This window comes from Hyla sarda, chromosome 3 (genome assembly GCF_029499605.1).
Source record: "Hyla sarda isolate aHylSar1 chromosome 3, aHylSar1.hap1, whole genome shotgun sequence".
Taxonomy (NCBI): Eukaryota; Metazoa; Chordata; class Amphibia; order Anura; family Hylidae; genus Hyla; species Hyla sarda.
In genome coordinates this window covers 383,208,779-383,458,646 of record NC_079191.1, presented here as the reverse complement: position 1 = coordinate 383,458,646, position 249,868 = coordinate 383,208,779, and the positions used below count along the sequence as shown (strand labels likewise).

General features: G+C 42.0%; 1 protein-coding gene across 1 annotated transcript; it reads right to left on the bottom strand.

The window, feature by feature from the left end:
* Nucleotides 1-23,876: 23,876 nt before the first annotated feature.
* On the bottom strand, nt 23,877-244,922 carry PCSK2 (proprotein convertase subtilisin/kexin type 2). Its single transcript, XM_056567901.1, has 12 exons — nt 244,523-244,922; nt 179,777-179,881; nt 89,983-90,096; nt 88,124-88,232; nt 82,463-82,500; nt 56,373-56,449; nt 49,815-49,903; nt 46,660-46,835; nt 44,086-44,301; nt 40,124-40,224; nt 37,828-38,055; nt 23,877-27,615 (listed from the first exon to the last, which is right to left on the bottom strand). The coding sequence occupies exons 1-12, from the start codon at nt 244,703-244,705 to the stop codon at nt 27,123-27,125; spliced, it is 1,929 nt and encodes a 642-aa protein (XP_056423876.1). The 5' UTR covers nt 244,706-244,922; the 3' UTR covers nt 23,877-27,122.
* Between the last annotated feature and the right edge of the window lie 4,946 nt (nt 244,923-249,868).

The following is a 249,868-nucleotide window of genomic DNA, read 5'->3' as shown; positions in this document are numbered from 1 at the left end:
GCTGGACCGGCAGGGGAACAGATCTTGCTGCATTCTCCCATCCGGCAATCACAAACAATGGACACCGGATGATGCACAACTGATGCCAACTGATGCCCTTCTGGCATCAGTTGGTGCATCAGTTGTGGCATTTTTCACCGAGTTTCGCTGGAAGCCGGATATATGTAAATCTAGCCTAATACATAGGTTTTACTTAGTTATTGGCATTCTATATGTATTGTCAAATGGAAATATGTCTACATTTCCCTTTTATTTTACAAGAACTGATAAGCTGGAACATTAAAACCACTTTTTACAATGGCATCAGCAGGCGAACTGTGTGTTCTTGATGCCGATGTGTTGTCAGCAGGAAAAATGGGTAAGTGTTTGAATTTGAACTACTGTGACACGTGATGGCTAGATGACTGGGTCACAGCATCTTCAAAATTGCAGCTCTTGTGGTGTGTTCCCAGTATGCAAAGACCACTGCTAAACCAGCAACAGACTCATTAATGCATTAGGAGAGAAGCATAGCTTGTCTTGTCTGATCCCACAGAAGAGCTACTGTAGCACAAATTGCTAAAAAAAAAAAGTTATACCTGTTTATGAAAGTGTCAGAACACACAGGGCATCACATTGTGCAGTGTATGGACCTGGAAACCATGCTGAACCCTCTCCACCACCAAAAGCACCTACACTACAGTGGGCACATGAGCATCAAGACAGGACCATGAAGTAATTGCAGAAGGTGACCTGGTCTAATGAATTACATTGTCTTATACATTACATGGAAAGCCAGGTTATGTGTGTATTGCTCAACAGGGACAGATATGGCACCAGAATGCATTATGGGAGGTAGGCAAGCTGTGGATAGTAGTGTGATGATATCGGCAAACATTTTCGGGGAAACCTAGGGTCCTGGCATTAATGTGGATTTTACCTCGACATGTACCACCTACCTAAACATTGTTGAAGACCAAGTCTACATCTTTACAACAACAGTATTCCCAAATGGCAGTGGCCTCTGTCTGAAGGGTTATGCTAAATTTATTCAGGAATGGTTTGGGGAGTATGAGAAGGGGTTCACTTCTATGGTAATATGCTGGAAAAGGTCTGATCCTTGACTTATAAGACTTAAAGGGGTATTCTGGCCAAAGACATCTTATCCAAAAGATAGCGGATAAGATGTCTGATCACGGGTGGCCCACCACTGGGCCCCCACGATCTCCATGCAGCACCCACATTCTGTGCCGTTCTGCTTCTCCAGTCTCAGAAATCCCTGTGTTTCCGGGACCGGACATGTGATGACACGCCATGCCCCCTCGCGACGCCACGCCATGTCCCCTCCATTCATGTCTATAGGAGACATGATTGGAGGGGGCGTGGCGTGATGTCACACCTCCAGTCCTGACAACACAGATGTTTCTGAGCATAGGGGATAAGATGTCTTTGGCCAGAATACCCCTTTAAGGGATGCTGTTACCATCTTGGTGCCAGATGACACAGGATACAGAGTTCATGCCTTGACAATTCAGAGCTGTTGTGGTGGCACAAAAATGACCTTTACAATATTAGGCAGGTGGTTATAATCTTTTGGCTAGAGATGAGCGAATCGAAGCTGACGAACCTGAATTTGTTACGAATTTCAGGTAATATTCGATTTGCAATGAATGGGAATATCGCCGCGATTCTTTTGCGTAAATCGCTTAATTAAACTCCATTTTACAGTGTTCCAGGCTCCAGGGCATATAAAATGGCGGATCCACATGTCATTACAGGGGGCAAGGGATGCTGGGAAGGCAAGGCCGGAAGGGAAGTAGGCGGGATGATCCTGAATCACATGCAGAATGCAGCCTATTAGCAGCCAGCCACTTCATTCATTACACTGCAGAGAGATAGGATGGACAGCCTGTGCGTGTGTGTGTAACAGCAAAGAAAAGCGCATTCCAGTAGCGTTTAACATCCTCCTAGTCATATCAGCGTTCTCGTGGATGGAGAGCATTGTTTTTTTTCACTGAAAAGGATTTTTACTGCAGCTGCAGGCATTAACCTTCCAGTCATTTTCTTTCTAGTATTACAGAGAGGGGCAGATAGCTGTGTGTTGCCTTATACATTTCAACAAGCTGCATCAACTTCATAAACCTTAGCAGAGGAGGCAGGAATAATTTTTCAGCACAACTCAGTGTCTTTGTTCCACAAAACATCATGTACTGGTTATACTAGTCTGTAGACGGTATAATACACAGCAGTCCATTCGGCAGTCCATTCCTAATATTCTGTGTTTAGAGCATTTTTCTGCCCTCATCAGTGCATACTACAGTACATACCTATACCTAAGTAGTGTACTATTTTGTACCTGTTAATCTGTCAAGGGCCTACATACTGTGAAAGCACAGCCAAAAGTAATCAACAGCTGTTTTTTTTTTTTTACAAAAATACAGTATTTAGGCGCATTGTAGCTAATTTTTCTGCGCTCATAAGTGCATACCGCATATGTACTGTACTATTTTTTACCTGTTAATCTGTCAAGGGCCTACATAATGTGAAAGTCCAGGCAAAAGTACTCATCGGCTGGTGTTGTACTCAGATACTTTTTAAGTGCACTGTAGAGCATTTTTCTGCCCTCATCAGTGCATACCACATACCTACATCTAAGTAGTGTACTCTTTTGTTCCTGTTAATCTGTCAAGGGCCTAGATACTGTGAAAGGACAGCCAAAAGTGCGAGGACGTGCGCAGAGGAGTGGCAGAGGCCTAAATCCTTCAGGCAGAGGTCACAGCTGACTAGGGGCGAGTGGCAGCTGTAGTTGCAGTGGGAGGCCTGAGCTCCCGTTCTCAGCTAGTGGTCGTGTCTCGACCAGCAACCCATCTGCCGTCAGAGCTTGGTTAACACGGTCATCCACTTCATCACAAGTAACATCTGACACTCCCCAGTAAGCAGTCAATGGGTTCCTCAGACAAAACCGTCAGTTGGCATGGCCCGGGAGCAGTCCCTGTTCTCCCATTGCCTCTTTCCTATGCTGTTTCCTCCCCTACAGAAGTATCTTATGTTGTGGGTTCAGCTCCACTATTCACTGAGGACGATCTAATAAAGCACAGTCAGCAGCTACTGCATAGACAAGAACTGGAGGAGACATCCGCCGCTTCCTCCGCTAGGCGGGCAAGTAGTGATGAGGAGAGTGACGTGGGAGGCGGTGTTGCCAGGGTTCAGGGTCCCGAAGCAAACACTGTTGAGGAACCTGAGGAGGACATCAGTGACGTGCAGACACTTGTTGATGATGATGAAGCTGATCGCAATTGGGAGCCGGGTGCAGAATGGGATTCATTATCATCAGGAGAAGAGAGTTGCAGGTTGCCCGTGAGGCAGCAGCTGAGCCAGTAAGAAAGTAGCATGGTTGCAGTCAGCATGGTGGCAGAAGTGGAAATTCTGAAGCCAAATGTGCACGGGGGAGACCACCTTCTTCGCAGCAGCCTACCTTCCTGGGAGGAAGTGGGACAGGGGTTCCTGGAGACGTCGGCAGTAGCAGCCAATTAGTGCAGACTGTTGGTAGGAAAATCAGCTACTTGGCAGTGTGGCAGTTTTTCACATAGCCAAATGCAAGATATGTCGGCAGAAATTGAAGCGTGGCCAGGATCCCAATGTTGGCACCACGGCCCTGTGTCAACATATGCTTCGCCACCATAAAGCGGCCTGGGTGATCCGTGGCTCCGATGTAGTGGTCCAGCCTGCTGCATCACCCAGTGGCACGCTGCTCCCTCCTTCAGCCAGCCAAGGCTCCACCACCTCAGCCGAAGGGAGCTGTGTGTCATACCCTCCTTCTGTAGCTCCAGATGCTCCTTCTTCTCCCACTTTTAGTCAGCCATTCCGCCAACAATCCATCCATACTGGTATTGCCACCCACCGCACCACTCTGTCACCAGGTCACATTCAGGACTCCTGATGCTGCTGCTGCCTTCTCCAGGCTGTTTCTTTCAGCCACTATTTTGTCTCCTTATGCTTCTACCAACTCCAGACTGTGCCCTTTAGCCACTATATGGTATCCTCATGCTTCGGCCACCTCTAGGCTGTACCATTCAGACACTATATGGGCTCCTTAGGCTTTCCCCTCCTCCAGGCTGTGCCATTCAGCCAATATATTGTTTTCTGATGCAATTGGGACTGTCTTGGATGTTAACTACACTTTTTTATGGTAGCACTAGCAAACATACATGCTCAATAGAGATTTCAACATTGATCTTTTAATGTTAGGGGATGTGAAGCCTTATGTACGCATCCTGCCGCCTGATGCAGGAACTACTTGGCTTACTGATGCTGCTGGGTCTGTGGCAATTTTTTTTTGATGTTAGCACTAGCTAACATGCATCTTCTATACAGATTTCAATATTCACCTTTTCCTGTCAGGGGTTATTAGGCCCCTTGTGTACTTTTGCTGCTGCATGATCCGGGCTGTGTGTTTCAGCAACTATATGGTTTAGTGATGCTGCTGGGTCTGAGCCTAAATTTTTTTTTATGTTAGCACTAGCTAACATACATCTATACAGATTTCAACATTTACAACTTAATGTTAGGGGTTGTGAAGCCCCTCTTGTAAACTGATGCTGATGCCTGCTCCAGGATGTATGTTTCATGAACTACTGTGCTTAGTGATGCTGCTGGGCTTGGGCGTTAAATTATTTGATTATAGCACGAGGTAATATACCTCTTCAATGGAGATTTCAACATTGATATTTCAATCTTAGGGGTTATGAAACCCTCTTGTGTACTGCTGATGCCTTCTCCTGACTGTGTGTTTCAGGAACTTCTTGGCTTACTAATGCTGCTGGGCTTGGGCCTTAAATTTTTGGATGTTAGCACTAGTTTACATACATGCTTCTTTGAGATTTCAACATTTATTTTTCAATCTTAGGGGGTTATGAAACCCTCTTGTGTACTCCTGCTGCTGACTGCTCCTGTCTGTGTCATTCAGCAACTACATGGTTTAGTGATGCTGCTGGGCTTGGCCCTTACATTTTTGGATGGTAGCACTAGCTAACATGCATCTTCAATAGAGATTTCAACATTCACCTTTTAATGTTACATACATGCTTCATTGAGATTTCATAATTTATTTTTCAATCTTAGAAGGTTATGAAACCCTCTTGTGTACTCATGCTGCTGCCTGCTTCTGTATGTGTCATATATCAACTACATGGTTTAGTGATGCTGTCGGGCCTAGGACATTACCTATATATGTTTATGGTAGCACTAGGTACAAAACATCTTCAATTGAAATAAAAAAATTATTCTTTTATTATTAGAGATTGTGAGATTGTCTACTATTGTCTCCTCATCTGCCGCCAACTCCAGGCTGTGTCATTCTGTCACTATATGGTCTCCTCATGCTTCAGACAACTCCAGGCTTTGCCATTCAGCAAATATATGGTTTACTGATGCTGCTGGGCCTGGGAATAAAGAATGTTGTTATGGTAGCTCTAGCTACCGAAAAGCTTTAGTTTGAATTTCAAACTTCGTCTTTTTTTCTTAGGGATTGTGAAGCCCTGTGGTCTCCTCTGCTTCAGCCAACTCCAGGCTGTGCCATTCAGACACTACATGGTCTCCTCCTACTGGTGCCACCTCCAGGCTCTGTCATTGAGCTGCCATGTGACATGTGACTCTTTGTTAGATTAGGTGCTTTGTACCCACACGCCGGGGCCCGGGACACTAACACTTGGGAGTTAAAAGTCTAAGATTTCTATTTAAAATTCTTATATTTCAATGGTCTCCTCATGCTTTTGCCAACTCCAGGCTTTGTCATTCAGGCAATATATGTTTTACTGATGCTGCTGGGCCTGGGTCTGGGAATAACATTTTTGTTATGGTAGCACTAGCTACCCAAAATCTTCAGTCTAAATTTCAAACTTTGTCTTTTTTTTCTTAGGGATTGTGAAGCCCTGGCGTCTACTCAATCTGCTGCCAACTCCAGGCTGTGCCATTCAGGCAATATATGGTTTACTGATGCTGTTGGGACTGGGTCTGGGAATAAAAATGTTGTTATGATAGCACTAGCTACCCAAAATCTTTGGTTTAAAGTTCAGAATTCATTTTATAATCTTAGGGGTTATGAAGGCCTAGTGTCTACTCATGCTGCTGCCAACTCCTGGCTGTGCCATTCAGATACGATATGGTCTCCTCATGCTGCCAACACCTTCACACTGTGTCATTCAGCCACTATATGGTCTCCTCATGCTGCCAACACCTGCACGCTATGTCATTCAGCCAATATATTGTCTCCTCATGCTGCCAACACCTCCACGCTGTGTCATTCAGCCAATGCATGGTCTCCTCATGCTGCCAACACCTCCACGCTGTGTCATTCAGCCACTATATGGTCTCCTCATGCTGCCAACACCTCCAAGCTGTGTCATTCAGCCACTATATGGTCTCCTCATGCTTCAGCCTCATCCAAGCTGTGTCATCCAGCTACTATATGGTCTCCTCATGCTACCACCACCTCCACACTGTGTCATTCAGCCACTATATGGTCTCCTCATGCTACCACCACCTCCACACTGTGTCATTCAGCCACTATATGGTCTCCTCATGCTGCCAACACCTCCACACTGTGTTATTCAGCCACTATATGGTCTCCTCATGCTGCCAACACCTCCACGCTATGTCATTCAGCCACTATATTGTCTCCTCATGCTGCCAACACCTCCACGCCGTGTCATTCAGCCAATACATGGTCTCCTCATGCTGCCAACACCTCCACACTGTGTCATTCAGCCACTATATGGTCTCATCATGCTGCCAACACCTCTGCACTGAGTCATTCAGCCACTATATGGTCTCCTCATGCTGCCAACACCTCCATGCTGTGTCATTCAGCCACTATATGGTCTCCTCATGCTTCAGCCTCATCCAAGCTGTGCCATTCAGCCACTATATGGTCTCCTTATGCTGCCAAAACCACCACGCTGTGTCATTCAGCCACTATATGGTCTCCTCATGCTGCCAACACCTCCACGCTGTGTCATTCAACCACTATATGGTCCCCTCATACTGATGCCACCTCCATGCTCTGTCATTGTGCCGCTCTGCAGCAGTGCTTCTAAAAGCGATGCCGGTAATCTGCATGCTATTCTGAATAACAGTATTATTTCACTACCCCAGCACACTCCATATGCGTGTTAGAACACAGCAAAGTGTTCTATACCCCTATTGAGGCTGTCTGTAGGCCAGAAATAGCTGTTTTTAAAATAGAGTCACCACAAATAAATTTTGATCGAAACAATTTTTAAAAAAAAATTTGGAGAATTGGCCGAATCGAAGTTCGCTCATCTCTACACTTGATGGTACAGTTTGCTTGCATACTATATATTTCATAGACACATCTACTATTCAATGCTCTTTGAAGACCCGGTTCTTTCAACTACCTTATTATTTACCCATATCTTCAATCATTCTTCACCTCACTATGGCAGTATTTTTTTATACAGCCTTGTTTCCAAAAATCCCCTCTGCTACTCAGAATATTTTTTATCACAGTATTCTTTCATTTTCTATGTCAAAGCTAAGATCAAAAGATAAAAAGTTATAGAAAGAAATTATTTAAAAAATGGTCAATTTTTAATCAGATGATCACCAAAAAGTCACTTACTGATTTATCTACATCTGTCCTCTTAAAGGGGTACTCCATTGAATTTTTTTTTTTTATTAACTGGTGCCAGAAAGTTAAACAGATTTGTAAATTAAAAAGAAAAAAGGGGTGTATGTGCAGCTCACAATAATAGTACACACTGAGGTCAAGCTAGGGCATGCAACTATACCCTAATTGCACAAAAAGAAAAGCCAATAGTAAAAAGTTGCCCGGACCTTCTAAGTGAGAAAATAATGGTATGGATATTAAATGAGAAAATATTAAATGAATGATTGTCTGGATCGTGCTTCAATGATAATAGTATAAACAATTTATTAAAATAGGATAAATAGACTGTAGTTAGTTACTTCTCACAGGGCCCATGTGAGAAGAACATATACAATAAAAACAACCTTTAGGTAATAATGTACATGAAAATATGAAATGACAATAATACCAAAAATTAAAATAATGTTAATGGCATAATAATATCACTGGCATATAGTGAGTGCAGCTGGTATTTAACCGCTAATATCTAGGCACCCACTGCGCAATATGTAAAATGTAGCTGAGGGTGCCTGTATAATCGTTTCCCTCTTTAGAATATATTGTATCCTTATAATAATTCAACAATTTATGACAGTTTCAAATGAGTGTTACCGATCCTTTTGGTAGCAGCCTGGGTAAGAGGCGCTGTTTTCACAGTGTGTAGATGGTGCCGGTACACTGCGTCCTCTGTGCAACGTTCCAGATGGTATTGGTAGAGTCCAGTACGGTCCTGGTGAGAGCGGAGGCGATTGGCGCTGGCAGGCGCCGGTGATTGCAGATCGCCGGGAGGACGTTGGCGCTGGCAGGCGCTAGAGATGGTAAGTCCTCACCGCTGGCTAGATGGAATCAGGGCCATACACTAGATACGAGGAGCTCACCTCGTGTTGGCGGCGTGTGACGTCAGCTGCTGCTGGAGCCGGGTTCGTTGCACTGGAGGTAGTTGGCAATATTGGACCGGACTGATGTCGGACTAGATGTCCTGATGGTCTTAGTAGTTTGAAGGCGATAAACCAGCCTTGGTGGATATGCACAATTTATAAAATTGATATGCCAGTGATCATGCCCAAGTGGACTAGACGCGTTTCAGGGTTATTTAATGTAACCCTTTCCTCAGTAGTCATATGGTTGTCATAAACTATTTCCTTTTTTATAGGAGCACAAATCCCGCCCGTTGACTCATACCTGAGTGTTAATGAAAACAGTGAATGGAGTCTATGGATAGGTTCCCTAGAGAGCAATACTATGTAGAAATGGGTATAAGAAAGCTGTGTGAATACTGTTAGAGATATAAAGTTGCGTTTTTATAAACTATTATTTTATAATAAATGTGGAATCAAATATAACAAGAAATTAGTGTTCAATAAAAATAAATATTTTTAACAAATTGATTTTGAACATAGGGGTAAAAAAACACTTGAGAAAGAGATGTGAATTAAAATTAGAAGACGAATATAAATGTAAATTCTGTGAAATAAAAAATATAATAAAAAATGAGAAATAAAAATAAGAATATGAATAAACAATGAGAAAAATGAAAAAATGAATGAAAAAAGGAATTGAAAAATAAAAATCAAAGTAAGAATACAACTAATATATAGATAAATAAAAAAAATAATAAAAATAAAAATAAATATAAATAATGATAAAAATAAAAATAAAAGTAAAAGTAAAAATAAAAATAAAAATAAATGATAATAATAATAAAAATAAATAAAAATAGAAATAAAAATATAAATAAAAATAAATACAAATAAAAAAAAAAATAATAAAAGTAAAAATAAAAATAAATAAAAATAAATATAAAAATAAAAATAAGTAAAAATAAAAAATAAAAATACAAATACAAATATAAATAAAAATATATAAAGGAGAAAAAGTAGGAAGTGTTGCATTTGTAGGAGATGGTGTCAAACCATGGGGCACCCCCCCCTAGATTAAACAGGGGTGTCCGCATGGGTCAAGTGCATCTCCTACAAAAATCCAAAGAGTTCAAAGTTGGAGTTAAGCCCGCCTGGTTCTAATGTTGCAAATTCAAAGATTTTTTTGCTTTCAGCCTTAGACATTTTGAGTAAAAAACTTCCTCCTCGCCAGTCTTTTTTGACTAGCTGGAGACCAGTGAAGGAGAGAGAAGACAGATCACTATTGTGAACTGTAGCAAAATGGGCCGAGAGTGGATGTTTCAAATTTTTATTTTTAATGTTGTTTAAATGTTCTGCTATCCTCATTTTAAGGGCCCTCTTTGTTCGACCAATATATTGTTTTCTGCATCCACATTCTATGATGTATAGAGCCCCCTTTGAATTACAAGTAATCAACTCTTGGATTTTCCATTTGAAAGAGTTGGTTTGAGAACAGATCTGTGTGATTTTTTTAGGGCCTTTAATTTTTATGCAGTTAGCACATATCCCACACCTAATGAATCCTTTTGTGCTTAGCCACGAATTAGTCTGTTTAGATACAGGTGGTTTGATTGATGGCGCTATGGTGAGACCTAGATTTGGAGCCCGAGTGTAGACTATTGGGGGGCGTGATGGTAGTAATGGACCCACCTCTCTATCTTGCTGTAGCAAATGCCAATGTTTTTTTATAATGCCTTCTACTTTTCTATATGATTTGTTGAAAGGGATCACCAGCTTGCCTCCAAAATTTTCAGTGCTATCATCTCGCTCTTTTGGTGTAAAAAATGTAGTCCTATCTAGTGACTTAATATATTCCAGAGATTGTTCAAGTAGCTGATCAGGATAGTCCTTATCTTTGAATTGAGTAGTAAGTGACTGTGCTTCTTGTAAAAATTGTTCATCTAAAGTGCAATTTCTTTTTAACCTTCGATATTTTCCTTTTGGGACGTTAGTTAGCCACCTGGGTAAATGACGGCTAGAGTAGCCTATAAAGCCATTCTTAGCTGTTGGTTTATAGTATGTCTTACATATAAGACTATCCTGATCAGCACTGACAACAATATCCAGAAAATTAATACTATCTTTGCTGATAGTGGATGTGAATTGAAGATTGTGATCATTAGTGTTTAAATCAAATATAAAGTGCTCCAAATCAACTGTGTCCCCTTCCCAAATTAAAATAATATCATCTATATACCGCTTCCAGAGCACCAGGCCCGAACCTGGTGCCCATCGCGGTACCGATTAACTGTAAATAAAAATCCCCTTCAAAATAAAAATAATTGTGAGTTAAGATAAAACGAATGGCTGAAGTGATAAAATTAATTTGTGATGGTTCAATGTGTCCCTGTTGAAGATAATGAGTGACAGCCGCTATCCCTAAATCGTGCTTGATAATAGTGTACAATGATGAAACATCTAAAGTGGCTAAGATGTGTTTATCAGACCACTTAAATTTTTCAATGCTTTCAATGATCTGGGTGGTATCCTTTAGGTACGTATGTGTTTTCTGTACAAATGGTTGGAGAAACCTATCAACGTACTGGGACAGGCTCGAAGTGATCTACCTGGAGGATCATCCAGAGATTTGTGTGTCTTCGGAAGACAATAAAATACTGGTATCCGATCAGGAGTCCCAATGATAAATTGGTGTTCTTTTTCATTCAAAATTTCCTCCTCTACTGCCTCTTTGCATAATTGCTGTAACTGTTGACTATATTCTTGGGTGGGATCTACCTTCAGTTTACAATAGGTAGCTGTATCTCCCAGCTGCCTATTACATTCTTGTATATAATTGATAGTATTTAGAATGACAATTCCGCCCCCCTTATCAGCGGGGCGGATCGTGATTCCCTCCAATGCTTGGAGTTCTTTTATGGCCAATCTTTCTTTATGTGAAATATTATCTTTTGGATGCCTAGTACCTTGGATACCCCTCAGATCTTTTTCAACCAATTTTTTAAAAGTAGTAATATCAGGACCCATTAAATGTTTCGGATAAAACCATGATTTTGGTCTACATTCAGTATGTATGTTTATGTATAGTTTATGACAACCATATGACTACTGAGGAAAGGGTTACATTAAATAACCCTGAAACGCGTCTAGTCCACTTGGGCATGATCACTGGCATATCAATTTTATAAATTGTGCATATCCACCAAGGCTGGTTTATCGCCTTCAAACTACTAAGACCATCAGGACATCTAGTCCGACATCAGTCCGGTCCACTATTGCCAACTACCTCCAGTGCAACGAACCCGGCTCCAACAGCAGCTGACGTCACACGCCGCCAATACGAGGTGAGCTCCTCGTATCCAGTGTATGGCCCTGATTCCATCTAGCCAGCGGTGAGGATTTACCATCTCTAGCGCCTGCCAGCGCCAACGTCCTCCCGGCGATCTGCAATCACCGGCGCCTGCCAGCGCCAATCGCCTCCGCTCTCACCAGGACCGTACTGGACTCTACCAATACCATCTGGAACGTTGCACAGAGGACGCAGTGTACCGGCACCATCTACACACTGTGAAAACAGCGCCTCTTACCCAGGCTGCTACCAAAAGGATCGGTAACACTCATTTGAAACTGTCATAAATTGTTGAATTATTATAAGGATACAATATATTCTAAAGAGGGAAACGATTATACAGGCACCCTCAGCTACATTTTACATATTGCGCAGTGGGTGCCTAGATATTAGCGGTTAAATACCAGCTGCACTCACTATATTCCAGTGATATTATTATGCCATTAACATTATTTAAATTTTTGGTATTATTGTCATTTCATATTTTCATGTACATTACCTAAAGGTTGTTTTTATTGTATATGTTCTTCTCACATGGGCCCTGTGAGAAGTAACTAACTACAGTCTATTTATCCTATTTTAATAAATTGTTTATACTATTATCATTGAAGCACGATCCAGACAATCATTCATTTAATATTTTCTCATTTAATATCCATACCATTATTTACTCACTTAGAAGGTCCGGGCAACTTTTTACTATTAGATTTGTAAATTACTATTTAAAAATCTTAACCCTTCCAGTACTTATCAGCTGCTTTATAATACAGAGGAAGTTCTTTTATTTTTAAATTTCTTTTCTCTCTGACCACAGTGCTCTCTGCTGACACATCTATCTGTCTCAGGAACTGTCAAGAGCAGGAGCAAATACCCATAGCAAACCTATCCTGCTCTTGACAGTTCCTGAGACAGACAGAGGTGTCAGCAGAGAGCACTGTGGTCAGAAAGAAATTAAATTTAAAAAGAAAATAACTTCCTGTGGAGCATACAGCAGCTGATAAGTACTGGAAGGATTAAGATTTTTAAATAGAAGTAATTTACAAATCTGTTTAATGTTCTGGCACCAGTTGATTTAAAAAAAGTATTCATATAGTTTTTCACCAGAGAACCCCTTTAAATACAAATGTGAGAATATCATTTCTAATAGAAAAGCCTTCACATGCTCTGTAACTGAATTGATCTGTTCACCTGAGGCCTTATGGTATGGAAGCCGAGGCTTTACAGAGGCCATGGCCTTTCAGCTATATTTCTGAGGGAGAAGACTACCATGATACCACAGTCATATATGAACAAAAGGTGAGAGACTATCCAATGGGCGCCTTCCTGAATAACTAAAAATTGCCGAGAGTTTAAACAAGGCAATTTTATTGAAAATAGTGCAACTTAAAAGTTTCGAATCCGGACCGGATTCTTCGTCAGGCAGAATGATTTACAGAGAAAATGCGCCAAGTTTTAAATGTACAAGTCCCACAACTGCCGCCGGGTCACAGGGCAAAATGGGAGGAGAAACGTTACATCACTTTTATACAATCTATATACAAAAGTCCATATACATCTAAAACATTAATAATAATTAGATTAAATACATGTCAAAAACATTGAACTGTATTATTAGACTAGCGGAACAAAAAACAAAAACTGTTTTAGTGGACGAATTTCGCCACTACAATATCACTCTGAAGTAGCAGCACTAGCCGCTGATTACGGGATGTGCTACATGTTATTCAACTGTTAGTCCCTAGTACGGACTAATTCAGACGGCGCACAAACTATATACTCCACCGCTTATTGCAGCGCTGGAGCCGCTGGAAAAATAGCCCACTCCGACTCGGAACACATGAAGACACACTTCAAATCCAGTGCTGCTATAAAAGGAGGCAGCGCAAACCAGCCCTTAAAGAGGTACGATGACTAACACATAAGTGTTCCAAAAGAAAAGTCCCATTGCAGACTGAATACAAAAATATATAGTGACTATCGGTGATGAAAAATAGGGGGGTACATTTATAACTGCCTCTACAAAGTGATTAAATATATCAAATCAAAAATGCCATTATATAAATGACATATACAGAATGCATAGCGAACCCTCATTACATTTGTATAGGAATAGCCCATTAAAAAGCATGGTCACATCTCAACTCGAGATTCAATGTGTTTAAACAAAGAACTCCAGAGGATAATTGTCACGATGCCGGCTGGCAGGTAGTGGATCCTCTGTGCCAGAGAGGGATTGGCGTGGACCGTGCTAGAGGATCGGTTCTAAGTCACTACTGGTTTTCACCAGAGCCCGCCGCAAAGCGGGATGGTCTTGCTGCGGCGGTAGTGACCAGGTCGTATCCCCTAGCAACGGCTCAACCTCTCTGGCTGCTGAAGATAGGCGCGGTACAAGGGAGTAGACAGAAGCAAGGTCGGACGTAGCAGAAGGTCGGGGCAGGCAGCAAGGATCGTAGTCAGGGGCAACGGCAGAAGGTCTGGAATCACAGGCAAGGAACACACAAGGAACGCTTTCACTGGCACTAGGGCAACAAGATCCGGCGAGGGAGTGAAGGGGAAGTGAGGTGATATAGGGAAGTGCACAGGTGTAAACACTAATTGGAACCACTGCACCAATCAGCGGTGCAGTGGCCCTTTAAATCGCAAAGACCCGGCGCGCGCGCGCCCTAGGGAGCGGGGCCGCGCGCGCCGGGACAGAACTGACGGGGAGCGAGTAAGGTACGGGAGCCGGGGTGCGCATCGCGAGCGGGCGCTACCCGCATCGCGAATCGCATCCCGGCCGGAGGTAGTAACGCAGCGCCCCGGGTCCGTGGAACCGACCGGGGCGCTGCAGTGAGGGAAGTGTAGCGAGCGCTCCGGGGAGGAGCGGGGACCCGGAGCGCTCGGCGTAACAGTACCCCCCCCCTTGGGTCTCCCCCTCTTCTTGGGGCCTGAGAACCTGAGGATCAGACTTTTGTCCAGGATATTGTCCTCAGGTTCCCAGGACCTCTCTTCTGGACCACAACCCTCCCAATCCACTAAAAAAAAAGTTCTTCCCCTGACCTTTTTAGAGGCCAAAATCTCTTTGACAGAGAAGATGTCCGAGGAGCCGGAAACAGGAGTGGGAGGAACAGATTTAGGAGAAAAACGGTTGAGGATGAGAGGTTTAAGAAGAGAGACGTGAAAGGCATTAGGGATACGAAGAGAAGGAGGAAGAAGAAGTTTGTAAGAGACAGGATTAATTTGACACAAAACTTTAAAAGGACCAAGATAGCGTGGTCCCAACTTATAGCTCGGGACACGGAAACGGACATATTTAGCGGAGAGCCATACCTTGTCTCCAGGGGAAAAAATGGGAGGAGCTCTTCTTTTCTTATCTGCGAATCTCTTCATGCGAGAAGAAGCCTGTAAGAGAGAATTTTGGGTCTCTTTCCATATGGTGGAAAGATCACGAGAAATTTCATCCACAGCGGGCAGACCAGAGGGCAAGGGGGTAGGGAGGGGGGGAAGAGGGTGACGGCCGTACACCACGAAAAACGGAGATTTGGAGGAAGATTCAGAGATTCTGAAATTATACGAGAATTCGGCCCAAGGTAGAAGATCTGCCCAGTCATCCTGGCGGGAGGAAACAAAATGTCGTAAATAGTCACCCAAGATCTGGTTAATTCTCTCTACTTGTCCATTGGATTGAGGATGGTATGCAGAAGAAAAATTTAATTTAATCTTGAGTTGTTTACAGAGAGCCCTCCAGAATTTAGACACAAATTGGACGCCTCTATCCGAGACGATCTGTGTAGGCAACCCGTGAAGACGAAAAATGTGTACAAAAAATTGTTTAGCCAACTGAGGCGCTGAAGGAAGACCAGGAAGAGGGATGAAATGTGCCATTTTGGAGAATCGATCAACGACCACCCAAATAACAGTGTTGCCATGGGATGGGGGTAAGTCAGTAATAAAATCCATACCAATCAGAGACCAAGGTTGTTCGGGGACAGGTAGAGGATGAAGAAAACCAGCGGGCTTCTGGCGAGGAGTCTTATCCCGGGCACAGATAGTGCAGGCTCGCACAAAGTCCACCACATCAGTCTCTAGAGTCGGCCACCAATAGAAGCGAGAGATGAGTTGCACAGATTTCTTGATGCCCGCATGACCTGCGAGATGGGAGGAGTGACCCCATTTGAGGATCCCAAGGCGTTGGCGTGGAGAAACAAAGGTCTTTCCTGGAGGAGTTTGCCTGATGGAGGCTGGAGAAGTGGAAATCAGGCAGTCAGGAGGAATGATGTGTTGAGGAGAGAGTTCAATTTCAGAGGCATCTGAGGAACGAGAGAGAGCATCGGCCCTAATGTTTTTATCAGCAGGCCGAAAGTGAATTTCAAAATTAAATCGGGCAAAGAACAGAGACCACCTGGCCTGACGAGGATTCAGCCGTTGGGCAGACTGGAGGTAGGAGAGGTTCTTGTGATCGGTGTAAATAATAACTGGAAATCTTGATCCCTCCAGCAGATGCCTCCATTCCTCAAGTGCTAATTTAATGGCTAGAAGCTCTCGATCCCCGATGGAGTAGTTCCTCTCCGCCGGAGAGAAGGTCCTGGAAAAAAAACCACAAGTAACAGCATGCCCGGAAGAGTTTTTTTGTAGAAGGACAGCTCCAGCTCCCACTGAGGAGGCATCAACCTCCAATAGGAAGGGTTTAGATGGGTCAGGTCTGGAGAGCACGGGAGCCGAAGAAAAGGCAGACTTGAGTCGTTTAAAGGCGTCTTCCGCTTGAGGAGGCCAAGACTTGGGATCGGCATTTTTTTTTGTTAAAGCCACAATAGGAGCCACAATGGTAGAAAAATGTGGAATAAATTGCCTGTAATAATTGGCGAACCCCAAAAAACGTTGGATGGCACGGAGTCCGGAGGGGCGTGGCCAATCTAAGACGGCAGAGAGTTTATCTGGGTCCATTTGTAGTCCCTGGCCAGAGACCAAGTATCCTAGAAAAGGAAGAGATTGGCATTCAAACAGACATTTCTCTATTTTGGCATAGAGTTGATTATCACGAAGTCTCTGAAGAACCATACGGACATGCTGGCGGTGTTCTTCAAGATTGGCAGAAAAAATCAGGATATCGTCCAGATATACAACAACACAGGAGTATAGTAGATCACGAAAAATTTCATTAACAAAGTCTTGGAAGACGGCAGGGGCGTTGCATAGACCAAAGGGCATGACCAGATACTCAAAGTGTCCATCTCTGGTGTTAAATGCCGTTTTCCATTCATCCCCCTCTCTGATGCGGATGAGATTATAAGCACCTCTTAAGTCCAGTTTGGTAAAAATATGGGCACCTTGGAGACGATCAAAGAGTTCAGAGATGAGGGGTAGGGGGTAGCGGTTCTTAACCGTGATTTTATTAAGACCGCGGTAGTCAATGCAAGGACGTAGAGAGCCATCTTTTTTGGACACAAAGAAAAATCCGGCTCCGGCAGGAGAGGAGGATTTACGGATAAAGCCCTTTTTTAAATTTTCTTGGACGTATTCAGACATGGCAAGAGTCTCTGGGACGGACAGAGGATAGATTCTGCCCCGGGGTGGAGTAGTGCCCGGGAGGAGGTCAATGGGACAATCATAAGGCCTGTGAGGAGGTAGAGTCTCAGCTTGTTTTTTGCAAAAAACGTCCGCAAAGTCCATATAGGCCTTAGGGAGACCGGTTACATGAGGAAGCACAGGGACACGGCAAGGTTTACTGGGAACCGGTTTTAAGCAGTCCTTGGAACAAGAGGGCCCCCAACTCTTGATCTCCCCAGTGGACCAATCCAGGATTGGGGAATGGAGTTGAAGCCAGGGAAGTCCAAGAAGGATTTCAGAAGTGCAATTGGGGAGGACCAACAGTTCAATCCTCTCGTGATGAGATCCGATGCACATTAGAAGGGGCTCCGTGCGGAAACGTATAGTACAGTCCAATCTTTCATTGTTTACACAATTGATGTAGAGGGGTCTGGCGAGACTGGTCACCGGGATGTTGAACCTGTTGACGAGAGAGGCTAAGATGAAATTTCCTGCAGATCCAGAGTCCAGGAAGGCCACAGCAGAGAAGGAGAAGGCAGAGGCAGACATCCGCACAGGCACAGTAAGACGTGGAGAAGCAGAGTAGACATCAAGGACTGTCTCACCTTTGTGCGGAGTCAGCGGACGTCTTTCCAGGCGGGGAGGACGGATAGGACAATCCTTCAGGAAGTGTTCGGTACTAGCACAGTACAGGCAGAGATTCTCCATGCGGCGTCGTGTCCTCTCTTGGGGTGTCAGGCGAGACCGGTCGACCTGCATAGCCTCCACGGCGGGAGGCACAGGAACAGATTGCAGGGGACCAGAGGAGAGAGGAGCCGGGGAGAAGAAACGCCTCGTGCGAACAGAGTCCATATCCTGGCGGAGCTCCTGACGCCGTTCGGAAAAACGCATGTCAATGCGAGTGGCAAGATGGATGAGTTCATGTAGGTTAGCAGGGATTTCTCGTGCGGCCAGAACATCTTTAATGTTGCTGGATAGGCCTTTTTTAAAGGTCGCGCAGAGTGCCTCATTATTCCAGGATAATTCTGAAGCAAGGGTACGGAACTGTACGGCATACTCGCCAACGGAAGAATTACCCTGGACCAGGTTCAACAGGGCAGTCTCAGCAGAAGAGGCTCGGGCAGGTTCCTCAAAGACACTTCGAATTTCCGAGAAGAAGGAGTGTACAGAGGCAGTGACGGGGTCATTGCGGTCCCAGAGCGGTGTGGCCCAAGCCAGGGCTTTTCCAGACAGCAGGCTGACTACGAAAGCCACCTTAGACCTTTCAGTGGGGAACTGGTCCGACATCATCTCCAAGTGTAATGAACATTGGGAAAGAAAGCCACGGCAAAACTTAGAGTCCCCATCAAATTTATCCGGCAAGGATAGTCGTATTCCAGAAGCGGCCACTCGCTGCGGAGGAGGTACAGGAGCTGGCGGAGGAGATGATTGCTGGAGCTGTGGTAGTAACTGTTGTAGCATAACAGTCAGTTGAGACAGCTGTTGGCCTTGTTGCGCAATCTGTTGTGACTGCTGGGCGACCACCGTGGTGAGGTCAGCGACAACTGGCAGAGGAACTTCAGCGGGATCCATGGCCGGATCTACTGTCACGATGCCGGCTGGCAGGTAGTGGATCCTCTGTGCCAGAGAGGGATTGGCGTGGACCGTGCTAGAGGATCGGTTCTAAGTCACTACTGGTTTTCACCAGAGCCCGCCGCAAAGCGGGATGGTCTTGCTGCGGCGGTAGTGACCAGGTCGTATCCCCTAGCAACGGCTCAACCTCTCTGGCTGCTGAAGATAGGCGCGGTACAAGGGAGTAGACAGAAGCAAGGTCGGACGTAGCAGAAGGTCGGGGCAGGCAGCAAGGATCGTAGTCAGGGGCAACGGCAGAAGGTCTGGAATCACAGGCAAGGAACACACAAGGAACGCTTTCACTGGCACTAGGGCAACAAGATCCGGCGAGGGAGTGAAGGGGAAGTGAGGTGATATAGGGAAGTGCACAGGTGTAAACACTAATTGGAACCACTGCACCAATCAGCGGTGCAGTGGCCCTTTAAATCGCAAAGACCCGGCGCGCGCGCGCCCTAGGGAGCGGGGCCGCGCGCGCCGGGACAGAACTGACGGGGAGCGAGTAAGGTACGGGAGCCGGGGTGCGCATCGCGAGCGGGCGCTACCCGCATCGCGAATCGCATCCCGGCCGGAGGTAGTAACGCAGCGCCCCGGGTCCGTGGAACCGACCGGGGCGCTGCAGTGAGGGAAGTGTAGCGAGCGCTCCGGGGAGGAGCGGGGACCCGGAGCGCTCGGCGTAACAATAATGTTAATCGATGATTAATATAAATATTAAAACATAGGGGTAGAATAAATTCTGGATAAAAAAACCATTTTCATACAAAAAATGTATTCTATACAAAAATTCTATATTGAATTAATTAATTAATTTTATATAAAAACCCATGATACCATGGGTCTAAAAAAGCATAATCATCGATTAACATTATCCTCTGGAGTTCTTTGTGCAAACACATTGAATCTCGAGTTGAGATGTGACCATGCTTTTTTATTCTTTTTAATGGGCTATTCCTATACAAATGTAATGAGGGTTCGCTATGCATTCTGTATATGTCATTTATATAATGGCATTTTTGATTTGATATATTTAATCACTTTGTAGAGGCAGTTATAAATGTACCCCCCTATTTTTCATCACCGGTAGTCACTATATATTTTTCTATTCAGTCTGCAATGGGACTTTTCTTTTGGAACACTTATGTGTTAGTCATCGTACCTCTTTAAGGGCTGGTTTGCGCTGCCTCCTTTTATAGCAGCACCGGATTTGAAGTGTGTCTTCATGTGTTCCGAGTCGGAGTGGGATATTTTTCCAGCGGCTCCAGCGCTGCAATAAGCGGTGGAGTATATAGTCTGTGCGCCGTCTGAATTAGTCCGTACTAGGGACTAACAGTTGAATAAAATGTAGCACATCCCGTAATCAGCGGCTAGTGCTGCTACTTCAGAGTGATATTGTAGTGGCGAATTTTGTCCACTAAAACTGTTTTTGTTTTTTGTTCCGCTAGTCTAATAATACAGTTCAATGTTTCTGACATGTATTTAATCTAATTATTATTAATGTTTTAGATGTATATGGAATTTTGTATATAGATTGTATGAAAGTGATGTAACGTTTCTCCTCCCATTTTGCCCTGTGACCCGGCGGCAGTTGTGGGACTTGTACATTTAAAACTTGGCGCATTTTCTCTGTAAATCATTCTGCCTGACGAAGAATCCGGTCCGGATTCGAAACTTTTAAGTTGCACTATTTTCAATAAAATTGCCTTGTTTAAACTCTCTGCAATTTTTAGTTATTCAGGAAGGCGCCCATTGGATAGTCTCTCACCTTTTGTTCATATATTACTACAAATACCAGACTGAGAAGTTACGGGAATCGGACACCGAGGCTGCCACCTGTCATCGACCTGAGCGAGTCTACATGCCATCTTAGGTGTTGTACTCTTAGTACAACACCACACGGTAAGGTGCAATTTATCCATACACCTTTCTTGTTCATCCCGCAGTATTACACCAGGAGCGCACCTCTTTTCTTTTTTATAATTGCTCTATGATACCACAGTCGGCTCACATTAAATCCAACAGAAAATGGACACTTCAATACACATAGATGAAGTAGGATCCTATAGATAATCATGGGCTACTGTACGAGTACTATTTGGAAATTGTACCGAGCCATAATACTATAGTGTACATGACCGTTAGAGCCTTGTGTAAACAGCAGTGCCCTGTACATATGGATGAATAGTAAAAGAGTAAGTGGGCACCGGGGTAAATTGGATCTGGTATGACGAGGCTGTGGTGGATGGTGATTGATAGCGTGCAGTGAATACAGAGCAAGTCATATAGGATGCGAAAAAAAAATGAACGCTGCACTCACTGCTACACTGACCGCAATGAACAGCGTGAACAAGCAGTTGATCTGCGAAATGGCCTGTCGTTCAAATCAGTGAAACTTGTACCATAATTTTACCAAAAAAATAGATACTTCAAGGAAACAAACAAACAAAAAAAAAATCTCTCTGTAAGTAAAATAAAAATAATTACGAAAAACTCAATATACTTCAAAATGTCTGATTAAATAACAAATGGCCTTTTTATGTCTTGGGTAGAAAGACTTTGCATTTTTTTTTTTACTTATATTGTATAGCGCCCAACTACAATATCCAAATCCCTTTCTGTCCCTCAAAATATAGCTCTGTAAAGGGGAATTTGAGGCCTATCTGGCATACACTGTTAAAGGGGTACTCTATCTATTTATTATTATTATATATATATTTTTTCAAATCAACTGGTGCTAGAAAGTTAAACAGATTTGTAAATTACTTCTATCCTCTAGAGCATACAGCAGCTGATAAGTACTGGAAGGATTCAAACTTTTTTATAGAAGTAATTTACAAATCAGTTTAACTTTCTGGAAACAGTTAATTTAAAAAAAATAATAACAATAATTATACCGGAATACCCCTTTAAAGGAAAACTGTCCGCTTTCTCCCCCCCCCCCCCCGCACTAACTAGCGGTACTGACTGGTAGTGCGGGGGACGCTGATCAGTTTGATCCTTACCGTGCCCAGATCGGCCATAATCTTCTATTATCGGTATATTCAAATGAGGTGCTAACTGGCACTCTGAGCACCGCCCAGCTCATCAATATTCCTCCCCTCCCTCCGCCTCTCCTTCTTCTCCCCGCTTTGTAATGAGGAGAGAGGGGAGGAATATTGATGAGATGGGTGGCGCTACGGCCCGGCACTGATGTCAGAGTGCCAGTTAGCACCTCATATGAATATACCGATAATAGAAGATTACGGCCGAACGGCGCCGCGGATCCGGGCACGGTAAGGACCAAACTGATCAGCGTCCCCCGCACTAGCGGCCAGTACCACCGGTTAGTGCGGTGGAAGAAATCTGACAGTTTTCCTTTTAGGAAACATTAGACTGAAAAACAAGTAATGCAAAAAAAATGGTGTGGTCAGCCTGGCACATTGCACAGTGTATATGTAGGAAGTGGCTTACAAATTTCCCTTTATGACATGGGGATTGTCACTCATAGATTCTTCGCACTAGGCACATCTCTGTATTTGAAGAATGTTGGCAACATCATGCTGTGTTTGTGTTGCTCTCAGACACCTGCAGTGGGGCTAGTACAAGTATACTACTCTTGGAAGGAAAGACCACAGCAGAGTGTCTAGTCTAAGTTTAGACCATCAATTAGGTGGCTTACATTATGCCAAAGGTGCACACCAAAATCTTGTTGCATTTTTGATGCACAGTGTTGCATTTGAAGGAGCTTTATGATTGATGGTCTATTAACAGGATACTCAGCACCCCCTGATCATTAGCTGTCAGCTGAATAGTGCTTGAAGCCCCCTCATTTAATAGTGGTGGTGCCAAGTTACTGTGGCTCAGCTCTTACTTCCTTGAATGTGACCGGAGCAGCATTTACCCGGTGTCACCACTATAAAATGAATGCTATCACTCGCAAAAACATGATGCAAGTCATTTAAGCCAGTTTTTTTTTTTTTGGCACACACGGTTTTATTTATCTCACACAGGTTTCATAAATTTGGCCCAGCCATTACTTCCTCAAAAGGTAGGCGTTTGCTTTTGTGTACCCATGTTGAGTTTTGTATGGTACCATGGAATAAACACAGACAAACATCAATTCAATCAAAATGTAATTTTCCACTGAAAGGAACATATTAGGAAATTGCTCTTCAAAAAGAAAAAAAATAACATTTAATAATAACTCTGCATTATGGTGGGGAGTAGAATAAAACATGAAAAAGAAGGATAACACAGAAGAAAAGTAAGTTCTTAAAGCATAAATAACATCATATTAAAAACAGAATTCTATTTTGTCAAAATAAATCTAAAATGAAAAAATCTAAAATGTATTATACTTTAGGCTGTATTGTTTGTTGTTTGACCAAAAAAATAAAACAAAACAATAATTTAAACAAAATTTTCCATAATGTATGCGTGTTTTGATGTAGTGACCATGTGACATGTTCAAGTTACTGTACATGTACAAGGGTGCAATGGGACATGCTGTGATCTATTCTAATATTAGTAATACAAAAATGTAATTTAAAAAAATCAATATTGTATCTTGCTATTTAATTGATTTTACATTTATAAATATGCGCTAGAATGCTTGTAACAAAATCCATACCACACCATATATAACTTATTGCAAAGTCGTGCCACTTAATGGCTTGGTCTTATGCTATGATAGTTAAAGGTTCATTTATCTAATAAAAGAAAAAAGAAAATTACAGAAAGATGCATTGGACTTAGTCATGCTAACTAGCCCTGAAGTGCAAAAAAGCCACTAAATATTGTTATTTTACAAAAAAATATGTTATTCATTTTAGCTAAAAATATTTTTTGTTATTCGTATCCTTTTTCAATATCTATGTATCACAAATGAATTATTTTATGATTCAAGCTGATTTAAAAAAAAAAAAACTTTAACTAAGAAATATAAACAAACATATTTAAAAATTGCTGCTATATATCATTTAATGTTTTTTTTTTTTCCAACATAGAACTGCATGATTACAAGAATGCAAATGAATGTACATGATACTTAAAATTTTTCACAGAGGTGGAATGAAGGCCAAATATTTTTATACAGAGAGTGATGGTTGTATAAAATTCGGATGGTTTCATAATCAGTACATTTACATGCACAAATGAATTGCGCGCTGCACAGATTATGTGAGTTTCTGTGTGTCACCTTCATATACAAACACTCATATACATCTTTTCCTTTGGTTTATTATTGTCTCTCCAAGTTTAATACATATATATTTTTTTACTTTTTAAAACTGGAACCTGAATATGGCATTATATATTGTGTTTTACAATAAAAATATATATAATATTAAATAATTTCCTGTAGGAAATATAACAATACCCTGAATTACAGAGGTTGCCAAGAAATTTTTCCAAAGGGGTCAGACAGGGTGAAAAAAAATCATTACTCACCTACCTTATTCTCCCAACTGCTGCCATTTTAACACTCACTGTGTTCCTTTACATCACCATTAACCAGGAAGTGGGGTTAAACAGGAAACCAGTGAATATAAGAGCGGCAGAGGGATCAGGCTGTTTAACCCAGTCTAAACTATTTATAATAGCCCCCTAGGACAACCCCTTTAAAAGAAAAAAAACTGCATGAAAAACTGACTGTGTTATGCCTAGTGCAGGCCCTGAGGGCCTAAAGAACACAACATTAAAAGCAATTTTCCTTGAGGTCTTAAGCTAGGTATAACATGTTATCATGGTATAATATGTTGTGTTAATTGTATGAAAATGGGAAAAGCTATTATAATAATGATAATTTAAATACAAAAAATTAAAACAATATATATTGTGCTTTAACATCTCAATTTTGTCTTGCTATACCAAATGTTACAAAACCAATGTTACTTACATTATCCAATATTTTATTGCACATTGGCCAGATGTTGTGGACATAACAGTAAAGTACAATCCTATTGGAAAATTTTAAAATAGTAAAGAATATTTAAATTAATATAAATATTTAAATAAAAATAAATATTTAGAAGATCATGTGTTAGGTTGCTCTGAATGGTATAGTTGAACATATTTCACAAGCTTCTGCCATGGCTATATTTATTTTGATATTTATATTTGCTAAATGTGATAGGGAGAAATAAATATAAAGGACAATATAGTGTGCAACAGAAGTTAATTCTTTAAGGGGTAGTCCGCCCCTAAACATCTTATCCCCTATCCAAAGGATCGTAAGGGTCCCGTCGCTGGGATCTCTCCTGCAGGATCCCCTGCCATCTGGTGCATGGAGCGAACTTCGCTCCATGCCTGATGACTGGCGATGCAAGCCGGAGGCTTGTGATGTTACTGCCCTGCCCCCTTGTGATGTCACGCCCTGCCCCCTCAATGCAAGTCTATGGGAGGGAGCATGGTGGCCTTGGCAGGACCCCTGCGATCAGACATCTTATCCACTATCCTTTGGTTAGGGGATAAGATGTCTATGGGCAGTGTACCCCTTTAAAGGTTTCTGGTACTACCCACTCTTACCCTCCAAATAAGTGGACAACCACTGTCATCTTCCGCATTTAGTTATTTAGTTATAGGCAATGCCTACTTTAATTTTTTTTTAAAACTATATCTAAAAAGGTGGTTCGGAAAATAATTAATTAATTAATTAATCAATTAAATTATGCTCAGGGTGGGATTAAATTAATCTTGAAAAGTATATTGACCTACCACCGATCACCCACTGCTGCTGTCCCCACATGCTCAACAATTCCTACAATCATCTCAACATGCAGAAAATCATCGCTCAGCCACTCATTGGCTAGGGCAGGTCACCGTTGCGGCAGCATGTGTCAAGAGAAGAGCAGGATGTGCTCAAAAGGGGGGATAGGCATCACCAAATAAGCCCAATCAAAAGATCAGTGGCAGATGAGTACATTAATTATTTTTTCTTTCCCATCCCAATTAAAAGTAAAACAAATTTTCCAGTCAAACCTATAATTTTTTTAATTACTTACATTTCGCATCTTTTTCATTCAAATTACTAATTCATGGCTGTACTTTCATTTAAAAGACCCTTATAAGATTAAAAAAAAAATGTCCTACAATGGTCATTATATGGCCAACATATATGGCTAAATATATGGCCAGTCAGAAAACTGATTTATTGGGGATTTATTGGGGAGTCACATCAGTGGCCTTTACCAAAACTGTAAGAGTAAGATCACAATTACTTAGTCAGCTAGTGGATTTTATGATAATGATTTTGTGCTATTTAATTATACTGAATAAATTTACAGCATCAAATCCTCAGCAAATTAAAGGGGTATTCTGGTTATATAAAGTGTATCCCTTTTCCACAGAATAGGGCATAAGTATCTTATGGTGGGGGGTCTGACCTCTGGGATTCCCCTCCATGATCTTCAGAACGGGGCCCATCTCATACCTCGGAGGACTGTGGAACCCACCTTCCAAGCCAAACTGGTCTTGGCTAGCTCAGCTAACCACTGACCGCAGCGATACCCTGTCTCAGCTGGTGATTGGTGGAGCGGGCTATCACTCCTGAGACCAGTTTTGGCTCAGAAGGTGGGGACTAGACTGCTCCAGGTTAAGAAATATGCCCTTTCAGAAGATTGCAGGGGGTCCAGGTGGTCGAACGCCCATGATTAGACATTTTTCCCCCATTCTGTGGCAAGGGTACAAGACTTTCAAGACCCAACCAAGGTAATGTTTGATATTGTCTAAATGACATAACAGAGGTCCATAAAAGTGGAGAAACCCTTTAAACCATTGAACATTTTTGACACTATTGACAAAATACTTAAGGTAATTTTTTAACACGATGCATAATTCTCTCATAGTTGGGGGTTCATTTTATTATACTTACAGTATATTTTTGAACACAATTTTTCATTTTGCTTTTGTTCAACAAACAATGATTGATACACAAAACGTCCTCAGATTGTGCGTGTTAATTTTACCTTACAATACTAGGGGTAACGCTGTAAAAATATATATATATATTTATTTATTTATTTGATTCCAAATAAAGGAATAGATGGCTATAAATATTTCAAACATGTGATACTGAGAAGCCAGTGTATCCTATACAGAGATTAAAGTGTCAGAAAGAGAAAAAATCAGGAAAGGAAAATATAACACAGACATGCAGGACAGCTTAGTTTTTGCTTTTGTTTAATAGACTTTTCAGGCTTCTCTCTACCGCCTCATCCAGTTCCTCTTCCAGCTCTTCCTTCTTTGACATTGCTAATTTTGACTGATAATCTCTAACTATTTGGTCTATGTAAGGGGCACTTTGAGTTCCATGCAGCATCAGGGTCCATTCTTTTAGAACACCTTTCTCTGGCATGCTCCCAACAAACCCAATTTCGAGAACCCAAGTACCTCTTGGGTCCTCTCCCCATGTGTGTGTGGTCATGAAGGGCCATTTATCAAATCCCACTTTAGAATCATCATCCCTTGGACGACGACTCAGCAAGATGGACTTGGTTCCCATTGGTGATGTCATATTGATATTTAGGTCACCACGCCTTGTAGAATTCACGGTTATTACAGCTTGGACGTGTTCAAGGTATCGTACAAAGTTTTCCTTCCCTTCACATGCATCGGTTGTAAGAGTGAGAACCAATTTTCCGTCTGGAGGTATTTTCCTGTTTAAAAAGCAGAACAAAACAATGTTATGCAACAGATATTATTAAAGTTATCCTAAATATTTTTTAAATGTATCTTTATTTATACTGTTGCTCTGTTTACTGATACAGAGCTCCAAATACCCAGCATACAAGGAGCTATAATTCTAGCGGTCTACAGTTGCCACTATCGGAGCTTAGTAGCTCACTACTAGCTTAGCTAGTGATTTCAGTCACGCAGAACAATACTAATGAGATAGGTCATTTGGGAATTTTTTTTTTAGCGCTGAGGGGGGTGTGAGGGTGGTGTAAAATAAAAAAAAAGTCATACTCATCTTACCCCAATGACCACTATCGGGGGGCACTGGGGTAAGATGAGTATGACTTTTTTTTTATTTACACCACCCTCACACCACCCTCAGCTCTAACCCCCCCCACCCCCCCCAGTGCTGCTCTGAAACTCACAGTCTCTGCCCCCATTTTGTCTATGTAGGAACTGCCTGCTTGGTCAATCATTGACTGAGGCGGGATACAGTTGCGGCCATTGATTAGCTGAGCGGGCAGAAAGTGAGAAAATATGTCACAGGAACAATAAAGAAACAGGGATGAGAAGGGGGAATGAGGGAAGGTGAGTATGCTTTTTTATGTTAGTCCTCAATGATCTCTTTCACTCTTTGGCTAAAGACAGAGTTATTAAAGTTCTGTAAAATAAGTGGACAAAGTACCATTGCCTAATATAATATTATTCTTGAAATTGTCCCTTTTAGTCACTGAAACATTGTTCAGAATCCAAATTCTGGACTGCTTGGTGTCTGTCAAATCTGTCAAAAGGCTGCAGGATGAGGTCTTTGCTAGTCTACTGACAGATTCTTAGAGTAACAGCTAGAAAATACCCATCTATTATCTAAGTGATCATACACTTCAAAGTAAAATCACCAGCTGCAAACTGCAGTTACTGACCATAAGGAAGAGATCATCAGGATTTCAAAGAATGGCAGTGTAAAATGCTAAGGAAGAAGAGATAGGAAATCAACTAGAACGTAATTTACACTCCTTACGAATCTTATAGACTACAGTGTACTAGGCAGTCTGTGCATTTTGAATGCCTGATGCTTCATGATCCTGAAGAGTTGACCACCCCAAGTGTTGAAAAAAAAAAAATCCTCTATCATTTATGTATACATATGTACTTAAATACACTAGATGACAGAATGTTAGGCTGAGAGAAATCCACCTGAATTTAAAAAAAAATGTTGCTCAGTTCACATTAACTGGGCCAGATGCAGGATGCCCAGTAAATGTGTCAGACTGTTCAGGGTTAAGCAGCAATGCTGTATGTTCACTGAGTAGCTCATTAAGAACATGAACAGGGACACCTTTTTGACAGGAGTCCCTGCTCCTGAAAATAGTTTCCATGACTCCCCAGACCAGCAGCATAGGGTGCCACATAATTTGTGCACAAAATTATGGACTCCTTTGAAAAACCTAGAGAAATAGTATAGGGTTCCATAGAATCTGAAAGCATAGGGTGCCATGGAATCTGCATACAGGAGCAAAGATTCCTGTCAAGTACAGAAGTCCCTGCATTTATACACTGCTCAAAAAAATAAAAGGAACACTTAACACAATGTAACTCCAAGTTAATCACACTTCTGTGAAATCACACTGTCCACTCAGGAAGCAACACTGATTGACAATCAATTTCACATGCTATTGTGCAAATGGAACAGACAACAGGTGGAAATTATAGGCAATTAGCAAGACACTCCAATAAAGGAGTGGTTCTGCAGGCGGTGACCACAGACCACTTCTCAGTTCCTATTCTTGGCTGATGTTTTGGTCACTTTTGAATGCTGGCAGTGCTTTCACTCTAGTGAAAGCATGAAACAGAATCTACAACCCACACAAGTGGCTCAGGTAGTGCAGCTCATCCAGGATGGCACATCAATGTGAGCTGTGGCAAGAAGGTTTTCTGTGTCTGCCAGTGTAGTGTCCAGAGCATGGAGGCGCTACCAGGAGACAGGCCAGTACATCAGGAGATGTGGAGGAGGCCGTAGGAGGGCAACAACATAGCAGCAGGACTGCTACCTCCGCCTTTGTGCAAGGAGGAGCAGGAGGAGCACTGCCAGAGCCCTGCAAAATGAACTCCAGCAGGCCACAAATGTGCATGTGTCCACTCAGACGGTCAGAAACAGACTCTATGAGGGTGGTATGAGGGACAGATGTCTACAGGTGGAGGTTGTGCTTACAGCGCAACACTGTGCAGGACGTTTGCCATTTGCCAGAGAACACCAAGATTGGCAAATTCGCCACTGATGCCCTCTGTTCCTCACATATGAAAGCAAGTTCACACTAAGCACATGTGACAGACGTGACAGAGTCTTGAGATGCCGTGGAGAATGTTCAGCTGCCTGCAACAGTCAGTAATGGTGTGGGGTGGCAATTCTTTTGGGGGCCGCACAGCCCTCCATGTGCTTGCCAGAGGTACCCTGACTGCCAGTAGGTATCGAGATGAGATCCTCAGACCCCTTGTGAGACCATATGCTGGTGCAGTTGGCCCTGGGTTCCTCCTAATGCAAGACAATGCTAGACCTCATGTGACTGGAGTGTTTCAGTAGTTCCTGCAAGAGGAAGGCATTGATGCTATGGACTGGCCCTCCCGTTCCCCAAAACTGAATCTGATTGAGCACATCTGGGACATCATGTCTCGCTCATCTACCAATGCCACGTTGCACCACAGACTGTCCAGTAGTTGGTGGATGCTTTAGTCCAGGTCTGGGAGGACATCCCTCAGGAGACCATCCGCCACCTCATCAGGAACATTCCCAGACATTGTAGGGAGGTCATACAGGCACGTGGAGGCCACACTCACTACTGAGCCTCATTTTGACTTGTTTTAAAGGGGAACTCCGGTAGAAAAAAAAGTTTTCAAATCAACTGGTGCCAAAAAGTTAAACAGATTTGTAAATCACTTCTATTTAAAAATCTTAACCCATCTAGTACTTATCATCTGCTGGATGCTACAGATATACTACAGAGAAATTGGGAAATTCTTTCCAGCCTGACAACAGTGTTCTCTGCTGACACCACTGCCCAGAGCAGGAAAGGATTTTTATGGGGATTTGCTTCTAATCTGGACAGTTCCTGACACAGAGGTGTCAGCAGAGAGCACTGTAGTCAGACAGAAAGGAAATTCACAAATTTCTCTGTAGTATATAGCAGCGGATAAGTACTGGAAGGATTAAGATTTTTTTTTATAGAAGTAGTTTACAAATCTGTTTAACTTTCCGGCACCAGTTGATTTGAAAACATTTGTTTTTTACTTGGTTACACTGGAGTTCCCCTTTAAGGACATTACATCAAAGTTGGATCAGCCTGTAGTGTGGTTTACCACTTTGATTTTGAGTGTGACTCCATATCCAGACCTCCATGGCTTGTTAAATTTGATTTCCATTGATAATTTGTGTTATTTTGTTGTCAGCACATTCAACTAAACAAAGACGTAAGTATTTCACACGATTAGTTCATTCATTCAGATCTAGGATGTGTTATCTTAGTGTTACCTTTATTTTTTTGAGCAGTGTAGAATAAGCCATATACATATGGGTGTAAAAACACATCATATCAGTTTCCAAAAGTAAGTAATGGAATAATCTCATTGCAGTATTGGAAAGTGCTATGATACTGCAACACAACCTGATGCTTTAAGCGTATGGCTTGCTGCTCAGTGAACCTTCATCGAGCAGCTCATCTTTGAGTGTTTCAATATGATTCCCTGCTCAGTATATACAGGAATACAGGGATATGCAAGGAGAAGGTAAGAGACAAATGCTGATTTACCAACTTCCCACCCAAAGAGACTTACATTGATAGTGTGTCTTGATCATGTGACACAGAGCTGGGAGAAAACGTGCTTAGCGTGGACATCTCCCATCTCGTTCTCCTGATTGGAGAAGGTCTGAACACTAAGACCCCCGACAATCAAGACTTTCCACTAGAACATTTCAAAACTTTTTCCAAGTGACAGCACCCATTTAGGCTGATACAGAGTAGTACATGTTATATTTTCATGGTGTCTCAGTACGGAATACCGTAGTCTGCTATGCTATTTTTCCATACAGTAAAATAAAATAGCAATTGTGATGCATGCTACCAAACGGAGACCAAAGCAGACTGTTTTGGCTTCTGTCCAGTGAATGGAGCTTACAAATCAGTTTGACGCATACTTTGGTGGGTTTCCAGCCCAAACTGCAAACAGCTCAGTAGAACACAATGTTAAAAGAGCCGAAGACATTAAGAAATTACTTAAGTTCACTGTATGAAAATAGTCCTTGAGAAATTTTACATGATTAGAAAATATCTTGGGCCCATCAGGCTGTGTCCTCACTCTCTCATCAGACATCATGTTATCATGCAGCTCGTACATTGCATAGATACTTTTCTCCTGTTTCTTCTATTATTTTTCAGAGAGAGATTATTACAGAAGACTGAGCATTTGACACATAATTACACGTTACATATTGTATGAGTTTGAGTATAATATTCTGTCCCACAATAGATTTTCCTGTTTATAATCCTGGCAAGGACACAATGAAATAAAGCATTATAAATATTAATGGAGGAGGCTGACAACATTGGCTGCAGACAGTGAAGGCTACTCGGCATCTTTGCACTAATTGACAGGGTTGCCAAGGTGCACAACAGAGGATGTTGAGAAGACTATATATAGAATGTGTTCTGCAAGTCTATGAGGAGGGAAAAAACAATTATCCATAGTATGACTGAATCAAATGTTAATGGAAGCTGCACTGCAATTCCCTGGAGCCAGGATTTTACTGCCTAAGAGTAAATAATACAGGTTTGTAAGATACAATTTCACTCAAACCTATTACGCAAATTATTTGGTATGACCGTGTAATGTGTTATTACAGTTGTGATCTTTATATAGGGGCAGCAATAATGGCTATTCTAGCAGATGGTAAGAGCATCCCTAAAACTCTTCAACCTGAAATTCATAATGTGGCATATTAAGGTAGTGAAGTGGAAAGCGGAGTAAGGAAAGCCTCTTTGCCAATCAACATTACCAGGAGGACCTGTGAAGGGGCTCTCAGGGACCATAGCTACCTACATAGACAACACTGTCCATGGTTACGACTATCAAGGAAAGAGATGCTCTCTTGTTTCTTTGAAAGCTTCACATCTTTATGGAAGTGGCTATCATAGCATTCATTCTTAATCCTGGACTGGAGGACTGGATGCCAACAACAGAGGGTCCCTGAACAAGAATGTGATATGTGCCACTTATTTTTAATCCCTAAATTTCCAGGCTAATTTTCACAGTTTTTTTCACCTTGCCTTGAAGGCGCTATACATTTTGACCAATTGAACTTCATAATGACACTTTTCACTAAAATATACTAAAAACAGGAAAAATATTATAGTAAATATTTGGTGAAGTTGGCAGATTGTTTTCTTTATGAATGGGAAAGGGGTGGGGGGATTAGCAATTTTATATTTTCAAACACATTTTATGACTTTGCTTGTTTCCCTAGGTGTCTTGCATATGCAATCATTTGATTGCTTATATGAATGAATGCAACACATAATCTACTAGTACAGCCTGCGTATGGCCAAGCTGTAACAGTATGTCTGTCTTGGCCATGTCAACCATTCAGGTCTCTGCGATTGTATCACATGAGAGCCAATCAGACTCCTGAACCACCACTGACCTGCAATGTAACTGTCAGTATTTACAGCAGCATCTTCTAAAAACAACAGTGGCAAAAATAACTTTACAAATTAGATTTACAGTGGAGAAACTGTATCTGGCTGATACTTTTAACCCCTTAAGGACGCAGGGTTTTTCAGTTTTTGCACTTTCGTTTTTTCCTCCTTATCTTTTAAAAATCATAGCCCTTTCAATTTTCCACCTAAAAATCCATATTATTATAAAATTCACGGCGAAACGGAAAAAAAATCATTGTGCTACAAAATCAAAGAAAAAACGCAATTTTGTAATTTTTGGGGGCTTTCGTTTCTACGCAGTGCATATTTCGGTAAAATTACACCTTATCATTATTCTGTAGGTCCATACGGTTAAAAGGATACCCTACTTATATTGGTTTCATTTTGTCGTACTTCTGGAAAAAATCATAACTACATGCACGAAAATTTATACGTTTACAAATGTCCTCTTCTGACCCCTATAACTTTTTATTTTTCCACGTACAGGCCGGTATGAGGACTCATTTTTTGTGCCGTGATCTGAAGTTTTTATTGGTATCATTTTTGTTTTGATTGTTTTTTATCACTTTTTATTCATTTTTTAATGGTATAAAAAAAGTGACCAAAATATGCTTTTTTGGACTTTGGAATTTTTTTTACATGTACGCCATTGACCGTACGGTTTAATTAATGATATATTTTTATAGTTTGGACATTTACGCATGCAGCGATACCACATGTGTTTATTTTTATTTACACTGTTTTATTTTTTTTATGGGAAAAGGGGGGTGATTCAAACTTTTATTAGGGAAGGGGTTAAATGAACTTTATTAACACTTTTTCCCATAGGGGCCTATAACACTGCACACACTGATCTTTTACACAGATCAGTGGCGTGTATTAAAACGCCTGTGATCAGTGTTATCGGTGCTTGACTGCCTGGATCTCAGACACGGAGCAGTCATTCGTCGATCGGACACCGAGGAGGCAGGTAAGGGCCCTCTTGGTGTCCTGTAAGCTGTTCGGGACGCTGCGATTTCACCGCGGCGGTCCCTAACAGCCCGACTGAGCAGCTGGGTCACTTTCACTTCAGACGCGGCGGTCCGCTTTGATAGCCGCGTCTGAAGGGTTAATACAGGGCATCACCGCGATAGGTGATGTCCTGTATTAGCCGCGGGTCCCGGCCGTTGATAGCCGCCGGGACCGACCCGATATGCCGCGGGGACACCGTGTGACCCTGCGGCATTTCGCGGGAGCTGGCGGAGGACGTAAATATACGTCCTTCGTCGTTAAGGGGTTAAGACCAACAAGGGGGCTTTCCATACACCACCTCATTCATGCTCTCAATTAAATCTGGTGTGTAAAACTACCAGTAATTAAGTGACATGGAAATGACTGTGATCTAATAGACAGTATGGAACACTATATTAGATAATAGTTTCCTCACATCCCTGCAAGTCTCTGTATAGCTGCACAGGTTGCTAATATGGTATGTCTACCATTAAAGGGGCACTCCGGTGGAAAACCTTTTTTTTTTAAACCAACTGGTGCCAGAAAGTTAAACAGATTTGTAAATTACTTTTATAAAAAAAAAAAAATCTTAATCTTTCCAGTACTTTTAAGCTGCTGTATGCTCCAGAGGAAGTTGAGTCGCTTTCTGAGTCTGACCACAGTGCTCTCTGCTTACACTTCTGTCCATGTCAGGAACTGTCCAGAGCAGAATAGGTTTGCTATGGGGATTTGCTCCTACAGAGGTGTCAGCAAAGAGCACTGTGGTCAGACTGAAAAGAACAACTCAACTTCCTCTGGATACAGAAGCTGATAAGTACTTGAATGATTAATATTTTTATAGAAGTAATTTACAAATCTGTTTAACTTTCTAGAACCAGTTAATTTGAAGAAAAAAAATATATCGTTTTTCACCAGAGTACCCCTTTAACACAATAATCCCTGATAAGAGTGTATGCAATATACATATATATATATATATATATATATATATATATATATATATGTGTGTGTGTGTGTAACCACTGTAAAGCCAACTGTCTGGATTTTATAGTGTTAACAGACTATATGTACAATAATACAAGAGTACAATTTCCATTTGAATTAACCTTTCAGAGAAATGTGTCATTAAATGTGTCTTAACAATAGCTATACATGTGCCCACCTACTGACCATAGGATCTAGGTACTTATACTAATGGATTATTTATTTGTATAGTCAGAATGCTATTTGAGTCTTTTTCTTCACTCTACAATTAGCACACCTTCCTACAGTGCTGCTATATGGTTGCAGTAGTTTCAATAGCCTCCAGGTATAAGAGCCTAGTTGTGCTCGCAAGCTTTGCAATCTCTATGGCAACACCACATGGTACTGTATATTGGGGTTCAAACATGGTTAATGTGACATGTAAAAAATATGTGTCTGGTGGACACTTCACTGACAGACAAAGATTTTCTGGGATTTCTTTGGTGTGATGGCTGCTTCTCCATGGGTGATCTCATGCTTTGTTGTCCGGAACTAAATCAACCTGACTTAAACTGGGTTTTCCAGGGCCATTTATTAATGGTCTAACAAGCAAATAGGCCATCAATATCTGATCAGTGGGGATCCAATGCTAGTCACCCCCACCAACTAGCTGTTTGCCAAAGCCACGGAGAGAACAGAACAAAAGTAGACAGCTCCATACATTGTGTAGTGGCCATGCTGGGTTATGGCAGCTCTAATTCATGTGAATGTAAACAGCTGCTATAACCTAGTCCGGTCACTGCACAATGTACATCTGTTACTGTCTCTTTGTATGCATAGTTGCTAACCTTTATATACCTCATGGTACCACTTCTCTTTGCAAATTTGTTGAGTCACACGACATTTAGACTACCATAAACCATCTTTTTTCACAGACCTTCCCTCTTACACAGCAGCATTTTGGGCAGTTTTTATTTTTTTTTTACAACATTATTTATGGAAAGATCTGTATCTCTTCTGCAGGGATCAACACCCAACATTTTTACTCAAGTGCTGGTCCTGCAGGGCTCTAGCTTATGGGAACAGTGCTCCTGCTTTGAAAAAAAGTGCAGGAATTTAGTTCCCATACGTTCCTGCAGGACTTGAGCCTCTATCTGGTTTTGCCTTCAAAATACAAAATGCTAACCCAAAGACTGACATGTGGAAGTGGCCTTAGTCTGGATGTACTGTACACTGAGGGGTGGATTACCAAGACCGGCATTTCACATGCGGTCTAAAGTAAATCCCCGCCAGTGCAGGAATTATCTGGATTTATCAAGAGGTTCACACATCTTAATAAAATCAGGCTCATGGGAAGCAGAAATCTTTGCCAGTTCTGAGCTGGTAGAGATTTTTATTACAATTTTTACCAGCTAGCAAGCATGCTCCCTTCCTGCAAAACCATGCCACCTCCATCACAAGCTCCGCCAACTCTGAGAGCGCAGGGCAAACTTTAAAAATAAAAAAAAGTCACCTAATTTTTTTTACAAATCATGTGCTTGCACAATTTATTTTGCTGTTTGCCCTAGGCACAAACATGATAACTGCCTCCCATTGTATTTTAGTTTGTATTTGCGCAAAACGTTGGTCAGTATGTTAAGCCAAAACTGGGAGTGGAATCAACACAGACAAAAATCAAGGTTGTGTAACACAGCAGTATTTGGGTTAGTATTTTGCATCAGTATTTTTAAGCCAAAACCAAAAGTGGAACCTGCAGAGAAAAAAATAATGCAATGGAAAGATTTTTTTCTTTTCGTGTTTTGGACCCAATCCTGGTTTTGCTTACAAATTCTGATGCAAAATACTGAACTAAATACTGCTGTATGAAACCAGCCTACTGAACAGACTTGAACCTTTTATGTGTTTTGGATGCAGTCTTGGTTTTGGTTAAAAACACTGACCAAATACTATATATAAACTCAACCCTATGCTTCTCACACCAGATGGAACAGTTGATGGAATATTTTAATCACTGCCTTCCACTTTTAGGTAAATATTGCTATCTGGTCTACATGCATCAGGTTCTTAGCAAAGAAGAAGTCAGATAAGTCAGAAGAAACATGTTTGCCAGCTCAACGCACTCGCATGTCCCTTTCTCTGCTCAGGTGCATGGCAGCATGGAACATTAAAAATTCCTTAAAGGGGTTATCCAGGAATCGAAAAACAGACCTACCACTCCCTGTCTGTCCCAACTTTGGGTGTTGTATTACAACTTGGATCCATTCACTTCAATGAAACTAAGCTGCAGAACCACACCCAACCTGGAGACAGACAGGGAGAGGTCTTTGAAAGAAATGATCTCTGTTTTTCGATTCCTGGATAACTACTTTAATTCACAAAGAATCCAACACTCTGCATGTACCAATAAAACCTGCAGCTATTTTATATAGCTAACATATTATGAACCAAAATAACTGATTGACCTTGTCATAAAAATATAATTTTGAGCAACACCTTGGAGACAACTGATAAACTGCAAATGGTTAAGAAACTTACCTTGGCTCTTGTACTGATCCTCCAATACAATGAAATCTCTCAGGCACAGTTTTCCATTCTCTAGCCATTTTAACCATGGAACCAGCATCAAGGACGCCATAGCCGAACAAGTGGTTAAACTCCAAGCCAACGCCATTCCTCCGCCACTTATGAACTTCATCATGAAGCTGGTTTCTTTTGGATGTCAGTACAGTGAGGTGTTGCAAGTCTCTCCAGGTGAGACCTGGGCTGTTATTAAAAAAAGACCATACCAACATTGAAAAAAAATAAGCTGAGCATCTGGATTGATGAATGCATGGTATCATCGCCTATATTCAAGGTAAATGCCTGAAAAACTCAGGTGTGACTACAGTTAATAGTGCAGGTTGGACAACCCCTTTAAATATCTATTTCTACAATCCATCGATACAACATGGAGCCAAGACTACATCATACAGCAGAAAAAACTATTCATGTCAGGGAGCCAGGTGATGGTGTCTTACTTCACAATGGGGCACCAATATGCATACCGGTTATTATACAGTGATGGGCCATTCTGAAAAGTGCATGCCATATTTACTGAGCCATGCCCCAGTTACCCCATTATTTAAGAAAATCAAGTCTCACCTACCAATGCTCACTGTCACTTCACGATGAAAGTGATGAAGAATGCTAAGTAAATTTATTACATTTTATACAATTATAATAATAAATGTGGGCATACACTTTCAATAGCCATTGTCCAAATGTTCATTCAGCTAACATCTATCTCTTTCAATCTCCCCATACACAGCTGAACGATAATGGGCCTTCTATGGAGAGAGAGAAGGGGTAAGCTGCTATCAGACATCTCTAGTGGCAGGTTATCTCTCCAAAAACAATAGGGCCAGGCAGGTAAAATCCAACATGCCTGAAACTTCTCCTCCCCAACATCATCTGTTAGAGAGAAATGGTAGGCTGCCATATACTTTTGAAAGTTGCCCAGTCCTGCCAAAGTCAATGGGCTTAGCTGACTTTTGTCTAGAGTGTATGAGGACCTTAATTTATTTTTTTCCAGTGCACAAAATAATTCACATGCTAGTGTAAACTTTTTGTATAAATATGTTGTTATGAAAAGAATCATTATTCAGAAGAAAAAAATTATGGGGAAAACAGAAAGCTATTTTATTTGACAGCCATGTTTATAAAAATGACAGCAAAAGACTGAGCTGTGTTTGTTTTGGTAAGTAAATTAATTTAAAATTAAATGAATAAGTAAGTCCTTAGCGAAATCTTTTAAAACCCTAAGCCTTTATTGGGGAAATTCATAAAATAAAGGTGGATATTATAAAAAAAAAAAAAAAAAAGGTCAGGAAGATTTTTTTTTTTTTCCGTTTCTAGTGATAACCTCCCTTAGTCATTTTGGCAAATATCACTAGAAACGTGTTGGTCTATTTTACTGATTTTTTTTTAGACTGCCTGTATTTATTAAATATCCTCAATAAAGACTTTAGATTTCAAGGGATTACACTGATGATTTCCTTATGGCTCATTTAATGTAACAAGCATTCTAACCAACACCATGAAAGCTATTTTTACACCAGTGAATGCTTTCTGCAACACATAGAGATGAGGGTGAGAATTTATCTTTAATTCTTGACTTGCATAGAGGTACTTCATGCCAATGGTATTGTGGTAGAGTGTCAACTGGATTAAAACAGTGCATGGTTGTGATGTAAGCACCGATACTATGCATGGTTGTCATTTACTACTTTCATCGGGCTGGGTGTTCTGACACCCTTTCCAGCATATGTTTAGTTATGTTATGATGTAAACAATGGTGCTATACATTTATCAGGCCGAGGGCTTTTAATCTGTGAGTGCATCTGGCCTGAGCTGCAATGCATACAGTACTTTATGCATCGCTGCTCAGTACATACAGGAGCAGGGAATTGAGTGACAAAGAGGAGTCCCTGCTCCTTTACATACATTCCATGGCTGACTGTAGATAGCATTGTGTGTCACAGAAACAATGTTAGCAGCCACTACATCTGTATATCCTGCAGTTACTTTCTGGAGTACTAAAGTCATTTTAAAGAGGACCATGTAGGCAAGCAAGCAGAATGGTAAGACTCAATTATTTCATATATTTTCAAAAGCAATAAGAGAGGTATGGCACAATATAGACATCTAAGAAAAGATACTTTAGATTTTCTATAAAGAGAACACAAGTCATTAATAAACCAGAAATGAGCACTGACAGATCCACTATAAGGGTTGTCTGCAGCACTTGCATGCGTTTCAGCATATTTACTGTCATATCTTCAGAATAACATACTTTGCCTCCAGGGCTAAAGCGAACACCCCAGCTGCTTCTGGTGCTGCTGCAGATGTTCCAGAATGACGTAATGTACAGTTGCCATATAAATCTGTTGTCGCCTGAAAACACAAATTAAAAATTTATAGGTCACAGAATATAATGAAAGTCATATGACGCATAACTCATTTGGATGCTATGAAATATTTATCAAGCAAAACTCTTTGTACAATGGATTTTAGATTTTGATTAAATAAATCAAATCTTTCCTTATCCCATCCATAGTCTGAATCCAATCTACCCGCAGAGCTGTGTCACTGATCACATTTTATTACCGGATTTATTCATAGAATCCAATTATGAAGAAAAACCTCCAGAGTAAAGTTATTATACATATGTAATGCTGACTGGAAGATCATTCATACCAAACTTCTTCATGCAAAATAAATAAATAAAATAAATTATCTGTACCAATGAGAAAGGATTTACACAGAATCCTTACTGTGCCCTAGCCTTATTGTGCCCCAGTCCTCAGCCATGCTTTAAAGGGGTATTCCGGCCATAGACATCTTATTCCCTATCCAAAAGACTGCTGGGACCCCCCATGATCTCCGTGAAGCACCCAACATTTTCTGCCAGGCTGCTGCTCCAGTCTCTGAAAACTCTGTGCTTCCGGGACCGGAGACGTGACGTCACGCCACGCCCCTTCGTGATGCCAACTCCCATCATGTACTGACATCCACAGGTTGGGGAACACTGTGTTAGAGCCTACTTTGTAATTATAAAAACCTTTCTGGTAATGTACAGATACAGAGGTAGCCACTGGCAAGCAAATCACAGGGGCAGTGCATTGTGGTCCTCAAAATAATCTAGCGCCTCTTGGATGGGTGCAATACAAGCAAGTGTATGTGCGCAGCAATGCGTACTGAACATTTGACATGTCGGGCGCTCTCCCACCCCACCTGGAAATTGAACTGTGAGCGGTGATGCTTACAGTGCTGTGTGCATCCTGCTCACTGCATTTTGTGGGTACTCTCGCACCCAGCTCAGCGATTGTACACAGTACTGTACCTACAACAGTTAGGAGTCATTCAATAGACAGGAGTCCCTGCTCTAGTATGCATTTTCCATGACCACATATAGAGATCAGTGCGCCTATGTGTTTATGTTGACAGCTACAATTCTGTACTTTATACACAAGGAGGAAGTTTGCAGGTTGGCCCAATGGTTACCTGTAGGTGATCAGGCCTCTTGATCTAGGCCATGCTAGCCAAGCAGTCTGAAGTAACAAAACCTACTGGAAATGGGATACCACTGATCCAACATAGTGATGAGAAATATGGGCCATATTCGTATGTGCGATATTTTGCGAATATATAGCCAAATATTCGTCCTATGTTCACGAAATTCGCATATTCGCTATGTTCGTTCTCTTTTTTTTTTCAATGCGAAAATTCGTAATGAAATTTGCATAGTGCGCATGCGCAATTATATCTTTTACTTAAAAGAAGGGAGGGATCAGTGTCCAGTCTGGAAGTGCTGATATTCGCATAATTATTTGCATTAAAAATAAGCATGAATATTCGTCATTTTCAATATATATCACTATATTCTAAATATTCGCAAAATCACGAAGTGCCGATATTTGTGGTAAAAATTTGCATTTCAACACTAATCCAACATTGAATGTTAACCTAACCTGCCAGTGTAATACACCTGTTGGGATTTGAGGTTTCATCTCATGTCCATATATACGATTCTTAGAGTGTGTAATCAATGTATGACTAAGGCCAGCACCTGGCCGAAACGCGTCACATCCTGTCTTGTACCTGTGATCTGAGTAACTACGTGTGAATAAAGAAGGCTATTAGATCTAAGAACGAGCTGGAATCCTTCTCTCTTTCTGCATTGCTAATTGGGGATGGTCCATTCCCTTCCGTGCTCAGTTCTGTGACTTTGGGGTGAGCTGATCTATACATTGATTTCAACATTGAATGTACTTCTCTGTGACATTTTCGGTACACTCAGCTCTATTTTCCCTGGCTATCCGGCTAGGCAATATTAATAATTTTTAGCATGCTGGCCAGATGCATAGGCTGTACTAATAGTGCACATCTTGTCATTGTGTCTTCACTTGCCACATCTGCATGTCAGGGAAATATGAGACCTATTACGCACTGACCGTTGTGTGGTGAATTTATTTGTGTGGGAGATTTGTTTTCCATTTGTAAAAACCTTGAAGTATATAGTATGTATCCATCTTTGTGGTACTAGGGTAACATACCCTCTGACCTGCTATATTTTTGTTATGTTCGATCCTCAAAAGATAGAGGATTTATCAAACTGTGTGAGAGAAAAAGTGGAGAGATTTTCTAACAACAACCAATCACAGTGCAGCTTTCACTTTACCAGAGCTTGTTAGCTGAGCTGTGATTGGTTGCTATAGGAAAATCTTTCTACTTTTTCTCTCACACAGTTTGATAAATCTGGACCATAGTGATTTTTTAACTCTGAACTCTCCCCAGCAACTCTCCTTTGCCATATGGGAAACCTCAACTGACTCCTAAGTGGACACTGGGGTGGCAGCCTGGGTGAAGCTAGAAGGACTCTCATGGACTCTAGCTATGAAAAGTGATTATTCTTCATTGACTCTTGCAGGAGCCTTCTGGCCCAAAGGGGGGGGGGGGGGGCTGGTTTGTGGGTGTCCATATTATTTTAGGGTGCATGCACACTACATTTTTGCTATACAGTTCCCGTATACGGTTTCAAGTTAAAAACCATATGGAACTGTATAGAAAACTGTATGCATTGACTTAAAATTGTAAAATGTATGTCAAATGCATCATACGGTTTAGACCGTTTTGCATCCTATATGATTTTGTCCCTTTTTTTACCCGTACCAAAAACCGTAGTCTACCACTTTTTTGTTCCGGGTGAAAAACTGTATTAAACCGTATATTTTTTTTTCAATGGGAGTCAATGGGAACCGTACAGAACTTTATGTGCGTACAGTTCCATCCGGTTTTCACCATACGGTTTTTGACTTTGCACAGTTTTTTTTTCTCGGAATTTCAATAAAACAAGTTAAACTTTATTCAAAATGGAGTGAAAAGTTAAAAACGTATCTGTTTTTTTCTTTAAAAAACAGATGCAACCGGACATCATTTTTCAACCGTATATGAGTTACAATTTGTACACACGTTTTGATACAGTTTAGTTAGGTTTTGAGGAATCCGTTTTTCATCAAAAACCTGATACGGGAACTGTATTGCAAAAACGTGGTGTGCATGCACCCTAAGAGAGGGCTTGTGATAGGCTGCACTTTTTAATGCACTTGTATGGTAGTATGGATTTGACAAGGGGAAAAAATGTCTACTAAATTGGAGCAGCCTCTGGTTTGGTTAATATGAGATTATTGTAGGAAAGAGATGATTTGAATATATAATTATGTAAATGTACAAAAGTAAATTATTTAACAAAATCATATAATAGATGTCTATATTAAACCTTGCTGTATGTACAGAATATCATTAGCTATACTGTATTGTTAGGCCTATTGTCAATATTTGAGTTTTCTCTGGATAATAAAGGGATCATTCACATGTGAAATAGTCTTTTCCTCTTTCCCCCATAACGTTGATTTTATCATGTATTTACTTTACACGACACACATAGAATTTCCCATAATATACCTGTCTATAGCAAGCTAAAAACTTCAATGTAAGCCTCATGATGTGCTAATTGTTTAGTGTTAATGTAGCTTTTGTATTTCCAAGATAAGTAACAGAACCAAGACTAATGTAACTAATGTTTGAAGTGTTTAAATATTAATATTTTTTCTCATCAGCCGACAGGGAAAGCATCATTGGGCTTTCTATCATTTCTAATGAGTCCTAACAAAAGAACATCTGCTGTTTCTATTGTGAGCCTGGCACTTGATGACGCCTCTGGGCTGGCTCCATCATTACAGTATTTGTACTTACCACGCCAGCTTCAGGATTCCTTTTCCTTCCATTGCTGAATGTTGAGGCTAATGTGGAGGAGCAGCTTTCATCATACAATGCTGTCCGGCCGTCATTTATGGCAGAATTGATGGAGATCGTCCACATGCTTGAGGCATAACCATCACAGTTACAGTCATCATAACTTCCACCATCTCCAGATGCCCATACGTAAATGCTGCCCTTACCTCCACGGCCCTGAGGAAACAATAATGTATGATGAAATATTATGTGTTTCTGTTTCCCTTTTTTTGTTTTGCAACCAACGTATATGTTGTGGGGTTCCGCAATTACCGCATCCCCCAAAAAGTTGATCGGGCCAAGAAGGCTTGTTTCTTATACCCCTCGTAATGAAGATCCCTGTGATTTTCCAATCAAATCAGACTGAGTCTGCCTCATGCCCCCTATACCTATTGATCAGTAACTTACTGATCAGCTTGCTTTTCGGGGGTGCTTTTATTTTTTGCGCCTTTTTGTTTGCTCATTTTTACGGCAGAGGTCTGAACCTACCCCAATAGTTGCTGATTTATCACTGATCAGCTTATTTTTTTTAACATTTATCTTTAATTAAGGGAAAAAGTAAAAAAAAAAAGTTAAAAAAAAAAACAACACACTGAAGTTACTATAGTCATATTTTTTTTTTTTATTCAACTGCGTACCAATGTATCAGCAAAAACACAGAGGGAGCCAGCACTGGATGACCACTGGGGATGTGCCCGTAATCCACCCGAACGCCAAGGACGGGTACACTTCACACTCTCTCCAAAGGAAACAGCAACAATCGCCAGGTCCAGTATAATAGCAAACTGGTGTTTATTGCATCAATAACAGCAACGTTACGGCTAAAAGTGAGCCTTTCTCAAGCAATGTATCAGCAACAACAACAAAAGTGCCTCAAAGGACACTATAAACCCTATTTATGCCTATTAGCCCAGACCTCTGAAGAAGCTCGGTTAGAGCGAAATATGTCAGGGGGGGGCTGTATCTATTAAAGTTTTAGAGTTCTTTGTTGTCACGGTGCCATTAACATGTAAGCCCTAGGTCTGCTGCCTGTGGCCAATCATATAACACCTTTCTATTTTCTCATAAGCAGTGTGGCATATCTGTGGCAGAGAAGACTATAAGTCATCTTGTTATTATAACCACTGATAAGAAAGGAACATATTGGTTACATTGAGGTCATGTGGCAGTATTAGTAATTTTAAAGTATGTACATCACCTTTTAAGTATAGATTAAAAGTTAAAGGAGTACCGCTGTCTTAGGGGAGATGTCAGCCTCGTCGTCATGCTATGGTAGATACGCCTCTTGCACAGAAGAGCCCGGGCCCCATGTACATGAGATTGCGGGGGGGGGGGGGGGGGTGTTCCAGCATTTGGACCCCTCACGATCAGACATAAGTGTCTATGGCTTTTTTTTTTTTTTTTTTTAAATCAACTGATGGCAGAATGTTAAACAGATTTGTAAATTACTTCTATGAAAAAAATCTGTCTGACCACAGTGCTCTCTGCTGACACCTCTGTCCATTTTAGGGACTGTCCAGAGCAGGATAGGTTTTCTATGGGGATTTGCTCCTACTCTGGACACTTTCTAAAATGGACAGATGTGTCAGCAGAGAGCACTGTGGTCAGACAGAAAAGAAATTCCAAAAGTAAAGAACTTCCTGTGGATCATAACAGCAGCTAATAAGTACTGGAAGGATTAAGATTTTTTATTAGAAGTCATTTTCAAATCTGTTTAACTTTCTGGCACCAGTTGAGTTAGAATTTTTTTTTCCAGTGGAGTACCCCTTTAAGGTTATCTGTAGGGTTTGAGCACTTTTCTTGTGGTTGTATACAGTATCCTTCACCCTAATAGGTGTATTTTGGAATTAAATGTATCCGCAAAGCATTAATACTGCATCGCAAGGGACTACGCAAAGAACAATTACATTTTACACAGTTGTGTGACGTCACTTTGGGATAATACGGGGAGACAACTGCATAATCCAATTTACTGTTTGAATTGCATTGCTATTAGATCCCAAAAAGGTAAAGTACAGTGGATTAAGATAGTAGGCTACAAATGGCATAGAGGAAGCTTCTTTATATGTCCCAAAACTGCAACACAATATTTGCATTTGGAAGTAAAGTGATCGTAAGAAGACACTGACCCAGATCTGTCATGACTTAGACTTCTCAAAAGGCAGCGAGACTCCTCTTAGGCATCATAGGTGAATTCCCACAGCGCAGAAATCACAAAGTTTTCCGTTCTATCTCTACCGTACGAAAATAAGACACAACGTATCCTCAGTACGGCTGTGTCAAGATGGATGTGAAGATAAAACAATATCCTGGTAGTGACTCAAAAGCTAGAAAAAATGTAAAGATCTGTCTGGGTAACACAGTGTTTTTCAACCCGTGTGCCTCCAGCTGTTGCAAAACTACAACTCCCAGCATGCCCGGACAGCCAACGGCTGTCCGGGCATGCTGGGAGTTGTAGTTTTGCAACAGCTGGAGGCACACGGGTTGAAAAACACTGGTCTAATATTAATCTGGCAAACATCCAGTCGCATTTACCTTGTTCACCCCATCCGCCATGGCCTGTAAAGTCAATTCTCTTGGTCCGTCCACTGTCTTGCCATCGTCGGTGGGCCCCCAGCTGGCACTGTAAATGTCTATGACCTGTGGCATGTGACTGATGGAGGAAGCTTCGATGATATCAGTCATAAAGGGTTGATCCAACATACGAATTCCTGTTGGTTGAAAATGTAGTTATTTTATTATATGGTATTTACATGCATTAGTTGAAAATGTTGCAGTTTTATTATATTATATCTGCAGGCATTGTTCAAATGGAGCTACAGAATTGGCTAGGTTATGTTTTATACTTCAACGTTTTTCTATAGTCTTAAAGGGGTTCTCCCATGGAAAACTTTTTGTTTTAAATCAACTGGTGCCAGAAAGTTAAACAGATTTGTAAATCACTTCTATTAAAAAATCTTAATCCTTCCAGTACTTTTTAGGGGCTGTATACTAAAGATAAATCCAAAAAAGAAATGCATTTCCTCTGATGTCATGACCACAGTGCTCTCTGCTGGCCTCTGCTGTCCATTTTAGGAACTGTCCAGAGCGGCATATGTTTGCTATGGGGATTTTCTCCAGGTCTGGACAGTTCCTAAAATGGACAGCAGAGGTCAGCAGAGAGCACTGTGGTCATGACATCAGAGGAAATGCATTTCTTTTTTGGATTTCTCTTTAGTATACAGCCCCTAAAAAGTACTGGAAGGATTAAAAATTTTTAATAGAAGTGATTTTCAAATCTTTTTAACTTTCTGGCACCAGTTGATAAAAAAAAAAAAAAAAAAAAAAGGTTTCCACGGGAGTACCCGTTTAACAGGGTACTCCCAGGAATCAAATCAACTGGAGCCAGAAAGTTAAACAGATTTGTAAATTACTTCTATTTACAAATCTTAATCCTTCCAGTACTTTTTAGGGGCTGTATACAAAAGAGAAATCCAAAAAAGAAATGCATTTCCTCTGACTTCATGACCACAGTGCTCTCTGCTGACCTCTGCTGTCCATTTTAGGAACTGTCCAGACCTGGAGAAAATCCCCATAGCAAACATATGCTGCTCTGGACAGCACTTATCAGCTTCTGTCCGGGCATGCTGGGAGTTGAAGTTTTGCAATATCTGGAGGGCCACGAGTTTGAGACCCTTGCTCCAGAGGAAGTTGTGTAGTTCTTTTCTTTCTGACCACAGTGCTCTCTGCTGACACCTCTGTCCGTGTCAGGAATTGTCATAAGCAGGAGCAAATCCCCATAGCAAACCTCTACAGCTCTGGACAGTTCCTGACATGGACAGAGGAGCGTGCAGCAGCCAGTGTGTCCTTGTTCCTGGTCCTCTGTATATGAGGAGATTCAGTTAACAAAGCTAAGTAAATAATTCTGATTCCAGAGAAGACGTCACTGGTGAGTAACTGGATGTAACTGTATTCTGCCTCTGACTGTATCAGATCTGTATTTTATTAGTTTTTTTTTTTTTGTATTTCAGAATGGGGGTGTTGTTTAGACACAATGGAGATTTATCAAAACCTATGTACAGTAAGAGTGGTGCAGTTGCCCATACCGACAAATCAAATAGCTTCTTTCATTTTTAAAGAGACCTGTTAAAAATCTAAAGCTATCTTATTGGTTGCTATGGGCAACTGCACCACTCTTCCTCTACACAGGTTTTGATAAATCTCCTCCAGTGACAATATAGTGGTTGAATGTTGACACAGTGTGGTGGAGTTATTCAGTCATGGTATGATTGTGTTATCCAGTGATAGCATGGGAATGTTGTTAAAGGGTTCTTTTGGGACTCCACAGGATATGCCATTGATCGCTGATCGGTGGGTGCCAACCCCTCCTAATTAGATGTTCAGGACCCTGCATTATACAGTGAGGGTGGCCGGGAACCCTGCACTGTTCATTGTATAGTGGTTGCACCAGCTAACTGTAGCTCAGCTCCTATTGAGGTGAAAGGGAGCAGGCTGCAGTTACTTGGTGCCACCAGTATACAATAAATAGCCCTATTCTCTGTATCTTGTGGAATAGGCCATCAACCATAAAATCCTGGATAACTTTAATACTGACCAATTATTATTGCCATCATGATAATTGGTGAGCACCAACTAAGGGTCTTATTCAGGCTTAGCACCTATGGCAGTGAGATCTGTAAACTTGGCCCTGTATAGGTCCCAGCAAGAAGAGACACTGTCATTATGAAAACATTTTTAGAATTTGTAGTACTACTAATAAGATGACTTTTTAAATCTACATTTATTAAAAAATTTTAAAATTTTACTAAAAAAATCTAAAGTGAAAATAGCTGCTACTAGGAGTCATCTGTCTTCATGCAGACAGACTACTCTGTATTTTGCAGCATACTGGATACTGGATGTAAAGTGTGTTGGTATCCAATATTGGAGATCACCAGTGCAACAGTGCATTACAGCCTTCAGCTGTTCCTAAACTACAACTCCCATGATGAGAGTTGTAGTTTTGCAACAGCTGGGGGTATAATCTTTGTAAAACTCTGTTTTAGAGCTGTGTATTCTTCAGCTGTGTGCCTCTTGCATGGATGTGTGGGCATGCTGGGAGTTGCAGATTTGCAACAGCTAAAGGCAACACTGCTCTAACACAGTGCTTTACAAATACTGCAGCTCCAACTCTTGCAAAACTACAACTCCCAGCATGCTTGAACAGCAAAAGCTTTCTCTGACTCCTAAATGCGAAGCTGATCAGACATTCAGGAGTCTGTGAAAGCTGAATGACACACATAGTGACAGCTACATTGATTAGCATCCAGCTTTACTAGGAACAAATAGAAAAGGTATGCATAAAAACTACTGTGCAGGGATTTGCAGACTGCCAGGCTGCTCCCAGACTCAAAGCAGAAGAGTCATCACAGTGAGGGAGAGAGACGGACACGCCCCCTCCACAAGGCAAGAACACAAAGCAAACATACATCAGATAGCATAGAAAAATTTGAAACTCTCCACCACCCCAACACATTGTGCAAACATTCAAACAATTTCCTTAACTCTCTGCAATTCTGTGCAAAAAATAAAAAGTGGAAAAAATCAACTACACACAGGACCAATGATCATTCCCCCATTCCCCCCTCAAGTTACCGTATCCTGCTAATATAAATAATTTACATAAAATGTTTTAATATTTTGTACTGTACCGGCAACTTTTGAATTATATGCAACTCCCACCCCACAAATGTTGTTGTTTGCAGCAGCAGATACTTCTCCCGCACACCGAGTTCCATGGCTATAAGAGAAAAAATATATATAAATACGAGAAGTGTACTGCTAAGTTAGTTTAATGCAGAATGATTTGTAGCTCTCATAAATTAAGCTCTTAGCAAAATTGCATATAAAAACATAACACAAAGGCTACAAAATTATGAAAACAGGCTATTTTTTAAAGGGTCACTCCAGGACAATCAGTTTTTATCACTCCTGGGTATTACCATTGTGCAGTTATGCCCTGCCACCTTTTGAAATTCTGCTGCTTTAGTTCCATCATGCAGGCTCACTTTGAGCATTGCATAGAGACTTCTGGTCCACACTGCCATTGCTGTGTGTATTAGATAGGGAGAAGTGGAGAACAGCAGGGACCAGAAGTGGCATGGCATCATAGAGAGATAATGCAAGGGAGCATTATTATAATACAATATGGATACATATTTACAATATTTCAGTCTTTCTACCAATCAAGCAAATTTTCTGTACCAAAAATAAAGTTCTTATCAGAATGCAGAGTTACTTACAGTGCAATTTGTCAAATATCAAGTAAAGATTATGTGAACTAATAAATATATTCTGCAAAAATATTAGAGATAGTACAGCTTTCTACCACATTGTATAACTTGTATATTGCCTGTTTACAGTTTCACCCGGTGAATATGCTTTATCTCGAATTTTCAGTTTTCCCCAAGCTAGTGGGTGGAGATCATCTGCTATGATGTCTCATATACACTGCAGAGAAGGGATCTTTCATCTCTATAGTACACCCTTATTAGCAGAAGCAGCATGGAAGACATTATAAAGCAATACCGATTAGTTCAAACTGTAAGTCCAGCACTTAACCTCAGCCTCTGTTTTACTCTGCTGCTCAGTCCTCCCACCCTCCATAGACATTTGTGGGCAGCATGTAACTTGATCTATCAGTGAACTTATCTAATCAATAAATGAGGAGTTTTTAAGAGAGATAGAATAGAAAAGTAACCAAACAAATAGAAAAATAAGTATTTTTCCTCTAACAATATATATTATAACATTTAAAAACAACAGAGAGTCCAGTTCAGCCCACCCCAAAATTGCCTGGTGGACACGGACTGGCGTGGTAAGACACCAAACTTGGAAAGACTGGAATAGAAAGACACTTAATCATACTAACAACTAACAAACACAGATTCTATATATGCAATGAGTCAGCTGATCAACCCTTAGCACACCTAAGCAGAAAATGTAACCGCCGAGCATACACATATACATGGAAATTCTAAGTAAACAGCTAATCACCAATATGTGTTGTGGTACCCAGGTGTTGTAGTGCAGGTTGTAGTAGGGGCAGGTGGTAATAGCCCAGGGACAGATGGAAGTATAATCCCCTGTAGTGTTCGTGACACCAGGGTGTGATTGTTTGGTGTAGGGCACCGCCGACAACCAACCCAGAAACTGCATATATTAAATGAGAGTCCAAAGCAGATTTTGATGCAACTGGAACTTTACTGAAGAAGGCAGTATAACATTTCTTACAGATAACCAACTACCACAGGGGTGACCGGAACACAGGGAATCTCTCAGGCTTGTTTGGACTTGTAATGATAATAATGATGATGCGGCCACTGTACTACTGTTATGACTTTGTTAGGGACAGAAGAGACTTGACTTGTAAATATAGATGAGACTTACAGATTAGATGTGGCTGCAGATTTGCAGGCTTTGGCCTAGCTGTACTGGACTGAACTTGTACAGGACTGGTGCTTGCTTTAATGTCCAGGAATCAAAAGCAGGAACCAAGAGAGCAAGTGTGGAGACTACAGCCCTTTATATATCAGGGGCTGGACAAAAGCCCATTGGTAGCTGGTTGCCTGTGGTTACCTGTGCCTCTAGAACTCTGGGTATAAGGTGATCACATATCACATGATGATATCACATGACCTATACAGTTTAAACATCCTAATAGCCTTTGTACATAGCTTATATTCACTCTACAATACCTAAAATAAACATACAGAATGAATGTGCAAAAGAAATCATAATAATGACCTAGGGGGATCCCGCAGGAGAGCCCTGTGGACTTGAGGGACACTACCTGAGGGGACTTTAGGAAACTGTACAGAACCATGTTCTGTACCAGGACACGACAGTGTAAAGAGACATAAATATCAAAACACATACAGGATGACAAAAAAGCATACATTTTAAAATGGTTACAGAAATAAAACCATACAAATGTCCGACACAAGATAAACACATACATAAAATCCCAGTACTAAAAGTGACATCCTAAGATATTTTAAACACGGATTTGTATATGTAAACAACAAAAAAGTTTGTAGAGTGCAAAAGGATCACTGCAATGGAGAATATACCTAAAATAAAAAATACAAGGCAAACAAATGCACGGGAGTCATGGTAAGCAACCCCAAATCTTCTTTTCCTATGTATGTTATTGTGTCTGTGTAGGGGTGTGGACATAATTCAAAACCCATGACGAGCAGTATAAAGGTACCAAGTGGTGTGAACAAAAGCAGATACAACAGAAAAGAAAAAATCTGAGACTGGGCAACTCTGTAGTGGCCTCTACATGCTCAGGAACATTAGCACCCGGAACAATTGCTCATAGTAGATTTTATTGTCTTCTAGGTATTCCGAGGATGTGTGCAGTCTCCTTTCTTTTTCCCTCAGGGTATATGGATCCTGCATCATTAGATGGATTCTTACTATATAAACAACCATGGCAAACTTAATAGTGTCTATAACTGTACTTTGAACACTGTTATCAGTGCACAGTAAACTCAGAGAAAGACCACCCTTGTGTCATAATTGTTAACATCGAAGACGTCCCCCTGCCTAACTGGCTTAGTACAATACTGGTCCTTGTTGGTTTAAAGATGGAAATGAGGATGTGATATAATATATTCTCCCTTGATGAAATCACATACAGTGGTAGAAATACATGGGGAACTTTTTGATCTACTAGCACATAGGACCATGTATTGCTAGTAAGGGTAGGTTCACACGTGCTTTATTTTGCTGCCTGTTTTCTGAAGTTTATTTTGCTACCCATTGACTTCAGTGGGTATGAAAATGCATAACAGCAAACATGCAACAAAATATGGCACATGTGACCCTACTAATAATGTTGACCCTACAGTGGCCTACATTTTTGCGAGTTGAATAAAGTCAGACAATAGCAGCTGACATAAGCACAGTACATGTATTTTATTGTTTATGGGTTAACATTTTTAGTATTTTTGGAGAGCTTTTAAAATAAGAATAATAACAGTTAAGTATTAGACAACTTCCTTATACCCTGATATAATTTGTGGTGTCCACTGCAAGACCGCCTATTGGATTGTGCAGTATACATGTAAAAATATCCAGGTTAGTTTATTACCTGAACTGGAATACTACAACTGCACACCATAGTAACCTTTAGTTTATTGCTTATACAATGTCCATGCAGGGCAGAAGTAATTGCCTATTGAATAAGTCACCTTTACATAGAAACTGCAATATAATACGGCTCATTGAGTTGGCTAAATTATGATAATGAGAATAATCCTTTACATACCCTGCAATAAACATGCCTTGTAAACAGAACATTTTACAGACAATTTAACATCCTAAATCTCAATGCCATTGATTCCCTGGGCTTCAAAAGTTCACATCCATTAATTACACAGTCAAGATCTGTCAGAATTCATGAGATAGGATGCATAGCCCAGAAGTGTCTGTGTGTATTGTAAAATGCTGAGAATAGACTGTGCTTAAAGAGGTATTCCGCCCATAGACATCTTATCCCCTATCCAAAGGATAGGGAATAAGATGTCTGATCGCGGGGGGCCTGCTGCTGGTCCCCCCGCGATCTCCCCATTCTGTGCCGGGCTGCTGCTCCAGTCTTGGAAACTTATGAATTTCCAGGACTGGAGAGGTGCCGTCACACCCCTTCCCATGGACATGAATGAAGGGGGCGGGGTGTGACGTAAGGTCTCCAGTCCCTTATACACAGAGGTTTCCGAGAGTGGAGCAGCAGCCTGGCACAGAATGCGGTTGCTGTATGGAGCTTGGAGCTTGCGGGTGGTCCCAGCGGCAGGCCCTCCCCCCCCACCCGTGATCAGGTATCTTATCCCCTATCCTTTGGATAGAGAATAAGATGTCTATGGCCGGAATACCCCCTTAAAGGGAATCTGTCAGCAGTTGTGTGCTGCCAACATTTCTGACAGCCCTACATAGGCACTGGGAATGGAAGAACGAACATACCTCTGCTCTTGTTCATGCACTATGCATGTCAGAGGAAATGGCTTTTTAAAGTCCCATTTCTAAAGTTCTAATAGAGGCGAAGTCTTCCCCTGAGCTCCTGGTAATTTACTCCCTGGCTCGGCCTCTCACCAATGATTGACAGCCCTAGCATTTAGTAAGAAAACCTCTAGAAAGCCATTTAAAAAAAAGAGTGCTAGAAAGCAAAGTGCAGTTTTGCTGACAGATTCCCTTTAAATTACCAATGTACTGTGTCTTTTGATTCATTCAATTTGCAAAACATAACAATATAATTTCAAAGTATTCAATAAAGGTCACAAGGTGGATACATCCTAAGACCTCGCCTTGTTATAGGCAGACTTTGTACAATGCTTTATACTTGGTTTTCCAGAACATATCTTTTAGCTCTGCTTTGCCTTTGTGCTTTGCTAGTTCAATTGGAAACAGTTGATAAGACACATTCTATTAATTATTTTGCCATGGAAACAGTAATACTAGAACAAAAGATCATGTTGTAAAGTTGTAGGGTAGATATTCGGCTGTAATACAAAGCAATACAACATTTCTTTTCAGGACACTGTATGAAGACAAAGGAGACATAAATCAAGCAAAGATCTCTGATTGGCAGCACTACCTTTACATTTTAGTTATTTGAGATATCTCGGCCCAAGTGGTGAAACGGTATGGGGCCACTTTGAGTGACTACTGAGGATGTCTTTTGAAGAAAGTTCACATGATCATGATAAAGATCATAGAGAAACAGGGAAACTTTCCAAAAGACCACCTCTTTCAAAAGAAACCCCCTTACTCGGACCGGATTTTCTGTGACAGATTTTCAGAAATTTTCACAAATATAAATCCAAAGCATTTTTGCATGTAATTCTGCAACAAATTGTAATCAAATACAAAACAGAGGTCTGCTATGTTTAAAAAAAAAAAAAAAATACAGGTTAAATAAATAAAAACATACTAAAAAATGCCCAGCAGTAAAATTCACCAACAACACCTGTCCTCCAATTTACAGAACCTGATATCTCAATGCTCTCTGGGATCTCCTGGAGTCAAAGGAATAAAGTTTGTCTCTTCCTTTAAGGGTGCGTTTACATTGCGGAATCTCCGCTTGCTGAATTCAGCGAGCGGAGATTCCGTCTGGCGGCCGCCGCCGAAAACACTTCTGCGCTAGGGCCGCAGGGCACTGAGCTATCACCATTGACGGCTGTGCAGTGCTCGCGGAATCCGCGTAAAGAATTAACATATTCTTTCTTTGTGTGGAACAATTTCAGCGGCAGAATTGTCCAGCACTGAAATTTCCCAGTGTGAACGGGTCTCGTGGAGAACCATTTACACTAATGTTAAGTTCACACAGCGGAATTCCGCTCACGGAAAATTCCGTCTGTTGAATTCTGCGGGAATTTCGTAGTGTGAACATACCCTTATACTCCCCCAGACCACAAATAGTAATCAGTAGTATTCTACTTTAGCCAGTGATTGGTTGAGCAACAATGTCATGTATTGGGCTCCATCATCCAGGAAGAGGAGTACAGCTAAAACTGGGGCTGGCCAGAATATGTCAATTGCCACTACAGTACACCGCAGTGATTGGCTGAGTGGTATTTGACACCTTGGGTCCCAGCACCCGAGGAGAGCACCAGAGACCGGGAGCAGCATTACCAGAAGCAAGCTTGGAAAAAAAATGTATGCTAGGGTATCTTTTTAAAGGGGTACTCTGCTGCTAGACATCTTATCCCCTGTCCTCAGGATAAGACGTCTGATCTCCCGGCGTTCTAAACAAATGTTTCCTGCGGCAGTGGCTGTGATATCACGGCCACACCCCTCCATTCATGTCTATGGAAGGGGGTGTGTCGACAGACACGCCCTCTCCCATAGACATGAGTGGAGGGGACGTGGTGTGACATCATAATTATGGCCTCCGGTTCTGAGTGTTCTGAACTAAATGTTGAGAATGCTGGAGCACCGGAGTACCCCTTTAAGGGAGTAGCCAAATGTGTCAATTTTGTTCTATCTCCCTATCAAAGATTAGAATCCTGATGCCTCCCTTGCCTGAGGAGGGTCATGCACCCTTTATATCTCACAGTAATGAACACCATTCCTTATTGTGTATAATATTATGGTCTGTAATTAATAAAGTTGTGGGCATGAGGCCTAGGCTAAATAATGCTTTTGTAAACCCATTTTTTTGTAAATTATATTTAAAAGAATTCTTATAAAAAATGCTGTTAGATTACCTGTTAAACCAGTCATCTGTATATCGCGGATAAGGATAAGGATCATTGCTGCTGAAGTCGTAGCTTGCCTCTGCGTTCTGAAACATAAATGGAAAGAAAGTCCACAATCATGCTCCAACCACAAAGCTATAAAGCACAGTCAGAGGCTGGGGTCATTTGTAGTTGGTCAGTTTTTTTAGCCAAAACCAGAAATGGTCCCAAAGCACTGAAAAGGGTACAGATCTATCAATTATAGTTTTTCTCCATGTTAGTTTCACTTCTGGTTTTGGTTAAAAATACTGTGTGTGAACACAGCCCAATATGCTAAACAACTGCAGCACATGGTGTGGCTTGCAAGCTGAACCAATACATTCACCCAGACATGCTGAGCTTGCGGAGTAAGGTGGGGTGAGCTGTGATAGATTGTGGTAAAAGGACCTGTGATGTTTTGGGCAAAGATTGTGTTTTTGTGGATTCTGAGAGGAGTGTGGCTTACAAGATGGGCCGACAATAATCAGGAGTAGAGTTGGGCGCGAATATTCGCATTTCGAATTTTTATCGCGAATATTGCAAATTCTCAAATATGTATTTGAAATTATGAATATTCGCCTTTTTTCCGCATATGCGCATATTCCTTCTATTTACTTATGGGCCAATTAGAATGATGCACATACACTTGTCAGAGGTTATCAACAACATCCCTAGCAACCAATAGTAAAGTTGCCCATCCCCTCACTGTTTTCTTCCTCGGATATGCGACTATAACGAATACGCGAAATTCTCGAATGTAGGACGAATATTCGTCTATATATTCGCGAAATGTCGCAAATTCGAATATGGCCAATGCTGCTCACCACTAATCAGGAGATGCAGAGCAGAGCTTGCTGAGTCAACCACTAAAAATCACCTTTTAAACATTGACCTTTCAGCAGCTTAACAGGGCTAAAATGGCTCATGGCTGGAAAAAGATTGTTTTACGTTTCCATATTCTTTTCCAAAACTGAGATATAAAACTTTATGTTAATATGTAAATGAGCCTCATAAGTCTAGTGGGCATTCCCCAACATGGCAAGAGCTGGATATATCGCCTCTGCTTGCATATACATACCGCCCTTTAATTTACAATCACTAAGAATACTTACAGAATGAATATACACGTATAGATATTAAATATAGAGAAGATTAAAAATAAATTCTTATGGTATTCTTTTAACAGACAGCAGAGGACCCCATACAAAAACAGTTTACGTAAGAACACACTCCCATATATCGCTCTAACAATCGACCACGATCTATGAATTACGGTATATGTAACTCTGAAATATATGTTTCAGGCAATCTCACATACAGCCACGGTAGATATGCCAAACCTTCAACAAGCTTTGCATACTTTACACAATTCAAAAGCTGAGTGCTCCGCTTTTTCTTTCTTCATTGTTTGGACTTGATATACCTGCTGACTGCATGCGTATGAGCACCGATATCCGCATCCACTGCCATTGCAAGGGGAATAATACTACCTCCGGGCATTCCTTTCCAGTTAGCGTGAAGACAGTGGTGCCGAGTACATCTTCTTTCATGTAAGAATAGTAAATTACTTCTATTAAAAAATCTTAATCCTTCCATTACTTATTAGCTGCTAAATACTACAGAGGAAATTATTTTCTTTTTGGAACACAGAGCTCTCTGCTGACATCATGACCACACTGTTCTCTGCTGACATCTCTGTCCATTTTAAGAACTGTCCAGAGCAGCATATGTTTGCTATGGGGATTTTCTTCTACTCTGGACAATAAAATGGACAGAGATGTCAGCAGAGAGCACTGTGGTCATGATGTCAGCAGAGAGCACTGTGTTCCAAAAAGAAAATAATTTCCTCTGTAGTATTCAGCAGCTAATAAGTAGTAGAAGGATTAAGATTTTTTAATAGAAGTAATTAACAAATCTGTTCAACTTGCTGGCACCAGTTGATTTAAAAAAAAAAAAAATTCCACCGGAGTACTCCTTAACCCCTTAAGGACCAGGCAATTTTACACCTTAAGGACCGGAGCGTTTTTTGCAATTCTGACCACTATCACTTTAAACATTAATAACTCTGGAATGCTTTTAGTTATCATTCTGATTCCGAGATTGTTTTTTCGTGACATATTCTACTTTAACTTAGTGGTAAAATTTTATGGTAACTTGCATCCTTGCTTGGTGAAAAATCCCAAAATTTGATGAAAAAAATGAAAATTTAGCATTTTTCTAACTTTGAAGCTCTCTGCTTGTAAGGAAAATGGATATTCAAAATACATTTTTTTTGGGTTCACATATACAATATGTCTACTTTATGTTTGCATCATAAAATTTATGAGTTTTTACTTTTGGAAGACACCAGAGGGCTTCAAAGTTCAGCAGCAATTTTCCGATTTTTCAAAATTTTCAAACTCGCTATTTTTCAGGGAACAGTTCAGGTTTGAAGTGGATTTGAAGGGTCTTCATATTAGAAATACCCCATAAAAGACCCCATTATAAAAACTACACCCCCCAAAGTATTCAAAATGACATTCAATAAGTGTTTTAACCCTTTAGGTGTTTCACAGGAATAGCAGCAAAGTGAAGGAGAAAATTCAAAATCTTAATTTTTTACACTTGCATGTTCTTGTAGACCCAATTTTTGAATTTTTGCAAGGGGTAAAAAGGAGAAAATTTTTACTTGTATTTGAAACCCAATTTCTCTTGAGTAAGGACATACCTCATATGTCTATGTTAATTGTTCGGCGGGCGCAGTAGAGGGCTCAGAAGGGAAGGAGTGTCAAATGGTTTTTGGGGGGCATGCCGCATTTAGGAAGCCCCTATGGTGCCAGGACAGCAAAAAAAAAACACATGGCATACCATTTTGGAAACTAGACCCCTCGGGGAACGTAACAAGGGGTAGTTTGAACCTTAATACCCTACAGGTGTTTCACAACTTTTGCATAAGTGAAAAAAAATATATATATTTTTTACCTAAAATGCTTGGTTTCCCAAAAATTTTACATTTTTAAAAAGGGTAATAGCAGAAAATACCCCCCAAAATTTGTTAGGCAATTTCTCCCGAGTACGGCGATACCCCATATGTGACCCTAAACTGTTGCCTTGAAATACGACAGGGCTCCAAAGTGAGAGCGCCATGCGCATTTGAGGCCTAAATTAGGGACTTGCATAGGGGTGGACATAGGGGTATTCTACGCCAGTGATTCCCAAACAGGGTGCCTCCAGCTGTTGTAAAACTCCCAGCATGCCTAGACAGTCAATGGCTATCTGGCAATACTGGGAGTAGTTGTTTTGCAACAGCTGGAGGCTCCGTTTTGGAAACAGTGGCGTACCAGACGTTTTTCATTTTTATTTGGGAGGGGAGGGGGGCTGTGTAGGGGTATGTGTATATGTAGTGTTTTTGACTTTTTATTGTGTGTTAGTGTAGTGTTTTTAGGGTACAGTCGCACGGGCGGGGGGTTCACAGTAGTTTCTCGCTGGCAGTTTGAGCTGCGGCAGAAATTTTGCCGCACCTCAAACTTGCAGCCCGATACTTACTGTAATCCTCCGCCCATGTACATTCACATTGGGGGGGGGGGGGGGGGGGAACATCCAGCTGTTGCAAAACTACAACTCCCAGCATGTATGGTCTATCAGTGCATGCTGGGAGTTGTAGTTTTGCAACAGCTGGAGGCACACTGGTTGTGAAACATCGAGTTTGGTAACAAACTCAGTGTTTTGCAACCAGTGTGCCTTCAGCTGTTGCAAAAGCTACAACCCCCAGCATGTACGGACAGCGGAAGGGCATGCTGGGTCTTGTAGTTATGCAACAGCTGGAGGCATACTATTTTGGCTGGGGATGCTGGGGATTGTAGTTATGCAACAGCTGGAGACACACTGGTTTGCTACTTAACTCAGTGTGCCTTCAGCTGTTGCAAAACTACAACTCTCAGCAGTCACCGACAGCCAACGGGCATGCTGGGAGTTGTAGTTATGCAACCACCAGATGCACCACTACAACTCCCAGCATGCACTTTAGCTGATTGTGCAAGCTGGGAGTTGTAGTTACACAACAGCTGAAGGTACACTTTTCCATAGAAAGAATGTGCCTCCAGCTGTTGCAAAACTACAAGTCCCAGCATGCCCATAAGGGAATGCTGGGAGTTGTGGTGGTCTGCCTCCTGCTGTTGCATAACTACAGCTCCCAGCATGCCCTTTTTGCATGCTGGGAGCTGTTGCTAAGCAACAGTAGGAGGCTGTCACTCACCTCCAACGATCCTCGCCGCACAGGTCAGTCCCTCGTCGTCTCCGCCGCCGCTGCTCCTGGGGCCCCGATCCCAACAGGGGCGCCGGGGATCGGGGTCCCCAGCACCCGGGGTGCACGTCCCGCACCCGCTCACGTCCTCCGGAAGAGGGGCGGAGCGGGTTGCGGGAGTGACACCCGCAGCAGGCGCCCTGATTGGTCGGCCGGTAATACGGCCGACGAATCAGGGCGATCGTGAGGTGGCACCAGTGCCACCTCACCCCTGCTGGCTCTGGCTGTTCGGGGCCGTCTCTGACGGCCCCGATCAGCCAATAATTCCGGGTCACTGGAGACCCGATTGACCCGGAATCCGCCGCAGATCGCTGGACTGAATTGTCCAGCGATCTGCGGCCATCGCCGACATGGGGGGTCATAATGACCCCCCTGGGCGATATGCCCCGATGCCTGCTGAACGATTTCAGCAGGCATCGGGGACCGGCTCCGCTCCAGATGGTTGCGGGGGGCCGGTAAAACACATGATGTTCTCATACGTCATGTGTCCTTAAGGACTCGGAAATGGAGACGTATGAGAACGTCATGTGTCCTTAAGGGGTTAAGGACATAGCGTTTTTCTGTTTTTGCACTTTTGTTTTTTCAAACTTACCTTTTAAAAATCAAAACCCTTTCAATTTTGCACCTAAAAATCCATATGATGGCTTATTTTTTGCACCACCAATTCTACTTTGCAATGACATCAGTCATTTTACCAAAAAATCTACGGTGAAACCCAAAAAATATATAATTGTGCAACAAAATTGAAGAAGAAATGCCATTTTGTAACTTTTGGGGGCTTCCGTTTCTACACAGTACATTTTTCGGTAAAAATATGATTAAAATGTTATGGCCTGAAAGGCGATGTCCGACATTAGCCACTAGTCCTGACTGCTGATAGCAGCTGGGACTGTGTGGGTATGATGCGAGCTCAGCTCCTGAGCTCACTTCATAAACCTACAGTGCGGCACCGCCGTTTATAAACAGCATTTTGCGGCAATGAGTTAATTTAATCTCAGGATATATTAGCTCACTGAATTATCAGGTTACAGCTACCAAAGAAATGTAAAAGTCTGGAGAAAGATTGAAGCAGAGAAACAAAGATATGACAGCTGCTTGTAGTGAGGTTTAAATCTCACTCCAGTGCTTCATTCACAGCTTACACTGCTTGGTACTGCTCTATAATGTTCTCCATGCTGCTGCTGCTTCTGAAGGTGTATTCTAAACACAGACAAGTTAGATTCCCTTGCAGTGTATGCGATACATTGAAACTGCTAGTCCCCACCTGCCAGTTTAAGAATAACTTAAAATTAGAGATGGAGTCTGCAGAATGGTAGACTGGTAAACTTATTCATATTCAAGGCATATAATGGCCAGAAATAGAGCTACTTCTAATCTACACACATAAAAGCTTCAAGGGAATCTATCAGGAATTTTTGCTTAACAGAAAACTGCAGACACCATTGGATAGCCATTAGGTTAAAGTAAACTGTACCTTTCTTAAAGCTGATGATTTCTCCTTTTTATTAATCGGTTAATTGTCAGAGAGTTGGAGCCAAGTTATTTAAAGGGGTACTCCGCACTATCCAAAGGATAGGGAATAAGATGTCAGATCGCCGGGGTCAAGCTGCTGGGGAACCCCGGGATCTCGGCTGCTGCACCCACCTGTGCAGCTTCCACCTCACACCGGCACTGCTGGAGACTTCGGACGGATCACGACCACAATGGCGGACGAGCGTGACGTCACGACTCTGCCCCCTGTGACGTCACGCCCGTCCGCCATTGTGGTCGGGATCCGAAGCCTCCAGCGTTGCCGGTATGAGGTGGTAGCCGTACAGGTGGGTGCAGCAGCCGAGATCCCGGGGGTCCCCAGCAGCGGGACCCCGTCGATCTGACATCTTATCCCCTATCCTTTGGATAGGGGATAAGATGTCTAGGGGTGCAGTTTCACTGCCTATAACACCTCCTCACCTCCCTTGCACTGTCAATCAAAGTGGGGCTGGAGGTGAGAGAAAATGAGGAGACGTGCCAGGTTGTGGCATTTGGTAAGCTCAGCTCCACCTCCTTGACACTTAGCTGAGGAAATAATTTTTTTAATTTTGACAACCAGCAACAGCTATTCAAGCAGCTCTGTGCATCAAATGAACCTGAAACGTTTTAGATATGCTTTTGGGAAGAGGGAGCAGTGGACCTCATTGTCTACTATGTGCCAATAGGTCATACATGTTATGTTCAGTCTGGAGTAAATGTGTGAATGTGTGTGTAAAAAAAACAATAAAATAAGTACATATTTACCATTTCTAATGAAAAAGAAAGAGAGAAGATTGCACTTTAATGAGAGCGATTGGTAGAGGGAAATTATAATATATTGTCATTATATAATTATATGCTAATTTTTACCAGTCATTTGCATACAGTCCTAGATTACTACGCAGGCTGCATAGAACGTGTTGAGGTTTTTCCAATAAAATGTGATTATTCTGTTTTTTTTTTTTTGTCACAGACTACCTGAAAGCTTTATTGTATTATGCATTGTCATTTAAACTATGGATTATTCAGATCTTACCGGCCTTGTTATAAAAAATGAAAGACGGTTTTGTATTTGATTCATGATCTTCTCATGAGTTACAATTGCTGTAAATTAATGCATCCCCAAGGATCTCAGTATGTATCCATGGTTACCCTGCCTGGATATGAATCTGTATAGTTAAAGTAAAGTAATATCAGACATAAATAATTCATGGTATCTCTATACAACTATGTGACCCAGATTTTAAATATCATAAGTGGAGGGACGTGCACACATAGGGTCAAAACGGGGCTCCAGCCCCGGCATATCTAATTCCTCTGCTCTCTGGTGCCCTAACAACTTGTCAGGCACTTGCCTGAGCTCAGCAATCCTGCAATCCTGCTCCTCTGCTGGGCTGGCCCCTCCCCCTCTGCTGGGCTGGCCCCTCCCCCTCTGCTGGGCTGGCCCCTCCACTTTGCTGGGCTGGCCCCTCCCCCTCTGCTGGGCTGGCCCCTCCCCCTCTGCTGGGCTGGCCCCTCCACTTTGCTGGGCTGGCCCCTCCCCCTCTGCTGGGCTGGCCCCTCCCCCTCTGCTGGACTGACTCCTCCTCCTGATACATGGAGCTAGAGGTCACCAAAGCACTACACAGTGGGGGATGGGTGGGATCTCATTGCTGAGGCTTCAGGTGATAAGTACATACCTTGGTAAAGCCTCCATGTTCTACCATCCCCAATAGCCTCTGTCCTCCCTCCTCAGCCTCCATATCCTCCATCCCAGTGATTCCTAACCAGTGTGCCTCCGCCTGTTCCAAACTATAACTCCCAGCATGCCTTTGCCTGACTAAGCATGCTTAGAGTTGTAGTTTTGCAACAGCTGGAGGCACAATAGTTGGAAAACACTGTTCCATACCCCTCACCCCTCTTAGCCTCCATTTGCTTCTTCTCCTGAGCCTCCATTCCCTCACCCCATTAGTCTCTACTGTATGTCATCTTTCCTCCTTAGCCTCCATATTGTCCCTTGTCCTCAGCCTCCATGCCCTCACACCCTTTAGCCTCTATGTCTGTGTTTCCCAACCAGCTGTGGCAAAACTACAACTCCCAGCATGCCCAGACAAAGGCTGTCCGGGAATGCTGGGAGTTGTAGTTTGCAACAGCTGGAGGCACCCTGGTTGGGAAACACTGCTCTATGAGGGAGATTTATCAAAAGTTGTGAACAGGCAAAGTTGCCCATAGCAACCAATCAGATCGCTACTTTCATTCTCAACAAGGCCTGTGAAAAATGAAAGAAGCCATCTGATTGGTTGCTATAGGCAACTGGTCAACTTTGCCTCTCTACAGGTTTTGATAAATTTCCCCTATGCCAAAAAAAACTACAGATCACAGCCAAAAAAATCATCCCTCATACATCACTATATGCGGAAAAATAAAAGCGTTATAGGGTCAGTAGAGGACAAAAAGTTATAATTTCTTTAAAGTAGAATAAAACAAAACCTATATAAATCGGGTATCACTGTAATAGTATGAACCAACAGAATAAAGATAAAATGGCATTTTCACCAGACAGCGCACTGCATAGAAATAGAAGCCCCGAAAATTAGCAAAATTACATTTGTTTTATTTTTTTATTTTTTTTTATTTGCCTCACAAATAATTTTTGTTTGGTGTTACCATAGATTTTGTGGAAAAATTAGGGATGTCATTACAAAATACATATGGTAGAGCAAAAAAAAAAAAAAAAAGCCTAATAGGTGTTTAAAGGTGGAAAGGGTTTTGAGTTATGGTTATTAGAGGCGAGAAGGAAAAAAAAAAAAAGAGTGCAAAATAAAAAAAACTCTTAAGGGGTTAAAATGATGTTTTCTCAGTCATGCAAAGCAAACAACCAACCTTTCTTGGCTATTTAGGGCTGTAAGCAGTTTTACTACCACAAAACTGTTGACAGATTTAATTTAACATTTTTTTTTTTTTTACAAACATTTAAAAATAATTCTGGTAGTGCCCTTTTTTTTTTTTTTTTTACTTGAGCGCCTGCCCCAACCCCCCCCCCCCAAAAAAAAATATCTGTGCACGTCCCTGCATGAGTGTATATTGGTTTGAGGCAAACATTAAACCAGGGAAAGCACAGGCATCTGCATTGCTAGGACTTACTACAAATGGGAGCTTGGATAATTGTTTATCTCTCACACTATTTTTTTATGTTTATGCAATAAATGATAAATGATGATGTTTTTTTGCGGCTGTTTTTATGACAATTATAAATAACAATCAGCCCATAAAATAAGATACATCGATGACTTTTGCACTGTGTCAACTCGGTCTTGCTGTGAATGGACACTAGATTTATTTGCTTGACATTTGCAGCAAATCTGCAGCAAAATCCACCTGAACAATCCACATTGAGGATGCGTTCACAGGCTATTACTAGCAGGGTGTTGCCCGCTGCCGGAATCTCGCTGCGCGTTATGCTACCATTGATTTAAATGGGTCCACAGACAGTCCGCAATAATGTCAGATTTGCCAGTGTCAGACCCATTCAAATGAATGGTAGCGTAAACCCGGGGAAACCCGCTGCTAGTAATAGTGTGTGAACGCACCCTTAGGCTAGGGTCACACGTGCCGTATTCTGGTGCTTTTTTATCTGTGGAATTTAGAAATTGGTGCAAAAAATAATAATGTGTATTTGTGCATGTCTGTGTTTGTGTGTGTGTTTAGGGCAGACTTAGAATCTGTAACTTACACGTGCTAAAAAAATGGGACAGCTTTAGACTCTGCAGCTTATGTATGCTAAAAAAATCGCTTGGCAGAACTGTTTAGAATTTGTTAAAAAATTAACTCTCCAGGCAGATTGAAGATTTATGTATTTTAGAGTTTAGTAGACAAACCACAAAAACTTTTATAGAAAAAAATGTACTCCACTATAAAAAAAAATGTATAAGAAGGTTAAAAAAAGTTATAACTAGACTTGAGTTTAGCGACATTGGTTTGTACTGAACCTCACGGCTCGGCCATTGATTACTTTAGTCTGAATACATTATTTCATCTTTGCAAGTTCTCTGGTTGCCTTGAAAAATCCAGGATGACAGTCTTAGGTCTGTTGGGACTGTATCCACTTTTTCCTGGCCACTGGAAGCCTTGGACTAAAGTCATCAACAGCCGAGCCGCAAGGTTCTTTACGAACCAATTTACTGTAAGTTCGCTCAGCTCTTGAAAACAAGAAAAACAACAACAATAACAAGAAAATGCCGTAAAAAATATAAAATAATTTTGTATCGCCCAGGAAGAATGGGCTTCAGATCATAAGATGATCGTACACATTAAAAATGTATTGCTCTGGGTGTGTTGTTTTGAAACATTTTCTTCTGTCCTGGCAGAATGGTCGAAGTGGCCCGTATACGGCAGCCACAACATCTGAGAGTTAATATAGCAGGGAGATGAATACACATGATAGTCTATCTACTGCAAAATTCCATTACTGAGAACATGATAGCTCCTTTTCTTCATCAGCCTAAGGCTATACACAAGTCTTATCTGCCTACAAACATATAAATGCTCGGTGAAGAGATCATTATGGTTCTTTTTTCCTCTCACAATCAATATTTGATTGTAGGTAAAGTATAGGTTATCGTGTATGGCTTGTGCTCTAAGCTCTATTACATTGGAGAGGAAGAGGCCATCAGTGTTTAAGATTTTAGATTAGAAACGTCCACATTTTTTTCAAAACTAACTTCAAAAGATTCATACAAGCACTGAATAGGATAGTAGTGTTTCATAAGCTCCATTCTTCAGAGCATATAAATAACATTTTATTGTGTAAAGCTACATAAATGTTGAAATATGTTTTCTTTCCTATTTTTTTGTAATATATGATATATGAAAATGTGCTACATGTTAGCATTACTGCATTAAAGGGGTAATTCACCCCTAGACATGTTATCCCCTAGCTAAAGGATAGGGGATAAGATGTCTGATTGCAGCGGTCCCGCCACTGGGACCCCCTGCGATCTCCCTGCAGCACTGGAGGCTCATAATGTCATGGTCATGCCCTCCTAGTGACGTCACGCCCTCCCTTGTGATGTCACGCCCCCCCCTCAATGCAAGTCTATGGGAGGGGGCGTGGTGTCGGCCACGCCCCCTTCAATAGACTTGCATTGAGGGGGCGTGGCTGTGATGTCACAAGCCGCCGGTGCTGCAGCCGACGTTCTAAGCGAACACCTGGTACTGCAGGGAGATTGCGGGGGTCCTAGGGGCGGGACCCCAGCAATCAGACATCTTATCCCCTATACTTTGGATAGGGATAAGATGTCTAGAGGTGGAGTACCCCTTTAATGCCTGCCATGTCAGCCAGGAATTTATAGAAATTTCCCATATATGTAGAGCAACTTCCAGTTTCAAGGCGCAAAAAAAACCTTTTTCATATTTGGTTATAGGAACATAATAATGTCTGTGTATAAGCCAGAGTGAGGATACCCCAAAAAAACTGTGGCTCTACCTCCGGTCTGAAGATTCTGTCCATATGTTACATGGTCGGCCATTCATTTGAAAGGGAGATGCAACATGATGTTTCTTTCTCAGCTTCAAGGGAATTGTACAGCATGCTGCAGTCTTCTTCAGGTTGCTTGGGGTTGTAGCAATTGCAGCTGTGCTGGAACAGCTTTAAAAATGGAGATGTCGTCTTGAAAACCCTCTTTAACACATGGCAAATATTTATATTGGTTAGGTTCTTAACCAATCAGGAGCACACTTATCCTCGCTCTCTGTGATCTTTGTCTCGCTGCTTCATTATAAGTATATGGGATAAGGAAACAAAGATCTTAGAGAGTCAGGGAGTAAAGCATGGATATTCCTTCTTGTTCTCCTGCACTGAGACCAGGACCAATAAAAACTTGTGTCATTTCCCTATGGCATGTCAAAACTTTTTTAGAATGACATGGACACTTTCAGAAATGAATAATACTTGATCGTGATTTTCCTTAGTGTAATTTGAACAGTCTTAGGCCAAACAACTTATAGTAATTCCACACCATGGCACAAACACTGAATAAGTATTTTGCAGTTAATTCAGCAAGTGCGTTTCTAAAAGAAACCTGTAACGTTAAACGTGCAGCCTGATCTTCCAGCATTGTTTTATAAAGCAGGATTTGATAAATACTAGAATAATATACTTTTTTCCTGACATTTATTCATTTAAATGCCTGTTCACTTTGGATTTAAAGGTCCCGGGGTGGTCCTTATTACTGACTAATAACATCTGTGTACATACACTCTCTAGAGGGAAGGCTGTCAGTCATTGACACCGTCCATTAGACTCCTAAATTTACAATAAGCAGGCATTTAAATGAATAAATAAACAGTGCTGCTGAATCTTTTGCACAAAAATATTTTTCAATCTACAAGAAATGAACAGGGGACCTCTCTTTAAAACATATAAACACTTATGGGGGCATTTTTTATGCCTACACCTGGCACGTGGATCATCTTCTCTTTCTTCATTATATGGTCCCCCCCAGGTCTAGCGTTTCCTTTCTGGTCCTGATGACGTCCGTATCACAATCCTTTGTGGCTTGAGGAGGCAGTTAGTATATGGGGGCTTGGCTATTTCTTATATTTTCTCACAAGTGGTCCATCTGTATATCCTGACGTGCCAGCGTTCCCGGAATTTCCTGCGCATATTGCAGAGATCACGGGATGCCGGCACGTCAGGACATACAGATGGACCGCAAACGTCATCAGGGGGATTGCTTGTGAGGAAATACAAGAAATAGCCAAGCCCCCGTATACAAACTGCCGCCTCGAGCCACAAAGGATTGTGAGACAAATGTCATCAGGACCTGAAAGGAAGCGCTAGGCCTGGGGGGACCATATAATGGAGAAAAAGAAGACGATCCACGGCAGAGCGGTATAGCAAGTAAATGTAAAACTAGCATAATTATTCATAAAGGGCCGGATAGTTAAAAGTTAGTTAACCTCAGAATACCCCTTTAATAAGTCTCCCCCACTCGCCCCGTAAGTAGTCCCCTGGGAGGGAGCCATATTTGCCTAGTTCCATCTTCTCCGGCTTTAATCACACCCCCTCAATGATTGACAGCCCTCGTCATTGCTCTTCTTCCTAAGAAGGCAGATCAGAGTGATATCGCAGGCCATGCCCGGGTTGTCTATCACACCGAGGGGGCGTGATTACAGCTGGAGAAGACAGGACTAGGTGAGTATAACTCTCTCCCACTACTTAAGGGGCCGGTGGAGGAGACTTACTAACTTCATATCCTCACCATTCCTGCGGGAACCCTCCCCCCCCCCCCCCCCCCCGGATTGGGGGGAAGAAGATTTTATCATATAAAATGCAATGCCACGTCATATATGGTAAAATCTCATGATTGGTCCCTTTAAAGCTTCCATGTCAATGTCTGAATCCCCAGATCTATGCATAGTGTTGTAAACTATTAGATAACTGCGTATCATAGAAAATAAACTAGGATGTTGGAGTTTCAATAACCAAGCTGATCAAAGCAAACTGTAGAACCCTCTATGTAATCCTCTATTATGAACAAAAGAGTGAATCATCCATACACCGCAGAGTACTGTAGTGTTGTCGAGGACACTTTCTGCACTGATTTTGTTGTACATCCACCCACTAGAAAAGATGTGGGCAAGGTAAAAGCTATTGAAGATGATTCTCTCAGGTCACAATGCAATATCTACAGTTCATCTTCATCCTTATCTAACTACAGCCTCCTCAGCACTTCCTAATAAGAGAAAAAGGCTCTTGCTAAATCTTGAAATCAGAAATATATGAAAATAAGAGAATGGCACTTTTTTCAAGAACTGAATTGAAAATTAATAATGACTTGGCAGATCAAAATCATTTATTTATAGTATATGGATACTATTAGTTCAACAGTCATACACTTTTCCAATAGACTTTCTGATCAAGTTACAGCAATTCGCCCAGGGCATGACTATTTAAAGCCCAAAGCACATTTTTGTTCTTACTTTATACTTTATATTGCCAAAACACTAACTTCATTGTGTTTCTACTACAAATGTAATTTACTTACTGTTCTACAGTCTCTGCAGTGTCATGTTTACTGTGAAGCTATTCTCTGACAGGTCAGGTCCTTATCAGCCATTCTCTCCTTTCCTGAATGAACTTCTAAGCTCATTTATGACCACATCAAAGTTTGATCTGGTCATAAATCAATGTAGACATTGAGAGAGATTCTCAAAGAATTTTGCGCCCCAAAAAATCAATTTTGCGCCAAAATTTTGGCACAAAAAGTGTTGACTACATTTTCAATGAGCTTTGTGCTGCAGTTTACACTGTTCACGTCAGTGTCCACGTATATTGTCTGCTTTCGATGATATTTTTAAAGGGGTGAGAGTCCAGTTGACATCAAAAATTTCACACCTGATTTTTGATTTTTATTTCATTTTTTTTCTTGGTCACTGCACTCATATTTAAGCTCAGAAATGTTTTATTTATAGAGTTATTGCTTGTCTGGGCACTAGTAACCAAGGAATATTTCATGACATGTTTCCGCCAGAATTTTCTGGGATGTAAAATTTGGCACAAAAATTGGCCATTTTGGTGCCAAAATTGTCGATTTTGGCACCAAACTTGGCAATTTTGGCACAAAAAAATCCAATATGACTGCTACAAAAAAACAAAAACGTTGGCACAAAAAAAAAAGAGTGGCGTGAAAATGAATTTTCACATATTTTCAAAGCAGCACAAAAGACCATTGAAAATGCGAGGAGAAAAAAAAAAGGTGTGAATAATATCTCTGGAACAGAAATTACAGTAGTTTTTGAGAATCTTCCCCATTGGCTCAACAGCAGTAAGATAAGGGCCAATTCAAACTAACTTTTCTCTCTTGCAAGTTTACTCACAGAAAGCTTGCAAGTTCTTCACCCTCTCTGGGCAATAGTAAACTTCAGTGGTATAGAAGATGCCCCAAGCATTAAAGGGAACCTTTCACCATGAAAATGCTATTTAATCTATCGGCCTCATTTTATAGAGCAGAAATGACTAAGCAAATAAATTGATACTATATATATGTTTGTGAGAAAAGATTAAAAATAACGTCATTTATTGAGTGAAATCTCTGATGTTTAGGAATGAGTGACACTGTCCACCGGACTCCTTAGAATACAAATAGCAGGGATTTCTAAATATATGACAAAGGAGAAAAAGCAGAAATCTTCAGCTCACCTCCCACTGGTCTTGCACGGATCCTCAGCCTGGCCTGGCTTAATACACATAGCAAAGAAAGAGGAAAGTTGATCCAGCAATTCCGCTAAAACATCGATTTATTGGTTATTCAGCAGCATAAAATATCCCACATGGATAGCATTCACCACACACCACCTGGCCAGTGATTCACAGCAAAATGGACGCATTTCGAGTGCATTCCGCACGTTTTAGCGGAATTGCTGGATCGATTTTCCTCTTTATTTGCTATTTCTAAATATATACAGAATTTTTTTTCTCACATAGATATATAATGCATTTAGAAAGTTTTAATACCCTTTTGTATATATTTTCAAATTTTGTTATGAAAATTAAGTATTTGCCCCATTGTTCTGGACTCAATAGCCCATAAAGAAAATAGAACTTTTTGCAAATGTATTAAAGTCAACCTAACACCTAGTTCACCCACGCTAACTTTAATACACAGGGTTATAGTGCAGAAAAATTGGATTAAAAAATGATGTATTATCCACCTGAATCTGTGGTCCGGCTCTGAAGATATTAGCTGTAGGGTCCATTGCTTTTATGTTCGCACAATGTAGATGGAAGCCAGTGTTTTGAGCTTCCCTACCTTGACCCTACTCTGCTCCAATATGCCTGCATACCTTGCCCTCTAAAGACTATGTAAAGATTATGAATATTTATGAGGTGAGCCGGCATATCGGAGCAGAGTGGACTGAGGCAGGAAAGCTCAGGACACCGGCTCTTTTTGGCCTTAATTCTAAGTGTCATATCTGGAGGAAACCAGCCACTGCCCATCACTTGCTCAATACCATTCCTACAATGAAGCATGGGCGGTGCAAACATAAGGCTGTGAGGGTGTTTTAGCCGGCAAAGGTATGTGTATGTGTTTATAAATATTTAAATATATGCATACCATGTTGAATGGTCCAAATCGATGCAAAACTATATAACAGGAAAAGCCTCAGTATATGCCCCTCTATTCGTATCTAAATAGACATTCTCTTGACACTGTTCAAGTCTATAGAGAATTGTATTTATATTAAGACAAAGAATCAGATCCATAGTAAGCCTTATGTAGTACTCTTATTCCATTAGTATGTTTTGTAAAAGTATAGAAACTGGTTATATAGAAAAAAACAAGACGGTATTGTCCGGTACTTGCATGTCACATTTGTAATTAAAAATCATTGGCGTCACAAATATCGCACATGGAGCTAAATGCAAAAATTAATTGTCAATAAATATGACTGCATTACTTAGTACAGAACTATGTCCAGAGATGTTTACATATTTTTTTTAATTAATATAGAAACACGGGTTACTAGAATCCATTGTGTTGACATACACTAAATAACATAAGCATAGGAATCAATCAATCAATCTTAGTGACCAACAACAATCTTTGGTTCCAAGTGAATTGAACATTAGAATGATAAATGTGACACTCCACTTTGTCATTCACAGGAATCATGGCCTAGAAGCAGATTATACGCATCAAAATAAAACCCACAGCTTTATCAGTGCTGGGAAATATCTTGAATTGAGCTGATGGAAAGACAAGTACTGTTTTCCCATGAATGCTATTTTCTTGTTAAATTGAAAAACGTGAAAAATACACCTCTCTGAATTCACCTTCCGGCTTTTGTAGATCCTCTCATGAAAGCAATTTACATGTAAGAAAGCCGTGCCAGTAAACTCTGCTCAACCTCTAATAGAAAAATAACAGCAACATAAACATAAGTTCAAATGTTTGATTTATGAAAGTGTTCTGGATTGTGATCTATCTGCCACATATAGGAAGTCTGACAATATAGGAAAAGCTATTTTATTATCTACTCTACATAGACAAAAGTAATTGAATCATTGTGTTATAATATTTTGGAAATTTGGCACACAGAAATGTAATCTAAAATGGATACTCCAGTGGAAAACAAATGTTTACAATTCAACTGGTGCCAGAAAGTTATACAGATTTATAAATTACTTCCAGTACTTATCAGCTGCTGTATGCTCCACATGAAGTTGTGTAGTTCTTTCCAGTCTGACCACAGTGCCCTCTGCTGCCACCTCTGTCCATGTCAGGAACTGTCCAGAGCAGGAGAGGTTTGCTTTGGGGATTTGCTCATACTCTGGAGCTAACAGCAGCTTATAAGTACTCGAAGGATTAAGATTTTTAAATGTAAGTAATTTACAAATCTGTATAACTTTCTAGCACCAGTTGATTTGAAAACGTTTGTTTTCCACCGGAGTATGCCTTCAACCCCATTATGATGGAACGGAAGTATTGCTGTAAGAAGAGGGAAGATCCAGTAGACCCGCAAGCCCTAAAAGTTATACTATAGTGGTATGTGTATAGAAAAATACATAAATGGACTATTAATCCCTTAAGGACCCAGCCCATTTTCACCTTAAGGACCCGGCCATTTTTTGAACATCTGACCACTGTCACTTTAAGCATTAGTAACTCTGGGATGCTTTTACTTTTCATTCTGATTCCGATATTGTTTTTTCGTGACATATTCTACTTTATGTAAGTGGTACATTTTTGTCGATACTTGCATCATTTCTTGGTAAAAAATAAAAAAATGTGATGAAAAATTTGAAAATGTTGAATTTTTTTTTTACTTTGAAACTCTCTGCTTATAAGGAAAATAGACATAACAAATAAATGATATATTGATTCACATATACAATATGTCTACTTTATATTTTCATCATAAAGTTGACATTGACTTTTAGAAGACATTAGAGGGCTTTAAAGTTCAGCAGCAATTTTAAAATTTTTCACACAATTTTCAAAATCGGAATTTTTCAGGGACCAGTTTTGTTTTGAAGTGGATTTGAAGGGCCTTCATGTTAGAAATACCCCATAAATGACCCCATTATAAAAACTGCACGCCTCAAAGTGTACAAAATGACATTCAGAAAGTGTGTTAACCGTTTATGTGTTTCACAGGAATAGCAGCAAAGTGAAGGAGAAAATTCAAAATCTTAATTTTTTACACTCGCATGTTCTTGTAGACCCAGTTTTTGAAATTTAACAAGGGGTAAAAGGAGAAATAGCCCCCCAAAATGTGTAACCCAATTTCTCTCGAATAAGGAAATACCTCATATGTGGATGTAAAGTGTTAAGCAGGCACAGTAGAGGGCTCAGAAGGGAAGGAGCTACAATGGGATTTTGGAAAGTGAGTTTTTCTGAAATGGTTTTTGGGGGGCATGTCACATTTAGGAAGCCCCTATGGTGCCAGAACAACAGAACAACAAAAAAAAAAAAAACAACTTGGCATACTATTTTGGAAACTACACCCCTCAAGGAACGTAACAAGGGGTACAGTGAGCCTTAACACCCCACATGTGTTTAACGACTTTTCATTAAAGTCGGATGTGTAAATAAATTTTTACATTTTTTTAATTTTTTTCACTAACATGCAGTTTTTTCCCCAAATGTTACCTTTTTACAAGGGGTAATTGGAGAAAATGCCCCAAAATTTGTAACCCATCTCTTCTGAGTATGGAAATACCCCATGTGTGGACGTCAAGTGCACTGTGGGCGCACTACAATGCTCAGAAGAGAAGAAGTCACATTTGGCGTTTGGAAAGCAAATTTTGCTGAAATGGTTTTTGGGGGGCATGTCGCATTTAGGAAGCCCCTATGGTGCCAGAACAGCATTAAAGAAAAATGGCATACTATTTTGGAACCTACACCCCTCAAGGAATGTAACAAGGGGTACAGTGAGCCTCAACACCCCACAGATGTTTGACAAATTTCCTCTAAAGTTGGACGTGAAAATGAAAAATTTTATTTTTTTCACAAAAATGCTGGTGTTACCCCAGATTGTTCATTTTACCCCAAATGTGGAAGTAAAGTGCTCTGCGGGCAAACCACTATACTCAGAAGAGAAGGAGCGTCATTGAGGTTTTGGAGAGAGAATTTGGTTGGAATAGAAGTCGGGGGCCATGTGCATTTACAGATTGGGCTACAAATTTTGGGAACTTTTTTCCTATTCTCCTTTGTGAAAATGAAAAATGTAGTGTAACACCAGCATTTTAGTGAAAACATATATTTTTTTTTCATTTTCACATCCAATTTTAACAAAAATGTATCAAACACCTGTGGGGTGTTAAGGCTCACTATACTCCTTGTTACATTCCGTGATGGGTGTAGTTTCCAAATTGGGTCACATGTGGGTATTTCATTGTTTTGCGTTTATGTCAGAACCACTGTAATATCAGCCACCCCTGTGCAAATCACCAGTTTAGGCCTCAAATGTACATGGTGCGCTCTCATTCCTGAGCCTTGTTGTGTGCCTGCAGATCACTTTACACCCACATATGGGGTAGTTCCGTACTCAGGAGAAATTGCGTTACAATTTTTTAAGGTCTTTTTTTCCTTTTACAGCTGGTGAAAATTAAAAGTATCGGGCAACACGAGCATGTTAGTGTAAAAAATTAAACATTTTTACACTAACATGCTGGTGTAGACCCCAAATTTACCTTTTCATAAGGGGTAAGAGGAGAAAAAGCCCCCCAAAATTTGTAACGCAATTTCTCCCGAGTAGGGAAATATCACATATGTGGCAGTAAAGTGTTGCCTTGAAATACGACAGGGCTCCAAAGAGAGAGAGAGCGCCATGCGCATTTGAGGTCTGTTTTGGGGATTTGCATCCGCCTCCAAAATACCCTAAGGCAGTGTTCCCCAAACAGGATGTCTCCAGCTGTTGCAAAACTCCCAGCATGCCTTGACAGTCAGTGGCTGTCCAGCAATACGGGGAGTTGTTGTTTTTCAACACCTGGAGGCTCCATTTTGGAAACAATGCTGTACAAGATGTTTTTTTTTTGTTGGGGTGACTGTGTAAGGGGGTGTATATGTAGTGTTTTACTTTTTATTTTGTGTAGTTTAGGGTAGTGTTTTTAGGGTAAATTCACACGGGTGGGGGTTTACAGTGAGTTTTTCGCTGGGAGTTTGCGCTGGGGTGGAAAATTTGCGGCATCTCAAATTTGCAGCAGAAAACTCGCTATAAACCCCCACCCGTGTGAATGTACCCTGTATCTCCAGCTGTTGCAAAACTACAAATCCCAGCATTCACTGGCAGACCATACATTCTGGGAGTTGTAGTTATGCAACAGCTGGAGGCACATTGGTTGTGCAACACTGACAGTTTGTTACTTAACTCAGTGTTTCACAACCAGTGTGCCTCTAGCTGTTGCAAAACTCGAACTCCCAGCATGTACAGTCTATCAGTGCATGCTGGGAGTTGAATTTTTACAACAGCTGGAGACACACTAGTTGTGAAACCCTGAGTTAAGCATGCATTGACAGTCAAAGGGCATGCTGAGAGTTGTAGTTTTGCAACAGCTGGAGGCACACTGCTACAACTCCCAGCATGCCCTTTGTTAGCCTGTGCATGCTGGGAGTTGTAGTTATGCAACAGCTGGATGCACACTTTTTCATAGAAAAAATGTGCCTCCAGCTCTTGCATAACTACAACCCCCAGCATGCACAGACTACCAAAGGGCATGCTGGGAGTTGTAGTTGGAACTCAAGCTATTGTAAAACTACAACTCCCAGTATGCCCTTTGGCTCTGCATGGTGAGAGTTGTTGCTAAGCAACAGCAGGAGGTGAAGCCTGTTCAGGGGATCGTCGAGGGACCGCCGACACCGCTCCTTAAGGGAGAGGTAGCAGACCCCTGCTGGCCCCTATCGCCACCCCGATCACCGCCCCAATCACCGCCCAGCAGGGCAATGATTGGTCGGTCGTTCCGACCAATCAGTCACGTGATCATGAGGTGGCACCTGTGCCACCTCACTCCTTCTTCACTCCTTCACTCCTTCTTGGACAGCACCATAAACCCTTTTTTTTTTACGGGTCACAGAGACCCGATTGACCCGAAATTGCTGCAAACCCCCAGGGGTTTGCACAGGGTGCCTGCTAAATGATTTCACCAGGCATCCCGGTCTGGTTACCGCCCGGCGCGCAGCGGGGACCAAAATTCCCAAGAGCGTACAGGTATGCCCTGGGTCATTAAGTACCAAGAAGCCAGGGCGTACCCATACACCCTGGATCCTTAAATGGTTAAAGGGGTACTCTGGAGGAGAAAAAAAATGAACTCAACTTGTGCAAGAAAATTATACAGGTTTGTATATTACATCTATTTAAAGATATTTAGCCTTTTGGTACTTATCAGCTGCTGTATGCTCCCGAGGAAGTTTTGTACTTTTTTTTTCAATCTGACCACAGTGTTCTCTATTGCCACCTCTGTCCATGTCAGAAACTGGCCAGAGCAGGAGCAACTTTTCTATAACAAACCTTCTCGGCACCAGGCAGTTCCTGACATGGACAGGTATGTCACCAAAGAGCACTGTGGTAAGATTGGAAAGAGCTACAAAACTTCCTCTGGGGCATACAACAGTTTATAAGTACTGGAAAACTTCAGATTTTTAAGTTGACGTAATTTACTTTTGGAATGGATGTTATGTGACCACTGCAGCAAATCAGCGGCCTCGACAATTAGGTCCCTTATTTCTGGCAGCATACCTCAATAATAGGAGCCATGATGGCAAAAGTATAGAGCATGACCACTAAGTTTGAATATGTTATTTTAATGCATTTGGGGACTTTTTTTTCTCAAATATGTATAACCCCTGATGGATGTAATTATAGAGTCAGGGGGTTTAAATATTTTACATTGAGGGGTGTGTATGCCTAATACACACCCCCTGATTATATAATTACAGCCATCACATATACATTCTCCTTATAAAATTTAAATTCAATTTCATTGTCAGACAAATAATAAACTCCTATATCTCAGGAATGGGAGGGCTTATCAAGAAACAATAAACGGGTGTGTGATTAGGGTACTGTAAGTTAGATTTTTTCGGAGGTTGGCCACAGGTTATCTTGTCCGTCCCTTAACATCTTATCCACTATCCAAAGTATAGGGAATAAGATGTCTGACCCTGGAGGTCCTGCCGCTGGGACCCCCGCGATCTCCCTGCAGCATCTGGCATTCATTTAGAATGGCAGCTGCGGCACCTGAGGCTCATGACATCATGCCTGCAGCCCCCAATGATGTCATGCCTCCCCTCCTTAATGCAAGTCTATGGGATTTGTGTCGTGGCCCAGCATGGGAGGTGTTACTCTGTACCACTGCTGCCCTGTTAGGCAGCCTCCCTTCAGTGTCCCCTGGACCCCGTGTACTTGTTTCCCCCCTGTATATATGTTTTGCTATGTATTATAATATATATAATGTGTTGTTGCTTTAAGAAATGTACCATGTGATTGGAACCCAGGAGGTAAAAAGTGACCAGGTGATCCCAGGGGTGACCTATGGGCTCTCTGCTATTCTCCCCCATATAAGCCCTGGGAGGAGCTAGCTCCCTCTCTTTGAGCTCTGCTCTTTCTGATAAGCTGAGGTCCAGTCAAGTCGAGTCCTAGTGTGTGTCTACAGCCATAGCTTTGTCAGTCGTCAGTCAAGTCAGTCCCTGTCAGCATCTGTCAAGTCAACATGGCCTGCATTAAATTGTCCAGTCCCAGCAAGCCCTTAAGGTCTCTTAGCCACTGGTCAGCTCTGAGGGCCCTGGCTGAACTGTATAGAATTTGCCATCTGTCTATCCTCAGTAAAGCTACCGTTATCTGTAACTTGGAGTTGCAGTCATTATTGCTCCATGCCTAGCCCAGGATCTAGCGGTATACGTTTGGGTGATATCGAGGATAAACCACACCCTGGCATCACGAATACAAGGGGTTAATTCCATCTGCCCAAAGGGTAACAACATCTGCCCTGCATCACACCCTGTTATTAAACTTGCATTGAGAGGGGGTGTGACATCACTAGGGGGCATGGCCATGACGTCACGAGTGTCCGATGCTCGAAGTTTGCTCTGTGCACCGGATGACAGGAGTGCCGAAGCGGAGATCGCAGGGGACCCCCACGATTAGACATCTTATCCCCTATCCTTTGCATAGAGGATAAGATGTCTACGGGCGGAGTACCCCTTTAAGGGAACAGCTCAAGCAGAACTGATGCACTGTGTTATGTCTGAGAGGGTGGAGAATGAAATGTGGGTTTCTCTCTGGATTTTCCTTGAACCTTTGGCATGCACCAAGAGCACAGGCTCTATGCTAAACATAAGAAGTCTATTATTTTGATAAAAATTGTGAACTTGTATTTATAATTTGTCTTGGTACTGAGATGCAGGAGATGCAAAAGTATTTATTCGGTAGTTTAAACATTTTACTACCATTTTCATAGACCATCAAATCATTATTCATGTCATGAATGCCCATTGAATGTTCGGCAATAAATGTGAATTAGAAGATGGAAGTTTTTCTCAGAAACCAATAACCTACGGAATTTACATAACCCCGGCATTTTAGCTGTGAAAACTAAACGAAATATACAGTGCATGACACAAACACAAGATCTTGGTGAAAGCTTGGAAAGGTCTCTAGTTATTAGAATTTTATTCCTATCATTATGAAGACAGTTATGGTTTGGCAGGCTCTGAAAATGGCCCGCCTGTTCTGCTAAGCATAATAATGGCTTTCTTATACAGTCACCACTTGGTTTTAATAAATAATAGAGCTCGAGCACATCAAATCTTCGCACTTCACATTTCATTTAGTTCAGTTGAGCTTTGGTGCAAGTCGCTTGAATAGCGTAATCATAAGTGACAATAGTTTAACAATACGATGCCCACGGCCCATCTGCTGTGGAAGTATCTCATGGAAATTGTAACTTTTCTAAAATTAGAGCCATTGTTGTCTTATTCACATGCGCTTGGCCACTACAGATTATTATGTACACAAGGAAAGGATTGGAATGTACAACCCTGAAGAGTCATAAAACCTTTGCCCCGTCTTATCTCAAATTATCTTCTGCACAATTCACAATCTTTTATTTGTAATTTACAGAATGTTCTGTTATAATATCACAGAAGAGACACAATTTGTATATTTCTCTGGATCAACACAGTAGAGACACATTAGCGGTATAGGTTGAACTTGATGGACATTTGTTTTTTTTTCAACTTTATAAACTATGTAACTATGAATTTTCTGCCTTTTTCTTAATAGATTTCTATTTGCGGAAGAATCATAAACTGTTTTTTAAAGGGGCACTTAGCTTCTAGACATATTATCCCCTATCCAAAGGATAGGGGATAGGATGTCTGATCGTGGGGGTCCTGCCGTTGGGGACCCCCGCGATCTCGGCTGCGGCACCCCAGACATCCGCTGCACCGAGTGAACTTCGCTCCGTGCTGGATGACTGGCGATGCAGGGCGGAAGCTCGTGATGTCACGCTCCGCTCGTGACATCACAGCCATGCCCCCTTAATGCAAGTCTATGGGAGGGGGAATGATGGCAGTCACACCCTCTCCCATAGACTTGCATGGAGGGGGTTTGGCTGTGACATCCCGAGCGGGGCGTGACCGTGACATCGCGATCCTCTGGCGCTGCACCTGATGCTCTAAATGAATGTTGGGTGCAGCAGGAAGATCACTGGGGACCCCCCGCGATCAGACATTTTATCCCATATCTTTGCATAGGGGATAAGGTGTCTATGGGCGGAGTACCACTTTACCACTTTAAGTTTGAAAGTAGATGAAGAAAAATGGAACAATTTAAGTACGTGTTCCAAGAATGTATTGTTATATACTTTTGCTTTCTAACATTTAAAATTCTCAAAGTTTTGTTCAAAACTTAGTTCCACAAAAAAGTTCAACATTTGCATGTCTTGGAGGTGGAGGTTGACACTTTTTCAGAAGTGGGCAAGGCTTATCAGGGGTGTGGCCTCCAGCAGCTTGAAACATTTATCATATTTATGTCAGAAAGTGTTGTAAATTATAGCAGAAATCTAAGCCAATAATTTTGATATATTTTTTCCATAAAGGTTCTTAACTTTGGAGAAAAGACGTCTTAGGGGTCATTTGATCACAATGTACAATATATGAACAGACAGTACAGAATCTTTCTAGTGATCTTTTATACCTAGGCCAGCACAGATGAAGATTCTTTACTGTTAGAGCAGTGAGACTGTTGGACTCTCTGCCCCATGATGTTTTGATGTCTGACTCAATAAACAAGTTTAAGGGACCTGCATCTTTTTCTAGTAAAATATAACATTACAAGTTATGGGAAATAGATTTCTGGAGACAGGGCGTTTATTCAGGCATTTCTTCTGAAGACGTATTGGAGTCAATAAGTAATTTTTTTTTTTGTTATGGGTAATTGGCATCAGTGTTATGGGATTTTTCCTTCCTCTGGATCAAGACTGTAAGGTTATAGATAGAACTCGATGGACTCTTATGTTTTTTTTAACCATATGACCATCTGAACTATGTAACTATGTTCTTAAAGATACTATCACAGGATAAATAAGGCACAAGAGGCATAAGAATATATTTGTTTTAAATGTTAATCCTACTCCTGTATATAAAAATATTGCATAAAAAGTACTGCTGATGAACATTGTGAAACGATTTCACACAGAATTTCGATAAAAATCAAATTTATCCGAATCTACATTTTTTGGGTTTCCTTTCTGCCAAATCTCTGACATTAGCAAGGATTCCAATTTCTTCTAAAAACAGTACCACACCTATTCTAAAGTTGTGTGTGATCTTGCAGCTTAATTCCATTATAGTGGATTAAACCAAGTTATAATACCACACACAACCTGTTATGCGCATTTGTAATAAGATGTACCTACGTATGAATCCGACAAAAAAAAATCCTGGTATATTTATGAAATGCCATATTTAGAAACACTTATAGAAAGGAACATAATCTAAAATATGGAGGCAGCGTGCATAAATTGTCCATCAATGTTATCTTAACATGTATCAATAAATAATTTTTATTCTTATTGCAAACATTTTCTATGGCAATGTCCATTATAAATGGAGCTTGTTGCTAGGTACATGTCCCCCATCTCATTTATATTCTACCATCTCCATTACAATTACAACAATTTATAAAGGCTGTTAACAATAGGTCAGTGGTTCAACTCTTAACATGGTGGCTGCCGCCTCTTTGATAACGAATGAACGTGTCATCTACAGAAGCCTTTAAATGTTATAATGAACTTTATTATACTCACATAATTCGAGGCAAGATCTGGGTGAAGGTAATCTATTCCTGAAATCAAAAGACATTTATTAAACAAGTCTGAAAAACACATGCATCCTACAGATAAATGAGGACAAATGTAAGAGACTTCTGAGGATTAACTAGAATGTTTTCCATCTGACACTTTATGCGCTCAATTTATGCATAACACAGACATTTATCAGGACAGAAATGACAAGAGGATGACATGAGTCAGGCCCTCTAAAAGGAAAGAAATTGGATTGTTTTAGTGGAAGTTGTAAATGGAAGTTAAATTGATAACTACTGCAAGAGCTTCACAATTTCAATTCACTCTTTTTTGTTTTGAAACTGATTTAAATATTTTAAAAAAATCCCTTAGTAATATTGAAGTTATTCGAACAATACATTCATCGTTCTACCTGCTTATTTCACAGTACAAAGAGGATGCACCTACCCAAATTTTATTTACATTTATTTTACAATGCATTTGGAAAGGCTTCAGACTCTATCACTTTAACCCCTTAAAGGACATCTGCAGCGGTACAAACACTTATCCCCTATCCTCAAGATAGGGGATAAGTGTTTGATTGCGGGGGGTCCGAATGCTGGGGCCCCCGGTGATCTCCTGTACGGGGCCGTGGCTCTCCTGTGTAGGGGGCGTGCCGGCCGCAGCATGACGTTGCGGCCGGCACGCCTACTCCATACATCTCTATGGGAGAGGCGGAGAGGCAGCATTTGTGCCTCCCCGCATCCCCCATAGAACTGTATGGGGACGGGGAGGAGACGGGGCATCACCGTCAACCTCTAGGTCGATGCTACGTCACCATGGGTGCTAATGTAGGTGCCCCGTTAGGGAGATCGATAGGGGATAAGTGTAATTCCGCTGCAATTGTCCTTTAAGGACATAGTGTTTTTCCGCTTTTGCGCTTTAGTTTTTTCCTCCTTACATTTTAAAAATCATAACCCTTTCAATTTGGATAATGCTTCTAAAAATTCTTATGATGGCTTATTTTTTGTTACCCAAAAATCTATGGCGAAATGGAAAAAAATTGTGCAACAAAATGGAAGAAAGACACCATTTTGTAAATTTTGGGGGCTTCCGTTTCTATGCAGTAAATTTTTCGGTAAAAATGTCACCTTATCTTTATTCTGTAGGTCCATATGATTATAATGATACCCTACTTATATAGGTTTGATTTTGTTGTACTTCTGAAAAAAATCATAACTACACGTTGGAAAATGTATACGTTTAAAATTGTCCTCTTCTGATCTGACCCCTATAACTTTTTTATTTTTCCACATACGGGGTGGTATGGGTGCTAATTTTTTGCGCCATGATCTAAAGTTTTTATCGGTATTATTTTTGTTTTGATCTGACTTTTTGATCGATTTTTATATATATATATATATATATATATATATATATATATATATATATATATATTTTTTTTTTTTTTTTTTTTTTTATGGTATAAAAAGTGACCAAAAAGACGCAATTTTGGACTTTGTAATTTTTTTGCGTGTATGCCATTGACCGTGCGGTTTAACTAACAATATATTTTTATAGTTCGGACATTTACACATGCGGTGATACCATATATGTTTATTTTTATTTACATAGTTTTTTTTTATGGGAAAGGGGGGAGTGATTCAAACTTTTATTAGGGAAGGGGTTAAATCATCTTTATTAACTTTTTTTTCACTTTTTTTTTGCAATGTTGTAGCCCCTACAGGGGAGTATAACATGCAGTACATTGATTCAATACACTGAACAATGCCTTTGCATTGCATTGATCAGTATTATTGGCGGTTGATTGCTCAAGCCTGGACATCAGGCTTGGAGCAATCAATCGCCGATTGGACACGCAGAAGGAAGGTAAGACACCCTCCTGCTGCGTCCTAGCTGATCAGGACATTGCGATTTTACCACGATGGTCCCAATTAGCCGGGAAGCTTTTACTTTCACTTTAGACCCAGTGATCAACTTTGATTGCCATGTCTAAAGAGTTAATGCCGGAACGGCGATGTCCGGCATTAGCCACGGATCCTGGCTGCTGATAGCAGCCGGGACCATGCGGGTATGATGCGAGCTCAGCTCCTGACCTTACTTCATAACCCTCCCGTGCCGCAGTGCCGTATAAACTTGGTGTTTTGCGGCAAGGGGTTAAAAAGATACTCCAGAATGTGAAATTCCGGAGATACACAAGATTGTGAGGGTTCTCCTAATCCTGGGCCCCTGCCATCAGATGCTTATTCCCTTTCCTTCCTAGAGCTGGCCACCCCACTAATTGCAGCATAAGAATATGTGAAAAAGGCAATAGGGTCTGAAGACTTTCCAAATGCATTGTGCGATAAAGCACAGTATCAGTAAATAAAAATAAAAATTAAAAAGGATTAAAAGGACATTTTTAATGGTGCTCTCTATAAGAGATGGACTAAGAGGAGACGGGAACAATGTTTTCTAATGGAAAAAAAAGAAAAAAGTCTGCTATACCTCTGTGCAAACCAGCAAATGTGTAGTCTATTGTTGTTGTCTATTTGAAAAAAACTTGTTATGCGTTATGGGGTGTTACAATTTCCCCTTACTCAGGCATGGAGGAGTTAATTTAATGAATAGCAGGGAATGGACAAATGACATGATCTGAAAAATTAATATTCTAATATATAGGTAGCTGCTCTTTTCCCCAATGTTACGGCTGTGGTGAGGTAGATCCACTAACCTGTGAGGATGGGTTCGTGGGCCTTGCCAGAAAGAGGAGTCTAATGTGCTGCTAGTTTTCACCAGCGCCCACCGCAAAACGGGATGGACTTGCTGCGGCAGGTGGCCCCCAGGTCACTACCCCTGATACGACTTGTACCCACAGGCAGCAGAAGTATAATTTGGCACAGGAAGGATGAGGCACAGACAAAGTCAGGACAGGCAGGAGAACAGGGCTGACGGCAATGAAGCAAGGTCAGGTCATGTAGCAAGAGGTGAGAAGGCAGGCAGCACAGGAGCAAGGTCAGGATACATAGCAAGAGGTCAGATACACGGCAAGGCAAGACACAAGTAAACGCTTGCTCTCAGGCAATAAAGGCACAAAGATCCGGCAAGGATTAAAGGAGGTGCAGGGTTACAGAGGGTCAAATGAGACCAGCACCAATCAATGGTGCGCTGGGCCTTTAAATTTTAAAGAGCTGGCCCGCATGCCCTAGGAGGCAGGGACCTACATGGCGGCAGGCACAGAAAGTGGAGGATACAGAACAACGAGGAGGTAAGGGGAGATCTGGTGGTTGCATGCATTTGAATCGCAGGATGTAAATTGCAGTGGCGCCGGCAGCAAAGACAGGGATGCGCTTGCGGACAGCAAGTCTGACCGCAGTGCTGACTGTAACACTCAAGAAGGAAATCTATTGTTATCAAAGAAATGGGCAGTGGAGTAGAAGGGATCTTCAGGTAAAAATCTGTATCTGCACCCTGGCATCTAGTTGTATGGATCATATCCATTTATTGCTGCAGTACCTGGGTCAGAAATATATATATATACAATCTGCTAATTTCCTGCAAAAATCTTTGCTGTTTCTTTTAGAATAGCAAAGAGACCAACATTATCCGTCTATTACATTTAGGAGCATCTTTCTTTTAAAGGAATACTCCGGCGCACACTTTTTTCCTTTTATCCCGTCCGGGCTGCAAAATAAAAGAAAACACACTTTCTCTTACCTGCCAACGAGCCCCCGGAGCTCCGGTACACTCCGGTACAGGTGTTTCGGTCCCTGGGCTGTATTCTTCTTACTTCCTGTTAGCCCGGCATGTCACACGGAGCTTCAGCCTATCACCGGCCGAGGCGGGACATCGCTGCGGCCGGTGATAGGCTGAAGCTCCGTGTGACGTGTCGGGCTAACAGGAAGTAAGAGGAATACAGCCCAGGGACCGAACACCTGTACCGGAGTGTACCGGAGCTCCGGGGGCTCGTTGGCAGGTAAGAGAAAGTGTGTTTTCTTTTATTTTGCAGCCCAGACGGGATAAACGAGAAAAAGTGCGCGCCGGAGTACTCCTTTAATAATGTTAGCTATAATGTCTGGGGTCATAAGCAGGATTTTTTGGCTATTAGGCCTTATTCATAAAGATCCGTATTTTGTATTCATAAAGTCCGTATTTTGCATTGTTAATCACGGTGTGGATTTTTGTGATGCAGACTCTAAATCCATGTTGGGGAAAATAAGAATTGACACATTACTTTTTTGATGTGGAATCTGCGAGGATTCCACATCATGCAGCCAAGACATGGATTAGCCTTACTGAATGAGGCTGACCCACATACAAATCCTTATGGTAACTGAATATGCAGCACTCATGCTGAAATTCGGTGGTAGGAATCAAATGATATGCTTGAAATTTTTAGTGAAGATTGCATTATTTGAACACAGATAATTTTCTCTCACAGATATCCAGGCCACTGATGCCTAGAGCTAACAAGATTCAACTCACTGTTTGGCATAAATGAAAGATAATAGATTACACACATACCGTATTTTTTGCCGTATAAGACGCACTTTGTCTTCCCCAAAACTGGGGTGGAAAAGTTGGTGCTTCTTATAAAGCGAATACACACCTATCGGGTCGGTCCCGGCGGCCATCAACGGCCGGGACCCGCGGTTAATACAGGACATCACCGATAGCGTTGATGCCCTGTATTAACCCTTCAGACCCGGCGATTAAAGCTGACCGCCGCGTCGGAAGCGAAAGTGACACTAACCTGACTGTTCAGTCGGGCTGTTCGGGACCGTCGCAGGGAAATCGCGGCATCCCAAACAGCTTACAGGACATCGGGAGGGACCTTACCTGCCTCCTCGGTGTCTGCTCCATGCCAGGATCCCCTGCATGGCTGGTGCTCTCCTTTGTCGTCATCAAGTCGTCGCTCACGCTGTCCCGTCATCCAATTTGAGCTGCATGCATAGCGACGTGATTGCGGCGACGGAGAGCGAGGATACCGGGCAGCAGAGACGTTCCGGAGTGACGGGGACACCTCGAGGAAGCGGCAACAGCGATGGAGGGCGACATCTAGGGCAGCGGTGACGGGTCCAGAGCGACGGGGACACGTGAGTACTACCTCCTATACCAGTGGTCTTCAACCTGCGGACCTCCAGATGTTGCAAAACTACAACTCCAAGCATGCCCGGACAGCCAACGGCTGTCCGGGCATGCTGGGAGTTGTAGTTTTGCAACATCTGAAGGTCCGCAGGTTGAAGATCACTGTCCTATACTTTACATTGTATTTGGTTCAGAGTCTTTATTTTCTAGATTTTTATCCTATAAAATTAGGTGCGTCTTATATGCCGGAGCGTCTTATATGGCGAAAAATATGGTATGTCCTTTATGAACTTGTCTGTTAACTCAATATGTTCTGAGCTGTATGGCGTGAGATCACCAGCTTTTCACAACATGATTTTGTGACACTTTCATTAGATATATACACTGTTTGTCTATTTGTAAACAGCCAGTGATTGTTATGTAAATGAAGCCTTTTGAGTGTTATGAGAGAGTAATGTGAAATTGTATTGAATGGTTTTCATGAGAAACTAAAATTCTTAACTAAACATATTGCTCTATATTATACATGAACTATAGTCAGTAGTTATAACAATTTGGCATTTTCTTAATAATTTAGAACTTTAATGTGGTGCTTACCATCATCCATAATTGCTATAGTAACGCCTTTCCCTGTGTATCCCAGCTCCCAAGCTTCTGCTACATTTAAGTCAAGTCCTGGAGTCCCATCTGCTTGACCTGTGTTGATCTTAAAAAATGACAACATTTCACTTGAAAATATTTTTTACTGACATAAAAAAAAAACTGCTGAACAAACCAAGAAACCACATTCAAACATAGCTTTTAAAAGGTATTGTTTTTAAATAATGCAGCAATCTTTGGTTATAGTGTTTTCATGGCATTTACTGTTGTTATGGCATCTACAATAAAGTTTTTTTTGTGAATTTTTTTTTTACAAATTTCTGGTGATTTTCTCACCAGAATAACTATTCTAGGTTAGGGTTGGTTTCAGCTCCCCTCTTTTACCTCCCCACACACTAATCTCAGCACACAGGTCATGCCTAAAAAAAAAAACTTCCGGTCTTTTGTTTCTTGTGACCATGGAGATGCTGTAAAGCACTTCTCTAAATGCTGATAAAGAGAAACTGTAGCCTCAGGTACCCTGACTTCAATGCTGCTTTTATTCTATTGCTATACCCCTGCATTCGTGAGATATATGGGTTTTACTATTTACTTTTTTTTCCTTATCCCCTTAAGGACCAGTTTTTTTGTTTTTGTTTTTGTACTTTCATTTTTTTTCCTCCTTACATTTAAAAAATCATAACTCTTTCAATTTTGCACCCCCAGCGTCCGGCCCCGGTGTTTAAAACGGGGTCACGCCGTGACCCCGCATCACACGGGGTCGGTTCCGGCTGCTATTCATAGCCGGGACCCTGGGCTAATAGCACAGATCGTTGTGCCGCGTGCTATTAACCCTTCAGGCGCGGCGATCAAAGTTGATCGCCGCGTTGAAAATTAAAGTAAAAGCTATGGCTTTGCAGGGATCAGAGTAAAATATCAGTGTGTGCAGTGTTATAGCCCCCTATGGGAGCTAAAACACTGCAAAAAAAAAAGTGAAAAAAAGTTAATAAAAGTCATTTAACTCCTTCCCTAATAAAAGTTTGAATCACCCCCCTTTTCCTTCACCTTTGATCACATTAATGTAATTGTTTAAAGTTAATCATGTATTGCACATCCACATACACATTTATCTGGTGTCAGGATAACACTGTGGTACTTGTGACCGTCTGCATGCATCCTCCATTGTATGCATTTTTTGCTGGGGATCGCCCATAGCAACGGATCATAAGTACAGGACCTCCACCCCAGCGAAGGTGCACAACTGCACTTGGGGTTGAGAGTTTCCTGCTATAACCACCTGCATGTAAATATAAGCTGATTTTCTTTGTTTAAGGCTTATACTAATGCACCCTTTTATTTTACTGGATAGCATTAGGATTTCACCTTTGAGGCCTGCTATAAATGAACCAACCAGAGTGGGGCTTGTAGCCTGTCTCCCCCCTCCCATTGTACGTGTGCTTAGCCCACACTGGAGGTGACTGGGGAGCAGTCTGCAAGTCGGACCAAAGGCTGCTGTAATTTGGTTCCTGGCTTTGTTTATCCGGCCAGGTAGGTTAGTGATTAGGTCCCGTACCACTTGAGAAACCTTGGCGTGGTGTGCGGGCTCAGGTATGTCTTTCATACAAAGATATACTGGCTAATGTCTCAATTATACATCAGTTTTGAGGGTTAGCTAATGTCATTGTTTACATTTACCACAGGAGGGAAACCATATGGTGGTCCACAAGTGCAGGTCCTCCACTCCAGTATAGGTGCACAACTGCACTTGGGGTTGAGCACCTCCTATCACCTTTGACCACATTAATGCAATTGAACAAAATGATAAAGTTTACCCTAAATGCAATGTATAAATGTTTTCATAATCATTTCATACTTACCAGGTACCACTGTTTTGTAAATAAGGGGTCATTCATGTTAATATCGATGTCATTTATGTCTCTATATCCTCGTTTCTTTCTGTCAAAGCCTTCTTGCTGAGCAACTTTTCTTACCTAAAAAAATAAATACATTTGTAATAAAAAAAAATTCTTTGATATTATTCCACTCCAAATATGCATTCTTGTAATCCATTAAACTCTATTGGATAGGATATCCCTGAGAGTCCCATTGCAGCCCCCACCAGATTCTGGTTTTACAAAGTAACATAGTTTGTAAGGTTTAAAAAAGACAAGAGTCCATCGAGTTCAACCTAGAACCCTACTGTGTTGATCCAGAGGAAGGCAAAAACCTCTATGAGGCTGATGCCAATTCCCCCATAAAGCAGGAAAAATTCCATACTCCAATATGGTGATCAGAATAAATCCCTGGATCAACATTCTATCCCCATAAATCTAGTATCATAACTTGCATCAAGAATCTCTGTCTGTGATGATGGTGAAACCCACTTTCCTCTAGACGAAGAGGATGCCCCCTTGTCATGGTTACTGGCCTAGGTATAAAAAAGATCTCTGTACTGTCCATTCATGTATTTGTACATTGTGATCCGATCGTCCCTAAGACGTCTTTTCTGCAAACTAAATAACCCCAAGCTTGATATCCTGTCTTGGTCCTGTAATCCTCCCATACATTTAAATGACCTCCTCTGCACCCTCTCCAGTTTAGCCATGTCCTTCTTATATACAGTGAGCACAAAATTGGACACAATAATCCATGTGCGGCCTGACTAATCATTTATACAGAGGCAAAGCTATGTACCTGTCATGAGTCTCTTTTGATACATCCCATGACTTTTACTTTTCTCTGTATTTGGAAAATTGAAATTAGTATTTCCCCAGTGAAATGAATCACTAAGTCTTCGTTAGATGGTTCTATACCCCATGTATGGAGATGCAACTGGCTTGGTAAACATACTTTTAAATTTAGGATGGTTTTTCTTCACTTACACGACAAGACAAGACAACTAAGCTCTTCTTTTTCTCTAGGACCTATGGTTTGTGTTGTATTGGGTCCATGACTTCCATTAACAAAAGGCCCCCTAAAAGTACCAATGATACTCTAAAGAGACAGACAACGACATTTAAGAGCAATGTATGCACTTTATGCCCAAATTGGAGCATCACTTAAATTTGACTCTTTGAAAAGCCATAAGGACAGTTATAATGGGGACATAAGGTCCCCTGTCTATATGATTTAATAGCAGCTAGGGAAATTAAAATTATAGGAGGAACATGACAGACCAGACTCATCTACTTAGCCATTAGCTTAAAGGGGTATTCCGGGCAAAAACAAGAGCGGGGGGGGGGGGGGGTGTTGGCATGACGTCACGTCCCCAGTCCCGGAAACCCGGAGTTTTCTGAAACTAGAGACGTAGTGCCCGCTTAAAATGCGGGCGCTGCAGGGAGATCGCGGGGGGTCCCAGCAGCGGTCCCCCCCCGATCAGACATCTTATACCCTAAATACCCCTTTAAATCTTCTACTGACTGTTTCCCATGGGTCTTATAAGTTTTAACCAAAGCTGAAACAGACCCACTTCAAAGATTATGTTGTTGATATAAGAGTTTGTTACACAGTTATTATGACACTTCTATCGCAAATAAGTATAAGCATTAGACAAGTGCTACCTGTTGACACATGTCAAGCAACTGCAAATTGCATCCAGTTCGTGTGATCGAAAAATTATGTTCAATGGGGGAGATTTATCAAAACCTATCCAGAGGAAAAGTTGCTGAGTTGCCCTTAGCAACCAATCAGATCACTTCTTTCATATTATTTTCAAAAATTAAAGAAGCGATCTGATTAGTTGCTATGGGCAACTCAGCAACTTTTCCTTTGGACAGGTTTTGATAAATCTTCCCCAATGTGTCTTTGAGGTCAAATGTGGCCAAATAGCCATCAAAGATGAGTTTCTGGCAAGTGTCCCATCCCAGCCATGCGTGTTGTTTGTGAAAATACACCATTCATTAACACAATGTGTGACGTTGCAGCACGACTCTGCGATCTATGAGTCTCATGACCAAAGTTGCAACTTTAGTTTTAAAAATAGCCTACGTTTCACGCCAACTTGATATATTACCATCCATAATTGTCAATTCCCCAGTATATTGTTATAGCTATTGAAGGCAATGTGTTCTGCTATGTGTCTTCTTTATGGTTTATTGTGCAAAATGTCAATATAAAATTGTGTCTTTCATGTTGCAGACTCCATCAGGAGGTGATATTTATTGTAAAGTTATTTTTAGACTATATTACTAAGTTGTCATCTGATGATGGACGTGTATCCTCTGCACCGAAAAAGAAATATGAAGAAGTATTATGAACCATTCATTGCTCCGGGAGTGACATCACCTCCTGGGATCACAGCTACCGTATGTCAGGCAGCTACTAAAATTCTAATAACGCAATGACATTTTAGTCCAAGAAAAGACTCTTCTGAAATCTTAACACATCCTTTCTATCCAGACATATACATGGTTATTTATACATTTTTATGTAATGATTTTACTGTAAAATGTTCAGGTGTGAAGCATTTTTCTACACCTTTTTTTTGTGTGTAGGAGAACCAAATGTACCATATTTTTCGCCCTATAGGACGCACCCAATTTTAAAGGTGCAAAGTCTAGAAAAAAAAGATTCTGAACCCAACAGTGATCTTTAACCTGCGGACCTCCAGATGTTGCAAAACTACAACTCCCAGCATGCCCGGACAGCCATTGGCTGTCCGGGCATGCTGGGACTTGTAGTTTGGCAACATCTGGAGGTCCGCAGGTTGAAGACCAATGGTATAGGAGGTAATATTCAAGTGTCCCCGCCGCTCCGGACCTGTCACTGCTGCCCTGGATGTCGCTCCATCGCTGTCGCCGCGTCCCCGTAGTGTCCCCGACGCTCCGGACGTCTTCTTCCCCGGGATCCACGCTCTCCGTCACCGTCATCACGTCGCTACGCACGCCGCTCCTATTGGATGACGGGACGGCGTGCGCGATGACGTGATGAAGGAGAGCGCCGGCCATGCAGGGGATCCCGGCACGGAGCAGACACCGAGGAGGCAGGTAAGGTCCCTCCCGGTGTCCTTATAAACTGTTAGGGACACCGCGATTTCACCGCGGCGGTCCCGAACAGTCCGACTGAGCAGCCGGGTTAGTGATTCAGACGCGGCGGTCAGCTTTGATCACCGCGTCTGAAGGGTTAATACAGGGCATCCCCGCAATCAGTGATGTTCTGTATTAGCAGCGGGTCCCGGCCATTGATGGCCGCAGGGACCGACCCGATAGGTGTATATTCGCCGTATAAGACGCACCAACTTTTCCCCCCCCAGTTTTGGGGAAGAAAAAGTGCGTCTCATACGGCAAAAAATACGGTATTAAATGGTCGCAGGGCATATGATAAATTTTGTGCAAGTCACATTTTCTTACATTTCTCTCTTCACATACACAAAAAGCTTTTCACATAAAGTCTCAGTTGATAAATGTATTACCACTGCATAAGACTAACCTGATCTTTACAAAAAATGTAAACCAAAAGGGTGTAAAAAATAGCCTGAGGTGTAGCACAGCATCAAGTGTAAGACAGATCACCCAAAAACAGCTCTAACGATAATGATAAATGCCCCCAAAAGTTCTACATGTCAGATGTCATTGGAAGCTTTAGGTTCTCATGTTGCTGCAACTCCATGTGGCTAAAACAACGTCAATGTAATATTGGGGCGGTTTTCAAGAGTGTTAATTAATCACACAATTTTGTTGGTAACACTACAGCTAAACCTGTTAAAGGCCGTATAGCTTTGTAGGTAACTGCAGAATTTTTTTTTGTGAGAATAGTTTCATCTACCACAGATGCTTCCATCTGTTCATTTTAAAGGGGTATTCCAGGGAAAAAAAATGTTTTTATATCAACTGGCTCCAGAAAGTTAAACAGATTTGTAAATTACTACTATTAAAAAAATCTTAATCCTTTCAATAATTATCAGCTTCTGAAGTTGAGTTGTTGTTTTCGGTCTGGCAACAGTGCTCTCTGCTGACATCTCTGCTTATCTTGGGAACTGCACAGAGTAGAAGAGGTTTGCTATGGGGATTTGCTTCTAAACTGGGCGGTTCCCCAGACACATGTCATCAGAGAGCACTTAGACAGAAAAGAACAACTCAACTTCAGCAGCTCATAACTACAGAAAGGATTAATATTTTTTAACATAAGTTATTTACAAATCTGTTTAACTTTCTGGAGCCAGTTGATATATATAAAAAAAAGTTTTTTCCTGGATAACCCCTTTAACAATTTAATGTTGTGATCACCTTGCGAGAAGATGTAGTAAATCCTTTTGTCCACTCAGTGATTTAAAAAAAAAAATTCCTCTGTTTGCCATATATAATTTATTACGCTTCTCCACAGTTCACAGTTACAGGGGCCATATACCCCAAAGACACTAGGTTCAGCATGCCTCTGCACTTCTTTATCTATATCAATGGTTACAAGTAGTGTTGCTCGCGAATATTCGCAATGCGAATTTTATTCGCGAATATCGCATATTCGCAAATTCGCGAATATTCGCGAATATAGCACTATATATTCGTAATTATCAATAGTCTTTTTTTTTTTTCACAGTACACATCACAATGATCATCCCTTTCTGCTTCCAGCTTGTGTGGTGTAAAGAAAGCTCTAATACTACTGTGTGAGACCGGTGTGCGAATATTCGCATATGCGAATATAATGCATATGCCAATTTTCGCATACGCGAATTTTCACATATACGAAAATAAATCGAGAATATTACGAATATGCGAATATTCGCGAATATTCGCGAATTCGAATATGGCCTATGCCGCTCAACACTAGTTACAAGCACAAATAATCTATATTTGTATACCACCAAAAAATTGTCATTCAGACCATGAGAATGGTCCATTAAAGTCTGAAACCCATAGATTTCCTTACATTTCTCCTGTGCTTAAATATACTTTTACCAGCTGTTATTTTTGTACGGACTTTTTATGCAAGCAGGAAATAAAGCTGTGAAGATTATAGATATGTTCTCTGAGTGCTGGCCATGCATTGCTGGCAGCACAGATAATACTTAAAGGGGTACTCCCCTGGAAAACATTTTTTTTTATCAACTGGGGCCAGAAAGTTAAACAGATTTGTAAATTAAAAAATCAATAAAGGTGCAGCTCACAACAAATGGACCGAGGTAATTAAAGCTATAGGCAGACCCCACCGGCATCCAAATAAAAATCAAAAATATAAGCTTATACCTCAAGGACCTCACCAACCATGGTGCATAATGATAGGAGTGGAAATAAATATTAATATAACAGTGTCAATATGCAATTTTTTTAAAATTAAATATAAAATATAATCAATAATTTTACACATTAACTGGCACTTTACAAGATATTCCCACTGGTCCCTAGTGAGATATCAAATAAACAATAAAAATGCTGAATTGTAAAAATCGGAATATAGTCCAATACTCCGGTACAGAAATCCATTGGTCCGGAAACACTATGGAAGTCCTGTTAATTGGTAAAGATATATGTGCACTTAGAAAAAATAGAGAGTCAATCTCCAGAAGAATGGTATATACAAATGATGTTTCTCACCACTGCTAGATGTCAGTCACTGGCGGCTATATTATCCTCCACCGTATGTCACGGTCTCACGCTGCTCTCGTCGCCCCGATGGCAGGGGGGCACGACGGTCTCCCACTGCACTCGCAACCCGGTGGCAGGGGGGCGCGACACGATGTTCCGTACCGCTGGCTACGGCAGCTCTCCGGCTGCTTTGTGATGATAAAATGCCCAAACTCTGGCAAGAGTGGCAGTGAGCACGGGAGCGGTGGTAAGTCCGGGAGCAGCGTCCCTCTTGGAGACCTAGACTGCGGGAGGTAGTTGGAAGTAGATTGCCACCTGGCAGGGCGAGATAGAGCTGGATTAACTCCTCTGTTTCCAGGACTTCCAAGGTAGAGTGCGGACACTAATTGTGCCAGTGTGAACGGTGCCAGAAACCTAAACGCGTTTCGGGGTGCTAGCAATTGTGGTCCTCTGACCCCTTCCTCAGTAGAAATGTGTATATGCTAAAACTTAGGAAAGACGCTGTTTATATAATAAAATCACACCTGTTGGAAATTGATAAATCAAAAGAAGAAAAAAAGAAAGAAAAAACACGATATCTGGATTGTACCATTGCAAGTTTTCCCTAGCTATATCAAATATGTGGAGCGGAGCAATTCTCCCAAACTATTCAGGGAAATCCAATGGAACCTTGTTCACATCTGGTCTCTCCGAATAACCATATCGGTCACGTCGACCGCAGTATAACTATATAGTAACTTTATATTCATATATCTACCGTAGGCATTGTACCTTTCTAGTAATATATAATTCTACACAATATATACATAAATACATGGAACAAAATGATTTGTATATAAAAAATAAATCACTAATCGTGTATAAATGTATGTGTAATAAAAAAAGAAATATATTGTGAATATGATGTAAAAAATGAAATGAAGAATATAAATATGAAATAAAAAGTAAATAATAAAAAAATTAAAAAATGAAATAAAAATAAAAATAGGAATATTAGTAATAATAATAATGATACTGATAATAATAATGGTGGAAATGAAAATAATAGTGAAAATAAAAATAAAATTGATAGAAATAAAAATAAATATAAATAAATATGAAAAATAATAAAAAATTAATATAAAAATATAAATAAAAAATAAATAAAAATAAAAATACAATTAAATAAAAATAAATAGAAATAAATAAAATATTAAAATGGAATAAAATAAACAATACGATAATGAAATGAAAAAAAAATGGCCAATAATTAAATAAAATTAAATGCCACGGAATATCTGGCACGGAAAGATGTTGTAACATATGAGATTACCGTCAAATCACAGACCGCCGACAAGAGTATGAACATGACGGCGGGCGGTGGTCGGAGGGGAACCCCATTATAGAAATCCAAACAGCTCAAAACCTTTTGGTTCCATCGTTCCAAACTCATAAATCATTTTGCTTTCGGCCCTAGACATTTTGATCATATAGCTACCTCCCCTCCAATCTGGTTTAATGACTTGCAATCCCACAAATTTTAGGTTTGATGGATCTCTATTATGGAATATTGAAAAATGTGTTGATAATGGTTGTTTTAAATATCCTTTTTTAATATTGTTAATGTGTTCTGCTATTCTTAATTTTAGTGCTCTTTTCGTCCTACCCACATACTGTTTTTTACAATCACATTCTAAAATATATATAACTCCTTTTGTATTGCATGTAATGCATTCATCTATTTTCCATATGAAATTGTTAGTCCAAGATTTTACTTCTACTGTTTTTTTGGGATCTCAAGTAGTGCTACAATTATTGCATGCCCCACAACGGAAGAATCCTTTCGTTTAAAGTTTAAAGAATCCTTTCCTTTATTAGTGGTGGGTGGTTTTATGGAGGGGGCAAGAGTTATCCCCAAATTAGGTGCCCTTGTATATATGATAGGGGGGTGATGTGGTAATGATTCTCCTATGACCTTATCTTGTCTCACTATTTCCCAATATTTCGAGATCACTTTCTCTATCTTTTTATGTGAACTATTAAATGGCAAAATAATTCTAAATTCTGGTTTTTCTTTCTGTACGTTTTTGTTGTCTGAAGTGAAAAAAGTTGTTCTATCTAATAATTTTACTTTGTCTAAGGATTGTTTTAGGGTCTCTTCTGGATAACCCTTATCTGTGAATTGTTTAGTGAGAACGTCGGCTTCCTCCAGAAAAGTGTCATTATTGGTACAATTGCGCTTTAAGCAATGATACTGTCCTGTTGGAACATTAAGTAACCAACGTGGTAAGTGACAACTATTATATGTAATATAACAATTTTTGGCTGTAGGTTTGATAAATGTATTACAAATTAATCTATCTTTGAATGGCTTGATCTGTAAAACCAAAAAATCAATGTGTATGGTGCTGATGGTGCAAGTGAAATTAAGATGGTGCTCATTGTTATTTAACTGGTGAATAAAGTGCTCTAAATCAGATAAAGACCGGCCCCAAATCGAAAACAATGTCATCAATGTACCGCCGCCAGAGCACGGTACATTGATGACATTTTTTCTCTCTGGAACTGTCTGGAGCAGGAAAGGTTTGCTATGAGGATTTGCTTCAACCCCGGACAGTTCCTAAAATGGACAGAGGTGTTAGCAGTGAGCACTGTGGTCAGACAGAAAGGAAATTCAAAAAGAAAAGAACTTCCTCGTAGTATACAGCAGATGATAAGAATTAATTTACAAATCTGTTTAACTTTCTGGCACCAGTTGACTTAAAAAAATGTTTTCCAGTGGAGTACCCCTTTAATCCTCAATTAGAAACTTTCTGATAGAGAAAATAGTGACCAAAACTGTTTCTGTCAGGCTCAGATAAGGTTGAAATAATGCTTTCTACATTGATATACTTTAAATTATCCCCAGCACAGTTTCACCCTGTTCAGTCCAGTGCAATTTCATCAGCACTGTGTGGTGGTATACCAAGGAGTAAGTGCTGTGCTGTCCTGAGACATAAGAGAGGAAGTAACTGTGTTTATACTGCTGGCAAACAATCCAGCCCAGGTCTCGCTACCTGAAATGGAGAAAATAAGATATACCTTTGAATTGGACTCCCAGGTGCTCAATAAAGGCAAAGGGGGCACTAAAATCACCTTATTACCATTCTGAAATGTCAAACTAACCAAACCATGCAGGTTTTTAGAGATCTCTTGACATTACAGGTACACTTTGACTGAGCAGCAAACGCTTTATCAAGGATACATAAGGGCATTTATCATTGTCTTTAGAGCTGTTTTTGTGTGTAGATTTGTCTCTATTTCGGCACATCGCTGCGCATCAGGCAATTTTTTGCACCTTTTCAATTTACATATTTTTTTAAAAAGAACATACAAGCCAGGTGTTAAGGGTTTGTCTTGTGCAGTGGTAATAAATTTATCAACTGCAACTTTTGCAAAAAAGTCGCAACCCCTCCCCCCAAAAAGGCGCAATTCTACACCAGCCCAGACCTCGTGTAGCTTTTTGACGTATGTGAAGAGTGAAATTTCGGAAAATGTCAATCCTCCACAAAATTTATCACATGCCCTGCGACCATGTAATAAATTTGGTCACGCAAAAAATACACGGAAAAAAAAAAGAACAAAAAAATTGACTAAATGCCCCCCAATGTCTTTGAGAAGAGTTCCTGCTCCTGCACTGTTTTGCCCAAGTCACAAAAAATCTGATTGGGGAAAATCTATTTTTTTTTCTAAATTCAGAACAAATTTTTAAAAATATTAAGTTATAAATTGTTTAATTCACTCTTCCTAAGGCTATGTTTACACGGGGGAATGTCTGTGCAAAATTCCACTTGGAAATTCTGCTCAAACTCTGCAAAACTGAAAAAATTCTGCAACAAGCTTTGTTGAATGGAATTTGAGCAGAATAACAGAATTTCTGCCATTTGAACATAGCCTTAAAGGAAATCTGTCACCAGTGTCACCTGAACTAACCTGTCTGTACCAACAGATAGTGCAGGTGACACTGATGACAACGGTACTTACCTTGTTCCATTCCCTGAAGGGGATTTCCGGTAATTTCCTCCATTAACTTCAGCTCTGACCCAGCTTGGGGCACGGGCGGATATTAGTGACATCACTGCTGATGTTCTCTATAGCAGCAGAACCCAGCAGAGGTGATGTCACTAAGCTCCGCCCATGCCCAAGCCACCGCTGCACTCTGCTGGCTCTCGCTGCTAAAGAACAGCAGCGGTAAAGTCACTAAGCTCCCCCCTTGCCCCAAGCCAGGCCAGAGCTGAAGTTAACGGAGGAGATTACCGAAGATCCCCTGCACGGAACGGGACAAGGTAAGTATCGTTGTCATCAGTGTCACCTGCACTACCTGTTGGTGCCGACAGGTTAGTGCAGGTGACACTGGTGAAAGATTTCCTTTAAAGGGGTATTCCGCCCCTAGACATCTTATCCACTATCCAAAGGATAGGGGATAAGATGTCTGATTGCTGGGGTCCCGCCGCTGCGGCAATCCAGACATCTGGTGCACGGAGCGAACTTTGCTCCGTGCCGGATGACTGGCAATGTGGGGCAGAGGCTCGTGTCCTCACAGTGACGGCCCACTCGTGACGCCATGGTCAAGCCCCCTCAATGCAAGTCTGTGGGAGGGGGCTTGATGGCTGTCAATGCCCTCTCCCATAGACTTGCATTGAATGGGCGTAGCCGTGTCGTCTCAAGCGGGGCTTGAGATGTCACGAGCCTCCGGGATTGCACCCGATGCCCTAAACGAATGCCGGGTGCTGCAGGGAGATTGCGGGGGGTCCCAGTGGCGGGACCCCCACGATCAGAACTCTTATCACCTGTCCTGTGGATAGGCAATAAGATATCTAGGGGCAGAGTACCCCTTTAAACTCCTTTTTTAGTACACTAAAGGACATATGACTGGGGGACAGACATTGTCATGCTAAGTTTTTTTGGGCACATCAGATTAAATTATTCTAAAGGCTTAACTTTGCCTACATAGAAAATGAACACATCCTCCAAAAGACTCTAGTGAAGAGAAGTTCACTCTAAATGGCTTGTCATTTTGTGTCAGAGCCTGGGTCTACCAATGATTCTGTGGGACACTTACTGGCCCATCTGCCCCTGCATGCACAGTGCAGTTTACTATCATTGTACAGCATGTTAGGAATTGTTTCACCCATTGTCTAGCCTGTCTACAATCAAGCTCTGAAATCTAAAAGAAAAACTGAGTCCCTATTTATCTCTAGTTATAAAAATTACATTACAGAGTAGCTGATGGTCATTTTCTATAATATAGTTATAATGATTGCAAAAGCACGGCATGATAAATGACATTCTTCCATTTACTCCTCTTCATATCACGGATATGACATTTGCTTTGTATTTTATTTTTGCTGGCTTACTTTAGAGCTGCACTGTGCATACTGGATCACTACCAGAGAGGAAGTAGGATTAGGCAGGATTAAGGATGGTATTAAATAAAAAAAAGCTGAGGATCCAAATTAGATATATCAAAACAACCTCACATAAAGCTACACGTGCCATACATCAGTCATTGTTATACTTGTATACTGATAAGAGAATATCCTCAGTGCTGAGTGTTATATCCATTGATATATTGATACTTTATTATTCATGTAATCGTCATTTAGCTCCTCTATGGTTTCCCTTACTATGTGGAACCTTTGTTCTGTTAGCTCTGAAGACCTGCAAGCAAAAATATACACCGCTTGATGTTTTAAGACCCAAGACTAAACCCATGCCTTTCTTTAGCAGTAAATCAATTTTTTTTCCTTCTGATTCATGTTTCAGGTCACAATTTACAAGCCATTAGGATGCATCAGGTGAATAAATTTTTCCAGTTTTACAATCTACATGTCATGATGATGAGTTCCACTCCCTCAATACTACTCTAGCACCATCATCCTTGCTGTTTCTTCACTGAGTTTCTTGTCTGGAGGAAAAAAAGTTTTTTTTCCCAATGAAATCAAGAGTTGGAGGTGTGGGCATACATTGGACAACACAACATGCGGGGTCACGTGAGGATATGTAGAGAGCTGTGTTTGGTAAAACCCAACTGGAAAACATTGCATACATTCTGAAGATGCTGCCTAGCCAGCAAACCATTCTGTGTAGACAGAAGAGGGACAAGGCTAAAGGAAGAAGGACTCCTAGACATTCTGACCTAAAGCTCTGTCCAAGGGAGCTCCATCACAGGCTTCTTTTGGCTCCAGAAAACAATGCGGATCAGGTCCCATGCACAATGGACACCAACGGGTACTGATGGATCCCATTGACTTGAACAGGGTCTGTCTGCTTTTCATCTAATGTCTGCTGTTTTAGAGGAACTGAGCGGAGATTGTTGGAAAAGGATTGTTGGGCTCAGAATCCCAATCCCAATTCCCAATTCCCGACTACAGTATGTTTATATAGGTAAAAAACCTTTAAAGAGGTATCCAGCTGTTAAGAAAATAAACCTGGCTAGTGAATATAATAAAATAACCTTTTAAATCTGTTGCTTCAGTACCAATGCCTATTGATCACTGTTTTAGAAATGCTATGCAACTCAAATAATGGGTCAAACCAGTTCTTTAATACTCCTGTCAATAAATCTATCTATAGCAAAATTTTCCATGCAGTTTTATGTAGTATTCTCTTTTTACAATGTTACCCTCATCCACAGGATAGGGAATGATTACAGCTGTCACGCCCCCTCCCATAGGTTTGCATTGAGGGGGTGGAGCGTGACGGCACACAAGGGCAGAGCCGTGACGTCACAATGCTCCATCCCCGTGATCGCCAGTAATCAGACCCGGAGCGAACACGCTCCGGGGACTGATTCTAACGGGGTGCTGCGTGGGACCCCCGCGATCAGGCATCTTATACCCTATGCTTTGGATAGGGGATAAGATGTCTTAGCGCTGGAGTACCCTTTAAGCCTTAAGGGGCATAGGTCTTGCTGAAAACATATTTTTATGATGTCAAATTCAAATTCGCATTTTATTTAAAAATTATTCTTTTTTTATATTTTATTTGTATTGTCTTCAACTCACTGAGATTATAGTATTCGTCATTTGTGTTTTTTAAAATTCAGGGGAGAATGTAATTGAATTGTACGGCGTCTAATCCAATCATGTTTCTCTTTTGCATTACTGCAATAAATTACCCCAAAGTATTGCCATGCTATAGCATGTCGAAAATAAATTAAAAATCAGTCATATATATTTCTTTTTAATTTTCTTCTCATTTGCTTTTATTCGGCTTATTGTGGCATGCATGGGCAGTAGCAAAGTGACAAAATCACATTAAAAACAACATCTGTTTTGGATCTTTTCCCAGAAGTCTTGGGAAAGAGATTTAGAATTTTATGCTTAACTAACCTCCTCGCTATCAATGTACAAGATAATAAATGATACGTGTACTTTGAATACATGACCAACTGTTTTCTGTTTTAAATTCCACATAGGTAAAAAGAACACATGGATACAAATATTTCTTAAACTATATGTTCTATGTCTGATAAAAATATATGACAGTTAAACCAAAAGCGAACCAAGGAATGCATAACAAGTAAAGCTATATATTTCCATTTTTTTCCCATCATAGGAACGAAAATCTACAAATATTGGTGTTGCTGCATTCCTAACATGCCAACACCAATGGCAGCCATCAGATTTCAGCTTTCATTTATTGTGCTCACTTGTGACTTTTTGGGGGGTTCATGATGCTCTTTCCACTTTGAACAATAAGGGCAAGGTTTAGTATAGAAAGGGGTGGCACTGTAGATTGACTCTATCTATGCCAGTTGCACTAAAGAAAGCGATGGGCACCGCTGAAATAATAAACGTGGGTGCAAAGAGGTTGCCCAAAAACACAATTGAAAAGAGAAGAAAAAGACTGGCAACCACAAAAGATGCACACCACCATATGTACAAATGAATATAAATATTACTTTATTAGAAAAACCACAAAGGGAGAGACCATCTTAAAAACACTTAAAAACACAAGATATCAATGTACAGAGAGAAGGGATGTAACCCTACCTCAACCCCCTAGCCGACGCTGACATAAACCATAGCAGAAATCTACAAGCTAATGTAGATTTCTACATGCAGTGCACAGGGAGCAGGGCTCTCAATTTATTTGCCAAATCCAACAGCAGCTGGATTCTCCTAAAGCTGGGTGGGTAAAACACTTGTCTTAGTAAATTCCCCCCAAAATGTTTTAACATGACCAAAGCATAAACTAAAGAACAACAGGAACATGCACATACTCTAGCCCATTTTTCTTTCTTAATTTCAAATCCAAAACTCACTCACATATCCAGTATAAAAACCACAAACCAAACAGGGAGGGAGTTTTAGCTGTCAATCCGTATCCCAGACCAGTTTCAGCACCCTCACTGAGAAAACGGGAAAAAGAGAGGAATGTCCAGTGTGAAAAGATGCACTTAAAATACAAATTTTTATTTTTCAAATGTGCAGAATACTACAGGATACAAAGCATTGGTGACGCGTTTTAAGCGCTCATGGTGTTCTTAATCTTACTTCACAATCACAAAACACATCCAACCAAAAGGCTATATAAACCTAAAGCCTGACTTTTTTTTATTCTTTGTATTTTATATAAAAAATTAAGCCACGTTTATTTAGAAATGTCCTACAATTTTGCTGCTGTAGTGTCAGTGTAACTGCTACACATAGCTTACTGTCCTGCTGCTTCTGACATACATGGCTGTGCTGGTTCTCTTTCTATTATAATTCTCCTCCAGGATTAACGATAGCACCAAGGAGGTAAAAAAAAATTTACAAGACAAATCCAAGAAGAAAGTAGTCATTAGTCATCCAAGTCTTTAAGGAGGGCAAATCAAACAGACTGTATAGTATCACAGTATAGGTAGAAATAAATTCACAACTGGGGCAGACTCTACAAGAAAAGGGGGAATCACACATTTCTCAGCATCAGTGTCTGTCAGCACAAGAGAGAAGATATCCTTCATGGGCTGTAGAAGACAAATTCTGCTAGGTCATGTGAACCAGCAGCATCCTGGACTTACATCCAGCATGTTTAACTGAGGGGAAATGGGGCAATGCTATTCAGTAATATTTTTTGATTCAACTATCTTTGACAGGAAAAACATAAAAACCATACCAACTGGTATTTCTGCTTGCTAATGTTATTTTCATTCGTTGCAATTGCTCCCATAAAAACCCAACCTCCTTCCCATGTTTTCTAATGTAAAGTTGTTTAGTACCTTATATTTCTTATAGAACTTAGATGCCAATGTCCATTCGTAGTGTATGTATAAATGTAAATATGAAAATAATTATGATAACAAAGTGCCAAAATATTGACTTGTAATACGGTTCCACTTAAATGCAGGTTTTAAAGCATCTCTGAAGCAGGACATTGAAGCAGAAGAAATTAATCAGAATAATCAATTGACTTTGCAAAACGTACTCAGGCAGAATCCCCACATTCGCCTCTCTGCTAGGCTTGAAAATCTGTATTACGGGAAATCTGGAGAATATTAACTCTCCATTTAAGAAGTAAGTATGGGGCTAATGGCGTCTACAGCCCCTGTGGCTTTAGCAATAAAACTCTGGAGAGGGACATTCATTGTGCTAAATTTTTACAGTTAGGCTGATTTTCTAGGAAATTAATTAGGAATCATAAAATGTTGCAAACAGCAAAATCCTTTATGCTACAATAATATGACAACTTAGAGCAGGCCAGCCGTTTCTTCACCATTAGGCACAATATGGATGTAAACAATATCAGCACAATGGTTTCCTGCCGATTTCATTTACCAATAAAAGCACTCTACTGCTGCATTTCTAACTTAAAGGTCTATTGAACAAAGAGATTCTATTTACACCGTATAGCTTCATACTGGTGATTAACTATTCTGCTCTTGAAGGATATATATATATATAAATATATATATATATATAAATATATATATATATATATAGTAAATTTGAGTAGCCGTATTAGTGCAGTGATGCAGATGCATTAACTGAGGTGTCAGCAGAAAGCATTGTGGTCAGCCAGAAAAGAGCAACTCAACTTCCTCTGGAGCATACAGCAGCTGATAAGTACTGGAACTATTAAGATTTTTAAATAGAAGTACTTTACAAATTTGTTTAACTTTCTGGCACTAGTTGATTTAAAAAAAAAAAAAAAAAATTCCACCAAAGTACCCCTTTACAAAATATTTTACTTGGGAGTGTTCAGATCACCACCAATCACTGAAATGAGCCAGGGGAAGACCACACTGAGCGCTTTCTCTCCAAGCTCTGTGTCATGTAATCATAATGTGACTCTATGGGGTGATCAAGCGGGGAAAAGCAGCACTCAGTGGTCTCTGCTTGTTGTGATCCGAAGTGGTCTAAATACTTAGACCAGTGTTTCCCAACCAGGGTGCCCCCAGGTGTTGCAAAACTACAACTCTCAGCATGCCCGGACAGCTAAAGGCTACCAAAGGCTGTCCAGGCATGCTGGGAGTTGTAGTTTTGCAACATCTGGAGGCACCCTGGCTTAGACCCTGGGTGATCAAAACTTATGAAACCTCAGGTACCTTTAAAACCAGCATTTTAAATGTTGACCATAGCAAATTCCCCCAAGAGAGTTTGTAAAGAGCTATGTCTATGTGTTTAGCAAAATCTTCAATATTCCAATATATATACTTTCATCAATAAAAAAGTATTCTATGAAAATAAAAATAAAAAAACCTTTGAAATGAAGGAGCAAATATGTACATGGTCAGACCAAGTCCATCAAAAACCACTTATGAACAACTCTTTTTCAGACATTTACTAGAGGAAAATGAGGGGCAGGGGTCCCAGTGGTGGACCTGCCAGAATCAGCCATCTATGCTAAAGACTGTCAAAGTATTCATGCATGCTAATGAATTTGGGCTCCATGGGCTCCATGTAACTCTTTGAGTCTATTTTTAGTCAGGTCTTGCTATACTGCTGGCAATTCTTTTTCTAACAAAAACTATTTAGTCAGTTTAAAATCTATGTGCACTTAGGGCCATGATCACAAATGTACAAGGTAGATACATATGATCATTATGATTAACTAAAATGTCTTTGACATACACGAATAACTGCATCTATCCCATTAATATTGTATATATTTGTTAAATAAGGTTTCCTGAAATAAATATATAAGATCAATATACTTAATGTGTCTTACAGTGACATGACTTCCAGGACTTGTTGTGTAAAGAGTATAACAATCAATTTTTCAAGAACCCTGAAGAAGCTATCCAGCTCAGCCGTCAATACTTTTCCACCAGTTGCTATGTCACATGCAAGGGAAATCATTACATTCTACAATAGAGGTAAAAAGAGAAATAGGAGTAACACATTTTTATTAGCAGATAAAGCAGAATACGGTTTGTTTACTTGTATGATAAAATATTATGTGGTAGAGGGTGTGATTAAGGGCAGATGGAATCACCCTCGGGGCAGATGGCATTAACTTATTGTACTCGTTATGCCAGGGCGTGGTTTATCCTCAATACCAATCGATGGTATACCACTGAATTCTGGGCTAGGCACGGGGGCACTAATGACTCCGACGCCAAGTTACGGACAATGGTAGCTTTACTGACTGAAAGATGGTACAGTCTATACAGTGTAGCCAGGTCTATGGAGGGGACCATTGACGTCAGAGACCTTAAGGGCTTGCTGGGACTTGTAGTAGAACGGGAAAATTTGTGCAGGCCACGCTGACTTGACAGATGACTTTGACTTGACTGACTTGCGATTGACAATGCTGTGACTGTGGTTTAATTGTAGCTTGTGGCTGCAGACTTGACTTGAGGCCTCCTATGATTCCAGACACACTCCTAGATTCGACTGGACCTTAGCTTAGCAGAAAAAGAGAGAAGAGACTCCTCCCAGGGCTTTTATGGGGGAGACTCTGGTGGGATCCCATTTGTCACCCTTAAGTCACCTGGTCACTGATACCTCCTGAATAACAATCACATGATAACTCACATGACAACTGAAGATCACATGGGAACATTTCTTAAAGTTATAACACTTATTTACACACTTTACAGCATAATAAATTGCAAAACATATGTACATGAGGGGACGGGTGTAAGGGGGCCCAGGGGACACTGCAGGGAGGCTGCCTGACAGGGCAGCAAGGGTACGGGGTAACAACTCCCATACTGGGCCACTACAATTATATAACCAAGAATAGAATTACTAATATGAAAGCAATATGGAATACAGGGTTGTTCAGAGGCGGATTCAGTCAATGTGTGATGTTAGATATATCCCCAACAAGCCATGAAACAATAGCAAACTGATTGACAAGGCTAAACTTGGTCACATAAAGGATAACACAAATGGTAGTGACATAAAAAAATAAATACAGCTCAAATATGATCATATAAAAGTAAAAAAAAACTCCATGAGCAAAGAAAACATACTGATGTCAGGCTTTAAGATATATATTGTAGACAAAAACTTTAATTGAGGTTATCCCAAGATTGAAAAATAGGGGGTAAAACTGCTTAGACCCCCCCCCCCCCCCCCCACCGTACAAGAAAAAAGAAGTAAATTGTCCCAAAAGTGAATTAAGTGGCAGCGCCAATTACTTTCTATGGGACTGGTTGGCAATGTTCGAAAGTCCCATAGAAAACGAATGGCATGACCGATGAGCATACAAGCTCTTTATCCATTCACTTACGGACATTTTTCCTCAATTCATATGATTGTTGGGGGTCCCAGCAGTCAAACCCCCACCAACCATAACCTTGGAATTCTTTAAGAGGGTTGAATGCATTGGACAATTCAGATTTCCAATTGCTAAGACCTCCAGTGATCATCTATGTTCTGTGATTGAACGTGGCAGTTTCCTTACAGCATCCGCACATGAGAAATACGCATTATCTATTGACATTATTGAGCTGTCTGCTTAATGCAAGGAGATTTTGGATCCCCAGAGTGAGTGATGTACTGTCTAGCTGCTCTTTGCTCTAAATGATGAGTGTCCTGAACAGGAAGTCCCCTATATTAACCCCATAATCTCTTTGGATTTAGGATGGCATGACTGTGTCATGATTGGCTAGTGAGGTCATGTCAAATCTTAATAGACATGAGGTCACTACCAGTGGATGGAGAGTCACCAAGCCAAGGTACTCGAAACAGTCTACTGTAATGTTTTATTTAGACAGTAAAGGGATATAATGAAATATACAAGGACCTTATACGAAGAATATATAGACCACCCTCCTAAAAGACCCCTTTTTAGTCAAAATTTTCATAGTCATCTGAAAGAGCTTTGTAACACCAGTGTGTGTTTTCTCCTGGCTTTCCATGTTTAATCTCTACCACCCTGCCCCCCCCCCCCTTAAAGTTCCAGGTTTGGCCTATGGGGACAGTTGTGCACTCCTCTCGTTTGAAGGGCCTGTGTGCACATTCGTTAATCTTTTCTCACCTATAAACTCTGGGCATTGTCTGTTTAAGGGGATCCACCCAAGCATCCTGTGCTTGAGCGTTGTTGGTTCCTTGTGTACTTAGGTGTGCCATTCTGTTTCCACTTTCATGTGTTTGCTGACCTGTGCCTGTTTCTTGAACTTTTTCTTGGACAATTTTGCCTGACCTTTTCTAAACTGTATTGACTCTGATTCTGCAAACCCAGATTGTTGACCTGAACCAGTGCTTCCTGCCTCAACCATTCACCTGTATATGACTATGCTTTCATCTCACCCCTGGTACTGTTTTGTTTGTCCAATGTACAACCCAGCCTGCTGACTACACTTCTCTGCCTGATTTCCTGGACTGGTCTTGTCAGGCCCCTCCTTGGCCAGCAGCTACCACAATGGAACACTCTGTGGAAGCGACCTCATACCTTCAAGCTGCATAAATAATCGCTGGATCATTCTGCGACCTTTTCATCATTGGCAGCCGCACATACCCCAATTACACAGTGCAACGTTTGGCCCATATTTATAATGTTTAGGTCTGCACAAAAGATTTGATCAGCCAGCATCAGCTGATCGTGGGCCTTTTCACAGGGCAAATTATCAGGAACAAGCATTCCCACAAACCTCTATTTGGCCAACAATTGGCACATGCTAAGGAGTCTTTAGACTGGCCCTACTTTTATGTTTTATGCTCCTCATATATAATGAGAAGTGCTCCAGATCTATACATCAGATGTGTCCCTAGTCTACAAAGGTCCTGTTGTAAGCCAAAAGGCCACTAGCTGAGATGGGTCACCGATACGGCCAGTGATTGGCTGAGCAGGCAATTCATATGTGTGAAAGTTAGGTACCAGGAGGCAGAGATCCGTAGGGACTTTTCTCTGTCAAATGGCAGCAGCTGGGGAATGGGGAGGTAAGTGAGGCTTATTTTAATTATTTTTAAAAGTTTTCTGTTTTTAGAATACACATTACCGGACAACTCCTTTTACAGCAAAAAACAGCGATAGTAGATTATTGCATGTTGACTTTCATCATGCTGGCTTCCTGAAGATTCTTTAACCTAATTAATACAATATTATATGGTTTGCTGTGATTCTCTGATGACCACTTGATGAACATCTGGTCAAATTATTGTAGAAGTTAAAGGTGTTATCCAGGAATAGAAAGAGATTGCAAATTTCTTTAAAAAAAAAAAAAAAAAAAAAACTGCTCCACATCTGTCCCCAGGTTGTGTGTGGTTTTACAACTTGTCTCCATTCACTTTAATGGAACTGAGCTGCAGAACCCCACCCATCCTAAAGACAGACGGGGAGCTGTTTTTGAAAGAAATTAGCTCTGTTTTTCTATTCTTGGATAACCCCTTCAGTGGCGCTACAGTATTCATGTAACAACGTCACACGAAGGATTTAGCTTATTCTTCTAACATGGCTATTCCTAAATATTACAGAACATAAATCAAATTTTGATCTATTATTATAATTCAATCAAAGGTAAAATGTGGGAAGCAGATTGAATGTGAACAGTAACTAATTGTTCATAGTTATGGCACATAATTCAGTCGGTCATACTGTGTGACTGGACACACAATGGGTCTCATATAATACAGAGGGGCTCCCTATAGCCAACAAAGAATGATAACCTGCAGAGTATTTGAGCTCTCTTATAGCCATAGATCAGATGTGTCTTTCAGCATACGTTGTATTAAAAAATGAATACCCTGTTGCTGTTATATCATGCTGTCATATTATATACTACTTTAGAGTAATTCTGTAGTTGTAGGAAAGTCAGAATAAATATTTTATAACAAAGTATTTAATGTAGTGTTTCAGAGCTAAGGAAACCTTTGTAAAATAGTTTTTTACTTTGATTCATCACAGTGCAAACCACTGGGATCCACTGTAAGACTGAAACATTAAAATTAATTCTAAAATCTGCCAAAGAAATATGGAGTATGGATTCTCAACTTGTCCAAAGGATTGTAATACAGCACAGTGCTGGTGTATCTTTTATAGTGAAAATACTAAAATAGCAGAGGTATTACGCCGCTCCCCTAGGCTTATACTATTATGATATTAAAGGGGTACTCCACCCCTAGAAATCTTATCCCCTATCCAAAGGGGATAGGATGTCTGATCACAGGGGTCCCACCGCTGGGGACCCCCACGATCTTGGCTGCGGCACCCAAGAACTTTGCTCCCTGTTGGATGACTCGAAATGAGGGGCGGCGGCTCCTGATGTCACGGCCACGCCCCGCTCATGATGTCATGACCATGTCCCCTCCCATAGACTTGCATTGAGGGGGCATGGCCGTGACATCACGAGAGGGGTGCAACCGTGATGTCACTAGCCTCTTGCACTGCACTCGACACTCTAAACGAATGCTGGGTGCAGCAGGGAGATCGTGCGGGTCCCCAGCGGCAGGACCCCGTGATCAGACATCTTATCCCCTGTCCTTTGGATAGGGGATAATATTAGGGATGAGCGAATCATATCTGACGAATCTGAATTTATTACGAATTTCAGGAAATTTTTGATTTGCAACGAATGCGAATATCACTGTGATTCTATCCCGCAATTCGCTTCATTAAACTCCATTTAGTGCGGTCCAGGCTCTGGGGCATCAAAAATGGTGGAACCACATGTGAAGACAAGGAATCCTGGGAAGGCGGGAACAAGGGTAGGCGGGATGACCCTGAATCACATGCAGCAAGAAGCCCATCAGCAGCCAGTCATCAGCAGCCAGTCACCCCTGTGTGTCACAGCCCTATACAATCGGCAGCCATATTGCAGCCAGTCACTTCAGCCTTTCACTGCAGAGTGATAGATAGGGACAGATAGCGCTGTGTGTTGCACAGAAAAGTTTTTTCCAGCAGTGATTCACCTCCTAGTCAAGTCAGTGTTCTGTTTCACAGAGAGAGGGACAGAGAGCAGTGAGTGTTTCACAGAAAAGGATTCTTACTGCAGCGATTCACCTCCCAGTCACTGTCTACAGCGTTCTATTACAGAGAGCAGTGTGTTGCACAGAACAGCAGCGATTCACCTCAAGCACAAATCCTGCCTAGAAGCACTGGTAGGGAAGTGAGTGACATTGAGAGAGAAAGTGCAATTTTTGGTGTAGTAAACAGCGATTGTATGCTGCAGCACTGGTGTGTACTGCTAGTATTGTGCACGAAAACTTTTTTAAGTGTACTTTAGCACATTTTTCTCCCCTCATAAGTACATACCACCTACGTACATCTAAGTGGTGTACTATTTTGTTCCTGTTAAAGTCTCAAGGGCCAAGATACTGTGAAAGGCCAGGCAAAAGTACTAACTGGCTAGTGTTGCACACAAATACTTTTTTAAGCGTACTGTAGCACATTTTTCTCCCCTCATTAGTGCATAACACATACCTACATCTAAGTGGTGTACTATTTTGTACCTGTTAAAGTCTCAAGGGCCTAGATACTGTGAAAGGCCAGGCAAAAGTACTCACTGGCTGGTGTTGTACACAAATACTTTTTTAAGCGAACTGGAGCGCATTTTTCTCCCCTCATAAGTGCATACCACATAAGTAAATCTAAGTGGTGTACTATTTTGTTCCTGTTAAAGTCTCAAGGGCCTAGATACTGTGAAAGGCCGGGCAAAAGTACTCACTGGCTGGTGTTGTACACAAATACTTTTTTAAGCATACTGTAGCACATTTTTTCACCTTTCATAAGTGCATACCACATAATTACATCTAAGTGTTGTACTATTTTGTACCTGTTAAGGTCTCAAGGGCCTAGATACTGTGAAAGGCCAGGCAAAAGTACTCACCGGCTGGTGTTGTACACAAATACTTTTTAAGCATACTGCAGTGCATTTTTCTCTCCTCATAAGTGCAAACCACATACATACAACTATGTGGTGTACTATTTAGTTCCTGTTAAGTCTCAAGGGCCTAGATACTGTGAAAGGCCAGGCAAAAGTACAAACAAGCTGGTGTGGTACACAAATACTTTAGTGTATCAGGCAGAGAAGTGCCAGGACGTGCATCAAGCAGAGGTCACAGCAGACTAGGGGCGAGTGGCAGCAGGAGTCGCAGCGAGAGGCCTGAGCTCTCGATATCAGCTAGCGGTCGTGTCTCAACCAGCAACCCCTGTGCTGTCATCGATTGGTTAACACGGTCATCCACTTCATCACAAGTGACATCTGACACCTCCAGTCAACAGTCGGTTGGTTCCTCAGACACAACCCTCAGTTGGCATGGCTCGCGAGCAGTCCCTGTCCTCCCATTGCCTCTGTCCTATGCTGTTCCCTCTCCTACAGAAGTATCTTATGCTGTGGGTTCAACTCCACTATTTAGTGAGGACGATCTAGAGGACAGTCAGCAGCTACTGTCCAGCCAAGAAGTGGAGGAGACATCCACCGCTTCCTACGCTAGGCGGGCAAGTAGTGATGAGGAGAGTGGCATGGGAGGGGGTGTTGCGAGAATTCAGGCTCCTGAAGCAGACACTGTTGAGCAACCTGAGGAGGACATCAGTGACGTGCAGACACAACTTGATGATGATGATGAAGCCGATCGCACTTGGGAGCCGGGTGCAAAAGGGGCTTCATCATCATCAGGAGAAGAGGGTTACAGGGTTTTCTCTTTTTTTCACCCACCTTCATCACCAGGTACTAGTATTGCCACTCACCACACCACTCTGTCACTCTGTCACCAGGTCACTTTCAGGACTCCTGATGCTGCTTCTGCCACCTCCAGGCTGTGTCATTTTGCCACCATCTGTTCTCCTCATGCTGATGCCAGCTCCAAGCTGTCTCATACTGCCACTATATGTTCTCCTCATGCTGCCTCAAACTCCAGGCTGTCTCATTCAGCCACTATATGTTCTCCTTATGCTTCCGCCAACTCCAGGCTGTTTCATTCAGCCACTATATGTTCTCCTCATGCTGCTGGAAACTCCAGGCTGTGTCATTAAGCCACTATATGCTGCCGCCAACTCCACACTTTGTCATTCAGCCACTGTATGTTCTCCTCATGCTGCTGCCACCTCCACGCTGTATCATTCAGCCATTATATGTTGTCATGCTGCCGCCACCTCCACGCTGTATCATTCAGTCACTATATGGTCTCCTCTTGCTGCCACCACCTCCAGGCTGTGTCATTCATCCACTCTATGTTCTCCTCATGCTGCTGCCACCTCCACACAGTGTCATTCAGCCGCTATGTGATCTCCTCATGCTGCCGCCACCTCCAGGCTGTGTCATTCAGCCACTATATGGTCTCCTCATGCTGTCGCAAACTTCAGGCTGTGTCATTCAGCCACTATAAGCTGCTGCCAACTCCAGGCTGTGTCATTCAGCCACTATGTGGTCTCATCATGCTGCCGCCAACTCCAGGCAGTGTCATTCAGCCACTATATGCTGCCGCCATCTTCACGTTGTGTCATTCAGCCACTATATAATCTCATCGTGCTGCTGGGACATTACCTGAACATTTTTTTGGTAGCACTAGCTGCCAAAAATCTTCAACTAAAATTAGAAAATGTATCTTTTAATCTTTGGAATTTTGAGGCCCTATGGTCTCCTCATGCTGTTGCCACCACCACGCTGTGTCAGTGTGCCACCATATGGTCTCCTTATGCTGTTTGCACCTTAGATTAAATTTGAAAATTTTCATGTATCTAAAATCTTCAATTTAAATTTTACTAAATATCTTTAATTGTTTCTATTGTGAGGCCCTATGGTATCGTTGGACTGCTGCCACCTCTAGGCTCTGTCATTGTGCTGCCATGTGACTCCTTGTTAGATTGGGTTTCGTGGTCATACAGTATTAGTTCAAAGTAAATGCTGGAAAATTAAACTTGGGAATCTAATATAAATCTTAAATTAAAATTTAAAAAAATCAATGCCATCTTTTCAAAACTGAGGCCTTATGGTCGTCAACATCATATATAGTATTACCTGTGGAATTATCACAAGAATCCAATGAAACAGCTTGGAGCGATAACAATGAGTCATAACTGATTAAATGAACCAATTGCACAGTCAGGGGGGCTCTGAGAGGCAGGGGCTGGTACAGGTGGTATCTCGCCTGGCGGAGGACTGTCAGCTTGATGCTCACCACAATGGGTACTCAAAAAAATTTAATAAATTCAAATTAAATTAAATAAAAATTACATAAAAAATTTCTTTATTCTCTTCAATTTTGACACCATATGGTCACCCTGCTGCCGCATCCAGATGCTCTGCGGCAGTGATTCTAATAGCAATTCCTGTAATCTGCATGTCATACTGATTAACAGTATTATTTCATTAACACAGCACACTCCCTATGCGTCTTAGGACAAGGCAAGGTGTTCTACACCCCTATGTAGGCTGTATGGTCTCCTCATGCTTTAGACACCTCCACGTTGAGTTATTCAGCATCTATATGTTCTCCTCATGCTGCCGCAAACTCCAGGCTGTGTCATTCAGCCACTATATGCTGCCGCCTACTCCAGGCTATGTCATTCAGCCACTATGTGGTCTCCTCATGCTGTCGCCACCTTCACACTGTGTCATTCTGCCACTATATGGTCTCGCCATGCTTCCGCCACCTCCACGCTGTGTCATTCAGCCACTATATGGTCTCCACATACTGATGCCACCTCCAGACTCTGTCATTGTGCAGCTCTGTGACAGTGACTATAAAAGCGATTCCACAGATCTGCATGTCATACTGAATAACAGTTTTATTTCACTAACCTAGCACACACACCCTATGCGTGTTACAGCAAGGCAAAAAATGTTCTTCACCCCTATTGAGGCTCTTGTTAGACCAGAAATAGCTGTTTTGAATAGCTATTCGTCGCAAATACATTTGGACCGAACCATATTTTTCCGGAAAATTTGGCGAATTGGCCGAATCGATTTTTCCAATATTTGCTCATCTCTAGATAAGATGTCAGGGGGCAGAGTTCCTCTTTAAGAGTGATAGTATATAAGAGAAAACTTGGTAGTAATTATAGGTTTAAAAACAAATCACTTTTATTTTCATGGGACATTATACATATAATGAATATAGTGAAAATATCTTGTTTGCCAGACAAGTCAATTACAGGAGTCAAAGACATGGAGAAAAGCAAAGAAACAGAATAAAATCACAGACAGACAAACATCAGGTCCTAGTCTATATATGAAAAATATATGAAGCGGTGGAAGTATATACTGCTTTTGTACACATTTTTATTTATTTATTTTTCGTAAATTCTGGTTGTCATCTTTGGAATCAGAAAAAAAAATTTCCCCAAGAAAATTGCATTTGCCTCAAAATGGTTTTTTGCCTTCCTCTGGATCAACACAGTAGGGTTATAGATAGAACTTGATGTATTCTTTTCAGCCTTTGCATCTGCCTGACCTATCCTGACCTAGTCCCGTTTGCTGTGCTGTAAACACACCCACTTGGCATGATTAACAGCACAGTTACAGCCAGCATCGTCAATCTGCTCCGTCTGGTTAGCAATCCAAACAGTGATGAGGGCTGTCAATCATTACTAAGGGGGTGTGATTACAGCTGGAGAAGACGGGACTAGGTGAGGATAGCTCCTGCCCAGGAGACTACTTACGGGGCCAGTGGGGGAAACTTTTAAGCTACATATCCTCACCATCCTTGCTGGCAGGAACGTCTCCAAGGGATAGTGAGCAAGAAGATTTTACCATTCACAACACGTTGCTAGGCGTTATATGTGGTAAAATCTAATGACATGTTCCCTTTAACTAGAAGGTTTCAGTGATAAACTGATCACAGTGTGTCCCACTACTTAGACCCCCATTGTTTGGCTGTAATCCATAGGGGAATGCAGAGGAAATGAATGTACTGTCTATGTAATGCAGGGTTTCCCAACCAGAATGCCTCCAGCTGTTCCAAAACTATAACTCCCAGCATGCCCAGACCGCCATTATGGCTGTCTGAGCATGCTGGGAGTTGCAGTTTTGCAATAGCTGGAGGCACCCTTGTTTGGAAACACTGATGTAATGTATGGACATACTGTATGAATATACTCAAGAGAAACTCTTCCTTGAGGATAGGTTTCCACACTGGTTTTTTTTCTGGCAGTTTTTGAGCCAAAGCCAGAAGTGTATTCAAACGGAATGGGACATATAAAGGAATAACTTATACTTCTCCTCCCTTATGAATCCCCTTCTGACTTTAGCTCAAAAACTGCAGTGGCAGTTTTCCAAAAACTGCCAGAAAAAAAAAAACAAGTGGAAACTTAGCCTAAGTCCTTCCTTAAGGCTAAGTTTCCACTTGGTTTTTTTTCTGGCAGTTTTTGGAAAACTGCCACTGAAGTCAGAAGTGGATCTATAAGGGAGGAGAAGTATAAATCCTTCCTTTATATGTCCCATTCCTTCTGAATACACTTCTGGCTTTGGCACAAAAACTGCAGTGGTAGCATTCCAAAAACTGCCAGAAAAAAAACCAAGTGGAAACTTAGCCTTACATGTCCTATTCTTTTTGAAGACACTTCTGACTTTGGCTCAAAAACTGCATTTGAAGTTTTCCAAAAACTGCCAGAAAAAAAAAACTAGTGGAAACCTAGCCTAAGAGAGACACTCTTCCTTTATAAAAAAAAAAATTGGAAAGTATATATATATATATATATATATATATATATATAATTTTTTTTTATGTTTCATCAAGCAGTTTTACATTTATTTCCCATTTTTACAGAGAGGATAGCGAGATACAACACAGGAAGCACTGGAGAATGAGGGGGAGTTTGACAGCTTAGCCTCCCCCTCCCTATACAATGACATTTGAAAAGGTCACAGAGCATGCCCAGTAACCTCTCCAATTCAACTTAGCAATACATTCCCTTTAAAAATAGTTAAGGATTGAAGAGAAAATAATGAGATATTAATGATCATCCAATTCATGGTTGCACCTAATCTATTATGTGAAATACAGTTCCAGACATTAAATAAAAGAATGTGATGGAACCAAGAAGAAGTGTGAAAAAGAGCAACACGTTTGTGCCAAGATTCATGGGAAACAGCTTGTGCAATCCCTTGGCAAGTCAAAGGGGGTGCTGTTGAGCATGCATGCTCTATTCTCATTAGGGACGTGCACAGACATTTTGGGGGGCAGAGACTTGACTAACAATAAAAAAAAGGGCACTTCTCATAATTATTTATATAAATGCCCACATAACGATGCCAGACTGCCCAGGGCACTTAAAGGAGGTACATAAAAAAGACGGGGGCTCAAGCCCCTTTCTAGTCAACCAGTGCACGTCCCTGATTCTCGTGATCGGCGGAGGTCCCAGCTGTCAGACCCCCACCAGTCAGATGCTTATCACCTGTCCTAGTGTTTCGCAACCAGAGTGCAGCTGTTGCAAAACTACAACTCCCATCATGCATGCTGGGAGTTGCAGTTTTGCAACAGCTGAAAGTACCCTGGCTGGGAAACACCTAGGACAAGTGATCAGATGAAATTTTCGGATAACCTTTTTGGTATTGCAATAAAGTAAAGCGTATAGAAGCATTATTATTATTTTTTGGGCTCAGGTTTTTAGTTTGTTTCCTTGAAATCAGAGGACATGGATGGATCTCTTAGTAGAAATAGACAGTGATCACTTCAATTAGAAAAACACTAGAAAGGTAAACTAATGTACTCTAGCTTTTATGCCAGCGGCTGAGCATATAGTGCAGCAAGGAAAAGCTTGTCATTAATTCCACAGTACATGTACCAAGTCATTAGTCATTATATAGCAGCAGGGATGGAGTTTAAAGCTTATTTTTAGAACAAAACTATCTCGGATTAAGGACCTCAAGTTGTTTTGCACAAGGGTAAGAATTGTATAAAAGACCAAAAAATATAAAAAATAAAATAAAATAAAAAACTTGAAAACCAAAAGCAAGCTACAATATATTTGCTAATGGGGGTTATACACAGGTCACTTTAACCTTTATCATATGGTGATTGTTCCTGATATTTTCCGTACAACTTGAAAGACTCTCTTGTGACATGGTGCCCATAATATTTAAAATGTAGTCCAATCTGCAGCCATCATGTTATACAGCAGAAGGAGCTGAGTAGAATGAAATATAGTTTTGTAAGAAAACTTCTAGTAGAGCTTTTTATTTATTCGTGGAAATCTCTTCTAATTCTTGGCTAAGTAGTCAAGTGGGCGGTCCTACTCACTGACTGACAGCTATTTGTGTGTAATTGTGCATAAAGAGATAGGTGTCAATCGCCCACTTGACTAATTAGCTGTTAAAGAAGGCTAGTCCCTGATGACACATGTTACGTAACTATATGATATGCATTTATACGGGATAAAGGGCATATCACGGTTTTCAATCCGGACACAAAATCGGATACGGGGCACAAATGAGCCGACTAGAGTCACTATCTGACTCTGGTCAGCACATTTGTCATAATCTTGTTAAATTTTTTAATCCTGCCTTTATATTATTTTTTAGTTTTCTACCTTGATATTGCTCTGTATTTTCTGCTCAGATTCACAGACTGGGAAGGGGCATTCCCCAGCAGGCGTGACATCATCTGAAGCCATACAGGGGAGAACTTCCTCCCTCACTCTTCTACATACAGCCCAGAGCAGTTAAGTGTGAGCTATGATTGGCTAAGGCTGCCCCTCCCCCCCCCCTCAGCGCTCCAAACAGCAGGAGTCCAAAATCTGTGCAAGAGATGGGGGGAAATGTGCACTAGGGGGACACCTAGTGGCAGCTTTTTTAAACACAAATAAAACATTGACATTTTTTTTATTTAAACAAAGTACTTTAGAGAGATTTTTTATTTACCATAAGGAGTGCAATAGCAAAATTTGTTTTAATGACAGTGCCCATTTAAATGAATGAGATGCGGTGCTGGATCTCTGAAACGTGGTGTGAATGCACCCTAACAGCAATTTGATAAAGGTTCTACAATAAGCCCCAGGAACATAGAAATGATGGTCTGGAGGCAACCCTTTAAACTTCTATGGTTGAGTTTTCTATTCATAGAAACCTGGGTAGAGGTCATTATGCAGGGAAGGGAAGTGACCGGGGTAGAGGTCATTGTGCAGGGAGGGGAAGTGACCTGGGCAGAGGTCATTGGGCCAGGAGGGAAAGGAGGGGAGATGTGATTATCACCTACTGTAAAAGGTCTAATCCCATTTTATCTATTTACTGATCACCTTTCACTTAATGCAATCTTTGATGATAAGGAGGAGACTTCTGGAATGTTTTTTTCTACAAAACAGGAAGTTTGTCTTTTTATTAGGCTTAGTGAACAGAATTAAAATTGTACTGTTTCTTGATTATTTTATCATATTAATAGTCAAATGAAAAATAAAATAAGAATTTAAAAATACCAAAAATTCTTTAAAAAATACAGAGACACCTCCTCAAAAGACTACCTTTTTGAGAAGACCACATCCTTACATCTGTACATCAAACCAGATTTTCTGTGACAGATTGTTAGTTCTATATTTATTATGTAAAGTAATTTTGTATTGTATTGTATTATGCAATTTTGGGTGGTCACCTCAAAAAGTTTTCACTGTTTAACATAAAAAAACAGCAGGAAATCAGCTGTGAGTTACGTTACCATTCATTTGAACATGCACCCTGGCAGTCCGCAAATCTGCCACTATTGCGGACTGTCCTATTCATCTTATTTTTAATGGAAGCGGAATTTGCTGTGTATTTCCTACAGTTGAAAACCTACTGCTACTTACCAGCGTGTCAATGCACCCTAAAAGTGAATGTATAACCAAGGTTTTTCTTTGCTGATTAAATCAAGTTGTTCTTCATTTCTAATTGATTTCAATTTTTTTTATTATGTATATATTTTTTACATTTTGATGTTAGCATCCATCTTGCTTGCACTGTTATCCACCATAAGGTGATTTTAGTACGTACCTGCCAGACAGTAATGGACATGCTTAGGGAGGATCTGCGCTTGTCTTGGAGCTAAATGGCTATGTTGTGAAATTACCATAGCACTGAGGCTATCTTTTTGTGAACTGGTATTTCCTGTTGGAGTTCCCTCACTCAAAGTTGTAAGTTTGTAAGTGTGAGGTTGTTTTCTTCCTCCCACGCATCAGCCACCCCACCCATTGAAACACACCTGTGCTCCTTCCATTCAATAGACCAGTGTTTTCTAACCAGGGTGCCTCCAGCTGTTGCAAAACTTCAATACTTTGCAGAATGACCCCCCCCCCCCCACCTAGAGGTCTCTGCAGCCATTGTAGCAACAAAAAAAAAGGTTCTCTCTGAACACCTGACTAGTGATGTAATGCCTCAGCCTGCACTACAACCTGGAAAACCTGAGAAAACACTCAATTTGTATGCTGTAAAAAATTAACATTGAGGCAAAATTTACAGAAAAATCACAAGACCACCATGAAACACAGCTACAGACATTGCAGCCCCTGAAACATAGTCAAATAAAAAATAAATCCTGGAATATCCCTTCAAACAGCATTTAGAGATATCCTTTACAGCAAATCTTATGGAAGTAGACACAATTGTGGAGATTTCTCAAAACCTGTGCAGAGGAAAAGTTGACCAGTTACCCATAGCAACCAACCAGGTTGCTTATTTCATTTTTTCACAGGCCTCTGAAAAATAAAAGAAGCAATCTGATTGGTTGCTTTGGACAACTGGAAAACTTTAGCTCTGCACAGGTTTTGATAAATCTCCCCTATCTGGAGCAGAACCCATTTACTCGAATTTGTATTCTATAACCTGTGCAAAAATAATTCTACAGGGAGGGGGAGGCTGAGGTCTGAGCTTTAGCTATTGTGAATGGTGTCTCATCTATATCCTAGTGTCACCTTTTACTGTACTTCTAACACAGGATGTTTTGATTAATGGTTTTAAAATGGGTTTTGATGTTTCCTGTAAGTAATAATATTAGTTAATATAAGTTATATGTCCTAGATCACTGGGGATTTTGATCCAAGGATGCATTCTGCCTGGAAAATCTGACGTCAGGAGAATATATGTTTCCAAAGAAGAAAATTGGCTTTTAGCTAGTAGAGAACTTTTTTTCTTCCCCTGGATCTAAACTACATGATAGCAGCTCGACCTCAATGTTAATGTTTAATATTACTTAGTTGTAACTTTGATACAAAGCATATTCACTGTATAGTGCAAGTTTTATACAACATGGACACCTTTTTTAACCAGTATAAGTTTTATATATATATATATATATATATATATATATATATATATATATATACATACATATATATAGTGGAAGCATGTGTATATATATCTTTAATATCTAAATGTATTAACCCCTTAAGGAGGCAGGGTTTTTCTGTTTTTGCACTTTCGTTTTCTCCTCCTTACCTTGTAAAAATCATAACCCTTTCAATTTTGCACCTAAAAATCCACATGATGGCGTGTTTTTTGTGCCACAAATTCTACTTTGTAATGACATCAGTAATTTTACCCAAAAATCTACGGCAAAACAAAAAAATAAAAAAGTGAAGAAAAAACACCATTTTGTAACTTTGGGGGGCTTTTGTTTCTATGCAGTAAATTTTTCGGTAAAAATTACCCGTTATCTTTACTTTGTAGGTCCATAATATTAAAATGATACCCTATTAATATAGGTTTGATTTTGTCGTACTTCTGGAAAATATCATAACTACATGCACAAAAATTACGTTTAAAATTGTCATCTTCTGACCCCTATGACTTTTTTAGTTTTACGTGTATTGGGCGGTATGAGGGCTCATTTTTTTTGCGCCATGATCTGAAGTTTTTAGCAGTACAATTTTTCTATTGATCAGATTTTTTGATCACCTTTTATTCATTTTTTCATGATATAAAAAGTGACCAAAAATACCATATTTTGGACTTTGGAATTATTTTGTGCATATGTTTATTTTTATGGTTACATATTTTTTTTATAAGGAATTTGGGAAAGGGGGGGTTGCTTTAAACTTTTAATAAGGAAGGGATTAAAGGGTGTTTTTTAAAACTTTGTATTCAACCTTTTTTTCACACTTTTAGTCCCCTTAGGGAATTATTAGATTCCTCCTACAGATCAATGTGGCTTCATAGAACCACGTTGATCTGTGAGCTCTGCGCTCGGTCCTGCCAGGCTTTATCATTCTCAGTGCAGCAACCGGCATAGGATGTGAAGTAAGCCCTCCTGCTACCTCAGCAGTGGATCGCCCCCCTGCGATCGCGCTGCAGGGGGGCGATCAACCCTCTGGACCACCAGGGAGCGTTTAAATGTCCCTTTAGACGCCGCTGTCAACTTTGACAGCAGGGATGTGAAGGGTGAATAGCCGGCTGCAGCATATATGGTTTTTAGATCATTATGAAAGATCCCAAAACTAGACAGTCCCGTGCCCAAAACCGTAGTAGACCACAGTGTTGCACACGGAAAAAAAACGTGCAAGAACAAAACCGTACACAACCGGATACATCTAGTTATGTATGGTTTCTAATGGGAGTTAATTAATGTTTTTTTCATATGGATGCATATGGTTTTCTCATTGAAAAATGTTTATGGCAACTGTATGTAAAAAAAATTGATGTCAATGCTGCCTAAGAATAGATGAAATGTATCTCTTTACATTCACATGGCCTCTCTCAATGTATCCGTTAACAGGAGAGCTTGTATAAATGTATTCTCATTGGGATAGTGCCCCTGTTTTTCATTTTTTACTTGGTATTACAGACTCTGATCATTGTTGGAGGTGTGGGATTGGGTCGGGCGCTCTTTTACAAACATTGTAGACCTGCAGGAAAAAGATACACTTCACATCAGAATTGGTTCTTCTTGAGTTCCCCTGCTTTGACTTTTAGCCCCACATGTTTGACTGCACATTTGCTTTCTGTTGCTAGAGAACTTATGGATGCACATTGGAAATCCACTACCCTCCCCCCCCCCCCCCCCAATGCACACTCCCTAGACCTCACGGCACACCCTGAGAAGGTTTCCCGGCTATTAGAGATGAGCAATTTTTTTTTTCTTCCTATTGGCCGATTTTCCGAAGTTACTTGCAACAAATCACTATTAAAAACTACTGCTTCTGGCCTAACGAGAGCCTCAATAGGGGTGTAGAAAACTTTGCCTTGCCGTAACACACATCGAGAGTGTGCTGTGTTTGTTAAATAATACTGTTATTCAGTATGACATGCATATTAGAGGCATCACTATTAGAATCACTGTCGCAGAGGGGCACAATGACAGAGCCTGGAGGTGGCATCAGTAGGAGGAGAGCATACAGTGGCTGAATGACACAGCGTGGTGGTGGATGCAGCATGAGGAAACCATATAGTGCCTGAATGACACGGCTTGGAGGTGGCGGCAACATGAGGAGGACCTATAGCGGCTGAATGACCCAGCCTGGAGGTGGCGACAGCCTGACGAGACCATACGGCCTCACAATTGAAAAGATTAAAGATAGTTTTTAACATTTAAATTGAAGAATTCAAATAGATGAACCTAAAAAGTTTTATTCAATGTGCCAGGAGCATGAGGAGACCACATGGTGGCACAGTGACACAGCCTGGAGGTGGCAGCAGCATGACTAGACCATAATCTGGCAGAATGTCACAGCCTGGAGTTAGCGGCAGCAAGAAGAGACCATATAGTGGCTGAATGACACAGCCCGGAGTTGGCGGCAGCATGAGGAGACCATATAGTGGCTGAATGACACAGCCTTGAGGTGACGGAAGCATGAGGAGACCATTTAGTGGCTGAATGACACAGCCTGGAGTTGGCGGCAGCAAGAGCTGACCATATAGTGGCTGAATGGCACAGCCTGGAGGTGGCGGAAGCATGAGTAGACCATATGGTGGCAGAATGAGACAGCCTGGAGGTGGCATCATCATGAGGAGAACATATGGTGTCAGTATGAGACAGCCTTGAGCTGGCATCAGCATGAGGAGAACCTATAGTGGCAGTATGAGAAAGCCTGGAGCTGGTATCAGTATGAGGAGAACATATGGTGGCAGTATGAGAAAGCCTGGAGCTGGCAACAGCATGAGGAGAACATATGATGGCAGTATGAGACAGCCTGGAGCTGGCATCAGTATGAGGAGAACATATGGTGGCAATATGAGAAAGCCTGGAGCTGGCATCAGCATGAGGAGAACATATGGTGGCAGTATGAGACAGCCTGGAGCTGGCATCAGCAAGAGGAGAACATATGCTGGCAGAACGAGACAGCTAGAGGTGGCAGCATCAGGAGTCCTGAAAGTGACAGAGTGGGGCAGTGTGTGGCAATACTAGTACCCGGTGACGAAGGTGGCTGAAAAAAAGGAGAGTTAGGCATCAGATGTTTGGCATCAGGTGGGTGGCAGGATCAAAATAGTAGCTGAGACAGGTAGGCAGGAGAAAACTGTCTCTTTTGTAAACGTGTTAGTGCGCACAAGTAGGTATTGAGAATATACATTACGGAAAACTTAACTTTTAATAATATTCTTAGGATAAAATATATGTACCCAAAATTTTTATTTTTATTTAACAAAAGAAAAGGTGTGCAAAAAACACCATGTGCCATCTACACCACCAAGTATTGATGTGATGCAAAGACCTCTAAAAGGTGGAAGGGAACAATGTATTGGACCCCAATTTTTTTTATATCTAAAAAAAGGAAAGGTGTGCAAAAAACACCATGGGCCACCTACACCACCAGGTATTGAAGTGATGCAAAGACCTCTAAAAGGTGGAAGAGAACAATGTATAGTCCATTATAAATGGTGGAGGTAAAAACTTCCCCTTTAAGGCACTACTCTTGCACTATTCATTCCCTTCTTGGCAAGTGTTACTCGCCCTAATAAGGGCGGCCCCACACAGGAAACTCTCCCTATTTCCACCTAAAAACCCTGGGAAATGGCAGTGTTTGTAGGTGGAAATAGGGAGAGGTTTCTGTGTGGGGCCGCCCTTTTTGGGGCGAGTAACACTTGCCAAGAAGGGAATTAATAATTCTAAAGTTGGGCCTTACAGGGGAAGTTTTTACCTCCACCATTTATAATGGACTATACATTGTTCTCTTCCACCTTTTAGAGGTCTTTGCATCACTTCAATACCTGGTGGTGTAGGTGGCCCATGGTGTTTTTTGCACACCTTTCCTTTTTTTAGATATAAAAAAAATTGGGGTCCATATATTTTATCCTAAGAAAAGTTAAGTTTTAGCTAATGCATATCCTCAATACTTTTTTGTGGTCTGATGTGGAGGAATTTCTGCAACTGGGGAGCAGCACCTTAAATATGTTTTGCGCTATCCATATTTGTGAAGTGTTGGTGTGGCACCATGGTCTATCTACTCTGATGCATCAGACATTGGTGGGTGGAAATCCTGGCTGATCCATGCCTGATTCATCTTCACAACTCTCTCCACATTTTTCGTGGACAGACGAGTTGGGGTTACTATGGGCCCCGCCGCACTAAACACCCTCTCTGATGGCACACTACTGGCTGGGCAGGATAGCTTTTCCAGGGCAAACTCTGCTAGTTGCGGACACAAATCAAGTTTGAATGCCCAGAATTCCAGCAGATCTTCAAAGTGTGTTGGTTGGGTCATGTCAAGGTATGCCACCACCTGCTGGTTCAGGTTTTTCTCCAGGTCTACCTGCTGCTGATGAGTAGCTTTCTTCATCCTGAAAGTAAAGCAACTTATCAGCGAATGTAGACTCAGCGAATGTAGACTCCATCTCCACTGCATACTGCCACGGTGTGTCTGGGTCCTCTGTCTCGTCTTCTCCTAACCCTCTAGCTCCTCTGGCGGCTCTTGCTCCTCCACTCATGTCAGATGACTATAAAAACTGGCCATTTCACGAAACCTAAACTGTGCTCCACTGTCCCCCTCCTCTTTCAGTTCAGCCCTCACAGGGCTCATGTAGCCATGAGATGTAGGCACCACATATACAGTGCCATGAACAGCCATTGTTTCCAACACGAGTTGTAGTAAATTAAGCAGTGGAATGATGACGTCCATCCTGTAATCCTGGTGACTGACTAATAATGTAGCTTCCTCAAAGGGCATGAACAAATGGCAGGTGTCACGTATGAGCTGCCAATGGTTGACATTAAAGTTACACAGTGGAGTACCCCTATCCGCTTGGATCATCAAGAAATCGTTGATGGCTTTTCTCTGTTCATATAGTTGGTCCTACATATGGAGGGTGGAATCCCAAGGTGTGGAAACGTTGCAAATCAGATTATGTTGGGATACCGTTCTGATCCTCCAGCTCAAGGAGGATGTGCTTTGCAATGTACAAGTGCCTGAAGTGCATGGAAAGTTTCCTTCCCAATGTTAGGATGTCTTGCAAATGGGGGGAACACTTCAGGAACCGCTTGATAACCAGACTGAACACGTGTGCGCATGGCTCAGGCTTCTTTGTCGCAGCACAGACAAGATCTTCTTCCCGTTTTGGTCACCATGGTTCCCATTTAGTTTTCCTGGAGTAAGCCAAGATTCGATTTCTTGATGAATGACTTTTAGCAGTCCCTCCCCTGTGTGACTCCGTTCGCCAAGGCAAACCATGTGAAGAACAGTGTGACACCGCCGTGCCCTGCTCACATGATATGCTGGAGGGGCACTGATACTTGTCCGTGCAGTGGAGGCTAAGGACACAGTGGAGGATGAGTAGACGGGTCGCACATTGTCACAGGACCATCGGCCTGAGAGCATGGAGGCGGAAGCGTCGTGACCTGTTTACACCTGTTGCTGTTGTGGCTGTGCAGGAACCACATTTACCCAGTGGGCCGTAAAGGACATGTATTGTCCCTGACCATAGTTACAGCTCCAGACGTCGGCGCTGCCGTCCACTTTAGTACACATCGACAGGCTCAAGGACTTGCCCACCTTCTGTTCCACAAAATTGTGCAGGGATGGTACTGCCTTTTTTTTTTGCAAAGAAATGATGTCTTGGGATTCTCCACCACGGCTCGGCACAAGCCATCAGTTCCCTGAAAAGTGCAGAGTCCACCACTTGAAAAGGGAGGGACTGCAGCACCAGCAACTTGGACATGAGCACATTCAGCTTCTGCGCCTTTGGATGAATGGGCACATGCTATTTTCTCTTGGACAAGGCTTGGAATGACTGACTCGAAGTAGGAGGAGCAGGAGCATCTGGAGCGACAGAAGATGGGTATGACAGACAGCTCCCTTCAGCTGAGGTGGTGGAGCATTGACTGGCTGAAACAGGGAGCGGCGTGCCACGGAGCCACTGTTCTCCCAGGCCACTTTATGGTGACACTGCATATGTTGGTGCCAACATTGGGACCCTGGCCACGCTTCACCTTCTGCCAACACATTTTGCATGTGGCCAAGTTAACATCCTCCGGATGCTTGATGAAAAACTGCCTCACCGCCGAGTAGCTGATTTTCCCACCAACAGTACGCACTGATCGACAGCTGCTACTGCTGCTGATTCCAGAAACCCCTGTTCCACTACCTCCCAGAAAGGTAGGCTGCCGTGAAGCAGGTGGTCTACTCCGGGAATGTTTGGCTACAGATTTCCCACTTCTGCCACCATGCTGACTGACAACCATGCTACCACGTTGCTGGCTCAGCTGCTGCCTCACGGGCAACCTGGAATCCTCTTCTCCTGATGATGATGAAGCCCCTTCTGCACCCAGCTCCCAAGTGCATTCGGCTTCATCATTATCGAGTTGTGTCTGAATGTCACTGATGTCCTCCTCAGGTTCTTCAACAGTGTCTGCTTCAGGAGCCTGAATGCTCGCAACACCCCCTCTCACACCACTTTCCTCATCACTACTTGCCCGTCTAATGGAGGACTCTGCAGATGTCGCCTCCACTTCTTGGCTGGGCAGCAGCTGCTGCTCTAGTAGATCGTTCTCACTATATAGTGGAGCAGGACCTTCCCTGGGGGAGGGAACAGCATAGGACAGAGAAAATGGGAAGACAGGGACTGCTCCCGGGCCATGCCAACTGAGGGTTGTGTCTGAGGAACCCACTGACTGTTGACTGGGGGTGTCAGATGTCACTTGTGATGAAGTGGATGACCGAGTTAACCAATCGATGATGACAGATGGGTTGCTGGTCGAGACACAACCGCTAGCTTATACCAGGAGCTCAAGCCTCTCGCTGCGACTCCTGCTGCCTCTCACCCCTAGTCTGCTGCAATCTCTGCCTGCACCTGATGAATTTAGGCCTCTGCCACTCCTCTGTGCATGTCCTGGCACTTCTCTGCCTGACATAATTAGTGCATATATGTGGGGAGGACAATACGCTCCACTACACTTAAAACAGTATTTGTCTAGAACAGCAGCAGTTGTGTACTTTTGGCTGTCCTTTCACAGTAACTAGGCCCTTAAGACTTTAACAGGAACAAAATGGTACACCACGTAGATGTACATATGTGGTATGCAATTATGAGGGGAGTACAATACACTCCAGTATGCTTAACCCCTTAAGGACAATGGACGTACTCCTACGCCCCCGTTTCCGAGTCCTTAAGGACCGAGGACATAGGAGTACATCCTGTCCTTTCCCGGCCCCCCGCCGCTAGCCGGAGGGGAGCCGGTGCCCGATGCCTGCTGAAATCGTTCAGCAGGCATCGCGGCATATCGCCCAGGGGGGTCATTCTGCCCCCCCATGTCGGCGATGGCCGCAGATCGCTGGACAATTCAGTCCAGCGATCTGCGGCGATTCCGGGTCAATCGGTTCTCCAGTGACCCGGTGACCCAGAATTACCGGCTGTTCGGGGCCGTCTCTGACAGCCATAGCCAGCAGGGGTGAGGTGGCACTGGTGCCCCCTCACGATCGCCCTGATTCGTCGGCCGTTTTACCAGCCGACCAATCAGGGCACCTGTTGCAGGTGTCACTCCCGCAACCCGCTCCGCCCCTCTTCCGGAGGACGTGAGCGGGTGCGGGACGAGCACCCCGGGAGCTGGGGACCCCAATCCCCGGCGTAAATGTTGGGTTCGGGGCCCCAGGAGCAGCGGCGGCGACGACGAGGGACTGACCTGATGCGGCTGGATCGTTGGAGGTGAGTGACAGCCTCCTGCTGTTGCTTAGCAACAGCATATGAGCATGCTGGGACTTATAGTTTTGCAACAGCTGGAGGCACATTTTTTCTATGGAAAAGTGTACCTTCAGCTGTTGTGTAACTACAACTCCCAGCTTGCACAAACAGCTAAAGTGCATGCTGGGAGTTGTAGTGGTGCATCTGCTGGTTGCATGACTACAACTCCCAGCATGCCCGTTGGCTGTCGGTGACTGCTGAGAGTTGTAGTTTTGCAATAGCTGAAGGCACACTGAGTTAAATAGCAAACCAGTGTGTCTCCAGCTGTTGCATAACTACAATCCCCAGCATCCCCAGCCAAAGTAGTATGCCTCCGGCTGTTGCATAACTAAAAGTCTCAGCATGCCCTTCCGCTGTCCGTACATGCTGGGGGTTGAAGCTTTTGCAACAGCTGAAGGCACACTGGTTGCAAAACACTGAGTTTGTTACTAAACTTAGTGTTTCACAACCAGTGTGCCTCCAGCTGTTGCAAAACTACAACTCCCAGCATGCACTGATAGACCGTACATGCTGGGAGTTGTAGTTTTGCAACAGCTGGATGTTCCCACCCCCCCCAATGTGAACGTACAGGGTACACTCACATGGGCGGAGGTTTACACTAAGTATCCGGCTGCAAGTTTGAACTGCGGCAAATTTTCTGCCGCAGCTCAAACTGCCAGCGAGAAACTACTGTGAACCCCTGCCCGTGCGACTGTACCCTAAAAACACTACACTAAATTAACAAAAAATAAAATAAAAAGTAAAAAAACACTACATATACACATACCCCTACACAGCCCCCCTCCCCAATAAAAATGAAAAACGTCTGGTATGCCACTGTTTCCAAAACGGAGCCTCCAGCTGTTGCAAAACTACAACTCCCAGCATGCGCTGATAGACCGTACATGCTGGGAGTTGTAGTTTTGCAACAGCTGGATGTTCCCCCCTCCCCAATGTGAACGTACAGGGTACACTCACATGGGCGGAGGTCTACACTAAGTATCCAGCTACAAGTTTGAGCTGCGGCAAATTTTCTGCTGCAGCTCAAACTGCCAGCGAGAAACTACTGTGAACTCCTGCCCGTGCGACTGTACCCTAAAAACACTACACTAACACAAAATAAAAGAAAAAGTAAAAAACACTACATATACACATACCCCTACACAGCACCCCTCCCCCCCCCCAATAAAAATGAAAAACGTCTGGTACGCCACTGTTTCCAAAACGGAGCCTCCAGCTGTTGCAAAATAACTACTCCCAGTATTGCCAGATAGCCACTGAATGTCTAGGCATGCTGAGAGTTTTACAACAGCTGGAGGCACCCTGTTTGGGAATCACTGGCGTAGAATACCCCTATGTCCACCCCTATGCAAGTCCCTAATTCAGGCCTCAAATGCGCATGGCGCACTTTGGAGCCCTGTCGTATTTCAAGGCAACAGTTTAGGGTCACATATGGGGTATCACTGTACTCGGGAGAAATTGTTTTACAAATTTTGGGGGGTATTTTCTGTTATTACCCTTTTTAAAAATGTAAATTTTTTTTTCTTTACATATGCTAAAGTTGTGAATCACCTGTGGGGTATTATGGTTCACATTACCCCTTGTTACGTTCCCCGAGGGGTCTAGTTTCCAAAATGGTATGCCATGTGTTTTTTTTTTGCTGTTCTGGCACCATAGGGTCTTCCTAAATGCGGCATGCCCCAGAGCAAAATTTGCTTTCAAAAAGCCAAATGTGACTCCTTCTCTTCTGAGACCTGTAGTGCGCCAGCAGAGCACTTTTCACCCCCATATGTGGTGTTTTCTGAATTGGGAGAAATTGGGCTTCAAATTTTGGGGGGTATTTTCTGCTATTACCCTTTTTAAAAATGTAAACATTTTGGGAAACCAAGCATTTTAGGTAATTTTTTTTTTTTTACATATGCAAAAGTCGTGAAAAACACCTGTATGGTATTAAGGTTCGCATTACCCCTTGTTAAGTTCCCCGAGGGGTCTAGTTTCCAAAATGGTATGCCATGTGTTTTTTTTTTGCTGTTCTGGCACCATAGGGGCTTCCTAAATGCGGCATGCCCCCAGAGCAAAATTTGCTTTCAAAAAGCCAAATGTGACTCCTTCTCTTCTGAGACCTGTAGTGCGCCAGCAGAGCCCTTGTCACCCCCATATGGGGTGTTTTCTGAATCAGGAGAAATTGGGCTTCATATTTTGGGGGGTATTTTCTGCTTTTATCCTTTTTAAAAATGTAAAATTTTTGGGAAACCAAGCATTTTAGGTAAAATTTTTTTTTTTATACATATGCAAAAGTCGTGAAACACCTGTGGGGTATTAAGGTTCACTTTACCCCTTGTTAGGTTCGCCAAGGGGTCTAGTTTCCAAAATGGTATGCCATGTGTTTTTTTTGCTGTCCTGGCACCATAGGGGCTTCCTAAAGGTGACATGCCCCATTTGTCGCTCCTTCCCTTCTGAGCCCTCTACTGTGCCCGCCGAACACTTTACATATACATATGAGGTATGTCCTTACTCGAGAGAAATTGGGCTACGAATACAAGTAAAAATTTTCTCCTTTTTACCCCTTGCAAAAATTCAAAAATTGGGTCTACAAGAACATGCGAGTGTAAAAAATTAAGATTTTGAATTTTCTCCTTCACTTTGCTGCTATTCCTGTGAAACACCTAAAGGGTTAACACACTTAATGAATGTCATTTTGAATACTTTGGGGGGTGTAGTGTTTATAATGGGGTCTTTTATGGGGTATTTCTAATATGAAGACCCTTCAAATCCACTTCAAACCTGAACTGGTCCATGAAAAATAGCGAGTTTGAAAATTATGTGAAAAATTTCAAAATTGCTGCTGAACTTTGAAGCCCTCTGGTTTCTTCCAAAAGTAAAAGCTCATAAATTTTATGATGCAAACATAAAGTGGACATATTGTATATATGAACCAAAAAAAAATGTATTTTGAATATCCATTTTCCTTACAAGCAGAAAGCTTCAAAGTTAGAAAAATTTTTCATTTTTTTCATCAAATTTGGGGATTTTTCACCAAGAAAGGATGCAAGTTACCATAAAATTTTACCACTAAGTTAAAGTAGAATATGTCACGAAAAAACTATCTCGGAATCAGAATGATAACTAAAAGCATTCCAGAGTTATTAATGTTTAAAGTGACAGTGGTCAGATTTGCAAAAAACGCTCTGGTCCTTAATGTGTAAAATGGCCTGGTCCTTAAGGGGTTAAAATTGTATTTGTCTACAATACCAGCAGGTGTGAACTTTTGGCTGTCCTTTCACAGTAACTAGGCACTTAAGACTTTAACAGGAACAAAATTGTCACGATGCCGGCTGGCAGGTAGTGGATCCTCTGTGCCAGAGAGGGATGGAGAGGACCGCGCTAGTGGACCGGTTCTAAGCCACTACAGGTTTTCACCAGAGCCCGCCGCAAAGCGGGATGGTCTTGCTGCGGCGGTAGTGACCAGGTCGTATCCACTAGCAACGGCTCACCTCTCTGGCTGCTGAAGATGCTGAAGATAGGCGAGGTACAAGGGAGTAGGCAGAAGCAAAGTCGGACGTAGCAGAAGGTCGGGGGCAGGCGGCAAGGATCGTAGTCAGGGGCAACGGCAGGAGGTCAGGAACACGGACTAGGAACAGACAGGGAACGCTTTCACTAGGCACAAGTGCAACAAGATCCGGCAAGGGAGTGCAGGGGAAGTGAGGTGATATAGGGAAGTGCACAGGTGGGAGCCAATTAAGCTAATTGGGAAGATTGGGCCAGGCACCATCATTGGTGCACTGGCCCTTTAAATCGCAGAGACCCGGCGCGCGCGCGCCCTAGGGAGCGGGGCCGCGCGCGCCGGGACAGGACCGAGGGAGAGCGAGTCAGGTACGGGGGCCGGGGTGCGCATCGCGAGCGGGCGCTATCCGCATCGCGAATCGCACCCCGGCTGAAGGCGGGACCGCAGCGCACCCGGTCAGTGGATCTGACCGGGGCGCTGCAACAACGAAGATGAGGCGAGCGCTCCGGGGAGGAACGGGGACCCGGAGCGCTCGGCGTAACAGTACCCCCCCCCTTGGGTCTCCCCCTCTTCTTGGGGCCAAAGAACCTGAGGAAAAAAAACACAGTTTTTCCGTGATGAGGTCCGATGCAAATTAGGAGGGGTTCTGTGTGGAAACGTACGAGACAGTCCAATCTTTTATTGTAAAAACAATAGATGTAGAGGGGTCTGGCGAGACTGGTCACAGGAACGTAGAACCTGTTGATGAGAGAGGCCAAAAAAATTTTTCCTGCAGATCCGGAATCCAAGAAGAGCATAGTAGAGAAGGAGAAGGTAGAGGCAGATATCCGCACAGGCACAGTAAGGCGTGGAGAAGCAGAGTTGACATCAAGAACTGTGTCACCTTTGTGCGGAGTCAGCGTACGTCTTTCCAGGCGGGGAGGACGGATAGGACAATCCTTCAGGAAGTGTTCGGTACCGGCATAGTACAGGCAAAGATTCTCCATGCGGCGTCGTGTCCTCTCTTGAGGTGTCAAGCGAGACCGGTCAACTTGCATAGCCTCCGCGGCGGGAAGCACAGGAACAGATTGCAGAGGACCAGAGGAGAGAGGAGCCGGGGAGAAAAAACGCTTCGTGCGAACAAAGTCCATATCCAGGCGAAGCTCCAGACGCCATCCGGAAGAACGCATGTCAATGCGAGTGGCAAGATGAATGAGTTCATGTAGGTCAGCAGGAGTCTCTCGTGCGGCCAGAACATCTTTAATGTTGCTGGATAGGCCTTTTTTAAAGGTCGCGCAGAGAACCTCACTATTCCAGGACAACTCGTAAGCAAGAGCACGGAACTGAATGGCGTACTCGCCAACGGAAGAAACACCCTGGGCCAGGTTCAGCAGGGCAATCTCGGCTGAAGAAGCTCGGGCAGGTTCCTCAAAGACACTTCGAATTTCCGAGAAGAAGGAGTGTACAGAGGCAGTGACGGGGTCATTGCGGTTCCAGAGCGGTGCGGCCCATGACAGGGCTTTTCCAGACAGAAGGCAGAACACGAAAGCCACCTTAGACCTTTCAGTAGAAAACTGGTCCGACATCATCTCCAAGTGCTGGGAACATTGCGAAAGAAAGCCACGGCAATACTTAGAGTCCCCATCAAATTTGTCCGGCAAGGACAGGCAGAGGCTAGGAGTGGCCACTCGCTGCGGAGGAGGTGCAGGAGCTGGCGGAGGAGAAGATTGCTGGAGAAGTTGCGACTGAAGTTGGTGCGAAATGGTGGACATTTCCGACAGCTGACGGGTTAGAAGGGCGATCTGTCGGGCTTGCTGGGCGGCCACCGTGGTTAGGTCAGCGACAACTGACAGAGGAACTTCAGCGGGATCCATGGCCGGATCTACTGTCACGATGCCGGCTGGCAGGTAGTGGATCCTCTGTGCCAGAGAGGGATGGAGAGGACCGCGCTAGTGGACCGGTTCTAAGCCACTACAGGTTTTCACCAGAGCCCGCCGCAAAGCGGGATGGTCTTGCTGCGGCGGTAGTGACCAGGTCGTATCCACTAGCAACGGCTCACCTCTCTGGCTGCTGAAGATGCTGAAGATAGGCGAGGTACAAGGGAGTAGGCAGAAGCAAAGTCGGACGTAGCAGAAGGTCGGGGGCAGGCGGCAAGGATCGTAGTCAGGGGCAACGGCAGGAGGTCAGGAACACGGACTAGGAACAGACAGGGAACGCTTTCACTAGGCACAAGTGCAACAAGATCCGACAAGGGAGTGCAGGGGAAGTGAGGTGATATAGGGAAGTGCACAGGTGGGAGCCAATTAAGCTAATTGGGAAGATTGGGCCAGGCACCATCATTGGTGCACTGGCCCTTTAAATCGCAGAGACCCGGCGCGCGCGCGCCCTAGGGAGCGGGGCCGCGCGCGCCGGGACAGGACCGAGGGAGAGCGAGTCAGGTACGGGGGCCGGGGTGCGCATCGCGAGCGGGCGCTATCCGCATCGCGAATCGCACCCCGGCTGAAGGCGGGACCGCAGCGCACCCGGTCAGTGGATCTGACCGGGGCGCTGCAACAACGAAGATGAGGCGAGCGCTCCGGGGAGGAACGGGGACCCGGAGCGCTCGGCGTAACAAAAATGGTACACCACGTAGATGTACATACGTGGTATGCACTTATGAGGGGAGTACAATATGCTCCACTACATGTAAATCAGTGTTTGTCTAGAACAGCAGCAGCTGTGTACTTTTTGCTGGCCTTTCACAGTAACTAGGCCCTTAAGACTTTAACAGGAACAAAATGGTACACCACGTAGATGTACGTACGTGGTATGCACTTATGAGGGGAGTACAATCTGCTCCACTATGCTTAAAACAGTATTTGTCTACAACACCGTCAGGTGTGTACTTTTGCTGGCCTTTCACAGTAACTAGGCCCTTAGGGCTATAACAGGAACAAAATGGTACACCACGTAGATGTACCTATGTGGTATGCACGTATGAGGGAAGTACAATACGCTCCACTACACTTAAAAGAGTAGAAAGGGGTAACTCACTTGAAGTGAAGATCCCTCAGTACTTCCGGACACATCAGTAGATATAAAACACAATCTTTTATTTTATCTTCTTAAAAATCATCAGGGTAGCAAATCATGTTAAAAACATGGACCCACACGGTACGGCTGCGTAGCCTTTCTCAAGGTCTGCCAACTTAACTTAAAACAGTATTTGTCTACAACACCAGCAGGTGTGTACTTTTGGCTGGCCTTTCACAGTAACTAGGCCCTTAAGACTTTAACAGGAACAAAATCTTACACCACCTATGTACGCACAGGTTACACGTAATAGAGGACAATACGCTCCGCTAAGCAACCTGTATTAGGCACTAATAGGCAGGTGATTATGGCTTTTAGTGCTCTGCTCACCCTAACTGGCTGGCTACTATTAGCTTTTCAGTTGTTGTATACACCAGTGCGACAGCACACAGTTGCTATGTAGTACACCCAAAATTGCACTTTCTCTCTCTATCTCTATCCCTTCCCTATCAGTGCTTCTAAACTGGATTTGGGCTTGAGTTGAATCGCTGCTGTAAAAATGCTTTTCTGTGCAACACACTGCTCTCTGTCCCCCTCTCTCTCTGCAATAAAACGCTGATGTGACTGGCCGCAAGATGGCTGACAATTATATAGGGCTGTGACAACACAGGGGTGGCTGGCTGCTGATAGGCTGCATGCTGCATGTGATTCAGGGTCATCCCGCCAACCTTGGTCACAGCCTTCTTTGAGTTCCTTGCCCCAATATTGAACAGATTAAGAAAAGATTAGATCAAAGGGAGGTATTTTGGATACATTGTCTTGATTCTCTGGCACCAAAAGGGATTAATGAGAGCTGCAATTTTAAAGTACTGTCCTGTCATGAACCTATTTTTTATTGATTTTATGTCATTTTGTATATAGAAGTGAGAAATCTCGCGAGAGAAATACCTGTATTAGTATTGTGGTGATGGGTTCACGGATATTGACTTGAGAAAGGGAGGAGACTCCTGAAACGTTCTCCAGTGGCTCGCACGCCAGCGAGCTTGTCCTCACCCCCGCAGAATCAGCGTCCATGCGGCCAGGAACATACCATCCTACAGACAGCAAGCTCCGGATGGAAAGTTCTGAAGACACCGTATGGAAGGATCTCTGAACAGTTTTTATGCACTGGGTGAATATGTTCTTAATTCTCACTGCATTTTTTGTAAGGAATGAAAATTTAGATAAAAAGGAACTTTTAAGTGCAATTCCCGTTATATGTCTTTCTTTATGAAGTGTGCGGCTGACATGTGGAGCCGCCATCTTAGATATACTGGAGCCTGGACCACTAAATGCAGCTTAATGAAGTGATTCGTACGATCGAATCGCGACAATATTCGGATTCGTTGCGAAGCATATTTTTCATGAAATTCGTAATGAATTTGAATTCATCAGATTCGATTCACTCATCCCTACCAGCTATGTAGGATAGAGGAACTTGTTTCTTAGCAAAATCACACTCATGAAAAATGTTCTGCTATTTCGTCACCTTGGCTCAGTCTAAGAATTTTTGTAATAAACAATAACCCTTAGGGATGGATAGTTTAAGTATTTAGGCTAGATTATTATCACTTTCTAGTGAATATATTTCATCTGGGACATATGTTAAGTGTTGTCCCCCCTTCCCCTCCCTTTCCTCTTTTCTTTCTCTATTCTTTTTTCTTTTTACTTTTCTTCATAATTTTATTTTTTCTGGGATTTTGTTGTGAACTATATATTATACTGGTAATCTCATTATTATGATTTCCTTGTTTTTTTTTACTATCTAGTTTGCAACAGTTGCAACAGCTATGTTTTTCTAATCCTGGATAACCTCTTTAAGGCTAGGTTTCCACTTGTTTTTTTTGGGACAAAAACACCAATAAAAACGCCCATTCTGCCGCATGGCGTTTTTTTTTTTTGTGAAAAAACGCTGCGGCCAGATGTTAGCTGCAAGTCAATAGTAAACTGCAAAATGCCAAATCCACTTGGCGTTTTTCAGTTTGGCGTTTTTTTAATCCTTTTGGTGTTTTTGGGCTCCTTGGCAGTTTTTAACCCCTTCATGACCCTGCCCATTTTCACCTTCAGGACCTGGGCATTTTTTGAAAATCTGACCACTGTCACTTTAAACATTAATAACTCTGGAATGCTTTTACTTATCATTCTGATTCCGAGATCGTTTTTTCGTGACATATTCTACTTTATGTTATTGGTAAAATTTCACTGATATTTGCATCCTTTCTTGGTAAAAAATCTAAAAATTTCATGAAAATTTTGAAAATTTAGCATTTTTCTAACTTTGAAAGTCTCTGCTTGAAAGGAAAATGGATATTCCAAATAAATTACATATTGATTCACATATACAATATGTCTACTTTGTGTTTGCATAAAAAAATTGACAAGTTTTTACTTTTGGAAGACACCAGAGGGCTTCAAAGTTCCGCAGCAATTTTCCAATTTTTCTCAAGATTTTCAAAATCGTAATTTTTAGGGCCCAGTTCAGGTTGGAAGTGGATTTTAAGGGTCTTCATAAGGGTCTGCATTATAAAAACTGCAACCCCCAAAGTATTCAAAATGACATTCAGTAAGTGTTTTAACCCTTTAGGTGTTTCACAGGAATAGCAGCAAAGTGAAGGAGAAAATTCTAAATCTTCATTTTTTACACTCGCATTTTCTTGTAGACCCAATTTTTGAATTTTTACAAGGGGTAAAAGGAGAGAAATCACCATAAAATTTGTAACCCAATTTCTCTTGAGTAAGGAAATACCTCATATGTCTATGTAAAGTGTTCGGCGGGCGCAGTAGAGGGCTCAGAAGGGAAGGAGCAACAATGGGATTTTGGAGAGTGAGTTTTTCTGAAAGGGTTTTTGGGGGGCATGTCCCATTTAGGAAGCCCCTATGTTGCCAGAACAGTGGACCCCCCCCCACATGTGACCCCATTTTGGAAACTACACCCCTCATGGAATTTAATAAGGGGTGCAGTGAGCATTTACACCCCACTGGCGTTTGACAGATATTTGAAACGGTGGACTGTGCAAATGAAAAATTTTAATTTTCATTTTCACAGACCACTGTTCCAAAAATCTGTCATACACCAGTGGGGTGTAAATGCTCACTGCACCCCTTATTACATTCCGTGAGGGGTGTAGTTTCCAAAATGGGGTCACATATGGATATTTATTGTTTTGCGTTTGTCAGAACTGCTGTAACAATCAGCCACCCCTGTGCAAATCGCCTCAAATGTACATGGCACGCTCTCCCTTCTGGGCCTTGTTGTGCGCCCCCAGAGACTTTGCGCCCACATATGGGGTATATCCATACTCGGGAGAAATTGCATTACAAATTTAGAGGGTCTTTTTTTCCCTTTTACCTCTTGTGAAAATGAAAAGTATAGGGCAACACCAGCATGTCAGTGTAAAAAATTTATTTTTTTACACTAACATGCTGGTGTAGACCCCAACTTCACCTTTTCATAAGGGGTTAAAGAAGAAAAAGCCCCCCAAAATTTGTAAGGCAATTTCTTCCGAGTATGGCGATACCCCATATGTGTCCCAAAACTGTTGCCCTGAAATACAACAAGGCTCCAAAGTGAGAGAGCGCCATGCGCATTTGAGGCCTGAATTAGGGATTTGCATAGGGGTGGACATAGGGGTATTCTACACCAGTGATTCCCAAACAGGGTGCCTCCAGCTGTTGCAAAACTCCCAGCATGCCTGGACAGTCAATGGCTGTCCGGCAATACTGGGAGTTATTATTTTGCAACAGCTGGAGGCTCCATTTTGGAAACAGTAGCGTACCAGACGTTTTTCATTTTTTTTGGGGGGGGGGGGGCTGTGTAGGGGTATGTGTATATGTAGTGTTTTTTACTTTTTATTTTAGGTTAGTGTCAGTGTAGTGTAGTGTTTTTAGGGTACAGTCACATGGGCAGAGGTTCACAGCAAGTTTGCCGCTGGGAGTTTGAGCTGCAGCGCAAAATTTGCGCCATCTCAAACTTGCAGGACTCACTGTAAACCTCCGCCCATGTGAGTGTACCCTGTACATTCACATTGGGGGGAGGGGGCAAACATACAGCTGTTGCAAACTCCGAGCATACCCTTTGGCTGTCCGTGCATGCTGGGAGTTGTAGTTTTGCAACAGCTGGAGGCACACTGGTTTGGAAACACTAAGTTAAGTAATAAACTTTCAAGTGTTTTGCAAACAAACTTAGTGTTTCCAAACCAGTGTGCCTCCAGCTGTTGCAAAACTACAACTCCCAGCATGCATGGTCTGTCAGTGCATGCTGGGAGTTATAGTTTTGCAACAATTGCAACAGCTGGAGGCACTGAGGTAGGAAACGGACAATGTTTCCCAACTAGTGTGCCTCCAGTTGTTGCAAAACTACAACTCCCAGCATAACCAGAGTGCCCAGGCATGCTGGAAGTTGTAGTTCGGCAATATCTGAAGGATCAGATGTTGCCGAACTACAACTTCCAGCATGCTTGGGCAGTCTGGGCATGCTGGGAGTTGTAGTTTTGCAACATCTGGAGGTCCACAGTTTGGAGACCACTGTATAATGGTCTCCAATCTGTGCTCTTCCAGATGTTAGAGCACTACAACTCCCAGCATGCCTGGACAGACTGAGCATGCTGGGAGTTGTAGTTTTGCAACATCTGGAAGAGCACAGATTGGAGACCATTATACAGTGGTCTCCAAACTGTGGACCTCCAGATGTTGCAAAACTACAACTCCCAGCATGCCCAGAAAGCCAAAGGCTGTCTGGGCATGCTGGGAGTTGCAGTTTTGAAACTCCCAGAGGCAGCAGTGAGATCGCTTTACGGCGATCTCACTGCTGCCAATGAAGATGCCGCACTGCTGCCGGAAACTCACCGCAGGGACGCAGCGCCGCCGGGACCGCCTGGAGGACATCGGGACCGCCGGGACCGCTTGGGACACCGCTCGGACGGGTAAGTGACGCCGGGGGACGGGTCAGGGACACTTAGCAGAGCGGTGTGTCCCGATCCCCGTGATCGGGACTCACACACCGCGCTGCTAAGTATTCTGATAGCGAAACGCTGCTATCAGCTAGTCAGATTTGACCAGCTGATAGCAGCGATCGCTGGGGGGGGGGGGGGGGGTGGGGGATGAAACCCCCCGTGGTCGCATGGTAAGATGGCTGACTATCAGTGATAGCCACCATCTTACCGGTTGCTGCGGGGTGCCGCGAGTAGCAGCAAAAATGTTCATGACGTACCTGTATGTCATGGGTCGGGAACACCTTGCCACCCACGACGTACAGGTATGTCATAGGTCGGGAAGGGGTTAATAAACAACGTCTTGTCGAGACTTTGGCGTTTTTTCGGGAAAACGCCACATGGGTTTTAAATTTGGTGTTGTTTCAGGCGGTTTTTATTCTCTTTTGGACTTTAGCGATCCAAAAAAGTGTTGGAGATACCTTTTTTATAAAAATTTTGTAGGGTACCATTAAAAAATAATAATAAAAAAGATACAGTAGTGATGGAAAAAATTGTATTTAACGAAATGTATCTTTTTTATAACAAAATTTTTATTAATTTTTAAACAGGGATCAATTTATGTGAGCGGGTAGGGCATTAAAAATGTAGCCGACAATAATAAAAATGTAGTGTGTGTGTGTTTCACTTTTTATTTTTTTTTACATTTTTAGGTAGTACTGCTACTCCCAGCATGGAACACACTGTTCCATGATAGGAGTAGTAGTTACCTGTACTAATTGACAGATCGCCGGGGTCCTTGCGATCCTCCTGTATAATTTATAGATGCGGCGGCCGCTCTTCTATGGTCCCCTGCACTGCCGTATAATAACACATATTCATATTTCCCGCAGAGAGCTATGATTGGTCAGATGGTTCCAGCCAATCACAACTCTGTGGGAAATAGGAATATGTGTATATATATGGCAGTGCAGGGACCATAGAAGAGCAGCCGCCGCATCTATACATTATACAGGAGGATCGCAACAGGTGTCAGGAGGAGTGACACTCCCTGCGATCTGTCTATTAATGCAGGTACTACAGCTCCCAGCATGGAGCAGAGTGTGCTCCATGTTGGGAGTCGGAGTACCTGCAGTAAGGGACAGATCACAGCGTGTGGCACTTCTCCTGACACCCGTTGTGATCCTCCTGAAGTGACTGTCGGGATCAGCAGGGCCGGATTAACGTAGGGACGGATGGAGCGGCCGCTCCAGGCCCCTGCGTTAAAATAGGCCCCGGCGGCCTGCACAAACGGCCGCACAGACCGAGGGCTGCAACATGCTGGGACCGGTGCTGGCACGGTGTCTGCATGTGCATAACCGGACGCTTCACCTGCGGGCCCCATCGTTCCCCCTGCGACTGGGCCAGCAGGTGAAGGATCCGCGACGCCAGCGGATCCGGGACACCTGTCCCAAATCTCCGAGCGACCGCAGCTTTTAACACTGAGTGCGCCTTTAAGACGCACACAGCATTGAGCGTGCGCTCGGTGCGGCAGCTGACGTAACAGGAAGAGAAGAGAGGAGAGAACAAGAGCTGCGTGGGAACGAGACACAGGTGAGTGTTTATTGTTTTTTGCTGGGGGCATTATTATGTGAGGGGGCATTACTTATATGGGGGCAAAGTGAAGGGGGCATACTTATATGGGCGCAAAGTGAGGGGGCATTACTTATATGGGGGCAAAGTAATAATAAGTAATGCCCCCCTAACTTTGCCCCCAATAAGTAATGCCCCTCACATGCCTCCCATACATAATAATGCCCCTCACATGGCCCCCATATATAGTAATGCCCCCATATAAGTAATGCCCCCTCACATGACCTCCATATATGGGGACATTACTATATGAGGGGGAATATGTGTGTGAGGGGGCATATGTGTGTGAGGGGGCATATGTGTGTGAGGGGGCATTAATGTATGAGGGGGCATTAATATGTGAGGTGGCCATGTGAGGGGGCATTAATATGTGAGGGGGCCATGTGAGGGGGCATTATTATATGTGGGGGCCATGTGAGGGGCATTATTGTATGTAGGAGCATTAATGTGTGAGGGGGCATTAATATGTGAGGGGGGCGTTAATATGTGACGGGGCATTAATATGTGAGAGGGCATTAATATGTGAGGGGGGCGTTAATATGTGAGGGGGGCATTAATATGTGAGGGGGCATTAATATGTGAGGGGGCATTAATATACAAGGGGGCCATGTGAGGGGGCATTAATATATGAGGGGGCCATGTGAGGGGGCATTAATATGTGTGTGGGCCATGTGAGGGTGGCATTAATATGTGAGGGGGCCATGTGAGGGGGCATTAATATGTGAGGGAGCCATGTGAGGGGGCATTATTATATGTGGGGGCCATGAGAGGGGGGCATTATTATGTGTGGGGGCCATGTGAGGGGGGCATTATTATGTGTGGGGGCCATGTAAGAGGGGCATTATTATGTGTGCGGGCCATGTGAGGGGTGCATTATCATGTCTGGGGGCCATGTGAAAGGGCATTACTATATATGGGGGGGTCATGTGAGGGGGCATTACTATATATGGGAGCAATGTGAGGGGCATTACTATATGAGGGGGTATTCCTATATATATATGGGGGGTCATGTGAGGGGGCATTACTATATATGGGGGCAATGTGAGGGGGCATTATAATCTATGGGGGTAATGTAAGGAGGCATTATTATATATGGGGCAATGTGAGGGGGCATTACTATATATGGGGGCATTACTATATATGGGGGCAATGTGAGGGGGCATTATATTATATAGGGGCAATGAGAGGGGGCATTATAATGTATGAGGACAATGTTGGGGCCTAATACTATGCAGGGGCACAGAAGGGACTACTATATGGGGTAGTGTAATACATATAGGGGGTTTGTATAGAGGTGAGGACTTTGCTGTAGCGAGAATCCTAAAATGTTTGTCTGGCAGATTCGGTGAAGACGAGATGTGATTGGGAGACGTCTTCATGATGACCCAGGACAGATGGAGAAGAAAGAGAAAAGTGAAGGACTCCGAACAGAGTAGACGTCCCGTGAGTATATAACTATAATAACCTATATGGTCTGCAGCCCCTGTGTACAGCTCAAATCTTTTCCTGTGTAAGGTTATTGATCTTTTGTATACTGTACTGGTTTTTATTCAATAACAATATAGCAGTGTTAGTGGTAATGGTAGGGGTCATGGTGTGGTAGAGTTATATGTCCCTTGTATTGTGGTGTTATTAGTGATACTGGTCTGTGTATAGGCCGCATCACATTTTCTATGTTCACGAGGCAGTGAGCGTCTGTATAAAACCAGTCACGTTGCCATTATTACTTACACATGTGGTGAGTGTTTTTGACCTAACCCCTTCTCCGCCATTGTTTTTAATTCTCTTGTAGATACATATTTAATTATGATTATATTTTCACTATGATCGGTTTGGTGATATGTAAATGTAATAACACTAAACACATTGTATTTCATTGCACGCATATATCCATATAATGGTCAATCAAGTTATAATATTAATAGGTTTCGGGACGACCATTGTATGTTGAAACCAGAACCAGATGTTGAAAAAGTGAGGATTAAATAAAAATAAGTAGATAACTAATATAGATAAAGCAAATCCTTACATATAAATAAGAAAGATCTGCTGAGAGCTGTAATCCCTGTCTATTTCAGTGTTTTCCAACCAGAGTGCCTCCAGCTGTTACAAAACTACAACTCCCAGCATGCCCGGACAGCCTTTGGCGGCACCCTCGTTGGGAAACACTGGTCTATGTAGAGGACAGGAGCTTCTTCGGGTTCCTGTACAGTACACAGTGTCCTAAAAAAGTAACATGGAGTCTCCCTCACTGGTACAGGGAAAGAGTAGTAAAGAACATGTAATACCTTCCTGTACTGTAGGGGGCGCTACCAGACAGCCAGTCAGTGCATGCACTTCAGTAATACAGGGGTTTTACCAGTAAATGCCCATTCTGATTGGTCAGTTCTTCCGGCCATTGACATGTTTCACAGATCTGGATTGTTTGTACATTGTATGTTGAGTCTGGTTTCAAGTTACAATGGTCCAGAAAAGACCATTGTTTGGTGAAACTATTGTATGTTGAGGCCATTGTTAGCTGAGGGATCACTGTATGTGTATTTTATTTTTTTATACTGGATTATTGCTTTTTTTGTTTTTGTATTTTTTTTAACCTTTTCACTTTCATTTGCTATAATTACCTTGTAATAGATTTTGTGTGTGTTCACACATAAATACCAGTACTCTGGTCACTTTTGTATGCTTGATAAAGACTGTGCAGACAGTCGAAACGTTGCTTGCCACATATGAATGAATGAGGAAATAAACTACAGTAATCCGCCCTCAGTGTGAATGTAACCTAAAAACACTACACTACACTAACATAAAATAAAGAGTAAAACACTACATATACACCCATACACTGCCCACCTCCCCCCCTTCCCCCCCCCCCAATAAAAATGAAAAAAGGAGCCTTCAGCTGTTGCAAAACAAAAACTCCCAGCATTTCTGGACAGTCATTGACTGTCCAAGCATGCTGGAAGTTTTACAACAGCTGGAGGCACCCTGTTTGGGAATCACTGGCGTAGAATACCCCTATGTCCACCCCTATACAAATCCCTAATTTAGGCCTCAAATGCGCATGGCGCTCTCACTTTGGAGCCCTGTCGTATTTCAAGGCAACAGTTTAGGGCACCACATAGGGTATCGCCGTACTCGGGAGAAATTGCCTAACAAATTTTGGGGGGCTTTTTCTCCTTTTACTCCTTATGAAAAGGTAAAGTTGGGGTCTATACCAGCATGTTAGTGTAAAAAAACATTTTTGTACACTAACATACTGGTGTTGCCCCATACTTTTAAATTTCACAAGCGGTAAAAGAAAAAAAAGCCCCCAAAATTTGTAACGCAATTTCTCCTGAGTACGGAGATACCCTTTATGTGGGCGCAAAGTGCTCTGCGGACGCACAACAAGGCTCAGAAGGGAGAGCGCACCATGTACATATGAGGTCTAAATTGTTGATTTGCACATGGGTGGCTGATTTTACAGCGGTTCTGACATAAGCGCAAAACAATAAATACCCACATGTGAACCCATTTTGGAAACTACACCCCTCACGGAATGTAATAAGGGGTACAGTGAGCATTTACACCCCACAGGTGTCTGACAGATCTTTGAAACAGGGGTCTGTGAAAATGAAAAATAAATAACATTTTTAATTTGCACAGCCCACTGTTCCAAAGATCCGTCAAATGCCAGTGGGGTGTAAATTCTCACTGCACCCCTTATTACATTCCGTGAGGGGTGTAGTTTTAAAAATGGGGTCACATGTGGGGGGGTCCACTGTTCTGGCACCACGGGGGGCTTTGTAAATGCACATGGCCAAATTCTCTCTCCAAAAGCTCAATGATGCTCCCTCTCTTCTGAGCATTGTAGTTTGCCCCCATACTCAGAAGAGATGGGGTTACAAATTTTGGAGAGTATTTTCTGCTATTATCCCTTGTAAAAATGTAAAATTTGGGGGAAAACAAGCACTTTAGTGTAAAAAAAAATGTTTTTTTTTGCATATGCTAAAGTCGTGAAACACCTGTGCGGTATTAAGGTTCACTTTACCCCTTGTTACGTTCCCCCAAGGGGTCTAGTTTCCAAAATTGTATGCCATGTGTTTTTTTTTTTTTTTGCTGTCCTGGCACCATAGGAGCTTCCTAAATGCGGCATGCCCCCAGAGCAAAATTTGCTTCCAAAAAGCCAAATGTGACTCCTTCTCTTCTGAGACCTGTAGTGCGCCAGCAGAGCTTTTTTCATCCCCATCTGGGGTGTTTTCTGAATTGGGAGAAATTGGGCTTCAAACTTTGGGGGGTATTTTCCGCTATTACCTTTTTTAAAAATGTAAAATTTTTGCTAAACCAAGCATTTTTGGTAAAAAAAAAAATATATATTTTTTACATATGCAAAAGTCGTGAAACACCTGTGGGGTATTAAGGTTCACTTTATCCCTTGTTACGTTCCTCAATTTGCTCTCAAAAAGCCAAATATGACTCCTTCTCTTTTGAGCATTGTAGTTCGCCCGTAGTGCACTTCAGGTCAACTTATGGGGTACCTCCATACTCAGAAGAGATGAGGTTACACATTTTGGGGGGTATTTTCTGCTATTAACCCTTGCAAAAATGTGAAATTTGGGGGGAAACACAAATTTTAGTGAAATTTTTTTTTTTTTTTTTTACATATGCAAAGATCGTGAAATACCTGTGGGGTATTAAGGCTCACTTAATTCCTTGTTACGTTCCTCAAGGGGTCTAGTTTCCCAAATGGTATGTCATGTGTTTTTTTTTTGCTGCTTTGGCACCATAGGGGCTTCCTAAATGCAACATGCCCGCCAAAAACCATTTCAGAAAAACGTACTCTCCAAAATCCCCTTGTCGCTCCTTCGCTTCTGAGCCCTCTACTGCGTCCGCCGAACAATTTACATAGACATATGAGGTATGTGCTTACTCGAAAGAAATTGGGCTACAAATTCAAGTATAAATTTTCTCCTTTTACCCCTTGTAAAAATTCAAAAATTGGGTCTACAAGAACATGCAAGTGTAAAAAATGAAGATTTTGAATTTTCTCCTTCACTTTGCTGCTTTTCCTGTGAAACACCTAAAGGGTTAAAAAACTTACTGAATGTCATTTTGAAGACTTTGGGGGGGGGTGCAGTTTTTATAATGGGGTTATATATGGGGTATTTCTAATATGATGACCCTTCAAATCCACTTCAAACCTGAACTGGTCAATGAAAAATGGCGAGTTTGAAAATTTTGTGAAAAATTGTAAAATTGCTGCTGAACTTTGAAGCCCTCTGATGTCTTCCAAAAGTAAAAACATGTCAATTTTATGATGCAATCATAAAGTAGACATATTGTATATGTGAATCCAAAAAAAAAAATATTTGAAATATCCATTTTCCTTACAAGCAGAGAGCTTCAAAGTTAGAAAAATGCAAAATTTTCATTTTTTTCATCAAATTTGGGGATTTTTCACCAAGAAAGGATGCAAGTTACCACAAAAATTTACCACTATGTTAAAGTAGAATATGTCACGAAAAAACTATCTCGGAATCAGATTGATAAGTAAAAGCATTCCAGAGTTATTAATGTTTAAAGTGACAGTGGTCAGATGTGCAAAAAAGGGCTGCGTCCTAGAGGTGAAAATGGGCTGTGTCCTTAAGGGGTTAAACTGAAAGGTCATTAGTGTACTTTATGATCATGAAGTGCAAGCCCACTAGCCACGTCACGGCCACCTGTAAGTAGCGGGTCCTTAACATCCCCAGCATAAAATGGCGCAGCACTGATTGGTGACCACCACCGACCCAACACCAGTGCCCACAGGGGGAACGACCTACTGGCAGAGCAGCCCCACTACCACTGAAACCAATCCTTGGTCTGCACTCTGCCCCTTCCCTTCAGCCCAGGCATATATAAATTATCAGGAAGCTGCACAGGGTCCCTTCCTTTCTTGCAGCCTCCCAGTCTGACTGGGAGCACATGGTATGTGAGCTTTTACACCTTGTTCACACTGGTGTGGTGATGTGCGGCATCCATTGCTGCCGCGGTGCTGTGCCTGTGGGGAGGTGTGGCCCTGGGACTAGTTTGAGTGGCACTGGGGCTGCTCTGTCAGTGGGTCGTTCCCCCTGTGGGCACTGGTGTTGCGGCGGTGGTGGTTGCCGCTCATTGCTACGCCATTTTATGCTAGGGACGTTAAGGACCCGTTACTTACAGGTGGCCGTGACGTAGCTAGCGGGCTTGCATTTCATGATATAATGTACACTAACGACCTGTTAGTTTAATAAGTGTTGCTGAGAAGCATTAGATCATTGTGCATGTTGTGGATGTGCAACCAGGTCTGTTTTCTCTATTTGAATAGAAATTTTATAATGTTGATTGACTAGTGAAGCTCCAAGGGGAGCTCCTTACATATGTACAGTATATATATATATATATATATATATATATATATATATATATATATATAGTCAATGAGAACAATACAAACTTATGTATCTAGTCATTGATGCCAGAAGTCTGTTTTCGGAAACTTGTCTCTGAAGGAGGTCTTCAGAGACCCCGGACAATCCAGGAGCAAGTCTTGCGACATAGGGAGATAATGCTCATTCTCCAGTGGTGAGATGTAAGAATAAACGTCACTTTTACTAAAGTAATAACCAAACATATTTTGCTGCAAATAACTGCAGAAGACGTAGCAGAAAATTCTTCAGTTTATCAAGCATACGCTATGACATTCTAGTGCCATATTTATTTAAACGTTAAGTATTTCTTCTGCCTCATCGATTCTGAGCTTAAAATTGATTCATATTGAAATAGTTTTCCCTATAAAATGTGCAAATCATTACCTAGAAAATTGTACCGTGTCACTTTTATTTGCCAGAAAGCAGTAATTCAACCTCACAAAAATCACTAACATTTAGCTACAATAGAAGATTAAGAGGTATGGTAAATTCTGTCAACTTTACAGCGCTATATCCTTAAGACACATCGTTTTGTAAGATATCATTAACTTTTACAAACCCCCATCCACAGACTCACATCTCGGAAAATGCTAAACATCTGAACAAAAAGGTTTTATAAGATTGTAAAAAAAAATACATGATTTTCTTTCCAAAAGCAGGGCAGCTCCTGTCTATGGGCTGTGTCTGAAATTAGCCCTCAACTACATTTGTTTGAATGGGAGTTATATCTAAGATCACACACAGCCAATAGACAAGAATGGTTCAGGTAAAGGCAGGGTCAGCACTCCATTCCAAAATGTGTGTTGCACATGGATAGGGAAGTTTTCAGTAATACAGTCAAAGAGGTATTGCCATATTAACTGGCATTATTTAACTTGTAGGGTATGTCAAGTTAAATATTTTAGCAAATTCTATTTAGCAAATGTTCCTGCTCCTGATATTCCTGCTCCTTTACTTCTTTTGTTGAGAGCTCATTGCCTAGGTTGCTGACCACAATTCCACTCTAGAAGCGGTGGTTGCACTGGTGTGAGTGTATAACCTCCGCTTTAAGAAGTGGAGTGGTAGTAAGCAACCTAGGCAATGAGATAGAGGAGGAAATAAGCAGGAATTTCAAGAGAAGGAGGCATATTTGCTAAATGTATGTATTTGCACAATGTATTTACTTGAAATGCACTACAAGTTTAATTACATTAGTTGGGCTAGAATACCCTTTTAAGATAAGATATTCCAGCACTCATCTTTCTTGAGAAGCATTTACTGTTTATTCAACAGTACTTTACTATATACCCCAAAGAAAAGAAAAAGCGTATATAGATAAATGCAACAAATGTTATTAAACATATATGCAATTCACAAACTTTTAAAAGCAATAAAATGAGATAAGGAAATATGAATATCCAATCATATACATAGTGCACTCCAGGGATAACCCAATAGAGAAAGGAGAAATGGAGGCTAAAGTGGTAGCAGCAAAAAATGTGAGTCCAATTGTAAACAAATATATAAGGTGCCTAGGACTTAAAGTGCAAAGCTGCATAAGGTACAATTACCAGATTGGCACACTGATAATATTAAATATTACACAACAGAGAGCCAAATCAGGATAACCTAAAACACCATACAATAAGGATAATAGTAACTTGCCTAGTGGCTAAAATAAAGGCCTCCAGCACCCGACGTTTCATCACCAGACTTCTTCCAGACTTCTTTCCCGGAAGAAGTCTGGTGATGAAACGTCACTGGAGGCATTTATTTTAGCCACTAGGCAAGTTACTATTGTCCTTATTGTATGGACTCACATTTTTTGCTGCTACCACTTTAGCCTCCATTTCTCCTTTCGCTATTGGGTTATCCCTGGAATGTACTATGTATATGATTGGATACTCAAATTTCCTTATCTCATTTATTGCTTTTAAATGTTTGTGAATTGCATATATGTTTAAGGGGGTTGTGCGCTGCCCTGTAGTTCGGAGCTCAGCTCACAGCGTCCGGAAGTTCGTTACTCCGAACACTGTGTGTGGGCTTCCGTGTGGGCTTCGTGACGTCTCGCCGGCCCCCTCGTGACGTCACGCCCGCCCCCTCTACCAAAGTAGACAGCGGTCGCACCCCCTTCCCATAGACTTTCGTTGAGAGGGCGGGCGAGACGTCAGGAGGGGGCGGGTGAGACGTCACGAAGGGGCCGGGTGTGACGTCATACCCGGCGGCTGCAAACACGGAAGCCCACACACAGCGTTCGGAGTAATGAACTTCCGAACGCTGTGAACTGAGCTTCGAACTGCAGGGTAGCGCACAACCCCTTTAATAAAATTTGTTACATTGATCTATATACGTTTTTTCTTTGGTGTATATCATATTTTTGGTGTATGGTTATTCCTCAGTGGCATTGCTTGTATAACTTTACTGTTAACATACATCAGTAGGACACATTTCGGCAATAGACAATAGACTGGAGATATTCTGTTAAGACAAACCACACACTCCTAGTATTCAACAAACTGGTAATGGTAATGTTAAAAACAAATTAACAATCATATTGATGGGATCTAGAATTCTTGACTGAGCTTTTTCTAAATAATCTTTACTGATTTGAACTCAAATTGAAGGTTTTGCCTATAAATTACATTAATGGTCTATTCACAGATTAGATGTTAAATATATGATCATTGAGGCCCCTTTGTTGGGACCTCCATAGATAACTAGAACAGGGTCCCAACTGCAGTGGCGTTGCGACCCGGGTGCGGGGGGTGGGGGCCGCACCGGGTGACACCAACCTAATGGGGTGACACCAAGACGCTCCGCAGCACCCCCCCCATCTGTGCCCGACCGGCCTCCCATCCGTCAGCACCCCCCCCTGCGCTGTGTGTGCGGTGCGCCCGTCCGTCATCACCCCCCCCCCTCTTTCACCTTCACTCTGCGCCCGTCCGTCATCCCCACCCCCCCTCACCTTCACCAGCACTGTGCCCGTCCTCCGCTCCCACGTCTGCGCCGGCCTGACGTCACACCGCATGGCCGCGCAGGAGGACGTGAGTTACGTCACTCGCACGGCGCCCGGTGAGAAGGAGTGCTGCGCTGGATGGGTGAGTGTGTATGTCTGTCTCTCTGTCTGTCTCTATCTATGCTTGTGTGTGTGAGACTGTGTGTGTGTGAGACTGTGTGTGTGTGAGACTGTGTGTGAGACTGTGTGTGTGACTGTGTGTGTGAGACTGTGTGTGTATGTGACTGTGTGTGTGTGTATGTGACTGTGTGTGTGTGTGTCTGTCTCTATCTATGCTTGTGTGACTGTGTGTGTGTGAGACTGTGTGTGTGACTGTGTGTGTGTGTGTATGTGACTCTGTGTGCGTGTGTCTGTCTCTCTGACTGTGTGTGTGTGTTTGTGTTTGTCTCTGTGTTGTATGTGGTTTTTTTTTTGTGTGTGTGTGTGGGGGGGTGTATAACCAGCGATCTATTGTGGGGAGACTTTGACCCATTGTGGGGAACCTGCAAGGGAACCTGCGGCCTAATATGGGGAAACTACTACCAGATGTGCGGAGTCTATGCTACCTAATGTGGGGAGTCTATGCTACCTAATATGGGGAATCTGTGCTACCTTATGTGGGGAGTCTATGCTACCTTATGTGGGGAGTCTATGCTACCTAATGTGGGGAAATTGCTACCTAATGTGGGGAATCTGTGCTACCTAATGTGGGGAAATTGCTACCTAATGTGGGGTAACTGGTACATACCTAATGTGGGGGAACTGGTACATACCTAATGTGGGGGAACTGGTACCAAATGTGGGGAATCTATGCTGCCTAATGTGGGGAAACTGCGACCGACCTAATGTGGGGGCACTGCTGCCTACCTAATGCTCCCCCCCTGGCAGTAGCACCCTCATCATCCACCAGCAACACCCCCCCCCAGCAGCACCTCCATCAGCAGATCCTGATGGTGGATGATGGAGGTGCTCCTGCCAGGAGGATGATCCTGCGGATGGATGATGGGGGTGATACTGCCAGGGGGGATGGCCAGTAGCACCCTCATCATCCTCCAGCAACACCCCCCCCAGTAGTAGCACCCCCATCATCCACTAGCAACACCACCAGTACCCCCCCTCCCGTGGTAATAGCATCAGCTAACGGATGTTGAGGGGTGTTACTGCGGTTGTGGTATTATATTCAGAGGGTGCACTGTATGGCAACGTTATATTCAGAGGGCGCAGTTTGTGGTAGTATTATATTCAGAGGGCGCAGTTTGTGGTAGTATTATTAGAGATGAGTGAACTTACAGTAAATTCGATTCGTCACAAACTTCTCGGCTTGGCAGTTGATGACTTTTCCTGCGTAAATTAGTTCAGCTTTCAGGTGCTCCGGTGGGCTGGAAAAGGTGGATACAGTCCTAGGAAAGAGTCTCCTAGGAATGTATCCACCTTTTCCAGCCAACGGGAGCACCTGAAAGCTGAACTAATTTATGCAGGAAAAGCCATCAACTGCTGAGCAGAGAAGTTTGTGATGAGTTGAATTTACTGTAAGTTCTCTCATCTCTAAGTATTATATTCAGAGGGTACAGTATTTGGCGGTATTATATTCAGGGGTACAGTATGTGGCAGATTTATATTCAGAGGGTACAGTATGTGGCAGATTTATATTCAGAGGGTACAGTATGTGGCAGATTTATATTCAGAGGGTACAGTATGTGGCAGATTTATATTCAGAGGGCGCAGTTTGTGGTAGTATTATATTCAGAGGGCGCAATTTGTGGTAGTATTATATTCAGAGGGTACAGTATGTGGTAGTATTATATTCAGTGGGTACAGTATGTGGCAGATTTATATTAAGAGGGTACAGTATGTGTTGGTATTATATTCAGAATGTACTGTGTGTTAGTATTATATTCAGTGGGTATGGTGTATGGAAGGTTTATAATCAAAGAGTATAGTGTATTGTAGTATTATATTTAGAGGATACAGTGTCTGTCAGGTTTATAATAATAATTGTTTTCATATAGAGGATGAGAATGCGCTGACATAGTGAGGAGACGTCTGGGCGTCACATTCTGCAGAGAGAAGTTTTAGCTGGAACAAGTCCTGGCGGTATGTACCATCTGAATTAGATAAGGGAAGACTATAGAGAAGACGTCACCTTTAATCACTACTATCATTGTGTATTCCCCTCACTATAGAGAAGACGTCACTGATATCATTGTACATTCTCCTCTCTATAGAGAAGACGTCACCTGTAATCACTGATATCATTGTGTATTCTCCTCACTATAGAGAAGACGTCACCTGTAGTCACTGATATCATTGTGTATTCTCCTCACTATAGAGAAGACGTCACCTGTAATCACTGACATCATTGTACATTCTCCTCACTATAGAGAAGACATCACCTGTAATCACTGATATCATTTTGTATTCTCCTCACTATAGAGAAGACGTCACCTGTAGTCACTGATATCATTGTGTATTCTCCTCACAATAGAGAAGAGATCATCTGTAATCACTGATATCATTGTGTATTCTCCTCACTATAGAGAAGATGTCACCTGTAATCACTGATATCATTGTGTATTCTCCTCACAATATAGAAGACGTCACCTGTAGTCACTGATATCATTGTGTATTCTCCTCACAATAGAGAAGACGTCACCTGTAGTCACTGATATTGTGTATTCTCCTCACTATAGAGAAGACGTCACCTGTAGTCACTGATATCATTGTGTATTCTCCTCACTATAGAGAAGACGTCACCTGTAGTCACTGATATCATTGTACATTCTTCTCTCTATGTCCTATCAGAGCTGTAGTAACTTGTCAGTTCTACAGTTAGGTCAGTGAAACTACAACTCCCAGCATAACCTCACCACTGCTCAAAGGGGTACTCTACTGGAAAACATTTTTTTTAATCAGCTGGTGCTACAAAGTTAAACAGATTTGTAAATTACTTCTACTTAAAAATCTTAATCCTTCCAGTACTTATTAGCTGCTGTATAAGCGATTCACAGGAAGTTATTTTCTTTTTTAATTTCTTTTCTGTCTGACCACAGTGCTCTGTGCTGACACCTCTGGACAGTTCCTGACATGGACAGTTCCTGACATGGACAGAGGTGTCAGCAAATAGCACTGTGGTCAGACTGGAAAGAACTACACAACTTCCTGTGGAGCATACACCAGCTTATAAGTACTGTAAGTATTAAGATTTTAAATAGAAGTAATTTAAAAATCTGTTTAACTTTCTGGCACCAGTTGATATAAAAGTAAATGTTTTCCAGTGGAGTACCCCTTTAAGTAATTCTGGGAGCTGTATATTTCAATGGTGAAAACTTCTTTAACACTTTCCCATTCTGTGGCAACTGGTATATCTGATTATTATACTGGAATTTCTCACAATGCGCTACAACAGTGGTGTCTGTCACAACAGGCTAAAAACTTACTGGGGGGAGGGGGTACGTATGGGGGTGACACCATTTTCTACCGCACCGGGTGACACCAACTCTAGCAACGCCACTGCCCAACTGCTCACCACCTAACTGGACTAGAGCGGCAGCTCCAGACAATGCATGTAGAACCTTGTGGTCTGTCATGAAAAGAAACAAGAGACTTAAAACCATTATTCTGGTTAGGTAATGAATAGTGTTGCTCGCGAATATTCGCAATGCGAATTTTATTCACGAATATCGCATATTCGCGAATTCGCGAATATTCCCGAATATAGCACTATATATTCGTAATTACGAATATTAGTTTTTTTTTCCACAGTACACATCACAGTGATCATCCCTCTCTGCTTCCAGCCTGTGTGGTGTAAAGAAGGCTCTAATACTACTGTGTGAGACTGGTGTGTGAATTTTCGCATATACGAAAATTAGCATATGCTAATTTTCGCATATGCGAATTTTCGTTTATGCTAATGTTTGTAAATGGTAATTTTCGCATATGTTAATTTTCGCATACGCGAAGTTTTCACATATGTGAAAATAAAACGAGAATATTACGCATATGCGAATATTCGCGAATATATGACGAATATTCGTCCATATATTCGCGAAAATTCGCGAATTCGAATATGGCCTATGCCGCTCAACACTAGTAATGAATACACTTATTTAACAGTAATTTATTGTGACTAATTTTGACCTACCTTGACATGTTGGATCTTCTCTATTTAGAAATCACAATGTCTATTTATCACTACTTGTATTCAATAACATAGAATTATAACCAAACAGTTTTTAGTAACTTTTAGGTCCATTTCTAAGTTCTACTCAAACATTAACTGCAGGAGCATCGTAGATTTATCATCACCAACCCAATAAAACTGGGGCTGCTGTCTTCAAAGATCCTGTAGTGACACGTCTGTCCTTCTCTTGACCAATGGTGTAGGCTTCTGCTTCTCTCACCCCTATTGAGTTGAGGGTCAGGCTGAATCCTAAATTTTCTTCCTGCTTATACCTCCTGCCTACCTTTCATTTTGTTATGCACTGTTCTCCCTAATCTACAGCCTGAACTCTCAAAACTCTATCATGCAGGTCTCACAACTAGCTATATATTCTCAATGCTCTAATTTTAAGCAAGTTTTTATGAGGGGGAGAGTGTGAGCACATAGCCGTGGTTACATAATGTGACAAAATTACCTTTGTTTTATTTAATTTTGTTGTTAAAGCACAAGACGTACTCCCTGGTATTTTGACTAGGCTAGAAGTCTATGCGAGATAAGTTAATGCTAAAATGATTGATATGTTTGATATTTCTCCATCTAGATTGTTTTTAAATAGGGAATACTGGAAATGTCCTTTGAAGCAAGTTTTGTATTAAGTTGGAAGAAAATGTACTGAATTATTTGTTTTTGTGTCTTTTTCAGCATAAAATGCTGAAGATGTGACATTTCTGAAAGAGCTTCGCCTTGTGCTTATAAAATGACTTGGCCATTGGAGTTACTTTACTATCTCAGTGACCATCTAGACCAGATAGATGCTGGGGCACCTCAGTTCCTATTCTGAAGTAATATTCACATGAGTGTATATTTTTTTTTAAACTTGCAGCATGTTTCCTGCTGTTATATATCCTCCGCAGACCGTATCGACTTCAATGGAGTCTGAGGCGGATTATCCAAAGCGGAGATTCCACTGTTGAAAATTTCCCTTGAAAAGACGTTGCAAGTTTGAAAGGAAAAACGCTCATGTGAACGAGCCCTTAGGTGTGGAAAAATTTATGCAGAATCTGTTCAGAAATTGACACATGGTGTGGACTGCAAATCTACAGTATTTTACTGATTTTTTTCCTTGACTACAGGAAGACAAAATCTGCTAAAAATCTGCAATAAAATGTATAATTGAGGATGATCCACAAATCCACATGATTCTGAGATTTGCTGCTATGCATTTCATGTGGGAACACTGTGGATATTCTTTCCATGAATCAGGTGGAAAATCTGCTTTGTATCCATAATGAGAAAATACTTTTAGGTAAATTCCCATTTAGTTTTTGGGATTTCCTTTTTTTCTTTCTTTTTGAGACCTAAAATTGCCCCAAAATAGCTGTTTTACATCTTAGGAAAATGCAGAAAAAGTGGCAGTTTTTTTCTCTCCAAATTCAGTTCAAATGAATCCAATGGGAAAATTACCCTTAGTTCTCACTCAGTTTATAGAAAAACTCTCAGCCTGTTCACTCACACTAAACCCGATATACTGGTTTATAGTGTGGCTGAACAGTCCAACGAGGGGCCACTTACTGAAATATCTCCAGTAGGTCCTGAGATATGCCCCCCAGAAGATCCTCTGCTAAATTCAGTGAATCCCGCACAGGGGGTGGGGCTTCAATATTCTACTTCACTAAGATGTAAAGTCACAGACAATGAATATGTAATTTGAGCCAGTGAAGCCCTGCCTCCTGCACACAATTCACTGAATTCAGCAGAGGATCTTCTGGGGGATATACCGTATTTTTCACCATATAAGACGCACTTTTTCTTCCCCAAAACGGGGGGAAAAGTCGGTGCGTCTTATACGGCGAATACAACCCTATGGCGGCGGTCCCTGCGGCCATCAACGGCCGTGACCCACGGTAATACAGGACATCACCGATCGCGGTGAAGCCCTGTATTAACCCTTCAGACGCGGCGATCAAAGCTGACCGCTGCGTCTGAAAGGAAAGTGACACTAACCCGGCTGTTCAGTCGGGCTGTTCGGGCCCGCCGCGATTTCACCGCGGCGGTCCCGAACAGCCTGACTGAATAGCCGGGTTAGTGCTTACAGGACACCGGGAGGGACCTTACCTGCCTCCTCGGTGTCTTCTCCTTTCAGGGATCCCCTGTATGGCCGGCGCTCTCCTTCCTCGTCATCACGTCGTCGCGTATGTGCGTCGGCGTGTGTAACGACGTGATGGCGGCGACGGAGAGCGAGGATACCCGGCCGGCAGCAGAGACATTCCGGAGTGATGGGGACACGGCGACAGTGATGGAGCGACATCCAGGGCAGCGGTGACGGGTCCGGAGTGGCGGGGACACGTGAGTATTACCTCCTATGCAGTGGTCTTCAATCTGCGGACCTCCAGATGTTGCTAAATTACAACTCCCAGCATGCCCGGACAGCCAACGGCTGTCCGGGCATGCTGGGAGTTGTAGTCTTGCAACATTTGGAGGTCCGCAGGTTGAAGACCACTATTGGGTTTAAAATCTTTTTTTTTTAGATTTTGCATCTATAAATTGGGTGCGTCTTATACGCCGGTGTGTCCTATAGGGCGATAAATACGGTATCTCAGGACCTATTGGACATATTCAAGTAAGTGACCCCTCGTTGGACTGTTGTTCACCCACACTATGGGGGAGATATATCATTGCCTTTAGTGCAATTTTTTTGTCTATGTTTTGGCGCAGTTCAGACGCAACCAGAAAATTTAGCGACTTTTATGCATCTTTTGATATAGACAGTTTCACTCTTTTTGCCTACCCATAGAACTTTTTCTTTTTGACCATGCAGTGGTCACGTATTTATCATTTGCGACTTTTGTCAAAAGTCGCTATTTTGTGCGCAAAGGTACTTATTTAGGCGCAAAGCTACACCACCAACCAGTAGGCGTGAGAATCACTTCTACCTTCCGCAATTCAACCTTTAACCTCTTGTGGATCACAGTGTCCCACTCCCCTTCTATGACATGCACTCAGGAGCTGAGCGCGGGTCATAGCTGGGTGGTTCTGGCGGCTATCTGCCACCAGGACCCATCTCTAATGCCAGACATCACTGATCACGGTAATGCCAAGCTTTAACCCCTTAGACACCACAATCAAATTTGATTGTAGCGTCTAAACTGCAAGTAAAAATGTCCCGGCAGCTCTGTGAAAGTAAGTAAAAACCCCTAACCTGCCAAATTCAGGACCCAATAAAGTGTTTACTTCCCTCCCTCACAAGCATCTAGAAAAAGTGTATGTGGTAGAACTTTTCCCACCACAGCAGAGCCGCGCAAAATTCATCATCCTGCTGCACCTTCTTGATAAATAAGGTGCACGCTAGTCAAACCCACCACCCAAATAAATAGCTTTACCGTAGACAATCTGGGCCCATAACTCAGTGTATTGGGTTTAGTGTCGGTGAACAGGCTGACAGTTTTCCTTTAATTTTATATCCACAATAAAATTAAGTGAACAGGACTCTTTTATGGCCAATTATGTGGCAAAATATGCCGATATCTTAGCACTCATTTTGGCACATATTTTAGAATATATTTTGGGATGTAAATGTCTCAAACAAGTCTCATTTATAAAGAGGTGTTTGCTGTAGCTGCATAAAACAACTGATACATAAAAAAAATTATTATTGAAAAAAAACTATGCCAAAAAAGGCATTTTTTTTACTTGCTACATGGACTTTAGCAATGCAATATTTTTTATGTGTTTTACCATTTTGCATTCTAGAAATGTTCCTCCTTTTTCTAAACTATCCAAAATACTCAGTACAAGACAAGTAAATCAATGTCTTCTCCAAATTAAGCAAATGTTTCTTCCATAAGTAGTGTCATACCAGCTTCCAAGTTTAACAGGATCTAACTGGCCCTGACAGGACCATGGCAACAGTAGGATCAGATGAATACAAGTTAATTATCCAGAATGCAACATGTTTCACTATGCAAGCGCAGCTTCATCATGCCTGATTAAGCTGCACTTTTGCAGTGAAACGCGTTGCATTCTGGATACTAAACTTGTATTCATCTAATCCTGCTGTTGCCGTGGTCCGGTCAGTGCTGGCTAGATCCTGTTAAACTTGGAAGCTGGTACAATACTACTTTGATTGACCTCGAGCGGTAGGGCTGCAGACAGACCTTTTACAGTGTACCACACGATTACCATTGTTGTGTATGTTGTTACACAAACATCCAGGGTGAGCGGCTTTAATCTATTTCAGATCCCTGCCCTGTCTCCGGTGTAATTTACCCTATGGAGCACATTTCTTCTCCTTTAGAGATAAGTATCAGAGATGGTTCTGGTTACTACAGTGTGTCAAAACTTCTGTGTTTGTTTACTTTTTGAGTGTTTCTATCTTTATCTTAATAGGGACTCATTTCAAATGAATAGAGGGATATGGCACAGTAATAAACATTCATTTAAAGGAAAGCTGTCATCTCTTTTATGCTGCCTGAGCCGTGGCATTGGGGCAGTCCTGGCAGCTTTTCCCCATCCCATCTGCCTTGATTGATAGATCTCTTCCTGTTTTGATATTTGGGATAAATCTATCAATGAAGGCCGGCAGACCATTTAAAAACCATTGGGGACTGACTCATTGCTTTTTGGTTCAGGCAGCATAAAAAGTGATAAGAAGTTCCTATTAAATATATGTCCATTGCTAAATAAGCCATTATCCAATGAGTTGTTATGTCAGGCAATAAAGAAATAGACATTGATAAAGAAGAAAACAGGGATTACTGGCCAGGGGTGAGGAGATAGTATAGCAGAGGTGTCACTTATTGGTCTTCAGAAACATATAAATGATTTCCCCCAAAATACATGTTAAAGCTAAAACCCAGCTGTCAAGATGAACAGAAAATGCTTTTTTTGTGTGTGTTTCCTATGATAGTGTCCTATCATAACGTGCTACAGAGTCTTACATTCTGCACTTATATTTTCTGAGTGTTTTATTTATTTTTTAATCAGTGGCATTAATATGTTTGGAAAGATGCTTAACTATAAATACCAAAGCTAGTAGGGGACAAGGACTGTTTTGTAGAAGTGCACTCTACTTACTATCTATCTATCTCCTATCTATTTATATATCTTTTTTCTCATTCTATCCACTATATATCTTTAATATTTATAGTTATGAGTATTTAATAGTCACTTTTCCCCATCAGCTAGACTATATTTTAAAGTGTACCGGTCATTAGCAAAAACTTTTTAAATAATGTAGATAATACCATTATATGTATATTTGTTATATAGATTGAATTAAAATGTGTATATTTTTGTACCTGAAGCTGTTGCCTGTGTGTCTCTATGAGGAGACCAAATAGAGGAAGTGATGGCAGGACAAGCAGAGCTCTGTGCAGCCTCTAGGCTTGTCAATCATGCAGATGAGTTAACTGGGGGAATGTCATAGAGCATCAGTAGACAGGCCCATTCATGTCCTCAGTGCACAGAGCCCTGCTCATCCTCTGTGCATAGAACCCTACTTGTCCTCAGTGTACAGAGCCCTGCATGTCCTACGTGTGCAGAGCCCTGCTTGTCCTCAGTGTAAAAACCCCTGCTTGTCCTCAGTGCACAGAGCCCTGCTTGTCCTCAGTGTACAGAGCCCTGCTTGTCCTCAGTGCAGAGAGCACTGCTTGTCTTCAGTGTACAGAGCCCTGCTTGTCCTCCGTAAATAAAGCCCTGTTTGTCCTTAGTGCACAGAGCCCTGCTTGTCCTCAGTGCACAGAGCCCTGCTTGTCCTCAGTGTATAGAGACCTGCCTATCCCAAGTGTACAGAGCCCTGCTTGTCCTCAGTGTACAGAGCCCTGCTTGTCCTCAGTGCAGAGAGCCCTGCTTGTCCTCAGTGTACAGAGCCCTGCTTGTCCTCAGTGTACAGAGCCCTGCTTGTCCTCCGTAAATAAAGCCCTGCTTGTCCTCAGTGTACAGAGCCCTGCTTGTCCTCAGTGCACAGAGCCCTGCTTGTCCTCCATAAATAAAGCCCTGCTTGTCCTTAGTGTACAGAGCCCTGCTTGTCCTCAGTGCACAGAGCCCTGCTTGTCCTCCGTAAATAAAGCCCTGCTTGTCCTCAGTGTACAGAGCCCTGCTTGTCCTCAGTGCACAGAGCCCTGCTTGTCCTCCGTAAATAAAGCCCTGCTTGTCCTCAGTTTACAGAGCCCTGCTTGTCCTCAGTGCACAGAGCCCTGCTTGTCCTCAGTGTATAGAGACCTGCCTATCCTAAGTGTACAGAGCCCTTCTTGTGCTCAGTGTACAGAACCCTGCTTGTCCTTACTGCACAGAGCTCTGCCTATCCTCAGTTTATAGAGACCTGCCTGTCCTCAGTGTATAGAGACCTACCTGTCTCTTTTATAGCCGTTGAACATGACTGGGGATTATTGGTCTATCCATAACCTCCTTCAAATCAAAAATGTGCTAATCTGTAGACAGCTGGTTTAAGATTCTTGCCTCTTATCAGTACAGAGCAAGGCGCTGGTTGGCTAGCAAAAAAGTAGCAAGGTGCAAACTAGAAAGAAGCAAGAGAACTATCTGGTACCTAGCACTGGTAAATAACACCCATGTGAAACCTTTCAACATAAAACTGCTTTCTAATATACCTTCATACTGGAAGGAGGAGCTGAAAAGATTCATATATAGTTTTATTGAATATGATTCTATACAACATACTGAAGGTAGCACCCATGAAGGTCACTGCATGATCACCTTAAAGGGAACCTGTTACTCTGAATATGTGGTCTGATCTACTATTATTAGCATGTTATACAACAGAGGGGGCTAAGCAGATTTATTTACCCAGTCAATGAGTAGGAAGATACGCAGCCGCAAATAGTCAGCAAAATACAGCACATGTGGTCCCACCCTTAAAGGGATCATGCAGATTTTCAGGGGTATTACCTCCACCAGAGAGACATTTCTCTTCTTTATGAAAAAAAAAAAAAGTAATCCCTCAGTCCCACTTAGTAAAAGATATAATGAAATCATAAAAAATGAACAAATAAAACTATTCTGTCAACTTTTACATAAAAAATTGCAGTATACAAATAAATTTGATCGGGAAAACCATAATAGCATTATTTTTGTCATAATTTAAAATATGTAAGGAAAAAAATCCTCGTTTTCCCCAAATCATATGCATTTTAATATGTATTTAGGAATTTGCATATAACATCTGGTGCTGTCTCTAACATATGATAATTTGTGCAATCTTTTTTTAGGATTGCATAACATATTGGTTTACAATAATATCAGACAAATGAGTCATAAAAAGAGAGAAGACACAAATGTTACCTATTTAAATGACTTGTAATTCAGATTGGGAAAATTATTGTATTATATGAAAACTTGTAATTAAAATTAAAGGGTCTTACTTTCATGGGCTGGGGCATGTTTGGTCTTGTAGCTACTAAGCTGCAATACCTGTAACAGTCAATAGACACGGGTGGCCTTGCCTCTGGGATAGATACCACACCATTTATTTTTTAACCAGTTGAGTGCCAGGCATGGCTTGATCTGTGTGCCACCAAGCTTTCCCAGTTTCTAAGATTACCCGGGAGGCTTCTGAGATTGCCCGGGAGTTTTATACATTTCGGCACCAGACCAACATAATTATATATTATGGTTTAACCTTCTCAGGCTGTGGAGATTGTCAGTATCAGGACATCCCTGAACTCTACTATATTCTTATTTGACCTAAAAGAAATGTGTACCAAGATTTATCAAAACATCTCCCACATACTTAGAGTTTGATCAATAGATTTTAACCAAATGGGTCTTGTTCAGGATTAGTTGGCTGCAGGTCCCACTTCTTAAACTCTCAACTATTAGGAGATTGATGTCCATTCACAGGTACACAATGGCCAATTTTTGTTCATATTGACTTCATCTTTTGAGCAGAAAATCTTGATAATAATGAGTAGTACCCTTAGGCCATGTTCACACATGCAGAATTTCCGTGAGGAATTATGCATTAGAATTTTGCCAGAGATTCCACAGCAGTTTATCATTGTAATCAATGGGATTTTGCTGCTCTGTGGACACAGCAAAATCTCCACCCCAGTTGTTTCTTGTGCGGAAATTCAGATTTCTGTGTCCGCTGAAAGAATTAACCTGTCCATTCTTTCTGTGGAATCCGCACAGAATGCATAGCTGTCTGAGATGATGCATTCCTGTGCAGTCCTAGTGCCGGCATATCATGCCGGCACCAGCAGTCGGTGATTTTCTGTGCGGACATTCTGGACGTGTGTACATAGCTTAACAGAAATGTGATCTGAACAACCATTTGTTATATAATATAGATGATTTCTGTTCTTTTTTTTTCCTCGAAAAGACAGATTTAAAATAGTATTTCTGGAGCAAACTGTTCTTTCAGGATGAATTTATGGCTCACATGGCGGTTACTGTGCTCCTTCTGTGTGTCCATACACAGCAAATCCACACTTTGTGACCTAAATGGGCTTTGACTGCCAGATTACAAGTCATTTTAAATAGTATTTCATCTATATTTGGGAAATAAGTTCAGTGGATTTCTAGAAGCAACAGCAAAGCGTTATATTTTATAATTTTACAACGCTCTGTGTAATAGCTTGCTATAGAAGAAGTGTAAGATTCAGGTAATAAGAGTCTATGCCTCAGGGATATGCATCCTAACAACTACAAATGTGACAAATAGCTGCAAAGATTTAGTGTGCATGAGATAAAAAAGGTATTTCTGGGTTTAAATATAGAAGATAAAGTATATTAGTAAAATCGATAAACAGAAATTCACAAATATATACCTCTCGTATTGGGTAACTGCACGTTTTTCCAAAATTACACCAAAAACTGCTTGTGTGACTTCAACCTACATTTATATCTGATGAGTAGAATATTTGGGGGTTGTACTTCCAAATGCCAGCAGAATGGCATACTGACATACACACAACATATCTATGCCAGGGACTGTTTAGTTCGATGGACTAGTGATTCGTTGTCTACTAGTGATTAAGGGGGAAATTCATCAAGAGTGGTGTAGGTGAACGTCTTTTTACCCCATTAAATCATGTGGTGGAAACTGTGTACCTGCACCAGGTATTCTAGATGGTGCAGGACAAGTGATAAATCTGGTGCTGATCACATTTCTTACTTCAGTACACGTACACCACTTTGTATGGTGATTTCTCAGCGATTTATTTGTGCAACTTTTTATTCTGTGCGACAAAATGTTGGACTTTTAAAAAATGCGGTCCACAGTCAGTTTTGTAAGCCAAGTCAGGGCTGGTGTAGATTTGTGCCTAAGTTAGCACAGTTGCGACAAGAGATGCAAGAAACTGAAAAGTCACACATCAAAAATTCCTTACCACTGCATGATGTCAACTGAAATCACCACTTGGTATGTTCCTTTTGAAGAACCTTCTAAGGCAAATGTTGCAATGAAATGTCTCAAAACAGCAACTGAAACAAACTGTGAGACAAATGTACACCACAAAACCAGGGTAAAACCAATGATAAATTCTCCCCTATATAAATTTTATTTCTGAGCATAGTCTGTAAAATAAACTTTCCTGGCCAGGCTCCAGGGTTGCCTCCAGTTCTCTCTCGAGCGGTTGGCAGCATTCCGTGTTGTCCTGGCAACAACCCTGCACGCCTCATGGCCTACCCAGTGAAAAGGAGTGAGCCCCAGACCAGTCAGCTTTGATGCCAGTGCTCACACTCCATCTATGTCTTCATGCCCATGATTGTGGAATTGTGGATTTTTCCTATAAACCCTGAGCTTCTGTAACTTTACCTGACCTGACTTCTACTTGAGACCTTTGCCAGTTGACTTTGTACTATGCTTCCCTCCTGGTTGGACCCTTGCTTGTCCTCACTCTGTTTCTGATTTTGTATTGTGCTCCCCTCTAGGTATTGACTCTCGTCCCTGGTTTACCCTTTTGTCTGCAAATGTTGTGTCTGACTTCCCTGACACCCCATGCACTTTACAAGTGTAGGGACCATCACCCAGTTAGGGGCTACCATTTAGGTTAGATTGTTAAAGTAAGTAAGGACAGTGGTTGTGGCCAGACTCAGGGTGCCAGCTGCTTCAAAATATCAACATATTGAACTTAGTGGAAAAAGCATGGGTACTCCACAGTATACATCAGCATAAGATTCTTCCTCTATGATGATGTATACTACAAACATAGAATAAGTTTCAGATGGAAATGTTTCCTTAGACAGTTCATTTGACAGCTTTTTTGAGCAAAAGCAAGGGGTCATTTTCTTTCCTTCCTCTTTGTTCTATTTTTGGCTTTGTCACAAAACGCATGTGTTTGCAACCTTAAAATGTGGTTGTTCCAATTTAGACCACACCTTTTGGATAAAAGGTTCTACCTATGTAAAGCTGACTACAAGGTATTTGCAGCTGAGACCACCATAATAGATTATAGCCACCTGGAAAACATTAGCAAAGAGTCAACTCTACTGTAGCTTCCCTGAAGGAATAAAATAAAGAGACATTTCAAGGTTAAAGGGGTGTATTAGGAATAAAAGAAAACAGGCCTCTTATCTTTCAAAGACCTTTTGCTGTTTGTCTCCAGGTTGGGTGTGGTTCTGCAGCTCAGTTCCATTGGAGTGAATGGAGCCAAGTTATAATACCACACCCAAAGTAGAGACAAGGAGGGCGCTGTCTTTGAAAGAAAAAATGCCTGTTTTTTCATTCCTGGAATACCCCTTTAAGTCCAATAGTTAATGTAATGTGCAGATATTCTGGTTCCTCCAGCATTAAAGTTGATCTTTACATCCAACTTTAACCTTTTAATATGGCTTTTAATATTAATATTTAATCGTCTTTGTTGCAGAGGAGGTCACATGATTGCATGGCGTAGATCCCGTCAGCTCCATCCCTTCAAGGATCCTCTCTCCCCCTCTGGACTTACCGAGCCCTGAGCCGGGTACCAAGGGGTAAGAGGGGCAAACAAGATGGTTTCCTTTTCTCATGAATAGAAAGAAAGTGGGGAATATTTTGGTATGGAACATCAGAGGTATTAACCCCTTAAGGACCAGGGTTTTTCAGTTTTTGCACTTTCGTTTTTTCCTCCTTACCTTTAAAAAATCTTAACTCTTTCAATTTTGCACCTAAAAATCCATATTATGGCTTATTTTTTGTGCCAACAATTCTACTTTGCAGTGACATCAGTCATTTTACCCAAAAATCTACGATGAAATGGGCAAAAAAATCATTGTGCGACGAAATTGAAGTAAAAACACAATTTTGTAACTTTTGGGGGCTTCCGTTTCTATGCAGTACATTTTTCAGTAAAAATGACACCTTATCATTATTCTGTAGGTCCATATGGATAAAATGATGCCCTACTTATATCGGTTTGATTTTGTCGTACTTCTGGAAAAAATCATAACTACATGCACGGAAATTTATACGTTTAAAATTGTCATCTTCTGACCCCTCTAACTTTTTAATTTTTCTGGGTATGGGGCGGTATTAGGGCAAATTTTTTGTGCCGCAATCTGACGTTTTTAGCGGTACCATTTTTGTTTTGATCGCTCTTTTTGATCGCTTTTTATTAATTTTTTCATTACATAAAAAGCAACAAAAAATACGTTATTTTGGACTTTGGAATTTTTTGGGGGGTATGCCATTGAATGTGCGGTTTAATTAATGATATATTTTTATAGTTCGGACTTTTATGCATGCGGAGATACCACATATGTTTATATTTATTTTTATTTACATGGTGGTTTTTTTATGGGAAAAGGGGGGTGATTTAAACTTTTATTAAGGAAAGAGTTAAATCACATTTCTTAACTTTTTTTCACACTTTTTTTTGCAGTGTGTTATAGCTCCCATAGGGGGCTATAACATTGCATACACTGATTGCAAGCACTGTTCACTGCAAAGCCATAGCTTTGCAGTGATCAGTGTTATTGGCGGTCGATTGCTCAAGCCTGCATCTCCGGCTTGGAGCAATCAATTGCCGAATGGACACACCGGAGGAAGGTAAAAGGACCTCCGCTCATGTCCCAGCTGATCGGGACACCACATTTTCACTGCAGTGGTCCCGATCAGCTCTACTGAGCAGCCGGGCAGCTTTCACTTTCATTTTAGACACAGCGTTCAACTTTGAACGCAGCGTATAAAGGGTTTCTAGCGCATGGCACCATGATCGGTGGGAATTATAGCCCAGAAAGTAAGGAAAATGAATATTAATACTCACTGGCTGGAAATTGAGGAGGTAACTAATGGGATAAGAGAAGAACTTATAGGGGGACATTTATCAATCTTTGCTTATGTATTCCTTTTTTTAGTTTTTAGTTATTTTTTTCTTACAATTTTTTTGCTTTTTGCTTATGAACTGCTTTCAGCCTGTTGATAAATTTCTTTCCCGTAAGCAATATTTCTTTTTTTTGCTTTGGTAGTGGCTTTTTCTGCTCCATGTCTGAGCTGGAGTTAATTTAGTAGGTTTTTTCATGTAATGCGACTTTTTTGCGACTTTCGCACTTGATAAATCTCTGACCACTGCAAGTCAAAAATCACTTTTTGCTTTGGTAATCAAGATTGCGACTTTTTTGCGACAATTTTAAGCAAAAAAAAAATGATTTACTAAATGCTTTGGTAAATCTGCCCCATAGAGTTTTGTGATAATAATAAGGGTTTTGCACAATTGCACATAGTTTGCGAATCCTTGAAAGCATTCTTAAGGGGCTGTTTACATAGAAATATAGGCAGACTAAGGAGACAGAAAAAAATACGGAGGAAGAGTTGATTAAGAACATTAAGGAGACAGAACTAGAGTACAGTAGGTCTAATAATGATACTCAAATTAGGCATAAATTAGAAAAATTCAGGATTTTGTATTAGAGAAGACACAACATAGAATGTTGTTTTGGGGTCAAAAGAAATTTAGTGAGGTGGGGAAGCCGAACAAATGGTTGGCAGGTATTGTGAAAAATTTAAGAGAATGTAGAGCCATTAAGGGATTATTTAACTTAAAGGGTGAGATGAAACATGGTAACAAGGAGATAGGGGAGGTGGCACTTGGGTACTATTAAGAACTCTATAGGTCAGAACTGATGGAAAATGAGGAGGAAATAGAGAAATACTTAAAGGTAATATCAATTTCAAGGGTTAAGATGGAGTTTAAAAGTGGTTTGAATGAGGAAATTAGCTTGAGGGAAATACAAGAAGTGTTAAAATGTATATCTGGCAACTCGGCACCGGGATCAGATGGTTTAGTCTTTGGTCTATAGGAAATTTAGCAATCCCCCTCTTGTCTTTTCCTTTGGAGGTATATCATGAATCCTTGAGAAAGGGAGTTTGTCCTCCTCAATGCAAGATGCTATTATTATATTAATACCAAAAAAAGGGGAAGGAGAGTGGGAAGATGGATGTATATCGACCAATTTCCCTCTTAAATACAGATAGTAAATTATTGGCCAAAATATGGGCCAGATGATTAGCCAGAGTTATCAATCCAATAATAGGAGAAAAGCAGGGGGTTTTATCCCTGGGAAGAATATGTATGGGAATGTAAAAAAATACATTTTTGAAATATATAGATAAAAGGGGAGGGGCCCCATCCTGTACACATTATTGAGACCAGTGTGTGGAGGGTATTTGTAAATAAATTAACTCATAGAACAACTAAAAGGTGGTCCAATAATCCCTAATTTCCCACACCACTTATTAAACAGGTATTCTTTATTGTTAAACACATACAAAAAAAGGGATTTAAAATAGCAGGTATAGCCTGTTAGTGCAGCTTATATCATTATTGTATATATATGAGTACTTGGACCAGCCGGTCCATTTTTTGTTTATTTGTCTCTCCTTATTCAGGTCAGTGTCTGCAGACCACTATTATGCACACTGGCTATCCTAGCTAATTAAAAACGAATGCATTTGGGTCCCCCTCGACAGTTTCCCCATGACCGGGCTTTATCAAGAGGCTCCGGGACTGGGAGACTCTTGATATACCCACAGTCACTTTAAATATTGGTAGACCCAGTTTTTGAATTTTTACAAGGGGTAAAAGGGGAGAAATCTCATTAAAATTTGTAACCCAATTTCTCTTGAGTAAGGAAATACCTAATAGGTGGATTTTAATTGCTCTGTGGGTGCACTAGAGGGCTCAGAAGGGAAGGAGTGACAATGGGATTTTGAAGAGTGAGTTTTTCTGAAATGGTTTTTGGGGGGCATGTCACATTTAGGAAGCCCCTATTGTGCCATAACAGCCAAAAAATCCCACACGGCATACTATTTTAGAAACTACACCCCTCAAGGAACGTAACAATGGGTACAGTGAGCCTTTTCACCGCACAGATGTTTGATGACTTTTCGTTAAAGTTGGATGTGTATATGAATTATTACTTTTTCACTAAAATGCTTTTTTCCCCAAAAAATTTTACATTTGTACAAGGGGTAATAGGAGAAAATGACCCCTAAAATGTTTAACCCCGTCTCTTCTGAGTATGGAAATACCCCATGTGTGGGCATCAAGTGCACTGTGGGTGTACTACAATGCTCAGAAGAGAAGGGTTTTTGGGAGGCATGTTGCATTTAGGAAGCCCCTGTGGTGCCAGAACAGGAAAAAAAAGCCCCACATGGCACCATGGGGACTTTGTAAATGCACATGGCCTTCAATTCCAGATACATTCTCTCTCCAAAAGCCCAATAGCGCTCCTTCTCTTCTGAGCATTGTAGTTCGCCCGTAAAGCACTTTATAGCCACACATGGGGTATTTTCATACTCAGAAGAGATGGTGTTACAAATGATGGGGGGCTTTTTTCCTATTTCGCCTTGAAAATGAAAAATTTGGAATAGCACCAGCACTTTTTCACGTACAACTTTAACGGAAATTCTTCAAACACCTGTGGGTTGTTAAGGCTCACTATACCCCTTTGTACGTTCCATGAGGGATGTAGTTTCCAAAATGGGGTCACATGTGGGTGTGTTTTTTTGCATTTATATCAGAACCGCTGTAACGATTAGCCACCCCTGTGCAAATCACCTCAAATGTACATTGCGCTCTCACTCCTGAGCCCTTCTGTGAATCCTAAGAGTATTTTACGTCCACATATGGGGTATTTCCGAAATTGCGTTACAAATTTTGGGTGTCTTTTTTTCCCTTTTACTTCTTGTGAAAATGAAAAATATGTGGCAACACCACAATTAGAGACGAGCGAATCGAATCTGACGAACGCGAATTCGTTACGAATTTCAGGAAAAATTTGATTCTGATCGAATACGAACTTCACCGCGATTCGCACGAATCGCTTTATTAAACTCCATTTTCCTGCGTTCTAGGCTGTTATAGACCTAAGATGGCGGCTCCACATGTCAGTACATGGGGCAAGGCAAGATAGGCGGGCTGACCCTGAAACACATGTCAGATGCAGCCTAACAGTGTTCACTGACCCCTGTGATGTCACAGCCCTGTATAATTGGTGGCCATCTTCCCTCTGGTCATTTCTTCTATGCACGAGATAGGGAAAGGAAGTGACTGCACGTCTGTGTGCTGATCGCATACAACGGCATTCTACAGCATCCGACCACTACGAGTAGCGGTGACATCAGCATTAGGGAAAGACACAGGGCACAGTGTTTCTGCTGTTCTGACCGAGAACGATTCTAGCAAAACCTCGTATATTTGTTACTCAATATAGCAGGCAGAGAGGTACTGCATAGCAGTCACCTGCATCATAGATCTCACAGCAGTTTTACCTGTATGGAGCATCTAATCTCCTCTTTTTTCAGCCCAATTGAGTTTTTTCTGTTGCTCCACAAATCTGATTCTCACAATTCTGTGACAGAGTTCAGTTTAGGGTTTAATCCCTGTAAAAAAAAAAAATTCTGTGGTGCTGCCCAGTTGGGTCCTGCTGCTGTTCAGAAATAAGTCATATTAGTGTGGACTTTAGTGCCTTTTTACCATTTTTCACCTGTTACTCTGTCTCTGTGCTAAATTCAGTGTTATACCACACGTTATACACCTGCCGGTGTATGGAAAAAAAAAAGTTTTTCCTGAGTAGAAATACGCTTAACAGTGCCCTTAACAGTGCCCTGACCGACAATGGAAAGAACATTGTGGCCGCGCTGCGACAAGGAAGTGTGAACCATTCGCCCTGCATGGCACACGTGTTGAATCTGGTTGTCAAGAAGTTCATCAAGTCTTCACCCCATTTGCAAGACATCCTGACAATGGCAAGGAAACTGTGCATTCACTTCAGCCACTCATACACCGACAAGCACACTTTGCTTGAGCTGCAGTGTCAGAACAGTATCCCACAACATAGTCTCATTTGTGATGTTGCCACACGTTGGAATTACACCCTCCATACGTTAGACAGACTATACGAACAAAGAAAAGCCATCACCGATTTTTTGATGATCCAAGCAGATAGGAGTACTCCCCTGTGTAACTTCAATGTGAACGAGTGGCAGCTCATACGTGACACCTGCGGTTTGCTGAGGCCCTTTGAGGAAGCAACATTTTTTGTTAGTCGCTCGAATTACGCCATGAACGACGTAATTCCACTCCTACATTTACTCCAAAAAATTATTGAAAACATGGCTGGTCAGGGCAATGGAGACGTTGCGCCTACATCAGAAGGCTACATGAGTTCTGTGGGGGATGAACTGGAGCAGGAGGAGGAGGATGAGGGGCAGAGCGGAGCACAGTTTATGGTGGATGAGATGGCTGGTGTTTCTAGTCATTGGACAAGAGAAGAGGAGCAGGAGCAGCTAGAGGAGATGGAGGGTTATTACGAGGGAGGCGAGACAGAGGACCCAGACACACCGTGGCAGTATGCAGTGGAGATGGAGGCAGGTAGTCCCAGCGAGTCACTGTCACAAATCCCAATATAGACCAATATATGGAGGGGTCAATCAATATTTTCCCATAGATTCCTATTTTGGAATCCAAAAAATCCCTATGTTCCCATATATTATAATTTTTGTGATTCCACAAGCTTTATTATAAAAAGTGTTAAAAATCAAATTGGAAAATCGCTCTTAAAATTATACACAGCTCGGGCCAGTTTTGTAGATTAGGACCTGTGATTTCAGGGAGTTATACTCCTCTATTGTTTTTTTATTTTTTTTATATATAGTGCACCTAAGAAGGCATGCCTGCAGGAACATGCTCTCTCGTTAACTGGCCTCCGCTTGTGCTGTTAAAAATCTCCCTGCTCTGCCCCCCTCGACATGTTTTGCTAAAACGTAGCTTTATCAAGAGGTAGCGGTAGCATAGCTTTATAAAGAGGTATGCCCGCTACCTCTTGATAAAGCTACGTTGTAGCGAAACATGTCGAGGGGGGCAGAGCAGGGAGATTTTTAACAGCACAAGCGGAGGCCAGTTAATGAGAGAGCATGTTCCTGCAGGCATGCCTTTTTAGGTGCACTATATAAAAAAACAATAGAGGAGTATAACTCCCTGAAATCACAGGTCCTAATCTACAAAACTGGCCCGAGCTGTGTGTAATTTTAACAGAGTGTTTTCCAATTTGATTTTATTTTTCTAATAAAGCTTGTGGATCACAAAAATTATAATATATGGGAACATATGGATTTTTTTGGATTCCAAAATAGGAATCTATGGGAAAATAATCACTGTCACAAATGGCACGATGCTTGCTGAGTTGCTTGCGTAGTGACCCCCGAATTGTCAAAATTCATTAGCACGATGACTTCTGGATCTCCACCTTATTAGACCCACGCTACCGGCCCAGAATGGAGGCCTTTTTTACACCCACTGAGAGGGAGGACAAACTAACCTACTACAGAGAGCTTCTACGTAGTCGGCCACATGGTCCATCCACTCGCAGGTCTGACTCGGGGGGCCCTCTGCGCTCACCTTCCACTGCCACGGCTGCTGGGGAGGGGAGGGGTGGCAGGAGCAGTACCGGCTCAATCAGCAGCAGCCTGAGTCTTCAGCCGCATAGTGAAGCTACTCATCAGCAGCAGGTGGACATGGAGCAAGACCTGAACCAGCAGGTGGTGGCATACCTCGACATGACCGTGCCAACAACCGTTGAAGATCCGCTGGACTTCTGGGCAGCCAGACTCGATTTATGGGTCAACTAGCGGAGTTTTCCCTGGAAAAGCTGTCCTGCCCGGCCAGTAGTGTGCCATCAGAGTGGGTGTTTAGTGCGGCCAGGGCCATAGTCACCCCAAGGCGAACTCGCCTGTCCACTAAAAATGTGGAGAGACTGATGTTTGTCAAGATTAATCAGGGATGGATCAGACAGGATTTCCAGCCACCAATGACAGATGTGTCTGAGTAGATTGACCATGCTCTTACAACAAAATTTTCTCTATTATGGTTGGTTATGAAACCCTCTGGGGCAGACCTGGGCATTGTACGGCCCGCTTGCCACATACGGCCCTTTGATTGGCTCTGACCAACCCGCACTGACTGGGGGACAACTATGCTGCCTAATCTGGGGGACAACTATGGTCCTAATCTGGGGGACAACTATGCTCTTAATCTGGGGTACATCTATGCTGCCTAATCTGGGAGACAAGTATGCTCCTAATCTGGGGGACATCTATGCTGCCTAATCTGGGGGACAACTATGCTCCTAATCTGGGGGACATCTATGCTGCCTAATCTGGGGGACATCTATGCTGCCTAATCTGGGGGACAACAATACTCCTAATCTGGGGGACATCTATGCTGCCTAATCTGGGGGACAATTATGCTCCTAATCTGGGGGACATCCATGCTGCCTAATCTGGGGGACAACTATGCTCCTAATCTGGGGGACAACTATGCTCCTAATATGGGGGAAACTGATGCTTCTGGCCTTGGGCCTGTAATTTTTTGAAGTTTAACAGTAGCTAAATACATGCTTAATGCAAATGTAAACATTGATCTTTAAATGTTATGAAAGGGGTTATGAAACCCTCTTGTGTACTGCGAATGACTGCTACAGACTCATTCTGGGTCTTTCACAAACTACTTGCCTCCCTGGTGCCTCTGGCCTTGGGCCTTAAATTTTTGGATGTTTAGCAGTAGCTAAATACATGCTTAATGCAAATTTGAACACTGATCGTTAAATTCTCGGGGCTCTGCCAGGGCCTTCTCCTACCCCGCCTGGGCCGATCCGAGGACCTCACTAACCAATCCAATCGGTTGTAGCGACGGGCGGTGTGTACAAAGGGCAGGGACTTAATCAATAGTGTTGCTCGCGAATATTCGCAATGCAAATTTTATTTGCGAATATCGCATATTCGCGAATATTCGCGAATATAGCACTATATATTCGTAATTACGAATATTCTTTTTTTTTTTCACAGTACACATCACGGTGATCATCCCTCTCTGCTTCCAGCTTGTGTGGTGTAAAGAAGGCTCTAATACTACTGTGTGAGAAATTTGTATATGCTAATTTTCGCATATGCGAATTTTCTCTTATGCTAATTTTGTATATGCTAATTTCCGCATGTGTTAATTTTCGCATACACAAATTTTTTGCACATGCGAAACTAAAACGAGAATATTAAGAATATGCGAATATTCGCTAATATATATCGAATATTCGTCCATATATTCGCAAATATTTGCGAATTCGAATATGGCCTATGCCGCTCAACACTATTAATCAATGCGAGCTTATGACCCTCACTTACTGGTAATTCTTCGTTTAAGGGTAAATAATTGCAATCCCAGATCCCTATCACAAACTGGTTTCAGCGTGTAACACGCACCTGTCCTTGAAAAAAAGAGACACGCTAATCCGTCTAAACTGTTGCCTTGAAATATGACAGGGCTCCAAAGTGAGAGAGCGCCATGCGCATTTGAGGCTTAAATTAGGGATTTGCATAACTTGGCAACACTGGGAGTTTTAATTTTGCAAAACCTGAAGGCTCCATTTTAGAAACCATGCCGTACCATTTCTCATTTTTATTGGGGGTGGCGCTGTGTAAGGGTATGTGTATATGTAGTGTTTTACTTTTTATTTTGTGTAGTGTAGTGTTTTTAGGATACATTCACACAGGTGGGGGTCTACAGCGAGTTTCCCACTGGGAGTTTGGTCTGCAGCGGAAAGTTTGCTGCATCTCAAACTTGCAGTGAGAATCTCACTGTAAACCCCCTCCCATGTGAATGTAGCCTGTAGATTCACATTGGGGAGAGGGGGGGTGCAAACATCCAGCTGTTGCAAAACTGCAACTCCCAGCATGCCCTTTGGCTGTCTGTGCATGCTGGGGGTTGTAGTTATGCAACAGCTGGAGGCACACTGAGTTAGGTAACAAACTCAGTGTTTCGCAACCCGTGTGCCCTCAGCTGTTGCAAAAACTACAGCTCTCAGCATGCAGTGACAGCTTAAGGGCATGCTTGGACTTGTAGTTATGCAACAGCTGGAGGCATACTACTAACACTCCCAGCATGTCCTTTGGCTGTCCATGCATGCTGGGGGTTGTAGTTATGGAACAGCTGGAGGCACACTGGTTGCAAAACACTGAGAGTTTGTTACTTAACTCAGTGTTTCCCAACCTGTGTGCTTTCAGCTGTTGCACAACTACAACCCCAACTGTGTAGTGGTGTCCAAACTGTAGCCCTCCAGATGTTGCAAAACTACAACTCCAAGCATGCTCAGACTGCCCAGGCATGCTGGGAGTTGTAGTTCGGCAAAATCTAAAGGGCCAGATGTTGCCAAACTATAACTCCCAGCTGCCTGGGCAGTCTGGGTATGCTTGGAGTTGTAGTTTTGCAACATCTGGAGTGCCATAGTTTTGGCACCACTGTCAAGTGGTCTCCAAACTGTGCTCTTCCAGCTCTTGAGACTGTCCAGGCATGCTGGGAGTTGTAGTTCTGCAACATCTGAAGGGCCAGATGTTGCAGCACTACAACTCCCAGCATGCCTGAGCAGTCTGGGCAATCTTGGAGTTGTAATTTTGCAACATCTGGGGGGCTACAGCATGGACACTACTGTATAGTAGTCTCCAAACTGTGGCCCTCCAGATGTTGCAAAACTACAACTACCAGCAATCCCAGACAGCCTTTGGCAGTCTGGGCATTCTGGGAGTTGTAGTTCCACAACTCCTAGAAGGCAGCAGTGAAGATCACTTACCACTGATCTTCACTGCTGCCTCCACCGTTGTCTCCGCTGCCACCTCCTTACTGACGCCAATCCTGCCGCTGCCTTCCGCCGGTCCCGCAGAAATTGCCGGACCCTCGCCATCCTGACGTACTCCAGCACCCGCCGCCATCTTCCACCGCTCTGCCCGGACATCCAGGGCTGGGCCGAGAGGGGGAAATGAGCATTAAAGCCCCCCCACCCCGCCCCCAGCTGCCAATGGTCGGTCAGTCGTAACCGACCAATGGCAGGGGATAGGAGGAGGTAGCACCCCTGCCACCTCGCTCCTATCATTTAGGATGATCGGGGCTGTCTCCGACAGCTCCGATCATTCCTATTTTTTGGGCGATCGGTCACCGGTTACCCGATCAGCCCGGAATCACCGCATATCGCCAATCTGAATTGATCGGCGATTTGCGGTGATCACCGACATGGGGGGTCTAAGGACCCCCCCGGGCATTTGCCGAGATGCCTGCTTAATGATTTCAGCAGGCATCCCGGTCTGGTCCCCGCCCGGCGAGCGGTGGGGACCGGAAATACCCAATCCTTAAGGACTTGGGAAAGAGGGCGTACCCATACATGGTTAAGTGGTTCAGGAAATGGATAGCCAGGGTTCCTCTATATATATACAAGAGTGGATAGCATTAGTGAAGAAAGTTAAAATGTATGAAGAGATTGGACGTAAGGGGAAGGAGAGAGAGGAAAAACTTAGAAAGAGCTGGAAACATTGGGATATAAGAGTTATACTGTAATATATATTGGGAGTCATGAGTGGAACTGTAATATATGATGGGGTTGTATTGCTCAATATACAATATGGAATCAGAAAAAATGTAGATTTGGTTGTTGGCAGTCTGTGGGGGGTGGGAAAAGGGGGGTCGGGGTACAGTGGGGGAGGAAGGGGGGAGGGGTTGCATGGTATGTGATAAAATATTTTTTTCTTATCTTGTTGCAGTTTATTGTAATATTGGTAAAAAAAAGAAAATGTATATATATATATATATATATATATTTATATACATATATATATATATATATATATATATATATATATATATATATATATATATAAATATGTAATATGGCTTATAACCTTTTATTATTTAACCTTTTAATATGGCCAATCACCCAAGCAATGTCTGCCACAATGTTCCAATCTATAGGACAATAAAACCACTCAGTGTTACTTATAGCCGACAAAAGACAAAACGGTTAAACGGTTATCCCATCAAAGCAACCCCATTAGCAGATCACTTTGGTGCAGCTTCAGAAACCCCTACTGATCAACAATAGCCAACTTTTCAAGTAGCTGATTTTTGTAATGTCTCTCAAATACAGCTAATAGAAGAGTCACTCATTTGCCTTGCCAAAAAAAAAATAAAAAATTACCAGCAAAAACATTCAGTCAGAAAACTCTATTTAAAGGGTACTCAGAACATATTCCCTATCCACAAGATAGGAGATTAGTGCGTGACCATGGAGGGTCTGAACCCTGGGACCCCCAAAGATCTCCTTCCTGGGTCTCTCCACATGCACTGAGCAGGCACCAAGCAGTGGTTGACATGCCCCCCATGTATCTCTATGGGAGAGCTTGAGATACACTAATGCTGTATCTCTGTCTCTCCCATAGAGAAGCATGGAAGGGGTTTGTCAACCACCGATTCGTCACTGCTCAGTGGTTGCTCTGTGCATGAGGAGAGCTGGTGTCTTTTTAAGTCTTAAAGTTGGTGATTGGATAATACAAGAAAAAAAGGTTAAATCTGTAAAACAGATAGATAGATATGAGATAGATAGATAAAAAGGGGAAAATTAGATAGATAGATAGATATGAAAGAGATAGATGAATAAATAAATAAATAGAAAGATAGATAGATAGATAGATAGATAGAAAGAACAAGGTAGGGGCCAAAAGAAGAATTTTAGAAACTAAAAAAAAAATTTTTTTTTCCATAAATTGATCTTCAGTTTTAGAGTTATGTGATTTTTAAAGTTGACGTAATTCAACAATGGAGTCAAACAAAGAACAACAAAACCCAGCCTTGAGAGCTCACCTTGGGATGTATTTCTAATTGGTTTTTGCTTTTGCTGCTCCGTTTCCTTCTGGTCTTCGGAACTCCACTGCCATAAAAATGATATAAAGTGTTGGCAAAGGGGAGCTGAAAGAAAAGTAAAAAAAAGTGATATAAATGTAGATAATTTGTCAGTAGTATACAATCACTGCAGCCTTGTCAAGTGAAACTTTTATGTCACCAAAATATTGGTTTCCTATGTTTTTTGACCAATCATTACACATTTGACACATAAGTACAGAGCCTTTTATTCCGCCTTGCATGCAGTTATTTATTATAGCTTTTATGAGTGCAAGCTATAGAAATCATTGTTCTTGATAAGGTTGGAGAATGATGATTCAAGTTAATGGAGTACTCCACTGGAAAAAAATGTTTTTAAATTAACTGGTGCCAGAAAGTTAAACAGATTAGTAAATTACTCCTATATACAAATCTTAATCCTTCCAGTACTTATCAGCTTCTGCATACTATAGAGGAAGTTCTTTTTTATTTTATTTCCTTTCTGTCTGACCACAGTAGTCTCTGCTGACACCTCTGTCCATTTTAGGAACTGTCCAGAGTAGACGCAAATCCGCATAACAAACCTCTCCTGTTCTGGACAGTTCCTGACACAGACAGAGAGAGCACTGTGGTCAGACAGCAAGGAAATTCAAAAAGAAAATAACTTACTCTGGAGCATACAGCAGCTGATAAGTACTGGAAGAATTAAGATTTTTTAATAGAAGTCATTTACAAATCTGTTTAACTTTCTGGCACCAGTTGATTTAAAAAAAATGTTCTCTAGTGGAGTACCCCTTTAAGTAGCATAATGCCATAGTTTCTATACAGTGCATGAGGAAATATGCACAGTTAACCATTTGGTACACTACTTTCTTAGGATGAGGATTTGTTTGTTGTGTGAGTCCTTGATAGATGGGGACATAAAAATACTTGACCCTTTTTGACCAGACACATTTTCACATACCCTGGACCACCAAAATATTTAAAGTCTAAGGTTGGTCGGTAAATGGTTGAGAAAGTCTTGTTCTATGTCATACTGCATTAAAAATGGCCACTTGGTTCTTTTTAGCCCTCTTCACCCAAACCTTGTTACACAAACTTTATAGAAACATAAAAAGAATACCTGAATCCCAATAAAGTTCACAAGTCAATAGATGGGCCCTATAAAGTGCACACAACTAAATGTTTATTGAGCAGATGACATTTACAATGCGAATTCATCTCTACTGACATTAACCTTTCTCTTTTCCTACGCTTTGTCTCCAATGTCGAGTGTAAAATGTTTTTGCTAGACCCATGGGGTAACTGAAGCAGAGGTTCCCAGCAAGGATTATTAAAAAGGTCAAGGAATATCACTTAGAGATGGCATAAGAAGCATAGATCTAAAAAAAAATGACACAGGATCTGCAAATTCACTGCATGCCGCATACCAACAGCATCCGACGAAGCCCCTTCACTTTAATGGGGTCTATCAGTTTTTCAGCATAGTGGCCATCATTTGATTCGACAAAAAAATACTGCATGTTGCATTGGTGGTCAGGTGTTTTGAATAGAACATGCAATAGGCCCCTCAGCAGAGCCTTTAATGCATTTTTAAACTTAGCCTTACTCTGCCGGGTTTGAAAGCTTCATAACCCCTTTGACACTTCAGTAGCCAGTAACCACGACATTAAAAAAGCAGTCTTCTCAACCATGAAAGCACATGAATTCCTGATGGCTTTTTAGTGCTTTAAGCAGTTTTGATACCTAAAAAAGATGACAGACTCTCTTAAATTGCTTGGAAAAGCTCAAGGGTGGACAGTTGTTCCTTCGAAAGGCCATTATAGATGTTAGATGTCCAACTGGTCAAAAAAGTTGGGAGTGAATGTGAAAGCATTTTCTAGTAGTTTGCCTCATTTCTACCCAAATTTGCAAGAGATACCCTGGCACTTGGTAAGTATGACCTTGACCTTAGACATATCTTGAAACTAAAGTGTTCCCAAATTTTAGTGAGTTTACAAAATGTATAAAACTGTTGGGTATAAGAATAGGGGCTTTATTCCGGTCTCAAACTTCTCATTAAAAAAAGAAAAAAAAATAGAAAAAAAAGTTCATTATAGATCCATTAAAATTTGCAAAAAACACATGGGGATAAAAAGAAAAAACAAAAACAAAAGTATTTTGAACTGTTCATAAGTTTTTTACCCCTAAACCACAATGGGTGTAAATGAACTTCCTAATGCCCTGGTCCTTAACGCACAAGAACCTTAATGTCCTAAGTGGCATTCCAACTAAACTCAAGTGAGCACAGGAGCTGCACTTGCCTCATAAATGGCAGGTATTGACTGCTCTCAGCAGCCGAGACCTTGACGGTAATGGCACACATGTCCGCCATTAACGTTTAGATGCTATGATCAATACTGTTCATGGCACCTAAATCAGCTGCAGTGCTAAGATATACTCATCGGACCATAAGGGAAGATGGCAGTCAGAGGTCTACTAACCTTTTATAAAGAGACCTCACTTTTTCCTATTTTTGGATGACATCTTTTGGCTTCAGAACCAATTACCAGGTTTCCATAGAGTTATGATCTCAACGTACAATTTTTTTTAACATACAATGGTCATCCTGGAACCAATTGATATTGTAACTTGAGGGACCACTGTATTTCGGTTGAGATACCTGAGGTCTATAATTAGACTCTGTTAACCAGATGGATTTGTAACCAAAAACAGAGCAGAATTAATCCCCCTTCCTACTTTAGAAGGGGGACCTATTGATCCTTTATACACTTCTTCCAAAGAAGGAAGTAAAGATAACTGCCAACAGGTAGAGAGATGGTGACAGAAATCCACCATTTTTCTTGACTAGCATCTCCCCCTCTGCCACTGCCCTGCTGCCTACCCCGTTTGGCCCTCTGCAGGGAAAAATCTCTCCCAAAGGACCACTTATTAGATCTACGCTGGGGTAAGAACTCCCCTTGCAATCCGAGAGTTATTCCATGATGGTATCCAACTTGGGGCCAAAGAGTATACCGGGGGGGTTATCCAAATTGCATACATGGAATTTAGTTGGACCGCTCATGGTTTAAGTCATAACGCTCTCCTGGCAGCAGTAGACAATGCCATTGATATAGAAGTAAGAGTCACCTGTTGAGATGATGATTCTAAGAGCAAGGGGCAAAGAAATACATATTACACTTATAAAAAAAAAACTGTGTAAGAATATTGTCTGCTGACTGGAAGTGAGCAAAACAATGTCACATCTGTCCATGAGGACGTTAAATCCGGTGAGAAGGCACGGGGGGGGGGGGGGATAAACAATGGCAAGAGGCAGCCGGAGCAAGGAGTGCTGACATAAAAGCCTCCAAACCAGTGCGAAAACACCTGAAGTAGGTAGAATCCCCTATATGGGAATAAGTAAACAAAAAAAAAAAAAAAGAGAGGGGATAGAAGATACATTGTTTTTCACCAGACAACCCTTTAAAAAATGCCCCTCGTGAAACATAACCATGCTATTCTAATGCAAAGGAGAATAATAAAAGGGTTTGTCTTACTCTTAGAATTTGTTCACACTGCGTATTTAATTGCGAGATAGCAGCATGTTTCCCACCACCATTTTGAAAGATTGAATAAACCTGTCAGTGTTGCTTTCATGTACCATTGTGTACTTTTTTTTAATGTTTATCTTACTCTAATGCTTTGTGCATGCTTGTGCTCCTAATGCACAAATAAAGATCAGCAGCAGGGCATTGGGAGTTCAGTATGATGTAGGTGGATCTATTCTCCCATGGACCTCTGTGTGGGTACCAGGCAAAAAAAATAAATAAATAAATATATATATATATATATATATATATATATATATCTTTGTCCCCAAAGAGAAGAAATCATGACAATTTCGAACAAAGTGAATGCTAGTAAATTGTTGGTCTGGATGATTTACCTTGACTATGGAAAAACCTGGGCAACCTCTCTTACAGGCAGATTAGGAAATGTGTTGGCTGTCCAGGCATGTAGGATTTGTTGTTTTACAACATTTGGAGGTCCACAGTTTGGAGACCACTGTTAGGGTGCATTCACACTACGTTTTGCTAATATGGTCACCGCATTTGGCAGGGAAATGGCAGGGAACTGGACCTGGTGATAAGAAGACAGGCTATAATGATCAGTATGGATAATATGGGCTAAAATTCATTACTTTCCCTGGTGGATCATATCAGCTCCATTTGTTACTCCAGAGTTATGGCCTGTGACATGGAGGTGTCATTGCTACTATATGAAGCTGATAATATTACTATATGGGGCTGATATGACTACTATTGATATTACTTGTACGAGATGTGCAGCACCTGAAACTACGGATACTGGAAGCCTGTGCTAGCATTTCTCCTGCAGTGTTGCTATCAGTGTGTGAAGAGTGGGAGAAGGGGGTTGCATTGACAATCCAACACAATGGGCCGCACATTGAACACATTTTATAAGTGGTCAGAAACTTGTAAATAACTCATGAAAGAATAAAGTTATGTTAAAACCAAGCACATCATTGTTTTTCTTGTGAAATTCCCAATAAGTTTTATGTGTCACATGACCCTCTTCCTATTGAAAAAACAAAAGTTGGATTCAAAATGGCCGACTTCAAAATGGCCACCATATGGCCGACTTAAAAATGGCCACCATGGTCACCACCTATCTTGAAAAGTTTCCCCCCTCACATATACTAATGTGCCACAAACAGGAAGTTAATATCACCAACCATTCTCATTTTATTAAGGTGTATCCATATAAAGAGCCCACCCTGTACAGCCTGTTTTTTCAACTGTTATGGGGGAACAGGTTGAACCTAGTTAATAGGAAGATTATGTACCACAAAAGGAGACTAGGGTGTTTATATATGATAAACCCAGTGGTGTTCTTAACGAACACCTTTTTGAAAGCCAAACTCGCAAACGTCTCGAAACAGAGGGCTCCTCCGTGGGTACTCTCCTGCAGGGACTGGTTTCAGCCTTTCTTCCAGGAATGGGAGAGAGGAGGGTGAGGGAATGACCCCCGTATGCCCCATGGATATCTTCCGGCTTACGCTACCCCAACTCTGAAGGCGATACCTCGGTGGGGTCTGGGAGTGTGATAGGTCAGGACCCAGTCTAGGCGGTTCCTTGACAAATGGGTTCTGTTGTCCCACTTCCAGAAGCCTCTGTCACTCAGGGACTGCCCAGGTCTGGATCTGAGGGTGGGGTTGTACCTTTTATATATATTTATGTGTGTGTGTGTGTGTTTATAAAAAAAAAAAAAAATGTTTCCAGGTCGAAGTTAATTTATGTTGTAGCTAGTAAGCAATATTTTTATATTTTGTTTATTTATTTAAAAAAATATATGGTTTAGTTTAGTATAATGCGAGTGTTTGTGTACTTAAGCTAGGTAAGTTGTGTGTGTAGTGAGTTGTGTGTGCAGTTATGAAAAAAAATAAAAAATTCCAAGTCGGAGTTAATTTATGTTGTAGCTAGTAAGCTATATTTATTCATTTTGTTTATTTATTTAAAAAAAACTAGTGTATGTATTATTTGAGGTAGGATTATTTTGTTTAGGAACAGCTTGGCTGGCTGGTTAGGTTGGATTTAGGTTCAGAGATGGTTTTTGTGTTTTAGTTATAGCTGGTAACGCTTATTTTTTAGTTTGTTCTTCGGAAACGAAAAGTTTGTATTCATGTTTATAACAATGTGTGTGTTTTTGTAAGGTTTTATATTTTCATAATAAAATAATTTCAGTGTGAGAGGAGCTATGATTGGCTAAGGCTGCACACACACCCTTCAGCAGTCCAGACTGCATTTCCTGATTTTGACTTCTGCCAGGCCAGCCGGAGTCCAAAGTCTGTGCAAGAGATGGGGGGAAATGTTCTCTGGACAAGTAGGGAGACACCTAGCGGCAGCTTTTTTTAAAACACAATTAAAACATAGAAAACTTCAGATTTTTTTTAAATCAAAGTATCTTAAGGAGTGCAACAGCAAAAATTACTTTTAATGAAAGTGCCCATTTAAAGGGTGGAAACCAGGGGTCCACATAGGCAACAAGCTCAGGATAAGCCCAATACCAAACTATACGAACAGTTCTATGGTCACAGCACCAAAAACAGAGGCCCTGATTAAACCAAGCATGCTTGATAAAGACTAATATACCCGAAACACTGCACTTTGGGAACCAATATATCTACAGCTTTGAATTTAGCAAGATACTCCAATTTTGGTGCTGTGACTATGGAACTGTTTGTATTCTGAATCTCTGGAGTGGCCTTCCAGATGGTCCCCTGCACAGCTAATGGGTCCAGTGCTGCCTTTTTAAATTTTTGCTTTCAATATCAAACTAGTAAGTTGCCACAGTGGGTCCACATCCACTGGTCATTACAGCTAACACTGTATATGATGCTGCAAATCAACCGCTATATAACTTGAGGTTTTTATATGCAACAAGAAATTCCCCTAGCATACTAATGACCAATTAATGGCTCCAAGTAGATACCAACAGCTACATGGTCTGTAGATAGTTCATTCTAATTTGGTTAGCTGTCACCGTATATGTAAATGAAGAATTAGTTTAGTGTCCTGGATTTGTGTGATTAAAGGTATGCAAAAAAAAAAAAAGGAATCCACGCATACTGCACTAGGAACGACAAGACAGAGACTGATTTGTCTGTAATGAAAAAACCAGACAATATAAATCTTTTAGATACCTCAGCTCTTCTCCAGCCGACATTAAGGGGACCAGAAGGACATAGGCATCCATTTATCCATTTTTTTACTGCTAGTTGTTTGTTCCATGAGCTTGCAAAAGGTCTCCCAGACCTGACTAGAATTGGATGTAATGAATTATCATTCATTACCATTGTAATATGCTCACACTCGGATAGCATAGATGCAAATGTTGAGTATAATCACATTCTTTTAAATAGAATATATTTGGAATATTACACATCTGTGTTTACTGTGTTAATTCACGATGGATTAATTAATATACCGCCCCCTACTTCTCTATAATTAACTCCACTGTTGCATATGTAGCTTCTTTATTTTTAAATGAATGCTAATTGTTTTACAAATTAAAGAAAAACTAAGGATCAAATCCGCAAACCGCTACAGTGTTACTTGTAGTTTGTATCAATAAGTGGTTGCCATAGAGATCCTGCCAGCAAATCCAATTGTATTGTATGGTCCTCTTGAAAACTGTCTCCCTTATTTTTAAGCCATAAACCAAAGTGCCCTGCAAATTACGTCATTGATTTAATCTTAAGTCGTGTACATTCCTTCACATTGTGAACACATTAAAAGGACTTTAGTCATGTAAAGGACTACATCAGGAGGATTGACCTCTGACATGTAATACACAACTAATTGTGCAAACTGGAAGAGGTGGTCTTAGATGGGGTCATCCATCTTCTCCATCGTGGTGTAATCTAGGACAAGGTGAGATGCGTCCTTAGAGAATTATTAAATAGTGACTTACTTTCTAATGGGAAGCAATAAGGAAAAATAATTTTAGGAAAAACAGTAGTTGCTCAATTTGTATAATATTTAGGAGCTGGAGTGGAAACAGGCACTGGTCAGATTTATTCAGCTTCTTGGAGATGATATCTCTTGGCATATGGTAATTGTCAGGGCTGTAAAAAAGTCATCTGATATTAGAGAAGTGTAAGGCCATTGGACCTTTGGTCTTTTTCCAGATTGGAGTCTTGGAATAACTCAAAAATGGTCAATGATTCATCTAAAGAGGAAATCAACCTGAAGCGCAACTGTCATGAAATCTTGGTGCAATAACCTGCACACAGGCTTTGTACTGTGTGCAGGTAGTGTGTATAGCAATGTTTTTACCAAAAATTTGCAGGCTTTCATGACCCCCAAAAATGTTTTTTGATCAAAGCCACTGACAGTTGATTAGGGGTAGCGCGAGGTACGCAATGCCCTGCCGCCGCCACACCCACCCCCTGTATATCAGCACTATGACCCCTGTGAGATTGACACACAGGCTCCAGCGCATGCACCCTTCAGCTAATCTAATGCGCGCCGCTGCATTAGATTAGGGGTAGCAAGCGCTTGCTGGATGACACACAGTGGTGTGCACATTAGATTAGCTGAAGGGCGCATGCGCTGGGACCTGTGTGTCAATCACACAGCAGTACCAGCGCTGACATACAGGGGGGTGGGCGTGGCAGCGCGGGGCATCGTGTACCTCGTGTCATGCTTTTCCGACAGTCAGTGGCTTTGATGAAAAGCATTTTTGGGGGTCATGAAAGCCTGCAAATATTGGGTACAAGCATTGCTATTCCCACCACCTCTGCACACAGTACAAAGGCTGTGTGCAGATTATTGCACACAGATTTCATGACAGTTGCACATTAACAGAAAGGGAATTCCAAAATTGTTATGTAGTCACTTACGTAATCACGAGAAGCACAAAGTGTGTTCAATGTTGTGAGAAAATACCTTTAAAAAAGAAATAGCTTTCTGAGAGGTTATTCACACCTTGTTTTGACCACAGGTATATGTTGTCAAAAAGATTTTCTACTGTATACAGTGACATGCTTTCGGCAAGCCCATTTGATTTTAATAGGCGAATTGTAGTTAATTAGTATTTTTCCTCTAAAAGTGACATTCTTCTCTAGTAAATAGATCATTACACGGAGCTCTGCAAAATCCAGACTGTCTGTTAAATCCTTCAGAAAGAGATACTCTTTGTAACCACTCCTCACCTTGACTAGATAACACCTTCCCTCTGGCGATTTTTCCATTTTTGTTTTTTCCTCCCCACCTTCTAAAAATCATCACACTTTCAATTTTCCACCTAAGAATCCATATGATGGCTTGTTCTTTGCGCCAACAATTTTACTTCGTAATACCATTAATAACTTCACTACAAAATCTACGGCGAAACCAGAAAAAAATTATTTGTGGGGGAAAATTTTAAAAATAAAGTCATTTTGTAATTTTTAGCAGCTTGCATTTCTACGCAGTGCAGTTTTCGGTAAAAATTGCACCTTAAATTTATTCTGTAGGTCCATACCGGCCCAAGGATACCCAATTTATATAGGTTTGATTTTATTTTACTACAAAATTTTTTTTTATAACTACATGCACCAAAATTCATACATTGAAAAATTTCCTCTTCTGACCTCTATAACTTTTTATTTTTCCATATAAGGGGCGGCATGAGAACTAATTTTTTGCACCGTGATCTGAAGTTTTCATCGGTACTACTTTTGTTTTGATCAGACTTTTTGATCACTTTCTATTCATTTTTTATGGTGTAAAAAGTGACCAAAATATGCTATTTTTAACTTTGGAATTTTTTACGTGTACATCACTGACCGTGCGGTTTAATTAACAATATATTTTTATAGTTCAGACACTTATGCACGCGGCGATACCACATATGTTTATTTTTATTTTTAATTACACAGTTTGTTTTTTATGGAAAAGGGAGGTGATTCAAACTTTTATTAGGGAAGGTGTTAAATCACATTTATTAACACTTTATTTTCAATGTTATAGCCCCCATAGGGGACTGGATCTCAGTCGCGGAGCAGTCATTCGGTGATCGGACAGCAAGGAGGCAGGTAGGGATCCTTCTCCTGTCCTGCAAGCTGTTCGGGATGCTGTGATTTCACCACGGCGGTCCCGAACAGCACCACTGAGCTAACCAGCAATGTTTACTTTCATTTTAGATGCGGCAATCAAGTTTGATCTCCATGTCTAAAGGGTTAATGCTGGACATCAGCCCGCTCGGAGATGTTCGGCATTAGCCGTGGGTCCCGGTTGCCTATAGTCAAGGGTTCTGGTTGCCTGAGTGCGCATCATAACTCGGGAGCTGCAGATGGACGTTAATAAATGTCCATTTGTGGCAAGGGGCTAAAGGGAATGTGTCATCAGAAAATTACCTTTTGTTTAATCCCTTAAGGACCCAGCCATTTTACACCTTAGGACCCGGCCATTTTTTGCACATCTGACCACTGTCACTTTAAACATTAATAACTCTGGAATGCTTTTAGTTATCATTCTGATTCCAAGATTGTTTTTTCGTGACATATTCTACTTTAACATAGTGGTAAAATTTTTTGGTAACTTGCATCCTTTCTTGGTGAAAAATCACCAAATTTTATGAAAAATTTGAAAATTTTGCATTTTTCTATCTTTGAAGCTCTCCGCTTGTAAGGAAAATGGATATTCCAAATATATTTTTTTATTCACATATACAATATGTCTACTTTATGTTTGCATCATAAAATTGATGTGTTTTTACTTTTGGAAGACACCAGAGGGCTTCAAAGTTCAGCAGCAATTTTCCAATTTTTCACAAAATTTCCAAACTCACTATTTTTCAGGGACCAGTTCAGGTTTGAAATGGATTTGAAGGGTCTTCATCTAAGAAATCTCAGAGTAGACTAACCAACAGCTCACCTCCGCCACCTGCACCTGTGCACGGGCCTGATCAGCAGCGTCCCTGACCACGTGTGTGTAGCAAACGAAAAAGGACGGTCCAGACCAAGGTTGCAGGTAAGAGCAGTACTTTCTTTATTGGGTAGTATTCAGACAGAACAACGGCTGTTGTTCTGTCTGAATACTACCCAATAAAGAAAGTACTGCTTTTACCTGCAACCTTGGGCTGGACCTTCCTTTTTCGTTCATCTTAGAAATACCCGATAAAAGACCCCATTATAAAAACTGCACCCCCAAAGTATTCAAAATGACATTCAGTAAGTGTATTAACCCTTTAGGTGTTTCACAGGAATAGCAGCAAAGTGAAGGAGAAAATTCACAATCTTCATTTTTTACACTCGCATGTTCTTGTAGACCCAATTTTTGAATTTTTACAAGGGGTAAAAGGAGAAAATTTATACTTGCATTTGTAGCCCAATTTCTCTCGAGTAAGCACATACCTCATATGCCTATGTAAATTGTTCGTCAGGCGCAGTAGAGGGCTCAGAAGCGAAGGAGCGACAAGGGGATTTTGGAGAGTACATTTTTCTGAAATGGTTTTTGGGGGGCATGTTGCATTTAGGAAGCCCCTATGGTGCCAGAACAGCAAAAAAAAAACAAAAAAAAACGCATGCCATACCATTTTGGAAACTAGACCCCTCTGAGAACGTAACAAGGAATTAAGTGAGCCTTAATACCCCACAGGTGTTTCACGACTTTTGCATATGTAAAAAAAATAATGTTTTCACTAAAATGTGTGCTTCTCACCAAATTTCACATTTTTGCAAGGGTTAATAGCAGAAAATACCCACCAAAATTTGTAACCCCATCTCTCCTGAGTATGGAGGTACCCCATAAGTTGACCTAAAGTGCACTACGGGCGAACTACAATGCTCAGAAGAGAAGGAGTAATATTTGGCTTTTTGAGAGCAAATTTTGCTAGGGGAGCATGTGGCATTTAGGAAGCCCCTATGGTGCCAGAACAGCAAAAAAAAAAAAAAAAACACATGGCATACCATTTTGGAAACTAGACCCCTTGAGGAATGTAACAAGGAATTAAGTGAGCCTTAATACCCCACGGGGGTTTCACGACTTTTGCATATGTTACATTTTTTTTTTTTTTTTCACTAAAATGTGTGTTTCCGCCCAAATGTCACATTTTTGCAAGGGTTAATAGCAGAAAATACCCCCCAAAATTTGTAACCCCATCTCTTCTGAGTCTGGAGGTACAGCATAAGTTGAGCTGAAGTGCACTACGGGCGAACTACAGGTCTCAGAAGAGAAGGAGTCATATTTGGCTTTTTGAGAGCAAATTTTGCTTGGGGGGCATGTTGCATTTAGGAAGCCCCTATGGTGCCAGAACAGAAAAAGAAAACCACATGGCATACCATTTTGGAAACTAGACCCCTTGAGGAACGTAACAAGGAATTAAGAGAGCCTTAATACCCCAAAAGGGTTTCACGACTTTTCCATATGTACATTTTTTTTCCACTAAAATGTGTGTTTCCCCCCCAAATTTCACATTTTTGCAAGGGTTAATAGCAGAAAATACCCCCCAAAATTTGTAACCCCATCTCTTCTGAGTATGGAGGTACCCCATAAGTTGACCTGAAGTGCACTACGGGCGAACTACAATGCTCAGAAGAGAAGGAGTCATATTTGGCTTTTTGAGAGCAAATTTTGCTAGGGGGGCATGTCGCATTTAGGAAGCCCCTATGGTGCCAGAACAGCAAAATAACCCCACATGGCATACCCTTTTGGAAACCAGACCCCTTGAGGAACGTAACAAGGAATTAAGTGAGCCTTAATACCCCACAGGGGTTTCACGAATTTTCCATATGTAAAAAATCTGTATTATTTTTTCACAAAAATGTGTGTTTCCCCCCCAAATTTCCCATTTTTGCAAGGGTTAATAGCAGAAAATACCCCCCAAAATTTGTAACCCTGAAATGGGGGGGGGGGACATGTTGCATTTCGGAAGCCCCTATGGTGCTAGGACAGCAAAAAAAAAAACACATGGCATCACATTTTTGAAACTAGACCCCTTGAGGAACGTAACAAGGGGTAAAGTAAGCCTTAATACCCCACAGGGATTTCACGACTTTTGCATTAGTAAAATAAAAAAATAAAAATTTCACAAAAATGTGGGTTTTCCCCAAAATTTTACATTTTTACAAGGGTTAATAGCAGAAAAGACACCCCAAAATTTGTAAATACATTTCTTTGGAATAAGGACAAACCTTAATTTTTGATGATTTTCGCTCCGCGGGTGCACACCAGGTCTTGGAGTGGGAGGTCAGTCAGGGGCCTTGAGCTTATTATAGCAGCCAGGATGTGGGACCCCCCCTCAAGGAGCATTAATGGGGAGCCACTGAGCCCTAAAGTAGGGGAACACTATGGGGGACAACGGGCCGTAACTGGGGTAGACAGGTGGGGTACAGAGGACCGTAATATAGGGTACAGTGGGCCAGAAAACTATAAATCATAAAATTATAAAGCAGGATATGTTCCCAGAATGATGACCCAGAGCATAGCCAAAACCCAAAAAAATATGCCCGCCCCAAACCCTATGCTCTGAGTCATCATTCTGGGAATGTGATGTGTGTGACCGCCCCTAACCTGTTGCCTCAAATGCGCTCCCGCTCAGGTGGAGAGAGAGCATTTGAGGCAACATAAAAAAGTCCCTGATGATAGTGACTCAGTGACCTATGACCCATTTTTGAAAAAAACACCCCCAGAGGTCTTATCAGGTTTTTTTTTTGTATTTTTTTCAGTTTTTTTGGGCAATTTAGTGATTTATGGGGGTTATATTTTGGAATGTACTGTGGACTTGGTACATTGGTCAAATTATGAAAAATTCAAATGAAAAAGGAAAAATTAGGGCTCCATGGAAGTGTGATACTCCCTGAAGCAGCCTATGCAGAGGCCTGGATTATCTGGGCAAGTGTCACATTGATACCTGGTGTCCCTCTACATCCCCTTCCTGTAACACACTCTGCATTTTTTCTGGGATCGCCCCTTCTTTCCAATGTGGGGGACCTCACCTGGAAAGTGTTGGCCTGGGATGATCCTGGCGCCATTAACTCCAGACCCTTGGGAAGTCCGCCCTGATCTTTCCCAGTCAGCAAAGATCAGGAAACTTAGGACTTCTTCTTGGTACTGGAGGAATGTCCCTGTGTTGCCAGCGTACTGGGATAGTACAAAAGCGTTGTACATGGCAACCTGTACCAAGTAGACCGCAACTTTTTTGTACCATGCCCGTGTTTTCCGCATGGTGTTATATGGCTTGAGGACTTGATCTGAGAGATCAACTCCCCCCATATACTGATTGTAGTCCAGAATACAATCGGGCTTGAGGACCGGTCCCACGGTACCTCACACAGGGATATGGGTGCTGCCGTTCCCATGAATAGTGGTGAGTATAAGGACATCCCTCTTATCCTTATACCTGATCAACAACAGGTTATCATGGGTCAGGGCACGGGACTCACCCTTGGGGATAGGCGTCTTAACAAAATTTAGAGGAAGGCCTCTCTGGTTCTTCCGCACGGTCCCACAAGCGGACGTGGATCTGGCGGAAAGGGATTTGAACAGAGGGATGCTGGTATAAAAGTTATCCACGTATACATGGAAACCCTTATCCAGCAATGGGTACATAAGGTCCCAAACGATTTTCCCGCTAACACCCAGAGTGGGGGAACAATCTGGGGGTTCATTACGGGAATCTCGTCCCTCATATACTCTAAACCTGCAAGTGTACCCGGAGGTACTCTCGCAGAGTTTATAGAGCTTCACACCATACCGCGCCCGGGAATATACTGGCGGAAGATGAGTCTCCCCTTAAAACTGATGAGAGACTCATCTACCGAGAGGTCCCTGAGCGGTACGTAGGCCTCCAAAAATTTGGCCCCAAAGTGATCGATGACCGGCCTCACTTTGTAAAGCCGGTCATAGGTGGGATCACCTCGGGGTAGACCTGCCGCATTATCTGCATAATGCAGGCATTTCCGAATCGCCTCGTACCACTTTCGTGTCATCTCCATACTGTAAAGCGGGGTCTGAAAGAGGATGTCCCCGCTCCAGTAATGACGGACACTTGGCTTTTTGTCCAGGCTCATATGCAGCGTGAGGCCCCAAAATGTCATCATTTCCGCTGCATCAATGGCGCGCCATTCATTGGACCTGGCCAAAAAGGAATCAGGGTGGTGGGCAATGAACTGCTGGGCATACGAGTTCGTTTGCTCCACCATGTGATTGACCAGGCTGTCACTGAAAAAAAACTTTAAAAAGTCCAGATCAGTGAAGCCAGCCGTGTCAATCCGGATTCCTGAGTCCCCAACATACTCAGGAATCCGTGGCTGATAATCCTCTGGGGGGCTTTAGACAGGGTCACTGGAAGGGGGCTCCGGTGCACTTGTCTGGGGGGGCCGGGCCTCTATTACGAGCGGCATTGCCACTCGTACTAGTGTCGGCCACTGGGTCACTCTCACGGGGGGTGCATGGCCTCGCCTGGCGGCGTCTCCGCCGCCATACAGGGGACTCATCATCACTACTAGATAATGAGGAGGGCGAGGAAGAACACAAAAATGTAGGATCTTCCTCGTCCTCACTGGCAGATCCGGAGTCGGAGGCTAAAAGAGCGTAAGTGTCCACTGCTGAAAATGCCCAGTGAGCCATCGCCTTTTTTCTATGGTGGTGGGGGGGGGTCAGTGGCGGGGGGGAGAGGGTGTGTGCGGGGGCGGGGGGTGTCCGTTCAAGTATGTACTGTGTGGTGCTTGGTGTAAAAAGTGTAATAACAGTAATAGAAAAAAAAAAGCTGCAGCCAAAAAAAAAAAAAGTGGGGTGGCGCACGCAGCTCCCTGAACCCCTAATAGGACTCGGGGTAAGGGATTAGACCCTAATAGGACCCTGGGGGACCTATTAGGGGGGAGGGGGAGGGGGGGTATTTTTTTAACTTTTTTTTAACTTTTATTTCACTGTTTTACTTATTTACTCCTACCTGTCCCTGCAATCAGCTCTCCCTATTCTACGGCCCCTGAGGGTGCTCCGGAGCTCTGAGGGGGGATCAACGGTCCTCTTCCTACTGCTGCACCCGCTGACTGAACGAAAAGAACGGGTGCAGCAGCGGGAAGGGACCGTTAACCCCTCCTCTGACGCTCTGCTATTGGCTGGACGATCGCCAGCCAATAGCAGCGTTGCTGGGGCGGTGACAGTATTGTCACCGCTCCCCAGCAACGGCAGGTGATTAGCGGTGTAATTGTACACCGCCGATCACCATTTATTTCCAGGTCATCGGGTCACAAGTGACTCGAATGACCCGAATCGCTGAAGATCGCTTGCGTGATTTCGCAAGCGATCTCCGGCAATCGTCGACATGCGGGGGTCCCGGGACCCCCCTTGGCATTTGCACGGCATGCCTGCTGAAGGATATCAGCAGACATGCCGTTCCGATCTCTGCCCGGCACGCGGCAGGGACCGAAAACGCCAGGACGTACGGGGACGTCCTGGGTCCTTAAAGCCCAGGGTGCGGGGACATCCCCGTACGTCCTGGGTCCTTAAGAGGTTAAAGGGGTACTCCAGTGGAAAACATTTTTTTTTAAATCAGCTGGTGCCAGAAAGTTAAACAGATTTGTAAATTACTTCTATTTAAAAATCTTAAAATATTCCAGTATTTATCAGTTGCTGTATGTTCCAGAGGAAGTTCTTTTCTTTTTGCATTTTCTTTATGTCTTATCATAGTGCTCTCTGCTGACATTTCTTTTGTCCATTTTAGGAACTGTCTAGAGTAAGAGCAAATCCCCATAGTAAACCTCTCCTAGCAAACCTAGGCAGTTCCTAAAATGGACAGAGGTATCAGCAGAGAGCACTGTGGTCAGACAGATAAAATAAAAATAAAGAACTTCCTGTGAAGCATATAGCAGCTGAAAAGTACTGAAAGGATTAAGATTTTTAAATAGAAGTAATTTACAAATCTGCTTAACTTTCTGGCACCAATTGACTTAAAAACATTTTTTCCAGTGGAGTGCCTCTTTAAATCAGGTTTTAATGTTAACTATATTTTTCAGAATATTCGGTTATTTGAAGTTTTTTTTAAATTTCCATTTTGCTATTTATATAAATTATGAAATCTCGCAGTATACATTCTAGCCAATAGGTCTGAAAATAAATCTGTTTTGTACAAATAATTTCTTAGTATTACCTTTCTTCTAAGCACAGACAGAAAAACTATGAAAAGTGACACTAGTGGATATATAACACTGGATCCCCAACCATTCACAGCAAAGCTCAGAGCAAAATGAAAAAGTCCCAGGGAACACTTAATGTGTCATGTGATTGAGACAGGTCCTGTCTATAGCTCTCTATGGTACACGGGTCCTCCTGTAAAGCATATCACTAAATGCAGTTAAAAACAGCTCAGGCAAGATTTAAATAAAATGTAAAAAAAAATACAATCAGAAAATTTAAACCAAATTACAAAAAAAGAACATGTTTATTTGTTTATCTGGCTCTAATTAGGAAAAAAATCTAGACACCACCTTTCCTTCAAAGAAGATCCCAAGATTCCCAATCAAATAACTCAAAATCTTATTTTCTTTAAATGCCTTTCACCTTTGAATAGAAAATGTAAAATATAACAATACCCAATGATAGCAAAGTTACAGTAAGTCCTTTGCTGTATTTATCCAATTCATTCCAAATATTTTGTGTACTATAAATGAACCAGACCCACATATAACTCTGTTATCACTTGCCAAAGGAATGTATTAGGCTATGTTCACAGGGGGAAATGTCCGCATGGAAATTCTACTTGCGGACATTACCCTGACAGCGGAGCGCTGGCAGAACATGCCAGCGCCAGGACCATTCGGAAGTACGCCATCTCATAGACGGCAATTATTTTCCCTTCAGAGACCGCAGAAAAAATAGACATGCCTATTCTTTCTGCAGATACCGGAATCTGAATTTCCATGCCAGATGTTTCCCGCGCAGAAATTCTGCTATGTTAACAGCGCAGCAGCATCCCTTTGAAATCAATGAGACCCTGCTGCTGCGGAATCTCCATGTGGAATTCCAATGCGGAATTCCGCACATAAATTCCGTCTTGTGAACATAGCCTTAGACCAGGGTTTCTCAATTCCTGTCTGTTAAAGTAGTGGAGTACCCCCTTTAAAAAATCTATTTCTGACCAACTACAGCATACATCAAAGTAGAGACATAGAAGACAACACTGGACCAGTCCACCGTACCCGTGGTCAACTGGAGGGCCACTCCAGTATCCCAAAATATCCAAAGGTTACAAGCCACAGCACAAAAAGATGGACGACTGCATTCTCATGTGTAGAGCTGTGATTTATTGGTTCCCCATTTGCTCGCATATGGGGAACCAATAAATTACAGCTCTACACATAGGAATACAGAGTCATCCATCTTTTTGTTCTGTGGCCTGTAACCCTTGGATATACAGCACACATCAGATTTTTTTTCTCTTTCGTATTCTTAAAATCAAAGCATCTAGCTTTTAAACAATTGTACGTAAAAGAGACCAAGAAAGTCATGAAATCCGAGCAATGAAACTTCACGGTTGTGTGATGATAAATTCATCTAATGTTTATTGTCTAGCCGTATTGGTAATGTGAGACGGAGTAATATGAAATAACATCATGGCATTGCCGTCTTCTCTGTGAGATGGAACCGCTGAGCTCAGTATTAGGTTCAATACTATTATAATTTATTTAATGTGGATATCTAGCAATATACAAAAATGTATAAACAAATGGGAACGTAGATGGGTTTTTATTTTTTAGTTCAGTATGGTCAATTGGCAAATATAATAGTACTGTAAGTGCTGGTCATTATCATTAAAGTACCTGCCAGGTTACAAGCACACGGTGACCATTCTGTTAATATATATGGGTTTATATATAAATGAATATCGTTTATCTATAGTGTACTGCAATTCTTGGTAGAATTCTTCCGGTCCTTTTCTGCTGTAAGATTTGAAATATTAATGCCTCTAAGACACATATTATCCCAGACTTATCAATTTGTCTCATATGCCCATAGCAACCAGTCACAGCTCGGGTTTTATTGTACCAGAGCACTCTGAGAAACAAATCCTGAGCTGTGATTGGTTGCTATGGAAAAATCAGACAGTTTCTGTCTTCAGACAAACTAATAAATCTGTAGTCGTCAAGTAGTCATCCTGACTTTTTACATAACAACTTAGAGAGTCACGCATAAAAAATTTTGTCTGAGAAAATTAATGCATATCATACACAAGACTATCTTGTGTGCATAATTCCTTTATTTATATAGCACCAACATATTCTGTAGCACTGTACAGAGCTTGTCATGACTCAAACTAGTCCCTGTCTCCACAACCTCAATGTAAGATCCCGAAGGGTTAAACATCCCTGAGAGTGTTTGTTTATCTGTGGTTACGCCTAGCTCTGGGCTGGTCAGCTGTTAGTTCACCTGTGTGTGGCCTATATAAACCTGCAGTCTGCTTTCATGCCTTGCCTGTAAAAGAGCTCTCTCAAGTAACTAGCATTTATTATCTGTATTCTTAATCTTCTGGTATTTGTGACTTTCCGGCTTGGCTTCCTGACTCTTCTCTGTATTTGCAACTTGGCACCTCTTACAACTCTTGGTATTGACCAGGCTAGTTGACATTGACTCATTGTGTGTGTGTGTGTGTGTGTAAGATATTATTTCATTTCTGTTAGTCTGTGTGTTCCCTAACTGAATTCTGACCTGTGTCTGTATTATAGTTTATTTTGTTGACAGTGACTTCTATCACATGTTTAGGGAGGGACTGTCACTGTGGTTGTTGATCTGCTGTTTAAGGCGGATAGGCAAGTAGGCAGGGATAGAGGGAGTGGGTGAGATCAGTACTGCACTCCTTCCTTGCCCATATGTGACACACAATTCCAAATGACCTATGCTTTGGTGAATGGGAGGAAACTCATGCGAACATGGGGAGAACATACTAACTCCTTGCAGATGTTGTACTTGGTTGGATCTAAACCTAGGACCCCAACGCTGCAAGGCAACAGTGTTTACCGCAAGCCACCATACATACAAATGGTGTAACCCAAATTTTCTGCTATCCTCTCCGGGATACCTACATCTTTGGAGAATGGGGTTCTTCCTTTTCTCCAACCTGCAAGCCAAAGCAGCAACACCAACACCAAGTGTTTCCATAAATCCCATAAACTTTAATGTGGACATGCACAACTACTTCTCACTTTGATCTATACTTGCAGCTGTAAGTATCAGTTTGCTAAATAAAAAAAAACTGCTTCTCATAAGAGGTGAGATAAACCCTTTAGCTATGATGAGGATTATATACGGAATACATTTTTAGCAATTTCTACATATTTTTCTGATGTGGAAATAACAGACAAAAAATCCCTTCCTTCTCCTCTGCAGCTGTGGTCACTCAAAGATCTAATTTTAACAGTGAATATATATTATATCACATTTAGCGCTTCATCCGTTAAGATATATTACTATTATCCTAGAAAGAGCCTTTAGGGAGCTGTGCTCTTACTATATTTGTATCAGCATTGTCATTCTTTATCAAATACCACACGCATTTCAATATGACTAAAACCCCTAAAAATCCAAACCCCTTTGAATTGCTCATAATGTTAAAAGCATAGCTCTCTGCAATATGATTAGCATCTAAATCACTAAATCTGTTTTTATCCTGTTCTATTCTGAGGACATTTTAGAGTTCCATTTATTGATGGAGAGGGGAAAATATATGAGATTCTTCTTTAATACACTTTCAGAGGTAATGGGCTCAGACGATGTGTTCGACAGCAGAGGGCAAGTCGTACAAGGGGAATTTGTAGATAGTTTTTAATAAAGTGGTACACATTTCTAGATTCTTGCCTTCAAACAGTTATTTTAGATTGCAAATGCTTTATAAAAATAAGAACACCTGTAAAAGGGGGTGGGTTGGCAAATGATGTGTCTAGACATGGAAATATTGTAAGACATTGTTTTCGTTTTTGAAAATATTTTTTATTAGATTTCAAGACAGATATAATATTTTTTAATTGGATTTCAAGACAGATGTACACTGCTCAAAAAAATAAAGGGAACACTAAGATAACACATCCTAGATCTGAATGAATGAACTAATCGTATGAAATACTTTCGTCTTTACATAGTTTAATGTGCTGACAACAAAATCACACAAATTATCAATGGAAATCAAATTTAGCAACACATGGAGGTCTGGGTATGGAGTCAAACTCAAAATCAAAGTGGAAAAACACACTACAGGCTGATCCAACTTTGATTTAATGTCCTTAAAACAAGTCAAAATAAGGCTCAGTAGTGTGGGTGGCCTCCACTTGCCCGTATGACCTCTCTACAATGCCTGGGCATGCTCCTTATACGGTGGCGGATGGTCTCCTTAGAGATATCCTCCTAGACCTGGACTAAAGCATCCGCCAACTCCTGGACAGTCTGTGGTGCAACGTGGCGTTGGTGGATGGAGCGAGACATGATGTCCCAGATTTGCTCAATCTGATTCAGGTCTGGAGAACGGGCAGACCAGTCCATAGCATCAATGCCTTCCTCTTGCAGGAACTGCTGCCACACTCCAGCCACATGAGGTCTAGCATTCTCTTGCATTAGGAGGAACCCAGGGCCAACTGCACCAGCATATGGTCTCACAAGGGGTCAGAGGATCTCATCTCGGTACCTAATGGCAGTCAGGCTACCTCTGGCTTCGCGGCAGCCTACCTTCCCGGGAGGTAGTGGAAAAGGGGTTCCTGGAATCGGTGGCAGTAGCAGTTAATCAGTGCGGACTGTTGGTGGGAAAAATCAGCTACTCGGCGGTGTGGCAGTTTTTCATCAAGCATCCGGAGGATGTTAACTTGGCCACATGCAAGATGTGTCAGCAGAAAGTGAAGCGAGGCCAGGGTCCCAATGTTGGCACCACGACCCTGCGTCAACATATGCAGCATCACCATAAAGCGGCTCTGATGTGGTGGTCTAGCCTGCTGCATCACCCAGAGGCACGCCACTCCCTGTTTCAGCCAGCCAAGGCTCCACCACCTGAGCCAAAGGTAGCTTTGTGTCATACCCTCCTTCTGTCGCTCCAGATGCTCCTGCTCCTCCTACTTCGAGTCAGTCATTCCGCCAGCAATCCATCGGCAAAGCAATGTCCAAGAGACAACAGTATGCCCCCACTCATCCAACGGCACAGAAGCTGAATGTGCCGTTGGATGAGTTTCTGTCCAAGTCCAAGTTTCTGGTGCTGCAGTACCTCCCTTTTCAAGTAGTGTACTCTGCACCTTTTAGAGAACTAATGGCTTGTGCCGAGCCGAGGTGGAGTGTCCCATGCCATCATTTTTTTGCAAAGAGGGCAGTACCAGCTCTGCACAATTTTGTGGAACAGAAGGTGGGCCAGTCTTTGAGCCTGTTGGTGTGTACCAAAGTGCACGGCAGTGTTGACGTGTGGAGCTGTAACAACGGTCAGAGACAATACATGTCCTTTACGGCCCACTGGGTGAATGTGGCACCTGCACAGCCACAACAGCAACTTGGACAGTTCACGTTGCTTCCCCCTCCACGCTCTCAGGCTGCATCCTCATCTTCCACCGTGTCCTCAGCCTCCACTGCACAGACAAGTCTCAGTGCCCCTCTAGCATACCATGTGTGCAGGGCATGGTGGTGTCACGCTGTTCTTCACATGGTTCGCCTTAGCGAATGGAGTTACACAGGGGAGGAACTGCTAAAAGTAATTCATCAAGAAATCAAATCATGGCTTACTCCATGAAAACTGGAAATGGGAACCATGGTGACTGACAACACGAAGAACATCTTGTCGGCGCTGCAACAAGGAAGCCTGAGACATGCGCCCTGCATGGCACACGTGTTCAATCTGGTTGTCAAGCCGTTCCTGAAGTGTTCCTTCCATCTGCAATACATCCTAACAATGGGAAGGAAACTCTGCATGCACTTCAGCCAATCGTACACCGCAAAGCACACCCTCTTTGAGCTGCAGCGTCAGAATGGTATCCCACAACATAGTCTGATTTGCGATGTTTCCACACATTGGAATTCTACCCTCCATATGACTGACTATACGAACAGAGAAAAGCCATCACCAATTTTTTGATGATCCAAGCGGAGAGGGGGACTCCCCTGTGTAACTTCAATGTCAACCAGTGGCAGCTCATACGTGACACCTGCCATTTGCTCAGGCACTTTGAGGAAGACACCTTATTAGTCAGTCACCTGGATTACGGGATGAACGACATCATTCCACTGCTTCATTTACTACAACACGTGTTGGAAACGATAGCTGGCCACATGAACCCTGTGGGGGCTGAACTGGAAGAGGAGGGGGAGGGGGACAGTGGATCACAGTTTATGTTTCGCAAAATGGGCGGTTTTTATAGTCATCTGACAGGAGAGGAGGACCAAAGGCATCCAGAGGAGCTAGAGCATTATGAGGCAGACGAAACAGAGGAACAAGACACACTGTGGCAGTTCGCAATTGAGATAGAGGCAGGGAGTCCCTCCGAGTCACTTGCACAAATGGCACAATGCATGCTCAATTGCTTGCGTAGTGACCACCGGCAGCAGGATGACATTAGGTGCAGTATAGTTCCCCCACATTAGGTGCAGTACAGTTCCCCCACATTAGGTGCAGTATAGTTCCCCCACATTAGGTGCAGTATAGTTCCCTCACATTAGGTGCAGTAAAGTTCTCAACATTAGGTGCAGTATAGTTCCCCACATTAGGTTCAGTATAGTTCCCCCACAGACATACAGCCTTCAGCCATACACAGTATATGGCTGGAGGCTGTATGCCTGTGTACTGTCCCACTTCAGTGCTCCGTCCACCGCTCCTCCGGTCTGGGGTCACGATCTATAGGCCATAGCAGTAGGTCCCGGGACTGGAGGAGCGGTGGTCAGAGCGCGGAAGATGACTTGCTGGTGGCTTACCATGCCCACGCGCGTCCTCCTCAATTCTCCGCTCTGCTCTTCTCCTATGGGCACACACACGGGACGTCAGTGACGTCCCTGTGTGCACTACCTTCCAGCCGCCCCTGCGTTTTTAAAGTTAATGCGGGGCCGCAGAAAGGTAACCGGGACATCCTGAAAAGATCTTTTGGGACACAGGGATGTACCGAATGTGACGGGGGCTCCCTGCTGGCTGCTCAGTGGTGGATCCCCCTGGGCTTGATTAGGGTGTGCCCAGGCACACCCGGCACACCCCATGTGTACGCCTATGATGTCAGCCTGGACAATGTAGGACGCCTTACACGTTCGGCTAATTTATTCTCAGGCCAAGGAGACTCTACTATTACATTTGATATAAAGAAAACCCTATGGGATTTAGAAAACTGCCTCTAAGAAAAATTCTCCTGTAGTGTTTTCCACGGTTTACTGCATGGAGTTCACTAGTATAAAAAATATAATCTTAAAACGTTCACCAGTACTTTATGAAAACGACATCATGCCAAAAATACTACAACAAGGAGTTAAATGTGTAGCTAAAAGAGGATGCCCTCTATCTAACAGATTGGCCCTCATTTACTATTGCAAACCCGACATGTTATGTCGGGGCGTGCGCCATTTTCGGGCGCATTGCACCTGAAATTCTGTCTGCGCCTGAAATTGCGCCTGAAATTGCGCCTGAAATGAAAAAACCCAATTAACTCTCCATTTTGCTAAGAAAACCCGAAAAAGGGGCCTGGCCGTTGGTAAAAGGGGCCGTGGTCACAAAAAAGGGGTGTGTTCCTGACATTTTCACAAAATCCCAACATATTTACTAAAGTTTCCACAGAAAATGTGGTGGATTTCAGCTGAGGAAAACCCTACAGGTCAGAGCATGTGTAAAAAAAGCAAAGTGTAGGGAAAGTGGAAACTGTAGGGAAACCTTAGTAAATACCGTGGAAAATAAATTGTAGGGAGTTGAAACCAACAAAGAAACCTACACAACACTTTTAGTAAATAAGGGCCAATGTGTCCAAGTGATTAGTTAACTTCATGTAAAAATAATAACCGCACATGGCATCAAACACAAGATCATTTCAAATGCTCCCAAAGTAGATGCACTTTATGCCCATACATGTGCAAATCTGTTGATGTTTAAATCAGCCTCCACACAACAAAGTTTCTGCATTAATTCATTTATTAATTGCAATTATACCCATGTAATATATTCAGCTATATGTACAGCCTGTAACCTGCAATATATTGGATGCACAGTATGAAAATGTAAACGCCGCATTTATGAGCATTTACATGCAGCCTCCATTAATGCTAGAGGTATGTCAGGATTATCAAGACATATTCTGGAGGTACATCAAGGTGACAGCTCATTATGGGTATTCATAAAAAACACACAACGTTGTGTAATGGATATCAGCACCCACAACCTATATGATGAAAGTATCCCTTGGTAATTTATTTATTTTTCCTATTATGGGTATTGAAAGAGTGTCCCGTCCTCTGAGAGGGGGAGATTGGCAGCGTAAGGTTTTGATGAGAGAGGTGTTTTGGATTTTAAAGGGGTATTCCGGTGAAAACCTTTTTTCTTTTAAATCAACTGGTGGCAGAAAGTTAAACATATTTGTAAATTACTTCTATTAAAAAATCTTAATCCTTCCAGTACTTATTGGCTGCTGAATGCTACAGAGGAAATTCCTTTCTTTTTGGAACACTGATGACATCACGAGCACAGTGCTCTCTGCTGACATCTCTGTCCATTTTAGCAACCATGACTAGCAGATGTTTGCTAAGGGCAGCAGTGGTTAGCACTGCTGCTTTGCAGTGCTGGGGACTTGGGTTCAAATCCCACTAAGGACAACAATAAATAAAGTATTATTATTATAATAACGTCAGCAGAGAGAACTGTGCTCGTGATGTCATCAGAGAGCATTCCAAAAAGAAAATAATTTCCTCTGTAGTATTCAGCAGCTAATAAGTACAGGAAGGATTAAGATTTTTTAATAGAAGTAATTTACAAATATGTTTAACTTTCTGCCACCAGTTGATTTAAAAGAAAAAAGGTTTTCACCAGAGCACCCCTTTAAGATTACAGTCACGTTCTCCATCAGGTTTAAATTATCGTTATGATTTGTATTATGTTTATTAATATGGGCTTACCCAATACCCTGATTCATGTACGTATTTTGCTTTTGTATCTGATTTGTACCAAGATAGGTTAATTCCCAGTGGAATTCCATCTAGTTGACTAATCTGCAGTGCACTAGACAATAACGCAATGTGTGATCAATGGTTCTGTACCAAGAGAGGTTCATTAACGGTGGAATTCCAGCTAGTTCACTCATCTGCAGTGTAGAGTACTTGACAAATGATGCAATGTGTGAACACTGTTTCACTCATTTGCAGTGCACTTGACAATGCAATGTTTGAACAATGCTTCATTCACCTACAGTGCACTTGACAGTAACACAATGTGTGACAATGGTTACTTGAGAATAGCTGTTTTTTTTTTCCTCCTTTTATCACCCTTTTTTTTCCTATTTTTTTTCTATTTACTCAATGTTTTTCATTCATTTTCTTATTTTTTTTCTTTTTTCCTTCATAATCTACACAAATAGGTTACATATTCATATTTATATGTGGAATATACAGTGGTCCCTCAACATACGATGGTAATCCCTTCCAAATGAACCATTGATTGATGAAACCATAGTATGATGAGGGATCCGTGCAATGTAAAGAATAGGACAGTGGTCTACAACCTGCGGACCTCCAGATGTTGCAAAACTACAACACCCTGCTGGGAGTTGTAGTTTTGCAACATCTGGAGGTCCACAGGTTGAAAACCACTGGTATTGGAGGTTATACTAGCGGGTCCCCGCCGCTCCGGACCGTCAATGATCGTCACCGCTGCCCTGGATGTCGCCTTCCATCGCTGTCGCCACGTCCCCGGGGTGTCCCCGACGCTTCAGTAAGGCCTCTGCTTCCCCAGCATCCTCGCTCTCCGTCGCCACCATCACGTCACTACGCACGCCGCTCCTATTGGATGACGGGATGGCGTGCGCAGCGACATGATGATGACAATGGAGAGCGCCGATGATGTAGAGGATCCCAAAGAGGACGCGCCGGAGCCCTGAGGACAGGTAAGTGAGCGTCAGCGGACCACACGGGGCACCGTAAACGGCTATCCGGTGGCAGCTGAAGCAGTCTGCGCTGCCGGATAGCCGTTTATGCGATGGCCCCAACATACAAAAGCATCGTATGTTGATGCTGCCTTCAACATGCGATGGCCTCTGAGAGGCCATCGTATGTTGAAATGATCGTATGTCATGGCCATCGTAGGTCACATCGGGGTCACTGTATATGTATACAATTATATTAGCAATAATGTTTACAGCCGCAATGTTATCATGATGCAAGGTCCGGAGTATGTGAAATACGTGAAAACATAATGTAGAAGTATATACAAGACAAGTTGTTGAAAATATGTAATTTCTATATCATTTTTGTGAAATACCAGGAGGATATCTACACACAAAAGTTTAAGCCGAGAATCGGGATTTATCAAATTAACATTCACCTGGTTAATTACATCCCGCTCTCACCTCCAGAACTTTCGGCAATGAGAGGCGTTCCTATATCTAAGCATGTGTGCTCACTCCTTGTTTGCGTAGAGTATAAAAAGGATGCATGTGGCATACATTGCTGTGCCATGACTAAGAACCATGATGGTTCGGAACGCATCAGTGCTTCTGCTATGCTTTTAAAACCACCTTATTTTGGTTTTCATTATTTTTAAAGGGGTACTCCGGCGCTAAGACATCTTATCCCCTATCCAAAGGGGGTCCGCCGCTGGGGACCGCTGTGATCTTGTGCGCAGCTCCCCATTACAATCAGTCCCCGGAGCATGTTCGTTCCGGGTCTGACATCACAATGCTCCGGCCCCGTGATCGCCAGTAATCAGCAAACATGCTCCGGGGACTGATTGTAACGGGGGTGCTGTGTGCAAGATCACGGGGGTCCACAGCAGAGGGACACCCGCGCTCAGGCATCTTATCCCCTATCCTTTGCATAGGGGATAAGATGTCTTAGTGCCGGAGTACTCCTTTAACCATGTGAAAAAAAATTTGGACTTTCATATATATTTTTGGGGAGCTGGAATCTGCACTTTTTTTTTTTGTTATGGACCTTTTCACACCAAGTATGCGGCTTGGATACCTGTTCCTTGCTTCCTAAAAAACATAAGAGGTTCTTCCAATCCAGAGTGTCTACAAGGCATTGAGATGGTCTTTTTCAATATCTACTTATATCTAAATTATGTAAGGGATATGAATCAATTCAAGCACATGACAGGAGTTTCTGCTGAATTATTTTCAGCAGCCTCTTTACCTTTCTTACCTATATGAACCCAAACAGTAATAAATCCCCCCAGGGTGTATCAGACAATAAAGTTGGTAGGTCACAGGGTTGGTAAAAGGGGTAGGTTTCCTTACTAAAAGGTAGTTAAGTTAATCCAGTAGGAAGACAGTTTCCCTAGTAGATTTTTCCCCCACTTGATACATGTTCCCACTGGATGGGAAGATGGTTTTCCTAAATAGCCTGACATGTTCCCCCTATATGTAGTTTCCTCAATTAGCTTGGTCACCTCTTTAGGTATTTTCTCCATTAGGTTAGGTTTCCTTCAAGTTTTTTCTGGTGTTTTTTTTTTTTTTTTTTTAAATGCCACTAAAGTTTTTAAGCAAAAGTCAGAAGGGGATCTAGCAGGAAGGAGAAGTACAAATTCTTCCACTTTATTTCCCGTTCCGTTTGAATACACTTCTGGCTTTGGCTCAAAAATTGCTGTGGCAGTTTTCCAACCTAAATAGGTAGTTTTGCCCATTAGCGGGGTCTCCCTTGTAGATCATCTCACCTATCCCCCCCCCCCTTAATTGACTATTAAGATCTTATAAACAAATTTCAACATGATATGATTTAAATGATTTAACCACTATTGTTGTGGTGTGTTAGTATTGGATTGTGGCTCTAAACTGTTAACACTCCCACCATTTGGATTTCAAAATGCAAACTGAAGGGTGTGTCATGTTTGATGATTAATTTTGGTGCACAATGAGAAAAGTTTAGGTGCAAGGACCATGCAAAATATTTTGCCACAGAGACCAAGCAAAAATAATTGGTTTCCCAAGAATGAATTGACCCTCATTGGACAACATTCACTATTGCAAATCCGCCAAGATTCTTCGGGTTGTGCGCCAGGTTCTGGCGCATTGCGCCAGAAATTTTGTCTGCGACAGGATTGAAAAAACTAACTAACTCTCTATTTTACTAAGAAAGCCCGGGAAAAAAGGGGTGTGGCCATCAGGAAAAGGTGGTGTGGTCACTAAAGAGGGCCGTGTTCCTGACATTTTCACAAAAAAACATCATATTTACTAGGGTTTCCACAGAAAATGTGGTGGGTTTGAGCTGAGGAAAACCCCACAGATCAGAGCATGTGTATAAAAAGCAAAACATAGGGAAAAAGGAAAATGTAGGGAAATCTTAGTAAATACTGTGGAAAAAAAATTGTAGGGTATTAAAACCCACAAAGAAAACTCCATTCCACTCTTAGTTAATCAGGGCCATTGTCTTGGAAATGGTCTGATCGGCAACTACAAGATACCAAACTCAAATACCAAAGTTTACCTTATAATTCAGTTATTTGAGCTTCTACTTTAAGTCCTTGTATGTCTCAAGTACCTAAAAATGTTTTAGAGAAAGACTTCCTATTGGTCTTACCCATTATAAGCATTGAATTGCTTTTTTTGTTTATGATAGACAAATTTCTAGAAACGTGTAAGGAAAACTATTGTCATGTTCTTAATCTTTACCCATTGCCATAAGCGTGTACCACAAACAACCCTTACTGAACCACACAACCCTTGTTGGTACATATGTGATTGAGACAGTAGACAAGTAAAGCTGGGACTGTGTATAATGTTCACTATACATGAATATATTCATTTATGACTCACTTTAAACTAGGGCTCTATTGGGCTTTTTGGTCATTTGATGACTGTGGCAAAATTGCAGGTAATGATAACTACTGGAAAAAAATTCAAAGAGGTTTTTGGGTTCATTAAACAATGATCAAAGGAAGGATATAATAACAAAAGACCCATTACTGACAGAAGAAATTCTCCTGTGTTCAAACTCCAGCCCTAAAAGGATCCCCATCATTCTTTGATCACTAGGCTGCATGATTACATGCCTGTGTACCCAAGTGACTTCTGCCACTAATCACTGGTTTCCATATACTGCAGAGACCAGTGATTGACTACAAAGGTATAGGTACATGGGTATATAGGTGCAACACTGGTGTAGTCAGGTAAACAAAGACCGGTGGGGGTGACCACAATTACTGGAGATTAACAGTATCATGTGAATAATGGTTCTTTTAGTAATTTATCACAATTTCTCTTCTTGCTTAGTTTCTTAGGCGCTTTTCAAACTCTCTTAAAGGGGTATTCTGGTGGAAAAAAATGTTTTTCAAAACTCCTGATGCCAGAAAGTTAAACAGAATTGTAAATGACTTCTATTAAAAAAAACATTTCCCAGTCCTTATCAGCTGCTTTATACTACTGAGGAAGTTGTGTAATTTTCAGTTTGACCACAGTGCTCTCTGCTGACACCTCTGTCCATGTCAGGAACTGTCCATAGCAGGAGCAAATCCCCATAGCAAACGTATCCTGCTCTGGACAGTCCCAGACATGGACAGAGGTGTCAGCAGAGAGCACTGTTGTCAGACTGAAAGGAAATTCAAAAAGAATTCAACTTCCTCTGGAACATACAGCAGCTGATAAGTACTGAAAGGATTAAGATTTTTTTTTAATACAAGTAATTTACAAATCTCTTTAACTTTCTGGAGCCAGTAGATATGAAAAAAATGTTTTCCACCGGAGTACTCCTCCTGGAAGGAAAAAAGACCCTGATGATTTGCCAGGGATAAACTTAGGTTGAACAGTCAATGATACCCTATGCCAGTGGTCTTCAACCTGCGGACCTCCATATGTTGCAAAACTACAACTCTTAGCATGCCCGGACAGTCTTTGGCTGTCCGGGCATGCTGGGAGTTGTAGTTTTGCAACATCTGGAGGTCTGCAGATTGGAGGCCACTGCCCTATGCAGTACCATCTAGTGATGCTTTACCTTATGGTGGGCCATATAGTGCATACAGTCCTATAGTGCCATATAGTAATAAAATCACACAGTGCTTAAATAATATTTCCTAGGTAAACTTTTTTGTTATATATGTCATTTTGTTCAACTGTACAAACTAGCAAAACTGTCTTGTCAATGAGCTAGATAAGGTGGTTAAATCCTGAGGAGCTGCCTTTTCACTGCATTAAGGTACCAAATTGGATTGTAAGCTCTGGCTGCAAAGGTCATCAGAACCAGGTGTGTCACCTTCCTTAGCTGTTATTTGTGGACCTATTTGTTCTTACATTCTTAGAATCTAACGTAAAACAGTAAGTGAATATATAGCTTTCATTAGTAATAAAGCCAAATGCAAAGTAACAAGATACTAAGAAACAGCAACAAGATCTACTTTGCTATGAAGTCTTACAACAACCTGAGAGGGCCCTGTGGAACATGATTGTTTTAAGTTTTACAACAATATATCTATATATTAAACATTAAATACCTCTGAAATATTGAAAATGAAAAAGAAGGAAAAAGCTATGCTAGAAATAGCATTTTTATTGTATAAGTTAGTATTTTAGGTTTAATATCCCTTTTAGGAACATGTACTTTCTTCCACATCTGTGAGCTGTGCCTCAGCTTTAAAAGCTCGACAAAAGCATTACATAAACACCCAGATATCCATGTGTTCTGTTTTCTATAGAGAACACTGTTTGCTTTTCTGCCTCTAATAGACAAGTCATATTTCCAGAATTTAAGGAAACACCAGTATTCTTCAGGAAATTTGATTTAGTTTTTTTGCCATTTTGTATCATATTGAGACCCAGCGCCATTGTCAGGTCTCTTTATAATGTGTTTAATTCCTCTGTCATATTTTACAGTGAGAGTTGTGTATAACCAGCACATAGCACAGTATGTTCCTCCATTCTGTCACCAGGCAACATGCATTGATGTTTCGCTTTCTTTCTGCTTTTATACTCCACTTGCATTCTGGCTTTTGACATTGCTTCTTCTACAATGGAATATCAGGACCTCCTCGCCTTATGTAAACCCCTTTTATTTCTGCACTGATGGTGACTTTGTTATGCTCCAATTAATTCTAGTGAAAGAGGCAGGCACTCATAAGGCAGCAAAGTAAGATATTTTTGCTTTACCTTGCTATACCTGAAAGGCTACGAGGCTACTTCTAACACTAATAAAAGAAATCCTGCTGCACACTAAGCCAACGAATACCCCTCCGCCTAAGTTCATTACATTGTCAGGCTAAACCATATTCACATTTACTTAAAGGGGTACTCTGGCGCTTAGACAACTTATCCCCTATCCAAAGGATAGGGGGTAAGATGCTTGATCGCTGGGGTCCCGCCGCTGGGGACCCCCGTGATCTTGCACGCAGCACCCCAATTTAAATAAGTCCCAGGAGCATGTTTGCTCCGGGCCTGATTACCGGTGACCACGGGGCCGGCGGCGTGTGACGTCACGCCTCCACCCCCGTGTGATGTCACGCTCCGCCCCTCAATGCAAGCGGATGGGAGGGGGCGTGACAGCTGTCACGCCCCCTCCCATAGGCTTGCATTGAGGGGTGGAGCATGACGTCACACAGGGGCGGAGGAGTGACGTCACACGCCGCCGGCCCTGTGGTCGCTGGTAATCAGACCCAGAGCGAACACGCTCCGGGGACTGATTTTAACTGGGGTGTTGCGTGCAAGATCATGGGGGTCCCCAGCGACGGGACCCCGGCGATCAGGCATCTTATCCCCCATCCTTTGGATAGGGGATAAGATATCGAAGCGCCGGAGTACCCCTTTAAAAATCTGGGCAGACATGCTACAGTATGTACTTCATTGTTTTTGATTGTTTTATAGGTGTTTGTCGTCCAATGCCTCCACTGGTAATCCCAAACTCTTCCCGCCAAGTCCATTGTCTGTGCATGTTCTTATTATTGAATTCTGTATGAGTAATACTTCCAATCATGTTATACCTTGTATATGCTACTAAGCAGGACATATAATTTGTACAACTCTATCGTCCTTGTCGAATATATCTGGGTAGCAACAGGAGGAGAAAATGGGTATGCAACAAAATGGCTACAGTGGTTTATAGTGTGATGAAAAGGTCAAACTATGCTATCTTTTCTAGCCATGAATTTTCTTTTTCTTTTTTAAATGATCTAAAGCTTTAAGTTCTATATGCACTTTACCAGATCAGTAGTGTAGCAATAGTAGTGTAGCAATAGTAAATGCCAATGTTCCAGCTGCACTTGGTCATCTTTGCCTGGATTGCCAACAAGCTCCTTTCTATTACAAAAGAACAAGAAGCATTGGTAAGATTTGGCTAATGCCAGATAGCACAAGATAGAGGGAGTGGAAGAGTGGGGTTTCCTTTATTTGGTAAGGCTGAACAGTGGACAGTCCAAGAGTGATCTGAAGAACATCAGGAGCTCATAGGAGCTGAGGAACCAAAAGAAGCATGAAGCGAAGGGACAAAGATGATGTTAGATGCAGACTGGCAGAATGAAGACTCTTCAGTAAGCAGCTGTGAGGCAGAGAGTCCAGAGTTTAATATCCGGAGTAAAAAAAAGAGTGCCCAGTGGGAATATAATAGCTTCTTCAGGATAAGTCTACATATCAGAAGGCCTGCTACCTGCAACCAGTTTAGTCAGCCTATTAGAGTTCCAGGGTTTCTATTAGCAATTATATAGATAAAGAAAGCAGGTTACCGTCTTGAAGAAACGCTGTTACTGGCGTGAAACAGTCTGTCCTGGTGTACGTCCCCCGCCTCCCTCCACCCACCTGCTTTTGTTACCTGGAATGTCGTAATAAATCTATGTTGAACCCGGTGAGTGCAGTCCTGCTTTCTTTATCTATATACCTGCATTCCTGTATTTGGACCGTGCACCACCTGTATCAACACTACACAGGGCTACAGACGCACTCCACCACTACTCCTCTCTGCTGAAGCCGTAGCCTTAGTCCTGTCAGTGCTGGGTCACCCTTTATTCTTGTTGTATATTTCTATAAGAAATGTTTACACATGTGACTTTATTATTCAGATGTGTGACTTGTATACATGTTGCATTATATCAGTTCAAGAGAGTTTGGTATCAAATGGAGGTTTTTTGAGATTCCACGGACCATTCCAGTACCTTCCAGTACTTATCTGCTGCTGTATGCTACAAAGGAAGTTATTTTCTTTTTGAATTTTCTTTCTGTCTGGCCACAGTGCTCTCTGCTGACCCCTCTGTCCATGTCAGGAACTGTCTAGAGCAGGAGAGGTTTGCTATAGGGATTTGCTTCTACTCTGGACAGTTCCTGAAATGGACAGAAGTGTCAGCAGAGAGCACTGTGGTCAGACTGAAAGGAAATAAAAAAAAGAACTACCTGTGGAGCATACAGCAGCTGACAAGTACTGGAAGGATTGAGATTTTTGAATAGAAGTAATTTACAAATCTGTTTAACTTCCTGGCTCCAGATGATAAAAAAAATGTTTTCCAGTGGAGTACCCCTTTAACTAGAGATAGGGCAAGAGGAGGGTTCTTGTTGTTGTTGTTTTTTATCTCCCTTCCCTGTTCTTTGCTTTTTTAACATACCTGCCTTCATGTGTCAACAACAACAGACTTTTATATAGTACTTTTCTCCAAGTACTACAAAAATTATCTGGAAAAATAGGGCTGTGGTAGAGCATTTTAGAATGTGGAAGCATCATGATAGAAAGCACTGGAGCCTGATTTTGTTTGCACTCTTGAGTACTGAAAGAAGAGACATATGTGTAGAACGAAGGGGTTGAGCTGGGATGAAGGGTTATATTTGCTCTTTAAGGTAACAGGGTCCCTGGTCCTTTAGTTCATTGAATGACATTAAGCCTTAACTTAAAGAACAACTGCAGCGGTATGACACTTATCCCCTATCCACATGATAGGGGATAGGTGTTTGATTGCGGGGGGTCCGACCCATGGGACCCCCCTCGATCTCCCTAACGGGGCGCCGCTATTAGCGCTCATGGTGACGTAGCATTGACCTAGAGGTCGACGGTGATGCCCCGTCTCCTCCCCGTCCTCACACAGTTCTATGGGGGAGACGGGGAGGCACGAACGCTGCCTCCCCACCTCTCCCATAGAAATGTACGGAGGAGGCATGCAGGCTGCAACGTCATGCTGCGGCCGGCACGCCCCCTGCACGGGACAGCCGCGGCCCAGTACAGGAGATCACAGGGGGGTCCCAGCGGTCGGACCCCCCGCGATCAAACACTTATCCCCTATCCTGTGGATAGGGAATAAGTGTTAATCACGCTGCAGATGTCCTTTAAAGCAGATTCTCCATTAAATAGGAAGTTAATGGAGACATCATAGAATAGGTGTAATATGGCATGAGCTGGGTTGATTCGTTAATAGTCTGGCTGCTGCTTCTGTGAAGCCTACATACAGTGCATTGTAGTAATCCAGATGAGGTGTCACGAATGCTTGGATAATGGTGGAAATATGATGAGATTAGGTTCATTAGACAGAAGACGGAAGACTTTGCCACTGCAGATATCTGATGTTTTAGTGACAAACCACTGTCGAGGAGCACTCGAGTTTTCGCTCTTCACTTGAGCTGAGTAGATCTGAACCCCCAAGTTCTACGTCAGTTTGGTTTGCATCTACCAAGATAGGAGGTGATCCTTTGTCCTCTGATCAACAGGACTTAATTTTATTAGGTTTTACCTATAACCATCTAGCTTTCATCCTTTCTAACAATGGTTCTAAGCAACTGTTGATAAGAAATGTTGGGACTTTAGTTACTTGTGGAAAGAAGGAGCATACCTAATCCATGAGGTATATATATATATATACATATTCCTTTCTATTATCTACCTATCTGTTGGTGACTGATATTGCCAGCTGTAAACATTCAAATCTTAAGGTGCTGCGCTGTCTGCCTAATCTACCTGGAGCCATTAGCTCTATTCTTCTGAAGTAGCAGTTTCTACTTTTTTGTTGTTCAGAATTCATTTATTTGGTTCCATCTGTTCCATTAACTGGCTGCCAGCCATAACAGTCTATGCCTGATTTTTCTTTTTACTTGCTGATAAACAAAACTGAAATTTGCCATTAATATTGCATTCTATATTATGTTTGTATTTGTATTGTATAAGAAGCTGTTCAAAGGGGTTTATGCCATGTTTTTGTTTAATACTGCTGTCCATGCTTATAGTTGAGGGGTTGGTTGTCACAGTATCTGGGTTCACAGCCGGGTCCTGTGGCAGCCTGGAGCCACAATTTGTTCATGTGACAGGGAGGATACATTACATTACATTGCCTTTCCCAGATAATAATGCAGAATGAGAGAGTGCAGCTGGTGTGTGACAGGTAGGGTCACAAGGTGGCAAAGTCTTGTCAAGTGTGAGATATTCAGGCATACTTGGGCAGCCACTTGACTAGATGAGGTAAATAAAAAAAAAAGAAGCTGGAATGTGCTTCATTTGCTACACATAGACAGCTGATATGCAAGTTGTGCCCCAGAAGCCCAATATTTGTGAAGGCTGTGTGGGTGCTTTTTCCCCAGTGCCTGGATTTACCAAAAGATGACCCGCCTCTGTAAAACTCAGTAGAAATGCTGTGGCCCACAAGAGGGCGCTCCTAGAGCCAAGTGGGGGTGTGTTGAGGAAGGTCTCACATTGAAAACGCAATCTGAGGGCTTACCTAGCTTACTGTGCTCTGTACTGCACAAGGTACAAAGACTGGATGCACTCTTCATGGCTACTTGGCAGCGTACAACTTTTAGTGCCACCAAAAGGTGTCTATTGAAATCCTGCAAAACTTGAATTTGTGAACTGTTACTGAGCCTACTATTGAAACCAGTCATAGAGCCTGCTGTAGAGCCAGTTCCAGAGCTTTCCGTTTAGAACTGCAACAGGAGCATGCATAGTTATTTCATTGTATGGTGCACAGGTAGCCGACCTGATAGAATATGGATTTCACAACCTAGCATCATGTGACTGACGTCCATTGGAACCTTAAAGGGGTACATGAACTGGTGCCAGAAAGTTAAACAGATTTGTAAATCACTTCTATTAAACAATCTTAATCCTTCCAGTACTTTTTAGGGGCTGTATACTAAAGAGAAATCCAAAAAAGAAATGCATTTCCTCTAATGTCATGACCACAATGCTCTCTGCTGACCTCTGCTGTCCATTTTAGGAACTGTCCAGAGCAGGAAAAAATCCCCATAGCAAACATATGCTGCTCTGGACAGTTCCTAAAATGGACAGAGGTGTCAGCAGAGAGCACTACGGTCATGACATCGGAGGAAATGCATTTCTTTTTTGGATTTCTCTTTAGTACACAGCACCTAAAAAGTACTGGAAGGATTCAGATTTTTTAATAGAAGTGATTTACAAATCTATTTGCAAGCATAAAACTAAGCAACCTCCTTGTGAAAAGTAGTGAGTGACTCTTCATTGCTATTTTTCTCCTGTGTGACCTCCTCATTTGACATAATACCCTGTCAGCATCCTGCTGATAATTGTTTTTAACCAGTCTTTGTATCGATAAGTATGGTCCTGTACTTACAGAGCCTGCTGCTGAGAACTGTTGCAGAGTCTGCTGTTTAAGAAATCCTAGCCTAGTCTGAAGAGTTGCCTGTTGAGACTACTGTGGAGCACTGTCACAGAGTAGTGTTGCTCGCGAATATTCGCAATTCGAATATTATTCGCGAATATCGCATATTCGCGAATTCGCGAATTTCGCGAATATAGCGCTATATATTCGTAATTATGAATATTCGTTTTTTTTTTTTCTTCACAGTACACATTACAGTGATCACCCCTCTCTGCTTCCAGCTTGTGTGGTGTAAAGAAGGCTGTAATACTAGTGTGTGAGACTGGCACGCGAAAATTCGCATATGCGAAAATTAGCCTATGCGGATTTTCGCATATACGAATTTTCACATATGTTAATTTTCGCATACGCGTATTTTCGCATATGCGAAATTAAAATGGGAATATAACGAATATGCGAATATTCGCGAATATATGACGAATATTCGTCCATATATTCGCGAATATTCGCGAATTCGAATATGGCCTATGCCGCTCAACACTATCACAGAGGATACTATAAAGTTTGCTATGTTCAGTGCTTTATATGTTACATTTTACTGTATGTAAAGTCTGTGAATTAACATGTAGCGAGTAACTGCCGCAAGGTTAGTAGACTTAAGTCATTTGGTGCAGCAATTGCCTGAAACTGAGGTATTTTTGCTGGCACATGGCTCCTCATAAATCTGCAGGACATATTTTAGGTGGTCCAGATCACTGAGGCTTTTATAACCACACAAACTGCAATGGTTAGTTTCCTTGTTCCAAACATTCTGGGTTCCAAAAATGTGGTTGACGTTTTAAAGGCTGTGTCAAGATCTCCCATTTTACAAAGCCATGATTTACTTGCAAATTCATGTTATCATATGAAAATTTGTGTCCCTGTAAAAAGTAATATTTTATGCTGTATGTATATCTGGGGACTAGGTCACCCTTACCAAGGTTTTTTTTTTTTTTCCCCTGCTACTTACCATATCTATTCAAGTATAAGCTGACCCGAATATAAGCCGAGGCCCCTAATTTCACCCCAAAAACCCAGAAAAAGTTATTGACTCGACTATAAGGGTGGGAAATACATCATCTCCCCATGTCATCATCCAGACCCCTGTGATTAACACCCCCATCATCATCACCCTGTCATTTTCACCCCATCATCATCCCCCTCGTCATCATCCCCCCCTTCATAATCACCGCCTGTCAATCCCTTCATCAGTGGTCTTCAACCTGCGGAACTCCAGATGTTGGAAAACTACAACTCCCAGGCTGTCCGAGCATGCTTGGAGTTGTAGCTTTGAAACATCTGGAGGTCCACAGGTTGAAGACCACTGCAGCCTTCGTCATCATCCAGACCCCCCTTTAGTTTTCTACTCATGTCCCCTCGGTGGGAAGGAAGGGTGAGCTGGTCCGGGCCATCTATGCGTCAGGGACCGTCCGGTGGGCAGGGTTAGTCGTTCCGGGCTGTCCATTTTCTACGGGAGGCCCTCTTCTCCGCTCCGGGCCTGCCCCGGGCTAGTGACGTTGCCTTTACGACGACACACAGGGATGTTCATGCGCAGGGACGTCTGCTGCGCACGGACGTCCCTGTGCATCGCCATCAAGGCAACGTCACTGGGCCGGCCCGGAGCGGAGAAGAGGGCCTCCCGGTGAAAATGGACAACCCGAAACGACTAACCCTCCCCACCGGACGGTCCCTGCAGCATAGATGGCCCGGACCAGCTCACCCTTCCTTCCCCGAGGTGAGTAGAAAACTAAAGGGGGGTCTGGATGATGACGAAGGCCGCAGTGGTCTTCAACCTGTGGACCTCCAGATATTTCAAAACTACAACTCCCAGCATGCCTGGACAGCCGATGGCTGTCCGGGCTTGCTGGAAGTTGTAGTTTTGCAACATCTGGAGGTCCGCAGGTTGAAGACCACTGAGAAGGGATTGACAGGCGGAGAGTTCACTTGAGTATAAGCCGAGGGGGGCGTTTTCAGCACAAAAAATCGTGCTGAAAAACTCGGCTTATACTCGAGTACATACAGTATGTTATACTAACATTTGCTCTGTACTGTCTAATATTACAAGTACAGTGTATTGGGGCCTCTGCATTACTCCTGTGTGCTGTGTCCAATGCCTTGCATTCATGTGTATATAGATGTAGACAACGGATAGAACAGCACACACAGTACAATGTGCACTTACAATTAGGTAACGTTGTAACCCAGGAATTTGAATCTAGACCATTCTTCAATCCACAAAGTAAATAATATAAATGTCATTAAACTCTAATTCTTCTAAGACTCTATTATGTATAATGTACCATAATAGTATGGCTCAAATTATGGTATATTATACTATATTACCTTTTCATCACAAGCCACACAGAGAATAATCCTAGAGAGCACAGCTGTTCTTTTACTGGTCACTGGAGTCCCCTATGATTTCCAATGCACTTAATGTATATATCACAGTAGGAAGTGCTTAATTCCATATTATCTCTACCCATATCTACTCTTTGCTCTGTTAGAAACGTTGCGCCGCATTGTGTTTGTATACCAAACAGAAATGCTATTAAGAACCAGATCATGAGACAATGGTGTAATAAATAGATGTAGTTGGTGAGGGAACATATCTACATTGTATGCAGAAGTGAGAATGTAAAGCTGGTACAGATGGGATGGCACCCCACTACCTTTGATCTGATTAGTGTTTCAATATTTTTTCACCATAGGGAAGCTCAGCTGAAAATGTATTAACATGAATAAAATTACCAAGATACCTTTTGTAATGTTCTTACATTTCCCTATGAGTCCATCAAGATCCTTTTTTTGTATGCCACATTTTCTAGATATCCAAAAGCATTTAAAACACAACAGACAAAAAAAAAAAAAAAAAGCAGTGTGCATAGAGCCCAATATGTCAATATACAAAAAAAGTATATTTACACACTATCTGGCTTTAATAATAGATTGTATATTCATTGTCAAGCCCTGATTCCAACAGGTAATAACAGAGAGAGAGAGAGACATTTGGCTTAAAGGAGTACTACCGTGCTGACAACTTATCCCCTATCTAAAGGACCCCCGCGATCTCGCACGCAGCACCCTGCTCTCATCAGGGCCCTGCTCTCATCGGGGCCGGTGATCGTGACGTCACAGCCCCGCCCCCTTGTGACATCACGCTCCGCCCCTCAATGCAAGTCTATGGCAGGGGGCGAGACAGCTGTCTCGCCCCCTGCCATAGACTGACATTGAGGGGCGGAGCTTGACGTGACAGGGGGGCGGAGCCGTGACGTCACGGTACTCCGGCCCCGTGATCGGCAGTCATCAGACCTGGAGCGATGTTCGCTCCGGGGCCTGATGAGAGCGGGGTGCTGCGTGCGAGATCGCGGGGGTCCCCAGCGGCGGGATCCCGCATGATCAGGCAACTTATCCCCTATCCTTTAGATAGGAGACAAGTTGTGAGCACGGTAGTACTCCTTTAACTCTTCACACAAGTTGTTCAGTGTCCACTTACATATAGGGTACAGTGGCGTCAACCTGTGAGTAAAAGTACAAGCATTTCACCACAGTAAGCCAACCTGTTTAAGCTATCCACAATAGCCAATTGGATTGTGACCTGTATAATGCTTGTGAAAAGTTCACCAGAGACTTTCCAGTAGGTATTAATGCTGTAAAAGCTACTCTTAAAGGGACAGACACCACAGGATAGAAAATAAATGACTGATCACAGGAAGGTTGACTGTAGGTTCCTCCATGATCTTCAGAATGAGGTCTGACACTTCCCGCTGAGTGCTCTGGCCCCACCTTCCGAGAAAAACTAGTCTCAGCAGTGACAGTGCTCTGCCTTAGTTGGTGTTCAGCCTCATTCAGTGATCGGCTGAGCAGGCTATCACTGCCAGTTTGTCTTTGGAAGGTGGAGGCCTAAATGCTTGGCGGAAAGAGTCAGGTCCTACTCTGAAGATTGTGAGGGGTCCCAGAGGTTGGGCCCTCCACAATCAGATATCTATCCCCTTTCCTGTTGTGATGATGGAAAACATTCACTGTTCAAGCAAACAAACATGAGAAATGATCACATAACAGTCATTCATGACATTAGGTTATTCTGAACACAAGCCAAGTAATGCGGCCAAGAGCATTGTAAGCATGTATTTATCTGGAGAGAACAAAATTCACACATAATACTTAGCTAAATCACCCAGAGGCTATGTTTCCTGTCCGAAGCTGATAAAACTAAATTATTTGCCTTTTGTGAAAGTCCTTCTTACTCTCAATATCTTCTTGTCTTCCCATGTTAAAGTAGCACACCATCATGGAATCTCCATATATTCATATATTTGTCAGTGTATATCGTAACATTTAAAAAGTAATCTTAATGGCTTTGGTCAGCTAAACGCCTGGCTTCCTACTAACCTCTCGCAAGTGCTGACTGACACTTCTTTCTCATCAATGAATTCATTCCCAAACCTATTAGCAATCTATAGTCTATTACTCCTTACAGATGTAAACCATGTAAGACACTGTGTAGCATGCACAAGCGGATAGTAAAAGATTGTTTAAGATAGAGACAGACTGATCACTTGAACACATAGTCAACTGTGCCATTGTCGTCTTTCCTGGTCATATACAGTGAATAGATAATACACAGCTGTGTGGGTACATCTGAATATGATGTATACATGTGAATCTTATCTCTAATTTGGTTATTTAGTTAAGGAGTCCAATTTCTTGTGAGACCAGTTCAACACTAATTCACTACATAATAGCAGAGCATTTATGGACTAATTTATAGAACAACTAGGGAAGAAAGCAAGGACTACTCCTTCTTGACAATAGAAAAAAATAGTAAAGCATTCCCAAGGTTGGAAACTTCTTACTTTTATTTAATCCATTAAAAAGATGCACACAGTCTTAAGCAGAAGGAATATATAATAGCTAAGTTGATATGTTTTGTTGTTGCCCACTTAATCATATGGCTTATGATTAAGTGGGTTACCACGAAACACGTCAAGCTGTTATAGTTCCCTTCTTCTGAGACTGTGTGTATCTTTTTAAAGGATTAAATAAAAGTTGAAAGACTTATCCAACCTTGGAAGCCATGGTCCTGACATGACCAGACAGTGAGCTGATTTGAAATTTTTTTTGGCTTGGATACTTTATGCCAGGCTACCTTGAGTGGTTTTCTTTCAGTCCTGTATGCATTGTCGTTTACTACATTTATCAGGACATGTGCTCACCACAAGCCAGCACACCATACGGTAGTAGGTAATGCAGAGTACTGTGTGCATCACTGGGCACTGTGCTAACCAGATGTAACACTGGCACACGCAGTCACCTAACTGTGTTGTGCTTGGGACACAATGGCCCTCATTTACTAAGAGTGGAGTGAAGTTTTCTTTGTGGGTTTTTATTCCCTACAATTTTTTTCCACCATATTTACTAAGGTTTCCCTACATTTTCCACTTTTCCTACACTTTGCTTTTTTTACACATGCTCTGATCTGTCTGGATTTCCTCAGCTGAAATCCAACGCATTTTATGTGGAGACCTTAGTAAATATGTTGTTTTTTTGCGAAAATATTTAGAACACGCCCCTTTTCAAGACCACGCCCCTTTCTCCCAGTGACCACGCCCCTTTTCCGGGTTTTCTTATCAAACTGGAGAGTTAGTCAGGTTTTTTTCAATTCTGCCGCAAATTCTGGCGCAAATTCAGGCAAAATTTCTGGCGCAATGCGACAGAATCTGGCGCACAACCCGACAAAACATGTTGTGTTTGCAATAGTAAATGAGGTCCAATATCTGCAAATGCCTTTCAGAAGGTTTGATACCAAGGGTTACAGACTGCTGCCTATGGTCTTTCCAGGAAGGATATCAAGATCAACCAGCGTAAGAATGAACTCATGGATTCATGCAATGCTTTCCACTGGAATTTATTATAGTAAATTGTAATGACTTCCATTTTTGTGATCAAGGGGTCCTAGCTTTTTATTCTATGAAAAATCTGTAGAGTGAAAAAAATGTACAACTACGGATCACAAGTTCCATATTTAAAGGACTTTCCCAGACTTTGGATTGATGTGCTATTCTCAATATCTGATGCTGACACCGGCCACCACTGCAGATCAGCTGTTCGGCAGAACCAATGTGCCCATATGTATAATGTGAACAGAGCCAGTAGCCTTGGTTTCATTCATTGATTAGTGGCAGTATCAGGTTACTGCAGCTCAGCTCTCATTCACGTCAGCTGCAGTAACCCGACACAGCCAGTACACTGTGGATGGCACCCCACAGATCAGATTTTGGTGGTGTATCCTAAGTATAGGTTGTCCATTAAAAATCCCATAAAACCCCTTTTATGGTCTATTCACACGTGCAGTATTTTGAGCAGATTTGATGCGAGGGATTTTCTGCTGCAGATCAAATCTGAGCAGAATATTGTACGTGTGAAAAGACCCTTAAGGTCATTTAATCTCAGTTGCATTGCTGCTAACAAGCCACTGATACTCCGTATAAAACAGGAAACATCAATTTTTCACATCTACTGAAGTTTACAATCTGTAAGATTTAAGTTTATTTGATTACAAGCAATAGCTGCTAAAATGTAACAGCCCTGCTTTGTATTGGCCTTGGGCTTTGAATAGCAGGCGACTGTGTGAAACAATAGGTCATGCTTTGGATCCCATCACTGATGGCTTTAGGGGGAGATATGTCTAAATGTATTTTATAACAATGATAGTAGCAGGATGTTACAGCTTCAGAGCATTAGCAATAGAAGCATTTATAGAGAATCTAAATTGCTATAGCATTCTCTATAAAATACGTTAATGTAAAAAAGGAAATTGAGAAGACGGCTTAGGCCAAAAAGATTACACTTGCTGTTACCTAATGTGGTCATATGAAGCTTCTGTCAAGTCTATGGAAATTATGTTCTTCAATACCTTAAATTTAATATGTATATATACGTATATATATATATATATATATATATATATATATATATATATTAAAGCTCTATGGTAGATATTTATGACACAATTAGTTTTGCAGGTATTGCTACTATATCAACAAGATTAGCCATTCAGACCATGTTTTTAGGTCCACGTTGGATTTTGCATGAGATGTTAGACATGTTGCCAATGGGCATCCGGTGGGGAAAGAGTAGTCTAACTATTAGTAAAGTCAATTTCCCGAACATATAGGCTGTTTGTACAGTACTCAAGGACAAGATTAACCACATTTGTGAGTCCCACAGAGAAAGTGCATAAATTCAGGAATTGGTTCAAATGTAGTCACAATAACACTACGTTCTGCCCATTCAGCTATGTGGGATGTATGGTGACATCTCTTTCTGACATTTTGCTTATCGATAGACCAACATAGAACGTGGTCTGAATGCTGATTAACTCAAATCCCAGCAGTTTAACATTTTAGATGCCACAATAAGTATTGACCAATTGCTGTGTAGGTTATGCGGTCTTCTTATTTTTTATTTTATTTTTTTCTGTCCACACAGGGGGTGGGAGGTGGGAGGTGCGGTGGGTCTTGGTGTATAATATAAGACACTTTGTATGATATCTGCTGTAATGATAAATGTGGAACGATATGTTTTTTAATGGAAATAATGATAATTGTCAAAACGAAAATAAAAAAATAAAAGAGTATTGACCAAGGCATTTAAGGGGTTTGGCATAGAAAGAGCTCCTGACGTGAAACCATAACCCATTGGGTTACCATAGCTGAATGGGCAGAACATGGCAGCTGTGGGCCTAGCAAAGGCACCCAGGACTGCCTTGGCTAAAAATCTTTGAGGCTGAGCTCTTGCCTGTTAGTATACTTATATTCTAAAACATTATAGAAGCAAATGAAGCAATGAACTGCTTTGAGCCCCCTAGTCAGGGAAAAAAAGTTATGATAAGATCAATAAAATTTAGGAGAATAAAACATTCCTCCCCCTTAAAAATGATTAAAAGGGAAGCACTTTTATTGTTTTAAAATAGAAAATATGGTACTGCTGCAATTGTAATGGAGGCCTTAAAACACATTCTCTCAAACACACCACATACGGTATTAAAAGAAAATACTTTTCTTTTCATTCATAAAAAATCTAGCAATTTTATGTACCTTTAAAGGGGTATTCCATCACTTAAAATGTGTTCCCTTTGCACAGAAAAGGGGAAAATGCCTGATCACAGAGGTTTCTGCTGATTGCAACTCTGTTCTGGAGATCACAAGGGGTCCCAGCAGCCGAAACCCCAGTGGTCAGACACTCTATGCGAGTCGTGTGGATATGTTTATAGATTTTTAAGTCCAGGAGTACCTCTTTAACTTAGTGCTCTACCCCAGTGCTGTTCTCATAATCATAGAGGGTAGATTCCCCATGATCAAAAATGAAAGGTAAAAATTGTGAACTGTTTGATAAAGTCTCCAGTAATAGATAAAGTTCCACCTCTAATATCAAGGAAGATGCTAAAGAAACGTATTTGTGCGTATGCTGTTGCCTTACGACTTTATCTAGGCCTCTGGCAGTACAACTACATGGTTCTGTCATCATACCTTCTACTATCTAATGAGGAAAAAATGACTCTGTCTCTGTCCCTGTCTATACGGCAAAGTAAGCTGCCGCAATCAGGAAATGTCAGCTCCTTGGGTGTGCCCCAGAAGAATTTTTGCATTTGAATATTCGCATAGAGAATAATAGGTAATTTCCTTGCATTGTTTAAATGTTTCATGTAAAAACCACTAAATATTCAGCCTTTTTCCTACTCTGAAAATCTTATTTTTAACATATTCAATGATAAATAATGGGTCTCCTGGATAGTGTTCTAATATACAGAGGAAACCTACATATCCTAATGCTTTTATTATTTGTTAAACACATTTGTTCCACCTTCTATGGTTAGAAAGCTTCACAATAGGAGGTGACAGACAGAGCCCTATAAATAAATGAGTGAATGCTGCCTCAACATCTTTTCTCCAGGTGTTTATGAGACCGATGTTAATTTCAGGGGTCATGTGCACCATGTGGCCAATGTACCAAAGAGGAAATTAATACAAAGGAAGACTTGGTGACCGCATTATTAATCATATGAACAGTCATTAGGGATATGGGTATTACATAAATTATAAAATGAAGTTTGGGAAGCCAAATAGATACTTACATTCATGTTTAGAAAATATATTGTAAACAGCAATATTATTGTGAGAATGTCACCTGAGTCTAGGAGGACCTCTTATACTCGGGTGACAGATTGACAATAGCCGTTTCTTACCACAACAGACCATATATGTGATTTCAGTTCAGTTATAGCTAGTGATGCCCCCACATAATGCTTAAATAATATCACTACTGTCATTACCACTGCAGACCATATACGATTTCAGTGCAGTCACATCTAGTGACTGACAGCTGATGTGTTCTCAGAGTCTTCACTTTCCCTTTTTATCTTCATCCAGCCCAGACCATCATAACTTCTCTGATTGAAGATGTTATCTGCTCTCTCTGGCCCATTTAAATATGATGATGTCTCCTGGTAAATGCAGACTATACAAAGACTTGTGTGGCCCCTGATTTCTGCAGCTATCCCATTCCTCCATCTATATAGCCCCTATCTTTTACACTGTCATCCTGCTGCTACCATTAATTCTGTGGCTGCTCTGTGTGTCCCCATTACCATGCCTACAGTGCTCCCAATACTTCCAAATATCACAGTGGGAAGGGTTGTAACTACAAACTAATAGTCCCCAGACCAAAGTGTGAAATGAAAGGCTTCTCCCTTTCAGCCAATCCACAGAACTTGAGATACTGTAAGTAACTGATCAGATGGATCCCACCATTGGGACCTCCACTGATCTTGAAAATGGAGGTCCCTTTTTCCTTTGGTGAATGGAGCAGTAGTGAACATGATCGCTCACCGCTCCGTTCATTGTCTTTGGGATCTCCATACATTGGTGAGTTCAGAGCTCAGCAATATCCCATAGAGAAAGGGGCGAGCAATCATGTGCACTATTTCTCCATTCACCTTTGGACAGGGACCACTGTTCTCATTATTGGTGAGGGTCCCAGGGGTTGGATCCGACTCATCAGACACTTATCACCTGGATAAATTATGATCTTTAAAGAGAAATGGTCAGCAGCATCACCCTCACTAACCTGCTGGACCATCTTGGGACACAACCTGACCCAAGGTAAAGAGAAAGACTTTACAAGAAAGTAAATGTTCTTCCGTTCTGTATTTAAAGAGATTGTGCCAACCAAAGGTGACAGAAATAAACAAGCAGTGCTCCTCTTCTAGAGACTATAACCATTATGCTGGTGTACCATCAGGTATGTCCAGAATATATGGACCTGTGACTACTTTTTAATAGATGAGTCTTACAATTCTTCTTTATCTGGATATTTAAAGATGCACGGGATCTTTCTGTGTTGTGACTACTGAGCACCACCTTTACATTTTTGCAGCAAGTCTTCAGTCATATTCCATTTGTAGGTAATGTGTGTCCTGTGCGGCGTATTGCCAACTCATTTTTTAACTTCCTGCTAACCATCAAGTATGCTGTGCCTCTACATGAGAAATAAAGGTCTACTCTTTAGTTAAAATCAATTGCTGATTGTCAAGTATTTTGTGCCTCTACATAAAAATAATAATAGGCCATCTACCTATGCCCTAATCAGCCTATATATTTGCGAAGTAGCGGTATACAGTGTGTGCCACTTTTATGATGTGACTTTCGTTGGCAGATATGGATTTCTGTGCTGGTAATTCTAGTGGGAATTTTGTGGGAGTGGTTTCCTAAGTGCACAGTTTATGCATTGATCTATGACGTGTGACTTTGCACAGTTTTGCACCACGGCCACTCCAGCTGGAACCAGGTGCAGGCAGCCGCACCGGACTGACTGACAAGTGCGCTCCACGTTAGCTCCAAGTCGCAAATAAACATTATACATCAAAAAGTGCAGGCATCTTAATAAATGCCGACCAGCTGTGCCTGGTGCCCCCTAGTGTGCCTTACAGGGGAAAAAAAAACAAAAGTCGAACATGCTAATAAGGGACACCCCGCCCAAAATTCTTCAATTAGCACCATAAAGAGTCCCTTACATGTTTTATTTTTATTATTGCTAATTCTATTAAATGTGCTTAGCCAAAGGAAATGAAATGACATTTTTTATGGAAAGCTTTTTGTAAAGTGAAAACTTCTCAGACATCTAAGTTAGAACATGGTCGACCATTCAGAGCAGCACTAATAAGAGAATCTACAGAATCTACCGAGCTTCAGATAGATTTGTGGATTGATTGGGTTTCTACACTCGAGCAGTTACACGATTCAACTCTCCACCTCTGGACTCTATAACAAGGGAAATGCTGTTGGAGAGTGCGGTAAATCATGCTTCTCAATCTGTCAGACTAATGGATGGATCTGTGCTGATGGGGGGAAGGGAGTTACAGTCCCTTTTTTAGGTTTGTCCCTTAGTTTCAGAGAAAATACATTTTCTTCAGAATCCAAGCACATTCCAAAAAATCATTAGCCTCCAACTTGAAAGGTTCACAGAAAATGGTATGGATAGTTCAGTATAGGAGAAGCCTACTGGTGACCTAGGATGACAACATTAAGACAGATGTTATTAGATGGTAATAGTGGCCACCTTTACAAATGCTCCTGTATCTGACAGTTATCTCTAAAACATAATTCCTGACTAACACGTTCCAAAATCTAGTTCTAAAACTTTCCGAAAATTATAAAGGTTTTAAAGGGGTACTCCATTGCCCCAGTGTTCAGAACATTTTGTTCCAAACTCTGGGTGTGGGCTGCGGGGGTTGTGATGTGAAGGCCACGCCCTAATGATGTCACACCACACCCCCTCAATGCAAGTCTATGCATTGAGGGGGCATGGCATTATGTCACAGGGGCGTGACCACAACATCATGACCCCCGAAGCCCGCACCCAGAGTTCAGAACAAAATGTTCCAAACGCTTGGGAAGTGTTCCAAATGCTGGGGAAGGGTAGACTGTGCAGAGGAAGAGTGGAGGAAGAATTGCTCATAGCAACCAATCAGATTGTTTCTTTAACATCAGAAAAATAAAATAAGCAATCTGAATGGTTGCTATGCTTCTCCACTTTTTCTCTGCACAGGTTTTGATAAATCTCCCCCAAAGAGTTGATACGGTCAGGCACTAGGGAACATTTTATGTCATATGTATTGGGGTATATTTGGAAATGAGCCAACCAGAGGGTAAGTTGTTTTCCCCCTCCTGTTATTGTCACTCTTTTAACTTTTTTTTAAGTGCCTTTATTAAAGTGTTGTGTGTATGTACTGTCACGATGCCGGCTGGCAGGTAGTGGACCCTCTGTGCCAGAGAGGGATTGGCGTGGACCGTGCTAGTGGACCGGTTCTAAGCCACTACTGGTTTTCACCAGAGCCCGCCGCAAAGCGGGATGGTCTTGCTGCGGCGGTAGTGACCAGGTCGTATCCACTAGCAACGGCTCACCTCTCTGGCTGCTGAAGATAGGCGCGGTACAAGGGAGTAGGCAGAAGCAAGGTCGGACGTAGCAGAAGGTCGGGGCAGGCAGCAAGGATCGTAGTCAGGGGCAACGGCAGAAGGTCTGGAAACACAGGCAAGGAACACACAAGGAACGCTTTCACTGGCACTAAGGCAACAAGATCCGGCAAGGGAGTGCAAGGGAAGTGAGGTAATATAGGGAAGTGCACAGGTGAAAACCCTAATTGGAACCACTGCGCCAATCAGCGGCGCAGTGGCCCTTTAAATCGCAGAGACCCGGCGCGCGCGCGCCCTAGGGAGCGGGGCCGCGCGCGCCGGGACAGAACAGACGGGGAGCGAGTCAGGTAGGGAAGCCGGGGTGCGCATCGCGAGCGGGCGCTACCCGCATCGCGAATCGCATCCCGGCTGGCAGCAGGATCGCAGCGCCCCGGGTCAGAGGACGTGACCGGAGCGCTGCAGCGGAGGGAGAGAAGCGAGCGCTCCGGGGAGGAGCGGGGACCCGGAGCGCTCGGCGTAACAGTACCCCCCCCCTTGGGTCTCCCCCTCTTCTTGGAGCCTGAGAACCTGAGGAGCAGACTTTTGTCAAGGATGTTGTCCTCAGGTTCCCAGGATCTCTCTTCAGGACCACAACCCTCCCAGTCAACTAAAAAAAAATTTTTCCCTCTGACCTTTTTGGCAGCCAAAATTTCCTTGACCGAGAAGACGTCCGAGGAGCCGGAAACAGGAGTGGGAGGAACAGATTTGGGAGAAAAACGGTTGAGGATGAGTGGTTTGAGAAGAGAGACGTGAAAGGCATTAGGGATACGAAGAGAAGGAGGAAGAAGAAGTTTATAAGAGACAGGATTAATTTGAGACAAAATTTTGAAAGGACCAAGATAGCGTGGTCCCAACTTGTAGCTAGGGACACGGAAGCGGACATATTTAGCGGAGAGCCATACCTTGTCTCCAGGGGAAAAAACGGGGGGAGCTCTTCTCCTCTTATCCGCGAACCTCTTCATGCGTGAAGAAGCCTGTAAAAGAGAATTTTGGGTCTCTCTCCATATAATGGAAAGGTCACGAGAAATTTCATCCACAGCGGGCAGACCAGAGGGCAAGGGGGTAGGGAGGGGGGGAAGAGGGTGACGGCCGTACACCACGAAAAATGGGGATTTGGAGGAGGATTCAGAGACCCTGAAGTTATACGAAAATTCGGCCCATGGAAGGAGATCTGCCCAGTCATCCTGGCGGGAGGAAACAAAATGTCGCAAATAATCACCCAGGATCTGGTTAATTCTTTCTACTTGTCCATTGGACTGGGGATGATATGCAGAGGAAAAATTTAATTTAATCTTGAGTTGTTTACAGAGAGCCCTCCAGAATTTAGACACGAATTGGACCCCTCTATCCGAGACAATCTGCGTAGGCAACCCGTGAAGACGAAAAATGTGTACAAAAAATTGTTTAGCCAACTGAGGCGCAGAAGGAAGACCAGGAAGAGGGATGAAATGTGCCATTTTGGAGAATCGATCAACGACCACCCAAATAACGGTGTTGCCACGGGAAGGGGGTAAATCAGTAATAAAATCCATACCAATCAGAGACCAAGGCTGTTCGGGGACAGGCAGAGGATGAAGAAAACCAGCGGGCTTCTGGCGAGGAGTCTTATCCCGGGCACAGATAGTGCAGGCTCGCACAAAGTCCCCAACATCCGTCTCCAGAGTCGGCCACCAATAGAAGCGGGAGATGAGTTGCACAGATTTCTTGATGCCCGCATGACCTGCGAGATGGGAGGAGTGACCCCATTTGAGGATTCCGAGGCGTTGGCGTGGAGAAACAAAGGTCTTTCCTGGAGGAGTCTGCCTGATGGAGGCAGGAGAAGTGGAGATCAGGCAGTCAGGTGGAATGATGTGTTGCGGAGGGAGATCAACTTCTGAGGCATCCGAGGAACGAGAGAGAGCATCGGCCCTAATGTTCTTATCGGCAGGACGAAAGTGAATCTCAAAATTAAATCGGGCAAAGAACAGAGACCACCGGGCCTGGCGAGGATTCAGCCGTTGGGCCGACTGGAGGTAGGAGAGGTTCTTGTGGTCGGTGTAGATAATAACAGGAAATCTTGATCCCTCCAGCAGATGCCTCCATTCCTCAAGTGCTAATTTAATGGCTAGAAGCTCTCGATCCCCGATGGAGTAGTTCCTCTCCGCTGGAGAGAAGGTCCTAGAGAAAAAACCACAAGTGACAGCATGCCCGGAAGGATTTTTTTGTAGAAGAACAGCTCCAGCTCCTACTGAGGAGGCATCAACCTCCAATAGGAAGGGTTTGGAAGGGTCAGGTCTGGAGAGCACGGGAGCCGAAGAAAAGGCAGACTTGAGTCGTTTAAAGGAGTCTTCTGCTTGAGGAGGCCAGGACTTGGGATCAGCATTTTTCTTGGTTAAAGCCACGATAGGAGCCACAATGGTAGAAAAATGTGGAATAAATTGCCTGTAATAATTGGCGAACCCCAAAAAGCGTTGGATAGCGCGGAGTCCGGAGGGGCGTGGCCAATTTAAGACGGCAGAGAGTTTGTCTGGATCCATCTGTAGTCCCTGGCCAGAGACCAAATATCCTAGAAAAGGAAGAGATTGGCATTCAAACAGACATTTCTCAATTTTGGCATAGAGTTGGTTGTCACGAAGTCTCTGAAGAACCATACGGACATGCTGGCGGTGTTCTTCTAGATTGGCAGAAAAAATTAGGATATCGTCCAGATATACCACAACACAGGAGTATAATAGATCACGAAAAATTTCATTGACAAAGTCTTGGAAGACGGCAGGGGCATTACACAGTCCAAAGGGCATGACCAGATACTCAAAGTGTCCATCTCTGGTGTTAAATGCCGTTTTCCACTCGTCCCCCTCTCTGATGCGGATGAGGTTATAGGCGCCTCTTAAGTCCAATTTAGTGAAGATGTGGGCACCTTGGAGGCGATCAAAGAGTTCAGAGATGAGGGGTAAGGGGTAGCGGTTCTTAACCGTGATTTTATTAAGACCGCGGTAGTCAATGCAAGGACGTAGGGAGCCATCTTTTTTGGACACAAAGAAAAATCCGGCTCCGGCAGGAGAGGAGGATTTACGGATAAAGCCCTTTTTTAGATTCTCCTGGACGTATTCGGACATGGCAAGAGTCTCTGGGGCAGAGAGAGGATAAATTCTGCCCCGGGGTGGAGTAGTACCCGGGAGGAGGTCGATAGGGCAATCATAAGGCCTGTGAGGAGGTAGAGTCTCAGCTTGTTTTTTGCAGAAAACATCCGCGAAGTCCATATAGGCCTTAGGGAGACCGGTTACTGGAGGAACCACAGAGTTACGGCAAGGGTTACTGGGAACCGGTTTTAGACAGTTCTTGGAACAAGAGGACCCCCAACTCTTGATCTCCCCAGTGGACCAATCCAGGGTTGGGGAATGAAGTTGAAGCCAGGGAAGTCCAAGGAGAATCTCCGAGGTGCAATTGGGGAGGACCAAAAGTTCAATCCTCTCATGATGAGATCCGATACTCATAAGAAGGGGCTCCGTGCGGAAACGTATGGTACAGTCCAATCTTTCATTATTTACACAATTGATGTAGAGGGGTCTGGCGAGACCAGTCACTGGGATGTTGAACCTGTTGACGAGAGAGGCCAAAATAAAATTTCCTGCAGATCCAGAGTCCAAGAAAGCCACTGTAGAGAAGGAGAAGGCAGAGGCAGACAACCGCACAGGCACAGTAAGACGTGGAGAAGCAGAGTAGACATCAAGGACTGTCTCACCTTTGTGCGGAGTCAGCGTACGTCTTTCCAGGCGGGGAGGACGGATAGGACAATCCCTCAGGAAGTGTTCGGTACTAGCACAGTACAGGCAGAGGTTCTCCATACGGCGTCGTGTCCTCTCTTGGGGTGTCAGGCGAGACCGGTCGACCTGCATAGCCTCCACGGCGGGGGGCACAGGAACAGATTGCAGGGGACCAGAGGAGAGAGGAGCCGAGGAGACGAAACGCCTTGTGCGAACAGAGTCCATATCTTGGCGGAGTTCCTGACGCCTTTCAGAAAAACGCATGTCAATGCGAGTGGCTAGGTGAATAAGTTCATGTAGATTAGCAGGAATTTCTCGTGCGGCCAGAACATCTTTAATGTTGCTGGATAGGCCTTTTTTGAAGGTCGCGCAGAGGGCCTCATTATTCCAGGACAATTCTGAAGCAAGTGTACGGAATTGTACGGCGTACTCGCCAACGGAAGAATTACCCTGGACCAGGTTCAACAGGGCAGTCTCAGCAGAAGAGGCTCGGGCAGGTTCCTCAAAGACACTTCGGATTTCCGAGAAGAAGGAGTGTACTGAGGCAGTGACGGGGTCATTGCGGTCCCAGAGCGGTGTGGCCCATGACAGGGCTTTTCCGGACAGAAGACTGACTACGAAAGCCACCTTAGACCTTTCAGTGGGAAACAGGTCCGACATCATCTCCAGATGCAGGGAACATTGGGAGAGAAAGCCACGGCAAAACTTAGAGTCCCCATCAAATTTATCTGGCAAGGATAAGCGTATCCCAGGAGCGGCCACTCGCTGCGGAGGAGGTGCAGGAGCTGGCGGAGGAGATGACTGCTGAAGCTGTGGTAGCAACTGTTGTAGCATAACGGTCAGTTGAGACAGCTGTTGGCCTTGTTGCGCTATCTGTTGTGACTGCTGGGCGACCACCGTGGTGAGGTCAGCGACAACTGGCAGAGGAACTTCAGCGGGATCCATGGCCGGATCTACTGTCACGATGCCGGCTGGCAGGTAGTGGACCCTCTGTGCCAGAGAGGGATTGGCGTGGACCGTGCTAGTGGACCGGTTCTAAGCCACTACTGGTTTTCACCAGAGCCCGCCGCAAAGCGGGATGGTCTTGCTGCGGCGGTAGTGACCAGGTCGTATCCACTAGCAACGGCTCACCTCTCTGGCTGCTGAAGATAGGCGCGGTACAAGGGAGTAGGCAGAAGCAAGGTCGGACGTAGCAGAAGGTCGGGGCAGGCAGCAAGGATCGTAGTCAGGGGCAACGGCAGAAGGTCTGGAAACACAGGCAAGGAACACACAAGGAACGCTTTCACTGGCACTAAGGCAACAAGATCCGGCAAGGGAGTGCAAGGGAAGTGAGGTAATATAGGGAAGTGCACAGGTGAAAACCCTAATTGGAACCACTGCGCCAATCAGCGGCGCAGTGGCCCTTTAAATCGCAGAGACCCGGCGCGCGCGCGCCCTAGGGAGCGGGGCCGCGCGCGCCGGGACAGAACAGACGGGGAGCGAGTCAGGTAGGGAAGCCGGGGTGCGCATCGCGAGCGGGCGCTACCCGCATCGCGAATCGCATCCCGGCTGGCAGCAGGATCGCAGCGCCCCGGGTCAGAGGACGTGACCGGAGCGCTGCAGCGGAGGGAGAGAAGCGAGCGCTCCGGGGAGGAGCGGGGACCCGGAGCGCTCGGCGTAACATGTACATGCATTTCTGATATATTAAAGCTATGTATATATTTTAAGACATTACTTTGACAGGGTGTGCGCTATTTTATAGTGGTTTTATTTATTTTATCTTTGCGTTATTAGACATCCTTTCCATGCATCACTCACATTTGATGCATTTTAATAAAAAAACAAATTACCAAAATTGGGGTAAAAAATATAACATGAATTACCACAATTTGCATAATTGTAATAACACTATGTATTTTACTGCAATGTTACTCATTCAAGGCAAAAACTGAGCAGTATTGCAACATTTGAACACTGACTTATTCTATCAGCACTGATGGGACAACATGGAGGGACAACCCAAATAATACTGAATTCAGTTGTGCATTTCTAGCAGGAATGATAGAAGGCACAATACTGACTTGTAAGAAAGGAGGCTTCAAAATTGTGTTTAATGGGGAAACAAGTATTTACTAAAACAGAAAGAAGTGGTGATAGATCCTCTTTAATGCCGAAAAAAGCTAAGAAGAGTTTTCTTGTTCACTAGCTAATTGTACCACAAGATCAATACTACGACAACGAAGTTTTGACAAAGGAGAGACAGTGACATTTGCAAGGTAATTTTCATTTTGTCCTTTTGTTTAGAGCCTTGTGTAGTTTGGTAAACAGTGAATGAAATCCAGCTCACCACCAAGGTCGTGCGTGCACAGAAGCCGTGTGGACTACATGTATGACTGTAGATAGAACAAAGATGGAGTCAATCAAAACAGGCACAGTTCACAGATCACATGGACCAGAGAGTGACGCAGGATGAAACATTAATAATGTAGTATAACATCCTGCCGTTTGTTCGTTCTTGCTGGGAATCTAGTTCCAAATTTTAGGATACAAAAAACTAATCGGCGGGATGTTATACTACATTATTATTGTTTCATCCTTCGGTATTCATTCCATCTGACCATTGGGGTTCTTTACCCCGCAGGTTTATGTATTTCTATCCTGTGGGTGTATAGATATTCTATAGATATGTATTCTTGGCATTCATTCCTCTGCACCATTTCTCATGCAATGTACACTGTATGTGGTATCTTATATGCATATTTGCTTTATTATTTCTGATGTAGTATATACATTTTTCCCATATACATTTAATATTCTTATGTCTCTTTTTCGACATGAGGTCTTACGTTCTGAAGAACTAGCTCCTCTTTGCCTCCCCCCCCCCCCCAGTTTCCCATATATGTTGCTCCATTTTAGATCTGTACTATTCTTCACATGGTTATTGTTGAGCACAACTGAGTGGAGTACACTGAGTTTTTGTAGATAATAATATTAGCTCTTACATTTCTGATTAGTATTTAGTAGTTTTGTATATGTGTGTATAAATATTTCTGTATCACAAGTTTTTGTATGGGGCTGATATTATTTTATCACTTTCAATATAAAGAAGAGACTAGGCCGATAGCAGCCGCAATGTGCAAGTATACTGCGCACGGGCGGCGACTTGCACATCGCACTGTGTCTGCTCGTAGCGGCTTATTGCCGCTCTGAGCAGGCAGATCCAAAGGCACCATGTAGCACTCCTTCAGCGGCGGATCTGCAGCATAAAATACGCTGTGGATCCGCTCATCTGATGTACCCTTAGTGGGAAACATGTACCTACAGTGTTTAGGATAACATGTCCCAGACAATACATACATGTATAATCTAAGGAGACTATTTTTATTGACTTTAGGACTTTAGGAAGAAGTCAAGGTAAAATACTATATTCATCAGGTAAACTGTCAGTAAACTCAGTTGAGCTTCAAGGTGAACAGCCATAGCGGGCAAGATCTTGCAAATATAATAAATGGAAAATAAAAGCTTCTCCATTGATGCATAGACACAATGTAAAAAAAAAAACACGAAATTTACAATGTACAGTTTATGTTCTGGAAACACTTGATATAAAAGCAGAGCCTTATTTGAACATCTGTTTTTATTTGCTATATAAAATTCAGCTTTTGCTTTCACTATGGTACATACTGTGTGGCGAGAATTGTAGGAAACCTCTGATTTGTTTAGCATTATAGAAATGGCTCATAGTCATAGTAAACATAGTTCTGTTCCTTGCCACCAGTCAAACAGTTTGGTCTTCTCCCGGCCTGTCAGGAGACCAAACTCAGGAAGTGTGCGGGACATGGCAAGGCACAGCTCTTACAGGCTTCAATGATGTTGCGCCTGCTGGGGAACACCCTCTTTCTCCTGCCTGGTGTTCACACAATGTGATCAAGGTAAAAGATATGATACAGAGCTCGTTACGCTGAATTTTTTTTTTTTTTGGGCAGGAGGGGTTTTAGGAGTAGTTAGGGAATATAATCTGAATTAGTTTGGAAATATGGTTTGATGACAGGTACTCTTTAATGAACAGAAATTCAAGCCCACGTGACATCAACAGGATTCTGTCACAGAATTCCATAAAATATAAGACGGGTCTTTTATTTATGCGAAAAGCGGAATTGACACAGCGGAATGCCCGATGCAGAAATTCCGCTTGAAGTGAATGTGCAGTCAATTTCCGGCAGATTTCTTCAACAGAAATTCTGCTGTCTGAACATGGCCAAAAGATGCACCAGATTTTTAAACAGCATTCTCCACTTTTAAAAATCTGGTGCATTTGTAGAATGTCTAGGCTAGACTAAGAATCTCACACATTTATGAGTTATGCCCCCCCAACATGTGCATTAACAGACGCTTTTCCATTGAGCTCTAATTAAACTCAATAACTGCTTTCTTTGGTGCTTAATACAAAGGAAAACAGTGTAAGCATAGTCTAATACAAGTGCCCTGTATTACAGCCATGTATTAAATGCTAAAACTGTAACAATTACCCATTATTGCATTCTTTTAAGTGCATATATTATATTTTCTGGCCAGCAGAAAAGTCATTCCAAGGAGCGTAACTATAGGGGGGGGGGGGGTGCAAAGGTATCAGTCGCATCAGGGCCCTGATGCCTAAGGGGGCCGAAAGGCACCTCTGCCCAGTCGGAAAGCACTGATATAATAAATGGTGCACAGTTGACACAGGATCCTGTTACGGATTTTGCACTGGGGCCCTGAAGCTACAAGTTACGTCTCTGGTTATTCCATTGGTTCGAAATAATCATTTGATGATATTATATTCTAAAATGAGTCATTTTTACTTGTTAGAGTTACGTTGCACATGGCTGAAGTCAGAGCCAAGACATCTCACATAACTGTAGTAACCTAAGTAAAGGCTCAGAAGCAATACAGACTAAGGGTGTGTCCACAAATTAAAGTGTACCTGCCAGAACCCACAAAAATAAAAAATAAACTGTTATATGTGACTCAGTACCTCATCCTGATCATGTACATGTAATTTTTATTTATCTATCACCCATATTTCACTAAAAATAGCATACTTCAGCGTATTACTGTCTTTGCCATCTTGTCAAAGGGAGGGGCATGTCCTTCTCTTGCCTGCACTGTGATGACTCCTCCCCTTCCCTCACTCTGCTGACTCACTGCTTTGGGAAGCTTGGCAGCCCTGTTCTGTAACCCTTTCCTCTCTGGTTTTATGCTGTATACACATACACACACACACACACACAAACACACAATGATTATTGGAGATTGCCTGTACGCAAAGACAATGTGGTGAGTGTATAACTTACATCTTCCTATGACATTCATGCTTAGGCAGTCCTGTGTCATCCTTAGGCAGTCCTGTAATGCTGGGACTTTTTGGGTAGTTTTGGAATAGTTGGAGGTACAGTGTTTGGATAACTCTTTTTTGCAGCAGTGCTGCCTTCAGCTGTGTGCCTACAGCTTTTGCAAAACTACAACTCCCAGTATGCCCAGACATCCTTTGACTCTCCAGGCATGCTTGGAGTTGGAGTTTTGAAACTGCTGGAGGCACATGTTTGGTAAAACTCTGTGTTACAACAGTGTTGCTGCAGGGTGTATTCCTCCTGCAGCCTTGTCAATCAGCCTTCTCATGTCCATGACCCTTGGACACACTCATTCTGCTGTGAGGACTCATCAGTTTCATGGGGACCCCTAGTGGTGGGATTTTGAAAGGCAGTTTTCTTTAATAAAATGTGGAAATTTTTTCAAGAAATATATAAGAAAAACTATCGTTTTGCCAAGATGTACAACATATGGAAAGTTTTTATATCTGACAGTGCCCATTTAAAGTTTTGTATTGGAATTATTAATAAAAAAGCCAGGAACAGATCCTAAATGGAGGACACATATAAAGGAAAAAACTGAGGCTTCTACTGTTATTGAATAGGAAGACAGGACTTGATTTCAAAATAAAAAACGTGTTTACTGGGTAAAGGTTACCAGCTTGCAAATTAGGTAACATTGGCTCTGTAAAGAAAAAGTCACATGACATCTCATATAATAGACAACCTCTAAAACAGTTAATAGTAAGCCTAGAGCCATATTTTAGAACATAATGATGGTGTCTGCAGAGCACACAAGACTTAATGTACTCCATAGAATATGCTGTAAATCCTGCATGAGGCAGTATAAATACAGCTGAAAATAGCATGTCTGTTATAGGTAGACTGCGTGTGGAGTTAGACAAATATGGGCAGATCCATTACAACTATCCCCATTGTCTTCTTGTCAATGCGATTTATTTTACTGACTCGGTTTAGTAAATAAACATTAACATGAGTAAAGGAAACTGAAGGCTGATTTTATAGCTTAAAAATACCAAAATAGAGTCCCAGGGTCCTAAGAAATATGTATAGTGATATTCCTGACAGTTTTCCCATTAATCTAAATGAGAAGTTTCCCTAAAAAGTCCTTGTACTTGTTAGAACTATGTCACATGATCTGGCACATGATGTCCAATTTGGAAGCTGGTTTGGTCGGTGTATTCAGACGCCCTGCGCTACATGTGCTGCAGTGAAGAAGTAGTTCCTCATATTGGTGTTCCTATATCTGATTGGCTCTCTCCAGTATTGGGGGGGGGACATTTTTAAACTTGACCCCACTGAGTAAACGCCACCCCCGGAAGCTTGGATTTTGCTATTGTTCTTCTGTTAATGTGTTGTTTATAATCCATGTATGTTATGTAAATCTCTACTTTTAATGTAAGCCGGACGTTGCTTGTATGCACCTGCTTGTATACTGCACTAACATTTAATAAAGCCTAATAAAAGTGACTGGTGAGTGGCTGCTCCTCTGTTCCAATTGGACTTTGTCTTTACTTTTAATGATATTTACATACCGTAGTTAACCTTGAATATTTTTCCATTGACATTATGTAATTTTGTGTAAATTAGCTTGATGATCCCTACCCCAAGGGTGTCCCCTTGATTTTCAGCTGCAGCTTCATTTTAATATAATAGTTTTTTGGTTATATATATATATATATATATATATATATATATATATATATAAAATTAAATTAACAGTATATTATATCTATGGATGTGCATCTTTTTTTTGTAGATTTTCATAGACGTATCTTAGAATTGGATAACAGTTCAATACTCCTGAATGACATTTCTGACAGTTTTCCTATCAATCAAACGTAGACGATTACCTAAAAGACTTTGTACCACTTCATAGAGCTGCGGATTACACTTATCCTGCTATTAACTCCCGAGGATTGAAGTATTGATAATAGAGATTTATATATTCACACACCATTTTTTGCCTTATTTTTAGACTTTAGACTTTTTTTTCAGCCTTCTTTGCTGTTTTTTCAGCCATGAAACAAGGCTTTAAAAATGGTGCGTGACCTTAGGCTAGGTTTCCACACAGGTATTTTTCTGGTGTTTTTATGGAAACAGTCACTACAGTTTTGTGTCAAAGCCAAAAGTGGACCCAGCAGGAAGGAGAAGTAGAAGTTCTTCCACTATATTTCTCATTCCCTTTGAATACACTTTTGAAAAACGCAGTGGCAGGTCTCCAAAAGATACCAAAAAAAAAAAAACTGCTGTTTTTTTGGAAACAGTAACTACAGTTTTTGAGCCACAGCCAGAAGTGTATTTAAAATGAATGGGAAATATAAAGGAAGGACTTAGGATATGAACACACTACGTTCTTGCCCATGTTAATCCTAACATTGACATTGAGTCAAAAACAGGATGCCGAAGTATGCTGTTAACATACCCCATTAACTTCTATGGTCAAACATACTCAGTTCGGGACATATCCGCTGGGGACTCAGTTCAGGACGTATCCGCTATTTTAAGCTGACTCATGACGGGGCTGTTTCGCCTTTGAAATCTAGGTGACTCCGTTCGGCCATAGAAATAAAAGGGCGTCTGTGCTCCTGTTACCAGTATACATTGGCATCCCATTTTTGGCGGAGAAGATTAACGGGGGCCAGGGAGTACAGTGAAATCTCCCTTAGGGGGACACCTCCCAATAGCGGACAGTTTTTAATTCCCCGGCAGAGTCCCATAAGACTCAATGTATTTGCACCCTCCCAATAGTGGATGCGGACACACCCAATAGGGGACAAAACACTCCCAATAGGGGACAACCAGGCTTATGTACCAGCCCTACCTTGTACACAGAGCTACCATCAGGGTGTACACCCAATTCCCTAGTAAGGGGCCCAGATTTCCAAGGGTCCCCGGCCCCCACTGCAGCCTCCTGCAGCGGCCTCAGCACAGAAGCAGAAGACCACTGTTTAAACAGTGGTCTCATGCTTCTGTACATCTGCCAGCCATATCATTCACCCCCCTCCTTCCCTGATCCTCCCATGTCACTTTATTCCCCCTGTGTCAAGTCACCCCCCCTTTATTAGCCCCTGTGCCACATCATTTCCTCTTCAACCCCTCTGTGCTATTTTATTCCCCTTTATCCCCCTGTGCCACTTCATAAAAAGGGTGATGATGAATTTACACAGAGGGTAATAATGAATGGGTAATGAAATGGCACAGGGGGATCAAGGGAAAATTATGTGGCACAGGGGGTAAGGGGTGATAATCTGGCACAAGGCATAAGGTGGCACAGGGTATAAAGGGGGGGATAAAGGGTGATTAAATGGCATAAGAAGACTGTACTGTAATATTGCTATTTATCATATTTTATAGGTAATACACTCTGGAGTGAGTATAGGACAGGATTCAGACATTTAGAAAGGTTTTTGTGGACACTTTTTTATTCCCCGTGAGTGTCTGCTATAGGGAGATTCTACTGTAGTATGTGTGTACCCTTATTCTTCTCCTTCTTACTGGATCCACTTCTGACTCTGGCTCAAAAACTGCAGTGGCAGTTTTATTAAAAATGCCGGAAAAAAAGCTGTGTGGAAACCTAGTCTAAGGCTTAATGGTCTAAAGGATTGCTTCTAAATACATGGGATATCTAACACAAAGGCTATGTTCACACACTGTATTTTGCCCTTGGTTTTGGTTAAATATCCTTAGTGGAACAAATCCAGAGAAAAACTGTAATTGAAAGACGCGCACCTTTCTCTGTGTCGATTGTATGGAAATACTGAGCAAAATCCTTAGCAAAGTATTATGTGTGAACATAGCCTAACAGTGACTTTACTAGTCTGAAGAATCTCTTGTAATTTCATGGGTTCACACACAGTATTTTAGTTGTATTTTTATTACATTTTTTTTAGCCAAAACCAGATATGGGCAAAAAAAAAAAAAAAATCTAAATCTGCAAATCTTTCCATTATAGTATGTATAGTATTTATCATTTTCCCTCCTTGCTTTGGGCTAAAATACTGACCAAAATACTATGTCTTAAAAGCATAAAGCACAAAATATCAACACTGATATCGTTGCCATGTTATTCAAGCATATTTAGATGTTGTGTTTTTATTTTTTTATTATTATTATAATAAAACCAAAACTATAAACACTTGAAAAAAAAATATTAAAAACAATAATAATAATGATAATAATATATATATATATATATATATATATATATATATATATATATATAGGCTTGAAAAAAATCCTGGAGAGGATCGAAACGTCGCTGCTCTTTGTTCACATTTTTTTGATGGAATAAATCCACCTTTTCACTCTATGGAGTGCTGCACTGGTTTCTATTTTTAGATATATATGTATATATATATATATATATATATATATATAGTGTACATGTATTTGTATATTTATATATTTATACGTGATTATAATTTATGTATATATTTGTAAAAAGATAATTTATTCATAGCAAACTCTTTTTTATTCTCAACATATTTCTATTTCTGCTTCTGTAAAGTCACCACATTGATTATATCCTACTTTTTCGACCCCCTCTATCTTTTCTATACTTTTTTTTAGGTATAGTTTTGACAACTCACCAGTCTAAACAGGTTACTAAAATGAGAAAACATTATATTTTGCTACAGTAGGTGACCACCTCTTTATTCCTATCTCACATGGTCACAATTACGCACTTTCTAGTGCTGGGTTCTCCAACCAGTGTGCCTCCAGCTGTTGCAAAACTACAACTCCTAGCAAGCCCGGACAGCCAAAGGCTGTCCGGGCTTGCTAGGAGTTGTAGTTTTGCAACAGCTGAAGGCACATTGGTCGGGAAACGCGGCTCTAGTGTTACCTTCCAGTGCTTTTACAATAGAAAGCATGGGGACTATTAAATGAGCATCAACGACACATGAGAGAAAAAAAATCCCAAATAAAAATTTGCTTTCCATGTGCTCTAGAGACAAATCCAGTTTGGCAACGAAGCCCAATGTATGATGTTCCTCTAAAGAAGGGTTATCAAAAATATATACACATCTCCGTCCAACAACAAACATATATCCTAATCCCTGTTAAAGCTGTAATTGAATGGGGCTTATTGAAGGTCAAAGCACTTGATAGACATCATTGTCAATACATGGGGGGGGGGGGGCAAAAAGCGAGGTTATTAGTATGGACGATACTAAGGTACTAAGTCCTTAAGGCTACTCCAACTCCTGTCATTGACTGCCTCTACCAGGATGAGTGGGGGATCATAAGAGTTGTAGTTCCGGAGTTACGACATAGTGTGTTAACCCTTTATAGTGCAAAGTTGACTGCACTTTCAACCACATGACGTAGAAATAGCCTTATAATCAAGGCCTAATTTGTTACCTTTTATGAATTTACTCTATATTGTGCAAATTCCAGCACTCAGCCCCATTCTATATAGAACAGGAAAAAAATGTATTTAGCAGATACGGCATTAAGTGTAAGAATATATACAATAAAAGCATAAATAATAATAAAAATCCTTGTATACCATTACTACAATTTTTTCCACCAGGTTTTGCTATTTTACACTCCATTCCCTCGCTGCCAACACCTTTCCCAGTGCCTGTACAGCCGGAGAGAATATTAGGTAAGTACAGTCAATCGTTTACAGTGGGGTTTGCTAGGTGCTCGACACATTTCAGTCTTCTACAGAAAGAAAAGCCGTGCCGACCTGAACTTTACATCGTATGAACTGTGCTTTAAATGACCCAAATGGGATACATATCCCAATAGCCAGGCTGACACCAAAAATTAGTCTTTGTTTTATGAAGGGCTAGCAAACTTGCCTGGATCCCGATTCGTTTGGGAAAAAAAATTTATACACTGTTTTTCTAAAGACACAAAGCATGGCAGTAACTGTATAGTGCATTCAGAAGATTATATAAAGGGGGGGGGGGAAAGAGAGAGAGAAGACCGTGTTACCTTTCTGGCCCCACCAAAGCCGTATTCCTTAGCAAGTTGTTTGGCTTCTTGCTCTCCTCCTTCATGTAAGTCCACCAAAAAATTCCCAGTGAGAACAGGTCTGTTATCAGCAGATGCAGAGATACTAGCACACAGCAAAGCCATGCCAGTGATCACACACTCTATCACAAAGCCTTCCCTCATCTTCCTGACTTGCTAGAGAAATGATAGGGAAAGCAGCCTGCAAGTCTGCAAAAGAGAGGAAGAAAATGCTGATGCTGGAGAAATTAAAGGGGCAGCCTAGGAGCCTTATTCCTACTGCATCTCTCCTTGCAGCATGCTATAACTCTGCTCCTGAGGATGCTCAGCTGTATGTGTGTGTATGTGAGTCTACTTCTGATGCCAAATCTGCATCTCAGCTCCTCCTCATCTATAATTCATTAGAGGCTCAAAGCCAGTACCAAAGTAGGTCACGTGTGAAGGACTCCCAACCAATGGCTTGCTGCTGGATGAGAGAGAGAGCCAAGATAAGCATTTCACTCCCCCTTTGTCAAGGGCTGCTCATTAGTGCCTAGCCACTGGCTTCCTGATTCAGCACCCTGGAGAATTCCTCCATGTCTTCAGCTGCTCCACAACTGTCAAAAAAAAGGAGATGCTCAGTCAGGGAAAACCCACAAGGGATGAGAACTGTTAGAGAACTGATGTCATTCCGTACACCTACATATGGGGAGATCCTAAATTGTTATAGAGGGGAGCGATGAACACTGAGACCTACAGAGAAGTCAGGTTACTCGTTAGTGTGCAATCTACATAACCGTCCACACTAATGATACATTCATTAAAGATAATCCTGGCCGGGATGCTGTTGTATCGGAAATCTGAGAAACCTTCTTTAACGGATTGTTCTTGCTGTAGCTATTTCAGAATGTAGATCACATATGTTCTTGGATGAAAAGAAAGATCATAGATATGAGCTTAATACAGATAGATGTGAGCTTGATACAGATGGATAGATAAAGATAGATCACAGATGGATAGAAGCTAGATAGATCAATCATAGATATATATGCTTAATATAAATATATCATAGATAGATATACGTTTGATACAGACAGATCATAGACAGATATGAGCTTGATACAGATAGATCTTAGATAGAAATGAGCTTCATATAGATAGATCATAGATAGACATGATATACATAGATTTCATATATGCTTGATAAAGATGGATCACAGATAGGCATGAACTAGATACAGATGGATAGATGGATGGATAGAAAGATAGATAGATAGATAGATAGATAGATGGATGGATGGATGGATAGATGGATAGATGCATGGATAGATAGATAGATGGATAAATAGATAGATGGATAAATAGATAGATGGATAGATAAATAGATAGATAGATAGATAGATAGGAGAGATGACAGACAGAGATATATGCGATAGATAGACAAGACAGACAGACAGATAGATAGTGGATGGATAGATACATAGATAGATGGATAGATAGATAGATGGATAGATAGATAGATAGATGGATAAATAGATAGATGGATAGATAGATAGGAGAGATGACAGACAGAGATATATGAGATAGATAGACAAGACAGACAGACAGATAGATAGTGGATGGATAGATAAATAGATAGATGGATAGATAGATAGATAGATGGATAGAAGCTCGGTACAGAGGGATCTAAGATTTAAGCTTGATACAGACAAACAGAGAAGCAGGGATTTACTGCACACTACAGTCTGAAAGCAAATCACAAAATAGCAACAAACGACGTGTCATCCCAGGATTTCCCATAGTGAATTACATGGATCTGGCAATCAAGAAGATAGGGGGAAGAAAAAAATAATAAAATGTCAGCACAAAACTCCACTGTGATCATTTTGTTCTATTGTTTTGTTGCCAGGGCTTGGTTCTGCTATTAACAACACAGTGCTAATATCAGTTCTGATGCTGCAGATCTCAGCAAACCCATCATTATTTTCTCTGTGTATGAAGGTGAAGTACGCTGACATTAAAGGAGAAAGGAGTATTAAGGAGCCAGCAAGATAGGGTGTCACTGTGTTTATTCTTGTGCTTTCTAGAAAGGAAAGTGTTAATAGGAGGATGGCAGAAGAAGATGCATTCCACAGAGCTATGTTCAAAGCAACCCTGCTCTATGAGATTCCCTGTTAACTCTTCACATCAATACACGACCATGGTAGAGAAGTGAAGGCAGGTCTGTATGTATTGTACTGTATTCCTTAGTTGCCTTTGCAAAATATTTCACGATTCCCTCCCACTAAATTTAATATCACACAGGGCCTTCTGCATCACGGTGCAATTATTTCCAGCATTTGGATTGTTAATGTTGCTCGGATCAGAAGGTGCTGTACAATGTTTGTAAGGGGCAGAGGGTATATCAACTGTAAAATAAACCATATCTGATTGCCAAAAGAAAACAATTGTATTTCATCATTTCAACATTTGACATCAAATAAATATAAATGACAAATGAAAACATCACCGGGTGTGGAAAAATAAATACAACTAGCAATAGCTGGGCCACAAGGTTCCCTCCTAGGACTATTATTATTATTATTATTAATAAACTATGTAGAGATGATATAGAAGATAGGATCCATTGCACTGTCTGTACTTTGCAGATGACATTGTGCTATGTAATATAGTGTATGGAAGATGTGAGAAATTCCAAGCCTACTTGGCCACACTCAGTGTTTGGGCATCCACATGGGCGAGAAGGGTTCAGTGTGGATAAATGTCATATTTTGAACTTAAATAACCTCCAAGTGTGAGTAAAACTGGAAGAACCATGATAAGAGATGGCTTTGGGTTTACTTGTAGATTGAAGACCTAATATCAAAGTACAATGTTACATACACTGCTCAATAAAATAAAGGGAACCCTTAACCCCTTAACCCCTTAAGGACCGGGGTTTTTTCCGTTTTTGCATTTTCGTTTTTTGCTCCTTGCCTTTAAAAAATCATAACTCTTTCAATTTTGCACCTAAAAATCCATATGATGGCTTATTTTTTGCACCACCAATTCTACTTTGTAATGATGTCAGTCATTGTGCCCAAAAATCTACGGTGAAACGGGAAAAAAAATCATTGTGAGACAAAATTGAAAAAAAAAAACGCCATTTTGTAACTTTTGGGGGCTTCCGTTTCTACGTAGTACATTTTTCGGTAAAAATGACCCCTTATCTTTATTCTGTAGGTCCATACGATTAAAATGATACCCTACTTATACAGGTTTAAATTTGTCGCACTTCTGGAAAAAATCATAACTTCATGCAGAAAAATTTATACGTTTAAAATTGTCATCTTCTGACCCCTATAACTTTTTTATTTTTCCGTGTATGGGGCGGTATGAGGGCTCATTTTTTGCGCCGTGATCTGAAGTTTTTAACGGTACGATTTTTGAATTGATAGGACTTATTGATCGCTTTTTATTCATTTTTTCATGATATAAAAAGTGACCAAAAATGCACTATTTTGGACTTTGGAATTTTTTTGCGCGCACGCCATTGACCGTGCGGTTTAATTAACGATATATTTTTATAATTCGGACATTTCCGCACGCGGCGATACCATTTATGTTTATTTTTATTTTTATTTACACTGTGTTTTTTCTTTTATGGGAAAAGGGGGGTGATTCAAACTTTTAATAGGGAAGGGGTTAAATGATGTTTATTCACTTTTTTTTTGCACTTTTTTTTTGCAGTGTTATAGGTCCCATAGGGACCTATAACACTGCACACACTGATCTTTTACATTGATCACTGGTTTCTCATAAGAAACCAGTGATCGATGATTCTGCCGCATGACTGCTCATGCCTGGATCTCAGGCACTGAGCAGTCATTCGGCGATCGGACAGCGAGGAGGCAGGTAGGGGCCCTCCCGCTGTCCTGTCAGCTGTTCGGGATGCCGCGATTTCACCGCGGCTATCCCGAACAGCCCACTGAGCTAGCCGGCATGCTTTCGGTTTCACTTTAGACGCGGCGTTCAACTTTGAACGCCGCGTCTAAAGGGTTAATAGCGCGCGGCACAGCGATCAATGCCGCGCGCTATTAGCCATGGGTCCCGGCCGTTGTTAGAGGCCGGGCCCGACCCGCTATGACGCGGGGCCGCGCCGTGGCCCCGCGTTATAGATCGGGAGTGGACACATGACGTTCCAGTACGTCATGTGTCCTTAAGGGGTTAAGGACTGAGCCCTTTTTCACCTTAAGGACTGAGCCCTTTTTTGCAATTCTGACCACTGTCACTTTATGCATTAACCCCTTAAGGACTCAGGGTTTTTCCGTTTTTGCACTTTCGTTTTTTCCTCCTTACCTTTAAAAAATCATAACCCTTTCAATTTTCCACCTAAAAATCCATATTATGGCTTATTTTTTGTGTTGCCAATTCTACTTTGCAGTGACATTAGTCATTTTACCCAAAAATGCACGGCGAAACGGAAAAAAAAATCATTGTGCGACAAAATCGGAAAAAAAACGCCATTTTGTAACTTTTGGGGGCTTCCGTTTCTACGCAGTGCATATTTCGGTAAAAATTACACCTTATCATTATTCTGTAGGTCCATACGGTTAAAATGATACCCTACTTATATAGGTTTGATTTTGTCGCACTTCTGGAAAAAATCATACCTACATGCAGGAAAATTTATACGTTTAAAAATGTCATCTTCTGACCCCTATAACTTTTTTATTTTTCCATGTATGGGGCGGTATGAGGACTCATTTTTTGCGCCGTGATCTGAAGTTTTTATTGGTATGATTTTTGTTTTGATCTGACTTTTTGATCACTTTTTATTCATTTTTTAATGTTATAAAAAGTTACCAAAATACGCTTTTTGGGACTTTGGAAATTTTTTGCGCGTACGCCATTGACCGTACGGCTTAATTAATGATATATTTTTATAGTTCGGACATTTACGCACGCGGCAATACCACATATGTTTATTTTTTTTTTTTTTACACTGTTTTATTTTTCTTATGGGAAAAGGGGGGTGATTCAAACTTTTATTAGGGAAGGGGTTAAATGACCTTTATTAACACTTTTTTTTACTTTTTTTTTTGCAGTGTTATAGGTCCCATAGGGACCTATAACACTGCACACACTGATCTCTCATCCTGATCACAGGCGTGTATTAACACGCCTGTGATCAGCATTATCGACGCTTGACTGCTCCTGCCTGGATCTCAGGCACGGAGCAGTCATTCGTCGATCGGACACCGAGGAGGCAGGTAAGAGCCCTCCCGGTGTCCGATCAGCTGTTCGGGACGCCGCGATTTCACCGCGGCGGTCCCGAACAGCCCGACTGAGCAGCCGGGATACTTTCAG

What these genes read in the sequence shown, in the direction of transcription:
- PCSK2 (XM_056567901.1), bottom strand. Translation starts at nt 244,705, where the DNA reads ATGAGGGAAGGCTTTGTGATAGAGTGTGTGATCACTGGCATGGCTTTG. An exon ending in TATAGCAATTATGGATGATG is followed by an intron (nt 82,501 to 88,123) that starts GTAAGCACCACA and finishes TTTTGATTTCAG; the next exon opens with GAATAGATTACCTTCACCCA. An exon ending in ATATAATTCAAAAGTTGCCG is followed by an intron (nt 46,836 to 49,814) that starts GTACAGTACAAA and finishes TTCAACCAACAG; the next exon opens with GAATTCGTATGTTGGATCAA.